Source organism: Staurois parvus, unplaced genomic scaffold (genome assembly GCF_062004578.1).
Source record: "Staurois parvus isolate SC_StPar_1 unplaced genomic scaffold, SC_StPar_1.0 ptg000222l, whole genome shotgun sequence".
In the NCBI taxonomy this organism is placed as follows: Eukaryota; Metazoa; Chordata; class Amphibia; order Anura; family Ranidae; genus Staurois; species Staurois parvus.
In genome coordinates this window covers 1,319,598-1,607,955 of record NW_028318018.1, presented here as the reverse complement: position 1 = coordinate 1,607,955, position 288,358 = coordinate 1,319,598, and the positions used below count along the sequence as shown (strand labels likewise).

General features: G+C 46.4%; 5 protein-coding genes and 1 pseudogene across 5 annotated transcripts; 4 read left to right on the top strand and 2 right to left on the bottom strand.

Annotated features, from left to right (window-relative positions):
* The first annotated feature begins 23,197 nt into the window (after positions 1-23,197).
* On the top strand, positions 23,198-23,760 carry LOC149460689 (uncharacterized). The gene is made up of 2 exons (XM_089679370.1): positions 23,198-23,411; positions 23,491-23,760. Exons 1-2 carry the CDS (start codon positions 23,256-23,258, stop codon positions 23,758-23,760), a joined length of 426 nt encoding a protein of 141 aa, XP_089535496.1. The 5' UTR covers positions 23,198-23,255.
* A 22,567-nt stretch (positions 23,761-46,327) lies between these two features.
* On the top strand, positions 46,328-64,357 carry LOC149460688 (uncharacterized). Its single transcript, XM_089679369.1, has 3 exons — positions 46,328-46,484; positions 47,922-49,081; positions 62,005-64,357. Exons 1-3 carry the CDS (start codon positions 46,328-46,330, stop codon positions 63,820-63,822), a joined length of 3,135 nt encoding a protein of 1,044 aa, XP_089535495.1. The 3' UTR covers positions 63,823-64,357.
* Positions 64,358-109,916: 45,559 nt separating this feature from the next.
* On the bottom strand, positions 109,917-111,994 carry LOC149460687 (uncharacterized). Its single transcript, XM_089679345.1, has one exon. It carries the CDS (start codon positions 111,928-111,930, stop codon positions 110,866-110,868), a length of 1,065 nt encoding a protein of 354 aa, XP_089535471.1. The 5' UTR covers positions 111,931-111,994; the 3' UTR covers positions 109,917-110,865.
* A 20,679-nt stretch (positions 111,995-132,673) lies between these two features.
* On the top strand, positions 132,674-133,929 carry LOC149460686 (uncharacterized). The gene has a single exon (XM_089679348.1). The coding sequence runs from the start codon at positions 132,725-132,727 to the stop codon at positions 133,724-133,726; it is 1,002 nt and encodes a 333-aa protein (XP_089535474.1). The 5' UTR covers positions 132,674-132,724; the 3' UTR covers positions 133,727-133,929.
* Positions 133,930-151,055: 17,126 nt separating this feature from the next.
* On the bottom strand, positions 151,056-287,036 carry LOC149460684 (uncharacterized). The gene is made up of 6 exons (XM_089679368.1): positions 285,821-287,036; positions 282,033-282,145; positions 210,542-212,614; positions 203,708-204,034; positions 172,928-174,085; positions 151,056-153,393 (listed from the first exon to the last, which is right to left on the bottom strand). Exons 1-6 carry the CDS (start codon positions 286,956-286,958, stop codon positions 152,029-152,031), a joined length of 6,174 nt encoding a protein of 2,057 aa, XP_089535494.1. The 5' UTR covers positions 286,959-287,036; the 3' UTR covers positions 151,056-152,028.
* LOC149460685 (uncharacterized) lies at positions 231,337-234,905 on the top strand (annotated as a pseudogene).
* Positions 287,037-288,358: the final 1,322 nt, after the last annotated feature.

The window sequence follows — 288,358 nt, the reverse complement described above, 5'->3', positions numbered from 1 at the left end:
AATGGAGAAAACACTTGGACATGGATACGGGTTAATTCACGTAATAATACAGTCACATAATCAGTTAACACATCAAATTGTAATTGCAACTGTTGTGGAAAATAACAACCAAATCTGGGGGCTGTGCTAAACAAAATCTCATAAGGGGATAGGGAGTGTTCTCTCTTGGTGTGTATCTGACACTAAATAGGGCAATAAACAGACTGTCTGGCCAACTCATGCCAGTCTCTTGGGCTACTTTTAGCATTCTTTCTATTTTCCCACTACTTTGGGGGTGATAGGGGGTATGGAACGCCAGAGTGACTCCTAATGCCGCCCATATTTCTTTGGTTACTGAAGCTGTGAAAGCGGGGCCCTGGTCACTCTCTATCACCTCTGGAAGCCCATATCTGCATACAACCTCAGTGAGGAGTTTCTTCACAGTTGTTTTAGCAGTCCTGTTAGTTACAGCAAAGGCCTCTGGCCAACTGGAAAACATGTCCAACACCACTAGGGTGTACTCAACCGCCACTCTTTGGCATCTGGATATGATCAATTTGTATCCTTTGAAAAGGGTATAGGGGTTTGGCCAATATTTCTGTGGTGTCTTCTCTGTGCGTCCCGGATTGCACTTTGCACAGATGGCACATGTTCTGCAAAAAATTGTTCGTCAATGTGGTGATTCCAGGCGCTATATAGTACTTGTTGATGAGAGAGTTCATGAGGCTCTTTGACAGATGGGCTGCTCCGTGTGCCCACTGGACTACAGCTGGAAACATATTCTTGGGTAAACAAAGCCTCTTGTTGCACTCAAACAGACCGTCTTTGAGAATAGCTCCTCTCCGTCTCCAGCTCTCTTTTTCTTCTGGACTTGCTGCTTCTTGGAGTTCCTTGAGGTAGCTTCTGTCCACAGGTAAGGTCTGTAAGGTGAACATTGGTTCCCACTCTCCGGTCACCTCTCCTTCCATTTCTGGTGGTCCCATAGCCGCTCGTTTTGTCGCCAAATCTGCCAGATTATTGCCTTTGGCTTCTGAGGAGTTTATTTTCCCATGAACTTTTACCTTCAGAATAGCCACTTGAATGGGTAGAAGGAGTGCTTCCAGCAGTCGTCCAATGGCTGCTCCATGTCTTATGGACGTACCTGCCGCAGTCATAAATCCTCTTGCCTTCCATGTGGGTCCAAAGTCATGGGCCATCCCAAAGGCGTATCTGGAGTCTGTGTAGATATTGGCCCTTTTTCCTTCCGCCATCTGGCATGCTGTTGTGAGTGCTTGAAGTTCAGCTCCCTGTGCAGATATTGCTGGCGATAGGGCTCTTGCCTGTAGGACTGTGTCTGCAGTAGTGACCGCAAATCCTTTGTAATATGTGCCTCCTTCATCTGCATATCTGGAACCATCAACAAAGAAAGTGAAGTCTGGATCCTGCAGAGGTGTTTCACTCACTGTGGGGAGATGGAAGATTTCCATTTTCATCACTTCAAGACAATTATGAGGCTCAGTGGCTCCATTATCCTCTCCACTTTCTTCATTACCTTCATTACCCCCCTCAGCAATTGGGAGGAGAGTGGCCGGATTCAGGGTTTGGCAACGTAGGAGAGTGACGTTATCAGGAAGGTGGAGGGAACATTGTAGTCTAAGATGCCTCGCTGTGGACAAATGTTTAGGTTGGACTTGGTTTAAAATGGCAGCAATGTCATGCGGCGCCAGAAGAACAAGTTCATGTCCCAGTACGATATCAGAGGTCTTATCCAGCAGAGCTTGAGCAGCGAAAACTGCACGCAGACACGACGGTGCTCCTCTAGCCACTGGGTCCAAACGGCATGAGTAGTAGCCTACGGATCGTAGGCAGTCTCCGTGGGACTGGGCCAATACTCCTGTGCCATGGCCTTGGCGTTCAGACATGAACAGTTTGAAAGGTTTCTCGTAGTCTGGTAGACCTAGGGCTGGGGCTGAAGAAAATAAGCGTTTTAGAGCCAAAAAATTGGAGTCGGCCTCTTCGGACAGATGGAAGGGCTCAGACTTGAGAGCATCGTAGAGTGGTTGCATAAACCAAGAAGCATCAGGAATCCATGACCTACAGTAGGATATGAGGCCAAGAAAGGCATGGAGTGGCTTCTGGCCTAAAGGGAGTGGCAAGTTCTGGATGGCCTTAACTCTTTCCTCCGTAAGATGCCTTGTTCCATGTGAGAGACAGTGGCCCAAGAATACGACTGTTGTAGAGCACCATTGCAACTTCGGTTTAAAGGCCTTACAGCCTTGGTGTGCCAAGTAACATAGTAAACTCTCTGAGGCTTCTTCAGCCGTGGGCAGGTCATCAGCACAGAGGAGTCATCCACATATTGAAGAAGGACCACTGCCGAATGTTCCTTTTGCCACGTGCCCAGTATGGTGGTCATGGCTTTGGCAAACTGGCTCAGGGAATTTTTCACCCCCTTGAGGCATAACTGCCCAGGTGTATTGCTGCCCCTCATGGATAAAAAATGAAGAAGTATCTGCAGGGAGGATACAAGGGAACGCTGGAGAATACATTTGCCAGGTCCACCACGGTGAAATACTTTGCTGTTGGAGATACCCCTGTGAGTAAAGTGTGGGGATTTGGAACGATAGGTGTCTCTAAGACAGTGGCTTCATTCACTGCTCAGAGGTCCTGTATCATCCTGTACTTCTCTGGTTCTCCTTTGGGTGTCTTCTTTTCTTATCGGGAACAAAAGCGTATTACATGGAGAGGTACAAGATATGAGTGCACCATTTGCCACAAGGGACTTGACCTGCTTCGAAATGGCCTTGGATTGCGCTGGTTTCAGTGGGTACTGTGGTTTCCTGGGTAGGGGAGCTCCAGGCTTCAGTTCCACCATAATTGGGGGTACCTTTTTAAACGTCCAATATCTTCGGGTCCTGTGGACCATAGACAACTTGGGATTCTGCTCAGCACATCCGGTGCCACGTAGAATGTACCATTGACTTGTAAGACCGGACACACTGGGTAGAGGCGGCTCACTCAAGGCGTTGGCCTTCCATTTGTCTAATTTTGGTGTACCAATATGGCTGCCTCCAGGAAGTGTACTGGGCTGGGCAGGAAGGGACAAAACAGGAGCAGCAAGATGGCTGCCATCAGGAAGTGTACTGGGCAGGGCAGGAAGGGACAAAACAGGAGCAGCAAGATGGCTGCCTTCAGGAAGTGGGCTGGGCAGGGCTGGGGTGGTGGGCATAAAGTAGGCGTTAGATGAAGGGCAGTGCTGTCCCTCCCCTCCTCCACCCCACATTCCAACATAGGGCGGTGGTTTTAGCACACACTTCCATTTACAATTTTGTGATACAAATACATTATACAATTGCCATTTTCCTGAATTTCTTCCAACTATCCTTCTTTATACAACACTTTTCTAGTTCTGTACCAAACTTCTGTCACGTTCAACAAACCTTTTTTCACATAACATTCCTCTCTGTTCCTACAATGATTTATGCCAGTCCTGACCTTCAGCTTACAAACTTTCGCTACTTTAGATAACTTTTTTAACTGCTTCACTTCCTTCACAATATGACATGCCAGTAATCCTTTTCAATATTTTAACACATTAATGGTACACATAAACAGTTTTTTTGTTTTTTTTTGTTCCCTGTAGCAATACCTGTTCTGTCCACTACTCTTTGTGGATAACTTCGGCTACATTATACCAAACTTCTTGCTGTCTTCAGCACATGTTTGTCAACTAAGACATCTTTCTTCTCTTTTTTTTTTTTCTCATACCTCCTTATCTTTGATTCCACACACTTTCTAACTTAACTAATCCCTTTAACATACTGCTCCCCCTCCCTCTGTGCAACCAGGTCACGTGCTAACATTCCTTTCTAGGGGTCTTATCAGCGTCTGACCCATCTCCTCCTGTCCCTGGTCCTTCCTAACAAATCTAAGACACTTCACAGGCTGCTGTCCAGACTTTCCTTAACCCTTAACAAACCCCAACCTTCTGTTATGAATGGCAAACATTAGCTTACAGACACACATTTAGGACATAACATAGCAGTCTATCTTGGTGGGCTCTGAGTACAGACCACTGAGTAACTCTTCCTAGCCCCAAAAATGGCTAGGGCACCCGCTGTCACACTACCGTGACGCATATCCGACACCTCCTCTGTTGTGGTCAACACACAAGGTTACCACACACCCAGAGAAATTATGTGTCAAAACCCTCAGTAGGTCCACTCCTCTTCCACCTCAAGACTGATACATAAAAACACACAACAGAGACCCAGGTAACAGATAAGCACATGCAGGTATATTTAAATAAACTCCGGGCATACAAGGTTACCTGCCTTTATTGACCTTTAGCAGCCGTACTAGGCACAGGTATGAATCAACAACAAAGACAGGATAAGCAATGGTAAGATAGCAAAATATATCTTACCATGCTCCGAGAGGTGATCAAGCTCTCCGGCCTGTCCAGTTTTACTGACACCGAACGCCTTTTCATGGCGGCTGGCTGCAGGTTCATTATTCAGTTCCCGGGTTTCTTGGCACCAAATTGTTTTAGTCATGGACTTAATCATCCAGTGCTTATCTGTTCCTGTCCAAAATTTATGACGCTGGCCAGCTTGTGGAATGTGCGCACATAAAGAAACTCACACTGACACCTTTGGTCTGTGAAAACTTCTCTCTAATTTATTGAAATGAAACCGTGAGCTTATATATGAAAAATGATGCGAACATCACGTGATAATAGCATAAGCATTATATTAGTCTTTGATCGGTCACTTTACACGAAAACAATCTCCGTCATGGTATAGGTGTGATCTTCTTCAGTCTTATCTTAAAAAGAGAAAAACATTCTTTTGTCTTCCAAATCACACGATGGGAGGGGGTCTGTTCCTGTGAGCAAATATTTCTTAAGCAAGGATTTCTTAAAGTACCACAAAGCCCAGCAGGCAGAAAATATTCACACAACATATGTATTAAAGTATAAAAGTAAATATTTATAAAACTTATAGAAATAGCGTATATATATATATATATATATATTCAATAGGAAACGAAATAGGCATTTTACCAAATCCATCACAGTGGATGTGAGGGGGGAATAGGAGGGTTGCTGGACATTGAAGAACTACTCCCCCCATGGGAAGACATTTTGTTTGGGCTGTTTAGTGTTTACTACAATTTTGAGGTCCGGGGCCCTTTTCTCTGTTGGGTTTGTTTGGTCTCTGAACTGGTTTTGATGACCTTTAGATCTGCAGACAAGGAATGATAAATCTGATCCTTCCTTTGACTAGTTTGCTCTGAGGCAGTGCTGTGAGGTCAATGTCGGCTCATCATGCAGGGATGTTCACTTTACATCACCCGACGCCCGGGACATGTAGTTCTGGGGGCCGGGCAAGTATTGTTTTTATTCTTTATTCCTGCTGTGGGCAAGCCACAGGGCTCTCCTTTCAGGTGCCAGCCTCTGCCACCCCGTGTGTGTGAATCTCTCCTGTACCTACTATGCTTCTCTGGCTCTGCTTGCCCATCTGTGGGCACAGTTCAGCGGGTGCCAGAGGGTAGAGGGGACAGATGTCAGGGCTCTGTCCTTGGCAGAGGTGTTAGGAGACCTGGCAACCCTGCCAGTACCTTGCATGGCCGCAGAAGTTCACATTGGCTCAAATTTGGTGGCAAACGACCTTTATAAGGAAGCCCTGCACTACTCTCAAGTGCTGGTTGATCTTTGGCTCCCCAGTACCTTGTTCCTGTTCTACTGTTATTTCCTGTTCCTGTGCTACTGTGATTTCCTGTTACCGACTCGGCTTGCTCCTGGACCTGTCTTCTCTGCTTAAACCCTGACCTGACCTCTGCTGGCTAATGGATATTCTCTCTTGCTCCTCTGTGCCTGACCTCGGCTTGGCTAACAGATATTCTCTCTTGCTCCTCTGTGTATGACCTCGGCTATCCCATCTGACTATGTCTGTTCTGATCTCCACCCAGTACCAGACCTTGGCTTTCAACCGGCTATCCAGTAATCCTGTTCCCCGGAAGGGCTTTCATACCTCACACAGGCACCACCTGTCTGCAGACCTCATCTCAGTGCATCAGCTGTGCTCCTGGGTGGACCACCAATAAGCACTCCTACAGGTGACCTGTGCCACTTTGGTCCTGACTCCTGCTGTCCCACTCTCAGGGGAGTCTGGAACTTAGCAGCAAGGGAAGCCCTCTCTCCATTGGCGTCTCTCACCAGGTACGTGATAGTATCAATCAGCCATTATGTCTGAGGCCGAGAGAGGTGCTTCCACATTAGAGGCCCTGTGCCAACAGATGACGGCACTTACGCAAGTGGTCAAGGATCTGCAGGAGGAATATTTTCAGCTGGAGGGACATCTTCATTCGCTCACTACTGCTGCGACTTCTGCAGACCAGAATCCATTGCCTAGTCCTATCCCTACAGTGGCACCAGCCAGTTCGCTTTCCACTGTTACACCCGCTGTGGTACTACTCAGGGTTACCATTCCGGAACGCTTCCTGGGGACCGACGTAAATTCCGAGCCTTCAAGAATGCTTGTGAGTTGTATTTTGCACTGAAACCCAGGACCTTCTCACTTGAGACAGTTAACGTGGGTTCATCATTTCTCTCATATCTGATGAGCCTCAATCATGGGCACACAGCTTACTGGAACAAAAAGAACCAGCGCTAAACTCAGTGATCACATTCTTTGAAGCCATGGCAGCTCTTTATGATGACCCCCAGAGGACCTCTACTGCTGAATCCACCCTTCATGCTCTACAACAAGGCCGACGGCATGTGGAGGACTACATTGTGGAATTCCGCAAATGGTCCGCCAATACCGGGTTGAATGACGCAGCCCTAAAATACCAGTTCCATCTAGGTCTGTCTGAGTCCCTCAAGGACGAATTAGCTAGGGTGAAGGCTCGCTCCTCCTTGGAGAATCTAATTCAACTCGCTACCTAATTGGATCAACGGCTACAGGAGAGACATTCTGAACATACCCAGACCCTTTGCCAAGGGTTTTGCCAAGGGTTCCAAGACCAGTGGATTCTGTCCCTATTTCTCCGCCTATCGGCACTCCTGAGGTAGAACCCATGCAAATTGGCCTTCTCTGACCTGCCTTATCTCCAGAGGAAAGATTACGCAGACGGCAAGGCAACCTATGCCTTTACTGCGGGGCTGTCATGGATCCACACCGCACACACATGCCCACGGCGCCTAGCTAACCGAGGTATGCACGTCCGGCCATGACTTGGGGTAAAGAGGGAATGAGGGGGTCTTACTTTGAGCATATAAGACTGGCCATGATACGCATTCACAGCCCGCACTGCATCTGGCCACTACTAGAGGGAGACTCCACTCCAATCCAGCTGGCTGACCACACACAGGCAGATACAAATCTTATATACAATCTGGTGCAATATAAGGGTTGGGGAGCAGTCTAGCAATTGGCAAACACTTCTAGCATTCCTCCAGCTATCCTACAAGCTAGAACCCCGGTGTGAATGACGATTCCACTGTCCACACCCCCCCACACCAGTCACACAACAAACGGTAGCTTGCCACCATCCAACAGTTTGTCCGCAGACTGGTCTGCTGGGCCACCACACACACAGATCTCCGTCTGGCAGATCTGCTACTTTACAATCTGCATGCAATTTGCCAACACACAGTGCAATTGAATACAGATTGGCAATGAACTTAGACCGAGCATATATAGACACTGTAATACAATAATCTCTCCGGAGATATGAGCCCGAGCTTAAGTATCCAGAAGTCACTTATTAACTTTATGATTTAATATCCCGAAAGTGGGCTGTGCATAGAATATGTACAAAGTATAAAAAGTTACAAATAATACAGAAAATACAAAAAGACACACAATTGGCTATTGACTATAAAATAAAAGGGAATAAAAACAGAAATAAAACTTTTACTAAGAGTTATCCTGTGACTGGAGCAAGTTAGAGAAAGTCTGCGATTCGCCAGTAAAATAGAAATGGCTCTGTACGAATCACCCCGTCCATATCTCAGGGTCCTCAATTTATTGAAATATGGACATAGGCTGGACATTAGCCCTTGGCCAATCAACCCTATACCAGCCCACAGGACGTTCTGGGTACTGAAGTACCCAAAGTTGATTGGACCAGGAATGGTTTGAATCACCAAGTCAGGGATAGAATTTCCGACACCAGCACATCAATCTGATCGCGACAGTACCAATCACTGTTCAGCTGTTGCAATCAGGTGCCATATACCTGTTTTCTGCATTTCTCTGGGATTCTGCAGAGGCTATAAATACAGTTTTACATGCAGATGTAGCTTACAGTGTGTCCAATCAGAAGGAAGTATTTTCATCTCTCTGCAACTAATATTGTATCTTTTATGAGAGATGAAATATATTCCTCTGATCTGTGGATATAAATCACAGCTAGCAGACAAAGTGGAGCCCTCTCCTGGTCTCCTGCTGCTTCCCGAAGCTGAAATGGTTGGAGCTCTTCTTTTAGATTTCAAGAAGGTGGCAATCTCTGGCTACATAGGTGACAACGTTTTATTGACATGCTCTGTCCTTTCAGATGCTAATTGGTGAACATATGTCTCTTACTGAATACTGAACACTTATCTTTAATAACATGGACTGAAACTAAAATTTACAATGACATATTGCTACTGATCACATCTCAACTACTCAAATCTTACATTTATGTCACAGGGCCATGGGCCATTTCTTAGGCAACTGCCCAGTGTGACCAAGTAAGTCCAGCCAGCCTCATCCTTCATATCTCCAGTTATCCAGAACCTTAACCACCCATGTCATTCTACCCATGTCATTACAGGTGGCTGGCAAGGAAGTCAAGTTGTGGGCAATCATTGATTCGGGAGCCTGTAGTTTTTTCTTGGACATCAACCTTGCCCAGAACCTAGGTATTCCTCTTCATCCTAAAACACAAAGGTTTAATGTACTCCTAGCAGATGGCACTGCTCCTAGCTCAGGACCCGTTACCCAAGAAACCATTCCCATCCTAGCCACAACTGACTCTGTCCATCAGGAATTCATCTGCTTTGACATCCTGAGATCTCCCATGTTTCCAGCCATCCTAGGAATACCTTGGTTGCAAGCTCACAATCCACAAATCAACTGGCTCAAGAAAGAAGTCACCTTCCCATCAAATTACTGTATTCAGCACTGTGGCACTCCCACCAATTTCCCTGTGTGCCTCTCAGTTCAGCCTACATCAGATGCCAGTCAATCTGTTCCCCCTGCCTACCACCATTTCCTTGATGTATTTGATAAAAAGAAAGCTGACATTTTACCATCTCATCAATCATATTATTGTCCTATTGAGCAGCTTCCAGGGGCAGCCAACATTTGCCAACGTTTATCAGAAGTTCATCAAGGGCTTCTCAACCATTATATCCCCCATTACCCAACTCACTAGCCAGCATACACATTTTCTCTGGAGCCAAGAAGCACAGACAGCCTTCGAGCAGTTAAAAAAGCAGTTCACTTCTGCTCCTGTATTACAACACCCAGAGCCAACACTTCCTTCATCCTGGAGGTGGAAGCATCGGAGGTGGCTACAGGAGCCAAGGTCCAAAAGCTCTTCTCCATCGGGTAGTGTTTTGCTCTAAGAAACTAAGCCAAGCTGAAAGGCACTATGACATAGGCAACAGGGAACTTTTGGAGATCAAAATGGCGTTCAAAGAATGGAGGTACCTTTTGGAAGGAGCTAGTCACTCAATCATGATCTTCACAGTTCATAAGAATCTAGAATATTTAAGATCTGCCAAGCGCCTAAGACCGCAGCAAGCTAGATGGGTCCTATATTTCTCCATCTTCAATTTTCACATCACCTACCGCCCAGGATCCAAGAATGGGAAAGCAGATGCTCTATCACGTATGTTCCCAGATTCAGTTGAAACTTTGCCCCCGATACCATCCTGTCGGCCCAAAATGTTTTGTTGATTCAGCCCAGTCTGAAGCTTTTGATTGAACAGGCATCTGCACGGTGTACCGTACCTGAGCAGAACTCATTAAGAAGGCAGGATGGCTTTCTGTGGCACCAGGATAAGATCTTTGTACCTCAGGAGGTAAGATCCCAAGTTTTCAAGACATTCCACGACCATCAACTGGCTGAAAAACAATGGACCTGATCCAGCGATCATTTTGGTGGCCCAGCTTAAGTCAGGACTGCAGAACTTAAGTAAATCCTGCACAGTATGTCTACGTAGCAAGGGAGACAAAGCCAAGGCATGGGGGTTTCTGAGGCCCCAATCCATTCCTAATTGTCCCTGGGAAATTATCACAATGGACTTTATTGTACACTTGCCGCCCTCTGAGGGGTTTGCTACCATCCTAGTAGTGATAGATTGGCTATCCAAGATGGCCCACTTTCTGCCAATGATAGGAACTCCGTTGGCACATATTTTTATTAAGGAAATCGTTAGCCTACACAAACTGCCCAAAAATATCGTGTCTGACCGAGGGGTTCAATTTACCTCCAGGTTCTGCAGAGCCTTATGTAAAACCCTGAAAGTGGAACTCTGCCTATCATCGGCCTACCACCCTCAAAGAAATGGGCAAACTGAACAAACTAACCAAACGTTGGAACAATATCTACGATGTCTCTCCGCCTTTTCCCAGGATGACTGGACATCGCTACTCCCATTAGCAGAATGTGCATACAATAATTCCGTCCATTCCGCTATGAATCAGTTGCAATTTTGGGCCAATTACGGATTCCACCCTTCATGCCTGCCAGATACCATACTCGAAACATCGGTACCTGCAGTTCAGGACAGAATCAGCAGGATACAGGACAAATTTTGAGCTCTCCAGGAATCCGTACAAAGATTGCAAACTGACTACAAAAGATACTATGACAAGAAACGAGGGGAAATCCTTCTCTGAAGGTTGGAGACCAGGCTTGGTTATCAACAGCCAACCTAAAACTTCCTTGCCCATCGCGGAAGTTGGGACCAAGATACATTGGGCCCTTTCAGATCAAACGAGTAATCAATCCAGTGGCATATGAGCTATCTCTTCCCGAATCATATGGGATTCAGCCAGTCTTCCATGTTTTTCTGCTCAAGACAGCAGTTCATGATCCATTTCCGGGAAGAGTAGAACCTCCTCCGCCACCAATAACAGTTGGGGAGGATGCAGAATACGAGATAGAATCAATCCTGCACTGCAAGAAGTGAGGAAGGCAGATCCAGTTTTTGATCAAATGGAAGGGGTAACTCCTGAAGAAGGCTCCTGGGAACCAAAGACAACATACTTGCCCCCAGACTTCTCCGGAGTTCTTCTCCAAATATCCAGACAAGATGGCCCAAGTAGGCATCTGGAGGCTGCCCTTTGGGGGGGCACTGTCAAGTCTCTGTCCTCAGCAGTGGTGTTAGGAGACCTGACACCCCTGCCAGTACCTTGCATGGCCACAGAGGTTCAGATCGGCTCAAATTTGGTGGCAAACGGCCTTTATAAGGAAGCCCTGCACTACTCTCAGGTGCTGGTTGATCTCTGGCTCCCCAGTACCTTGTTCCTGTGCTACTGTGAACTGTGATTTCCTGTTCCTGTGCTACTGTGAACTGTGATTTCCTGTTCCTGTGCTACTGTGATCTGTGATTTCCTGTTACCGACTCGGCTTGCTCCTGGACCTGTCTTCTCTGCTTAAACCCTGACCTGACCTCAGCTTGGCTAATGGATATTCTCTCTTGCTCCTCTGTGTATGTCCTCGGCTATCCCATCTGACTACGTCTGTTCTGATCTCCACCCAGTACTGGACCTTGGATTTGAACCGGCTATCCAGTAATCCTCTGTTCCCCGGAAGGGCTTGCATACCTCGCACAGGCTCCATCTGTCTGCAGACCTCATCTCAGTGCATCAGTTGTGCTCCAGGGTGGACCACCAACAAGCACTCCTACAGGCAACCTGTGCCACTTTGGCCCTGACTCCTGCTGTCCTAGACTTTGTCATAAAATTTTGAGACATAAAAAATAGAACTACCACTATTTTATTCTCTAAAGTCTCTACTTTCAGAAAATCGATATTTTGGGGGTTTTGTGTCATCTTCAGGCCTAAAATGATTTTTTAAACGTGTGCAAAAAATGCAAAAATGGCTCTGGGAGTGAAAGGGAGAAAGGATAAGCAGGACACGCCCCTTTCCTGAGAAGCTGCCAATTGGTTCTCATTACACTGCAAGGTCTCTGCCCTCCCTGCTAGTCCCCGGGTGCGGTGCTGGAGACAGGTGGGGGAGGGGAGGAGGAGATAAACAGCGCAATGTTACACATATGAAATGTTTTAGTCGCTATAAAGTCCCTTTCTTTTTTGAAACCCCCAAACATTTCTAAAAGCACCTCAGATTTATATACATTTTCTGTTACAAAGGAATGTTTCCTTCCTCCTGAGCAGCAATGTAAGGGGCTCTATGCTACATACTCCTGACCCCGGCACTCCATCATTGTGTTGGCTGCATAGTGTAATGATTGCCCATTGGCTGCCTGTGTAGTGTCATCATTGCCCTTTGTAGGCCATGTATGGTCAGGATGGTCCTTGTCTTGTCTATTTATTGTCAGTGCTGTTTGTTTAGAGGACCATATTACTAGAATTTATCTCCACAATGAGGAGAATGTTCCGGCCCCGGAAGTGGGGGGATGTTCTGCCCCTGAAGGGGTTCATCTGGGTTCCCACACTATATATGTGTGTATCATCATCTGCTGGACATAAAAGATGTCACAGTGACTATGGAGGAAGAGGACGGACATGACTATGGAGGAAGAGGACGGACATGACTATGGAGGAAGAGGACGGACATGACTATGGAGGAAGAGGAGGGACGTGACTATGGAGGAAAAGGACGGATGTGACTATGGAGGAAGAGGACGGACGTGACTATGGAGGAAGAGGACAGACGTGACTGTGGAGGAAGAGGACGGACGTGACTATGGAGGAAGAGGACAGACGTGACTGTGGAGGAAGAGGACAGACGTGACTGTGGAGGAAGAGGACAGACGTGACTATGGAGGAAGAGGGCGGACGTGACTATGGAGGAAGAGGACGGACGAGACTATGGAGGAAGAGGACGGACGTGACTATGGAGGAAGAGGACCGACGTGACTATGGAGGAAGAGGATGGACGTGACTATGGAGGAAGAGGACGAACGTGACTATGGAGGAAGAGGACCGACGTGACTATGGAGGAAGACGACGGACGTGACTATGGAGGAAGAGGACGGACGTGACTATGGAGGAAGAGGGCGGACGTGACTATGGAGTAAGAGGACGGACGTGACTATGGAGGAAGAGGACAGACGTGACTATGGAGGAAGAGGACGGACGTGACTATGGAGTAAGAGGACGCACGTGACTATGGAGAAAGAGGACGGACGTGACTATGGAGGAAGAGGACGGACGTGACTATGGAGTAAGAGGACGGACGTGACTATGGAGGAAGAGGACCGACGTGACTATGGAGGAAGAGGACGGACGTGACTATGGAGAAGGAGGACGGACGTGACTATGGAGTAAGAGGACGGACGTGACTATGGAGGAAGAGGACGGACGTGACTATGGAGGAAGAGGACAGACGTAAACGTGGAGGAAGAGGACGGACGTGACTATGGAGGAAGAGGACCGACGTGACTATGGAGGAAGAGGACCGACGTGACTATGGAGGAAGAGGACTGACATGACGGGGGTTACTGGGTGTAAATAAAACATAACATCTTATTACCTCCTCTGCTGCCATGTCCACCAATGTCTCCTCTCTGCTTCCTGTCTGTTCCTGACATCACTTCCTGTCTGTACCTGACATCACTTCCTGTCTGCATTCCATAGAGACTTCCTGTGTGAGTATAGGTGAGATCAGCACCTTGTGGAGTTCAGAGGAACTGCAGCCCCGAGATCCATCCCATAATCCCCCTTCCTGTATAATATGTACCTTACAGGGATACTACGGGAGATGAAACATTACTGAATAAAGGAAGAAGAAATAAATGTAACTCTTATGTAACCAACTGTTCAACAAACATCTCTTATTACATATAGAAAAGTCTTACAAACACAGAACACAAAATACAAATGTATAGCTAATGAGAGCGATCCCGCCAAACCTGATCCTTCTGGGGGGGACAATGCAAAAATATATATCAATCCACTCATAATGACATCATCTTCTGGGAGTGTCTGCACATCCATCCATTTCATACACATTTCACTGTCTCAGCAGATCTCCTGCAGCCTATTAGCACCCATTTCCATCTCTATGTCTCAGCAGATCTCCTGCAGCCTATTAGCTCCCATTTCCCTCTCTACGTCTCTGCAGATCTCCTGCAGCCTATTAGCACCCATTTCCCTCTCTACGTCTCTGCAGATCTCCTGCAGCCTATTAGCTCCCATTTCCCTCTCTACGTCTCAGCAGATCTCCTGCAGCCTATTAGCACCCATTTCCCTCTCTACGTCTCAGCAGATCTCCTGCAGCCTATTAGCACCCATTTCCCTCTCTACGTCTCAGCAGATCTCCTGCAGCCTATTAGCTCCCATTTCCCTCTCTACGTCTCAGCAGATCTCCTGCAGCCTATTAGCTCCCATTTCCCTCTCTATGTCTCAGTGGATCTCCTGCAGCCTGACTGCTCGGGGGACACATTTTGGCCCCTTTGATTTTGCAGTAAATGTGATTGCATTAGTCCCGTTGATTTTCGTATTTCCATGTAATAAAAGGTGTCACACGATGTCAGGTTCCCCTTTCTCTCCTCCCTGAGTGTGTATTTAGAGGCGGAGCTCCTGCTGGAATGGCGGTCGGAGGCGGAGTCTAGGAGGGAGACTGACAGAACCCGCAGCAGACTTGCAGGAGTGAGCGAGGAGGATCCGGTTCCTTTACCATCGGAGATGAGGAGAGTGTGAAGGATGTTTGTGACTCTGGGAGCTGAAAAGCTGGGAGTCCTATTGGTGTGGTGAGGGGGAAGCACTACTAGGGGGCGCCCTCACCATCCCGTGTACAAGAGGTGGAAGAAGGCGGGGCTACACTACAGCTGACACAGTTTGGAGGGCGGAGCACTTTCACACCTTATCAACTTTTCACTGATTGGTGGATTTTTGGAGTAAAATAAGTGGATTGAAGTAGATGCAAAGTGGAAGCGGTGGACTTGCAGAGAACACTATACTGAGCACACAATATTGTCTGTCTCCATGGATTTGCACAGGATTTGAGATGATTTCCTATAGCAGCAAATCTGATGAGATGAATGAAGTGGGTGTAAAGTGGAAGCAGTGGATGTGCAGGGAGCAGCATCTTGAGCACAAAGCACTTTATGTTGTGGATGGATTTGCACACGGTTCAGTTTCCTTCATTTATTGATAAACCCCATAAGACCAATGAAGTGGGTGTAAAGTGGAAGCAGTGGATGTGCAGAGAATAGGATTTGGAGCCCCGAGCTCTTTATCTCTGAATGTCTCCACATATTTGTAGTGTATTTGTGATGATTTCTGTGCACACACAATAGGACAGCGCTGTGACACATAATGCTCTTCTAGATGACAGGGAATCCTTCCCTTTGTTACAGCAGCAGTCCGCTAGAAGGTTTTTGTAGGTTTGGAGTTGTTACACATAGCGCGGGTTTTATCCATTTATAGTGATGACATCATTGCCCAAATCTGGGGTCACCAGCCATTTCCACCCTTTACTCCCAGCTGGGGGGCTTTGTATCCATATACCAGATGTTCTACAGGACTAAATCTGCAATCAATGTTACTGCAAAATCAAAGGGGCCAAAACCCCTCCCCCGAGGAGTCATATATTTCTGTCCCCCTTGGTGGGAGTGGAGGTGACCCCTCTATAAGGATCTACTGTCTATACACACCTAGCACAAGGCCGGGGTCACACTACCAGACGCTTCTCGGGGCTGCAGTTCCTCTGAGCTCCACAAGGTGGGGATCTCACTTCTACCCAGACAGGAAGTCTCTATGGAAGACAGACAGGAAGTGATGTCAGGTACAGACAGGAAGTGATGTCAGGTACAGACAGGACATTCCATGTGGTACAAGGTGACCTTACTGCATCTGGCTGCAGAGGAGGTAATATGTAGATTCACCCCTTCAGGGGGATGAGTTGATTATTATTATTATACAGTATTTATAAAGCGCCGATAGTTGGCTCAGCGCTGTACATTACAAAGGGGGACAGAACATGTGACAGAACAATACCAATACAATGCAAAACATGAGGGGATTGAGGGCCCTGTTCTTTGGAGCTTACAATCTAGGAGGGAGGGGGTGGTGGCACAGGAGGAGATAGCTGTGGGGGATGGAGTGGTAGGAAGAGTGGAGGAGGTCGGCAAGTTAGCAGGGGGTGGGGTAGGCTTCCCTGAAGAGATGGGTTTTCAGGGTGCGTCTAAAGGAGAGGAGAGTAGGTGATAATCTGATGGGTTGGGGCAGGGAGTTCCAGAGGATGGGTGACACCCTGGAGAAGTCCTGGAGGCGGGCATGGGAGGAGGAGACCAGGGAACTAGAGAGAAGGAGGTCCTGTGAGGAGCGGAATGTGCGTGTTGGGCGGTACTTGGATATTAGGTCGGTGATGTAGTTCGGGGCAGTATGGTGGACGGCTTTGTACGTCAGTGTTAGGATTTTGAATTTGATCCGTTGGGCAATCGGAAGCCAGTGGAGGGATTGGCAGAGGGGGGTGGAGGAGATGGAGCGGTTGGTAAGGTGAATGAGTCTGGCAGCCGTATTCAGGATGGACTGAAGCGGGGATAGCCAGCGGCGAGGCAGGCCAGTGAGGAGGGAGTTGCAGTAGTCGAGTCGTGATATGATGAGGGAGTGGATGAGCTGTTTAGTGGTTTCTGGGGTTAGGAACGTGCGGATTTTGGTGATGTTGCGGAGGTGGAGTTTGATGGTGGTGTTGTTGGATGTGATGGAGAAATCAATGGGGGGTGGTGTCCGGGCTGGGGGGAAGACAAGAAACTCAGTTTTGGAGAGGTTCAGTTTAAGGAAGTGGAGTGACATCCAATCTGATATGTCGCTCAGTAGGTGTGTGATTCGGGCTGAGACCGAGGGGGTGAGGTGGGGGGTTGAGAGATAGATTTGTGTGTCGTCGGCATAGAGGTGGTAGTTGAAGCCGTGAGAGTGTATGAGTTGGCCAAGGGAGGAGGTGTAGATGGAGAAGAGAAGGGGCCCGAGGACAGAGCCTTCAGGGACCCCAACAGAGAGGGGGAGTGAGGGGGAGGTGGTAGCATTATAGGTAACGCTGAAAGAGCGTTGTGACAGGTAGGATGAGAGCCAGGAGAGAGCAGAATCTCTGAGGCCGAGGGAGTGTAGTTTTTTGAGGAGGAGGGGGTGGTGGACTGTGTCGAAGGCCGCAGAGAGGTCAAGGAGTAGGAGCACTGAATAGTGGCCATTAGCTTTGGTGGTTAGCAGGTCGTTGGAGAGTTTGAGTAAGGCAGTTTCGGTGGAGTGTAGGGGACGGAAGCCGGACTCTAGGGGAACGAGGAGGTTGTTGTCGTTGAGGTGAGAGCTTAGGCGGGTGTAGACTAGGTGCTCGAGGAGTTTGGATGTGAATGGGAGCAGGGAGATGGGTCTGAGGTTGTTCGGGTCATTGGGGTCCAGGGAGGGCTTTTAAATGTATGGGGGTGATGTGTGCATGCTTCAGAGGGGAGGGGAAAGTGCCGGAGGAGAGGGAGAGATTGAAGATGTGGGTGAGGGAGCGTAGGATGGAGGGGGAGGGAGGTCATAGGAATTGTAAGGGGATAGGGTCGAGGGGGCAGGTGGTGAGGCATCAGAGAGGATCTTGGAGACTTCCTCGATGGTAGTAAGGTCAAAGGTGCGGAGTGTTGGGGGGGCTTCAGTATGAGGAATGTAGGGTGGGGTGGAAGTGGGGGTCAGAGCAGTGGTGGGGCCATGGGAGAGGGGTGATGGGGTAGCTGAGTGAGGGGGAACGGGGTTGAGGGGAGTTTGAGCAGCGACGAAGTCCCTGCGGGTAATGTCGAGGGGGAGGGGGGTTGAGGGGGTAGCTGTGTGAGAGGGGACGGGTTGAGAGGGCGTGTGAGTTGCGGCGATGTCCTTGCGAATTGTGTCAATCTTGTTTTTGAAGTGATTGGCAATCTCAAGGGCGGTGAGTGAGGTGCTGGGTGGAGGTGGGGGTGGAGAGAGTAGAGAGTTGAAGGTGGAGAAGAGTCGGCGAGGATTGGAGGAGAGGGCCTTGATGAGGGTCAGGAAGTAGGCTTGTTTGGCTGCGTGGAGGGAGGAGGTGTAGGTGTGGAAGGCAGATTTGTAGAGGGTGAAGGCTTGTTGGGATTTGGTTTTGCGCCATAGTCACTCCAGGGCACGACTGTGTCGTTTGAGGGTTTTGGTGTGATCAGTCTGCCAGGGCTGGAGCTGTCGAGGTCTGATGTTGCGTGTGGTTAAAGGCGCTAGTGAGTCAAGGGCTGTTGACAGCGCGTTGTTGTAGGCAGTCATAGCCAAGTTGGGGCAGGACAGGGGGAGGATGCGGTCGTGGAGTTGATCAGCTGCAGAGTGGAGGGGGGCAGGGTTGAGGTTGCGGAGGTTATGGCTGGTAGTAGTGTGTCATTTGGAGGGGTAGGCGTTGGAGGACGAGGAGATAGAGAAGGTAATCAGGTTGTGGTCAGAGAGAGGGAAGGGGGTGTTAGTGAGGTTGTGGGGAGCGCAGCGGTTGGAGAAGACAAGATCAAGGATATTACCGTCGGAGTGGGTGGTGGATTGTATGCACTGTGCAAGTGCAAAGGAGGAGGTTAAGTGGAGGAGACGGGCTGTGTCCGGGTTGTTGAGGTTGACGGGGATGTTGAAATCCCCAAGGATGATGGTGGGTAGCTCAGAGGAGAGAAAAAACGGTAGCCAATAGGAAAAGTCATCCAGGAAGCGGGGTATGGATCCAGGAGGCCGGTATATCACAGCAATCTTCAGGGGGGTTGGGGAGAATAGTCGGACGCAGTGGGCCTCGAAGGAGGAGAAGGATAGAGAGGGGGGGTTTGGGAGGACTCGGAAGGTGCTCTGCGGTGACAGGAGCAGGCCAACCCCACCACCTTTACGACCGTTGGTCCTGGGTGAGTGGGTCCAGGTGAGACCTCCGTAGGAGAGTGCAGCAGGGGAGGTAGAGTCAGTGGCCTGGATCCAGGTTTCTGTGATCGCTAGGAGGTTGAGGGAACGGAAAACAAAGAGGTTGTGGATGGCGGTAAGCTTGTTGCACACCGATTGGACGTTCAGGAGTGCATATGAAAACGGGGGGGAGATTTTAGGGAGCAGGGGGACAGATACTAAGTTGTGGGGGTTGCAGTAGGACGTGGAGGTGGGAGGGTGTTGTGTGGGTGAGGGAGGTGGTGGAGGGCCAGGATTTGGGGAGATGTCCCCGGCGGTTAGGAGGAGGAGAAGGGTAAGAAAGGTGGCATGGGAGCGGGATGTGCAGGAGCGTGTGAAACTACTAGTGGAGGTGTTCGGGTCAGTGGGAGAGCGGAGTAATAGGAGGAGGTGGTGGGTGCCGTGGAGGGGTGAAGGAAGCAGTGAGGACACAATATACAATTGTTTGGGAGGAGCGGAGGGATATAGTGAATGGATTTTGGGAACGGAGGAGAGTAAAATGAGAAGGAGTGGAAGAGGCATTTTAGGGAGGTGCCCTGGAGGGCGGATAGGAGTGGTGGGAGGCTTGGTTGTCGATACGCCTCTGCCCGCTGGACTATCTCATCGATGTGTCTTCTGGTGGCTGAAGTTTAGGGGAGAGGGGATCAGGTGTGGATGGATGGTTTCCAGGGGCGCTTGAGTGGCGACAGTCTGGGGTGCAGAGGGGTCTCTCATTGTGGTGGCTTTCAACAAGGGTTCAAGTCATTAGGTCAAGTTGAGCTGGGGGTTGGTATGAGTGGAGGTGCTGAAGGCCTGGTGTATGGAGGTGGAGTGGGCTAGGTGTTGGTAGGTGCAGTAGGGCCTGGCGTCAGTGGGTGTTGTGGGTCAGTGCATGTGGATGCTGCGGTCCAGCGACTGAGGGTGCTAAGGGGCCCAGCGTCTGTGGGAGCGGTAGGGTCTGGCGATCGTAGGTGTTGTAGGGCCCGGCGTCAGTGGGTGCAGGAGGACGCGTGGCAGGCTCGCCTCTCCTGGATTGGACGGGGCTCGGGGCTGTGCGGTGGCAGGGGCACAGTTGTTTGGTACACAGTGGGGAGCAAGGAAGAAGATCTGGTAGTGGTGGCCAGCCCTCTTGGTGCCGGTGGGGGTGGTTGCTGCTTCTCCTCTCACGGTGGCGGCTGTAGGTAGGGGAGGCGGTGGTGGAAGCTCCCCTCTCACTGGTGCGGAAGGCGGGGTCCTAGTTTGGGCGTTGGGCAGTAGCAAGGCTTAGAGGCAGCGGTAGGCCACAGGGGACAGGGCCCCCAGTACTCCTCCTGGGCGATGGCAGGACCTCTGGAGTGGCTGGCGAGGGTACCAACGGGGGTGGGGGTGGTGGCGGCATTCCCTCAGGAGTGGGGGTTGTGTCCCCTCTGGAGTGATAATATCCCCAGAGGTTAAGAGAAGAAGGGTGAGGAAAGTAACATGGGAGACGAAGTGGGACTCAGGCAGGTAAGAGATGTTTCCCGGGGTGTTTACTTGATCTGTCCAGCGTGCAGGAGAGTTTCTTGCTGTTGTGTCTTCCTGCTGCTTGAGTTCTCCTGCTTTAGTTCAACTGCTGTGTTTAACTGCTTCGTCTTAGCACTCCATCAACGCAGCACTCCCTGCTGTGTTTAACTGCTTCGTCTTAGCACTCCATCAACGCAGCACTCACTGCTGTGTTTAACTGCTTCGTCTTAGCACTCCATCAACGCAGCACTCACTGCTGTGTCTAACTGCTTCGTCTTAGCACTCCATCAACGCAGCACTCACTGCTGTGTTTAACTGCTTCGTCTTAGCACTCCATCAACGCAGCACTCACTGCTGTGTTTAACTGCTTCGTCTTAGCACTCCATCAACGCAGCACTCACTGCTGTGTTTAACTGCTTCGTCTTAGCACTCCATCAACGCAGCACTCACGCAATGCAGCCCCCCATCAGTGACTGTGCCCCCCATCAGTGATCTCCCCCCATGAGCTGATCTAAATTTATAGGGAGATGCTCAAATAAACATTCATCTCCGCCCCAATTAGAAGCTGATAAGGATCACATGAATAGGGGGGATGTTTCTCAGGAAACAGACTACAGTTATAAAACGGGTGCAGCTAGAGGTGAGAACTGGTCAACGTATACACAAATATAAATACACTATTTGTTCTGAATTTACCAGGAGTCAATGCGTTTTCCTAGTTAAGAGTGGAGATAGGAGATAGGTGCATTTACCCAGAGGAAAGCAGCAGGAGTCAATGCGTTTTCCTAGTTAAGATAAAATATGTTGCTCCCAAAGCTGGCCTACATGGTTCAGTTTTATCGTTCAGCCAGCGGGATTAGAGAATAAAATTGAAGCGATTCCCCCATCCAGAGTCTATATGTCCTATGACATCACACTGACCTCACAGCTCCTCCTCCCAATGTCCCTCCATCCAGAGTCAGAGAATCCTATGACATTACACTGACCTCACAGCCCCTCCTCCCAATGTCCCTCCGTCCAGAGTCAGAGAATCCTATTATTATTATTATACAGGATTTATATAACGCTGTCTGCGCAGCGCTGTACAATATAAGGGGGGCGGTACAATTACAATACATTTCAGTACAGAAGGAATAGGTGGGCCCGGCTCATGGAGCTTACAATCTGAAGGAAGGGGGAGGGGATACAAAAGGTGATAGCTGTGGGGGATGATCTGGTGGAGGTGATTCAAGTACAGTTCTTAGGTGGGGGTGGAGGTGGGGTAGGCTTCCCTGAAGCAGTGAGTTTTCAAAGATCACCTAAAGGCAGACAGGGTGGGGGCTGACCAGACATGCTGTGGTAGGGAGTTCCAGAGGATGGGAGAGGCTCTGGAGGAGAAAGATTGAGTTTAAGGTAGCAATGTGACATCCATGCTGATATGTCGCTCAGTAGATTTGTGATACGTGAGGAGATTGAGGGGGTGAGCTGGGGAGTGGAGAGATAGATCTGGGTGTCATCAGCATAGAGGTGGTATTGGAAGCCATGGGAGGTTATCAGTTGGCCCAGGGAGGAGGGGTAGAGAGAGAAAAGGAGGGGCCCAAGGACAGAGCCTTGGGGTACCCCAATGGAAAGAGGAAGCGGAGCGGAGGAGAAGGAGTTGTATGTGACACTGAAAGTGCGCTGAGAAAGGTAAAAGGAGAACCTATGACATCACACTGACCGCACAGCTCCTCCTCCCAATGTCCCTCCATCCCTCCATCCAGAGTCAGAGAATCCTATGACATCACACTGACCTCACAGCTCCTCCCCCCAATGTCCCTCCCTCTGGCATTTCTCTGATGCTCTTAGGATGTGGGGGTCCCTTGGTATCCTCACATGTAAAGTGGGACTGTTGGTCCTGCGTTGTATGTAATGACATCAGAATGCTGCAACAAGCCTATACCCTGCGTAGTGTGGGGGTCCTGTGGGGGGGAATTATACCTCAGCCTGAAGTGGGGCTTTAATAAAATGGAGACCTGAATGGAGAGGTGAGGAGGATTCTGGGAATATCATTTGATGTGACTCTTTGTGTTCAGATGTAGAGTTTTCCTCCTGTGAAGTCTGGAGATCATATGACATCACATTGCCTCCACCTCCCTCCCTGATAGAAGAGAGAAAGAAGAAGAAGATTCTAGAAGTCACCAGAGAGATCACTGAGCTGCTGACAGGAGAGGTGAGCGGTGCCGGGAATTCTGGGACATTCTCCAGTAACAGACAAGGGATGTGTCTGGATGGTGACTGTATCATTGTGTGTGTCAGGTTCCTATAAGGTGTCAGGGTGTCACTGTCTATTTCTCCATGGAGGAGTGGGAGTATTTAGAAGGACACAAGGATCTCTACAAGGACGTCATGATGGACAATCAGCCGCCCCTCACATCACCGGGTAAGAGGAGACTTTATTGTAAAGGAGAGAGCAGTACGGAGGATCCACCTAGATCCCCCATCATCTGATAAACACATAGAAACAATGGATTCAGTCAGTGTGTGTGTTTCCTACAGATGGATCCAGTCATGGGAACCCACCAGAGAGATGTCCCCGTCCTCTGTATTCCCGGGATTCCACACAGGAAGGTCACACCATCCCTCACCATCATCAGGTAGATGAGGAACAATCACTGATAGTATCATTAGGATCTGTACATTATCTGCATTGTTACCATTGATGGCATTTTATTATATATTCAGAGTGGAAACCTGAGAGATCCTAAAGAAGAGATAAAAGAGGAGGAGGATGAGGATGGGGGGATGGAGGAGTCGGAGCTTCTAAAAGAACACAAAGATCTGTACCAGGACACCATGGTGGAGTCATCCAGCTACAGGAACCCACCAGAGAGATGTCCCCGTCCTCTGTATTCCCGGGATTCCACACAGGAAAGTCACACCATCCCTCACCATCATCAGGTAGATGGTGACAATTATTGGTAGTTGTGATTTATACACAGCATGTTTGTTACAATGAATGTTTTATTATATCTTTCAGAGTGGAATCCTCGGGGATGATAAAATTGATGTAAAAGAAGAGTATAAAGAGGAGGATGAGGAGGATGGAGTGATGAAGGAGTTTTCAGAAGGACACAAGGATATGATGGAGCCACCTAATACCAGGAACCCCCCAGAGAGATGTCCCTGTCCTCTGTATTCCCGGGATTCCACACAGGAAGGTCACACCATCCCTCACTATTACAAGGTTGGTGGGATGGAGCATCTAGAACATGGACTTGTGGAGATGATGTGTGGATTGTTTATGTGACCTTACATTTTACAGATGATATTCTCTCTCATTTCCTTGATTTAGAGTGGAGATCCAATCGATATAGAATTTGAGGTGAAAGCAGAAGAAGAAGAGGCGTATGTGAGGGATGATCAGCAGTCTATGGAGGAGGATGGAATAACGGGGACATTTATAGAGGAGGACACTCCTACAGAGATCAGCACAGGTGGGTCATGAACACTAAATCCATTCCTCCACCCATACTGCTCACTGATTGGTCCAGAGTAGGGCGGGGACTGGGTGATATCAGCCTGTAATCCCCTGGTCACTTTCCTGAGCTGTGTTCCCCGTCCTGTATTCCTGGATTTCTCTCGGATAATCTTCCTTCTCTGTGCTGCAGACACAATTTATGTCTCTAGACTGGATTTATGGAGGTTCTGGGGTTCAGCTGGCAGAAAAATGTTCATTTTTCCTATAAGCATTGCATAATGTAGGCACCCAGGACATGTGACTGGGGTCTCCTGCCTTGTGCCTGACTCCTCCAGGGGACCTTCTCTGTTATCTGCTGGCTGTGCCGGGTGGAGGGATATGTCTGTAGTGTCTCAGACCCAAGTCACTGAGTGCAGTCTCAGGAGATGGGAGGCAAGCAACCCTTTAAGGACCTTTAATTACTGAATAACAATATTAGCAGCCCTGACCATTAGATTATATAATTTATATTGTACATTACATTCTCCTGACCCCTGCACTATATACTCTGTGTTGTACATTACATACTCCTGACCCCTGCACTATATACTCTATGTTGTACATTACATACTCCTGACCCCTGCACTATATACTCTATGTTGTACATTACATACTCCTGACCCCTGCACTATACACTCTATGTTGTACATTACATACTCCTGACCCCTGCACTATATACTCTATGTTGTACATTACATACTCCTGACCCCTGCACTATATACTCTGTTTTGTACATTACATACTCCTGACCCCTGCACTATATACTCTGTTTTGTACATTACATACTCCTGACCCCTGCACTATATACTCTGTTTTGTACATTACATACTCCTGACCCCTGCACTATATACTCTATGTTGTACATTACATACTCCTGACCCCTGCACTATATACTCTATGTTGTACATTACATACTCCTGACCCCTGCACTATATACTCTATGTTGTACATTACATACTCCTGACCCCTGCACTATATACTCTATATTGTACATTACACACTCCTGACCCCTGCACTATATACTCTATGATGTACATTACATACTCCTGACCCCTGCACTATATACTCTATGTTGTACATTACATACTCCTGACCCCTGCACTATACACTCTATATTGTACATTACACACTCCTGACCCCTGCACTATATACTCTATGATGTACATTACACACTCCTGACCCCTGCACTATATACTCTATGTTGTACATTACATACTCCTGACCCCTGCAGTATATACTCTACAGTGGATATAAAAAGTCTACACACCCCTGTTAAAATGTCAGGTTTCTGTGATGTAAAAAAATGAGACAAAGATAACTAATTTCAGAACTTTTTCACCTTTAATGTGACCTAGAAACGGTAAAACGCAACTGAAAAACAAACTGAAATCTTTTAGGGAGGAAGTCAACAAAAATACTAAAAAATTGTGGTTGCATAAGTGTGCACACCCTCTTATAACTGGGGATGTAGCTGTGTTCAGAATTAAGCAATCACATTCACAATCATGGTAAATAGGAGTCAGTACACACCCGCCATCATTTAAAGTGCCTCTGATTAACCCCAAATAAAGTTCAGCTGTTCTAGTTGGTCTTTCCTGACATTTTCTTAGTCGCATCCTACAGCAAAAGCCATGATATGCAGGGAGCTTCCAAAGCATCAGAGGGATCTCATTGTTAAAAGGTATCAGTCAGGAGAAGGGTACAATAGAATTCTCAAGGCATTAGATATACCATGGAACACAGTGAAGACAGTCATCATCAAGTGGAGAGAATATGGTGCAACAGTGACCTCACCAACAGTGACCTCACCAACAGTGACCTCACCAACAGTGACATCACCGAGAACTGGACGTCCCTCCAAAATGGATGAAAAGATGAGAAGAAAACTGGTCTGGGAGGCGGCCAAGAGGCCTACAGCAACATGAAAGGAGCTGCAGGAATATGTGGCAAGTCCTGGCTGTGTGGTCCATGTGACAACAATGTCCGTGTTCTTCATATGTCTGGACTATGGGGGAGAGTGGAAGACGGAAGCCTTTTCTTAGGAAGAAAACCATCCAAGCCCGGCTACATTCTGCAAAAACACATCTGAAGTCTCCCAGAAGCATGTGGGGAGATGTGTTCTGGTCTGATGAAACCAAGGTTGGACTTTCTGGCCATAATTCCAAAAGATATGTTTGGCACAAAAACAACACTGCACATCACCAGAAGAACACCATACCCACTGTGAAGCATGGTGGTGGCAGCATCATGCTTTGGGGCTGTTTTTCTTCACCTGGAACTGGGGCCTTAGTCAAGGTAGAGGGAATTATGAACAGGTCCAAATGCCAGTCAATATCGGCACAAAACCTTCCGGCTTCTGCTAGAAAGCTGAACAAAGAGGAGCTTCACCTTTCAGCATGACAACCACCCAAAGCAGCCATCCAAATCCACAAAGGAACGGCTTCACCAGAAAAAGATGGAAGATTTGGAATGGCCCAGCCAGAGCCCAGACCTGAATCCGATGGACAATCTGTGAGGTGATCTGAAGAGGGCTGTGCGCAGGAGATGACACGCAATCTGACAGATTTGGAGTGTTTTTGCAAGGATGAGCGGGCAAATATTGCCGAGTCAGGATGTGCGGTGCTGATAGACTCCTCCCCAAAAAGACTGAGTGCTGGAATCACATCAAAAGGGGCTTCAACAAAGTATTAGCGTAAGGGTGTGTACACTTATGCAACCAGATTATTTTAGTTTTTTATTTTTACTATCCCCACCTAAACGATTTCATTTTGTTGTTCAACTGAGTTGTACAGTTTATAGGTCTCGTTAAAGGTGGAAAAAGTTCTGAAATGATTTATCTTTGTCTCATTTTTCACATCACAGAAACCTGACATTTTAACAGGGGTTGTACATTACATACTCCTGACCCCTGCACTATATACTCTATGTTGTACATTACATACTCCTGACCCCTGCACTATATTCTCTATGTTGTACATTACATACTCCTGACCCCTGCACTATATACTCTATGTTGTACATTACATACTCCTGACCCCTGCACTATATACTCCATGTTGTACATTACATACTCCTGACCCCTGCACTATATACTCTATGTTGTACATTACATACTCCTGACCCCTGCACTGTATACTCTATGTTGTACATTGCATACTCCTGACTCCTGCACTATAGACTCTGTTGTACATTACATACTCCTGACCCCTGCACTATATACTCTATGTTGTACATTACATACTCCTGACCCCTACACTATATACTCTGTTGTACATTACATCCTCCTGACCCCTGCGCTATATACTCTATGTTGTACATTACATACTCCTGACCCCTGCACTATATACTCTATGTTGTACATTACATACTCCAGACCCCTGCACTATATACTCTATGTTGTACATTACATACTCCTGACCCCTGCACTATGTACTCTGTTGTACATTACATACTCCTGACCCCTGCACTATATACTCTATGTTGTACATTACATACTCCTGACCCCTGCACTATATACTCTGTTGTACATTACATACTCCTGACCCCTGCACTATATACTCTGTTGTACATTACATACTCCTGACCCCTGCACTATATACTCTATGTTGTACATTACATACTCCTGACCCTTGCACTATATATTCTGTGTTGTACATTACATACTCTTGACCCCTGCACTATATACTCTATGTTGTACATTACATATTCCTGACCCCTGCACTATATACTCTATATTGTACATTACATACTCCTGACCCCTGCACTATATACTCTATGTTGTACATTACATACTCCTGACCCCTGCACTATATACTCTATGTTGTACATTACATACTCCTGACCCCTGCACTATATACTCTATGTTGTACATTACATACTCCTGACCCCTGCACTATATACTCTATGTTGTACATTACATACTCCTGACCCCTGCACTATATACTCTGTGTTGTACATTACATACTCCTGACTTTTTGTGATGGAGCGTAGGTAGGACAGAACACACAGAGCAGATGATAAACACACAAAGCTTTATTGAAAGATGACAGTTACTCAATTGGGATCTGAAGGTAGCGTCCCAGTACCCAGTGTGGGGAAAGAGCAGGGATGGGGGCCCAAAACAATTGTAATCCGGCCCCAGGAAGGGCAAAGTTGGAGTCTCTGGTAAATTGTAATCCAGACAGGGAAGAGGAAAGGGGGAGAGTACATGGACAGTCCATAGAGGGATAAAAAAAGGGGTGCAGACACTCCTGGCTAACAGCGGGGGGGCGACCCTTCTCAGCACACAGCAGAGGGTCCTCACAGTAGGTACTAGTCCTGATACTCCAGCCCACAGCAACACAAGCAATCCTGGCCCCGCAGTATTTGGCAGTATAGCAGCAGGTACTCCTCCTGAGCCCCGAGTATTAGCAGAGTGTTCAGCGGGTGATAGTCCCCAATCTCCCTGGTGTATTGCATAGCGCTCAGCGGGTAATAATCCTCTATTCCTGGTGTATTGCATAGCGCTCAGCGGGTAATAATCCTCTATTCCCTGGTGTATTGCATAGCGCTCAGCGGGTAATAATCCTCTATTCCCTGGTGTATTGCAGAGTGTTCAGCGGGTAATAATCCTCTATTCCCTGGTGTATTGCAGAGCGCTCAGCGGGTAATAATCCTCTATTCCCTGGTGTATTGCAGAGAGCTCAGCGGGTAATAATCCTCTATTCCCTGGTGTATTGCAGAGCGCTCAGCGGGTAATAATCATCTATTCCCTGTGTATTGCAGAGCGCTCAGCGGGTAATAATCCTCTATTCCCTGGTGTATTGCATAGCGCTCAGCGGGTAATAATCCTCTATTCCCTGGTGTATTGCAGAGAGCTCAGCAGGTAATAATCTTCTATTCCCTGGTGTATTGCAGAGAGCTCAGCGGGTAATAATCCTCTGTTCCCTGGTGTATTGCATAGCGCTCAGCGGGTAATAATCATCTATTCCCTGGTTTATTGCAGAGCGCTCAGCGGGTAATAATCCTCTGTTCCCTGATGTATTGCAGAGCGCTCAGCGGGTAATAATCCTCTATTCCCTGGTGTATTGCAGAGTGTTCAGCGGGTGATAGTCCCCAATCTCCCTGGGGTATTGCAGAGCTCTCAGCGGGTAATAATCCTTTATTCCCTGGTGTATTGCAGAGCGCTCAGCGGGTAATAATCCTCTGTTCCCTGGTGTATTGCAGAGCGCTCAGCGGGTATTAATCCTCTGTTCCCTGGTATATTGCAGAGCGCTCAGCGGGTAATAATCCTTTATTCCCTGGTGTATTGCAGAGCGCTCAGCGGGTAATAATCCTCTATTCCCTGGTGTATTGCAGAGCGCTCAGCGGGTAATAATCCTCTATTCCCTGGTGTATTGCAGAGCGCTCAGCGGGTAATAATCCTCTATTCCCTGGTGTATTGCAGAGCGCTCAGCGGGTAATAATCCTCTATTCCCTGGTGTATTGCAGAGAGCTCAGCGGGTAATAATCCTCTATTCCCTGGTGTATTGCAGAGCGCTCAGCGGGTAATAATCCTCTATTCCCTGGTGTATTGCATAGCGCTCAGCGGGTAATAATCCTCTATTCCCTGGTGTATTGCAGAGCGCTCAGCGGGTAATAATCCTCTATTCCCTGGTGTATTGCAGAGAGCTCAGCGGGTAATAATCCTCTATTCCCTGGTGTATTGCAGAGCGCTCAGCGGGTAATAATCCTCTATTCCCTGGTGTATTGCAGAGAGCTCAGCGGGTAATAATCCTCTATTCCCTGGTGTATTGCAGAGCGCTCAGCGGGTAATAATCCTCTATTCCCTGGTGTATTGCATAGCGCTCAGCGGGTAATAATCCTCTATTCCCTGGTGTATTGCAGAGCGCTCAGCGGGTAATAATCCTCTATTCCCTGGTGTATTGCAGAGAGCTCAGCGGGTAATAATCCTCTATTCCCTGGTGTATTGCATAGCGCTCAGCGGGTAATAATCCTCTATTCCCTGGTGTATTGCATAGCGCTCAGCGGGTAATAATCTTCTATTCCCTGGTGTATTGCAGAGTGCTCAGCGGGTAATAATCCTCTATTCCCTGGTGTATTGCATAGCGCTCAGCGGGTAATAATCCTCTGTTCCCTGGTTTATTGCAGAGAGCTCAGCAGGTAATAATCCTCTATTCCCTGGTGTATTGCAGAGAGCTCAGCGGGTAATAATCCTCTGTTCCCTGGTATATTGCAGAGCGCTCAGCGGGTAATAATCCTCTGTTCCCTGGTGTATTTCAGAGCGCTCAGCGGGTAATAATCCTCTATTCCTGGTGTATTGCAGAGCGCTCAGCGGGTAATAATCCTCTATTCCTGGTGTATTGCAGAGCGCTCAGCGGGTAATAATCCTCTGTTCCCTGGTGTATTGCAGAGCGCTCAGCGGGTATTAATCCTCTGTTCCCTGGTATATTGCAGAGCGCTCAGCGGGTAATAATCCTTTATTCCCTGGTGTATTGCAGAGCGCTCAGCGGGTAATAATCCTCTATTCCCTGGTGTATTGCAGAGCGCTCAGCGGGTAATAATCCTCTATTCCCTGGTGTATTGCAGAGCGCTCAGCGGGTAATAATCCTCTATTCCCTGGTGTATTGCAGAGCGCTCAGCGGGTAATAATCCTCTATTCCCTGGTGTATTGCAGAGAGCTCAGCGGGTAATAATCCTCTATTCCCTGGTGTATTGCATAGCGCTCAGCGGGTAATAATCCTCTATTCCCTGGTGTATTGCAGAGCGCTCAGCGGGTAATAATCCTCTATTCCCTGGTGTATTGCAGAGAGCTCAGCGGGTAATAATCCTCTATTCCCTGGTGTATTGCAGAGCGCTCAGCGGGTAATAATCCTCTATTCCCTGGTGTATTGCAGAGCGCTCAGCGGGTAATAATCCTCTATTCCCTGGTGTATTGCAGAGAGCTCAGCGGGTAATAATCCTCTATTCCCTGGTGTATTGCATAGCGCTCAGCGGGTAATAATCCTCTATTCCCTGGTGTATTGCAGAGCGCTCAGCGGGTAATAATCCTCTATTCCCTGGTGTATTGCAGAGAGCTCAGCGGGTAATAATCCTCTATTCCCTGGTTTATTGCAGAGAGCTCAGCAGGTAATAATCTTCTATTCCCTGGTTTATTGCAGAGCGCTCAGCGGGTATTAATCCTCTGTTCCCTGGTATATTGCAGAGAGCTCAGCGGGTAATAATCCTCTGTTCCCTGGTATATTGCAGAGCGCTCAGCGGGTAATAATCCTCTGTTCCCTGGTGTATTTCAGAGCGCTCAGCGGGTAATAATCCTCTATTCCTGGTGTATTGCAGAGCGCTCAGCGGGTAATAATCCTCTATTCCTGGTGTATTGCAGAGCGCTCAGCGGGTAATAATCCTCTGTTCCCTGGTATATTGCAGAGCGCTCAGCGGGTAATAATCCTCTGTTCCCTGGGGTATTGCATAGCGCTCAGCGGGTAATAATCCTCTGTTCCCTGGTGTATTGCAGAGCGCTCAGCGGGTATTAATCCTCTGTTCCCTGGTATATTGCAGAGCGCTCAGCGGGTAATAATCCTTTATTCCCTGGTGTATTGCAGAGCGCTCAGCGGGTAATAATCCTCTATTCCCTGGTGTATTGCAGAGCGCTCAGCGGGTAATAATCCTCTATTCCCTGGTGTATTGCAGAGCGCTCAGCGGGTAATAATCCTCTATTCCCTGGTGTATTGCAGAGCGCTCAGCGGGTAATAATCCTCTATTCCCTGGTGTATTGCAGAGTGTTCAGCGGGTGATAGTCCCCAATCTCCCTGGGGTATTGCAGAGCTCTCAGCGGGTAATAATCCTTTATTCCCTGGTGTATTGCAGAGCGCTCAGCGGGTAATAATCCTCTGTTCCCTGGTGTATTGCAGAGCGCTCAGCGGGTATTAATCCTCTGTTCCCTGGTATATTGCAGAGCGCTCAGCGGGTAATAATCCTTTATTCCCTGGTGTATTGCAGAGCGCTCAGCGGGTAATAATCCTCTATTCCCTGGTGTATTGCAGAGCGCTCAGCGGGTAATAATCCTCTATTCCCTGGTGTATTGCAGAGCGCTCAGCGGGTAATAATCCTCTATTCCCTGGTGTATTGCAGAGCGCTCAGCGGGTAATAATCCTCTATTCCCTGGTATATTGCAGAGCGCTCAGCGGGTAATAATCCTCTATTTCCTGGTGTATTGCAGAGCGCTTAGCGGGTAATAATCCTCTATTCCCTGGGGTATTGCAGAGAGCTCAGCGGGTAATAATCCTCTATTCCCTGGTGTATTGCATAGCGCTCAGCGGGTAATAATCCTCTATTCCCTGGTGTATTGCAGAGCGCTCAGCGGGTAATAATCCTCTATTCCCTGGTGTATTGCAGAGAGCTCAGCGGGTAATAATCCTCTATTCCCTGGTGTATTGCAGAGCGCTCAGCGGGTAATAATCCTCTATTCCCTGGTTTATTGCAGAGAGCTCAGCGGGTAATAATCCTCTATTCCCTGGTGTATTGCATAGCGCTCAGCGGGTAATAATCCTCTATTCCCTGGTGTATTGCATAGCGCTCAGCGGGTAATAATCCTCTATTCCCTGGTGTATTGCATAGCGCTCAGCGGGTAATAATCCTCTATTCCCTGGTGTATTGCAGAGAGCTCAGCGGGTAATAATCCTCTATTCCCTGGTGTATTGCAGAGCGCTCAGCGGGTAATAATCCTCTGTTCCCTGGTTTATTGCAGAGAGCTCAGCAGGTAATAATCTTCTATTCCCTGGTGTATTGCAGAGAGCTCAGCGGGTAATAATCCTCTGTTCCCTGGTATATTGCAGAGCGCTCAGCGGGTAATAATCCTCTGTTCCCTGGTGTATTTCAGAGCGCTCAGCGGGTAATAATCCTCTATTCCTGGTGTATTGCAGAGCGCTCAGCGGGTAATAATCCTCTATTCCTGGTGTATTGCAGAGCGCTCAGCGGGTAATAATCCTCTGTTCCCTGGTGTATTGCAGAGCGCTCAGCGGGTATTAATCCTCTGTTCCCTGGTATATTGCAGAGCGCTCAGCGGGTAATAATCCTTTATTCCCTGGTGTATTGCAGAGCGCTCAGCGGGTAATAATCCTCTATTCCCTGGTGTATTGCAGAGCGCTCAGCGGGTAATAATCCTCTATTCCCTGGTGTATTGCAGAGCGCTCAGCGGGTAATAATCCTCTATTCCCTGGTGTATTGCAGAGCGCTCAGCGGGTAATAATCCTCTATTCCCTGGTGTATTGCAGAGCGCTCAGCGGGTAATAATCCTCTATTCCCTGGTGTATTGCAGAGAGCTCAGCGGGTAATAATCCTCTATTCCCTGGTGTATTGCATAGCGCTCAGCGGGTAATAATCCTCTATTCCCTGGTGTATTGCAGAGCGCTCAGCGGGTAATAATCCTCTATTCCCTGGTGTATTGCAGAGAGCTCAGCGGGTAATAATCCTCTATTCCCTGGTGTATTGCAGAGCGCTCAGCGGGTAATAATCCTCTATTCCCTGGTGTATTGCAGAGCGCTCAGCGGGTAATAATCCTCTATTCCCTGGTGTATTGCAGAGAGCTCAGCGGGTAATAATCCTCTATTCCCTGGTGTATTGCATAGCGCTCAGCGGGTAATAATCCTCTATTCCCTGGTGTATTGCAGAGCGCTCAGCGGGTAATAATCCTCTATTCCCTGGTGTATTGCAGAGAGCTCAGCGGGTAATAATCCTCTATTCCCTGGTGTATTGCATAGCGCTCAGCGGGTAATAATCATCTATTCCCTGGTTTATTGCAGAGAGCTCAGCAGGTAATAATCTTCTATTCCCTGGTGTATTGCAGAGAGCTCAGCGGGTAATAATCCTCTGTTCCCTGGTATATTGCAGAGCGCTCAGCGGGTAATAATCCTCTGTTCCCTGGTGTATTTCAGAGCGCTCAGCGGGTAATAATCCTCTATTCCTGGTGTATTGCAGAGCGCTCAGCGGGTAATAATCCTCTATTCCTGGTGTATTGCAGAGCGCTCAGCGGGTAATAATCCTCTGTTCCCTGGTATATTGCAGAGCGCTCAGCGGGTAATAATCCTCTGTTCCCTGGGGTATTGCATAGCGCTCAGCGGGTAATAATCCTCTGTTCCCTGGTGTATTGCAGAGCGCTCAGCGGGTAATAATCCTCTGTTCCCTGGTGTATTGCAGAGCGCTCAGCGGGTAATAATCCTCTATTCCCTGGTGTATTGCAGAGCGCTCAGTGGGTAATAATCCTCTATTCCCTGTTGTATTGCAGAGCGCACAGCGGGTAATAATCCTCTATTCCCTGGTGTATTGCAGAGCGCTCAGCGGGTAATAATCCTCTATTCCCTGGTGTATTGCAGAGCGCTCAGCGTGTAATAATCCTCTATTCCCTGGTGTATTGCAAAGCGCTCAGCGGGTAATAATCCTCTGTTCCCTGGTGTATTGCAGAGCGCTCAGCGGGTAATAATCCTCTATTCCCTGGTGTATTGCAGAGAGCTCAGCGGGTAATAATCCTCTATTCCCTGGTGTATTGCATAGCGCTCAGCGGGTAATAATCCTCTATTCCCTGGTTTATTGCAGAGAGCTCAGCAGGTAATAATCCTCTTTTCCCTGGGGTATTGCATAGCGCTCAGCGTGTAATAATCCTCTATTCCTGGTGTATTGCAGAGCGCTCAGCGGGTAATAATCCTCTGTTCCCTGGTATATTGCAGAGCGCTCAGCGGGTAATAATCCTCTTTTCCCTGGGGTATTGCATAGCGCTCAGCGGGTAATAATCCTCTGTTCCCTGGTGTATTGCAGAGCGCTCAGTGGGTAATAATCCTCTATTCCCTGTTGTATTGCAGAGCGCTCAGCGGGTAATAATCCTCTATTCCCTGGTGTATTGCAGAGCGCTCAGTGGGTAATAATCCTCTGTTCCCTGGTGTATTGCAGAGTGCTCAGTGGGTAATAATCCTCTATTCCCTGGTGTATTGCAGAGCGCTCAGCAGGTAATAATCCTCTATTCCCTGGTGTATTGCAGAGCGCTCAGCGGGTAATAATCCTCTATTCCCTGGTGTATTGCAGAGTGGCTGCGGGGGTCTCACCTCAGCGTAGACCTCCCAGCAGCTGGCAGCGGACAGAACAACCAGGGGAGCCCTGCATCAGCTTTCTTAAGGTTTTGTAGGATGCTCCCGGTTGTCCTGGTAACATTGAGGGGCGTGCCTCGTTGCCCGGGCAACGAGGCACGCCCCCTTGACACGGGCCACACTCTCAAGAGTGTGGCCATTGTCTCCAGAGGGTGCAGGTGTGGGAAACCTTATGCCTCCCTGCAGCCGCTGGGGGGGCGTCAAGCCGGCGCCCCTGTCCTGGAACCTCCCGGAAGGAGGTCACCCCTCTCTTGGCCGTATGACCAGGAGAAGCGTTAATCTCGACGCAGGGGGTCATCTTCCTCCCACCCAGCTGCGCGAGGTGGGGGGAAGATGACCGCAGCAGGGTGTGAGAAGTAACACTTCTCATCCTGTGTGGCCGGGCTTCAAAGGGCCGTGACAGGATGAGAAGGGGGGTATAGTGACACAGGACATGGGCACTAGGAGGGGGGGTGGGGGGAAGCTTCTGCAGGCACACCGTGACAACTCCTCCCCCCTCCATTTCACAAGTGCCGGCAAGGGGGACCCGACCTGGTCCCCTTGAAGGCACTTGTGGGCCCTAAATTATCTATTGTGGGTCTTGCTGGCAGGACATCCCGTCTATACTGAATGGTGAAGTTGTAGGGCTGAAGGGCGAGGCTCCATCTTAGGAGGCGCCCATTGTCCCCGGATACTCTATTTAACCATGTGAGGGGGTTGTGATCGGTGACTATGGTGGACTCCCGGCTGTACAAGTAGGGTTGCAATTTTTTTAGGGCCCAGACTATGGCCAGGCACTCTTTTTCTACGGTGGTGTAAGCGACTTCCCTGTCTAGCAGTTTGCAGCTGAGGAAGGCGACGGGGTGTTCCTCCCCAGCCTCATTTACTTGGCTGAGAACAGCCCTTAGGCCGTAGATGGAGGCGTCGGTCTGCACCAGGAAGCGTCTGCTGGGGTCAGGGGCAGCCAGGACTGGGTTGCTTGCCAGGGCTGACTTGAGGTCATGGAAGGCGGAGTCACAGGCCAAGGTCCAGTTCACCATTCTAGGGCTGTTCTTCCGGGTCAGGTTGGTCAGGGGTTGGGCCACGGAGCTGAAATTAGGTACAAATTTATGATAGTAACTGGCGGTACCGAGAAATACCATCACTTGTTTCTTAGTCTGGGGAGTTGGCCAGTCATGGATGGCTTGGACCTTGGCAGGCTTGGGTTTCAGTTTCCCCCGTACTCTGTGTCCGAGGTACTGTACCTCAGCCATTTCTAGCTGGCATTTGTCCAGCCTCACCGTCAGCCCGGCCCCTCATATATGCTATCCAGGATGGTCCCCACATGTAACAGGTGCTCCTCCCATGTGTTACTGAAGATGGCCATCTCATCTACGTAGGCGGACGCAAACTCTTACCATCCCTCTAGTAGCTGGTCCAAGACCCGTTGAAAGGTGGTGAGGGCGTTTTTCATGCCAAAGGGCATGACGAGGAATTCGTACAGGCCGAACGGGGTAATGAAGGCGGAGCGCTCAGTGCTCTCCCTGGTGAGGGCGATCTTCCAGTAACCCTTACTGAGATCTAGGGAGCTGACACACTGAGCCCCAGCGAGACGGTCTAGCAGGTCATCTATGTGGGGCATGGGATAGGCGTCACTGATGGTGTAGTCGTTCAGTCTCCTGTAGTCAACGCAAAAGCGGGTGCTCCTGTCCTTTTTTGGCACCAGCACCACCGGGAGGCCCAGGGACTGCGGGAGGGCCGGATGATGCCCAGCTGGAGCATCTTCGAGAGCTCCGCCCAGATGGCCATCTTCACAGATTCGGGGACTTGGTAGGGGGCCTGCTGGATGGGTTTTTGACCGTGGGTCTCCACATGGTGGAGGGCTAATTCAGTGCGGCCCGGGGCGGCCAAGAAGGTGACAGCCCATTCCACTAGCACGGCCCGCATTTGAGTCATTTGGCAGGGGCTCAGCCAAGCCTCATTGGAAATTTGGTGGGTGATGGCTTCGGTGGTTTGTAGGAGGTTGGGCAGGGCCCCCTCTTTGGCCTCCCCCATGGAGGTGGGGCAAATGGCTAGCACGGGCAGGGTCCTATCATGATACTCTTTCAGCATGTTGATGTGGACCGTGCGCTGCTGGCGGTCCTGGGCATCGAGGCTAATGACATAGCTGGTCTCCTCTATTTTACGAAGGACCTTGTAGGGTCCTTCCCAGGTGTTCTGGAGCTTATTCTGGGGGTGGGGGACTATCTTAAGGACCTGTTGGCCCTCGGCGAACTCACGTCCGCGCACCCTGTAGTCGTACCACTCTTTCTAGTGAGTCTGGGCACGGCGGCCAGGCGGGTCAGTCGTTCCTGCAACTTGAGTACGTAGGGGATGACCGGGGTACTCGTGTCCTCTATTTTTGCTTCCCAATGTTCCTGGAGTAGGGACAGGGGACCTCGGACCTTCCGCCCGTATAGGAGTTGAAAGGAGGAAAACCCCGTTGACTCCTGCGGTACCTCCCGGTGTGCAAACAGCAGATGAGGGAGGAGCCTCTTCCAGTCCACCTCCCCATCAACAAAGGACCTCAGCATGCCCTTCAGGGTCCCATTAAAGCGCTCACAGAGGCCATTGGTCTGGGGATTATTCGGAGTGGTCCTGATTGCCCGTACCCCGCACGTGCACCATAGGGATTGGACTACCGTCGGACATAAACTGGGTACCCTGGTCAGTCAAGATCTCACTGGGGAAGCCTACCTGGGCAAAAACAGTGACCAGGGCCTCCACCACCTTAGGGGCAGAGATGTTGGACAGGGTGACTGCCTCTTGGCAGCAGGTTGTATAATACACTACCGTGAGGATGTATTTTTTCCCCAACTTACTGGGGCGGGCCAGGGGTCCTATGATGTTTATGGCTACTCTCTGAAAGGGCTCCTCAATGATGGGCAGGGGAAGGAGCGGGGTTCTGGGGTGGTCCCCAGGGTGTCCCTTCCTTTGGCAGGTGTCACAGGTCCGGCAGAAGTGAGCAACTGACTGCGAGATGCTCGGCCAATAAAAGGCTTGGGTTAGTCGCTTCTCTGTCCTCCTCTTCCCTAGGTGGCCAGCTAACGGAATGTCATGGGCGATCTGGAGCAGCAGGAAACTAAACAGTCTGGGCATGACCAGTTGTTTGGGGGCAGCATGAGGATGGCCCGGGTAGCTTGGGCCCTCCCAGTGGTACAGCAGCCCCTGCTCCCACCAAAGCTGGTCCCCTTTTCTAACTGTCCCGCATCTGCCTGGGCCCTAAACCGGGCCAAGTTGGGTCTGCATCTAGCTCCTTCTTAAAAGTCTCCAGGTGCCAGGCCAGGGTGGTGTCTAGGTCAAGTGTGGGGGAACTCACCAGGTCCATGAAGGGGGGTCCCGTGGTAGTCTCGTCTTTGGGAAGACCTCGACCTGCTTGGCTCCTAGTCACAGCCCCAACATACTGGCACTGCAGCTCCCCTAGATCGTTTCCGAGCAGGAACATATGCCGGCAATGTTGCTCTCCGAATCCATAATTAAGGCGTAAGGACACCCTGGGAAAATGCTGTCTGGCTCCTCCCACCAGTTCGATGGAGAATCCACTGCTGGGTTGTATGGCTTCCGGCCTTATCATGCAGGGGTTTGCTATGGTAAGGAAGGCCCCCATATCCCTGAAGCCGGTGGCGGGATACCCATACACGGCCTGCAGGTGGCACTGCCTCTGCGCAGGGTAGGATGCTCCTGGGGGATGACGGCTTCTGGAGTGGTCATCCATTCACTGGGGCGTGGGGGCAGGGGCTCTTCTGCTGGGTTCAGTTCCAGGTAGTTGATGGGGCGGTTGAAGCAACGGCCTCTGGGGTTTGGGCAGTTGGCCTGGATGTGCCCCAGTTGGTTGCATCCATAGCATCGATGATCCAGGGGCGGTCCCATGAGTGGAGGCCGATAGGGAGGCCCCGCGGGGTTTGCTGCAGTGGGCAGGGGGGCCACCCTGGCAGGTGGGGTGGCAGGATTGAGGGGTGGCCGGACAGGCGGCGAGGCCTTCGGCGGCTCAGTGGCTTGTTTCTTCCAATGGGGCTTGATGGCGAGGACCTTGTCGACCAGGGCAATGGTCTTCACGAGGGTGGCAGGGGCTCTTTCTCTCACCTATCCTTGCACCTCTGCAGGACATTGGGTATAAAATTGTTTTTTCAGGAAGGCCTGGATAATTTCCTCTGCGGTGCGGGCATGTTCCCCCTCCAGCCACTGCCGGCAGGACTGTGACATTTTATGAGCGTACATCTTGTAGGATGACTCGGCATGGCAGGGAAGGTCTTGGAAATGGGCTCGGTGGGTCTCTGGGGTCACCGCATAGTGCTCCAGCACGGTCTGTTTGACCCGTGCATAATCTCTGTTCTCTTGGGAATCCAGCGGCTGCACCCCCTTATAGCAGGCCCACGAGGTGCCGTAGCCAATCTGTTTGCGGCACCTCCATGAGTTGACACAAATATTCATAGTCTTGGAAGAACCCCTTCACATCCCCGGTGCCTTCATTAAAAGGCTTGAAATCTTTTCAAGTGACCCGGGGAGGAGGAGACCCCACGGTTCTGGGGCTGGGAGGGAAACTCAGATCTCAGTGGCTCCCTTGGCTCTCTCTCTCGTGGCCCCTCCGGATAGCCTCCCTCTTGTCATCTACCGTGGCCTTTGCTTCCAGGATGGTCATTTCCTCCTCCAACCGAGCAATCCAGGGACTTTTGGGTCCTTGTGTGTGGGGGAGGCCGGGGAGGGTCGGTTCTCCTCCCTTGCTTGAGTGTCTTGGGGGTCAGCCTCCTCAATGGGCGTGATCAGGTCTTCCTTGGATAAGCAAAAAGAGATGTCATACACTCAACATATTGATAGCAGTTATTAGAAGGCATTCATAGAACATCGCATTATAAAGTCGGCATGAGTAAGTCATGGAGAAAGTAGTACATGTGAGTGATGGGCAGATAGATTATGTAGGTGAGGGGATAATAGACGCCAATACAGAGTGTGTGATCGTAGAGGAAGATGAAGATGACGTTTGCCAGTAAATACTGTTAGGTGATTTAGATGTCACAGATGACATCTGCGATCCACCAACAACCTACCAGAAGAGAGTGATAAAAGAAGTGTCTGTGGACTTGGGATCTGGGATTAGATAAGAAGGTAAGAGAAGGGGAAAACAAGAGGAAAATAGAGGAGAAAGGAGGTATTACCCGGGGACCTGGTTAGGTTAGATTAGAGAGAGAGAGATGAGGAGGAAGGTGGAGGAGAAAGGAGGTATTACCCGGGGACCTAGTTAGGTTAGATTAGAGAGAGAGAGATGAGGAGGAAGGTGGAGGAGAGAGGAGAGGGAAGCCAGTGTTTACGGGTTCCACCGTGAGTAATGTCGTGGAAATGTCATGTTGCAGTTGCTTAAGGTAGATCTATGTTGTAAATATGGTGTCTGGTGGGTATATGATCCTTAGTTAAGAGGTTAGACATAAGGTCATGGCATTGATGAAAATGGAGGTAGAAATGAGATGCATGGGAGAAAAGGGTGAGGACAAAGGAGAAACAAGATTGCATTATAACAGCTCGTCAGTCAAAATCAATATCAATTAAGTTAGTAGACAGTGACTCCAATATTGCCGGGACCGATGGAGTTTTCATTGGATGGTTTATTAAGTGGGGATTCTAGAGATAAAATGCCTGTTCCTGTGCGGATAGGGATCCCATGATGTAGGATTCCCATTTACGGAAATAAGAGGACTCCTTTGAGGAGGTCAGAGAGGTGATTAGGTTGAGTCTGTTGAGGCGTAGGAGAGAGTGAAGCTCCTGCTTGACGTCCGTCAAGGTTGGAGGGCAGTTGGAGACCCATTTCCGAAGAATGGCCCCTCTTGCTATTAGAAGTGTTGTGGATATCCACGGCTTGTTTCTGAAAGATGACATTTGAGAAGAGAAGAGGCCAATGGCTGGCTGTTCCAAATGGCATAAGGTGAGTGGTAATGGGTTCATGGATGGTAGTGATTATGGTTATGAAGTTGACCACTTGTTTCCAAAATGTGGAAATAGCCGAGCATAGCCAGAATCTGTGTTGCAATGATGGGTTTTGACTGCCACAGAGAGGGCAAGTAGATAGAGCCGGATCAGTTTTTGAGTAGAGACAGGGCATATAGGCACGGTGTATAATCTTGAGTTGTTGTTCCTGCCAGAATTCATTGTGGTTGAAGGCACATGTGGAGTTGTAACCTGACAGTAGATGGTCAGCTGTGAATGCATTTTTGAAATCTTTGACCCAGGATTTCACAGCGTTGAATGTCTCAAAAGGTTTGGCATACAGTAGATTTACAGGTCTGTATATGTTCGATATTTTATATTTTTAAGAGGTCGCCAAGGTCTCGATGAATGTAGATTGAAATCTTGTAGACCTTGTAGGCCCCACAGAGTTGACAAAGTTTCTTACTTGAAGCATGTAAAAAAGTGGTGTGTTGGTAGACCGTAGGTGTGTACGACAGTATTAATAGGTTTTGGGGAACCCGTAGTGGTGTCATATAAGTGCTGTACCAAAGTAAGGTCTTGAATCTTCCAAGTATCATAAGCTTCATATATTTGAGGGGGAATAAAGGAAGGGTTATGATGGATAGGAAGGATACGAGAAAGCCACAGAGATACCCCCAGTTTACACCTGACTTCCCTCCATGTAATAAGGGTGTCGCGAATGAGTAGATTATGTTTTAGATGAGGTGGGAGAGAATTAACATTGGAATGTAGTAAGGCCGATAGATCGTAGGGATGCGCTAGTGCAGATTCAATGTGATGGTTGGAATAATTAAAGAATGGGTGAGCCAGTCCAGGCATATACAGAGTAGACATGAGAGATTATAGGCTCGGACATTTAGGAGACTGGATCCTCCCTCGCTTCGTGGCAAAAATAATTTGGCAAGTGCTATACGGGGATGTTTACCTTTCCATAAACAATTTGTGATTGCTCGATATAGCCTTGTTATGTGGCTGTGTCTAAGTAGGAGAGGTATGGTCTGGAGTGGGTAGAGAAGTTTCGGGAAACTCACCATCTTGAAGACATGTGATCTGCCCAGTAGTGAGAGTGGTAGATCTTTCCACATTTCCAATTCCCCAATATTAGTGACCGTGGGCGCATAATTTAGCTCATAAAGAGATGAAGCTAGTTTCCCTATCTTGATGCCTAGATAAGTGATATACTTGGTGGCAATTTTACAGCTCGAATTCTGCTTCCACACCGGGAGGTGAGAGTGAAATAATGGAAGCACTTCACTTTTAGAGAAGTTTATACGGAGCCCTGAACAAAGGCGAAAGGATGAAAAAATATGTTGAATGTATGGGAGATCGAGAGATGGGCATGAGGTAAAGATTAGTATGTCGTCTGTAAACAAGGCAAGCCTCAACTCCTGTTGTCCTATTGTGATACCATGAAGGTCAGAGTGAAATAATAGGAAGCGTGCTAGTGGTTCCAGGGCCAAGTTAAAAAGTAGAGGGGATAGGTGACATCCCTGTCTGGTGCCCTTATGAAGTTTGATGGGGTCCTGCTGCTATGACGTGGGCTGTAGGGGATGAATACATGGCTTGGATCAGATGCAGAAAAGGGCCCTTGAATCCAAACTTCCATAGTGCTAGGAAGAGCCATTCAAAGTTGACGTTGTCAAATGCCTTTTCGGCGTCTAGTGAGATGATTGCTGCATCTAGATTTGTGTCATTAGAAGCCTGACTCAGGGCAGATGTCACCTTGTGAATATTTGAAGCCGCTGAACGGCCCTGTATAAACCCAGCTTGTGATGGATGGATAAGAGTAGGAAGGATAATTGGTAGGCGAGAGGCGATAATCTTTGACAGGAGTTTTGCGTTGAGATTCAGAAGGGATATTGGCCGATATGATCCAGGTTCTGTCGTGTCTTTGTCTTTTTTGGCAATCAATTTAATGTGGGCTTGAAAGCCTGAGAGAAGGTAACCCCTCCCTCCTAAATGGCTTGGCATACCAATTGTAGGGTAGGAGAAAGGGTTTGGGCCATGAGTTTGTAGAATTCGGCTGTATAGCCATCTGGCCCCGGGGCTTTACCAATCGTAAGTGATTTAATGGCTAAGGATATATCTGCCTGAGTGATGGGAGGGTTCAAGGCTTGTAGTGCGGTTGGGTCTAACTGTGGCAGTGGAATAAGATGTAGGAAGGAAGTGGCCTTAGCCGTGTCTATAGGGTCCGAGCCATATAGAGTTTCGTAGTAATTGAGAATGGAGATAATGTCTGTAGGGTCACTTTTTAGTGTTCCCTGCGTATCCCTCAAAGATGTAAAGAGGGTAGGTGTAAATGGTTTTCTGCATAACCGGGCTAGCAGCTTGCCCGGCTTGTTGCTGAATTTATGAAATAGGTCACTGTGGGATTGGTGTGTGGCTTCCTGAGCTGCTGCCCATGTGTCAAAGTATTTTTTGGCCTCTGACCATGCTTTCCTGTTTTCATGGGAGTTGAGACTTGCCAAGTCTTTTTGCGCCTGTCTTAGGCGGGGGCTGGCGTCTTTGAAATTTCAGAGGAGGTTTTTCTTGTAAGTGGAAGTAAACCCAATGATTGTACCTCGTAGTACCGCTTTGCCTGTCTCCTAAAAAAGATCAGGGTTAGTTTGGTGCTCTGCATTTGTGCTGCAGAACTCACTCCAGGCAGTATTTAGTATCCATAATAGATGCTGATTGTTTGCCAGGAAAGAAGGGAAACGCCATGTATGCGAGTGTTGGTTGTTCTGTGGGTGTTGTATAAATATGGAGATCGGGGAATGGTCGGAAATCACTGTTGTGTATTTCGGAGTCTTTGATGTTTTGTAATAGGATGTGGTTAACAAAGAAGTAATCTTTCCTGGACAGGGTATGGTGGACGGGGGAAAAGAAGGTAAATTCTCTTCCTTCTGGATGAGTTAGACGCCATACATCTGTGAGTTGCAGTGCTTCTGTGAAGTTGTTCAGTAGTGTGTGTGTGTTGGCGAGGGGGAGGGGAGGAAGGAATGGCCAATTTGGGTTAGAGGGTTTTGATTTATCTTCTTGCACGTTCATAAATTGGTTGAAATCCCCTCCCAACACCAATGGAAGATGTCAAAAATGTGATAAATTTGAGGACAGATCTTGGACGAATGGCTTAGGTGAGGAGTTTGGGGCATATATGTCAACCAATACCAGTGGGGAAGAGTCTATTTGCTGTGTGCAGCGACATAACGTCCTTCCTCATCTGTAGCTATGTTTATGTCAGGGGTGAGGCGTTTATGTATGAGGATGATTACTCCTGCTTTGCCACCGGGCGAGGGTGATCCAAGCACCTGTCCCAACCACAACTTTTACATTCGTGTGAAATTGGTTTGTTTTAAGTGAGTTTCTTGAAGAAACTCAAAATCTGTTTTCATACGTTTAAGATGATGGACGGCCATGCGTTTATGGGGTGATCTCAATCCCTTAACGTTCCATGATACTACTCGAGTCATGGGTGTGTGAGTATGAAGGTGCTCAGACAAGAATTAGAATCTTCCCTATGGGGCAGCGGTTCTGCAACCTCATCACTATGGTCCCTATTTTCTCATTGCCTTATAATAGAGTAGGGCGTAGTGGGGTCTCCGGCTAAATGTGAAATAGAGAGAAGGAAGGAAGGAAAAGGAGAGAATGGGGGGAACAGATAACAGGGGGACCCAACAGGGGTCTATTGTAAAAGTAACAATAAACTGCATAGGCATCGTGAACTTCACCGTATTCCGTATGTTGTCTCCTATCTTTGGCCTGCATTACCGGAAATGAAAGGGTGTAAATCCTGTACCAGGGGGTTGTGTAATTAGGTACAGAGAGAGGAGGGCCCCCGTTAGTGGCACGGGTCACCATTGCTAGATGGGTCAGCTCACCCTATTATTAACAGCAGCACAGCAGCCAAGGATCATATTAAGGCATTACAGTCATCAATATAAAGCAAGGTAAGAACAAGAACGTGAGAACATGAGAGTCATCAGAACATCTCAACTGATGAAGTACTATATGCAACATAGAAATACTTCAATATAAGTAATTAACAACTCACAAAAGGTAGTCGAATGAGGTGGGTGTCGACCATCAGGATGGTTTCTGCTTTGCCGAGGTATAATTGACACGTTGGCACTTTGGTGGCTTCTCTGGTCTCATGGGCCGGGGTCTCATGGGGAATGTTGTGGCTGTGGAGGGTCCATGACGTCAGATTGTTTTGAAAGTACTGTAGGGCCTCCTCTGGGTGCATGAATGATTTGGGTCCCCCTGCGGGCGCACTGAAGCGGAGTGTGGCAGGGTATGCTAGAGTGAATTTGACCCCTTTTTGAAATAGTGTGGTGCAGATTTGTTGGAATGCGTTTCTTTTGCGGGATACTTCTTGCGAGTAGTCAGTGAACAGCAGTAACTTATGCCCATCTAGCTGTAAGGATCGAGAACATTGAAACGCATTGAGTATAGCTGCCCGCTCCGCGTAGTTGAGATATTTGACAATTATTGGGCGCTGCGTACGTCTGTCATTTGAGGTGCACCTAAGCGGTTTGCCCTTTCGACCTGGAAGGGTGCCGTGATGCCCAATATCACAGGAATGAGTTTAGAGCAGATATGGGATAAGAGACCCGAATTGTAGGATTCTGGGAGGCCTACGACACGCAAATTGTTCCTGCGGGAGCGGTTTTCTAGGTCATCCAGCTTATCCAGTATATTCTGTTGCTCACGTTTGGATTGTGTAGCACTCGCCTGCATGGCTTGAACTTCATCCTCTAAGTCAGACAGTCAATGTTCAGCTTCTGTTATGTGTTTGGCGTTGTCCCCCGGGTCACTTCTAAGCTGTTCTATGCCCTGTGTCACTGCTCTGTCTACTGCCTGAGTAATGGTGGGTAGCAGCAGAGAAGCCACAGCCTGTGCAACCTTTTCATATTGGTCTGTGGGACTACTAATATCAGCATGTCCTGTTGATGGAGTGTGGGGTGGCTGTGCCTCTCTCCTACCTGTTCCGGGGTCTGGCTCTGTGTCCATGTTATCCATCCTAGCAGTGGAGCTGCTGTCATTGTGGATGGAGCTCCTGCTGTTGTGGATGGATTTATTTGTAGGTTTAATGCTGCTGCCAGCAGTGTGATCGGTGGCCATCTTGGATGCTGCAGGGCTCGAGGAGCAGGACCGGGACCGGGTGTCGCCGGTCTCATGTAACGATCCATGATGGATCAGGTAGGGTGTGTTCCAGGGGCACTCCCATGCCTTTTATCTCTGTGCTCCAGTGCAGGAGTCAGTATTTTTAAGCTTGTAAGACCGGAGCCGCAGGGAGCCATCCCTACCTCATGCGGTGCCAGAACCAGAAGTCATCAGCATTCTTAAGACTTTGCAGTATGCTCCTGGTTGTCCTGGCAACGTCAGGCGGTGTGCCTCATTGCCTGGGCAACGAGGCATGCCCCCTTGACACAGGCCACACTCTCAAGAGTGTGGCCTTTGTCTCCAGTGGGTGCAGGCGAGGGAAACCATGTGCCCGCACCTGCCGGGGGGGGGATGCGGCGGCAAGCCAGAGGCCCTGTCCTGGGACCTCCCGGTGGGAGATCCCCCCTCTCCAGGCCATTAGGCTAGGGGAGGTGTGAATCTCGCCGCAGGGGGTCATCTTCCTCCTGCCGGGCTGCACCAGTTGGGGGTAAAATGACCAAGGCTGGGTGTGAGAAGAAACACTTCTCATCCTGTGTGGCCCGGCTTCAAAGGGCCGTGACAGGATGAGAAGGGGGTGTAGTGACATAGGACACAGGCACTAGAAGGAGGTGTGTGGGGAAAGCTTCTACAGGCACACCCCTGCACTATATACTCTATGCTGTACATTACACACTCCTGACCCCTGCACTATATACTTTATGTTGTACATTACATACTCCTGACCCCTGCACTATATACTCTATGCTGTACATTACACACTCCTGACCCCTGCACTATATACTTTATGTTGTACATTACATACTCCTGACCCCTGCACTATATACTCCATGTTGTACATTCCATACTCCTGACCCCTGCACTATATACTCTGTTGTACATTCCATACTCCTGACCCCTGCACTATATACTCTATGTTGTACATTACATACTCCTGACCCCTGCACTATATACTCTATGTTGTACATTACATAGTCCTGACCCCTGCACTATATACACTATGTTGTACATTACATACTCCTGACCCCTGCACTATATACTCTATGTTGTACATTCCATACTCCTGACCCCTGCACTATATACTCTATGTTGTACATTACATACTCCTGACCCCTGCACTATATACTCTGTGTTGTGCATTACACAGTCCTGACTTCTGCTCTCCCCCCTCCCCCACTGCTATATATACACACATAATGTGGATTCTCTTTTGTTACACCCATTTCCTCCCAGCTGGAAATTTTATATCGGATGATGTGATTGGAGCACAGACTTTACATGGTGATAATAATGTGATAACATCCTCCAACTTTGGACCCTTAAACAGAAAGTGATAATGAGGGAGGAGTCAATACCCCAATGATGGTGGTCTTCAGGATCAGTCCAGTCTTCATCTTGGTTGTTCTCCCCCCATCCCCACTCTCTGACCTAAATAAGGAAGTGCAGTACTTCTTGTGTTGGGAAGATGGCGATGAGTGATAGAGGGGGTGGGGACCCTCGTCCTATAATCCCCTCATCACTGTCCCTCTTATAAAAGACAGTTCTGCTTGTTTCCTCACTCTCTGACTAAGGTCCATGAATAAAGAAATGACCTGGTAGGAGATCAGAGGAGCCATTTCCTAGTTTCCTTGAGGGTGGAATTGTAAGCTCCTCAGAGACCAAGCTGCCTGATGTGGGCGGAGTCCTGGTTTGGGGGAACCAATCAGCTTCTGTCTAGTAATCCTCTTTGTCTTTGTATTTTAGTCCATGGCCGGGAGATGAGGAAAACCTCCGAGGATTGTCTCACTTTGTCTCCAGACTGGAAAGTAGAAGATGAGGATATCACACAGTATAGTCCAGGAGAAAACCCGGCTCCCTCCAATGTCCATCCGGCACCACCCAGTGTAGATGGACCATCGGATTCCTCGTATCCTGAGGAACCTCAGACTGTGCGGGACCGGGCCGGCCTTCCAACAGGGAAGAGCTTCTCCTGTACTGAGTGGCGGAAGAGCTTCTGTTCTAAATTCCGTCTTAATCAGCATAAAAGATCTCATACGGGGGAGAAGCCATATTCCTGTCCTGAGTGCGGGAAATGTTTTTCACAGAAGTCCAATCTTTACACACATCAGAGATCTTACACGGGGGAGAAGCCGTATTCCTGTTCTGAATGTGGGAAAGGGTTTTCAGACAAGTCTAGTCTTCATACACATCAGAGAACTCACACGGGGGAGAAGCCATATTCCTGTCCTGAGTGTGGGAAATGTTTTTCACAGAAGTCCAATCTGTACACACATCAGAGATCTCACACAGGGGAAAAGCCGTATTCCTGTTCTGAGTGTGGGAAATGTTTTTTAGTGAAGTCCCATCTTTCCACACATCAGAGATCTCACACGGGGGAGAAACCGTATTCGTGTCCTGAGTGCAGAAAATGTTTTTCAGACAAGTCTAGTCTTCACACACATCAGAGATCTCACACAGGGGAGAAGCCGTATTCCTGTCCTGAGTGTGGGAAATGTTTTTCACATAAGTATCATCTTTCCACACATCAGAGATCGCACACAAAGGAGAAGCCATATTTATGTCCCGAGTGCGGGAAATGTTTTTCACAGAAGTCCAGTCTTTACACACATCAGAGAACTCACACGGGGGAGAAGCCTTATTCCTGTTCCGAGTGCAGGAAATGTTTTTCAGAGAAGTCCAGTCTTTACACACATCAGAGAACTCACACAGGGGAGAAGCCATTTTCCTGTCCTGAGTGCGGGAAATGTTTTGCACATATGTCAAATCTTTCCAGTCATCAGAGATCTCACGCGGGGGAGAAGCCATATTCCTGCCCTGAGTGCAGAAAATGTTATTCACAGAAGTCCCATCTTTCCAGACATCAGAGATCTCACGCAGGGGAGAAGCCACTTTCCTGTCCTGAGTGAGGGGAATCTTCCTCACTGAAGTCCTGTCTTCCTGTACATCAGGGGTCCCACACAACCCTGGAGGTGTATTAGTGCCTTGAGTGCGGGAAATGTCTTCTAGATGAATGTTGCTGGACATCCCAGCTCTCATGTGGGGAAGAAGCACACCCTGATATACACCTCAGATATACTCCATGGCTGATCTTCATCATGGAAGAAACCGTTCATAAGGAGATCAGAGGCCCCCAAAGACATGGATGAAGTGTGGGACCGGGTTGGTCATTGATGGCAGGAGAAGAATAAAAATGGAGTTCTGACCTGTGATTGGCTGAGTACATTTTGTGGCGGGAGGTTTCACAAACACTTGGAGGTCTATGGAGAACAATGTTGAACGGATGTGACCCCCATTCTCCAGCTGGGAGGAGTTTTGGCCGTATTTTATTTCTTATGATCATTGGCTCCATCTAGTGGCCATAATATCATATTGGCTAGTTTTACTGATGGAGATATTTCAGAAAAATCACCTCATTGTGGCCACTAGATGGAGCTGGCGATCATAGGAAATCACTGTGTTACTTAACATATGGCCAGATGTTGTCACAGCTGGAGGAATGATTGTCTCATTGGTCCAATGAATGTTCTATAAATAGAGCCCTTGGTTTCCTTCATCAGACACGGCTCCATACTAATCCCTGAGGTCACACTCCCGCACCCTGAGGTCACACTCCCGCACCCTGAGGTCACACTCCCGCACTCTGAGGTTACACTCCCGCACCCTGAGGTCACACCCCCGCACTCTGAGGTCACACTCCCGCACTCTGAGGTCACACTCCCGCACTCTGAGGTCATACTCCCGCACTCTGAGTCCTGGACACACTGAAGGAGATCAGGGAAAGTGGATGAAGTCCTTGTAAAACAACACATTCAGTTAAACAGAGAAACAAAAGCAAAACGTGTGTGTGTATATATATTATAAATTATTTCCTCCTTTTCTTATAAGTGATCACATGACCTCTTCTCAGCTGCATAGAGAACTGGGGAGGAGGGATCTCAGGACAAGTCTGATGATTGGAGGAGAGCAGACTGAGCTCCCAGCACAGCTAGAGCACTGACCACACTGAGCTCTCATGCCTAGTGTGGTCAGTTTTAATAGGAAATCAGAGGGACTGGCAGGATCACCGGGGATCTCACACAAAGGAAGCAATACAGAGAGAAGAGGAGACATCTTCATACCAGGACATGGGACAGCCGGCACAGATCAGGAATAGGACATGTTGGAGGAACATATTCTTTGAAGGAGAAGATCAGGCAAAGCTCTTTTGTCTGTACTTCTCCTGTGGATCAGAGGAGTGCAGTTCATTCTGATCTCCTGTGACCCATTTTCAGGTGAAGCCCGCTGTCAGCTGATGTCACTCAGCTGGTCCAGGCTGGGGAAAGATCCCGACATCAGAGTCTGGACCAGCCGCTCCCTCCCCCTCCACAGCCCAGTGAGTGTGGGGGGGGGGGGGGGCAGGGCAGAGAGCGGTGACTGACAGTCATCACTCTCTGCTCAGAACGGCTGTGAGAACTCATGGTCAGCAATGGTTAGACTCTTTGGCCTTTCTGCTGCTTTCACCTGGTGGTCTGTCCTGCAAATAGTTTTAGCTGTTCCCCATCACACAAGTTCTCTGGCACATGTAGCGGTTGGCCATTATCTGCTAACCATTTGGCTGCCCCAAGGGAGCTTAGAATTCTCAGTGGACTCTGTGGGCAAGGCTAACGTTCCCCAATATGGGAACACACAATATTGCAGCTTGTTTTCTAAGTGTCGGCTAGCTTTTGTCTTTTTGGGGTGCTGATTTTGGCCAAGACTCCTGCATGGAACACTCACCTCCCCAGAGACTGACACTGCTGTCCAAATATGTTCCCTGTGCTACTTCATTGACACACACTATACAAGAAGTGTGTAATATCCAGGACACCAGGCGTGACACCAGGACACAACTTACACACAGTAAGCCTGCCAAGGAATGCTAGAGACACAGAAAAGTTGGGAGAATAAGAAGAAGGCCTTCTGTTGTTTGGACTATCATTATGCAGGACTAACTGGACCCAGACTAAGTTTGCTTTACACCCCGTGTAACATCTTGCCCCGAGATTGGTTGGGGAGCATAGGATCTTTAGCTGCCTGATTCTAGACGTGTGTGCCTATGGAATTTATGTGCCCAGTGGACACTTGTTCCTCACTTCATTCCCTCCCCACCTCTTGTTGTCAAAACACTGACATGTGAATGAGCAACAAGTTGGATCCAAGTGGTATGTGTGGAGCAGATAGACAATTTTCCCATTAGGGCCCCTTCTTTTCTGGGGGACATTGCATGTAACTGGTCTCATCCATAACTGATAGTCCTTCCAAGAGCAGCTTTCAAGTCATGTGACTTCTGTGTAATGCCAATCCCAACTAGAGATGAGGTGATGGGAGACATCTTGACAGAGTTGGGGCACAAGATCCCCCCACACATTGTCTACTTGGCTGCACCCCCTTTTGGCAGTCTGCACAACTACACCCCACCAAGCTATGTAGAAGTCCCTGGATGGAATGAAGAGCTACTCCAAACGTGAACAATGTAACGTGAATGGAGTGTTCTGTGTAAACTGTTGCAGCATTTCACAAGAGGAAGCAAACCAAGATTGGGAGTAGCTGCAGACAGCAAGCAGACAACTTCAATCTTTATGTATCCCAGCTTAGGATTGAAGGAGCTGGTTTACCTCTCGGAAACATGCAATCCTATCTGCTACAGTCCTAAAGCTGGACTTGCCAGAAAAGACTTCGTTTGGACATTACCAGACATTCCAGGTAAGCAAGATTGTCCAGTGCAGCTGGAGCTAGCAGAGTCCTGCAATGCTTTAGGGACATGCAGATCAGCTCCAACTGCAATGAAGAAGATTGCCGACCTGCAAAGGCTGAAGAAGGCCACAACACAGGGCACTGTCCAAGAGAAATAGAACATTTATTACCAACAATCAATAGAAAACTATAAAACATCATAAAAAATTGTAACTAAACTAAAATTGCTGCCTGAAATAGGCTCCAAGGCTGGGCTGGTCCTCGTCTGGTTCCACCTCCAGGACTTGCTCCAGGGTCTGGATCCAGCAGCACATCCAGCCCAGGAGGCCACGAATGTCAGGATTGGGGAACAATGTAGAAAAAGCCAAACAAAATGTATTATCTGTAATAAAAAAGGAGACAGACTTGCTTCACACAACAACAGCATGCAATGCTTGTCTACCTTTGTCCATTATCCTGAAAGCACTCTATGCTGTTGTCACCTCATAATTGGAACACAGAACTTACATTTCTTGCCTGGATGATATCATGGCCCAAGGAGTGAGCTTGGAATCCTTAGTCCTAGATTACCCGCTTCCCACCCGCAATGTACTGTGGCCAGGCGGCAGCTACAGGCAAAGCAATGTACTTGTACGTCACTCTGGCTGTACTAACACAGGAGGAACACCACACACCCGAGCTGGAACACAGCACTCCCCTCCCCCGACTGCTGTGTCTGGTGGATACAGCGGAATGAAGATCCCAGTGATTGTGACCCGGTGATCATGTGATCTCTAGGTGATCCAATGTAAGCAGTTATTATGAATCAATCTCATTCATAACAGCTCTGCTTCTCCTCCTAGTGAGCTGTGATTGGCCCACAGCTGTCACATAATATATGGGGCCAATCACAGCACCCTGTACCATGTGACCAGCCAATCACAGATCACTATCTTGAGCTGTCAAAAAGCTAACTCACTGATGACAGTTGATGAATGAGTTCGGTTCTGACAGCAAGCTTTCTCCTGCAAAGAAAAGTATGGAAACAAAATCCCTGATCACCCCCCTCCCCCCACAGTAGTACAATGGTTACCATGGTAACATCCTACTATTCTGATAAAAGTATTTTAAAAAAAAAGTTAAATACCATAATGAGAATTTAAAAAAAAAAAGTTTTTTATTTACTTTCTTAACTACTTGCCGACCACTTACCTGCATTTTGTGGGCGAGCAGCAGCTCTTGGCAAAGTGGCGTAATCTGCATTGCTTCCTGTTTTGGGGTGTCAATGCGCCTGCACCCCCCACTGCCCCCCCGGTCGGTCCAGGGAGAGAAGAGAGAACACGGCACCGAGTAAAAGCACCACTACATTGTACACACATGTTAGGTTAGCACATTTAACCCTTTGATGGCCCCGTCACCCAGCCAGTGCCATTAGTACAGTGTCAGTATATAGAATGTTTCACTGATCTCTGTATTCCTGCCAATAGTGACATCACATAGTGTCAGGGTCAGTAAGCCCCTCCCAGCCAGGGTCAGCTGGCGTTAGATTGGCCGCACACTGTCGCACTCACGCTATAGGTCGCTGATCACCGCCATTACTAGTATAGTGTTTGTACGGATCAATATATTGATCATGAACAGAACTATACTAGTGCCGGCTTTGTATAGTGTCCCCAATACTCAGTGTTAGCCGGATCGGCCCGGTCACTGCCAGCACTAGTGTTCAGCCCCTCCACTGTTCTTCACAGAAGATTTGTACCAATTGTGGGCCAAGGCAATTTATACACCACAATACATGGCCGCCCCCCAAATTCAGCTCTTGTCACACAATTCACATGGAACTCTATCACCGTTTATGAAATTAAAACATTTTTGGGCCGAACCCCCAACATGGACATTACAGAAAAGAATGAATTGCAGTCATATTGGTCCGCAGACCCGATTCATCGTATGTCCGTGTTCTCTGCTGGTACATATATGTCCAACATGGACCAGCAATGTACTGGAACGTCGCTGGACTTGGAGTGGTTATACCGGGAGGATGCTTGCAGCTACAGGCATCATTCTAGTGCTGGTTTATTAGCTGGTGGGCGGCTTTCATGTAAAAGTAATCCTAGTGGCCAATTAGCTGCAGAATTGTTTTTACAAACAGCGAGATGGGACATCATTATAAATGATTTCCTATAGCAGCAAATCTGATGAGATGAATGAAGTGGGTGTAAAGTGGAAGCAGTGGATCTGCAGGGAGCAGCATCTTGAGCACAAAGCACTTTATGTTGTGGATGGATTTGCACACGGTTCAGTTTCCTTCATTTATTGATAAACCCCATAAGACCAATGAAGTGGGTGTAAAGTGGAAGCAGTGGATGTGCAGAGAATAGGATTTGGAGCCCCGAGCTCTTTATCTCTGAATGTCTCCACATATTTGTAGTGTATTTGTGATGATTTCTGTGCACACACAATAGGACAGCGCTGTGACACATAATGCTCTTCTAGATGACAGGGAATCCTTCCCTTTGTTACAGCAGCAGTCCGCTAGAAGGTTTTTGTAGGTTTGGAGTTGTTACACATAGCGCGGGTTTTATCCATTTATAGTGATGACATCATTGCCCAAATCTGGGGGTCACCAGCCATTTCCACCCTTTACTCCCAGCTGGGGGGCTTTGTATCCATATACCAGATGTTCTACAGGACTAAATCTGCCATCAATGTTACAGCAAAATCAAAGGGGCCAAAACCCCTCCCCCGAGGAGTCATATATTTCTGTCCCCCTTGGTGGGAGTGGAGGTGACCCCTCTATAAGGATCTACAGTCCATACACACCCAGCACAAGGCCGGGGTCACACTACCAGACGCTTCTCGGGGCTGCAGTTCCTCTGAACTCCACAAGGTGGGGATCTCACTTCTACCCAGACAGGAAGTCTCTATGGAATACAGGAAGTAATGTCAGGTACAGACAGGAAGTGATGTCAAGTACACTAAGGATGTTCTGGGTGAGAGGTGAATCAGGAGGAAGCAGAGAGTCGACATTCCTGGATCTGGCGGCAGAAGAGGTAATACGTAGATGAACCCCTTTAGGGGGAGGAGTTGATGATAATATATTTGCCCCCAAAGCTGGCCTACATGGTTCAGTTTTATCGTTCAGCCAGCGGGATGACCATAAAAACTGAAGTTATTCCCCCATCCACACATTGGAGGTGGATGGGGGAATCCTCCCCGCTGCACTCTTGTATTCTGACAATGGGGGGACTCCTCCGCTCTCAGAGTACACAGATCAGCACTGAAGCTATTGGCTGCAGCCTCTGGGGGAGTGGCTTTTATCCGGCAGTGGCCACACATGGATGGAAATGTGAGCGATCCCTGCTGAACCAGCTGAATTTCCATGGATCTATGGTCACCTTCAGTGACTTCCTCCCCTCCCCCTCATCTCCTTCATGATGGAAGTCATGCTGAGATCATCTCCCATTGGCTGAGCAATATTCTCATTTGTCTCTCAGCTCCTTCTTGCTATTCCTCGTCCTGCCTGTTGTTTCCTTGGATTGATTTTCTGTGTAGTGACCCCGGCTTGGTCTCTTGGATGCGCTCGTCTGTTGCTTGCCCTGACCTTTCTCCTGATTCCTGGATCTCCTCTTCATCTCTCCTCCATATCCTCTTACACAGCTTTTCTCCACACCTGCAGTGACCCTGGGGGGAGGAAACTTGGCACCAGCACGCCGCCAAATCCATCCCCACCATTAGGGGCTCTGGAGACAATTGTCTGCTATTTACACTCCGTTCCTCCGCACGTCACCTGATCACATGACAGCTTACTTCCACAGATTCCGGACAGATTTCTGGATGGTAAAGGTCAAAGGTCACTCTTCAGTTTAGGAGAGGTAGGACGCACCCAGGAGCAAGGATTTGGTTTATAGGGGAGCCTCATATAGAGGACCCCTCAAATCTCCCCATCCAAATGTCCCTCCATCCAGAGTCTATATGTCTTATGACATCACACTGACCTCACAGCTCCTCCCCCCAATGTCCCTCCATCCAGAGTCAGAGAATCCTATGACATCACACTGACCTCACAGCTCCTCCTCCCAATGTCCCTCTATCCAGAGTCAGAGAATCCTATGACATCACACTGACCTCACAGCTCCTCCTCCCAATGTCCCTCCATCCAGAGTCAGAGAATCCTATGACGTCACACTGACCTCACAGCTCCTCCCCCCAATGTCCCTCCATCCAGAGTCAGAGAATCCTATGACCTCACACTGACCTCACAGCTCCTCCCCCCAATGTCCCTCCATCCAGAGTCAGAGAATCCTATGACATCACACTGACCTCACAGCTCCTCCTCCCAATGTCCCTCCATCTGATATTTTTCTGATGCTCTTAGGATGTGGGGCCCCTTGGTATCCTCACATGTAAAGTGGGACTGTTGGTCCTGCGTTGTATGTAATGACATCAGAATGCTGCAACAAGCCTATACCCTGCGTAGTGTGGGGGTCCTGTGGGGGGAAATTATACCTCAGCCTGAAGTGGGGCTTTAATAAAATGGAGACCTGAATGGAGAGGTGAGGAGGATTCTGGGAATATCATTTGATGTGACTATTTGTGTTCAGATGTAGAGTTTTCCTCCTGTGAAGTCTGGAGATCATATGACATCACATTGCCTCCACCTCCCTCCCTGATAGAAGAGAGAAAGAAGAAGAAGATTCTAGAAGTCACCAGAGAGATCACTGAGCTGCTGACAGGAGAGGTGAGCGGTGCCGGGAATTCTGGGACATTCTCCAGTAACAGACAAGGGATGTGTCTGGATGGTGACTGTATCATTGTGTGTGTCAGGTTCCTATAAGGTGTCAGGGTGTCACTGTCTATTTCTCCATGGAGGAGTGGGAGTATTTAGAAGGACACAAGGATCTCTACAAGGACGTCATGATGGACAATCAGCCGCCCCTCACATCACCGGGTAAGAGGAGACTTTATTGTAAAGGAGAGAGCAGTACGGAGGATCCACCTAGATCCCCCATCATCTGATAAACACATAGAAACAATGGATTCAGTCAGTGTGTGTGTTTCCTACAGATGGATCCAGTCATGGGAACCCACCAGAGAGATGTCCCCGTCCTCTGTATTCCCGGGATTCCACACAGGAAGGTCACACCATCCCTCACCATCATCAGGTAGATGATGACAATTATTGGTAGTTGTGATTTATACACAGCATGTTTGTTACAATGAATGTTTTATTATATCTTTCAGAGTGGAATCCTCGGGGATGATAATATTGATGTTAAAGAAGAGTATAAAGAGGAGGATGAGGAGTATGGAGTGATGGAGGAGTTTTCAGAAGGACACAAGGATATGATGGAGCCACCTAATACCAGGAACCCACCAGAGAGATGTCCCCGTCCTCTGTATTCCCAGGATTCCACACAGGAAGGTCACACCATCCCTCACTATTACAAGGTTGGTGGGATGGAGAATCTAGAACATGGACTTGTAGAGACTATGGGCTCCAATCACAAAGCGGTATCTTCCCGTATCCCAGTATGTAGTAAGATGCTGCATGCTGTTTTTTAGTAGTGAAGCCTGCGGGGAATTTACCACTGGTGTCCATAGCAACACTTGTAAATAGCTTGTTGTTAAGGAGAGGGCAGCCGCCAGTGTCCCCAACAACCAGTAAACAAAGAGCGGACGGCCGCCAAGTTCCCCGCTGACAGCTGTGACAGGTCTGGTATGGATTTTGAGGGAATCCCCCAATGCCAAAACAATAAAAAAAAATGGCGTGGGTTTCTCTCCAAAATCAATACCAGCCCCTTAGTGAGTGCCCACCTTCCTCCTGAACCATATCAGACCACATACTCTCAACATGAGGTGGGTGCTTCAGGGCAGCGGCGCTCTGCCACCCCAAAAGCACCTTGTCCCCATGGCGATGGGGAAAAGGGTCCCTTACCCACATCCCTGGCCAGTGGTTGTGGGGGGCTGTGGGTGGGGGACTTATTGAAATCTGGAAGCCTCCTTTTAACATGGAGGCCCCCAGATGCCAGCCCCCCCACAATGTGAATGAGTATAGAGTACATAGTACCCCTATTCATTTACCAAAAAAGAGTAAAAAAAAACTGTAAGAAAGTTTTGACAAAACAAAAATAAAGAACAATATCCCCCTGATGTAGATCCATCGATGATCCAATCACAATACTCGCTGTCATCGCTGACTGGAAGAAAAACAAAGCTCCACTCCTGTCATCTGACAGCTCCGCCGCCTCCCACTTCTGAAAACACGAAGGACTGCTACTACCCTGTGACATCACTGGGTAGCCTTGCCCTCTTGTGACATCACCAATACAACATGCCCCGGTCAATGACGTCACCGAGTGGCACCGTCCCTTAGTATATTTAGTGGCAGGAGGCAGCAGAGCTGTCAGACAGAGGGGAGTCTTCATTGGGAGCGGAGCTTTTCTTTCTGAGTCAGCGGTGACAGCGAGCATCGTGATTGATGATGGATCTACACCTGCCTGCTGTCTATATAACAGAATACTTTGTTGGGGTGAATAATTAGGGGTACCACGTACCCCATACTCATTCACATGGGGTGAAGGATCTGAGGGCCTCCTTGTTAAATTTTGTAAGTCCTCTTCCCGCAAACCCCCACAGCCACTAGCCTGGGTTGTGTGGAAGAGTCCCTTGTCCCCATCAACATGGACAAGGTGCTCTGGGGGAGCAAAGCCCCCCCGCCCCAGAGCATGCACTCTATGTTAAGGGCATGTGGCCTGGTATGTTTAAGGAGGGGGGGGTCGCTTGCTCATCCCCCGTTTACTGACCTGCCAGGCTGCATGCTCAGATAGGGGTCTGGTATGTATTTCTTTCATTTTGGCAAGGGGTCCCCCTCAAAATTCATACCAGACCCGAGGGGGGGACCCCACGCCATTTTCTTAATTTTTCATTGCCGATAATTCTTTTTTTCAGATTTATCGGTTGGTTAGGACGCGGCACCCGCTCACTCCCTAACAACCATGTTGTTTACTGGTTGTTAACCACCTCCCGTCCGGCTGTTGTATATAAACGGCCAGACGGTGGCACTGCAGGGTAGGGTGGCTGTTTATAAATGGTCTCCCCACCCCCTGCTTGTGCGCACTCCCTGGGAGCGTGCAGCACCACGATCCGGTGCCTGCTGTGTCCTCCGGACACAGTGAAACACCGGTCGTTGGATGGGACCTCTGTACGAGGTCTCGTTCATCTGATCACTGATTGGCCAATCAGTGATCACATCCAGAGTAGTAAGCAAGATGACATTTGTGACTTCATTGCTTACTACGTGTGAAATCTGTGAATGATCACAGAGGTCACATGGTACAGGGCTATTCACAACAGCCTTGTACCATGTGACAAGCTGTGACCAATCATTACTCACACAGTATTTCTCAATGGCTGCAAGAATGCAGACAGAGAGAAAGAGAAATGATTGCTTTTACATCCTATATGGGTGTAAAAAGCAATCAATGTAAAAAAAGAAAAAAAAAAATCTTCATCACCTCCCACAAGTAGTACAGTGTCACCATGGTGACACTGTACTGCTAGGGTGACAGTATGTAAAATAAATAAATAATATAAAAAAATAAAAAAAAAATAAAAAAAAAAATTGTTTACAAATTATAATTTTTGGTTATAAACTAATTTGGCTTATTTTTTTTTTTCTAAAAAGATACATTTTGGCCAAGATTTATGATGAAATATTATTTATTTGCAAAATTTTATAAGAAAAACACTTTTTTTTCAAAATTTTTGGACTTTTTCATTTACATTGCAAAAAAAATAAAAATCCCAGCGGTGAATAAATATCACCAAAATAAAACTTTATCTGTCTAAAAAAATGGTAAAAAATTCATATGGGTACAGTGTTGCATGACCGCGCAATTGTCATTCAAAGTGTGATAGCGCTGAAAGCTGAAAATTGTCCGGGGCAGGAAGGGGGTGAAAGTGTCCGGGGCAGGAAGGGGGTGAAAGTGTCCGGGGCAGGAAGGGGGTGAAAGTGTCCGGACTGGAAGGGGGTGAAAGTGTCCGGACTGGAAGGGGGTGAAAGTGTCCGGACTGGAAGGGGGTGAAAGTGTCCGGACTGGAAGGGGGTGAAATTGTCCGGACTGGAAGGGGGGGAAAGTGTCCGGACTGGAAGGGGGTGAAATTGTCCGGACTGGAAGGGGGTGAAAGTGTCCGGACTGGAAGGGGGTGAAAGTGTCCGGACTGGAAGGGGGGGAAAGTGTCCGGACTGGAAGGGGGGGAAAGTGTCCGGACTGGAAGGGGGGGAAAGTGTCCGGACTGGAAGGGGGGGAAAGTGTCCGGACTGGAAGGGGGGGAAAGTGTCCGGACTGGAAGGGGGTGAAAGTGTCCGGACTGGAAGGGGGTGAAAGTGTCCGGACTGGAAGGGGGGGAAAGTGTCCGGACTGGAAGGGGGGGAAAGTGTCCGGACTGGAAGGGGGGGAAAGTGTCCGGACTGGAAGGGGGTGAAAGTGTCCGGACTGGAAGGGGGTGAAAGTGTCCGGACAGGAAGTGGTTAAGGATGCCAGCGGCCGCCCACTCTTTACCAAGCAGTACACATTTCCTGAATGCCGCATGTCTCCACCACTAATTAATGACCGCATGCATTTCATTCTTTATTTCCTTCTGTGAATGTAACGCCTGTTCATGCGGTATTTACTGAGCGTGTTCAGTGTTTGTGGTCAATACCGCAACACGGGATAGGAAATGGACAGTTTCAGGATGGCATGCGGTATTTAGGGGAAATGTACCCACATATCACATGTGATCTGCTTCTGTGAAGGGAGACAATGTGTGGATTTTGTGTGTGATGTCACAATCATAAATCTTACATTTTACAGATGATATTTTCTCTCATTTCCTTGATTTAGAGTGGAGATCCAATCGATATAGAATTTGAGGTGAAAGCAGAAGAAGAAGAGGCGTATGTGAGGGATGATCAGCAGTCTATGGAGGAGGATGGAATAACGGGGACATTTATAGAGGAGGACACTCCTACAGAGATCAGCACAGGTGGGTCATGAACACTAAATCCATTCCTCCACCCATACTGCTCACTGATTGGTCCAGAGTAGGGCGGGGACTGGGTGATATCAGCCTGTAATCCCCTGGTCACTTTCCTGAGCTGTGTTCCCCGTCCTGTATTCCTGGATTTCTCTCGGATAATCTTCCTTCTCTGTGCTGCAGACACAATTTATGTATCTAGACTGGATTTATGGAGGTTCTGGGGATCAGATGGCAGCAAAATGTTGATTTTTACTCTAAGCATTGCATAATGTAGGCACCCAGGACATGTGACTGGGGTCTCCTGCCTTGTGCCTGACTCCTCCAGGGGACCTTCTCTGTTATCTGCTGGCTGTGCCGGGTGGAGGGATATGTCTGTAGTGTCTCAGACCCAAGTCACTGAGTGCAGTCTCAGGAGATGGGAGGCAGCGGTGTGGGATCTCTGCAACTTGTCTCCAGTAAACATTTAGATTAAAATTGATTACTGAATGCCAATATTATGAGGCCTGACCTTTACACTATATAATTGATATTATACATTACATACTCCTGACCCCTGCACTATATACTCTATGTTGTACATTACATACTCCTGACTTCTTCTCTCCCCCCTCCCCCCACTGCTATATATACACATAATATGGATTCTCTTATTACACCCATTTCCTCCCAGCTGGACATTTTATATCGGATGATGTGATTGGAGCACAGACTTTTACATGGTGGTAATGAGGGAGGAGTCAATACCCCAATGATGGTGGTCTTCAGGATCAGTCCAGTCTTCATCTTGGTTGTTCTCCCCCCATCCTCACTCTCTGACCTCTGGTGGGGCTCAGCCCCGCTGTTCTTCATGACTAAATCATGGACTAAATAAGGAAGTGCAGTACTTCTTGTGTTGGGAAGATGGCGATGAGTGATAGAGGGGGTGGGGACCCTCGTCCTATAATCCCCTCATCACTGTCCCTCCTATAAAAGACAGTTCTGGTTGTTTCCTCACTCTCTGACTAAGGTCCATGAATAAAGAAATGACCTGGTAGGAGATCAGAGGAGCCATTTCCTAGTTCCCTTGAGGGTGGAATTGTAAGCTCCTCAGAGACCAAGCTGCCTGATGTGGGCGGAGTCCTGGTTTGGGGGAACCAATCGGCTCCTGTCTAGTAATCCTCTTTGTCTTTGTATTTTAGTCCATGGCCGGGAGATGAGGAAAACCTCCGAGGATTGTCTCACTTTGTCTCCAGACTGGAAAGTAGAAGATGAGGACATCACACAGTATAGTCCAGGAGAAAACCCGGCTCCCTCCAATGTCCATCCGGCACCACCCAGTGTAGATGGATCATCGGATTCCTCGTATCCTGAGGAACCTCAGACTGTGCGGGACCGGGCCGGCCTTCCAACAGGGAAGAGCTTCTCCTGTACTGAGTGCGAGAAGGGTTTCCATTTTAAATCCCATCTAAATATTCATAAAAGATCTCACACGGGGGAAAAACCATATTCTTGTCCTGAGTGCGGGAAATGTTTTTCACATAAGGGCAATCTTAACACACATCACAGATCTCACACAGGGGAGAAGCCGTATTCCTGTCCTGAGTGTGGGAAATGTTTTTCACATAAGTCACATCTTGACACACATTACAGATCTCACACGGGAGAGAAGTTGTATTCCTGTCCTGAGTGCGGGAAATGTTTTTCACATAAGCGCAACCTTGACACACATCAGAGATCTCACACCGGGAATAAGCCATATTTTTGCCCTGAGTGCGGGAGATGTTTTTCACAGAAGTCCGGTCTTTACAAACATCTGAGATCTCACACGGGGGAGAAGCCGTATTCCTGTCCAGAGTGTGGGAAATGTTTTCCACATATTTCTGGCCTTTACAGACATCAAAGATTTCACACGGGGGAGAAGCCACATTCCTGTCCTGAGTGTGGGAAACTTTTCTCAGACAAGTCCCATCTTTACACACACCAGAGATCTCACACAGGAGAAAAGCCATATTCCTGTCCAGAGTGTGGGAAATGTTTCTCAGACATGTCCTATCTTTACACACATCAGAGATCTCACACCGGGGAGAAGCCATATTCCTGTCCTGAGTGCGGGAGATGTTTTTCACAGACGTCCAGTCTTTACAAACATCAGAGATGTCACACAGGGGAGAAGCCGTATTCTTGTCCTGAGTGTGGGAAACGTTTTGCACGGAAGTCCCATCTTTACACACATCAGAGTTTGCACACAGGGGAGAAGCCGTATTCCTGTCCTGAGTGTGGGAAATGTTTTTCATTGAAGTTCAGTCTTTCCAGGCATCAGAGATCTCACATGGGGGAGAAGCCTTATTCCTGTCCTGAGTGCGGGAAATGTTTTGCACAAAAAACAGATCTTGTCAAACATGAAAGGTCTCACACAGGCGAGAAGCCATATTCCTGTCCTGAGTGTGGGAAATGTTTTTCAGAGACGTCCAGTCTTTACACACATCAGAGGTCTCACACAGGGGAGAAGCCGTATTCCTGTCCTGAGTGTGGGAAATGTTTTTCAGTGAAGTCCCATCTTTATAAACATCAGAGATCTCACACGGGGAAGAAGCCGTATTCCTGTCCTGAGTGTGGGAAATGTTTTTTAGATAAGTCCAATCTTAACAAGCATCAGAGATCTCACACGGGTGAGAAGCCGTATTCCTGTCCTGAGTGCGGGAAATGTTTTTCAGACAAGTCCAATCTTTCCACACATCAGAGATCTCACATGGGGGAGAAGCCGTATTTCTGTCATGAGTGCGGGAAATGTTTTTCACAAAAGTCCCATCTTTCCACACATCAGAGATCTCACACAGGGGAGAAACCATATTTTTGTCTTCAGTGCGGGAAATGTTTTTCACAGACATCCCATCTTTATAAACATCAGAGATCTCACATGGGGGAGAAGCCACTTTCCTGTCCTGAGTGAGGGAAATGTTCCTCACTGAAGTCCTGTCTTCCTGTACATCAGGGGTCCCACACAACACTGGAGGTGTATTAGTGCCTTGAGTGTGGGAAATGTCTTCTAGATGAATGTTGCTGGACATCCCAGCTCTCATGTGAGGAAGAAACACACCCTGATATACACCTCAGATATACTCCATGGCTGATCTTCATCATGGAAGAAACAGTTCATAAGGAGATCAGAGGTCCCCAAAGACATGGATGAAGTGTGGGACCGTGTCGGCCATTGATGGCAGGAGAAGAATAAAAATGGAGTCCTGCCCTGTGATTCAGGCATCACCAGCAAGGCTCCCACTTTCCATTCATTACACATCTGCATCAGAGGCTGGTCATCAGCTCTGAGGAAAGGGATTTGTCCCCGAAACGCGTCAGCATTTGACCGCACTGACAGTGAGGACACCTTACCTGCCGTTGTGGCCATCAATGCTTTTTAGATACATGCTTCGTCTGGAAGTGTTTTTATTTTGTAGTCCTTACAATAAACCTTGGATAATGCGCTAGGTGTTGCGCCTCCTGTTTTCTCTTTATCCTGCCCTGTGATTGGCTGAGTACATTTGTGGTGGGAGATTTCACAAACACTTGGAGGTCTATTATTGATACTTTGTGGACAAATGTTCCAAGCACTCATTAGGCCCACAGTTGTAGGTGAGGACAATACTTGCATGGTGGGGGATCACTGAAGAGGTGGGTGGTAATAAAATGTCCCAATTCTAGAAGAGTGACTGATGGTGTACACATGGAAGCAATGGAATTGTGTGTATACCGGGAATGAAGGAGTGATTGGTGAATGCACATATTGGGACTTTCCCGTGTCTTTCTTCATACATGTTTCTTCTTGTATGTTTTCCGTGATACAAATGTCTGTGTATATGATCGGCACATGATGGTCTGTCTATGACAAACGTTTCATTGATCTGATCATTTCCATGGTGATTGTGGACACATTGTGATTGGTTGATGGGGGATGGAAAGCACAGAGAGCAGGAAGTAGACCGCCATCCTTTCTACCTTTCTCTATTCCTAGTTCAGATTTGTAGCAGAAATCCCCAACATGTAGCAATACACGGACAATTGATATCAGACAATGAGGCAGAGGAAGGCCAATCATGAAGCTGGGGGTGGTGCAGCATAGACTGGAACAGGGTCCTCCAGGAGTGCAGCTCACACTGCGGGCAGAACTCCTCCTACTGGGACATTCAGGCTTCACACAGCTACAGCTGCACTCCCGGGACTGCCACGCCTGGACTGTATATGGGGCGGGTGTGGAGGGATGAGGAGCAGGGATTGGCTAATGGAAAGTGGGGGCATCTCTGAGTTACCGATGGATATACAGTATATGGAGATCAAGGAGAGTTCATCTTCTGCCGGCTATAGATGGGGCCCTTCAACAGTTGGAGTATAGGGGATGATAATGACTGGGTCAAATCTGCAGAGAAGATGGAGTAATGGGATCTCATTGGATGAAGTGGGGTAGAGGTGTCTGCTAGCAGTGTCCACGTGTGAGAAGTAGAGAGGAAGTGGGGGAGGGTAAAGGTGTCTGCTAGCAGTGTCCACGTGTGAGAAGTAGAGGGGAAGTGGGGGAGGGTAGAGGTGTCTGCTAGCAGTGTCCACGTGTGAGAAGTACAGCGGAAGTGGGGGAGGGTAAAGGTGTCTCCTAGCTGTGTCCATATGTAAGGCACAGAGTGAAGGTTGTACAATCGCCCTCCACCAATCATGATTGAAGATAATACTGTGGTGCAGGAAAGGGGGGTGAACAGGCTCTGGAGCAGATAGGATGATGTGAAGAATGCACAGCGGGCTGCAGTGGAAACCACTGATTGTGGTCAGTATGGATGTCCCTGTGTCTCTGGCTGCTGGTGATGAATGTGGTTCTAGGTACCTGCCACTGGAAGATGCGGTGTCACTGATCTGGTTGCTGCTTACGTAGGATGGTCACTGGAAGATGCGGTGTCACTGATCTGGTTGCTGCTTACGTAGGATGGTCACTGGAAGGTGCGGTGTCACTGATCTGGTTGCTGCTTACGTAGGATGGTCACTGGAAGGTGCGGTGTCACTGAACTGGTTGCTGCTTATGTAGAATGGTCACTGGAAGGTGCGGTGTCACTGAACTGGTTGCTGCTTATGTAGAATGGTCACTGGAAGGTGCGGTGTCACTGAACTGCTTGCTACTTACATAGGATGGTCACTGGAAGGTGTGGTGTCACTGATCTGGTTGCTGCGTACGTAGGACGGTCACTGGAAGGTGTGGTGTCACTGATCTGGTTGCTGCTTATGTAGGATGGTCACTGGACGGCTGGATGTAGAACTCCTGTGTTGCTGTTTCTCTCCACAGAAACTAGCAGAAGGGCAGCAAACAACTGAACACTAGAATAATAATAATAACAAAGTGCAGCGCTGAGAAATTTGTGTAAATAGTAAAAAGTCCGTAGTTATCAACTACATATAAATATATAGTCCCAAGAACAAGCTGATGAAGACCAGGAAGCAATGGAAAGAGTGCGCACTCACCGGACGCGCATGGAAAATGCGCATGAATGAATAACTCCTGGAATCCTAGAGTAGATGGAGAGGGTGAATTCCAATATATAGGATCAGTCAGCCTGGGAAGATATATCAGAGATCCGGAGGTCCCCTTAAGGTTGGTGTGATTTTCAGCCAGACTCCAACAGCTCCGTCCCTCTGGTGGTGATAGGTGAGTACTACAGGGACCCTGCAAATGGATTTAGCTCCCAATGGGAACCAAGAAACAGGTGCCCATAGTGTAGTATTTTATAGTAAGTTTATTAAATGTAACTCAAAATGACAGGCAGGGTAGTAAGGCTGTGTACAGTACATATAGGAAAGCAGAGTACGCAGCAATGGTACTAACCCTGAGTTAAAATGGCCGCGGGGCTGTCTCGTGGCTCCGGGCAGAAGATGACGTCATGCTCTGTCGGTTCCTCCTAAGGCCTTTCGTGCCCAAGCACATCATCAGAGGGGATACCAACCAGAGCATGACAGACGTCCATCTGATTTATTCTAAATCGCGGCGTTCGCGCATGCGCAGTGCGGCGCCGCCATTTTGCCGGAGTCTGTGGAGTGCGCGTGCGCGACTCCATAGACGCCATTTTGCCATAGGTTTAACAGGCATATGCAGTTCCTGATAAAAACGGTTGTTACCAACATTAAGTGGTACAACCAGAACCCAATAAAATTACATTAGGGGTCAAATAAAGATGAGGATTACAGACTAATACTCAATGTGATAGAAGGGTAAAATATCAGACCCAAAAAATCTATTTAATAGCCAAATGATAATCAGGATTATTATACTCTGCATTACGGCAAAAGGGCACAAGGTGGTGCTAACTCCAATCGGAATAAAGCACTAAAAATGAAATATACTGCAGAAAGGAACAACCTATTATATAGTTGTAAAAAATATATACATGATGTTACATAATATATAATAAAACATGTACCAATATCAGGATATGTTATACAATTCCTAAAAGTCGTGATAAAACTCACTGTAAAATCAATAAAAGATAAAAATTAAAATAAAATGAAAATCAAATAAAATAGTATAAAAGAAACAAAGGAAAAATAGAAATACCAGGAATCATGGGATATTAAAAAGTCTAATAGGGCGAAAGATGTGTAGCTTAATAGTGGTCAATTGTTTGCAATAAAGCAGTTGACATCAATTTCTATATTGTGTCCTAGTGGGTGTAAAGTACCCAGTTCATATACCCACTTAGTTTCTGCTTGTGACACTGCACGCATTTTGTTGATGCCTCTCCAGTGTGGAGAGATGATATCAATGGCCGTAAACTTAAGCGAGGTGGGATCTTGATTGTGATAGATCCTATAATGATTTGATAAAGCATGGTCCTTGTATCCTTTCTTAATATTGGATACATGCTCACGTAAACGATCACGTAATCTCCTGGTGGTGCGACCCACATATTGTTTTAAACAAGGGCATTGTAGTAAGTACACTATGTACCTACTATTACAAGAAATGAAATGCCTTATAGTATATGTTTTACCTGTAACATGTGAATTAAATGTATTTACCCTGCGTTTCCTGGTGTTACCACATTTACAAATAACGCACCTGTTACATGGATGAAAACCCGTTAGGTCGGCAAATAATTTTACATTTTTAGGGGGGTCAATGACATTAGGTGCCAGACTGTGTCTCATAGAGAACGCTCTCCTAAACACAATTTCTGGTTTGTCTGGCAGAATATTACTCAAAATTGGATCAGTCTTAAGAATATCCCAATTCTTTTTTATTATTCTGCTAATAGATCTATGCTGGATTGAAAACGTTGTAACGAATGGGCAAACTTTAGCTTGTATAGGTCTGGTGCTGTTCTGTAGCATTGCATTCCTATCAATATTAGCTACATGGTTAAGAGTGTTTACCAGAGTATTATCGTCATATCCTTTTTCAAGGAATCGGTTTTTCAAGATATTGGCCTGAGAATGGTATACCTCTAGATCTGTACAATTTCTCCTAATCCTCATGAATTGACTTTTAGGTATATTAGCCAACCAGTTAGGGTGGTGACAACTGTTGGTGGGGATATAACTGTTTCGATCCGTATTCTTAAAGAAAGATTTGGTTATAATCCTTCCGTCAATGTTCATGAGTGTTAAATCTAGAAAATGTATCTCTTGTTTACTGTATGAGTAGGTGAGGTGAATATTTAGTTTGTTGTTGTTCAAGGTCCCAAAGAAGTTTATTAAGGATTCCTCATTACCATTCCATACCAACACAATATCATCTATATATCTTTTATAAATAGTCAATTCTGGCCATTCTCTAGCATATATTTTCTGCACCTGAAAAATCTTACCACAGCTGAGATAAAAACACTATGGGATATTTCTTTTCTAGACAAATATGTAAAAGAACAAATGGTGCCAAGATCTCTACGATGGGATGTCCCCCCTGATTCAGATGATAATAAAGGGCATCTGGAATGGTATCAATTTTTTAATGCGGCTGGTATAGATCTACTTAAATTTCTCATTTTAAGGAAAAAGAAGAAATTAAATAATCTTGACAATGAAATTAACCTAGTGCGTGAGAAACTTATGCCATACAAAGAAAATGAGAAATATAAAATAGAATCAGACAGACTTAAAATTCATCTGGAAGGAGTAGAAAGAGAACAGAAAGTTAAGAAAAGGAAAAAATACCAGAGGGATCATAAAGATTATTCTGAACATATTGTATTCAACTGGCAAAATAAAGAGACCCAACCAGTACCAACTAATACTAATCCCAGACCTAATACTTCAGGTTCTGTACCTCGACCTACATATCATACTGATAATCAAAAGACTCAACATTATAATATTAACACCTACAATAGATTTGAACCTCTATATGAACCACATGATGAAAATATTGGTTCTCGTTGGCACCCTACTATGAATACACCGGCATATACACAAACTTATACTCCCAAGAGAAATGGTTTTCAGCGACAAAATAATTTTCAGAGGCCCAATGGGGATAATTCTTCCTATTATCCACCTCCACGCCAACATAATAATAATAGAAGGACACAACCACCCCATAACGGACAGTATTGGCAAGGTCCAAGAAGGAATAATCAAAATTATGGATATCAGGCACCTCCTAATCAATCTTATGGCTATCAGGTACCTCCTATGACTCCCAATAGAAACACTAATCCTCAGAATCCTAATCGGAATAATTCAAGACAGCCTTTTTTAGGGAATAGCAATACACGAAAACGAAGAAACACCGCAGAGGAAAGAGGGGAGGGAGGAGGACAAATAGACACAAACAAGAAAAGAAAGATGTAGCGGGCAAAGGGTTATTTAACCTCAGCAATAAAGAACTTACAAATGATGAACTCAGGTTGCTTGATAAGGGACTTAAATATGCCCCTCCCAGTAAACTGAATAAATTTCAAGTTTATATGGACATACATAAATTCGCCAGGCAACTATCTATAAAAAGGTTTTTTGCTAATCGTCCCAATAATAATACCATTACTTACGATAATTTTATACATTCCAATTTGCGAAATGCCTCCACTTTTAACCCCCCTCCACAAACCAATTCCCATGTTAATATTTTTAAAGATAAAGTTCTTAAAGAATTGGGCAATTTATCCGTTAAGCGGCCATTTGATGGATCAGGAGATTATAAAACCATGAGATCACTCTTGGAAAAGAAAGATCTTGTAATAAGACCAGCGGACAAAGGAGGAGGGGTAGTGGTACTCAATAAGACTGACTATATAGCAGAAGTCGAAAATATTTTGAAAGACCGGACTACATATGTCCCACTAGCAAAGGACCCTCTTACTAGCTACAAACGGTCTCTTAAGGACATCATTAACTATGGGTATGACAATCACATACTAAATAAGAAAGAGAAGGCTTTTTTGATTCCTGCTGCCCCTAAACTACCCATTTTATACATATTGCCTAAAATTCACAAAGACCCCATTAAACCACCAGGTCGCCCCATAATTAGTGGAATTGGGTCTTTGTGCTCAAAAATTGGAGAATACATCGATTTCTTTTTGCAGCCTTTGGTTATACAGACACCGTCTTACTTAAAGGACACCAAGCAAGTATTGAACCTTATCAACAATGTTAATATCTCCCCAGACACATTTTTGGTTACAGCGGACGTAACTTCACTGTATACGAATATTATGTACTGTGATGGAATGGAGGCCGCTGATTTTTATCTGACACATTACAGCACTGTACCCACCGTACAGAAAGATTTCATTTTGCGGTTACTGGATTTTGCCATGATGAAAAACTATTTCTGGTTCAATAAGACCCACTATCTGCAGATTAAGGGAGTGGCCATGGGGGCAAAGTTTGCCCCCAGTCTTGCTAACCTGTTTATGTCAAGGTGGGAGGAAGATTTGATATATGCTAGAGAATGGCCAGAATTGACTATTTATAAAAGATATATAGATGATATTGTGTTGGTATGGAATGGTAATGAGGAATCCTTAATAAACTTCTTTGGGACCTTGAACAACAACAAACTAAATATTCACCTCACCTACTCATACAGTAAACAAGAGATACATTTTCTAGATTTAACACTCATGAACATTGACGGAAGGATTATAACCAAATCTTTCTTTAAGAATACGGATCGAAACAGTTATATCCCCACCAACAGTTGTCACCACCCTAACTGGTTGGCTAATATACCTAAAAGTCAATTCATGAGGATTAGGAGAAATTGTACAGATCTAGAGGTATACCATTCTCAGGCCAATATCTTGAAAAACCGATTCCTTGAAAAAGGATATGACGATAATACTCTGGTAAACACTCTTAACCATGTAGCTAATATTGATAGGAATGCAATGCTACAGAACAGCACCAGACCTATACAAGCTAAAGTTTGCCCATTCGTTACAACGTTTTCAATCCAGCATAGATCTATTAGCAGAATAATAAAAAAGAATTGGGATATTCTTAAGACTGATCCAATTTTGAGTAATATTCTGCCAGACAAACCAGAAATTGTGTTTAGGAGAGCGTTCTCTATGAGACACAGTCTGGCACCTAATGTCATTGACCCCCCTAAAAATGTAAAATTATTTGCCGACCTAACGGGTTTTCATCCATGTAACAGGTGCGTTATTTGTAAATGTGGTAACACCAGGAAACGCAGGGTAAATACATTTAATTCACATGTTACAGGTAAAACATATACTATAAGGCATTTCATTTCTTGTAATAGTAGGTACATAGTGTACTTACTACAATGCCCTTGTTTAAAACAATATGTGGGTCGCACCACCAGGAGATTACGTGATCGTTTACGTGAGCATGTATCCAATATTAAGAAAGGATACAAGGACCATGCTTTATCAAATCATTATAGGATCTATCACAATCAAGATCCCACCTCGCTTAAGTTTACGGCCATTGATATCATCTCTCCACACTGGAGAGGCATGAACAAAATGCGTGCAGTGTCACAAGCAGAAACTAAGTGGGTATATGAACTGGGTACTTTACACCCACTAGGACACAATATAGAAATTGATGTCAACTGCTTTATTGCAAACAATTGACCACTATTAAGCTACACATCTTTCGCCCTATTAGACTTTTTAATATCCCATGATTCCTGGTATTTCTATTTTTCCTTTGTTTCTTTTATACTATTTTATTTGATTTTCATTTTATTTTAATTTTTATCTTTTATTGATTTTACAGTGAGTTTTATCACGACTTTTAGGAATTGTATAACATATCCTGATATTGGTACATGTTTTATTATATATTATGTAACATCATGTATATATTTTTTACAACTATATAATAGGTTGTTCCTTTCTGCAGTATATTTCATTTTTAGTGCTTTATTCCGATTGGAGTTAGCACCACCTTGTGCCCTTTTGCCGTAATGCAGAGTATAATAATCCTGATTATCATTTGGCTATTAAATAGATTTTTTGGGTCTGATATTTTACCCTTCTATCACATTGAGTATTAGTCTGTAATCCTCATCTTTATTTGACCCCTAATGTAATTTTATTGGGTTCTGGTTGTACCACTTAATGTTGGTAACAACCGTTTTTATCAGGAACTGCATATGCCTGTTAAACCTATGGCAAAATGGCGTCTATGGAGTCGCGCACGCGCACTCCACAGACTCCGGCAAAATGGCGGCGCCGCACTGCGCATGCGCGAACGCCGCGATTTAGAATAAATCAGATGGACGTCTGTCATGCTCTGGTTGGTATCCCCTCTGATGATGTGCTTGGGCACGAAAGGCCTTAGGAGGAACCGACAGAGCATGACGTCATCTTCTGCCCGGAGCCACGAGACAGCCCCGCGGCCATTTTAACTCAGGGTTAGTACCATTGCTGCGTACTCTGCTTTCCTATATGTACTGTACACAGCCTTACTACCCTGCCTGTCATTTTGAGTTACATTTAATAAACTTACTATAAAATACTACACTATGGGCACCTGTTTCTTGGTTCCCATTGGGAGCTAAATCCATTTGCAGGGTCCCTGTAGTACTCACCTATCACCACCAGAGGGACGGAGCTGTTGGAGTCTGGCTGAAAATCACACCAACCTTAAGGGGACCTCCGGATCTCTGATATATCTTCCCAGGCTGACTGATCCTATATATTGGAATTCACCCTCTCCATCTACTCTAGGATTCCAGGAGTTATTCATTCATGCGCATTTTCCATGCGCGTCCGGTGAGTGCGCACTCTTTCCATTGCTTCCTGGTCTTCATCAGCTTGTTCTTGGGACTATATATTTATATGTAGTTGATAACTACGGACTTTTTACTATTTACACAAATTTCTCAGCGCTGCACTTTGTTATTATTATTATTCTGCTGTTTACGGGTACACTGTGATTACCTCTAGTGCTAGCTGCTTGGTTAGGAGCGCTCACTTTATACCATCCTTATCCAAACAACTGAACACTCCAGAGCCCCCAGGACAAGACCCTGAGACCACCAATTACAGTAAATTTATAAACTCTCCAAGGATCCCCTGTTGCTTTGGCTCTCAAGCCAGTTGTAGTCTCTGGGCTGATTCATTCTTCAGTAAGGGTTGGTTGAGGGACTACATGTCCCAGGATCCTCTGCTTTCAGGGTCAGTAAGAGTGGTCTCCCTCTAGAGCAGGGGTGTCAAACTGGTGGCCCTCCAGCTGTTGCAAAACTACAAGTTCCATCATGCCTCTGCCTTTGGGAGTCATGCTTGTAACTGCCAATCTTGCAATGCCTCATGGGACGTGTAGTTTGGCAATAGCTGCCAGTTTGCCACCCGTGCTCTAGAGGCAGAAATGTGATGCAATGATCTATCCATGACCATAAGGGGAAATGAAACAACCTGTTGTGTACTCTGTAATGTCTCCTCTCCTCCATCCCTTAGTAGTCTGCACCTGACTACACACTCCCCCCACTAAGAATCTTTGGTCCCCAAAGATGGGACAGGGTCTTTTCTCTTTTCCATCCAAACAAGTGAGGTGGATGGGGGAATCCCCCCTTCCAGGACATTGTATTCTGAATATTCATCTGCCTGTTAGCACTGTGGAGGTCGGGGGGATTGAAGGATGGAAGACTTCAACTAAAGAGGAAGTCATCAGTACAAGGGGCATTCCATATTGGCAGTAAGTACTGTCTGTTGTGCAGTTTTTTGAAGAAATGTGTGACTAACCTTAGGCTTTAACAGCTTCAGTGCCGCACTATATCAGAGATACAGCTACAGGGCGGTGCGGCTGTGCAAAATCATTTATACAGTATGTGTGGATCTGCAGTTCCGGGTAGGGGGTGTGCATGTGTGCCCTACCTACACTGCCATTCTTCTCAACCACTGGGTCTCAGCCGGTGATTCTTTGTTAGCACCCAGTGATTGCTGAGTATTACTGATGGGGGAGAGACCTGTGTATAAACAACACAGATCTCTCCCCTGTCAACTCCTGCACACTGCTTTGTATGGCTCTGCATAGGAGACCAATACAAAGCAGTGTACTTACAGTGAAGCACACACACAGTACACAGCCCTTTTGATGGCCCCTCATGTTACCCCTTCCTGCCCAGTGCCATTAGTACAGTGTCAGTGCTTTTTATTAGCACTGATCACTGTATTGGTGTCACTGGAGATGTCAGTGACACCAAGTCAGTCCCCCCCCAGAGTCAGAATGCCAGCCACAGTCCCACTGTAGTACTCTGATCACCGCCATTACCTCACTTATTCCATTGATGGTAAATATAATAAATGATCACAACCTTTTGTCTATACATGAATTGAGCCAATCCTCATCCGGCTATTACCAATAATATTTATACCAAATGATAACAACTGTACAACAAATAAAGATCTGATTGGTTTATACAGAAAAGAAGCTTGCTATGAATGGAATATAACAAAATATAAAGGATATGATACACACAAACAATGATGTCACAGTCTAACATACAGTATATTACCAGTACATAGAGAGGACTACAGGACAGACACATGGGCCTTGATTCACTAAGATGTGAGTGTATTAGCAGAGACTGACCATTCAGGCAGACTCCGGTCAATCAATCAGTCGTCTGACCAGCGTCTAGCAAGCCCATTAACGAGCGTCTACTGACTACTTTGCCATTAGTGAATGTGGTATCCTGTCTGGCACATTTTTAGGTGCAATACCGGATATATTCGCTAGATGGCGCACAAGCGCAGGCTTTATTAACATTGGCGTTTTTTCTGATAGCAAAAGAGAATTTTTAGAATGTAATAAAGAGTACACCTGTATTAGAATTTTCTATTTTTTTTTTTGCTGTTTCTCCAAAATGATCAGGAAAGTAATGCATTTACTAATGAATGTCATACATTCTATTTTCAAATGTTTAACATTTTCACACTTATATCTCAAATAATTTATATACTTCTAATTTCCCAATATAATGATATAGCTTCCTTCTCTTTAATCACGTAACTATTCTATGTTAAAGACAAGTGCAGCGCTATAAATGCATGTGATCAATAATGAACGCATGGAAAAACCAAAAAGTGCAAAGAATTGCAACAATGATGTAAACTGGTAAATGGTGCTAAAATAAGTTCATAGAATCATTCCTGAATAATGGAATGTCCTTCATGTCAGAGTACCAACTCAGAGAGTGCCTATGAATGGCACGTGTGGTCTCTCCGTGACGGACAGTAGTGCATGAACTCGTGAAAGGTAAACCACCCTTGGGACTGGTCTACACTCACCAGAACAAAAGTATTAATGTGCATGGGTTATACACATCACACATCTGGGGGTGCAGCGGTATGCTGGCAGCTATGGGTTAGTCATCCAGCTCCATCCATCCATCCATCCATCAGGGTGGGTGCCCAAATGGTCCTGGGGAGGAATTAGCTCAGCCACAGGAGCCAGAAAGGTGCTCAATAGTGTAGTACACTGTCACAGGGGTGGATGACCTTTCACGAGTTCATGCACTACTGTTCGTGGTTATATTTATCTTGTGTAAGACCATTTTACTAGTCTATATCATGTGACCAGCGCTCGCTTTATCATTTTTAAACAATGTAACTATTCTACATTATAACTCAAACTGTGTCTCCCACAGTGGTTTAGTGGTTAGAGCTCAGAACTTACAGCACTTGGGTCATGGGTTCTAATCCCAGTCTTGGCAACATACCAAAAAAATGGAGATCAATTTTCTGGGTTGTGGCAGGAATATTGATCAATCAATTATGATTTTGCCTAATGACTAGAAAGTGGATGAATGTTACTTGCGTACTGTTCTTCTGCCAATTAGGTCATGTGCAAGTTTCATGCCGTGTATATTTCATTGTAACTTTTTTCTCTTTTAAATCTGTCTCCTTATACAACTTGACCCCCTCCCCCACCCCATCATCACCTGTCCCATATGCAAATCTATGGATCACCGCCCCACTCTTTAACTATCTATTTACTGATCAAGTGAATGTGTCTCATTTTCTATCAGCTACAGCTCAGATCTCACATTATTATACAATTGCTGATTGTATATCACCTCTAGTCAGATTGAATTCTCAATCCCTGGTCAGTCCTGTTCCCTGACCTCTAATAACCTTTACGGCCAGTTCACACTACATGTGTTTCAGTTGCTTTTTCAGCATCACAAACGCACAGAAAGAAGGTTACCGTATATACTCGAGTATAAGCCGAGTTTTTCAGCACATTTTTTGTGCTGAAAAACGGCCCCCTCGGCTTATACTCGAGTCAACGTCGAGTCAACGTTGCAGATGACATGCCGTCCCTGTCATCTGGACACACCCCCGGGATCAATCCTGTCAGTGTGGGAGGAATAGTGCCCCATCATTGGTGTTAGTGGGGGGGGGATTACTGCCCCATCGTTTGTGTCAGTGGGGGGAGGAATAGTGCCCCATCGTTGGTGTCAGTGGGGGGGAGGAATAGTGCCCCATCGTTGGTGTCAGTGGGGGGAGGACGAGTGCCCCATCGTTGGTGTCAGTGGGGGGAGGAATAGTGCCCCATCGTTGGTGTCAGTGGGGGGAGGACGAGTGCCCCATCGTTGGTGTCAGTGGGGGGAGGAATAGTGCCCCATCGTTGGTGACCCCTGCTCCAGCCTGGGCTCGTTCGCTCCCTCCCTCTCCCATGGTACACACTTACCTGTCAGATGTCTTCCTTCTCCGGCCGCTCTCCTCCTCCTCACTCGCTCAATCTTTGCGGTGCCGCTCGGCTCCTCCTCTCGCCGGTGATTGGGCGCCTGTGTGCCTCTCCTGAGCTACAGTTCCGGCGGCCAATCACCGGCGAGGAGGTGGAGCTTGGAGAGGAGGAGCCGAGCGGCACCGCGGAGATCGATCGAGGAGAGCGGCCGGAGAAGGAAGACATCTGACCGGTAAGTGTGTACCATGGGAGAGGGAGGGAGCAAACGAGCCCAGGCTAGAGCAGGGGTCACCAACGATGGGGCACTATTCCTCCCCCCACTGACACCAACGATGGGGCACTCGTCCTCTCCCCACTGACACCAATGATGGGGCACTATTCCTCCCCCCACTGACACCAACGATGGGGCACTATTCCCCCCCCCCCACTGACACCAACGATGGGGCACTATTCCTCCCACACTGACACCAATGATGGGGCACTATTCCTCCCACACTGACACCAATGATGGGGCACTATTCCTCCCACTGACACCAATGATGGGGCACTATTCTCCCCACTGACACCAATGATGGGGCACTATTCCTCCCCCCACTGACACCAACGATGGGGCACTATTCCTCCCCCCACTGACACCAATGATGGGGCACTATTCCTCCCACACTGACACCAATGATGGGGCACTATTCCTCCCACTGACACCAATGATGGGGCACTATTCTCCCCACTGACACCAATGATGGGGCACTATTCCTCCCCCCACTGACACCAATGATGGGGCACTATTCCTCCCACACTGACACCAATGATGGGGCACTATTCCTCCCCCCACTGACACCAACGATGGGGCACTATTCCTACCCCCTCGGCTTATACTCGAGTCAATAGTTTTTCCCAGTTTTTTGTGGTAAAATTAGGTACCTCGGCTTATATTCGGGTCGGCTTATACTCGAGTATATACGGTATATGGTTGTCAATGTCATAGTTCACATCAGCGCTTGCATTTTCAATGCATTGCAGGTGCTGTAAACAAAGTTGACCACGCTGCATTGTTTCTGCACAGAACTGTACTGGAACACATTGAAACGTCCTTGAATGTACTAAAACGCACATGTCCCTAACTACATTGAATACAAAGAAAATAGAAAAAAATAAGTGGAAGGGATACAAAAATGCAATGTCAACGTGTCCAAAATGCATCCAAAATGTACTGGAACACACTAAACATGCATGCCAAAAGGGCATGAAAAAAACCCATCAGGAACACATCTAGACTGTTTCTATAGTGTGTACCAGCCCTTAGGACTTGTTCACACCATTGGTGGTGCAGAAACGCATGCAAGAACACACATTTTCCAGCACAGCAAAGAAATGCAATGCCCTCTGTAGATGTGCGCAGGTACCATGATGAAAACGTTGTTGCACCTACACACGTCTATTAAAAACAGCCCCATTCACAGCCACAAATACGCATGGCACCACACTACTTTGCGGTTAGGTGCGACACACTTGGAAAATAACATAAAAATAAGCCAACATGGCTAAAACATATCTTGAAAATATGGGGACTCTGATATCCGGCGACAGTCCGTTCACGAACGAGAAGCAATTCTGCACCCTAAAACCAACATAGAGGAAAGGGATGGTCAAATTGCTGTGCTGCTTCCAAACCACCTCTGGCATGCCAGGGTCATTATGCAGGTCCTCGATGCCAATTCTTGCCTGCGGCCACAAAATATCCACTGGCCACGAGTGAAGGTGAGTGGAGGACGTGAAGGTGGATTTCTACCAGCTTCAACCGCAAGCAGTACCACTCCTGAAAAATGAGAGCAAATAATCATTGACACGTCATCATGACAGTCAATTCTCAGTGCAGGCTATCTAGAGTGTCTTTCCTTTTTAACCATTTCAAGAGTTCAAGGAAACATTCTTGGAGCATCTACTGTGTTTGGAAAGGCCAAAGGTCCCCCCCTCCCCCAGGCACACTAATGCTTATGCAGGCCATAGACGGGGAGAAAAACAGCCGATGTTTCTTTTAAAAAATGAAAAATCGGTTGTTCAAGCGGCCGATGTTACTAGCAATGGTAAAAAAAAAAATCGGCCGATTTTCATCCCGTCTACAGCCGGCAAAAAGTGTCCCTGCAGAGAGCTCCGCTATTTCTTTGACAGTTCTTTGACATTTCTAGCGGTTGCAACAATGTATTTGTATCCATTTCGGATACAGATGTTTTTATTTGGAAACAAATAGATACAATGTTGCAACCGCTGTAAATGTCAAGGAACTGTCAAAGAAATAGCGGAGCTCTCTGCAGGGACACTTTTTGCCATACTGGAATTCCTCTCATTTTTCATCCTTCTTCTTCCTCTTCTTCTTCTTCTTCTTCTTCTTCATCATCATCCTCTTCTACTTCTTCTTCATCATCATCCTCTTCTTCTTCTTCATCATCATCCTCTTCATCATCCTCTTCTTCTTCATCATCTTCATCATCCTCTTCTTCTTCTTCTTCTTCATCATCATCATCCTCTTCTTCCTCTTCATCATCTTCTTCTTCATCATCATCATCATCCTCATCATCTTCATCATCATCATCCTCTTATTCATCATCATCATCCTCTTCTTTTTCATCATCATCATCCTCCTCTTCTTCTTCTTCTTCATCATCATCCTCTTCTTCTTCTTCTTCTTCTTCATCATCATCCTCTTCTTCTTCTTCATCCTCATCTTCTTCTTCTTCTTCTTCTTCACCATCATCCTCTTCTTCTTCTTCATCATAATCTTCTTCTTCATCATCATCCTCTTCTTCATCGTCTTCTTCTTCATCATCATCATCCTTTGCATCATCATCTTCTTCATCATCATCATCCTCTTCTTCTTCATCATCCTCTTCTTCTTCTTCTTCTTCTTCATCATCATCCTCTTCTTCATCATCCTCTTCTTCTTCTTCATCATCTTCTTCTTCATCATCATCATCCTCTTCTTCTTCTTCATCCTCTTCTTCCTCTTCATCATCATCCTCTTCATCATCATCCTCTTCTTCATCATCTTCTTCTTCATCCTCTTCTTCTTTTTCTTCTTTTTGTCTTCCTCTTGCAGGTCACTGCTCATGTGCAGATTTTTTATCAGTAAAAAATCGGCCGATTTGCCCATCATTGCCGCGAAAATCGGCCGATCTGCAAATTCGGCCGTTTTTTTCCAACTTTACCGAAAAAAAAAATCTGCCAAAATACCGAAAAACGGCCGAACAAATAGCCCACTAACGATCCGAAAATCGGCCGATCTTATTTTCGGCCGAAAAATCGGGCGATTTTCGACCCATCTATGGCCTGCATAAGATATGGTGTGGCCCTAGGGTCAATGTGTGTTTAGAATACTTCCAAAATGCACTTACAAAAACACTCCATCCAAATGCATGTTCCATGTCTATAGCATGTTAAACAGAAGAAAAATGCACTTACATAATGTTAACATGCCAAGTAAAAGTAGACAAAATCCACATCCTTTTATTGTGGCTTCACATACATGCATTGTGGTCTAACACCGCACTCCTGGGCAAATCACATGCAATTTGTGTGCGTTGCAATTAGAGACAAACATTTTGCACACCTCAAATTGCACCGCATCCGGGCCAGAAATGTGCAGGACCCTTTTTCAGGGTATGCACATGTATTGTACTGTCCAAGGCATTGCACACTAACGCATTGCACACTAAAAATGTCAAATACGTTAGTGTGTACAGTGCATGAGTGTAAAATGCTTTAGTGTGTACAGTGCATGAGTGTAAAATGCTTTAGTGTGTACAGTGCATGAGTGTAAAATGCTTTAGTGCACACTGCAGTGTACAACGCATTGCACACTGTAATACACTGTAATACCGTGTACACCCACACATTGTAGACTGTAATGCACTGTACACTGTCATGCAGGATGGAGCTACGCATTGCACACTGTAATACCGTGTACACCCACACATTGTAGACTGTAATACCGTGTACACCCACACATTGTAGACTGTAATGCACTGTACACTGTCATGCAGGATGGAGCTACGCATTGCACACTGTAATACCGTGTACACCCACACATTGTAGACTGTAATGCACTGTACACTGTCATGCAGGATGGAGCTATGCATTGCACACTGTAATACCGTGTACACCCACACATTGTAGACTGTAATGCACTGTACACTGTCATGCAGGATGGAGCTACGCATTGCACACTGTGATACGCTGTCCACTGTCATGCAGAATCCAGCAACGCATTGCACACTGTAATACCATGTACACCAACACATTGTAGAATGTAATGCATTATACGCAGTATACATGTCCAGATATTCAAAGATTAGCCATGAAGGCCTAGCTGGTTACCTATTGGGCGACCGCAGATAGCCGAATAACGCTACACTGCATCCAGGCAGCTCTGGGAGGGCGTCATATGACATCCTGGCAGAACGCGCTCTCCGTGATTGCTGTGTCCTAAGGACACAGCTGATCACGTGATGTGGTAAAGACCAATCACAGCGGCTTTTTACCATGTGATCAGCCATGTCCAATGACACGCTGATCACCGGGAAATGCATTTGTCGGGTCTTGGCTGCACTTTCATCACGCTATCAGAATGTGTGGAAAGTACTGCCGAGAACCAGCAGTTATCAAAGCAGGGGTCGGCCCCGATGATCAGTGCCCACCAGTGCCACCCAACAGTTACGCCCACCTGTGGCCAGCAGTGCCACCCACCAGTGCTGCCTCATCAACGCACATCAGTGTTGCTAAATTACCAGTTTACCAAATGTTATAATATAAACAGACTTTTATTCATTATGAGCTATTTTGTGGTTTATCGAGCAAAAAGTAAAACACACAGCAGCAAGTCAATACCACCCAAAGAAAGCTCTATTTGTCTGAAAAAACTGATATTAAGATGGGTACAATGTGGCATGACCGCACAATTGTCATTCAAAGGGTAACAGTGTCAGAAAGATGAAAATTGGCCAGGACAGGAAGGGGGTAGGAGTACCCAGTAGGCAAGTGGTTAATATCATTGACCCATCAATACCCAGGAGCTAATGTACAGATAAGTAGCATGTGCACCAAGTGAGATTCTGCTAGGCCCCACCCACAAAATTGCAATTACCTGTCCCTCACATGTTATAAACATGTTTGCAATGGCCACACTTACTGTACATATAAGGATCATCTCCTCAGTTGATAACTGTGCTCTCGCCATGTCCAAATGCCAATAAGGTTATCAAAATTTTCAACCAACACAAAACCTCCAACCACTTGTCATCCACTTACACTCCCCACAACCACTTCCGGGTGCGCGCGCACGTGATGACGGACTTCCAGGATAGCCGTTCATGCGCCATGCGGACACCTGTTTGGTGCTTATTTGTTTGCAATCGCACATTTTTATGTGCGGCTATGATAGCTTTCGCAAATGTGTGTTTCTTATTGATTTGTTTTTTTTAACCTTGGCTAATATTTGTTGCCAAAGGCCAAAAATCAACAAAGTGTGGACTATTTTATTACTGTAAATCGAATTGTAGAAAACCTGTAGCTGGCTGCACAGTGAATGTGACATTCATTAGTACATAATATTGTGGTGCAAGTGGGTTTTTTTTTTTTGGTTTTGAAAAAGCCAGTTTGCACACACTTGCATATTCACGCTCTTACAAGCTACATTTGAGCAGATTATATAAGTATACAAAGTAACTATTAAGGTTGTTCATATATTGAACATAAAATAAACACAAAAACATCGGTCAAATATTTATTGATCAAATATATCGTCATTTATTTGGTCAGCAGGAACAAGTAGGTACAGTCAATATCTTGGCGAGTCACAAAAATAGGATTGATGTGGCAAAAATAAAACACTCCTGCTCATAAGAGCTTACAATCTAAAGATACTTCTAGTGAACTGTGTGTGCTCAGGTTATAGCAGGAAACAAAGGGGAAGATGAATCAAGTAACATTTTCATGCACATAGGATTTACTTACACAATCACTTAGTATGAAGATCCATTCAAAAAAAAAAGTCTTCAGATCAAAATATCAAGAAAACAAAGCATGTGAAAAAAAACCCTCCCACCTCTACAAATCCCCTCCCACCTCTACAAATCCCCTACACATACATTTGTCAGAAAAATGCATTGGAGTCTAAATAAGCAAGCAAAATTAAAACAAGAGCAGATTTTAAACAAAACGATTGACATGTGTGAGGCTTTCAATGCAAAGAGAAAAAACACAATCATTGTGCAATAAACACACAAACACTTTACAAGGCCAAAAATATGCAAACATTTCCAGCCCACTTCCAAACACAGCCTGAGTGATGTCTGGGGCAATTCAGCACAAAATCTCTTCTTCCCCCAAACCACTACAAGCAAGGACTTAGTCACAAACCACCCGGCCTAGTAACAGGCCAAATCACTCACTACTGCACATCTTTATATAAGCTAGGTTGTATTTGGAGCGTGCCAAACAAGGCCCCACACCCAATGAAGCCACACCCACCACTGATCTTAATTTGGTCAGTGAAAGTGTTTTCACCTGATGAATCCGCGTCCTACCTGCATTAACCCTTGGTATACAGGCCCCACCCCCAATGAAGGCCACACCAACCACTGTCAGTGAAAGTGTTTGCACCTGATGAATCCCCTTCTTACCTGCATTAACCCTTGGTATACAGGCCCCACAAATCAGAAAGAAATATACAGTGAAATGTACGTGTGCAGCATACAACAGAACATTGAGCAGGGATGTGAAAGGGAACCCCAATTGGAACCGTTATTGCTACTATGGTCACAATTCCCTCCAGATTCTCGCATGAGTTAAGACAGTCACATGACCACATCTTGTATGCAATACTGAAAATGACAAATCGATTTGACTAGTATGGTGAATTTCCCATCAATTGGCAAAACACTCCAGAAATCAAACATCACCAAACATTACACTCTGGGCAAAGCTGATTTACAAATCCTGCGACTTACAGTAAAGTTGACCATTTCAATGCAATTTTCAAGACATCTGACACAGATCTCTATGCAAATTGCCACTAAAGTAGTACATGTACTACTATAGAAATCAGTGTTTGAAACGCACCCATGTGGTCACTCTAATAGCAGACAATAGGGTGCGACTTTGCAGACGATTTACAACTTGCATGTTGTGCAAATCACATGCCAAGTCCCACTCAATGAGCACGCTATTGGAGCGTTCATATTGTTGTGGTTCAAACTTGGTAGGAGCCGCAAGTAATAATAGAGTAATGAATACACTACTTTTCATGCAATTTGCTGAGAGATCGGTGTTGATTGTCTTGCAAATTGCAGTTGAAATCACCATGTACCCTAACTTTGAAATCATGCAACTTCTATGCAAGTCACATGATGTGACTGTGGTGTCAATAACACCACTTAAAAATCTGCTTTAATGTGACCGGGTAGCCCCCAGTAACATTGTTTGCGATTGCCATGCAATTGGCATTACAGGCGACTTGCAAATCGTAGACCAAGTCGCACCCTATTGGCCACTGTAGGCTCTGTTCACATCCAATTGGATTGTGAACTCGTGCAACTTCACTGTAAGTTGGGCAATTGCTGCATCGGATTAGATGTGACAGTGGTGTTAGCCCCCAGTAACATTGTGTGCAATTTGCCATGCAAAGGGCAAGTTGCTGGCCATGCCAATCGCATGACAAGTCGCATCCAGGGTGTGCAATTTCAGGTGCGATTTGTGAATTGACATGGTACCTGATATTGGATATAATGAATGTGAATGTGAGTGTATTAACGTACGCCATTTGTTGCAGTGAGAGTTCAAAGGTATTTGAAGATTTTGGCCATTTATTAGCAATTTAACATCTAGACTCAAATAGAAATCGCAATGCTACACACAATTGAAAACACAACTAGTTAGTAATTCTCTAGAAAACACAGTAAAATTGGCAACTTAAACAGTAATTTTCAATTGCATATAGTGTGAACGAAGCAGGAAAATTAACAAAGGAAATAAATCTTTGAAGGCGTGCGGTCTGCTTTGCATTTGGTGGAAAAATCCATACCAGTATTTGTGACAAGTTTGATGTGTGGATTCACCAACCAAGTCTTTTCTCTCTCGCTCACTCTTCTTTGTCTCACTGGCTCGCTCTTCTCTCTCGCTCACTCTTCTGTATGTCTCTCTTTATCACTCTTCAGTATGTTTTTCTCGCTCACTCTTCTTCATCTCACTGGCTCGCTCTTCTCTCTCTCTGTCAGCTCTTTGCTTGCCAAATCCTTCACAAAAGTGGGTTGAGTGTAAACCATCATTATCAAATCTATTAGTGCTCCAGGCTCTTATCTTACCCCATTGTATGACATTCACATAAGGTGCAGCTTTGAAGGTGTTTCAACAGACAAGGCCTCATTCTAATTCACATTTTAGGGATCACTTAGTCAGAAAGCAAAGATGTTGCCAGAACATGTATGTGAAGACAGCCACACACGGAGATCATACTACTTCCTTGCCGTGGTTGGGATTCAAACCGACAACCCTAGAGCTGTGAGGCAGTAGTGCTAACCACTAATCCACGGAGCTACATTGCTAATCCAGCCTGTATTTCTGTGCTGTGAATCAATCTTAGGTCCCTGGGCAAGTTCAGTGTAACTAGCCAGATATCTCCAATGTGACACAAATGTTGTGCTATGTTGCCAATTCACATGTATGATGGTTCTATGTATCCCAATACAAAGGATTGCAATACTAATACAGGCGTACCTCGGTTTACCAATGCCTCAGGGAACGTCATATTTGGGGTACAAATGCCAAACCATTTCAGTTAATTGGTCTGTTTACAAATGTTTGAATAATTTGGTATGGGCATGTGGCCTGGTATGGTTCAGGAGGGGGGGAGGCGCTCGCTTGTCCCCCCCCCCCTTTCCTGACCTGCTGGGCTGCATGCTCAGATAAGTATCTGTTATGGATTTTGGGGGGTACCCCATGCTGTTTTTTATTTAATTTCAGCGTGGAGTTACCCCTTAACATCCATACGAGACCCGAAGGGCTTAGTATGGATGGGAGGGGGGACCCCACGCCGGGTTTTTTACAAATTGTTTATAATTCCCTGCAATACTTTTACATCAACTGTCAGTGGGGAACTCCGCCGACAGCTGAAACATGAGCGCTGCATTGGTTTTCGCTACTAAAATGATGCATGAGTTGATAACATAACTCATGCGGGATTGTAGGAGCGACAGCCATGTGTTAATGTTTCAACTGTCAGCGGGGTTCCCCACTGACAGCTGAATGTAAAAAAAAAAAAAAAAAGCGTGGGGTCCCCCCTCCCATCCATACCAAGCCCTTCGGATCTGGTATGGATATTAAGGGGGAACTCCACGCTGAAATAAAAAAAACAGCTTGGGGATCCCCCCAAAATCCATACCAGACCCTTATCCGAGCATGCAGCCCGGCAGGTCAGGAAAGGGGGGGGGCGAGCGAGCGCCCCCCCTCCTGAACTATACCAGGCCACCTGCCCTCAACATGGGGGGGTGCTTTGGGGAAGGGGGGCTCCCCCCCAAAGCACCTTGTCCCCATGTTAATGGGGACAAGGGCCTCTTCCGTTATTGGGATAATTGGTCAGCCATTTTTTGGGATTTTAGCATATTTTGTTTACCAGTAAAGTTGAAAATTTTTTGTTCCAAATTTACTGATAAAAAAAATGTGCCAAAATCCCGAAAAACAGCTGACCAATTAACCCACTAACGGCCCGAAAATCGTTCGATTTTCTTTTCGGCAGAAAAATCGGCCGATTTTAGACCCATCTATGGCCTGCTTTACATGGGTCTAAAATCGTCCGCAAAAAAAATCGGCTGATTTTCAGCCCGTTAGTGGGTTAATTGGTCAGCCATTTTTGGGGATTTTGCAACTTTTTTTAATTGGTAAATTTGGATAAAAATTGGCCGATTTTGCAGATCGGCCGATTTTAGCTGCAATGATCGGCAAATTGGCTGATCTTTTAACAGATAAATAATCTGCACATGAGCCATGACCTGCAAGAAAAAGAATAAAAAAAAAGAATAAGAAAAAGAAAAATGCAGGCCTTAGATGGGGCGAAAACTGACCGTTTAAAAAAAAAAAATCGGTTGTTCAATGGGCCGACGTTACCACCAATGGCAAAAAAATTGTTCGATTTTCGCCCCGTCTACGGCCTGCAAATATAATAGCGAAGTAATTACTTCTGTCCCTGCAGAGAGCTGCGCTATTATATTTGACATTAAAAAGTATAAAGGTTGCAACATTGTATCTATTTGTATCCGAATAAAAACATCTATATCCGGAATGGATACAAATGGATACAATGTTGCAGTCTCTATACTTTTTAATGTCAAATATAATAGCGGAGCTCTCTGCAGGGACAGAAGGAATGTTTCAGCTGTCATCGGGGTTTCCCTCTGACAGCTGAATTTTAAATTATTTCCGTGAATTAAATAAATAATAAAAAAAACAGCGTGGGTCCCCCCTCTCATCCATACCAAGCCCTTCAGGTCTGGTATGGGTATTAAGGGGGAACTCCACGCTGAAATTTAAAAAAAAAACAGTGTGGGTCCCCCTCAATATCCATACCAGACCCTTATCCGAGCATGCAGCCCGGCAGGTCAGGAAAGGGGGGGGACGAGCGAGCGCCCCCCCCCCCTCCTGAACCATACCAGGCCACATGCCCTCAACATGGGGGGGTGCTTTGAGGCAGGGGGGGCTCCCCCCCCAAAGCACCTTGTCCCCATGTTGATGAGGACAAGGGCCTCTTCCCCACAACCCTGGCCGGTGGTTGTGGGGGTCTGCGGGCGGGGGGCTTATCAGAATCTGGAAGCCCCCTTTAACAAGGGGGCCCCCAGATCCCGCCCCCCCCCCTACGTGAACGAGTCTGCGGTACATGGTCCCGCAGACTCCTTCACAAAAAAACTAAGTGTGGTGTAAAAAAAACACAGTACAGGGTCTTTGACAAGTCCTTTATTAAAACAATGTCCCCCGAAGTAGATCCAACGTCAATCACGGCGGCGGCGGCAGGGACCCGAAAAAAGAAAAAAAAAAAAGGTTCCGCTCCCGTCGGAGGCTCCCAGCCTTGTGAAGAAGACAGTTCTTATATAGGTATGGGGCGGGGCCAGCCGGGCACATCATCCCCGCCCCTTACCTATTTGAGAAATGTCACCCTGTCTCTCCGCTGAGGCTAACTAGCTGAATGCAGGAGACAGTCTGACATTTCTTATATATAGGTATGGGGCGGGGCCAGCCGGGAACAGCAAGCATGTGACATGGGGCGGGTCACTCGGATGATGTCCCCGGCTGGCCCCGCCCCATAGCTATATAAGAAATGTCAGACTGTCTCCTGCATTCAGCTAGTTAGCCTCAGCGGAGAGACAGGGTGACATTTCTCAAATAGGTAAGGGGCGTGGATGATGTGCCCGGCTGGCCCCGCCCCATACCTATATAAGAACTGTCAGCTAGCCTCTTCTTCACATGGACTTGTCAAAGACCCTGTACTGTGTTTTTTTTACACCACACTTTTTTTTTTGTGAAGGAGTCTGTGGGAGTCTGTGGGAGCATCTACCGCAGACTCCTTCACGTAGGGGGGGGGCCGGGATCTGGGGGCCCCCTTGTTAAAGGGGGCTTCCAGATTCTGATAAGCCCCCCGCCCGCAGACCCCCACAACCACCGGCCAGGGTTGTGGGGAAGAGGCCCTTGTCCTCATCAACATGGGGACAAGGTGCTTTGGGGGGGGGGAGCCCCCTTGCCTCAAAGCACCCCCCCATGTTGAGGGCATGTGGCCTGGTATGGTTCAGGAGGGGGGGGGGGGCGCTCGCTCATCCCCCCCCTTTCCTGACCTGCCGGGCTGCATGCTCGGATAAGGGTCTGGTATGGATATTGAGGGGGACCCACGCTGTTTTTTTTTTTAAATTTCAGCGTGGAGTTCCCCCTTAATATCCATACCAGACCTGAAGGGCTTGGTATGGATGAGAGGGGGGACCCACGCTGTTTTTTTTTTTTTTTTTTTTAATGACATTCAGCTGTCAAAATAAATATTATCTAGACCTTTGAAATAAGTAAAATCATTACAGAAATAATTATAAAGGATAAGAAACAAAAATAGAATCACTAGAACTAAGGAAATCTAGTTAGATTACATGAAGATATGCCGAGTGCTGTTTATTAAACACAATAGTCGCGAGCGAGTGCCGGCTGTCAGAGGACTCCACACACAGGAGACGTGACCGAGTGCCGGCTCTCAGAGGAATCCACAATCAGATTCACTATTAGTCAGTGGCTAAAAAGCAAACGCCCATGGCAGAAGTCTAAAATGTGTTCTGCACATGCTCAGTTGTATCTGCCAAAGACACTGCACGGGCTTCTAGATTTTTACTGTGTCGATTTCCTTGAAAAAAACGATTTTTAACACATTTTTAATTTTTTTGGAAATAGCAGATATTGTTTAAAGTGAAGTCCTGATATTTGGCAAAGCAAATTTCTAAGTGAACATGTCTCTGCAGTGATTTTTCATGGTTTTAGACTTGCTTCTTAGCAAGTCTGTTTTGTGAGTCTGATTTCGGGCGTGTGTCTCTTTGTGAATTAGATTGGGCATCTGCTTATGGGCTCTGCTCAATAGTGAATTAGGTTGCAGGGTAAAAAAATGACGGACGCCCATGAAAATTGGGCTTAAGCCCATAAATATGCGCCCACGCCCAATAGTGAATCAGGGCCTTAGTGTCCATATTTGTACATCTTCTATACGTATAACTCTTAGGCCCTGATTCACTATTGGGCGTGGGCGCATATTTATGGGCTTAAGCCCAATTTTCATGGGCGTCCGTCCATTTTTGACCCTGCAACCTAATTCACTATTGAGCAGAGCCCATAAGCAGACGCCCAATCTAATTCACAAAAAGACACACGCCCGGAATCAGACTCACAAAAGCAGACTTGCTAAGAAGCACGTCTAACACCATGAAAAATCACTGTAGAGACATGTTCACTTAGAAATTTGCTTTGCCAAATATCAGGACTTCACTTTAAACAATATCTGCTATTTCCAAAAAAATTAAGAATGTGTTAAAAAACGTTTTTCTCAAGGAAATCGACACAGTAAAAATCTAGATGCCCGTGCAGTGTCTTTGGCAGATAGAACTGAGCATGTGCAGAACACATTTTAGTCCTCTGCCATGGGCGTTTGCTTTTTAGCCACTGACTAATAGTGAATCTGATTGTGGATTCCTCTGACAGCCGGCACTCGGTCGCGACTACTGTGTTTAATAAACAGCATTAAGCATATCTTCATGTAATCTAATTAGATTTCCTTCGTTTTAGTGATTATATTTTTGTTTCTTATCCTTTATAATTATTTCTGTTATGATTTTACTTATTTTGAAGGTCTAGATAAAATTTATTTTGAAAGCTGAATGTAAAAATAAAGGTCCGCAATAAAAAAAAATAAAATAAAAATAACAGCGTGGGTCCCCCCTCTCATCCATACCAAGCCCTTCGGGTCTGGTATGGATATCAAGGGGGAACTCCATGCTGAAATTTAAAAAAAAAACAGCGTGGGTCCCCCTCAATATCCATACCAGACCTTTATCCGAGCATGCAGCCCGGCAGGTCAGGAAAGGGGGGGGGGGGACGAGCGAGCGCCCCCCCCCCTCCTGAACCATACCAGGCCACATGCCCTCAACATGGGGGGGGTGCTTTGGGGCAGGGGGGCTCCCCCCCCAAAGCACCTTGTCCCCATGTTGATGAGGACAAGGGCCTCTTCCCCAGAACCCTGGCCGCTGGTTGTGGGGGTCTGCGGGCGGGGGGCTTATCAGAATCTGGAAGCCCCCTTTAACAAGGGGGCCCCCAGATCCCGCCCCCCCCCCCCTACGTGAATGAGTCTGCGGTACACGGTCCGCAGACTCATTCACAAAAAAACTAAGTGTGGTGTAAAAAAAACACAGTACAGGGTCTTTGACAAGTCCTTTATTAAAACAATGTCCCCCGAAGTAGATCCAACGTCAATCACGGCGGCGGCGGCGGCGGCAGGGACCCGAAAAAAGAAAAAAAAAAAAAGGTTCCGCTCCAGTCTGAGGCTTCCAGCCTAGTGAAGAAGAGGCTAGCTGACAGTTCTTATATAGGTATGGGGCGGGGCCAGCCGGGCACATCATCCCCGCCCCTTACCTATTTGAGAAATGTCACCCTGTCTCTCCACTGAGGCTAACTAGCTGAATGCAGGAGACAGTCTGACATTTCTTATATAGGTATGGGGCGGGGCCAGCCGGGAACAGCAAGCATGTGACATGGGGCGGGTCACTCAGATGATGTCCCCGGCTGGCCCCGCCCCATACCTATATAAGAACTGTCAGCTAGCCTCTTCTTCACTAGGCTGGAAGCCTCCGACGGGAGCGGAACTTTTATTTTTTTTTTTGGGTCCCTGCCGCCGCCGCGATTGACGTTGGATCTACTTCGGGGGACATTGTTTTAATAAAGGACTTGTCAAAGACCCTGTACTGTGTTTTTTTTACACCACACTTAGTTTTTTTGTGAATGAGTCTGCGGACCGTGTACCGCAGAATCATTCACGTAGGGGGGGGGGCGGGATCTGGGTAGCCCCCTTGTTAAAGGGGGCTTCCAGATTCTGATAAGCCCCCCGCCCGCAGACCCCCACAACCACCGGCCAGGGTTGTGGGGAAGAGGCCCTTGTCCTCATCAACATGGGGACAAGGTGCTTTGGGGGGGGAGCCCCCCCTGCCCCAAAGCACCCCCCCCATGTTGAGGGCATGTGGCCTGGTATGGTTCAGGAGGGGGGGTGCTCGCTCGTCCCCCCCCCCTTCCCTGACCTGCCGGGCTGCATGCTTGGATAAGGGTCTGGTATGGATATTGAGGGGACCCACGCTGTTTTTTTTTTTACATTTCGACGTGGAGTTCCCCCTTAATATCCATACTAGATCCGAAGGGCTTGGTACAGATGGGAGGGGGGACCCACGCTTTTTTTCTATTATTTATGCAATAAAGGGAATTATTTTACATTCAGCTGTCAGTGGGGAACCCCGCTGACAGATGAAACATTAACTCATGGCTGTCGCTCCTACAATCCCGCATGAGTTATGTTATCAACTCATGCAGCATTTTAGTAATGAAAACCAATGCAGCGCTCATGTTTCAGCTGTCGGCGGATTTCCCCACTGACAGTTGAATGTCAAAGTATTGCAGGGATTTAGAAACAGTTCTTTAAATAACTGGCGTGGGGTCCCCCCTCCCATCCATACTAAGCCCTTCGGGTCTCGTATGGATGTTAAGGGGTACCTCCACGCTGAAATTAAATAAAAAACAGCATGGGGTACCCCCCAAAATCCATAACACATACTTATCCGAGCATGCAGCCCGGCAGGTCAGGAAAGGGGGGGGGGACGAGCGAGCGCCTCCCCCCCTCCTGAACCATACCAGGCCACATGCCCATACCAAATTATTCAAACATTTGTAAACAGACCAATTAACTGAAATGGTTTGGCATTTGTACCCCAAATATGACGTTCCCTGAGGCGTTGGTAAACCGAGGTACGCCTGTATTAGTATTGCAATCCTTTGTATTGGGATACATAGAACCATCATACATGTGAATTGGCAACATAGCACAACATTTGTGTCACATTGGAGATATCTGGCTAGTTAAACTGACCATGCCCAGGGACCTAGGATTGATTCACAGCACAGAAATACAGCCTGGGTTAGCAATGTAGCTCCGTGGGTTAGTGGTTAGCACTGTTGCCTCACAACTCTAGGGTTGTCGGTTCGAATCCCAACCCTGGCGAGGTAGTAGCATGATCGCCGTGTGTGGCTGTCTTCACATACATGTTCTGGCAACATCTTTGCATTCTGTCTAAATGATCCCTAAAATGTGAATTAGAATGAGGCCTTGTCTGTTGAAACACCTTCAAAGCTGCACCTTATGTGAATGTCATACAATGGTATAAGATAAGGGCCTGAATCACTAATAGATTTGATAATGATGGTTTACACTCCACCCACTTTTGTGAAGGATTTGGCAAGCAAAGAGCTGACAGAGAGAGAGAAGAGTGAGACGAAGAAGAGTGAGCAAGAGATACATATGAAGAGTGATAAAGAGAGACATTCAGAAGAGTGAGCGAGAGAGAAGAGCGAGCCAGTGAGACGAAGAAGAGTGAGCGAGAGAGAAGAGCGAGCCAGTGAGACGAAGAAGAGTGAGCGAGAGAGAAGAGCGAGCCAGTGAGACGAAGAAGAGTGAGCGAGAGATACATACTGAGGAGTGATAAAGAGAGACATTCAGAAGAGTGAGCGAGAGAGAAAAGACTCGGTTGGTGAATCCACACATCAAACTTGTCACAAATCCTGGCGTGCATTTTTCCCCCAAATGCATAGCAGACCCTTATCCCAGCAGGCAGGTACCGCACGCCTTCAAAGATTTATTTCCTTTGTTGATTTTCCTGCTTCGCTCACACTATATGCAATTGAAAATTACTCTTTAAGTTGCCAATTTTACTGTGTTTTCTAGAGAATTACTAACTAGTTGTGTTTTCAATTGTGTGTAGCATTGCGATTTCTATTTGAGTCTAGATGTTAAATTGCTAATAAATGGCCACAATTCTCAAATACCTTTGAACTCTCGCTGCAACAAATGGTGTATGTTAATACACTCACATTCATTATATCCAATATCAGGTACGATGTCAATGCACAAATCGCACCTGAAATTGCACACCCTGGATGTGACTTGTCATGTGATTGGCATGGCCAGCAGCTTGCTCTTTGCATGGCAAATTGCACCCAATGTTACTGGGGGCCAACACCACTGTCACATCTAATCCGATGCGGCAATTGTCCAACTTACAGTGAAGTTGCACGAGTTCACAATCCAATTGGATGTGAACAGAGCCTACAGTGGCCAATAGGGTGCGACTTGGTCTACGATTTGCAAGTAGCCTGTCATGCCAATTGCATGGCAATCGCAAACAATGTTACTGGGGGCTACCCGGTCACATTAAAGCAGATTTCTAAGTGGTGTTATTGACACCACAGTCACATCATGTGACTTGCATAGAAGTTGCATGATTTCAAAGTCGGGGTACATGGTGATTTCAAGTGCAATTTGCAAGACATTCGACATCGATCTCTCAGCAAATTGCATGAAAAGTAGTGTATTCATTACTCTATTATTACTTGCGGCTCCTACCAAGTTTGAACCACAACAATATGAACGCTCCAATAGCGTGCTCATTGAGTGGGACTTGGCATGTGATTTGCACAACATGCAAGCTGTAAATCATCTGCAAAGTCGCACCCTATTGTCTGCTATTAGAGTGACCACATGGGTGCGTTTCAAACACTGATTTCTATAGTAGTACATGTACTACTTTAGTGGCAATTTGCATAGAGATCTGTGTCAGATGTCTTGAAAATTGCATTGAAATGGTCAACTTTACTGTAAGTTGCAGGATTTGTAAATCAGCTTTGCCCAGAGTGTAATGTTTGGTGATGTTTGATTTCTGGAGTGTTTTACCAATTGATGGGAAATTCACCATACTAGTCAAATCGATTTGTCATTTTCAGTATTGCATACAAGATGTGGTCATGTGACTGTCTTAACTCATGCGAGAATCTGGAGGGAATTGTGACCATAGTAGCAATAACGGTTCCAATTGGGGTTCCCTTTCACATCCCTGCTCACTGTTCTGTTGTATGCTGCACACGTACATTTCACTGTATATATCTTTCTGATTTGTGGGGCCTGTATACCAAGGGTTAATGCAGGTAGGAAGCGGATTCATCAGGTGCAAACACTTTCACTGACCAAATTAAGGTCAGTGGTGGGTGTGGCTTCATTGGGTGTGGGGCCTTGTTTGGCGCTCCAAATACAACCTAGTTTATATAAAGACGTGCAGTAGGGAGTGATTTGGCCTGTTACTAGGCCGGGTGGTTTGTGACTAAGTCCTTGCTTGTAGTGGTTTGGGGGAGGAAGAGATTTTGTGCTGAATTGCCCCAGACACCACTCAGGCTGTGTTTGGAAGTGGGCTGGAAATGTTTGCATATTTTTGGCCTTGTAAAGTGTTTGTGTGTTATTGCACAATGATTGTGTTTTTTTCTCTTTGCATTGAAAGCCTCACACATGTCAATCGTTTTGTTTAAAATCTGCTCTTGTTTTAATTTTGTTTGCTTATTTAGACTCAAATGCTTTTTTCTTACAAACCTGCTGACAAATGTATGTGTAGGGGATTTGTAGAGGTGGGAGGGGATTTGTAGAGGTGGGAGGGGATTTGTAGAGGTGGGAGGGGTTTTTCACATATGTCTTGTTTTCTTTATATTTTGATGTGTAGACTTTTTTTGTGAATGGATCTTTATACTAAATGATTGTGTAAGTAAATCCTATGTGCACGAAAATGTTACTTGATTCATCTTCCCCTTTGTTTCCTGCTATAACCTGAGCACACACAGTTCACTAGAAGTATCTTTAGATTGTAAGCTCTTATGAGCAGGAGTGTTTTATTTTTGCCACATCAATCCTATTTTTGTGACTCACCAAGATATTGACTGTACCTACTTGTTCCTGCTGACCAAATAAATGAAGATATATTTGATCAATAAATGTTTCACCGATGTTTTTGTGCTTATTTTATGTTCAATATATGAACAACCTTAATAGTTACTTTGTATACTTATATAATCTGCTCAAATGTAGCTTGTAAGAGCGTGAATATGCAAGTGGGTGCAAACTGGCTTTTTCAAAACCAAACAAAAAAATAAAAAACCTGCTTGCACCACAATATTATGTACTAATGAATATGTCACATTCACTGTGCAGCCAGCTACAGGTTTTCTACAATTTGATTTACAGTAATAAAATAGTCCCCACTGTATGTTGATTTTTGGCCTTTGGCAACAAAGATATATTAGCCAAGGTTTAAAAAGAGAAAAAATCACTAAAACACACATTTGCGAAAGCTATCATAGCCCTGCATAGAAATGAGCGATCGTGCATAGATATGCGCGATCGTGCACAAATAAACGCCAAACAGGTGTCCCCCATGGCGCACGAGCAGCTATCCTCCTGGAAGTCCGTCATCTGGTGCGCACGCACCCGGAAGTGGTTGTGGGGAGTGTAAGTGGATGAGAAGTGGTTGGAGGTTTTGTGTTGGTTGAAAATTTTGATAACTTTATTGGCATTTGGACATGGCGAGAGCACAGTTCTCAACTGAGGAGATGATCCTTATATGTACAGTAACTGTGGCCATTGCAAATATGTTTATAACATGTGAGGGACAGGTAATTGTAATTTTGTGGGTGGGGCCTAGCAGAATCTCACTTGGTGCACATGCTACTTATCTGTACATTAGCTCCTGGGTATTGATGGGTCAATTATATTAACCACTTGCCTACTGGGTACTCCTACCCCCTTCCTGTCCTGGCCAATTTTCATCTTTCTGCACTGTTACCCTTTGAATGACAATTGTGCGGTCATGCCACATTGTACCCATCTTAAATTTGTATCAGTTTTTTCAGACAAATAGCGCTTTCTTTGGGTGGTATTGACTTGCTGCTGTGAGTTTTACTTTTTGCTCGATAAACCACAAAATAGCTCATAATGAATAAAAGGCTGTTTATATTATAACATTTGGTAAACTGGTAATTTAGCAACACTGATGTGCGTTGATGAGGCGGCACTGCTGGCCACAGGTGGGCGGAACTGTTGAGTGGCACTGGTGGGCACTGATCATCGGGGCCGACCCCTGCTTTGATAACTGCTGGTTCTCGGCAGTACTTTCCACACATTCTGACAGCGTGATGAAAGTGCAGCCAAGACCCGGCAAATGCATTTCCCGGTGATCAGCGTGTCATTGGACATGGCTGATCACATGGTAAAAAGCCGCTGTGATTGGCCTTTACCACATCACGTGATCAGCTGTGTCCTTAGGACACAGCAATCACGGAGAGCGCGTTCTGCCAGGATGTCATATGACACCCTCCCAGAGCTGCCTGGATGCAGTGTAGCGTTATTCGGCTATCTGCGGTCGCCAAATAGGTAACCAGCTAGGCCTTCATGGCTAATCTTTGAATATCTGGACATGTATACTGCGTATAATGCATTACATTCTACAATGTGTTGGTGTACATGGTATTACAGTGTGCAATGTGTTGCTGGATTCTGCATGACAGTGGACAGCGTATCACAGTGTGCAATGCGTAGCTCCATCCTGCATGACAGTGTACAGTGCATTACAGTCTACAATGTGTGGGTGTACACGGTATTACAGTGTATTACAGTGTGCAATGCGTTGTACACTGCAGTGTGCACTAAAGCATTTTACACTCATGCACTGTACACACTAAAGCATTTTACACTCATGCACTGTACACACTAAAGCATTTTACACTCATGCACTGTACACACTAACGCATTTGACATTTTTAGTGTGCAATGCGTTAGTGTGCAATGCCTTGGACAGTACAATACATGTGCATACCCTGAAAAAGGGTCCTGCACATTTTTGGCCCGGATGCGGTGCAATTTGAGGTGTGCAAAATGTTTGTCTCTAATTGCAACGCACACAAATTGCATGTGATTTGCCCAGGAGTGCGGTGTTAGACCACAATGCATGTATGTGAAGCCAGAATAAAAGGATGTGGATTTTGTCTACTTTTACTTGGCATGTTAACATTATGGAAGTGCATTTTTTTTCTGTTTAACATGCTATAGAAATGCAGCATGCATTTGGATGGAGTGTTTTTGTATGTGCATTTTGGAAGTATTCTAAACACACATTGACCCTAGGGCCACACCATATCTTATGCAGGCCATAGATGGGTCGAAAATTGGCCGATTTTTCGTCCGAAAATAAAATCGGCCGATTTTCGGATCGTTAGTGGGCTATTTGTTCGGCCGTTTTTCGGTATTTTGGCAGATTTTTTTTTCCGGTAAAGTTGGAAAAAAAACCGGCCGAATTTGCCGATCGGCCGATTTTCGCGGCAATGATGGGCAAATTGGCCGATTTTTTACTGATAAAAAATCTGCACATGAGCAGTGACCTGCAAGAGGAAGACAAAAAGAAGAAAAAGAAGAAGAGGATGAAGAAGAGGATGATGATGAAGAAGAAGAAGAAGAGGATGATGATGATGATGAAGAAGAAGAAGAGGATGATGATGATGATGAAGAAGAAGAGGATGATGATGATGATGAAGAAGAAGAAGATGAAGAAGAGGATGATGATGAAGAGGATGATGATGAAGAAGATGATGAAGAAGAAGAGGATGATGATGATGATGAAGAGGATGATGATGATGATGATGAAGAAGAGGATGATGATGATGAAGAAGAAGAAGAAGAAGAGGATGATGAAGAAGAAGAGGATGATGATGATGATGAAGAGGATGATGATGATGATGAAGAGGATGATGATGAAGAAGAAGAGGATGATGATGAAGAAGAAGAAGAAGAAGATGATGATGAAGAGGAGGATGATGATGAAGAAGAATAAGAGGATGATGATGAAGAAGAAGAAGAAGAAGAGGATGATGATGATCAAGATGATGAAGAAGAAGAGGATGAAGAAGAAGAGGATGAAGATGATGAAGAAGAAGAGGATGAAGAAGAAGAGGATGATGATGAAAAAGAAGAAGAGGATGATGATGAAGAAGAAGAAGAAGAGGATGAAAAATGAGAGGAATTCCAGTATGGCAAAAAGTGTCCCTGCAGAGAGCTCCGCTATTTCTTTGACAGTTCCTTGACATTTACAGCGGTTGCAACATTGTATCTATTTGTTTCCGAATAAAAACATCTGTATCCTAAATGGATACAAATAGATACATTGTTGCAACCGCTGTAAATGTCAAGGAACTGTCAAAGAAATAGCGGAGCTCTCTCCAGAGACACTTTTTGCCGGCTGTAGACGGGATGAAAATCGGCCGATTTTTTTTTTTACCATTGCTGGCAACGTCGGCCGCTTGAACAACCAATTTTTCATTTTTTAAAAGAAAAATCGGCCGTTTTTCTCCCCGTCTAAGCATTAGTGTGCCTGGGGGAGGGGGGGACCTTTGGCCTTTCCAAACACAGTAGATGCTCCAAGAATGTTTCCTTGAACTCTTGAAATGGTTAAAAAGGAAAGACACTCTAGATAGCCTGCACTGAGAATTGACTGTCATGATGACGTGTCAATGATTATTTTCTCTCATTTTTCAGGAGTGGTACTGCTTGCGGTTGAAGCTGGTAGAAATCCACCTTCACGTCCTCCACTCACCTTCACTCGTGGCCAGTGGATATTTTGTGGCTGCAGGCAAGAACTGGCATCGAGGACCTGCATAATGACCCTGGCATGCCAGAGGTGGTTTGGAAGCAGCACAGCAATTTGACCATCCCTTTCCTCTATGTTGGTTTTAGGGGTGCAGAATTGCTTCTCGTTCGTGAACGGACTGTCGCCGGATATCAGAGTCCCCATATTTTCAAGATATGTTTTAGCCATGTTGGCTTATTTTTATGTTATTTTCCAAGTGTGTCGCACCTAACCGCACAGTAGTGTGGTGCCATGCGTATTTGTGGCTGTGAATGGGGCTGTTTTTAATAAACGTGTGTAGGTGCAACAACGTTTTCATCATGGTACCTGCGCACATCTACATAGGGCATTGCATTTCTTTGCTGTGCTGGAAAATGTGTGTTCTTGCATGCGTTTCTGCACCACCAATGGTGTGAACAAGTCCTAAGGGCTGGTTCACACTATAGAAACAGTCTAGATGTGTTCCTGATGGGTTTTTTTCATGCCCTTTTGGCATGCATGTTTAGTGTGTTCCAGTACATTTTGAATGCGTTTTGGACATGTTTACATTGCATTTTTATATCCCTTCCACTTATTTTTTTCTATTTTATTTGTATTCAATGTAGTTAGGGACATGTGCGTTTTAGTACATTCAAGGACGTTTCAATGTGTTCCAGTACAGTTCTGTGCAGAAACAATGCAGCGTGGTCAACTTTGTTTACAGCACCTGCAATGCATTGAAAATGCAAGTGCTGATGTGAACTATGACATTGACAACCATATAACCTTCTTTCTGTGCGTTTGTGATGCCGAAAAAGCAACTGAAACACATGTAGTGTGAACTGGCCCTAAAGTTTATTAGAGGTCAGGGAACAGGACTGACCAGCAATTGTGAATTCAATCAGACTAGTGGTGAGATACAATCAGCAATTGTATAATAATGTGAGATCTGAACTGTAGCTGATAGAAAATGAGACACATTCACTTGATCAGTAAATAGATAGTTAAAGAGTGGGGCGGTGATCCATAGATTTGCATATGGGACAGGTGATGGCGGGGTGGGGGAGGGGGTCAAGTTGTATAAGGAGACAGATTTAAAAGAGAAAAATGTTACAATGAAATATACACGACATGAAACTTGCACATTTCCTAATTGGCAGAAGAACAGTACGCAAGTAACATTCATCCACTTTCTAGTCATTAGGCAAAATCATAATTGATTGATCAATATTCCTGGCACTGACACAACCCAGAAAATTGATCTCCATTTTTTAGGATGTAGCCATGACTGGGATTAGAACCCATAACCCAAGTGCTGTAAGTTCTGAGCTCTAACCACTAAACCACTGTGGGAGACACAGTTTGAGCTATAATGTAGAATAGTTCCATTGTTTGAAAATGATAGAGCGAGCGCTGGTCGCATGATATAGACTACTAAAATGGTATTACACAAGATCAATATAACCACGAACAGTAGTGCATGAACTCGTGAAAGGTCATCCACCCCTGTGACAGTGTACTACACTATTGAGCACCTTTCTGGCTCCTGTGGCTGAGCTAATTCCTCCCCAGGACCATTTGGGCACCCACCCTGATGGATGGATGGATGGATGGAGCTGGATGACTAACCCATAACTGCCAGCATACCGCTGCACCCCCAGATGTGTGGAGTGTATAACCCATACACATTAATACTTTTGTTCTGGTGAGTGTAGACCAGTCCCAAGGGTGGTTTACCTTTCACGAGTTCATGCACTACTGTCCGTCACGGAGAGACCACACGTGCCATTCATAGGCACTCTCTGAGTTGGTACTCTCACACGAAGGACATTCCATTATTCAGGAATGATTCTATGAACTTATTTTAGCACCATTTACAATATTACATCATTGTTGCAATTCTTTGCACTTTTTGGTTTTTACATGCGTTCATTATTGATCACATGCATTTATAGCGCTGCACTTGTCTTTACCATAGAATAGTTACGTGATTAAAGAGAATGAAGATATATAATTATATTGGGAAATTAGAAGTATATAAATTATTTGAGATATAAGTGTGTAAATGTTTAACATTTGAGTACAGAATGTATGACATTCATTAGTAAATGCATTAGTTTCCTGATCATTTTGGAGACACAGCAAGAAAATAAATAGAAGAAAATAGAAAATTCTAATACAGGTGTACAGGTGTATTTATAACATTCTAAGAATTCTTTTGCCATCATGAAAACGCCAATGTAAATAAAGCCCGCGCTTGTGCGCCATCTAGCGAACATATCCGGTATTGCACCTAAAAATGTGCCAGTGATAGCAAAGTAGTCAATAGACGCTCGTCAATGAGCTTGCTAGACGCTGGTCAGACGACTGATTGATTGACCGGAGTCTGCCTGAATGGTCAGTCTCTGCTATTACACTCACATCTTAGTGAATCAGGGCCATATAGTCTGAGTTGGAGAGAAGATAAAATATCATTTCTTCTCAGAGACATTCTGAGGGGTTTCCCACAATTTGTAATTGCTGACAATTCTTTTGTGGACATTCAGCTGTCAGTGGGGAAACCTGCCGACAGATGAGGAGTCATCGGTTAGGGGTGTGACCGCCTGATTTCCAGCCAATCATTAACAACCAGATATATTTCACACAGAATTCAGATCAGTCCATCAATTGTCAACAGATGAGAATTCAGAGAAAGCTCCACCCTCATTCCTTCTCCGCCAATCAAGGATCTCACTCCAGTTACCCAGTCACCATAGGCATGATTTCCTTGACATCCATCATTGGGATAAAATAAGCCCCATTGTTGGTGTCAGTGAGATAAAATAAGCTCCATTGTTGGTGTCAGTGAGAATAAAGTGTACGCCCAGCATTGGTGGACAGTGGTGGTACTTATCTGATCCCACCCTCCCACTACCTCTCTGCTGATGTCAGAATTATACTTTCACTGTAGGAAAGGAGATGACGGCTCCCAGCAGTCGGGTATAATTGCAGTGCCTGGTGATGGAACCCAGAGAGAGTTCCGGAGTCATCACCTCACTGCCACTCTAAAGAGTTGTGGAACCAACCAGTCATGGAAAGGATCAATGGAGAACATTTGGAAACAACAAAGGTTCAAACTATGAGACATTTCTTGGAGCTGCAGTTCCTCTGAGCTTCACCAGGTGATGACCTCCCTTCTACCCAGACAGGAAGTGATGTCAGGTACAGACAGGAAGTGATGTCAGGTACAGACAGGAAGTGATGTCAGGTACAGAAAGGAAGTGATGTTAGGTACAAATGGGAAGTGATGTCAGGTACAGACAGGGCTGTATATGATATATTCATGGCCAATGCGCTCTGTACACAAGGCTGTATATGACATGTTCCTGACCACTGCACTCTGTATGATGGGCTGTACATGACATGTTCCAAACCACTGCACTCCTTTTGCTGAGCCATGTATGACATGTTCCTGACCAATGACCACTTCTAAATGCTGGGCTGTATAAGACATGATCTTACGCACTGTGCGCTGTACATGACATACTACTTCTGACTACTTCACTCTGTATGAGGACTGTATATCATCTACTCCTGACCACTACACTCTGGGATGTAAATCACAAACTGACCACTACACTCTGTATTCTGGGATGTAAATCACATACTCCTGACCACTACACTCTGTACTCTGGAATGGAAATCACATACTCCTGACCACTGCACTCTGTGATGGAAATCACATACTCCTGACTAGAGATGAGCGAAGTATTCAAAAATTCGATTCGGCTGATTCGCCAAATTTGCGGAATAAATTTGATTCGAGTCGAATATATTCGCTGCGAATTTAACTTATAAAAAGGGTGTTTCTAGGCTTCAGAGAGCCTTTATATTAGTGCAGAACACTGTACCTTTAATTTAAATGCCCTTGGAGTCTGCTGGGGAAGAGAAATAATACTGTCAGTCAGTATGACATGCAGATGAGTGCCGTCGATCTTAGAATCACCGCACACTTCACTCATTTGGGCAGTCACGGGGCCAAAACCAGAGTGTGGAGCCACAGTGTGGCGGTGGAGGCAGCAGCAATGGGAGGCCATACAGCAACCTATGACAAAATGGAACCCACCAGCAGTGTGCGGAGACCTGAAAGTGGCACATGGCAGAGTGTGGCGATGGAGACAGCAGCAATGGGAGGCCGTACAGGGACCCATGACACACTCTGGACCTGGCAGCAGCATGAGGAGGCGGTAAAGGGGCCCATGACAGATTACGGGCCTGGCAGCAGCATGAGGAGTCGGTACGGGGGCCCATGGCAGATTACGGGCCTGGCAGCAGCAATGGGAGGCCATACAGCACCCTATGACAAAATGGAACCCACCAGCAGTGTGCGGAGACCTGAAAGTGGCACATGGCAGAGTGTGGCGATGGAGACAGCAGCAATGGGAGGCCGTACAGGGACCCATGACACACTCTGGACCTGGCAGCAGCATGAGGAGGCGGTAAAGGGGCCCATGACAGATTACGGGCCTGGCAGCAGCATGAGGAGTCGGTACGGGGGCCCATGGAGGATTACGGGCCTGGCAGCAGCAATGGGAGGCCATACAGCACCCTATGACAAAATGGAACCCACCAGCAGTGTGCGGAGACCTGAAAGTGGCTCATGGCAGAGTGTGGCGATGGAGACAGCAGCAATGGGAGGCCGTACAGGGACCCATGACACACTCTGGACCTGGCAGCAGCATGAGGAGGCGGTACAGGGGCCCATGACAGATTACAGGCCTGGCAGCAGCATGAGGAGTCGGTACGGGGGCCCATGGCAGATTACGGGCCTGGCAGCAGCAATGGGAGGCCATACAGCACCCTATGACAAAATGGAACCCACCAGCAGTGTGCGGAGACCTGAAAGTGGCACATGGCAGAGTGTGGCGATGGAGACAGCAGCAATGGGAGGCCGTACAGGGACACATGACACACTCTGGACCTGGCAGCAGCATGAGGAGGCGGTACAGGGGCCCATGACAGATTACGGGCCTGGCAGCAGCATGGGGAGTCGGTACAGGGGCCCATGGCAGATTACGGGCCTGGCAGCAGCAATGGGAGGCCATACAGCACCCTATGACAAAATGGAACCAACCAGCAGTGTGCGGAGACCTGAAAGTGGCACATGCCAGAGTGTGGCGATGGAGACAGCAGCAATGGGAGGCCGTACAGGGACCCATGACACACTCTGGACCTGGCAGCAGCATGAGGAGGTGGTACAGTGGCCCATGACAGATTACGGGCCTGGCAGCAGCATGAGGAGTCGGTACGGGGGCCCATGGCAGATTACGGGCCTGGCAGCAGCAATGGGAGGCCATACAGCACCCTATGACAAAATGGAACCCACCAGCAGTGTGCGGAGACCTGAAAGTGGCACATGGCAGAGTGTGGCGATGGAGACAGCAGCAATGGGAGGCCGTACAGGGACCCATGACACACTCTGGACCTGGCAGCAGCATGAGGAGTCGGTACGGGGGCCCATGGCAGATTACGGGCCTGGCAGCAGCAATGGGAGGCCATACAGCACCCTATGACAAAATGGAACCCACCAGCAGTGTGAGGAGACCTGAAAGTGGCACATGGCAGAGTGTGGCGATGGAGACAGCAGCAATGGGAGGCCGTACAGGGACCCATGACACACTCTGGACCTGGCAGCAGCATGAGGAGGCGGTACAGGGGCCCATAACAGATTACGGGCCTGGCAGCAGCATGAGGAGTCGGTACGGGGGCCCATGGCAGATTACGGGCCTGGCAGCAGCAATGGGAGGCCATACAGCACCCTATGACAAAATGGAACCCACCAGCAGTGTGAGGAGACCTGAAAGTGGCACATGGCAGAGTGTGGCGATGGAGACAGCAGCAATGGGAGGCCGTACAGGGACCCATGACACACTCTGGACCTGGCAGCAGCATGAGGAGGCGGTACAGGGGCCCATGGCAGATTACGGGCCTGGCAGCAGCAATGGGAGGCCATACAGCACCCTATGACAAAATGGAACCCACCAGCAGTGTGCGGAGACCTGAAAGTGGCACATGGCAGAGTGTGGCGATGGAGACAGCAGCAATGGGAGGCCGTACAGGGACCCATGACACACTCTGGACCTGGCAGCAGCATGAGGAGGCGGTACAGGGGCCCATGGCAGATTACGGGCCTGGCAGCAGCAATGGGAGGCCATACAGCACCCTTTGACAAAATGGAACCCACCAGCAGTGTGAGGAGACCTGAAAGTGGCACATGGCAGAGTGTGGCGATGGAGACAGCAGCAATGGGAGGCCGTACAGGGACCCATGACACACTCTGGACCTGGCAGCAGCATGAGGAGGCGGTACAGGGGCCCATGACAGATTACGGGCCTGGCAGCAGCATGAGGAGTTGGTACGGGGGCCCATGGCAGATTACGGGCCTGGCAGCAGCAATGGGAGGCCATACAGCACCCTATGACAAAATGGAACCCACCAGCAGTGTGCAGGTGCAGCACAGCGTGACACCGTTGCGCCCTGCACATGTGATATGCCGGTCGGGTAATGGGACTTGGCACGGGGGTGGCGGCTGAGGACACGGCGGAAGAAGAGGTGGTAGAGGCGGACATCTTTGCTGGACCAAGGATGTGCAAACGTGGAGGCAAAAGCGTCGTGACCTGTCCAAGTTGCTGGTGCGGCTGTGCCGGCACCACGTTCACCCAGTGGGCCCTAAATGACATGTACTGTCTCTGACCGTAGTTACAGTTCCACACGTCGGCGCTGCCGTGCACTTTGGCAGAGACCGACATGCTCAAAGACTGGCCCACCATCTCTTCTACATGTGAATGCAGGGCTGGCACTGCCTTTTTGGCGAAGAAATGCCGGCTTGGCACTCTCCACCGCGGCTCGGCACAAGCCATCATCTCTCGGAAAGGTGCTGAGTCCACCACTTGGAAAGGGAGGGACTGCAGAACCAGCAACTTGGACAGGAGGACGTTCAGCTTCTGCACCGTCGGGTGCGTGCTCGCAAACTGTTGTCTCTTGGAAACGGATTCCAAGAAAGACTGCTGACGGAATCCGTGAAGAGGAGTAGCAGGAGAAGGAGCATCTGAACGAGCGGAAGATGCCAACGAGCGACAACTCCCCTCAGCAGAGGTGTTGGAGCCTTGACTGGCTGATGGAGGGCGATTGACGTCGGGTGACGGAGCAAGTAACGGAGCGGGGGCTGGGGCAGGCAGAACCGCCGTATCTTTATCACGGTTTTCCCAGGCCACCGAATGGCGACGCTGCATATGCTGACGCAACGCTGTAGTCCCAACATGGGCCCCCTGGCCACGCTTGACTTTCTGGCCACGTAGTCGACATACGGCTACGTTTACTTCCTCGGGCGGCTTGACGAAAAATTGCCACACCGCCGAGTAGGAAACTTTGCCCCCGCTACTCCTCACTGGCTGACTGCTACTTCCTCCGTGCACACCGGCACCACTACTGGCCGTGGTGGTAGGCTGCAGTGGAGCTGGTGCTCTACTCCGTGGCCATTTGCCTCCACTGACACTGCTGCGACCCTGCTGCCTCCTGGGCAACCCACCGACTGTTTTGCTCGCTGCCAAGCTGGCACCCTCTTCTCCTGATGATGCGGAAGCAATAGCCTGATGACGACGAGGCTGCCAAGTGCGATCAGCCTCATCATCATCAATTAGGGTCTCCGCCTCACTACTAGCCCCCTCGGCTGCGTGTGGGTCAGGAGACAGACCTGTCTCTAGACCGGCTACCGAGCCACTCTCCTCGCCAGTACTTCTTCGCCTGGCTGCTGAAGAGGCGGATGTCTCCCCCGTTCCTGACCGTCCTCTGTTAGCTCTTCCTCACTGTACAGTGGGGCTGAGCCCACAGCATGCGATACTTCGCTTGGTGAGGGAACACCAAAGGACAGGGGCAGGTAGAGGACATGTGATTTCAGTGGGCTTGCTCCCGGGCCATGCCAACTAACGGTTGTGTCTGACGTACCCACCGACCGTTGGCTGTAGGTGTCAGAGGTGACCTGGGAAGAGTAAGACGACCGAGCCAACCAATCGATGACTGCAGGGTTGTCGGTGGAGACACGACCGTTGGATGACACCGGGAGCACTGGCCTCTGGCTGCGACTAGTGCTGCCTCGACCCCTTCCTCTGCTGCCACGTCTGCTCGCTCCTGAAACATTGCCTCCTCTGCCACTCCTCTGCGTGTTGTCTGACATACTCTTTAATTCTATAAGCACCCCAAAAATAACGTAACGATTCTGTGTCCCTGAGTAACAATTCTGTGTCCCTGAGTAACAATTCTGTGTCCCTGAGTAACGATTCTGTGTCCCTCAGTAACGATTCTGTGTCCCTCAGTAACGATTCTGTGTCCCTGAGTAACAATTCTGTGTCTGTCCCTGAGTAACAATTCTGTGTCCCTGAGTAACAATTCTGTGTCCCTGAGTAACGATTCTGTGTCCCTGAGTAACGATTCTGTGTCCCCTGAGTAACAATTCTGTGTCCCTGAGTAACGATTCTGTGTCCCTGAGTAACGATTCTGTGTCCCTCAGTAACGATTCTGTGTCCCTGAGTAACAATTCTGTGTCCCTGAGTAACAATTCTGTTTCCCTGAGTAACAATTCTGTGTCCCTGAGTAACAATTCTGTGTCCCTGAGTAACGATTCTGTGTCCCTGAGTAACGATTCTGTGTCCCTCAGTAACGATTCTGTGTCCCTGAGTAACATTTCTGTGTCCCTGAGTAACAATTCTGTGTCCCTGAGTAACAATTCTGTGTCCCTGAGTAACGATTCTGTGTCCCTCAGTAACGATTCTGTGTCCCTGAGTAACAATTCTGTGTCCCTGAGTAACAATTCTGTGTCTGTCCCTGAGTAACAATTCTGTGTCCCTGACTAACAATTCTGTGTCCCTGAGTAACGATTCTGTGTCCCTCAGTAACAATTCTGTTTCCCTGAGTAACAATTCTGTGTCCCTGAGTAACAATTCTGTGTCTGTCCCTGAGTAACAATTATGTGTCCCTGAGTAACAATTTTGTGTCCCTGAGTAACAATTCTGTGTCCTTGAGTAACAATTCTGTGTCCCTGAGTAACAATTCTGTGTCTGTCCCTAAGTAACAATTCTGTGTCCCTGAGTAACGATTCTGTGTCCCTGAGTAACAATTCTGTGTCCCTGAGTAACGATTCTGTGTCCCTGAGTAACAATTCTGTGTCCCTGAGTAACAATTCTGTCTGTCCCTGAGTAACGATTCTGTGTCCCTGAGTAACGATTCTGTGTCCCTAAGTAACGATTCTGTGTCCCTGAGTAACGATTCTGTGGCCCTAAAGTCTCTGTGGCCTTAACTCTGTCCCTTCATACAGACAGGTCTGTCTCTCTTGAATGACCGGAGGCTAATGGAGAATTCTAAGATGGCCGCGATTTATAGCTCCACCATTACACAGTGCTGGCTGGCTGGCTGCTGATTGGCTAATGCGATCACATGTCATGAATGAATGCATTATGGGTCAGCGCGCCTTGTCTGTGCGCCTTCCCAGAGATCCCCGCTCCGTCGCCACACATGTCGCCACCATTTTTGGGAAAATTCGATTCGTGCATCCGAAGTTGGCTAATCTTCGGATTCGTCGCGAATCGAATATTTCCCAATCTTCGAAACGAATTCCACTTCGCCATGTTCGATCCGCTCATCTCTACTCCTGACCACTACACTCTGTACTCTGGGATGGAAATCACATACTCCTGACCACTACACTCTGTACTCTGGGATGGAAATCACATACTCCTGACCACTACACTCTATACTCTGGGATGGAAATCACATACTCCTGACCACTACACTCTGTACTCTGGGATGGAAATCACACACTCCTGACCACTACACTCTGTACTCTGGGAAGGAAATCACATACTCCTGACCACTACACTCTGTACTCTGGGATGTAAATCACATACTCCTGACCACTACACTCTGTACTCTGGGATGTAAATCACATACTCCTGACCACTACACTCTGTACTCTGGGATGTAAATCACATACTCCTGACCACTACACTCTGTACTCTGGGATGTAAATCACATACTCCTGACCACTACACTCTGGGATGTGAATCACATACTCCTGACCACTACACTCTGTACTCTGGGATGGAAATCACATACTCCTGACCACTACACTCTGTACTCTGGGATGGAAATCACATACTCCTGACCACTACACTCTGTACTCTGGGATGGAAATCACATACTCCTGACCACTACACTTTGTGCTCTGGGATGTAAATCACATACTCCTGACCACTGCACTCTGGGATGGAAATCACATACTCCTGACCACTACACTCTGTACTCTGGGAGGTAAATCACATACTCCTGACCACTGCACGTTGTTTGCAGGGCTGTATGAAGTAGTCTCCTGACCCCTGCACTCTGGGCCATTATTCATGGTGAACCAGAAACTGGATGACCTGCAAAGGCTTGTAAAGTGTCTCCTGTGAGAAATGTTTGGCCCCCAAAGATCCCCATCATGGCCCCGACACACACATTTCTTTTCACTCAATCAATTCTTTATTATAGTTTTACTTCTAACAAGATTGTAATCATAGAATCAGGAAATAACAAAGGAAGGAATCCGATTGGTCAGGGAGATCCCTTGTCTGGAATGTGGGGGCGGAGTCATTATTATTGGTGTACAATACAATACACAACGTGTTCCATTATTATAACAAAGTATAGTAGAAAAGATCCCAACATGTGACATGGCTGAATGAATGCTGGTCATATTAGTTCATCTATTCTCTAAGTGGGGCGGTATCTATTGGGCCAATCCCTTTTACAAACCACACATAATATCGCCCTTCAAAGTGAAAACAGAAACGATTTGCACAAAATCAAAGAGTAGAAATATTTTCCGGTGGATCCCCTCTACCCAGACCCCATATGTAGACATAGAACAACAAGCTGTGTTCCCTCTCGTGCCGCACTCCTCCAACCACCCAAACCCACACAGAAGCCAAGGGAAATAATGAGAGGAAAGTTCCCCCCTAGTTTGGGGTGGAGTTCTCCTTCCCTCCTGTTGGGGGATGGGAGAAGGATGGACTGAAGACAGAGAGATGCTGCGGGGTCACCACTGTTCTGTAGAGCCTTGAAATGAAGGACATCAACTTCAGAAGTTCTTGTTGTCTGTGTAAAGTTCCCCGATAACGAGATCTGGGCTCTCCCGGCTTCTAGCTCTGTAACCCGCTATATCATTATCAGGAAACGCAACTCCGACACCCAAGAAGGGCTGAAGTTGTGTCCTTCATTTCCAGGATCTACTGACCACTCTGCACCCCAACATTTACTGCACTTCATCCATGTCTTTGGGGGCCTCTCATCTCCTTATCAACTGTTTCTTCCATGATGAATATCAGCCACGGAGTATATCTGAGGTGTATATCAGGGTGTGCTTCTTCCCCACATGAGATCTGGGATGTCCAGCAACATTCATCTAGAAGACATTTCCCGCACTCAAGGCACTAATACACCTCCAGGGTTGTGTGGGACCCCTGATGTACAGGAAGGCAGGACTTCAGTGAGGAACAATTCCCTCACTCAGGACAGGAAAGTGGCTTCTCCCCCATGTGAGATCTCTGATGTCTGGAAAGATGGGACTTCCATGAAAAACATTTCCCACACACGGGACAGGAAAACGGCTTCTCTCCTGTGTGAAATCGCTGATGTGTGCAAAGATGTGACTTCTGTGAAAAACATTTCCCACACTCAGGACAGGAATATGGCTTATCCCCTGTGTGAGATCTTTGATGTGTGTAAAGACTGGACTTCTGTGAAAAACATTTCCCACACTCAGGACAGGAATATGGCTTCTCCCCTGTGTGAGATCTCTGATGTTTGTAAAGATCGGACTTAATTGAAAAACATTTCCCACACTCAGAACAGGAATATGGCTTCTCCCCTGTGTGAGATCTCTGATGTTTGCAAAGATCAAACTTCATTGAAAAACATTTCCCACACTCAGAACAGGAATACGGCTTCTCCCCTGTGTGAGATCTCTGATGTTTGTAAAGACTGGACTTCTTTGAAACACATTTCCTACACTCAGGACAGGAATATGGCTTCTCCCCTGTGTGAGATCTTTGATGTGTGTAAAGACTGGACTTCTGAGAAAAACATTTCCCACACTCAGGACAGGAATATGGCTTCTCCCCTGTATGAGATCTCTGATGTTTGTAAAGATTGGACTTCATTGAAAAACATTTCCCACACTCAGGACAGGAATATGGCTTCTCCCCTTTGTGAGATCTCTGATGTTTGCAAAGATCGAACTTCAATGAAAAACATTTCCCACACTCAGAAGAGGAATATGGCTTCTCCCCCGTGTGAGATCGCTGATGTTTATGAAGACTGGACCTATCTGAAAAACATTTCCCGCACATAGTACAGGAGAACCTCTTCCCTGTTGGAAGGCCGGCCCGGTCCCGCACAGTCTGAGGTTCCTGAGGATACGAGGAATCCGATGGTCCATCTACACTGGGTGGTGCCAGATGGACATTGGAGGGAGCCGGGTTTTCTCCTGGAATATACTGTGTGATATCCTCATCTTCTACTTTCCAGTCTGGAGACAAAGTGAGACAATCCTCGGAGGTTTTCCTCATCTTCCGGCCATGGACTAAAATACAAAGACAAAGAGGATTACTAGACAGGAGCTGATTGGTTCCCCCAAACCAGGACTCCACCCACATCAGGCAGCTTGGTCTCTGAGGAGCTTACAATTCCACCCTCAAGGGAACTAGGAAATGGCTCCTCTGATCTCCTACCAGGTCATTTCTTTATTCATGGACCTTAGTCAGAGAGTGAGGAAACAACCAGAACTGTCTTTTTTAGGAGGGACAGTGATGAGGGGATTATAGGATGAGGGTCCCCACCCCCTCTATCACTCATCGCCATCTTCCCAACACAAGAAGTACTGCACTTCCTTATTTAGTCCATGATTTAGTCATGAAGAACAGGGGGGCTGAGCCCCACCAGAGGTCAGAGAGTGAGGATGGGGGAGAACAACCAAGATGAAGACTGGACTGATCCTGAAGACCACCATCATTGGGGTATTGGCTCCTCCCTCATTATCACTTTCTGTTTAAGGGTCCAAAGTTGGAGGATGTTATCACATTATTATCACCATGTAAAAGTCTGTGCTCCAATCACATCATCCGATATAAAATGTCCAGCTGGTAGGAAATGGGGGAACAAAAGAGAATCCATATTATGTGTATATATAGAAGTGGGGGGAGGGGAGAGAGCAGAAGTCAGGAATATGGAATGGACAACATAGAATATATAGTGCAGGGGTCAGGAGTATGTAATGTACAACAGAGTATATAGAGCAGGGGTCAGGAGGATGTAATGTACAACATAGAGTATATAGTACAGGGGTCAGGAGTATGTAATGTACAACATAGAGTATATAGTGCAGGGGTCAGGAGTATGTAATGTACAACATAGAGTATATAGTGCAGGGGTCAGGAGGATGTAATGTACAACATAGAGTATATAGTGCAGGGGTTAGGAATATATAATGTACAACAGAGTATATAGTGCAGGGGTGTCTGTGGACGTGGTATACTTGGACAGAGGGGTGATTGATTTGAAGATAGGCTGCACAGGATGAGGGAGTCACCTCACCCCTCTGCGCCTTGTCACCTCCTCACATCTTGATGTGGCCTTTGAAGGCAGACCGTGCAGGATGGGGGGAAGTGACCGCTGCGATGGCCCTCACACCTCTAGGGCCGCATAGCCGAGGAGGGGTGACACACCGCTGAGAGATTCCAGAGTGGGGCCGCCAACCAGTCGACGCGCGCCCCCTGGCAGGTACAGTGTGGGCCCGAGACTTTTCTGTGCTCTGCGCCCACCAGGAGTCAAAGGCCTGAGTCAAGGGGGCATGCCACTTTGCCCTGGCAAAGCGGCACTGGGCTGGACATTGCCGGGGCAACTGGGAAGCATCCTGGCTTTTGCCAGGCCAGTGCAGGAACCAGTTATATGTCTTCTATCTCCGCCACTGCTGGACTCGCAAGCCATTTGGAGGTTCGGGTGGGGACTGGACCTCCGAAGTCATTCCTGCTGAGCACTCTGCAGGAGACCCCCCCAAAGGTAAGGACTATTATCCACTGCCACTCTGCAGAATGCTCCAGGGTTGGGAGTACCCGCTGCCCCTCTGCTAAATACTCCAGGACTGGGAGTACCCGCTGTTACTCTGCTAATTCTCTGGGCTAGAACTGCTTTGCTGTTGGCCCCACGATACTCTGCCTAATACTCTGGGGCCCGGATTACCCGCTCTGCTGTGTGCTGAGGAGTTTTGCCCTCCCTGCTGTCGCCTGCTGTGAGCCAGGACATCCCTGCCAGAACCGTGAGTGTCTGCAAGCCGCCTACCTTCCTGGAAGCCACCTGCTGCAGAGTGCCTGCAAGCCACCTATCGTGAGTGTCCCTAGAAGCCATGAACTTCCCCCTATTGTGCGCTCAGACCGCCCTTGTCATGATCTGCCCCTATTGTGTGCTCAGACTGCCCTTGTCATGATCTGCCCCCTATTGTGTGCTCAGACCGCCCTTGTCATGAACTGCCCCTATTGTGTGCTCAGACTACCCTTGTCATGAACTGCCCCTATTGTGTGCTCAGACTACCCTTGTCATGATCTGCCCCTATTGTGTGCTCAGACCGCCCTTGTCATGAACTGCCCCTATTGTGTGCTCAGACCACCCTTGTCATGAACTGCCCCTATTGTGTGCCCAGACCACCCTTGTCATGAACTGCCCCTATTGTGTGGTCAGACCACCCTTGTCATGAACCGCCCCTATTGTGTGCTCAGACCGCCCTTGTCATGAACTGCCCCTATTGTGTGCTCAGACCGCCCTTGTCATGAACTGCCCCTATTGTGTGCTCAGACTACCCTTGCTTGAACTGCCCCATTGCGTGCCTGGATTATAGCTACCTGGACTGCCCCCCTGAGTTCTTGAGCCATCACTACCCAAATCAAGCCCCACAGCCAAAGTCCTGCTGAATCCCTGTGAGACTGATGTTGTCCCTAGAGAGCTGTGCTGAGGGCTGTGCTGAGGTCAGACCCCACAGCCAAGGTCCCACTGAGTCCCCGTTAGCCTTCTTACCATGAGTGTCTCTACAAGCCGCATGTTGCGGAGTGCCTTGAACTGCCCTGATTGAATGCCTTCCATAGTTCAATAAAGCTTTGTATGTTTACCACTGTGGACGTGGTATACTTGGACAGAGGGGTGGGTGTGGACATGGTATGCTTGGACAGAGGGGTAGCGGTGGATGTGGTGTACTTGGACAGAGGGGTGGTGGTGGACGTGGTATACTTGGACAGAGGGGTGGGTGTGGACGTGGTATGCTTGGACAGAGGGGTAGCGGTGGATGTGGTGTACTTGGACAGAAGGATGGCGGTGGACATGGTATACTTGGACAGAGGGGTGGCGGTGGACGTGGTATACTTGGACAGAGGGGTGGCGGTGGACATGGTATACTTGGACAGAGGGGTGGCGGGGGACGTGGTATACTTGGACAGAAGGATGGCAGTGGACGTGGTATACTTGGACAGAGGGGTGGCGGTGGACGTGGTATACGTGGACAGAGGGGTGGCGGTGGACGTGGTATACTTGGACAGAGGGGTGGCGGTGGACGTGGTACACTTGGACAGAGGGGTGGTGGTGGACGTGGTATACTTGGACACAGTTCCCCACACACGGCTAATGTGTAAGGTAAAGTCTATGGGCTGGAAAAATCAGAATGTAAATGGATAGAAAACTGGCTAAAAGATGGTATTCAGAGAGTAGTGGTTAATGATTCATACACTGAATGGTCTAGGGGTGTCAGTGGTGTACCCCAAGGTTCAATGTTATTAGTGGGGTACCCCAAGGTTCAGTGTTATTAGTGGGGTACCCCAAGGATCAGTGTTATTAGTGGGGTACCCCAAGGATCAGTGTTATTAGTGGTGTACCCCAAGGTTCAGTGTTAGTGGGGTACCCCAAGGTTCAGTGTTATTAGTGGGGTACCCCAAGGTTCAGTGTTGTTAGTGGGGTATCCCAAGGTTTAGTGTTATTAGTGGGGTATGTAGCAAATGAGCATACAGAGATGGACGCGGTCATCCATCTTGCTTAGGATCCTCCATCTTGTATCATTTCTATTCCCAAGTCAGCTTCCCTCCAATTCCCCCCCCCCTCTCAGGAATGTGGTGTGTATGATGCCAGAGATCACAGGCACAGTGGGAGAGTTCCAGGGTTATAAATCCCAACCTAGCTGGTGCCTGGATGTCTGTTAGCTTCTCAATCTGAGATATTGTAAAACCATAAACCAGTCCTTCACTGAGCTTCAAAGACTTTCCAGCTAGCTATAAAACGGACTCACATTTAAAAATCCCCTTTTCCATATAATTTTATATCTGGAGATATGAAAGACTTACATGAAAACCAGGAATATATTCAGATCGGTCACTTCAATACAAGTTGTCTGATACCTTGCACCCCCTAGTTGGAATCTACAGGAGAGCAGAAAACGATATCTCCTTAACCGTCCCAAGCAGGTATGTCATATTTCATATCTAAACGTTCAGCAGATCATTCTGCATATTAATCTACTAGTGGCTAGGCTGCTACATGCACCGAGGGTAAATTATTGATCATGATATTAATTGGGAGGGATTTTGGTTCTAGCTTGGGTCTCCGCCTGCAACACCCTCCCCAAATGAGGCGATTGGTTCTCTGCTTCAAGGAGACACCCTGCTGAGTTCCTAGAAAGGATGTTATGCTTGGAGCACAAAATTAAGTTGAGTAGGTCGGGTTGAAGTTGAAGAATCCTCCCTTTTAACATCGGAACTAACTTTGGGAGATAAGGCACCCTTTTGGCTCAGGACCTTAAATCTGCGTAACCCAGGACTTTTGGCAAGTACTCTACCTCCCTAAACTTCTTTCTGTTATCTCTTTGCTGTGTTATTGCTCTCTGTATTTATATATATATAAACCTCTATATATCTCTGTCTGCAGTGACCGTGGTATATAGACGATTATCCAATCATCATAGTGTTATAACTGATATTGCCGAGTTTCCTTTTTCTCTGTACAAAAGGAGGTGGTGGCAGTGTGAAGGGTTAATTGTGTAATTAACCTGACCCAGTAACAATCACTCTTTAGGCTGCAGGTACACAGATTGTGGTCCATTAGCTGGAAAATCTTTGTGCAGGGAGCAGCTGGGCGTGGCATTGTTATGCACGTGACAGCGCGGATTTAGATTGGCCAGTCCTTCTGTCACAAGTTTGATGAGAAGGGCTGGGGTCTGACGCCGCGATTGTTACAGGGTACTTCAAGGTTAGAAGGGGGACTCCAAGGTTCAGTGTTAGTGGGGTACCCTGAGGTTCAATATTATTACTGGGGTACCCCAAGGTTCAGTGTTATTAGTGGGGTACCCCAAGGTTCAGTGTTATTAGTGGGGTACCCCAAGGCTCGTTCCTAACCTCGGAAACCACTAAGCAACTTATTCCCTCCCTTGTTATATCTCGCCTTGACTATTGTAACTCCCTCCTCATTGGCCGACCTCATCGCAGGCTATCCCCTCTTCAGTCTATCATGAATGCTTCTGCCAGACTCATCCACCTTACTAACTCTCTGCCAATCCCTCCACTGGCCTCCATTCAGTGTCCTCCACTCCTCTCTGCCAATCCCTCTACTGGCCTCCATTCAGTGTCCTCCACCCCTCTCTGCCAATCCCTCCACTGGCCTCCATTCAGTGTCCTCCTCTGTCCTGACATTTGGGGGGATATCTGTACTGTTCTGACATTTGGGGGGATATCTGTACTGTTCTGACATTCGGGGGGATATCTGTCCTGACATTTGGGGGATATCTGTACTGTTCTGACATTCGGGGGGATATCTGTCCTGACATAGGGGGATATCTGTACTGTCCTGACATTCGGGGGATATCTGTACCGTCCTGACATTTGGGGGATATCTGTACCGTCCTGACATTTGGGGGATATCTGTACCGTTCTGACATTTGGGGGATATCTGTACCGTTCTGACATTTGGGGGATATCTGTACCGTCCTGACATTTGGGGGATATCTGTACCGTCCTGACATTTGGGGGATATCTGTACCGTTCTGACATTTGGGGGATATCTGTACCGTCCTAATATTTGGGGGATATCTGTACCGTCTTGACATTTGGGGGATATCTGTACCGTTCTCACATTTGGGGGATATCTGTACCGTCCTGACATTTGGGGGATATCTGTACCATCCTGACATTTGGGGGAAATCTGTACCGTTCTGACATTTGGGGGATATCTGTACCGTTCTGACATTTGGGGGATATCTGTACTGTTCTCACATTCTTGGATCTGAAGAAATGAGATTGGCCGTCAGTACTTCAGGATTGATCAATATTCAGATATCTCCCATAGTTTGTGAACTCTATAACTTTCCTACAGACTAAATCATAAATACTAATTTGGGTTATTTTCACCAAAGACATGTAGCAGAATACATCTCGGCCTAAATTTATGAAGAACAATTATTTATTTGCAAATGTTTATAACAGAAACAAAGAAAAACACTTTTTTTCCCCAGAATTTTTGGTCTTTTTTTGTTAATTTAGCAAAAAATAAAAACCCCAGCGGTGATTAAATACCACCAAAAGAAAGCTCTAGTTGTGTGAAGAAAAAGATAAAATTTTAGTTTGGGTACAATGTTGTATGACCGCGCAATTGTCATTCAAAGTGTGATAGCGCTGAAACCTGAAAATTGGCCTGGGCAGGAAGGGGGTAAAAGTGCCTGGTATGGAAGGGGTTAGAGGGGTACCCCAAGGTTCAGTGTTATTAATGGGGTACCCCAAGGTTCAGTGTTATTAATGGGGGACCCCAAAGTTCAGTGTTATTAGTGGGGGACCCCAAGGTTCAGTATTATTAGTGGGGTACCTCAAGACTCAGTGTTATTAGTGGGGTATCCCAAGGTTCAGTGTTATTAGTGGTGTACCCCAGGGTTCCGTGTTATTAGTGGTGTACCCCAGGGATCAGTGTAATTAGTGGTGTACCCCAAGGTTTAGTGTTATTAGTGGTGTACCCCAAGGTTCAGTGTCGATAGTAGGGTACCCTAAGGTTCAGTGTTATTAGTGGGGTACCCCAAGGCTCAGTGTTATTAGTGGGGTACCCCAAGGTTCAGTGTTATTAGTGGGGTACCCCAGGGTTCAGTGTTGGGACCCTTACTTATTAATATATATATAAACAATATGGGGTGTGAGATTATAAACCCCATTCCAGTCTTTGCAGATGACACCAAGCTGTGCCGGGGAATAACGTCCTTACAGGATGTCTTCAACTTACAAGCCGACCTCAATGCTCTGTGTAATTGGGGGGCTATGGGGCCTATGAGGGTTAATGTTGATAAATGTAAGGCTCTGTACTTGGGGGGGGCTAAGAATACACATGCATCATACATACTAGGGGGGTACAACTGGGGGGTCAATGGTGGTGAAAAATCTGGAAGGAAATGTTGGAGAAGTATCTGGGGGGCAATGGTGGAGAAGGATCGGGGGGGGGGGTAAAGGGTGGAAAATGATTTGGGGAGTCAATGGTGGATACAGATCTGGTGGGGTCAATGGTAGAGAAGGATCTGGGGGGGTCAATGGTAGAGAAGGATCTGGGGGGGATCAATGGTAGAGAAGGAACTGGGGGGGATCAATGGTAGAGAAGGATCTGGGGGGGATCAATGGTAGAGAAGGATCAGGGGGGGTCAAAGGAGAAAAATCTGGGGGGGATCAATGGTGGAGAAGAATCTGGGGGCAATTGAGGAGAAGGATCTGGAGGGGTAGGGGGGGTAAATGTTGGAGAAGGATTTGGGGGGTCAATGGTGAAGGATCTGGGGGTTCTAGTAGATCACAAGCTTAATAATGGCAGCAATGAAAAGCTGCGGGTTCTAAAGCGAGAAAAATCCTCTCTTGTATTAGGAGAGGTATAGACTCCAGAGAAATATCCCCCCCCCTATACAAATCATTAGTAAGACCTCATCTGGAATATGCAGTTCAGTTTTGGGCTCCAATTCACAAAAAGAACATTGGGGAACTGGAGAAAGTACAGAGAAGGGCAACCAAACTGATACGAGGCATGGAGGAGATCAGCTACGAGGAAAGATTAGAGGAACTGAATGTATTCTCTACTGAGAAGAGGAGATTAACGGGGGGATATGATCACCATGTATAATACATAAGGGGGGATATGATCACCATGTATAATACATAAGGGGGGGATATGATCACCATTGTCATGGAAATTTTGTATTGTTGGTCGAACTTTAAATGTGTCATATATTCGTGTTATTCATATGTCTCTCGTGTGGCTTAATTAAAGCTCTGAAGGCTGCAATTGGGCCATGCGCATGTACAATGTATGTATTACAGTACTCAGCTTGGTAATGGATGAGATGCAAGATCTGCGCTTATAGACCGGCGTGTATACCACCACGGCATTCGATGCGAATGCTGCTGTCAGTAGACCGTGGGCCTGTATCCACATATCAGCAGCATGGTACCACGTGGGCTTCATAACGCAATGCGCAAGCGCTGTGAACTCTGCGTGTAGGCTTATGCATATCTTACAACCCATTACTAATCTGAACTGTATCTTGGATGGATGTGTTTTAATAAAGATCGTATCGGGCCCATCCAGGTACAGACTGATATTTTTAGGAGATGCTTGTGCAGAGAATTTACATACCAATAGAAGCTAGTAGGACAGGAAATATGACCTCAGATGGCTCATGGGGGGGAAGGGGAGGAAGTCTGCTGACCTCAGAAGACTCATGGGGGAGGACCAGTGATAGATAATAGGAAAGGCTATGCTCCAATTGGAATGTACATCCTGTGTATAGGTACTCCCCATTGCATTGTTTGGTGGGAGGGGATTGACTTTATTCATGTGGGGGGCATGTGTGTATTTTTAATAAAACAGAGAGCTGGGTCTAAAATCAGCCCTTATGTGAATTGCAACACCAGCCTTAGAGTGTCGTGTGATCATTCTAGGGTAACGGAGCTCCAATCACCCACATTTCAACAGAACCAAAGTATTTGGATGGGCAGGAATCGTGTAGTTTAGCTGCAGTCGTGGTAAGCGAGATTCGCACAGCTTTATGGGGGATTTCTGCGCATCCAACTGTGAGTACTCACGGTAAGGAGAAATTTGTTAAAGCGAATTTCCAAGACAGTTTGGCGAGCCTGGTGGATACTAACGCGTATTATTGCATAGCTAACAAAGAACGAGGGGGGAATGAACTATCATGAACTAGCAAAAAGTATGCCGGCACATTTCAGGTCTCTCTGCCATTAAGAGGATCGCTTTTTGCGTGTTAGTGTGGCTGATTTCGCTCTCTGTTAGCTAACAAGAATTACCGCTTAACAAGGACCTCGTTTTTTGTCCTAAACTCTTGATTTGTGGGTGAAAGACAAGGGTTTGTCTCTGCGGAGAGCAGCAGAGGGGTGGGTTTGGTTGGCTGGATTTGGTCAAGTTTAAAAATCTTCCAACCAAAAATTAAACGGGTATATGTTTTAGCGGGTAAAAGTTGTTGCATAGTGTTAGGTAAGTATTTGTGGGCTGTAGGTACTGTGGTAATTGCTCTACCCCCCTCCACGTGAGGTAATTATTACAGTGCTGAAAGGCTTAGGTTAATTGTTAACTGCTGTAAGATCTCTGTGTGTATGTAGTCTGTACAATGTTTTGTGGTACTACTGCTCCCAGCAAGCATGCAGCAGGGGGTCCTTTCTGTTACATGTGCATGTTAGTGTGATATGTTGGTGTTTTATGTCCGTTCTGTGATTGTGCCCAAATTGTGTTGTATGTGTGCTTCATATTGTTGTGTAATTGTCCAGTGTATGTTCTGTCTAAAAGTCTGTTTTATGTAAGGGGTTAGAGGCAATTTTGAGGCTAGAGTCTGCCGTGTGCTTCCCTGTGGGGGGTCATTCTAGTAATGACCATGTGCTTTCCCTGTTGGTGGCCATTTTGTTGACTACCATATGTGCAGTAATCTCTATGCAATGTGTATGCAGCTTCCTATATGCATTTGACCCATATTGTGTTTTTAATCCAAATTTTTTACAGTTTCATTTGTTTGCTTTTAGCTTTAAATTTGCGTATTGCCAGCCAATTTAAAGTGTGTTAAGCGAGTTTTCCCTTCACGTGTTCCACATTTAGTGAGCGCGGTGAAGTCTGGGTTTTTGCACATAGATTTCTTGTATAGTGATTATGTTTTTCTTGTGTTTTTCCTGTTAAAAGTAGTTCCTTATTGTAAAGCGGGTTTGTTTTAAGCTGCTGTGTTGCGTGTTTCACGTCCAGCAGACTTTTTGTGTAAACGGTTCTAGGTGGTTGCAGCGAAGATTGCGTGTGTAGCGCAGATCGGTTAGCGGTGCTGATAGGAGTGATTTTTGCGTCAGCAACAAGGTTACTTTTGGCGCAGTTTTTCGGTTTACCTCTGTGTAATTGTTTTACTGTGAAACGTCCCGTGTTTTTCATAAGGATCCACTTTGTCCTTTTTAACAGTTTTTCAGGTTAAAAAAGGGTTTTTCTGTGTGTATTAGGAAAGTTTTTTTCTTTACACAAATTTCCTAAAGGTCAGTTAGCAGGTTTCTGCCCAACCAGTGACCCCTAAGTAACATCCAAGAACCCCTCTTTTTGTTTTGACTTGTGTTAGCTACTGTGTGCAGGGAGAGAAAAGCCACTTTCATCATTGTGCGGTGTGGCCTGCCAAACACAGTGGGTGATGAGAACCACATAAATTACGCTGTGTGAGTGGGCGGTCCAGGGAAATCCTGGTTACCACAAACACTTCGGGTGGTCAGGATCACACAAATTGCGCTGTGGGAGTGGGAGGTGTGCTCTCAGTCTGACCGCCACTTGATGCGCTTCGGGTGATCGATAAGTATCACATAAATTACGCTGTGCTGGGAAAGTGGTGGAATCAGGCCTCTCGGTAGGATCCCACCGAGTGCTCCAGGGGGTAAACAGGTACCCGGACGCGGGATATATACCAGTGACTAGTCACGATGGGCAGTAGTCAGTCCATGAAGAGAGAGGGGGAAACAGCCCTCTTCAGGGTAAGGACAGCTGCACAACTGATGAAGGTGAGTTTGGGGGGGAAGTCTACAGAACCCCTCAAAAGGTGGAATAAATGGTCGAAGGGTACCAGATGGGAAATTCCCCGGGAAGGTACATTTGACGCATGGAGGTGGGAAAAATTCATCTCTGAATTTGGACCACGGATGCAGGCGTCAGAACTAGAGATCGCACAGCTATGGCTTCACAGGTCAATCCGATTAGGGAAGCAAGGCATACATAAACTGGTGTCTGTCCGGAAGAACCAGGTGATGTATACCTGGCCTCCAGAGGGAATAAAACAGGAGGATCCAGTGTCAGAGGTGGAGGAAGCTCTTTCAGGGCTGACTCTACTAAGGCAGGCAGGATCAGGGTCTGCTGGGGTTCCCCAACAACCAACAGTGGCTGAGATAAGTATAACTGCACCTGTCTCTTCTGTTAGTGACATCACTCTTGATGTACCTTCTGTGTCTTCTGTATCTATGCCTCAGCCTCTACCTCTACCTCTACCTCTCCCTTCTTCCTGCTTCACCCCAGCTCCTTCTGTTTCCAACTATGAAGCCTACTCAACAACCGATTTGCAGACTATCTGTGAATCAAGGGGAATAGACACCCGGTTAAGAAACAGGGCGGATTGCATCAAAGCGCTACGAACCACTGATCAGACCCCTGCCCCCCAGCTATACCCTGATCTGAGGGACCTCAAACCTGAAGGTGCAGTAAGCGAGGTGGTTAATCTAAGCCCACCGATGAAGCTGGGTCAGCCCTTGCACTCTTCCCGGACCGAGGCCTATCCAGTCAGAGTGCAGCAATTTGAAGGTCCTCCCAATGCACGGGGGGAACGGACTTTAGGGGAACGGGTAGTTTGGCATGTCCCCTTCACCCCGGCAGAGATCCGCACTATTCTGGCTGAGCTCCCGGACTATCGAGTCAATCCGAGAGGATTTGCTCGAATGTTTGGACAAAACCAGTTCAGCTATGGTATGAGCGGGTCAGATTGTGCGCAGATCCTGCGGGCTAAGGTGGGCATGGAAGTGGCCAGTACAGTGATTGCAGGGTGCTCTATAACCACGCATGAGGAGATGACTTCAGGGGGCAAAGAGTTCTGTACACAGCTAAAGGCAAAGCTTCCAGAAATGTATGGTGCTACCTCTACTACGGACATGATGAAGCTCACCCAGGGTCCTAATGAGGAAAGCGCCTGCTTCTGGCGCCGTCTCAAGCAGACGGCACTGGATGCGGATCTGGAAGTTGGACCTGATGCTCCAACTGAAGGGGTAAAGGTGACCGCGACGCACATTCTGTTGCGGGCCAAATTTTTGGAAGGCATCAATATTAAAATTCGGGAAAGGCTGGTTCTGGCCCGACCCGAATATAATGAGATGTCTATCTCTGCTATCCTTTCCACTCTTGCGGCAATAGAGAGGGAAATGGATAGAAGAAAACAAGACAAGGCCAAAGTTCTTATGTCCCAGACCCCACACGAAAAACCAAGGGATCTGGGTCACAGGAAGGATAGGCCCCCACCCAGGTGCTTCCAGTGCCACCAAACGGGGCACATGAGGAGGAGCTGTCCCCAATTACCTAAAGGTCGGTGACAGTTCATTCCTGATGAGTCCTCCGCCCCTGTGACCACCATGGTAAGTAACTCCTATGAATCCTCATAGGAAGTTGGCAAATCGGTGTCGGCCCAGATCCATCTTTTTCTCAAGGAATTAAAATATCCCCTCCCTTGCCTCATCGACACCGGTGCAGCCAGAACAGTCTTGCGAAAACAGGACATCCAAGGCAAGGTACCCCTCTCAGGGGCAAGCACACCGACGGTAGGTCTCACAGGTCAAACGGTGTCTCTACAGTCCACCAAACCACTCCATTGCAGGTTAGGTCTGCACACTGAGGCTGTCAGGTCAGTTCTGGTCTCAGATGACGTCCCCATCAATCTTTTGGGAGCGGACATCTTGTCAGACATTCAAGCTGTCATTGAGTTCACCCCATCGGGTGTTGTGGTGAGTAGTGCCCTGTCGGAAGAAAGACTGTGCACATTGTTGGCCCTACCTTATCTCACCGAGGCTACATATTGTCTGGAGTTGGACGTATTGGCTGAAGTTGACCCCAAAGTTTGGGCAGCAGATAAATATGATGTGGGTCTCTTGCCGGTACCTCCAACTACAGTCAACATCAGACCAGGAAGCGTATTACCACAACTACCACAATATCCTTTAAGTGTAGCTCAAATGGACAGCCTAAAAACCCAGATCGACCATTATCTACAGATAAAGGTCCTCACCCCAACCCAGTCGCCATGTAACACACCATTATTCCCAGTAGCCAAAAAGACAGCACCGGGTCAACCGACCACCTACCGGCTGGTACATGACCGGAGAGCGGTAAACAAAATCATCATCAGTGATGCCCCTTTGGTGCCCAATCCACACACCCTGCTGGCAACCGTACCACCCAATGCAAAATTTTTTACCGTCATTGATCTGTCAAACGCGTTTTTCTCGGTACCCCTGGATCCCCAGTGTCAGTACCTTTTTGCCTTCTCCTTCCAGGGCCGACAACTTACCTGGACCCGTCTCCCCCAGGGGGCGGTAACCAGTCCCTCGGAATACAGCTGCAAGCTGAAAATCGTGTTAGATCAGTGGACCCCAATGAATCCAGAGGTGGTGTTGTTACAGTATGTTGATGACTTGCTCCTCTGCTGTCCCACTAAAAAGGATTGTTATCAACATACTGTTTCATTACTCAACCATCTGCTGGCGTCAACGGGCAACAAGGCCAGCAAGGAGAAATTACAACTCATCTCAGATGAAAAAGTCATCTTCTTGGGGCATTGTATTTCTCAGGGCACCAGGCACCTAACAACTCAAAGAGTGCAGACATTGCCAGACCTAAAGAGACCCAAAAACCACCGTCAGCTGAGAGCCGTCCTCGGCCTTATCAACTACTGCAGAGATTGGGTCCCCAATATCTCGGGCAAACTTGGTCCCCTGTATGAGCTGACATCCAAAACACCATTTCAAATGTCAGATGACGACTGGTCAACTCTTCAAGATTTGACTCAGGAACTCTCAATAGCACCAGCCCTAGGTCTACCCAACTATGACCTACCTTTCTACCTTTTCTGTCACGAAAGTCAGGGCCATGCAACCGGAGTACTAACCCAACTTCACGGAACCAAATATCGCCCCATCATGTACCTATCGACCGCTCTGGACCCAGTCATCAAAGGGTCCCCGGGTTGTGTGAGGGCAGTGGCTGCTTGTGCTGTCCTTGTCCAAAAAGTGGGTGACATCGTTTTGGATTCACCCCTCACACTCTACACTCCGCACTCGGTGCAAGAGATCCTAAACCAGGTCCAAACTAAACATCTCTCTGCAGCAAGATTGACCAAATACGAGGTAGCCCTCCTAACTCCTACTAACCTCTCTATCAAACGATGCACTATTCTTAACCCAGCTTCTCTTCTTCCTGTGTTGGAAGACGAGAAAGGGGGGGAGGACAACAACGACAGTGCTGAATTTTGCAACCCGACTAACAATACTAACACCTCTGCTATACATGTCTTTTACTAACCTCTCTTCCAAAGGACACAACTGCATTTCTTTGATGGAACTGGAGTCAGCGGCGATCAGCCCAGTGAAGGAAACGCCAATACCGGAAGCGAAAAATCTTTTTGTCGATGGGTCCAGGTACTACACCCAAGACGGTAAGCCACACACAGGTTACGCGGTCACGACGGAAAGTGACGTTGTGGAAAAGGGCTCTCTGAACGCACATATGTCAGCTCAGGAAGCTGAGCTGTGGGCACTGGCCAGGGCATGTGAGTTACATGAAGGTCAGAGGATTAATGTTTATACGGATTCGAGGTACGCGTTTGGTATTGCACATGACTTTGGTCCCATCTGGAAAGCGAGGGGATTTCTCACAAGTTCAGGTAAACCGGTGAAGCATGCAGAACTGATTGACAGGTTGTTCATTGCTTTCGGCCTGCCACGGGAGATTGCTGTTCTTAAGGTGAAAGCTCATACCACTGAGACTAGTGTGGAGGCATGTGGAAACGCTTTGGCAGATCGGTCCGCAAAGGCCGGTGCACTGGTTCAGGAAAGGGGGGTTCTGATGCTGGCCATCCCTTCAGAGGTTTCGTTAGACGAGTTTAAAAAACTGCAATCGCAGGCGGGTTTGCAGGAGAAGGCTAGATGGACAGCAGCAGGAGCCTCCCAAGGGTCGAATGACATTTGGTGCCTGAACAAAAGATGGTGTTTGCCAAAGTCCCTTTTCCCCATGATGGCCCACTTGGCTCACTACCCTGGGCACCAATCTAAGACGGCTATGTGTGCGTTGGTAGACGAGCATTGGATTGCACCTGGGTTCAGTACTGCTGCAGCTACCTTTGCAGCTTCTTGCCTAGTCTGTGCCCTACACAACCCTGGCAGAACGGTAGTAATACCCCAAAGGCACTCACCAAAACCTGAACGCCCCTTCCAACGCATCCAGATCGATTACATCTCGTTACCAAAGAGTGGGCCGTACGAATACGCCTTGGTCTGTGTAGATATGTTTTCAGGCTGGCCTGAAGCGTGGCCCGTCACATGTGCCAACGCTAGTACCACGGCGAAGAAAATCCTGTCTGAGGTTGTGTGCCGCTGGGGTCTACCTGAAACCATCGAGTCCGATAGGGGGTCACACTTCACTGGACAGATCTTTGCAGAGGTATGTAAAGCCCTTCACATCAACCAAGGGCTACACACCCCGTATCACCCCGAGAGTAGCGGTAAGGTTGAACGTCTCAACGGAATCCTTAAAAACAGGATCTCCAAAATCATGGCCAATACCAAAAAACCCTGGCCTGAGTGTCTCCCCATTGCCCTCTATTCCATCCGGAATGCCCCTCGGCAACCACATGGGCTGTCACCCTACGAGGTGTTGTTTGGGGGACCTCCCAAAACAGGGTTGGACTTTCCTCAACAGTTGTCGTCTTTGCATTCACAGCTTACAGGTTATGTGCAATCCCTGCAACGGGAGCTGCAGAAGATACACCATCGGGTTCGCGAATCGCTCCCCGATCCAAATGCAATAACTGGTGTTCTTTCTATTGAGCCAGGTGATTGGGTCGTCCTAAAGAAACATCAAAGAACCGGACTCGAGCCACGGTTCACCGGACCATACCAAGTCCAGCTGATGACACCTACCTCACTCAAGCTCGAGGGACGAGACAACTGGGTGCACGCAAGCCACTGCAAGAAGCTTTTCAGCTACACCAGAGAATGAGGGGTGTCATTTTCCTTTTTCTTTTTGTTTGTATGTCATACATGTGTGTGAACGGAGGAAAAGACGGCAGATACCCCAACCTTTTATTTAAAATGCACCTGCGTTTAGCCAGAACCGCCAACAAAACCAACTGTTTGGTATGCTCTAAGCCCCCACCCAGTCATCACATGTCCGCAATGGCCGCTGTTCATGCCCTATATGACATCCGCGTCGGCATGAAAAAGCAAGGGACCCCTGGTCAGCCCCCACGTAGACATTTGTCGGTAGAACTTAATGACACATTTTTAGCAGGTAACATCAGTTTCAGCACCAATATTAGCTCTAGCTCCTGTAGGACCCTCGTCAGTCCATTATGGGTAACTGGACAGCTAGGCAGCCCTCAGGTGTGCTTTAACATCAGCTTTGGCACAGGTAACAAGTTTGTTGGGACTACCACCTGCGAGGGAGGTATAACTGTCAATCTGACTAACCAGACTTCCCTTCTGAGTAACCACACTGACCGACCAGACCACGTGTGTTGGAAGGACGGATGTGATGTGCAGACTGAGGGAGCAATCCCCCAGTCTGTGCAACTGTTGCTCAGTGCCAGAGGCCGAACGAGGAACTCCTCCTGTTCTGCTCTGACAGGTCCATACTATTTTCTGTGTGGTTCGGCAGCCTATAGAACATTTCCCCAGAACGCGAAAGGTTCATGTGCCCTCATAAAGCTAGTCCCCGCATCCTATGTAGTGATGGATCATGAAGAGTTGATGGTCCACAAGAAGGTAAGGATGGCAGGGAGAGTTCGCAGAGAGCTGTTCTCTGAGGGCGACCAGGCATGGGCTTGGTTCCCCTCATGGACAGGATGGGGAATAGAACTTATGAAGCGCCTGAACAATTTTTCTGTCATCGTGGATAGTATGTTTAACGAGACCGTAGAGGCTGTCAGAGAAATTGCCCAAGAACAACGGCAGATGGGAATTTTAGTGCTTCAGGAGAAGATGGCCCTTGATTATCTTTTAGCCGCCAAAGGGGGGTTCTGTGAGTTCATCGGAGAGGATTGTTGTACTTGGATAGAAGACACCAATGACAAGGTCCAGGCCCATATGGACAAAGTTAGTGAACTACAGGGAAAAGCTAGAGCTATAGCTAGTGAGGGTTGGAATCCGTTCAAGGGTTTGGGAGGATTGGGAGATTTCCTGTTCTCCATCGGATCTTGGTTGAAGGAAGTGGGAGTGTATGTCCTGATGCTTCTCTTTTTCATCTGCCTTTTATATGCCGTGGTGAGATGTTCCTGTTGCCTCATCGACCGTGTAAGCCAAGCTCGGGCAGACGACCACATCTCCATGCCCGCTCCTGGGATTCCACTCCAACCACTGATCGGGGGAAGACCTCACCAACCAACCACCTTCTCTACAGATTACGTCCTGGCTTCCCTCTAATTTATCTCTCTGAAGACCACATTCTCCAAGACCTTCAAGCAAGCTTCAAGCCTCATCATTGTTTGTGTCTGCGATTTGGAAAACTGTCTGGGTCGAGACCAGCCTTGTGTGGCCCCGTCTGCAGGGGCAATTTGAGAATCTATTGCTGGATCTCCCCAGACCACCGTGGGATCACAAGCCTTATTCATACCACAAGTCTGTTTGTGGTTTTTGCAAGAGCCTTCCTGTAGTGAAGGTTCCAACGCTCTTGAGGATCATTGCTTCAATCAAGCCTGTTTGCGTCGAGTCTGTGTCGGGTCTTGTTGTTTCAGGTACCCCGTGGAGCTTTATTCTCAGGGACAACTACAGGAACTCTTTGAGGTTTGAGACTACACCCATCAAGCTGAAGAAGATCAAGAAGGGACACGAGGAGAATATGATAAAACAGGAGGGAATGTCATGGAAATTTTGTATTGTTGGTCGAACTTTAAATGTGTCATATATTCGTGTTATTCATATGTCTCTCGTGTGGCTTAATTAAAGCTCTGAAGGCTGCAATTGGGCCATGCGCATGTACAATGTATGTATTACAGTACTCAGCTTGGTAATGGATGAGATGGCAGATCTGCGCTTATAGACCGGCGTGTATACCACCACGGCATTCGATGCGAATGTCGCTGGCAGTAGACCGTGGGCCTGTATCCACATATCAGCAGCATAGTACCACATGGGCTTCATAACGCAAGGCGCCAAGCGGTGTGAACTCCACGTGTAGGCTTATGCATATCTTACAACCCATTACCAACTTGAAACTGTATCTTGGATGGATGTGTTTTAATAAAGATCGTATCGGGCCCATCCAGGTACAGACTGATATTTTTAGGGAATGCTTGTACAAAGAATTTACATACCAATAGAAGCTAGTAGGACAGGAAATATGACCTCAGATGGCTCATGGGGGGGAAGGGGAGGAAGTCTGCTGACCTCAGAAGGCTCATGGGGGAGGACCAGTGATAGATAATAGGAAAGGCTATGCTCCAATCGGAATGTACATCCTGTGTATAGGCACTCACCATTGCATTGTTCGGTGGGAGGGGATTGACTTTATTCATGTGGGGGGCATGTGTGTATTTTTAATAAAACCAGGGGCTGAGTCTGAAACCGGCCCTTATGTGGATTGCAACACCAGCCTTAGAGTGTCGTTTGATCATTCTAGGGTAACGGAGCTCCAATTCCCCCACATTTCAACAGAAGCTAAAAGTATTTGGAGGCGCAGGAATCGTGTAGTTTGGCTGCAGTCGTGGTAAGCGAGATTCGCACAGCTTTATGGGGGATTTCTGCGCATCCAACTGCGAGTACTCACGGTAAGGAGAAATTCGTTAAAGCGAATTTCCAAGACACTGCTCACTGATTGGTCCAGAGTAGGGCGGGGACTGGGTGATATCAGCCTGTAATCCCCTGGTCACTTTCCTGAGCTGTGTTCCCCGTCCTGTATTCCTGGATTTCTCTCGGATAATCTTCCTTCTCTGTGCTGCAGACACAATTTATGTATCTAGACTGGATTTATGGAGGTTCTGGGGTTCAGCTGGCAGCAAAATGTTGAATGACCTCAGTTATGTGCTTTGCGTCTTCTTCCCCATGTCCGGATCTAGTAAGATCTCTGACAGAACAATTCTCCCAGGGTTCCTTGCTCTGTTAAGTGAAACAACAAGAAGCGCACCAACCTTGTGCATTACCTCAGTAACCAAAATTTATTTAATGAAGGAAAGGTACTCACAAACAGCAAAAAAAAACAGGCATGTAAGTCCACCAAGGGACTTCAAAGGTAAGAGGCCAGCGCGAATCCCATCATGGGTGTAGGTACTCAGTCCTCAGAGCTCTGAGGAAGAAGGCATGACCTTCGAAACGCGTTAGCTGGACTGAGTACCTACACCCATGATGGGATTTGCGCTGGCCTCTTACCTTTGAAGTCCCTTGGTGGACTTACATGCCTGTTTTTATTTGCTGTTTGTGAGTACCTTTCCTTCATTAAATAAATTTTGGTTACTGAGGTAATGCACAAGGTTGGTGCGCTTCTTGTTGTTTAACTTCGCAGTTTGTTCGGGCTTCCCCAGCCTTGGTTTGGAGCTGCACGACCTTGGATACTCCGGTGGTTGCTTCTCTGGAGGTTTTAATTCAATCTACTCACCACCGGCCTGGGTCCCGGAGCGCAGGAGAAATCGCTTTTGGTTTATTTACTTGCTCTGTTGTCTGCTGGCTGTGCCGGGTGGAGGGATATGTCTGTAGTGTCTCAGACCCAAGTCACTGAGTGCAGTCTCAGGAGATGGGAGGCAGCAGTGTGGGATCTCTGCAACTTGTCTACAGTAAACTTTTATATTATACATTACATAATCCTGACCCCTGCAATATATACTCTATGTTGTACATTACATAATCCTGACCCCTGCAATATATACTCTATGTTGTACATTACATCCTCCTGACCCCTGCACTATATACTCTATGTTGTACATTACATACTCTTGACCCCTGCACTATATACTCTATGTTGTACATTACATACTCCTGACCCCTGCACTATATACTCTATGTTGTACATTACATACTCCTGACCCCTGTACTATATACTCTATGTTGTACATTACATACTCCTGACCCCTGCACTATATACTCTATGTTGTACATTACATACTCCTGACCCCTGTACTATATACTCTATGTTGTACATTACATACTCCTGACCCCTGCACTATATACTCCATGTTGTACATTACATACTCCTGACCCCTGCACTGTATACTCTATGTTGTACATTACATACTCCTGACCCCTGCACTGTATACTCTATGTTGTACATTACATACTCCTGACCCCTGCACTATATACTCCATGTTGTACATTACATACTCCTGACCCCTGCACTGTATACTCCATGTTGTACATTACATACTCCTGACCCCTGCACTGTATACTCTATGTTGTACATTACATACTCCTGACCCCTGCACTATATACTCTATGCTGTACATTACATACTCCTGACCCCTGCACTATATACTCTATGTTGTACATTACACAATTCTGATACTATATAGTCCTATCTATTGTATCTTACACTATATGTTGTACATTACATAGTCTGTTCCCACCATTTCCTCCCAGCTGGACATTTTATATCGGATGATGTGATTGGAGCACAGACTTTTACATGGTGATAATAATGTGATAACATCCTCCAACTTTGGACCCTTAAACAGAAAGTGATAATGAGGGAGGAGTCAATACCCCAATGATGGTGGTCTTCAGGATCAGTCCAGTCTTCATCTTGGTTGTTCTCCCCCCATCCTCACTCTCTGACCTCTGGTGGGGCTCAGCCCCGCTGTTCTTCATGACTAAATCATGGAGTAAATAAGGAAGTGCAGTACTTCTTGTGTTGGGAAGATGGCGATGAGTGATAGAGGGGGTGGGGACCCTCGTCCTATAATCCCCTCATCACTGTCCCTCCTATAAAAGACAGTTCTGGTTGTTTCCTCACTCTCTGACTAAGGTCCATGAATAAAGAAATGACCTGGTAGGAGATCAGAGGAGCCATTTCCTAGTTCCCTTGAGGGTGGAATTGTAAGCTCCTCAGAGACCAAGCTGCCTGATGTGGGCGGAGTCCTGGTTTGGGGGAACCAATCAGCTCCTGTCTAGTAATCCTCTTTGTCTTTGTATTTTAGTCCATGGCCGGGAGATGAGGAAAACCTCCGAGGATTGTCTCACTTTGTCTCCAGACTGGAAAGTAGAAGATGAGGACATCACACAGTATAGTCCAGGAGAAAACCCGGCTCCCTCCAATGTCCATCCGGCACCACCCAGTGTAGATGGACCATCGGATTCCTCGTATCCTGAGGAACCTCAGACTGTGCGGGACCGGGCCGGCCTTCCAACAGGGAAGAGCTTCTCCTGTCCTGAGTGCGGAAAAGATTTCCGTTCTAAATCCAAACTTAATTTGCATAAAAGATCTCACACGGGGGAGAAGCCGTATTCTTGTACTGTGTGCGAGAAATGCTTTTCAGACAAGTCCAATCTTTCTGCACATCAGAGATTGCACACAGGGGAGAAGCCATTTTCCTGTCCTGAGTGCGGGAAATGTTTTTCACATAAGTCACATTTTTATACACATCAGAGATCTCACACAGGGGAGAAGCCATTTTCCTGTCCTATGTGTGGGAATTGTTTGTCACACAAGTCACATTTTTATACACATCAGAGATCTCACACAGGGGAGAAACCTTTTTCCTGTCCTATGTGTGGGAATTGTTTGTCACACAAGTCACATTTTTATACACATCAGAGATCTCACACAGGGGAGAAACCTTTTTCCTGTCTTGAGTGCGGGAAATGTTTTACACAGAAGTCTATGCTTTACACACATCAAAGATCTCACACGGGGGAGAAGCCTTATTTCTGTCTTGAGTGCGGGAAATGTTTTTCACAAAAGTTCAATCTTTACACACATCAGAGATGTCACACGGGGGAGATGCCATATTCCTGTCCTGAGTGCGGGAAATGTTTTTCATGGAAGTCCAGTCTTTACAAACATCAGAGATCTCACATGGGAGAGAAGCCACTTTCCTGCCTGAGTGAGGGAATTGTTCCTCACTGAAGTCCTGTCTTCCTGTACATCAGGGGTCCCGCAAAACTCTCAAGGTATATTTGTGTCTTTAGTGTGGGAAAAGTCTTCTAGATGAATGTCGCTGGACATCCCAGCTTACATGTGGGGAAGAAGCACACCCTGATATACACCTCAGGCAAGGAATCGAGAGGTAATGTACCACAACTGATTCCAGGGCTAGAATGGGACCAAGGGTTAGGTAAGAATGGGAGGGAGGGATGGGGTGGATTGGGGGGAAAGAGGAGGGGGAAAGGGATCTGAGGAAGGGGGGAGGGTATAGAGAGAAAATCTTTTTGCTTCAGATGGTTTTTACCCACATTACCCCAAATGGGAATACCCAGGAAGAACAAAATAGTGGAAGTAATGAATATGGTTACTTTCTTATTGTACTTGTATTTAGGCTCGGTTGGGGTGTTTTAGAGCCCCCCCTTGGATGATCAACTCTTCATGCTGTTAGAGGCTTCCTGACCAATCAGATTTCCAGCTTTACTATTTCCTTAGTTTTATGACTACAGTCTTGTTAAAGTAAAAATATAATAAACAGTAACAAAAAAAATTGTGTGTCACTGCAATGATGAAAATCTGGTATCCAAAAATGACTCATAGATGACTTCGAAAGCCTTTACAGGTCATCAGTTTACTGTTAATCATGAATAATGGCCCAGAGTGCAGGGGTCAGGAGTCTATTATATACAGTACAGAGTGCAGGGGTCAGGAGTCTGTTATATACAGTACAGAGTGCAGGGGTCAGGAGTCTATTATATACAGTACAGAGTGCAGGGGTCAGGAGTCTGTTATATACAGTACAGAGTGCAGGGGTCAGGAGTCTATTATATACAGTACAGAGTGCAGGGGTCAGGAGTCTATTATATACAGTACAGAGTGCAGGGGTCAGGAGTCTATTACAGTTGCAAGAAAAAGTATGTGAACCCCTTGGGATTCCGTGGAGTTTTGCATGAATTGGGCATAAAATGTGCTCTGAACGTCATCTAAGTCACAACAATAGGAGAACACAGTCTGCTGAACATTATACTACACAAACATTAGATGTTGCCATGGTTTAATTGCACATAACAAATAAACATTCACAGTGCAGGGAGGAAAAAGTATGTGAACCTTTGGACTTAATAACTGGTTGACCCTCCTTTGGCAGCAATAACCTCAACCAAACGTTTCCTGTAGTTGCAGATCAGACCTGCACAACGATCTGGAGTCATTTTGGACCACTCCTCTTCATAAAACTGTTTCAGTGTAGCAATATTCTTGGGATGTCTGGTGTGAATCGCTCTCTTAAGGTCATGCCACAGCATTTCAATCGGGTTGAGGTCAGGACTCTGACTGGGCCACTCCAGAAGGCGTATTCTGTGCTGTTGCAGCCATTGTTTTGTTGAATTACTTGTATGCTTTGGGTCATTGTCCTGTTGCATCACCCATCCTCTGCGGAGCTTCAGTTGGCGGACAGATGGTCGTACGTTTTCCTGCAAAATGTCTTGATAAACTCTGGAATTCATTTTCCCATCAATGACAACAATCCGTCCAGGCCCTGAGGCAGCAAAGCAGCCCCAAACCATGATGCTCCCTCCGCCATGTTTCACAGTGGGGATGAGGTTTTGATGTTGGTGTGCTGTGCCTTTTTTTCTCCACACATAGTGTTGTGTGTTCTTCCCAAACAACTCAATCTTGGTTTCATCTGTCCACAGTATATTTTGCCAGTAGTGCTGTGGAACATCCTGGTGCTCTTTTGCAAACTTCAAGCATGCTGCAATATTCTTTTTGGACAGCAATGGCTTCCTCCGTAGTGTCCTCCCATGTACTCCATTCTTGTTTAATGTTTTCCTTATTGTAGATGTGTCAACAAAAATGTTAGCATGTGCCAGAGATTTCTGTAGGTCTTTAGCTGACACTCTGGGATTCTACTTTACCTCATGCAGCATTCTGCGCTGTGCTCTTGCAGTCATTTTTACAGGACGACCACGCCTAGGGAGAGTAGCAACAGTGCTAAACTTTCTCCATTTGTAGACAGTCTGTCTTACCGTGGACACATGAACATCAAGGCTTTTGGAGATACTTTTGTAACCCTTTCCAGCTTCATGCACATCAACAATTCTTGATTGTAGGTCTTCTGAGAGCTCTTTTCTGCGAGGCATGGTTCACATCAGACAGTGCTTCTTGAAACCAGTAAACCCAAAACAGGTGTGTGTTTTTTAAGGGCAGGACAGCTGTCAGCAACACATCCAATATCATCACACTGATTGGAGTCAAGGTTGGCTCACTCCTGGCTCCAATTAGCTCTGGGAGAAATCATTAAGCTAGGGCTTCACATACTTTTTCCTCCCTGCACTGTGAATGTTTACATGTTATGTGCAATTAAACCATGGCAACATCTAATGTTTGTGTAGTATTATGTTCAGCAGCCTGTGTTCTTCTATTGTTGTGACTTAGATGACGTTCAGAGCACATTTTATGCCCAATTCATGCAAAACTCCACGTAACCCCAAGGGGTTCACATACTTTTTCTTGCAACTGTATATACAGTACAGAGTGCATGGGGTCAGGAGTCTATTATATACAGTACAGAGTGCAGGGGTCAGGAGTCTATTATATACAGTACAGAGTGCAGGGGTCAGGAGTCTATTATATACAGTACAGAGTGCAGGGGTCAGGAGTCTATTATATACAGTACAGAGTGCAGGGGTCAGGAGTCTGTTATATACAGTACAGAGTGCAGGGGTCAGGAGTCTATTATATACAGTACAGAGTGCAGGGGTCAGGAGTCTATTATATACAGTACAGAGTGCAGGGGTCAGGAGTCTATTATATACAGTACAGAGTGCATGGGGTCAGGAGTCTGTTATATACAGTACAGAGTGCAGGGGTCAGGAGTCTATTATATACAGTACAGAGTGCAGGGGTCAGGAGTCTATTATATACAGTACAGAGTGCAGGGGTCAGGAGTCTATTATATACAGATTGTAAACCAAGTTCAGCTGCAGCACCCCCTCATCTCTGCCTTCCCCCATCTCAGCATTCAACAGACTCTGGTAACTGACTCCACTCCTCCTCTGGTTCTCCTCCAGACCCTGCACTCACTGCTTTCCAGTTCTGCCTCCAAAGGGGGTGCACAGTGATGTTAGGGAGGGTGTGGGATTCTTGACAGGAGTATATGATTTACATCTCAGAGTACAGAATGTAGTTGTCAGGAGTATTTCATATACAGTACAGCATGCAGAGATCAGGAGTATTTCATATACAGTACAGAGTGCAGTGGTGAGGAGTATTTCATATACAGTACAGAATGTAGTGGTCAGGAGTATTTCATATACAGTACAGCATGCAGTGGTCAGGAGTATTTCATATACAGTACAGAGTGCAGTGGTCAGGAGTATTTCATATACAGTACAGCGTGCAGTGGTCAGGAGTATTTCATATACAGTACAGAGTGCAGTGGTGAGGAGTATTTCATATACAGTACAGAGTGCAGTGGTCAGGAGTATTTCATATACAGAGTGCAGTGGTCAGGAGTATTTCATATACAGTACAGCATGCAGTGGTCAGGAGTATTTCATATACAGTACAGAGTGCAGTGGTCAGGAGTATTTCATATACAGTACAGAATGTAGTGGTGAGGAGTATTTCATATACAGTACAGAGTGCAGTGGTGAGGAGTATTTCATATACAGTACAGCATGCAGTGGTCAGGAGTATTTCATATACAGTACAGAGTGCAGTGGTCAGGAGTATTTCATATACAGTACAGAGTGCAGTGGTCAGGAGTATTTCATATACAGTACAGAGTGCAGTGGTGAGGAGTATTTCATATACAGTACAGAGTGCAGTGGTCAGGAGTATTTCATATACAGTACAGAGTGCAGTGGTGAGGAGTATTTCATATACAGTACAGAGTGCAGTGGTCAGGAGTATTTCATATACAGTACAGAGTGCAGTGGTCAGGAGTATTTTATATACAGTACAGAGTGCAGTGGTCAGGAGTATTTCATATACAGAGTGCAGTGGTCAGGAGTATTTCATATACAGTACAGAGTGCAGTGGTCAGGAGTATTTTATATACAGTACAGAGTGCAGTGGTGAGGAGTATTTCATATACAGTACAGAGTGCAGTGGTCAGGAGTATTTCATATACAGTACAGAGTGCAGTGGTGAGGAGTATTTCATATACAGTACAGAGTGCAGTGGTCAGGAGTATTTCATATACAGAGTGCAGTGGTCAGGAGTATTTCATATACAGTACAGCATGCAGTGGTCAGGAGTATTTCATATACAGTACAGAGTGCAGTGGTCAGGAGTATTTCATATACAGTACAGAATGTAGTGGTGAGGAGTATTTCATATACAGTACAGAGTGCAGTGGTGAGGAGTATTTCATATACAGTACAGCATGCAGTGGTCAGGAGTATTTCATATACAGTACAGAGTGCAGTGGTCAGGAGTATTTCATATACAGTACAGAGTGCAGTGGTCAGGAGTATATGATATACAGCCCTCATACAGTATGAAGTGGTCAGAAGTAGTATGTCATATGCAGCTCATGGTACAATGTACATGGGGAAGATCAGGTCTTTTACAGCCCAGCATTTAGATTTCAGTGGTCATTGGTCAGGAGGATGTCATATACGGCTCAGCAAAAAGGGTTCAGTGGCCAGGAACATTGTAACATAAATGTGAGAGTCGGGTAGTTCTGCCAGTAGCTGAGATGTGACGTGATCTGTAGAAGGATGTGATTGTAGATCTAGTTTCATTCCGTGTTATTAGAGATACAGTAATCAGTCAGAGACATGTTCACCAATTAGCATGTGAAAGGACAGAGCAGCTTCTAGGCCAGGAGTGACACCGAGATGCCAATACAACTTTCACATCGGGGTGGACATGGATGTCTCACCTTCTTGAATTCTAAAAGAAGAGCTCTAGCCATAGCCAACCAGCAGGAGACCAGGAGTGGCTCTGAAAGGTCTGCCAGCTTTGATTTATATCCACAGATCAGAGGAATCTATTTCCTCTCTCATAAAAGCTAAAATATTAGTTGCAGAGAGATGGAAATACTTCCTTCTGATTGGACACATTTTAGGCTCCATGTCCATGTAAAAATGTATTTGTAGCCTCTGTAGAATCCCAGAGAAACACACAAAACAAATATATGGCACCTGATTGCGACAGTTGAACAATGATTGGTACTGTCATGATCGGACTGATACGCTGGTGTTGGGAACTCTATCCTTGACTCGGCCACTTTAACTGTCCCTGGCCCACTCAGCTATGGACACTTCAGAACACAGAATGTCCTGTGGGCTGGTACAAGAACACCCCCCAGGGCTGATTGGCCAAGGGATAAAATCCCACCCACATCCATATTTTGATAAATTGAGGACCCTGAGATATGGACGGTGTGATTCGTACGAGCCGGTTCCATATGACTGGCGAATCGTGGACTTTCTCTGACTTACTCCAGTCGCAGGATAAATCTTGGGAAAAGTTGTATTTCTGTTTTTATTTCCTTTTTATCTCATAGTGAATAGCCAATTGTGTGTCTTTTTGTATTTTCTGTAACTCTTTTTTCTTTGTACATATTTTATGCACTGCCCGCTTTTAGGATATTAAATCATAAATTGAACAAGTGACTTCTGTGCACTAAGCTCGGGCTCATATCTCCGGAGAGATTGTTGTATTGTAGTGTCTATGTGCTCAGTCTAAAGCTGACCATACACGTGCAGATTTTTGGACGAGAATATTCTTAAGAAAAGTCATACGAATATTCTTTGAACATTCAATAAATGGACGAATGTCGTTCAAAAATTGTCTTTCACTTTTAACATTCAATTTTAAAATGAATGTAATTTCTGAACGATAACCACAGGGCTCATACATCCGGAGAGATTGTTGTATTGTAGTGTCCATGTGTTCAGTCTAAGTTCATTGCCAATCTATATGCAATTGTACTGTGTGCTGATAGATTGCATGAAGATTGTAAAGTAGCAGATCTGCCAGACGGAGATCTGTAGGTGTGTGTGTTGTGGCCCAGCAGACCAGTCTGTGGACAAACTGTTGCTTGGTGGCAAGCTACCGTGTGGGGTGTGTCTGGTGTGGGGGTGTGTGGACAGTGGAAGAGTGATTAACACCGGGGTTCTAGCTTGTAGGATAGCTGGAGGAATCCTAGAAGGATGTGCTAATTGGTAGACTGCTCCTCAACCCTTAGAGTGCACCAGATTGTATATAAGATTCGTATCTGCCTGTGAGTGGTCAGCCAGCTAGATTGGAGTGAAGTCCCCCTCTAGTGGTGGCCAGAGGTAGTGCAGGCTGTGAAAGTGTATCACGGCCAGTCTTATATGTTCATAGTAAGTTCCCCTCATTCCCGGACAGACCACGCCTCGGTTAGCTAGTCGCCGTAGGTGTGCGGTTTTTATCCGTGACAGTGTGTTAAATGGGTTGGGACATAGACCACCTGGAAATGCATTTAATGCCTGAATGAAGAGTAGGCATGTTGATAGGGCAGGAGCCTATCCTGATCCAAATCTGAATCCAGTCTTCCTTGTCTCTAGTGTCTCTAAGGTCATGTTCCCCCTTATGGACATAAATGTGACCTCTAGGACTTTTAAGGTCGTTCAGTTGGGAACAGATAATTGAGATAAGTTTGGAGGAAAGAGGAGTGCGGTAGCAGATACAATATGTTCAAACAAGGAAAGATCTTTGTTAGTAATTATGGTGGTCATCCAATGTTTAATTTGTAGGAAACAAAAAAGTTGAGTGGGTGAGGTGTTGGTATTTTTCCTAAATTTCTGTGAAATGTGATGAGACTCTAAACCCTGAGGAAATATTGGATTGCCCAAAACAGGAAGGAGAGGCAAGTGAGGTGATATGAAGTTGCTGGAATATTTATCAGAGTTCCTGGTGCAGAGTGTGTGACCCATCAAGAGGCTGATAGACGTAGGTCTGGATTTAGGAGGACTCCATGGGAGTGAATGGTGAGAAGTTTGAGAACAGAGCAATGCTTCTAAGTCAGCCCATAAGGAGCCATGTATTGTGGTGTAAAGGGAGGTTAGTGGGGTAATCTGGGCACCAAGAAATATTTATTACAAACTGGAACCTCCAAGCCCAAACCTTGTTCCTTATGTATAAACATAGTATGGCTTGAGATTTGTGGCCCTTTGCCCATTTGAATCGCAAGGCCTGATTTTAAAAAGATTTGAGAGTATGCTGTTAATATTTGAAAATGTGCTGTTATTTTATTGTCTACTTATATTCAATAAAATCGTTTGTAAACAAAAAAGATTTGAGAGTATAGGAGGGGATTGGAAGAGTATGAGATAAGTGTAGCACCCTCCTAGTCAGCTTAGGGGAGCTCTAGCTCTAATTGTTAGATAGAGGGCTGAGTAGCATCCTGGGTGTGATAGCCAGGTGGTTCAAATTTGAGTCAGGGCTGAAAGGCTCTGCAGATCAGCCTTCTGGAACTTCCTCCTGCCCTAAAACTTTGGAGAAAGATCTGGAAGTAGTGGGTGGAGGTGAGGAGTGGCTGGTCTGTGCTCTTAGAGGATCCTGGCAAATCCCCAACAGGAGGCTTGGCAAGGGGCCAGGACATACTTTAGGAGTAACCGAGCCTGCTCACCAGTGGCAGAGTTCAGGTGAAAGAGGAGGATATAAGGCTGGAGAACAGGAGCCTGGGAGGGGGCCCAAATGGCAGAGGGGTTCACCTCCAGACAGAAAGACCTTGGAAGAGGGAAAGCTTGGGACTTTACCGGCCTGCTGAGACAGGACCACCTGTAAGGTAGGGAAGGTGCTGCCCAGTTAGAAGGTAGCAGCCAACGACCCACCAGCAGCACAGGAGAAGGCCCAAGTGAGTAAACCTGCACCCCCTGTACCAGATAGTGGAAGGAGCACTCTAGAGGGAATCCAGATTAGCAACTATCCAGGACTGCCTTACTCTAACATGGCAGGCACTGGATCCCCAGCTCAGGGATTTCCCTCAGCTGGGTGGGAGAATTAATCTGGGGTCTGGGGTGGTACAAGATGCTGGCTAGCTCTCCAAGAAAAGGATTTTTTTTGTGTAAAGACTTGGACATAGTTCAGGAAGTTGTCCTCAGTTCCGCAGTTCCATTGGGCATCCCGTATACCCCTTACCCTATCCAAGTTACAATCTCCTAATAAAATGACAAAAACAAAGCTCAAGGACTGGTTACTGACTCCTGCATGCAAGTCTGTGTGAAAATGTGTGTTGCCTGGCTGTGCAGGACTATAGGGGAACCCAAAACTTCAGTGACTCCTAAGCGAGTAGGGCTACATAAATAAAGACGTTTTGTTAAAGTTGTCAATTTTACATCACTGATCCTCCCTATCCAGATGAGGTGAAGATGAGTCCAGGACAGAAGTAGGACTTTCAAGTATTTGAAAGTGGGGATGTAGTTGGCCTCATAGAGTTGCTGTACGAGTGAGGGAGATGAATGCCCAAATAATCCAGGCTGGAGGTGGGCCAAGGAAACTATAATTCTGTTTTAAAGAGGCGACCACTGCATTGGAAAGGGAAATGTATGGAGTACAGAGAATAGGACTGGCAGGGAGGTGTTGAGTTGGACCAAAGTTAGCAAAAGATCGTAAGCAAACAAACTCACTTTATCCAGTTCAGGACCGACCACCACACTTATACTGCATTAGGGCAACCTCACTGCTCCAGATCACACACATGTACATGTGCGAGTCCACCACCCTGACTGTGGTGTCATTCGTTACAGCAGAAGACGATCATCAGGTACGGGCCAATGATTTTTGGCCTAGACCTGCTGATCACCTGTACTAAATCACAGATCAGCCCGTGTCACCATATTTGTAAACAGAGACAAAGGAACTGCATGGATCTTCACTCCTGGAGCCCCCCAGAGAGCAGGCCTATGTGAGTGCAAACAGCACACCTACACTTACTAACACCTAGGCAAGCACATTTAACCACTTGATCACCCTCCAGTTAACCCTTTCACTGCCCTTTCACCAGTGTCATTAGTACAGTTTACAGATTTTGTTTTACTGTATTAGTGTCACAGGTGATGTCAGATAGCATCAGTGTCCCTCCCAGATAGCATCAGATTGTCCACCACATTACCACCATCCACAGCTATCTCTCTGATTGCCTGCCACACTATCACAGACACGCTATAACTGCCATTGCTAGTATAGTGTCTGAAGGGATCAGTATCTTTGATCAGAACTATACCAGCATAAACAATAGTATAGTGTCCCCAAAAATGCAGCGTTTGCAGGGTCAGCCTCCAGTACTTGCATTCAGCCCCCCCAAGTGCAGTGTCAGTAGATCACTGTCCCCTCTGATACATTGCACACAAAACTGCAGCATTAGCAGGATCAGGCCTGATCTCTGCTAGCACTTGCAGGTAAATTTTATTTGTAGCGGTTCAAGCAGTCCCTGACAGCCAGGTGCTCTTTTTCCCGTGAGTCGTACTACGTACCTATAACTTTAGTGGCCAAAATGTCCAAAGAAAAATACATTAGTGAAGAGGCCTACAGGATTCCGAGTATGTCAGAGGAGAGTGAAGGGGAGTTCTGTCAGCATCAGGCTCAGAATACAAACCTGTAGAATGCAGTGGCATCCTGAAAGATAGCTCAGATGATGGAGAAGAGGTTCCTGCTAAGGTCAGGTGTACCTGACTCCATGACTAGGTTGCTGAGCTGCTAAAAATGCATGATTATTCTCATATGCAGCAGAGTTCCAGAACAAGTATTGCACTACCTTTTTGTGAGCTGGTGGGCACCGGCAGCCTAGTATATCCTGGCCTTTTACACACCAGCACTGCAGCATCTCATGAGGATGTGGTGAGTCCCAGAAGAGCAGTCCAAGTTGGTGAGGTGACTAGCACTAGTAGCATCCCGCAGCCGCCAAGAATTTGCACACAGGCTCATAGAGCCCATAGTGTCCATCCAGATGTGTTTGAAAATCCTGATTGGTGTCACGAATCCACGATCGCCGCCACCAACAGGCGACAATTGCACGACCGCGACTAACAGTAATACGTCACTCCCACGGTGTCAGACCCCAGACCTTCTCACCAAACTCGTAACCGAAGGACTGGCCGATCTAAAACCGCAGTGTGACGCGCGCAACAAGGCCCCACCCAGCTGCACCCTGCACAGCGATTGTCCAGCTAATGGACTACAATCAGTGCCTGCACCCTAAATGCGCTTGTTACTGGGTCGGGTTAATTACGCAACTAACCCTCTACTGCCACCACCACTTTTGTCGGAGACTGGGAAACTCCCGTTACCAAATATACACTATAATGATTGAAATATTGATCTATATAGCACGGCCCGCGGACCTGCTATACAGAGATATAACAAACAGTAGCGTCTCTTCAAAGGCAGGGATTCGTGAATTGCAAGTAAGCGCTTAGAAACAGTTTAACACTTTCAGAAAGAAAGATTTATTACTAAAAGGGTCAAAACAGGTGCAATACAATATTTACAAAGAGATGTCACAAAAATATATATATATGTATATAAAGACACAGCAAAGAGATAATTAGGAAGAAGATTACAGGGCTAAGTTACTTGCCCATATGCCTGGGTTTGCAGATCAAAGTTATAGAACAGGGTGATTTCTTGATCTCCTTTTGTTACGATGTTGCTGGGAGATCTCTGTGTGTGTCTGTGTGTCAAGCTCTAACTCACTTGTCTCTTCTTAAAAGTCCCTCTCAAAGGGGGGGGGCTCTGACTACACGTTTTGGGAGTGGTCAGTGGGAAACTCTGAATTAACTATAGCTTCATAATACAGGACATGAAACATACAGTTGACCTGAGGAATGTGCAATTACTCTGGTCAGTTTGATAATGTGTGGGGCTTACGCCGTTTTGGGTCAATGCTTCCCAGCCCTCTGAGAAATGCGGCCTTATCAGACGTAGGTGAGAAAGGTGACAGTTTTCCCAGCCTGCTGGCCCCACCAGGAATGTTACTCCTGGGCTGACCCCCACCATCTGTCAGGAGATAACGTTGGTCTCTCAGGACTGGAAAGGGGGGATGTGAGGAATGATCCAGGAATACCTCAAATAACAGAAGGAACAAGAAAAAGAAGAACTCCGCTTCCAGCTCTGATGAGCTAGTTCGTTACAATTGGCAGTCCTCAAATTCTACAGCACCCGTACTTCCCCCATTCGCTGTCCAACCTGGAATTCATGTGGAAACAGCAAATTTACCTACTCCCCTTGAATTATTCATAGCTGTTTTTCACAGACGAACTGTATAATTTGATTGTGGACTAAAGCAATCTTTATGCTGATAAGTACATGGCCACCAACCTGAATTCGTACCTTGCCAGACCATTCAATTGGAAACGTATTATGGTTTCTGAGTTTAAAACTTTGAGGCCTAACCCTCAACATGGGCATTATAAAAAAGAATGAATTGCAATCATATTGGTCCACAGACCCGACTCATCATATGCTCGAGTTCTCTGTTGCAATGGCCAGGCATAGATATGAGAATATAATGCTTTTCATGCATTTTAATGACAATACTCTGCCGTCCTCGGGGTGACCCTGACTATGATCAGCTCCACAAAAGTTGGCTCCTTGTAAACTACTAGTCCCAAAAATGTGCAGATGTGTATACGCCCCCACAAAACATCTGCTTAAATGAGTCCTTCATTAATTCTTCTGGTCACCTTGTATTCAAGCAATATCTCCTCAGTAAGTGTGTCAGATCTGGGGTCAAAATGTATCAGCTCAGTGAGAGGGTGATAGGCTATACATACAATGTTAGAGTTTATGAGGGGAAAAGCAGTGAAGTGGAGCCCCCGAATGCCCAGACTACATGGGGAGCAATTTCAAGATAGTATGGGGCTTGGTGTCACCCTTACTCCTGGAAGGGGTACTATTTGTATGAGGACATTTCTATACAAGGATGCCACTTTAGACACTTATTAAATCTTGGAATTGGCTGCTGTGGTGCAGTGCAGCCTAATAGTAGGGGCCTCCCCCAACAGCTCTTTACCACCCAACATGGAAAGGGGGAGAAAGCCTGCTTATTGTGTGTATTCTGACAGCAGTAGGGTGCTGCTCTCAGAATACAGAGGTCAGTGCCTTCAGTGCTGCAGGAGGACATTTGTTATCCGCAGTTAAAAAAGAAAATGTGTACTTTATGCCCAAGCATGAGGGGTCTGGGGTAGTCAGTGGGCCGATCCACGCCTATGCTCGGGACTATTTTTTTTACTTTTTTCTGGCAAAGATTTCTCCATCCACATCGATTGATGAATGAAATGAAAATGAGCTAAATGAAAAAAAGAACATTGCATGCATGCCCAACACTAGAAATGGGAGGATGCAGGGTGGTAGATTCTAATGGTGGGCATATTATCCTTTTTCTGCCAAAGATTTCTTCATCCACATCGATCAATGTGAATGGAGGAATCTGTTAGGTTATTAATTTTTTTGTTGTTGTTCAGCCCACATGCTGTATCAAAAAAAGAACATTGCATATGTGCCCAACAAGGACCGGCGATGTACCGGCATGACTCCAATCTTCTCCATGATCTAAGAAACCAGAAGTGATGAGCATTTATTTATTTACGGTTTTGCCTGATGTAAACAGCGCCATGTGATAGGTAGTGAGAAAGTGAAATGAGGAATTTATGCCCTTTGAAAGCCAGAAGGTGGTCATTAGTTTTTGACCCCCATATGCAGCTAGGCTCCCAAAAGGTCTTACACATGTTGTATTCCCATACTCTGGAGAAGTAGCAAAATGTATTTTGGAGTGCAATTCCACATATACCCATGTCATGTGTGAGAAATATCTCACTAAAGTGACAACTTTGTGTAAAAAAGATATATATTGTCATTTTCCAAAAACTTGTGGCAAAAAATAAAAATCTTCATGCCTCTCATTAAAGTAAAGACTCATCATGCCTCTCAGCAAATACCTTGGGGTGTTTACTTTCTAAACATGGGTCATTTGGGTGGTGCTTCTATTATCCTGGCATTTCAGGGCCTCCAAAAACTGTGATAGGTAGTGAAAATTTCAGTTCTTAAAAGTCTGAAGGTGGTCACTGGTTTTCAGCCTCCGTACACAGCTAGGCACCCAAAATGTCTCCCCCAGATGAATATGACACAGCTACCGGTGGTCCAATCAGAACACTCTAGGCCCCAGCAGTGCACACCATCAGATTAATATGACACAGGTACTGGTGGTCCAATCAGAACACTCTAGGCCCGAGCAGTGCACACCACCAGAATAATATGACACTGTCACGGAACACATTCTCAGGGCTCTGAGGAGCAATCTAGCAATTAGAACACCCTGCTAGGATTCCTCCAGCTATCCTACAAGCTAGAACCCTGGTAATCACTCTTCCACTATCCACACACCCCCACACCAGACACACCACACTTTAGCTTGCCACCACCTAACAGTTTATCCACAGACTAGTCTGCTGGGCCACCACACACACACACACACACAGATCTCCATCTGGCAGATCTGCTACTTTACAATCTGCAGGCAATTTGCCAACACTCAGTACAATTGCAGACAGATTGGCAATTAACTTAGACTGAGCACATAAACGCTACAATATAACAATCTCTCCAGAGATATGAGCCCGAGCTTAGTACACAGAACTCACTTATTCATTTTATAATGTAGTATCCCGAAAGTGGGCAGTGCATGAAATATGTATAAAAGAAAAGGAATTACAAAAAAGACAAGACACACAGAGTTGGCTATTCACTATGAAAATAAATGGGATATAAACAGAAATAAACGTTATCGCGGTTTATCCCGAGACAGAAGCATGTCAGAATTGTCTGCAATTCCCCAGTTGTACCGGTTCCATAGGAATCACCCCACCCATATCTCAGGCTCCTCAATTTATGAAATATGAATGTGGGTTGGACTTTAGCCCTTAGCCAATTAACCCTGGGGGATGTTTCTGTACCAGCCCACAGGACATTCTGTGTTCTGAAGTGACCTGGATTCAATGGGCCAGAAACGACTCTTATAGTTTGGTCAGGAATAGGATTTCTGACACCAGCACATCAGTCCGATCATGACAGTACCAATCACTGTTCAGCTGTCGCAATCAGGCGCCATATAACTGTTTTGTGTGTTTCTCCAGGATTCTACAGAGGCTACAAATACAGTTTTACATGGACATGGAGTCTAAAATGTGTCCAATCAGAAGGAATTATTTTCATCTCTCTGCAACTAATATTTTGGCTTTTATGAGACTTGAAATAGATTCCTCTGATCTGTTGGTATAAATCAGAGCTGGCAGACATTCTGGAGCCTTCTCTCCGGTCTCCTGCTGGTTCTTGTAGCCAAAATGGCTAGAGCTCTTGTTTCAGGCTCAGGAAGGTGAGAAATCCATGTCTACATGGATGAGTTCTATTGGCATCTCGGTGTCTCTCCTGGCCTAGAAGCTGCTCTGTCCTTTCCAATGCTAATTGGTGACCATATGTCTCTGACTGATTACTGAATACTGCATCTCTAAAAACACGGAATGAAACTAGATCTACAATCACATCCTTCTACAGATCACGTCACATCTCAGCTACTGGCAGAACTACCCGACTCCCACATTTATGTTACAAATATATTTCTATATCATTATCATATCTCCTCTGAAGGATCTCATCTCCAAGGAGAATACATTTCATGTTTGTAGTCATTCCTCATAACTGAGGTCTTCCAGACCCTTTATTAGCTTTGTTACCCTTCTCTGGACTTTCTCCAGTTCCAGCACATCCAACCTGAGGACTGGTGACCAGAACTGGATGTCATACTCCAGATGTGTCCAAACCAGCATTTTGTAAAGTGGGAGAATTATCGTTTTATCTCCGGAGTAAATTCCCTTTTGAATTCATGCTGATATTCTGCTGGCCTTGCTTGATGCGGCTTGGTATGCATGTCATTGCTGAGTCTGTGATCCACTAGGACCCCCAGATCCTTCTCCATCCTCGATTCCCCCAGAGGTTCATCCCCTAGCGTGTAGCTTGCATTCATATTTTTAGCCCCCAAGTACATTACATTTTCCTACATGAAACCTCCTTTGCCATGTAGTTGTCACCCCTTTATTTTATTGAAAAGTTTCTATATCCTGCTGTGAAGTTATTGCTCTGCTTAGCTTTGTATCGCCAGCAAACACTGAGACTGAACTACTTATACCGACCTCTATATCATTTATGAACAGAATTGGACCCAGAACAGAGCCCGGGGGTACCCCACTTATAACTCAGACCATTCAGAGGTATATTTATCACCACCCTTTGTATGCACCCAGTGACCAGTTTTCTATCCATGTACATACACTATTGTCAACACCAACATGCCTCAATTTGTGGATTAAGCATTTATGGGGTATCGTGTCAGATGTTTGGTGAAGTCTAGATACACTACATCCACGGGGGTCCTTTATCCAGATTACAGCTCACCTCCTCATAGATTGTTAATAAGCTGGTCTGGCAAGAACAATCTTTTTTCATAAATCCATGCTGGGTACTAATGATACTATTTTCATCAGCTAATTCTGGGACATAATTCTGGGATATGGTCCCTTATCATCCCTCCAATAGTTTACAAACTATTGATGTTAGGCTGACTGGCTTGGAGTTTCCAGATATGTATCTTGGCCCTTTCTGGAATACTGGAACCATGTTAGCTTTTCACCAATCTGCTGGCACCACTCTGGTCAGTAAGCTTTCCTAAAGACTAGGAATAGCAGTCAATGACCTGGCTACATTCTTTGAGGACTTTGAGGGGTGCAAGCCATCTGGTGCTGGTGATTTGTTCATATTAAGTTTTTCTAGACTTTCCAGTCTTTTGTAAGGGACCACTACACTGACCACTGATAAAAGAGAATCCTTCTTCAATCAGTCACAAATGTAAGGGACCACTAAACTGACCACTGATATAGGGGAATCCTTCTCCCATTGGTCATCAATGTAAAGGACCACTACTCTGGTCAATAATGTATGGGGATTTTTCTCCCAATGGTCAACAATGTAAGGGATCACTACAATACAACTGATATAAGGGAGTTCTTCTCCCATTGGTCACCAATGTAAGGGTCCACTACACTGACCACTGATATAAGGGGATCCTCATTCCATTGGTCACCAATGTAAGGGACCGCTACACTGACCACTGATATAAGAGGGTCCTTCTCCCATTGGTCACCAATGTAATGGACCACTACACTGCCACTGATATAAGGGCATCCTCATTCCATTGGTCACCAATGTAAGGGACCGCTACACTGACCACTGATATAAAGGGGTCCTTCTCCCATTGGTCACAAATGTAAGGGACCACTACACTGACTACTGATATAAGGGGGTCCTTCTCCCATTGGTTACCAATGTAAGGGGCTGATACACTGACCACTGATATAAGGGGGTCCTTCTCCCATTGGTCACCAATGTAAGGGACCACTACACTGACCACTGATATAAGGGGGTCCTTCTCCCATTGGTCACCAATGTAAGGGACCACTACACTGACCACTGATATAAGGGGTCCTTCTCCCATTGGTCACCAATGTAAGGGACAAATACAATGACCACTTGGGATGATCTCTGGGTTTAGTTGTCGGAGAGTAGGGATGAGACGACAGTACAAACCAAACTTTGCCTGTTCCGGTCCCGTGTTTTGCAGGAGCCGATCATCACATATAGAAGAGACATTTCTACCACTTCTATATATAACAGCTTCCCGCTGTCACTGGTGCCTGAGGAAGACATGGAGGGGTACAGCGGCCACACCCCCAGGAATCAGTGATGTCATTGGGAATCCCTGCCATGTAAGGAAGGGGGGGGGGATAGCAGTGACATCACTGACCAAATATGGTCACTGGTCACATTTGGGCAATAAGGTCCCACCATCCCTGTCCCTTCACTTATGTAGATGATGACAGTTTAGGGAGCTGTCATTGGGCTGGTGCTATTGTCAGGTACTATATACCCCATACTCATTCACATGGGGGAACGGTATATGGGGGCCCCTTGTTATTAAAGGGGGTTTACAGAATCCAATATGACCCCCACCCACAGATCCCCACAGCCACCAGCCAAGGTGACAAGGTGCTATGCCAAGGTGACCCCCCTGGTAAGGTGACCCCCATGTTGTGGACATGTGGCCTGGTATGGATCAGGAGGGGGGACACACTACAGCCCCCCTCTGCACTCTGTATGGCGGGCTGTATATGATATACTGCTGACCCCCGCACTCTGCGCCGTTATTGAAGGGTGTGAGGTGTCACCGAGGAGCAATGTTCTATATTGAAGTTTGCCGTCATTGCACCGACACACACAATAGTTTTTGTTCAATAAATGTTTTATTATAATTTTACATTTAACAAGATTGAAGCATAAAAATCAGGAAATAGTAAAGGAAGAAATCCGATTGGTCAGGAAGATCCCTTGTCTGGAATGTGGGGGCGGAGTCATTATTATTGGTGTACAATACAATACACAACGTGTTCCATTATTATAACAAAGTATTGTAGAAAAGATCCCAACATAGAAAATGGGGGAAAGGAGGAAATAAAGGCGGATATGAAGGGGAATCTGTGTACGGGGAACACCTTAACAATCACCACCATTTTATTCTCCAGGGCCTCTGATGTCACAGAATAGATGTTTGGGGGTTTATCTCATCTTCAGGACCAAAATCTGCATTTTCCCATGTGTGCAAAATCATGCAGAAACAGCTCTGGCAGTGAGAGGGTTAATGTGGGCTAGATGGGATCCCTCTGCTGGGGTGACATTAGAGCTCCCCCTAGCTGCAGCCTGGTAATACCATTGCTGGGAGGTCTATTCATTTCTCTGCTCCATACTTCCCGTCTTTATAGAAACATCTCCTGACATTTGGGGGTCTATTCATAGAATGTTTGTATAGCAATTCCCTCAGTGAGAGTTCATGTCCATTCCTCCTGTGTGAATGGGGGAACCAATGTTATTAGGATCACATCTGAGCTGCTGGAATGTCTTCCATTCATGGAAAATACATTGAAAACGTCTTCTCCTGATATCAATGGCCAACCCGGTCCCACACTTCATCCATGGCTTTGGGGACCTCTGATCTCCTTATGGACTGTTTCTTCCATGATAAAGATCAGCCATGGAGTATATCTGAGGTGTATATCAGGGTGTGCTTCTTCCCCACATGAGAGCTGGGATGTCCAGCAACATTCATCTAGAAGACATTTCCCACACTCAAGGCACTAATACACCTCCAGGGTTGTGTGGGACCCCTGATGTACAGGAAGACAGGACTTTAGTGAGGAACATTTCCCTCACTCAGGACAGAAAAGTGGCTTCTTCCTCGTGTGAGATTTCTGATGTTTGGAAAGATGGGACTTCCGTGAAAAACATTTCCCGCACTCAGGACAGGAATATGGCTTCTCCCCCGTGTGAGATCTTAGATGTTCATGAAGATTGGAGTTCTTTGAAAAACATTTTCCGCACTTAAGACAGGAATATGGTTTCTCCCCTGTGTGAGATCTCTTATGTCCGGAAAGATGGGACTTCCGTGAAAAACATTTCCCACACTCAGGACAGGAATGTGGCTTCTCCCCTGTGTGAGATCTCTGATGTCTGTACAGACTGGATGTCCGTGAAAAACATTTCCCACACTCAGGACAGGAATATGGCTTCTCCCCCGTGTGAGATCTCTGATGTATGGAAATATGGAATTTACGTGAAAAACATTTCCCGCACTCGGAACAAGAATAGAGCTTGTCCCCCGTGTGAGATCTCTGATGTGAATAAAGATGGGAGGTCATTGAAAAACATTTTCCACAATGATTACAGCAATGTGGCTTCTCCCCCGTGTGAGATCTCCAGTGTGTGACAAGATCTGATTTTTGTACAAAACATTTCCCACACTCAGAACAAGAATACGGCTTCTCCCCAGTGTGAGATCTCTGATGTTTGTAAAGATGGGACTTCACTGAAAAACATTTCCCGCACTCAGGACAGGAATACGGCTTCTCCCCTGTGTGAGATCGCTGATGTATGAAAAGTATAGACTTCACTGAAAAACATTTCCCGCACTCAGCACAGGAATATGGCTTCTCCCCTGTGTGAGATCTCTGATGTTGGTAAAGATGGGACTTCACTGAAAAACATTTCCCACACTCTGGACAAGAATTTGGCTTCTCTCCCGTGTGAGTTCGCTGATGTTTGTCAAGGATAGACTTCACTGAAAAGCATTTCCCGCACTCAGCACAGGAATATGGCTTCTCCCCTGTGTGAGATCTTTGATGTGTGCAAAGACTGGACTTCACTGAAAAACATTTCCCACACTCAGGACAGGAATACGGCTTCTCCCCCGTGTGAGATCTTTTATGCACATTAAGATGGTATGTAGAATGGAACCTCTTCCCGCACTCAGTACAGGACAAGCTCTTCCCTGTTGTAAGGCCGGCCCGGTCCCGCACAGTCTGAGGTTCCTCAGGATACGAGGAATCCGATGGTCCATCTACACTGGGTGGTGCCGGATGGACATTGGAGGGAGCCGGGTTTTCTCCTGGACTATACTGTGTGATGTCCTCATCTTCTACTTTCCAGTCTGGAGACAAAGTGAGACAATCCTCGGAGGTTTTCCTCATCTCCCGGCCATGGACTAAAATACAAAGACAAAGAGGATTACTAGACAGGAGCTGATTGGTTCCCCCAAACCAGGACTCCGCCCACATCAGGCAGCTTGGTCTCTGAGGAGCTTACAATTCCACCCTCAAGGGAACTAGGAAATGGCTCCTCTGATCTCCTACCAGGTCATTTCTTTATTCATGGACCTTAGTCAGAGAGTGAGGAAACAACCAGAACTGTCTTTTATAGGAGGGACAGTGATGAGGGGATTATAGGACAAGGGTCCCCACCCCCTCTATCACTCATCGCCATCTTCCCAACACAAGAAGTACTGCACTTCCTTATTTAGTCCATGATTTAGTCATGAAGAACAGCGGGGCTGAGCCCCACCAGAGGTCAGAGAGTGAGGATGGGGGGAGAACAACCAAGATGAAGACTGGACTGATCCTGAAGACCACCATCATTGGGGTATTGACTCCTCCCTCATTATCACTTTCTGTTTAAGGGTCCAAAGTTGGAGGATGTTATCACATTATTATCACCATGTAAAAGTCTGTGCTCCAGTCACATCATCCGATATAAAATGTCCAGCTGGGAGGAAATGGGGGGGAACAAAAGAGAATCCATATTATGTGTATATATAGCAGTGGGGGGAGGGGGAGAGCAGAAGTCAGGACTATGGAATGTACAACATAGAGTATATAGTGCAGGGGTCAGGAGTATGTAATGTACAACATAGAGTATATAGTGCAGGGGTCAGGAGTATGTAATGTACAACATAGAGTATATAGTGCAGGGGTCAGGAGTATGTAATGTACAACATAGAGTATATAGTGCAGGGGTCAGGAGTATGTAATGTACAACATAGAGTATATAGTGCAGGGGTCAGGACTATGTAATGTACAACAGAGTATATAGTGCAGGGGTCAGGAGTGTGGAATGTACAACATAGAGTATATAGTGCAGGGGTCAGGAGTATGTAATGTACAACATAGAGTATATAGTGCAGGGGTCAGGAGGATGTAATGTACAACATAGAGTATATAGTGCAGGGGTCAGGAGGATGTAATGTACAACATAGAGTATATAGTGCAGGGGTCAGGAGTATGTAATGTACAACATAGAGTATATAGTGCAGGGGACAGGAGTATGTAGTGTACAACATAGAGTATATAGTGCAGGGGTCAGGAGTATGTAATGTACAACATAGAGTATATAGTGCAGGGGTCAGGAGTATGTAATGTACAACAGAGTATATAGTGCAGGGGTCAGGAGTATGTAATGTGCAACATAGAGTATATAGTGCAGGGGTCAGGAGTATGTAATGTACAACAGAGTATATAGTGCAGGGGTCAGGAGTATGTAATGTGCAACATAGAGTATATAGTGCAGGGGTCAGGAGTATAATGTACAACAGAGTATATAGTGCAGGGGTCAGGAGTATGTAATGTACACCATGGAGTATATAGTGCAGGGGTCAGGAGTATGTAATGTACAACATAGAGTATATAGTGCAGGGGTCAGGAGTATGTAATGTACAACACAGAGTATATAGTGCAGGGGTCAGGAGTATGTAATGTACACCATGGAGTATATAGTGCAGGGGTCAGGAGGATGTAATGTACAACATAGAGTATATAGTGCAGGGGTCAGGAGGATGTAATGTACAATATAAATTATACAGTGTAAGGGTCAGGACTCATAATTTTGGTATTCAGCAATCAGTGGTGGCCTAGATGTCCACATGAGACAAGCTGCAGAGGTCCCACGCCGCTCCCTCCCATCTGCTGAGACTGCATTCAGTGACTTGGGTCTGAGACTATACAGACACATCCCTCCACCCGGCACAGCCAGCAGACAACAAAGTAACCCTAGCAAAAATGATTGGTCACAGATTTTACTAGACCTGACATGTGGCAAAAGACCCAATACACATGTCTCAGGTCAACCAACACCTATGTGGAACATCAACTTTTTGCTGCCAGCTGAACCCCAGAACCTCCATAAATCCAGTCTAGAGACATAAATTGTGTCTGCAGCACAGAGAAGGAAGATTATCCGAGAGAAATCCAGGAATACAGGACGGGGAACACAGCTCAGGAAAGTGACCAGGGGATTACAGGCTGATATCACCCAGTCCCCGCCCTACTCTGGACCAATCAGTGAGCAGTATGGGTGGAGGAATGGATTTAGTGTTCATGACCCACCTGTGCTGATCTCTGTAGGAGTGTCCTCCTCTATAAATGTCCCCGTTATTCCATCCTCCTCCATAGACTGCTGATCATCCCTCACATACGCCTCTTCTTCTTCTGCTTTCACCTCAAATTCTATATCGATTGGATCTCCACTCTAAATCAAGGAAATGAGAGAAAATATCATCTGTAAAATGTAAGGTCACATAAACATCCACACATTGTCTCTATGAATCCATGTTCTAGATGCTCCATCCCACCAACCTTGCAATGGGGAGGGATGGTGTGACCTTCCTGTGTGGAATCCCGGAAATACAGAGGACGGGGACATCTCTCTGGTGGGTTCCCATGACTGGATCCATCTGTAGGAAACACACACACTGACTGAATCCATTGTTTCTATGTGTTTATCAGATGATGGGGGATCTAGGTGGATCCTCCGTACTGCTCTCTCCTTTACAATAAAGTCTCCTCTTACCCGGTGATGTGAGGGGCGGCTGATTGTCCATCATGACGTCCTTGTAGAGATCCTTGTGTCCTTCTAAATACTCCCACTCCTCCATGGAGAAATAGACAGTGACACCCTGACACCTTATAGGAACCTGACACACACAATGATACAGTCACCATCCAGACACATCCCTTGTCTGTTACTGGAGAATGTCCCAGAATTCCCGGCACCGCTCACCTCTCCTGTCAGCAGCTCCATCATCTTCTCTGTGACTTCTAGAATCTTCTGTGTCTTCTGTCTTGTAGGGATCAGGGATGGAGGTGGGGGGATGGTGATGGGATTCTGGATTCTCGAGGATCTTGTGGTCATACGATGAGGTCTTCTTCTGTCATTGTCGGTAGATTTCTTCATGACTCCTGTACAGTTCTGTGTGATACAAAGAGGTCTTACCTGTCCATAATGGACAACAAGAGGAAGTACTTGGTATAGCAGAGTCCAATGTTTGGTGAAAGGATTGGTGCAAAGCTGAAGGTTTTGGTTCTGTTAGTCATGATGCCATCAGGTGGTCTGACATTGAGCTGTACAATAGAGATGGTCTGCATCCCTCACACAAGGGCGCTCAGCTCCTTACTATGGAATTTAGGAGGTTTTTGGACATGCATTTAAACTGAGAATTGGGGGCAGAGATGTCATTGTTGAGGATCATTTCTGTCCCCAGCAGGCTGAAACAAATGTGAGGTTGGTGTTGCTCAGGACGGGGCTGATGGGGTCACTTCAGTTACAGTTTCTGCTGATAAACATACAGCAGTAGATGGCAGTGCTTGTCATGTCATTGCACTAATGCTCCGAGTTTAGGCAACAAGCTTTGTGAGCTGACAGCTCTTATGTCTGGGGACCACTTGGACCTTCTTGTAATTACAGAGACGTGGTTCAAGGATTCAAAAGACTGGGAACTATACCAGGGTATACACTATACAGGAAAGACAGAGTAGGGGGAGGGGAGGTGGAGTTGTCATATATGTCAGAAATAGCATAAGGAGAACATTAATTCAAACAACAAATGAAATACTGGAAACCCTCTGGGTCTGCCTTCCAACCAGAGAGGGATCTTCCTTTGAATTGGTGTCATATACAGACCCCCAGGACAGGCTGAAGATTAGGAGGACTTCTTGATTGATGAGATAACTCAAATGGCAATGGCGGGGGAGGTTTTCATTATGGGTGACGTCACCACGCCTGACATTAACTGGAATTCTCAAACTGCTATTACAAGCAGGAGCAAGGATGTAATGGAACCACTGAATGGGGCTTCTCTAAAACAGTAAAAAGTCCAACCCAAGGTGATCATATTCTAGACCTTGTACTGACAAATGGGGATCAACTGTGTAATATTGAGGTGGAAGAAAACTTGGGTTCTAGTGATCATCAATGTCTTCGGTTTGATATTAAATTAAGAACTGAAAAATCAAAAACAAAAGATTTAGATTCCAAAAAGACAAATTTTGGTGAAATGGGTCAATTTCTAAAAAATGAGTTGAAAGGTTGGAGTAAAAGGACTGGAGTAAGTAATCAGTGGGCACTGATAGAGTCTACCATCCTGGAGGCAGCTAGATTATATGTCAGGCAAGTTAGTAAGAATAAACAGAAGAGAAAACTGATAAAAAAATATACAAAAGGAGGCCAAACACATTATCAGCGCTGCCAAAGCACAGAAAGAGGAGGAAATTGCTAAATTTATGAAGAAAGGAGATAAAACCTTTTTTAGGTACATTAGTGATAGAAAAAATATGATGGGATCACTAACATGAAATCTGGGCACCACACCTATGTTGGGGGAGACCTGGATGTAGCAAACCACTTAAACAATGACTCTTGTTCCGTCTTCTCAGAAATAAATTATACTAACAATAATAAGTTGGGAAATCATATTGGTTCCAGTAATGATGGATCATTTTTAGGATTTCCGGAGACAGAGGCAGCAGGGGAACTGGCTCAGTTAAAGATTAATAAATCAATGGGCCCTGATGGATCATCCCAGAGATCTCAGAGAACTTCGAGGTCTAGTCGTTGGACCAGTAACTGATCTTTTTAATCAATCTCTTCTAACAGGAGAAGTTCCCCATGACTGGCGGACAGCATATATTGTACCAATCCACAAGAAGGGCAGCAAGGTAGAAGCCGGCAATTACAGGCCAGTGAGTCTAACATCGGTGGTAGTCATGTTAATGGAATCACTCCTGAAAGGAAGGATCATTGATCATCTAGAAACACACAACTTGCTGGATCCAAAGCAGCATGGCTTTACTGGGGGCAGACCATGGCAGACTCATCTGATTGGACTTTTTGACTATATTACCAATGATTTGGACCAGGGTGGTGCTGTGGACATAGAATATCTTGATTTCAGCAAGGCATGTGATACAGTTCCACATAATGATCTAATACAGAAGTTGGACAAGCTAGGACTTAGCCCTTGGGTGGTTCAGTGGATGTGCAGCTGGATAAAGGATAGATACCAGAGTGTGGTTGTAAATGGAGTTCACTCAGAACAGAGAGCAGTCACTAGTGGTGTACCCCAAGGCTCTGTACTGGGACCTGTTCTATGTAATCTATATGTAAGGGATAGAACTAAAGGGTTGTTGGGTAAGGGGATGTCTCTTTGCTGATGACACAAAGGTGTGTAATAGGGAGGATATCCCTGGAGGTGTCTGTAACATGGAACAGGATCTGGCATTGCTGGAAGATTGGTCAGAGAAGTGGAAATTTCAGTTCAATGTTTCTAAATGTAAAATAATGCACCCAGGGAAAAATAATCCCTTAGGAGTGAACAACATTGGGGGTACAGTGTTGGCCAACAATACAGAGGAAAAGGACTTAGGGGTACTTATTTCGGATGATTGCAAAATGAGCAAACAGTGGGGAAAGCGAATAGAATTCTAGAGTGCATAACTAGAGGGGTCCATAAAGGAGGAAGGAGGTCCCAATTCCTCTATATAGATCTTTATATTACTAGAGGGGTGACCAGCAGGAGGTACCAATTCCTCTATATAGATCTTTATATTACTAAAGGGGTCACCAGCAGGAGGAAGGAGGTCCTGATTCCTCTACATAGATCTTTATATCACTAGAGGGGTCACCGGCAGGAGGAAGGAGGTCCTGATTCCTCTACATAGATCTTTATATCACTAGAGGGGTCACCGGCAGGAGGAAGGAGGTCCTGATTCCTCTATATAGGTCTTTATATCACTAGAGGGGTCACCGGCAGGAGGAAGGAGGTCCCGATTCCTCTATATAGATCTATCACTAGAGGGGTCACCGGCAGGAGGAAGGAGGTCCTGATTCCTCTATATAGATCTTTATATCACTAGAGGGGTCACTGGCAGGAGGAAGGAGGTCCCGATTCCTCTATATAGATCTTTATATCACTAGAGGGGTCACCAGCAGGAGGAAGGAGGTCCCGATTCCTCTATATAGATCCTATCACTAGAGGGGTCACCGGCAGGAGGAAGAAGGTCCTGATTCCTCTATATAGATCCTATCACTAGAGGGGTCACCGGCAGGAGGAAGAAGGTCCTGATTCCTCTATATAGATCTATATATCACTAGAGGGGTCCCCAGCAGGAGGAAGGAGGTCCTGATTCCTCTATATAGATCTTTATATCACTGTAGGGGTCCCCAGCGGGAGGAAGGAGGTCCTGATTCCTCTATATAGATCTTTATATCACTGTAGGGGTCACCAGCAGGAGGAAGGAGGTCCTGATTCCTCTATATAGATCTTTATATCACTGTAGGGGTCCCCAGCGGGAGGAAGGAGGTCCTGATTCCTCTATATAGATCTTTATATCACTGTAGAGGTCCCCAGCAGGAGGAAGGAGGTCCCGATTCCTCTATATAGATCTTTATATCACTGTAGGGGTCCCCAGCAGGAGGAAGGAGGTCCTGATTCCTCTATATAGATCTTTATATCACTGTAGAGGTCCCCAGCAGGAGGAAGGAGGTCCCGATTCCTCTATATAGATCTTTATATCACTGTAGGGGTCCCCAGCAGGAGGAAGGAGGTCCTGATTCCCCTATATACAGTAGATCTTTAGTTGGACCTCATGTAGAATACTGTGTCCAGTTCTGGAGACCTCACTTACATGAAGATATTGATAAGATAGAACGAGTCCAGAGACGGGGAATAAAAATGGTGAAAGGTCTGGGGGGGATAGAACATATCAGGAGAGACTTCAGGAACTTAACATGTCCAGTCTGGAGGAGAGAAGGGAAAGGGGAGACATGACTGAAACCTTTACATACAACAAGGGAGTGAATAAGGTTCAGGAGGGCAGGATTTTCAATATGAAACCAAAATGAAGAACACGAGGACATGACCTCCAACTAACTGGAGGAAAGTTCACAACTAATCTCAGAAAGTATTATTTTACTGACAGAGTAGTTGATGCTTGGAGTGAACTTCCAGCAGAGGTAGTGAGCCAGTCAACAGCAAATATCATCAAACATGCTTGGGACAAACATAGATCTATACTCAGACAAAAAACAAAATAAAACAACAAGTCCAAAACATATATATAGATCAAATGTGCTTTAATATCAACCTGAAATCCAACCAGCTCTCCTCTGCAAGTACTTTACTGGCTCATCCTCCCATTCCCTATCAGAAATCCATGTCCCTGAGGAAGTCACGATTCATTATGTAATGAAGAAAGTGTGATGACATCATTTCCGGTCAGGCGGCCGCCATCTTGGTACACCTGTCCCTGTGTATGTTATTACCAATGCTTGTATGGGTCTGCCGGCCCGATTTTGAGTATTCTATACCCGGTTTTTATACATTAAACATGGACGTATCACACTATGAGATGTCCTTTGATTTTTTTTGAACACGGATTTCTGATGAGGAATTGGAGGAGACAGTAAAGTACTTACAGAGGAGAGCTGGTTGGATTTTGGGTTGATATTAAAGCACATTTTACATATATTCCGAGATGAAAATGGGAGGGGAGCGTGCACGCTCGCTGGTGGAGGATTCTTCCAAGTCACATGTGGAATATCTGCTGATTTGAAGATTTTTCTGCATTACAGATCTTGATTTTTCCTGCATTTACAGACATTTATTCACAGACTGTCACTGTGTTGAGGGCTCAGCCGGGTGTTTAATGGAATATTATTATCTTTATATTTTGTGTGCTTTGTTATATATATTATTATTTATGCCTTGATATATATTACTCAGACTATCTATTTGCACATTTGTTGAAGTTGCACTCATTGGTTTGTTCACATTTGGTGTTGCCTAGCAGGACATCCATTGTTTTTGGATCTTTTCCTCCCCTTGTGTTTGGTGATTCTCTAGGTATGCACTTCTATCACCTTAGTTAGGGGCTCTGTCAGGTGTTTACTTTATGGTTAGCTTTAGTGAGTAGCGCAGCACTATTTATCTCTCCATTTATGTTGTAGTGTTGTGGGAACGCAGTTTGGTGTTTGCAGACACTCTTAGTTCATCATATTAGGTTTGGCAGCACAAGAGGATTTTTTCTTTATTTAACCCCTTCATTACACTCACCTCTCCAGTCAGCAGGCTGAGGATCTCCAGGGTGAGCTTCAATATCGTCTCATTCCGGGGAAATTCCTTCCTTACAATCTTCACAAAACCCAAAGTCTGCTGATTGTCCATCATGACGTCCTTGTAGAGGTCCTTGTGTCCTTCTAAATACTCCCACTCCTCCATGGAGAAATAGACAGTGACACCCTGACACCTTATAGGAACCTGACACACACAATGATACAGTCACCATCCAGACACATCCCTTGTCTGTTACTGGAGAATGTCCCAGAATTCCCGGCACCGCTCACCTCTCCTGTCAGCAGCTCCATCATCTTCTTGGTGACTTCTAGAATCTTCTGCATGTTGTGTCTCTCAGGGTTTAGGGAGTCACATGGAGGCACTGTGATGGTCATATGATCACCTGACTTCAGAAGAGGAAATCTCTGTATTGAGGAACCAATAGGAATATCATGTTAGACTCCCAGAATCCTCCTCACCTCTCCAGTCAGGTCTGTGTTTTATTAATAGAGATGAGAGTGATGTCATGTGACCTCCCAGAATCCTCCTCACCTCTCCGGTCAGGTCTGTGTTTTATTAATAGAGATAAGAGTGATGTCATGTGACCTCCCAGAATCCTCCTCACCTCTCCAGTCAGGTCTACGTTTTATTAATAGAGATAACAGTGATGTCATGTGACCTCCCAGAATCCTCCTCACCTCTCCGGTCAGGTTTGTGTTTTATTAATAGAGATGAGAGTGATGTCATGTGACCTCCCAGAATCCTTCTCACCTCTCCAGTCAGGTCTGTTTTATTAATAGAGATGTGATGTCATGTGACCTCCCAGAATCCTCCTCACCTCTCCGGTCAGGTCTGTGTTTTATTAATAGAGATAAGAGTGATGTCATGTGACCTCCCAGAATCCTCCTCACCTCTCCGGTCAGCAGGTAGATGATCTCCAGGGTGAGGTTTAGTATCATCTCAGTCATGTGACTCCAGTCCTCCTCCATCCTCATTGGTGCCATCATGTGATCTATACAGGTCTCCTTGTAGACGGATAACTTTGGGAAATGAAAGTAAGAATGATTTGGATGGTATTGGTCACACAATAATAGGATGTGGATGTGAGGGGGGAATAGGAGGGTTGCTGGACATTGAAGAACTACTCCCCCCAAGGGAAGACATTTAATCTGAACTGTTTAGTATTTGCTACATCTTGGAGGTCCTGGGACTATCTTGTCCTGCCAGATCAGAAATCCCCTTTTCTCTGTTGGGTTTGTTTGGTCTCTGAACTGGTTTTGATGAGTTTTAGATCTGCAGACAAGGAATGATAAATACGATCCTTCCTATGACTAGTTTGCTCTGAGGCCGTGCTGTGAGGTCAATGTCGGCTCATCATGAGGTCCAGGAAGGGGAACTTGCTGACTTTTGGCCGGATTTGCTGATTTTAATAGCCAGAACTCTGACTGCAAGGCTCCAATCTCTAGCAGCCTGCTGACTGCCAGGAGTGATGTCACTGTCACTCTCTGCAATAAGAGAAGGGATTGGATTGGATAGCAGGAGGATGGTGCTGGTGTAATAGAGAGCTCTGGGGGAGGAGTCTGTTCTCTTCCCTCCAATGACAGCCCATCGTGGGTAGGAAGAGAACAACATAAGGGAGGGGTTAGTTCTCTTCATTGCCAAGTATACTGTGATATCCAGGACATTGTACAGAGTGGTGGTGGGTTCCTGGGGCTCTGAATTCCAGCACCGGGCACTGCCAGAGCCTGTGTCATGGGAATGTATTGGAGTGTCTCCTGAAGATGTTCAGCACTGACCCCTGACTACCTTTTAGTCAATAATGTACCAAGAGACCTCCTCTAAGAACAAGTACCCACCAAGGGGGGAAAGACCGCCCTCCTTCATTCCTCTTGGTATACTGAAAAATAATGAGATGTTAAGAAGGTGAAGGTTGTCTTCCTTTCCTGATAGGAGTTCTGTAAGGAGGTCTGGAAAGTAAATACAGCAATGTAAGGGGCTCTATGCTCCATACTCCTGACCCCGGCACTCCATCATTGTGTTGGCTGCATAGTGTAATGATTGCCCATTGGCTGCCTGTGTAGTGTCATCATTGCCCTTTGTAGGCCATGTATGGTCAGGATGGTCCTTGTCTTGTCTATTTATTGTCAGTGCTGTTTGTTTAGAGGACCATATTACTAGAATTTATCTCCACAATGAGGAGAATGTTCCGGCCCCGGAAGTGGGGGAATGTTCTGCCCCTGAAGGGGTTCATCTGGGTTCCCACACTATATATGTGTGTATCATCATCTGCTGGAGATAAAAGACGTCACAGTGACTATGGAGGGAGAGGACGGACATGACTATGGAGGAAGAGGACAGACATGACTATGGAGGAAGAGGACGGATGTGACCATGGAGGAAGAGGACGGACGTGACTATGGAGGAAGAGGACGGACATGACTATGGAGGAAGAGGACAGACATGACTATGGAGGAAGAGGACGGATGTGACCATGGAGGAAGAGGACGGACGTGACTATGGAGGAAGAGGACGGACGTGACTATGGAGGAAGAGGACGGACGAGACTATGGAGGAGGATGACGGACATGACTATGGAGGAAGAGGACGGACGTGACTATGGAGGAAGAGGACGGACGTGACTATGGAGGAAGAGGACGGACGTGACTATGGAGGAAGAGGACGGACGTGACTATGGAGGAAGAGGACTGACGTGACTATGGAGGAAGAGGATGGACATGACGGGGGGGTTACTAGGTGTAAATAGGAAATAACAACTTATTACCTCCTCTGCTGCCACGTCCACAAATGTCTCCGATCTGCTTCCTCCCAACTCACCTCTCGGAATGTCCTGCCTGTACATGACATCACTTCCTGTCTGTACCTGACATCACTTCCTGTCTGAACCTGACATCACTTTCTGTTTGTATTCCATGGAGACTTCCTGTCTGGGGAGAAATGAGGTCACCATCTTGTGGAGTTCAGAGGAACTGCAGCCCCAAGAAACATCCCTAATACCCATTCCAGCATTGTATCTACCTTACAGAGATACCAGGGAAGATCAAAAAGAACTAAAAAAAGTAAGAAACAATAAACCTAACTCTTATGCAACCAACTGTTTATATAATATATTTTACTACAGATAGAAAAGTCTTAAAGACACAGAACACAAGATAAAAACAAAATACATAATAAAACAGAGACCTCCAAAACAGATCTTTTTGGGTAAAATATGCAAAAATACATCCTAAAGTATAAGAATATGTATCAATCCACTCATAATGAAGATGTTAGACATAAATGACAAGGATGTAATGGTCACAGAGGAATGGTGGTGGAGATCTCTCAAAGTAAGAACACTTCCTTGAATGGTTCTATAAATAAAGAATGAATCCTGGAGGGAATAAAGCTGTAAAGCAATAAATAATATATAAACTGGGCCATCCACTTCATCCATAAAGACATTGTGATTGAAGATCTTCTAGATCACATAGAAGGAGGACTCATCCATGATTTCATACATTTGTTTGGAAGGATAGAACAATCCTCAGAAGGGAACATGTAGGATGACAGGAAAGGCTCCTGACTGGTGAGATCCTCCAAACATAATGATGACATCCATGAACTGGAGCGAGCTCGTTGGGGTGATAAAGCCAATCTGGAAACACTGTGTAGACGTTCTCCAAGAACTCAGCACACTCCAGGTGTGGAGAAAGTCTCCAGGTGGGTTTAGCCTGTCATTTATCATAGATACAAACACACTGTAACCGGGATGGATCACTCTGCCATTTGCTCTCTTTTTTAGTCTGCTGGCATAGCTGTGTCCAAATTCGATAGATCTGTACCTATGATCCGCTGTGCTTTATTTCTCCTCCCGAGACCGACACTTCCTATCCTCCATCCTACAGCCATCATACTACACCGCAGTGTGGATGGGAAGAATACTCTCCATGGTGCAATGATAGAAACTGACCAGAATTCCTGGACACCAAAACACCAATCATATGAATGTGGAACTCTTTGTGCAATCCTCTTTGGTGCAATGCCTTTTTTTTTACACAAGTTTTCTTTTTTACACAAAATTGACACTTAAATGATATATTTCTCACACAAGCCATGGGTATATGTGGAATTACACCCTGAAATGCATTCTGCTACTTCTACCGAGTATGAGAATACCATGTGTGAGACTTTTTGGGAGCCTAGCCACATTCAGGAGCCTGAAATCCAATGACCACTTTGAAAGCCTGAAGGTGCATAACTTCCTCATTTCACTTCCTCACTACCTATCACAGTTTTGGAGGCCCTGAAATACCAGGATAGCACCCCCCCCCCCCCAAATCACAGGTCTGATATACAGGTCTGACCCCATATCTGGCACGCTTGCTGGTGAGAAATTGTTTGAATGCAAGGTGGCCAGAAAAATTAATGAAGGACTCATCAACGCAGATGTTTTGCTGGGGAGTATAGACATCTGCACATTTGTGGTTAAGGTGATTTACAAGGGGATGAATTTTGTAGAGCCGGTCAAATTCAGGGTCACCCCGAGGACAACAGAGTGTATTGTCATTGAAATGCATAAATCGCATTATATACTCTCATATCTACGCTTGGCTATGGCAGCAGAGAACACAGCATGTGATGAATTGGATTTGTGGACCAATACAACTGCAAATCATTTTTTTTAGTAATGCCCATGTTGAGGGTTAGGCGCAAAAAAACCTTAAATTCAGAAGCCGTAATGGGTTTTCATGTAACTGGTCTGGCAAGGTTTGAATTTGGGTTGGTGGCGATAAACTGTTGTGCGTGTAAATTGCTTTGATACAGATCCTCCGTGAAAAACAGCTCCAAAAAATCAAGGGGAGGAGTTAAATTTGCTGATTCCACCTGAATTTCGGGTTGGGAAGTGAATGGGGGAAGTACAGGTCCTGCAGAATGTGTGGGCTGCCAATTGGTGTTTGCAAGCACATCTGGAAGAACACTATGGGCTCTACAGTCCTGTCTGTGAATTCTTGGTGGCTGCGGGACAATACTTGTACTCACCACCTCACCAGCTTGTACTGCACTTATGGAACTCGCCACATCACCAAGTGATACTGCAGTGCTGGTATGTGAAAGACCAGGATGTACTAGGCAGCTGGTGCTCACCAGTTCACCAAAAGGTAGAGCGGCACTAGTACTGGCACTCTGCTGCACATGAGAGTCATCATGCGATTGTACCACCTCATCACCCTGGGAATGGGGTCGGGTACACCTGACCTTAGCAGGGACCTCTTCTCCATCATCTGAGCGATCTGTCAGGGTACCACTGCTGTCTACAGGTTCGTATTTTGATTGTGTCAGTGAGTCTTCCCCTTCGCTCTCACCTGACATGCTCAGAATCCCGTAAGTCTCTTCACTAGAGTACCTTCCGTTTTACATTTTGGCCACTAAATTTTTAGGTAGCTAGCGCGACTCCCGGGAAAAAGAGCACCTAGCTGTCAGGGACTGCTTGAACTGCTACAAAAAAATTGGCTTCCAAGTACTAACAGAGATCAGGCCTGATTCTGCCAACACTGCGGTTTTGTGTGCAATGTATCCTGTGACAGTGACCTACTGACACTGCACTTGCTGGGGGAGAAGGGGGGGTAAGTGTAGGGGCTAAACACTGGTGCTGGCAGGTGCTGGGGCTGATCCCACTAATGCTGCATTTTTGGGAACTCTATACTATTGAGAATGTTGGTATAGTGCTGATCTGATCAAAGATATTGACCCGTTCAGACACTATACTAGCAATGGAGGTTTATTGTGTTTGAGCGTCTTCCTGGCAATCAAGGGGTTAAATGTGATGACTGAAATAAAAAACATATGGTGCCTTATCCTAGAGATAATAACAGCTTTAATGTGCTTCCATAATGCACTCACATGTATTATATAACATTGCACTTTAGATGTGTCAATATCCGCAATTTGCAGTAAAGGACAAAGCAGAGGGTGTGTGTCCACACACCTTCAGTACTCGCCGTATGTTAGGTGAGATGCGTGGTGACGTCACTGCCCCTCCCCAACACGTTGCGCTACACAACATCCCCTGGACAAAGCTACAAAATCCCTGTAGCGCAACGCGTTGGGGAGGGGCAGTGACGTCACCGCGCATCTCATCTACCATACGGTAAGCACTAAATTTGTGTGGACACACACCCTCTGCTTTGTCCTTTACTGCAAATTGCGGATATTGACACATCTAAAGCGCAATGTTATATAATACATGTGAGTGCATTATGGAAGCACATTAAAGCGGTTTTTACCTCTGGGATAAGGCACCATATGTTGTTTTTTCCTCTTTTACACGAGACATATGAGGAACACAAAGGCAGTGGATTAAGAAACGGATCAAAGGAGGGAGTATCCCTCACAGCCCTGCAGCTACACAGGCTCACAGCATTACTGCAAAGAACCAATCCGTATATTGAAGGAGAGTATATCTGCTTTTGCTGGAATATCATTTGCACAGTGTCACTTGGGACAGTATTGTTGATGATTTCACATTATATAGTATTTAGTTTTTATATTTATTCCACCATGAATTTTTCTGTGGTTTATTTATGGAACATTTGCACATCTATATGAATATTGCACATTCAGTGATTTGGTATTATGATATCACCATTTTAATTTATTTTATTGAATTTTATTATTTAATCACATAAGTCACCATATATTATAACTTTATTCTTTTATAAACACTTTGCACTGTTATTGGTATTAGAGCGCGGTAATTACATAAATATTTAATTAATATTAAATGCACATCTTCTGAGAGTGGGCAAACTAACCAGCAACCTAATACACATATTTGTCAGTATACCTCAGTGGCTCACAAGTTAATTAGTATTTTTAAATGTGATGACTGGTGTAGTGACGGACAATCTGACACCATCTGGGAGGGACACTAACTGACACTAATGCTATCTGAAGTCGTTCGCGATACTAATACAGTGATCAGCAAACAACCTGTACACTGTACTAATGACACTGGTGACTGGGCAGCGAAGGGGTTAACTGGGGGGTGATCAGGGGGTTAAATGAGTCCTAAATGTGATTTTACTGTGTGTGTGCAGTGCATGGATCTGCTTTCTTCTCTCTCTGGGATGGAATGTGCTCAGAGAGAGAAGATTGTTTCATTTCCTGTACCTGTATAATGTAAACACATCTACAGGAAGATCTCTGATAGGGCAGGGATAGATCATCAGATCCGAACATCACTGACCTGAACATGATGATTGATCGGTCAGGAACTGAATCACGGCAACGGCAGGTTGGTGCATGCGTGCGGTCACAGGAGCACAAACCACATAAATATATATATATATGTACACACACATGATTTTGTGCAGGGACTCCGCCCTGTGGCAGTATTTCTATTATAGGGAGGACTTAAAGCAGATAAGGAAAGCGTGGCGCTGTATTTCTATTTATTGACATTTTTACATATATGAGTATGTTTAGGTGTGGGCAGCATTGTTTTAGTTGAATTCACTGTTAAGTTGGTTTATTGATTATTGATCACCTTTTTTAGCTGCTTGTGGGAATACTTTGTATTATTTGTGCTCCTCTTCACTAGTGTACCTTTCCAGTTCCTGTGTTTATAAATATGGACACAGAATGATCTCTGATTCTGTACAGGTGATCAGCAGGTCCAGACCAGAAATCATTGGCCTGGACCTGATAATCGGCTTGTGCTGTACTGAATGACAGCACAGTCAGGGCGGTGGGCTCACACGTGTACATGTACTGTATGTGATCTGGAACAGAGGGGCTGCCCTGCCGCAGTATAAGTGTGGTGGTCGGTCCTGAACTGGGTAAAGTCAGATTGTTTGCTGATGATCTTTTACTTACTTTGGTCCAACCCAACACCTCCCTGCCAGTCCTATTCTCTGTACTCCATACATTTCCCTTTCCTCTATAAAACAGAATGATAGTTTCCTTGGCCCACCTCCTACCTGGATTATTTGGGCATTCATCTCCCTCCCTCCTACAACACACTCCATGAGGCCAACTACATCCCCACTTTCAAATACTTGAGAGTCCTACTTCTGTCCTGGACTCATCTTCACCTCTCCTGGATAGGGAGGATCAGTGATGGAAAATTGGCAATTTTACCAAAACTCCTTTACTTGTTCTGTACTCATCCCCACCCCCATCGATCCCCATCTCCTATACTCTGAAATCTTTTTAAAATCAGGTCTTGTGATTCAACTGAGCAAACAAAGGGCCACGAATCTCAAGACATGCTATGTATATACATTAAACTATAAAAAATACAGTGAGCGCTCCAATGGTCAGCAGCTGAACAATCAAGGAAAACACATAAAAGTCCCAAAAATATATATATAAAGAAAATGCAGCGCTGTGTAATGTTACTATATTGCGGGCAGATATAAATAATAAATGAAACCAAAGCAAAATGAAAAATTGAATAAATAAATCAATAAATAAATAATTAAATCACAGTCCAGTAATGGTGCTCGCTGATTCCCAGTGCAAAAGTTAGAAATGCGCACTAACCAGAAACATATTAATAATACGCATGTGTATATGATATCATGGAGATTCCCCTCTCTTTTCTGGCCTGGTATTGGGCAGGAGCTGAAGATAGTAGAGATGAAGCGCCCTCGTGTGGCGAAATGGAGGTCCAGCAGGTCACAGAAATCCTTATGGAATCCTTCACACACTTCTGTAAGGATTTCTGTGACCTGCTGGACCTCCATTTCACCACACGAGGGCACTTCATCTCTACTATCTTCAGCTCCTGCCCAATACCAGACCAGAAAAGAGAGGGGAATCTCCATGATATCATATACACATGCGTATTATTAATACGTTTCTGGTTAGTGTGCATTTCTAACTTTTGCACTGGGAATCAGCGAGCACCATTACTGGACTGTGATTTATTTATTCATTTTTTCATTTTGCTTTGGTTTCATTATTTATATCTGCCCGCAATATAGTAACATCACACAGCGCTGCTTTATCTTTATATATATGTTTATACATTAGAAACAAGGAGGTTTGGGTGTTCCAAATGTTACTAAATATTTCTTGGTGCCCAGATTACCCCACTAACCCCCCTTTACACCACAATACATGGCTCCTTATGGGCTGACTTAGAAGCATTGCTCTGTTCTCAAACTTCTCACCATTCACTCCCATGGCGTCCTCCTAAATCCAGACCTACGTCTATCAGCCTCTTGATGGGTCACACACTCTGCACCTGGGACTCTAATAAATATTCCAGCAACTTCATATCACCTCACTTGCCTCTCTGTCCTCTTTTGGGCGATCCTAAAAAGGTCCTAAAATGGCTACAAACATTCCTAACCTGCCACCTTCCCAGGAGCCCTTGGTACATCTTATGGCATTTGAACCCCCAGACCTCACAAGTTCCCAATTTAAAATTGGCTATAAATGTTCTACTAGCGGCAAAACAAAGACTTGGAAACAAGAGCTGGGCCCCCTCGTGGAAGTCCATCTTAGCAAAGATGTTGTCTAAGAAAGATGTCTAATAAGAAATTCTTAGAAACCTGGGCCCCGTGTATACATTACACTCGCCCCTCCATGTCCCCTGACACCTACACACTGCTATAGGCATTGAGGCCCCAGGTTTCTGGTAAGGGGGTCCCCGATGTCCTCCATCTGTTCTTCATCTTACCACCTTGTTCTATTTCCTTCCCTATTCCTTTTCTCTCGGCCCCCTGACCTGGGAGGCCTTGGTTACTGGGTATCTTGCCTATCCTCTGTGCAGAACCCGACTCTCACACCCAGTCCAAGAGAGTCTCCCAAATTATGGCTAACTCAAGATTTCCCCTCCCCCTCATTTTATTCTCTTCTCCTTCCCTAATTATCCTCTTGTTGCCATTCTTACAATGTGTATGGTTACTGTAAACCCGATCTTGTAACACGCCGCGCTCATTGATCTTTATATCCATCACTTGTATTCTCTTGTATGATTTACGGATGCACGCTGGAATTGTTTTCATGGGTTGGTTACTTCTGAACATTTGTACGAGTTGCACAATGTATCCTACAAAACTTTAATTATAAAAACTTACTGCAAGTGAAAGTTAGTTGGACAAATGTGAGGAGCAGTTCCCCCGCCGAGATACATTGTGGCCATCATTTATTTTACACAATGATTTCCTATGATGGTCAGCTCCATCTAGTGGCCTCAATGCAGTATTTTCCTGAAATCCCTCTGTGATATGGGGGTTTGTTAGCTCCTGTGGTAGATGTTTGTAAGTGAGTCCACGTCAGTCAAGACTTGCGGTTTATCGGCACGGCAGCCCACTTTTATTAAGAAGGAAAATGAAAGTCTTTACACCATAAGGTTTCCCACGCAGGGGATTGTCCAGCTTTGTCAATACATCAGATCACTGAAAATGCTAGCTCACCTGGCTACACTTCAGCAGCACCACTGATCTTTACACTGGTCCCCAGACTAGGACTTCTTCAGGATTACTCAGCCTTGGTTACAGCACCTCACTACACAGGTCCACTCCTGGCCTCTACATAGGGTTCCCCACCCCCCTCAAGCTTGATCACTCCTCCATTGACTTCTGGACTCCCTCCACCCCCATGGACTCCCTCCAGCCCCATGGACTCACAAGTCACTTCAGGTCCCCCAGACTCTTGGAGCTGTCCTGACTTTCCCAGTCCTTGGGCAAGGAATCCCACCTCACAAGGGAGGCAGTCTCCAGCAGGAACCCCCAGCTCTCCTGACAGAGTCCTGTCTCCAAATGGCAGAAGACCTGGCCTATAATGATCTGCCCACCTATGTACTCACACAGGCTGCAGGCATCTAGCAAAGCCTGGACATGGGACTGAAGGTCTTGTACCCACCAAGAATCTCTGGAACCTTCAAGCTCCAGGTTCCGACCCGGAACTACCAAATCCATTGACAATCTAGAACACAGTTTTCTCTGCTCACAATATACATGTTGGAGCTTCTCAAACAGAAGCCAGGAGGACCCGGTGTCATTGTCACAGTGGCAGGACCTCACACTTCCACACCTCCATCAGACCTCCAAGTGTTTGTGAGAGCTTCTGCTAGAACATTGCCTCCATTTTTATTTTTCTATCAATGGCCGACCCAGTTCCACACTTCATCCATGTCTTTGGGGACCTCTGATCTCCTTATGGACTGTTTCTTCCATGATGAAGATCAGAAATGGAGTATATCTGAGGTGTATATCAGGGTGTGCTTCTTCCCCACATGAGAGCTTGGATGTCCAGCAATATTCATCTAGAAGACATTTCCCACACTCAAGGCACTAATACACCTCCAGGGTTGTGTGGGATCCCTGATGTACAGGAAGACAGGACTTCAGTGAGGAACATTTCCCTCACTAAGGACAGGAAAGTGGCTTCTTCCTCATGTGAGATCTCTGATGTTTGTAAAGATGGGACTTGTCTGAAAAACATTTCCCACACTCAGGACAGAAATATGGCTTTTCCCCCGTATGACTTCTCTGATGTACAACAAGTTTTGATTTTTGTGCAAAACATTTCTCGCACTCAGAACAGGAATATGGCTTCTGTCCCTTGTGCAATCTCTGATGATTATAAAGACTGGACTTAGTTGAAAAACATTTCCCGCACTCAGGGCATGAATACGGCTTTTCCCCCGTGTGACATCTCTGATGTATAATAAGTCCTGTTTTGTATGCAAAACATTTCCCACACTCAGGACAGGAAAGTGGCTTCTCCCCCGTGTGAGATCTCTGATGTCTGTAAAGACTAGACTTGCCTGAAAAACATTTCCCACACTCGGGACAGGAATATGGCTTTTCCCCAGTGTGATGTCTCTGATGTACAACAAATGTTGATTTTTGTGCAAAACATTTCCCACACTCAGAACAGGAATATGGTTTCTTTCCCATGTGAGATCTCTGATGACTATAAAGATTGGACTTAGCTGAAAAACATTTCTCGCATTCAGGACATGAATACGGCTTCTCTCCTGTGTGAGATCTCTGATGTGTGGAAAGATAGGACTTAGCTGAAAAACATTTTTTGCACTTAGGGCAAGAATGTGGCTTCTCACCTGTGTGAAGCCTTTGATGTCTTTTAAAATTAGACTTTTGTGAAAAACATTTCCCGCACTCAGGACAGAAATATGGTTTTTCACCTGTGTGAGATCTTTTATGCACATTAAGACGGAATTCAGAAGGGAACCATTTGCTGCACTCAGTACAGGAGAACCTCTTCCCTGTTGGAATCCCGGCCTGGTCCCGCACAGTCTGAGGTTCCTCAGGATACAAGGAATCCGATGGTCCATCTACACTGGGTGGTGCCGGATGGACATTGGAGGGAGCCGGGTTTTCTCCTGGACTATACTGTGTGATGTCCTCATCTTCTACTTTCCAGTCTGGAGACAAAGTGAGACAATCCTCGGAGGTTTTCCTCATCTCCCGGCCATGGACTAAAATACAAAGACAAAGAGGATTACTAGACAGGAGCTGATTGGTTCCCCCAAACCAGGACTCCGCCCACATCAGGCAGGATGGGGAGCAAAGCTCAGGAAAGTGACCAGGGGATTACAGGCTGATATCACCCAGTCCCCGCCCTACTCTGGACCAATCAGTGAGCAGTATGGGTGGAGGAATGGATTTAGTGTTCATGACCCACCTGTGCTGATCTCTGTAGGAGTGTCCTCCTCTATAAATGTCCCCGTTATTCCATCCTCCTCCATAGACTGCTGATCATCCCTCACATACGCCTCTTCTTCTTCTGCTTTCACCTCAACTTTTATATCTATCAGATCTTCACCCTAAACCAAGGAAATGAGAGAAAATATCATCTATAAAATATAAGCTCACATAAAAAAATCCAAATATTGTCCCAAGTCCATGCTCTCCGCCCCACCAACCTTGTAATGGTGAGGGATGGTGTGACCTTCCTGTGTGGAATCCCAGGAATACAGAGGATGGGGACATCTCTCTGGGGGGTTCCTGGTATTAGGTGGCTCCATCATATCCTTGTGTCCTTCTGAAAACTCCTCCATCACTCCATACTCCTCATCCTCCTCTTTATACTCTTCTTTAACATCAATATTATCATCCCCGAGGATTCCACTCTGAAAGATATAATAAAACATTCATTGTAACAAACATGCTGTGTATAAATCACAACTACCAATAATTGTCATCATCTACCTGATGATGGTGAGGGATGGTGTGACCTTCCTGTGTGGAATCCCGGGAATACAGAGGACGGGGACATCTCTCTGGTGGGTTCCTGTAGCTGGATGACTCCACCATGGTGTCCTGGTACAGATCTTTGTGTTCTCTTAGAAGCTCTGACTCCTCCATCTCCCCATCCTCATCCTCCTCCTCTTTTATCTCTTCTTTAACCTCAAATTTAGGATCTCTCAGGTTTCCACTCTGAATATATAATAAAAATGCCATCAATGGTAACAATGCAGATAATGTACAGATCCTAATGATACTATCAGTGATTGTTCCTCATCTACCTGATGATGGTGAGGGATGGTGTGACCTTCCTGTGTGGAATCCCGGGAATACAGAGGACGGGGACATCTCTCTGGTGGGTTCCCATGACTGGATCCATCTGTAGGAAACACACACACTGACTGAATCCATTGTTTCTATGTGTTTATCAGATGATGGGGGATCTAGGTGGATCCTCCGTACTGCTCTCTCCTTTACAATAAAGTCTCCTCTTACCCGGTGATGTGAGGGGCGGCTGATTGTCCATCATGACGTCCTTGTAGAGATCCTTGTGTCCTTCTAAATACTCCCACTCCTCCATGGAGAAATAGACAGTGACACCCTGACACCTTATAGGAACCTGACACACACAATGATACAGTCACCATCCAGACACATCCCTTGTCTGTTACTGGAGAATGTCCCAGAATTCCCGGCACCGCTCACCTCTCCTGTCAGCAGCTCAGTGATCTCTCTGGTGACTTCTAGAATCTTCTTCTTCTTTCTCTCTTCTATCAGGGAGGGAGGTGGAGGCAATGTGATGTCATATGATCTCCAGACTTCACAGGAGGAAAACTCTACATCTGAACACAAATAGTCACATCAAATGATATTCCCAGAATCCTCCTCACCTCTCCATTCAGGTCTCCATTTTATTAAAGCCCCACTTCAGGCTGAGGTATAATTCCCCCCACAGGACCCCCACACTACGCAGGGTATAGGCTTGTTGCAGCATTCTGATGTCATTACATACAACGCAGGACCAACAGTCCCACTTTACATGTGAGGATACCAAGGGGCCCCCACATCCTAAGAGCATCAGAAAAATGTCAGATGGAGGGACATTGGGAGGAGGAGCTGTGAGGTCAGTGTGATGTCATAGGATTCTCTGACTCTGGATGGAGGGACATTGGGAGGAGAAGCTGTGAGGTCAGTGTGATGTCATAGGATTCTCTGACTCTGGATGGAGGGACATTGGGGGGAGGAGCTGTGAGGTCAGTGTGATGTCATAGGATTATCTGACTCTAAATGGAGGGACATTGGGAGGAGGAGCTTTGAGGTCAGTGTGATGTCATAGGATTCTCTGACTCTGGATGGAGGGACATTGGGAGGAGAAGCTGTGAGGTCAGTGTGATGTCATAGGATTCTCTGACTCCGGATGGACGGACATTGGGAGGAGTAGCTGTGAGGTCAGTGTGATGTCATAGGATTCTGACTCTGGATGGAGGGACATTGGGAGGAGGAGCTGTGAGGTCAGTGTGATGTCATATAATTCTCTGACTCTGAATGGAGGGACATTGGGAGGAGGAGCTGTGAGGTCAGTGTGATGTCATAGAACATATAGACTCTGGATGGATGGACATTTGGATGGGGAGATTTGAGGGGTCCTCTATATTAGGCTCCCATGCAAACCAAATCCTTGTTCCTGGGTGCGTCCTACCTCTCCTAAACTGAAGAGTGACCTTTGACCTTTACCATCCAGAAATCTGTCCGGAATCTGTGGAAGTAAGCTGTCATGTGATCAGGTGACGTGCGGAGGAACGGAGTGTAAATAGCAGACAATTGTCTCCAGAGCCCCTAATGGTGGGGATGGATTTGGCGGCGTGCTGGTGCCAAGTTTCCTCCCCCCAGGGTCACTGCAGGTGTGGAGAAAAGCTGTGTAAGAGGATATGGAGGAGAGATGAGGAGGAGATCCAGGAATCAGGAGAAAGGTCAGGGCAAGCAACAGACGAGCGCATCCAAGAGACCAAGCCGGGGTCACTACACAGAAAATCAATCCAAGGAAACAACAGGCAGGACGAGGAATAGCAAGAAGGAGCTGAGAGACAAATGAGAATATTGCTCAGCCAATGGGAGATGATCTCAGCATGACTTCCATCATGAAGGAGATGAGGGGGAGGGGAGGAAGTCACTGAAGGTGACCATAGATCCATGGAAATTCAGCTGGTTCAGCAGGGATCGCTCACATTTCCATCCATGTGTGGCCACTGCCGGATAAAAGCCACTCCCCCAGTGGCTGCAGCCAATAGCTTCAGTGCTGATCTGTGTATTCTGAGAGCGGAGGAGTCCCCCCATTGTCAGAATACAAGAGTGCAGCGGGGAGGATTCCCCCATCCACCTCCAATGTGTGGATGGGGGAATTGCTTCCATTTTTATGGTCATCCCGCTGGCTGAACGATAAAACTGAACCATGTAGGCCAGCTTTGGGGGCAAATATATTATCATCAACTCCTCCCCCTGAAGGGGTTCATCTATGTTTTATTGGCCGACCTCATCGCAGACTATCCCTCCACCAGTCTATCATGAAAGCTGCTACCAGACTCATGCACCTCACTAACCACTCAGTATCCTCCACCCCCCTCTGCCAATCCCTCCACTGGCCTCCCCTCAGTGTCCTCCACCCCTCTCTACCAATCCCTCCACTGGCCTCCATTCAGTGTCTTCCACCCCTCTCTGCCAATCCCTCCACTGGCCTCCATTCAGTGTCCTCCACCCCTCTCTGCCAATCCCTCCACTGGCTCCCAGTTGCCCAACGGATAAAATTCAAAATACTAACACTGATGTATAAAGCCATTTATAATTCTGCCCCAAATTACATCACCGATCTTGTCTCTTAATATTACCCAAACTGTACTCTCCGCTCCTCACAAGACCTCCTGCTCTCTAGCTCTCCTGTCTCCTCCTCCCATGCTCGTCTCAAAGACTTCTCCAGGGTGTCACCCATCCTCTGGAACTCCCTACCCCTATCTATCAGACTATCGCCTACTCTACTTGTCTTTCGGCGATCACTGAAAATCTTTCTCTGCAGGGAAGCCTATCCTGCCCTCTGCTAATTCTGGTATCCTCTACTCTTCCAACCAGTCCATCCCCCACACTTACTACCTACTGTACCACCAGCCCCTCCCTCCTAGATTGTAAGCTCTAAGGATCAGGCCCTCCTAACCCTCTTGTATTGATCTGTATTGTTGCTGTATTGTCTCCCGTTATATTGTAAAGCGCTGAGCAAATCGTTGGCGCCATAAATCCTGTATAATAATATAATAATAAAGTATTACCTCCTCTACTGCTAGATTCAGTAACGCCTATTTACTTCCTTATTCATGTAACTTCCTGTCTATTCCTGACATCACTTCCTGTCTGTACATGACATCACTTCCTGTCTGTACCTGACATCACTTCCTGTCTTCCATAGAGACTTCCTGTCTGGGTAGAAGTGAGATCCCCACCTTGTGGAGATCAGAGGAACTGCAGCCCCGAGAAGCGTCTGGTAGTGTGACCCCGGCCTTGTGCTGGGTGTGTATGGACTGTAGATCCTTATAGAGGGGTCACCTCCACTCCCACCAAGGGGGGCAGAAATATATGACTGCTCGGGGGAGGGGTTTTGGCCCCTTTGATTTTGCAGTAACATTGATTGCAGATTTAGTCCTGTAGAACATCTGGTATATGGATACAAAGCCCCCCAGCTGGGAGTAAAGGGTGGAGAGTGATTGAAGTAGATGCAAAGTGGAAGCGGTGGACTTGCAGAGAACACTATACTGAGCACACAATATTGTCTGTCTCCATGGATTTGCACAGGATTTGAGATGATTTCCTATAGCAGCAAATCTGATGAGATGAATGAAGTGGGTGTAAAGTGGAAGCAGTGGATGTGCAGGGAGCAGCATCTTGAGCACAAAGCACTTTATGTTGTGGATGGATTTGCACACGGTTCAGTTTCCTTCATTTATTGATAAACCCCATAAGACCAATGAAGTGGGTGTAAAGTGGAAGCAGTGGATGTGCAGAGAATAGGATTTGGAGCCCCGAGCTCTTTATCTCTGAATGTCTCCACATATTTGTAGTGTATTTGTGATGATTTCTGTGCACACACAATAGGACAGCGCTGTGACACATAATGCTCTTCTAGATGACAGGGAATCCTTCCCTTTGTTACAGCAGCAGTCCGCTAGAAGGTTTTTGTAGGTTTGGAGTTGTTACACATAGCGCGGGTTTTATCCATTTATAGTGATGACATCATTGCCCAAATCTGGGGGTCACCAGCCATTTCCACCCTTTACTCCCAGCTGGGGTTATTATTATTATACAGGATTTATGGCGCCAACAGTCTGCGCAGCGCTGTACAATATAAGGGGGCGGTACAATTACAATACATTTCAGTTCAGAAATAATAGGAGGGCCCGGCTTGTACAGTTCTTAGGTGGGGGTGGGGTAGACTTCCTTGAATAAGTGAGTTTTCAAAGATCGCTTAAAGGCAGACAGGGTGCGGGTTGACCAGACATACTGCAGTAGGGAGTTCCAGAGGATGGGAGAGGCTCTAGAGAAGTCCTGGAGGTGAGTGTAGAAGGAGGAGGTGACGAGGGAGCTAGAGAGCAAGATGTCTTGGGAGGAGCAGAGCCAGCGATATCTGTGGATGAGGTTGGTGATGTAGCCGGGGCAGTGTTGTGGATGGCTTTGTAAGCTGTGGTTAGTATTTAGAATTTTATACGTTGGGTTAGTTTAAGCCAGTGAAACAATTGGCAGAGAGGGGTGGAGGACACAGAGCGGAGGCCAGTGAAGGGATTGGCAGAGAGGGGCAGCAGTTGCTGATCGGTTGGTAAGGTGTATGAGTCTAACAGAAGTCACTGATCGGTTGGTAAGGTGTATGAGACTAGCAGCAGTCACTGATCGGTTGGTAAGGTGTATGAGTCTAGCAGCAGTCTCTGATCGGTTGGTAAGGTGTATGAGTCTAGCGGCAGTCGCTGATCGGTTGGTAAGGTGTATGAGACTAGCAGCAGTCACTGATCGGTTGGTAAGGTGTATGAGACTAGCGGCAGTCCCTGATCGGTTGGTAAGGTGTATGAGTCTAGCAGCAGTCACTGATCGGTTGGTAAGGTGTATGAGTCTAGCGGCAGTCACTGATCGGTTGGTAAGGTGTATGAGTCTAGCGGCAGTCACTGATCGGTCGGTAAGGTGTATGAGTCTAGCAGCAGTCACTGATCGGTTGGTAAGGTGTATGAGTCTAGCAGCAGTCACTGATCGGTCGGTAAGGTGTATGAGTCTAGCAGCAGTCACTGATCGGTTGGTAGGGTGTATGAGTCTAGCGGCAGTCACTGATCGGTCGGTAAGGTGTATGAGTCTAGCAGCAGTCACTGATCGGTTGGTAAGGTGTATGAGACTAGCGGCAGTCACTGATCGGTTGGTAAGGTGTATGAGTCTAGCGGCAGTCGCTGATCGGTTGGTAAGGTGTATGAGTCTAGCAACAGTCGCTGATCGGTTGGTAAGGTGTATGAGACTAGCAGCAGTCGCTGATCGGTTGGTAAGGTGTATGAGTCTAGCGGCAGTCGCTGATCAGTTGGTAAGGTATATGAGTCTAACAGAAGTCACTGATCAATTGGTAAGGTGTATGAGTCTAGCAGCAGTCGCTGATCGGTTGGTAAGGTGTATGAGTCTAGCAGCAGTCGCTGATCGGTTGGTAAGGTGTATGAGTCTAGCGGCAGTTGCTGATCGGTTGGTAAAGTGTATGAGTCTAACAGAAGTCACTGATCAATTGGTAAGGTGTATGAGTCTAGCAGCAGTCGCTGATCGGTGGGTAAGGTGTATGAGTCTAGCGGCAGTCGCTGATTGGTTGGTAAGGTGTAAGAGTCTAGCGGCAGTCACTGATCGGTTGGTAAGGTTTATGAGTCTAGCGGCAGTCGCTGATCGGTTGGTAAGGTGTATGAGTCTAGCGGCAGTCGCTGATCGGTTGGTAAGGTGTATGAGTCTAGCGGCAGTCGCTGATCGGTTGGTAAGGTATATGAGTCTAGCAGCAGTCGCTGATCGGTTGGTAAGGTGTATGGTAAGGTGTATGAGTCTAGCAGCAGTCGCTGATCGGTTGGTAAGGTGTATGAGTCTAGCGGCAGTTGCTGATCGGTTGGTAAAGTGTATGAGTCTAACAGAAGTCACTGATCAATTGGTAAGGTGTATGAGTCTAGCGGCAGTCGCTGATCGGTTGGTAAGGTGTGTGAGTCTAGCAGCAGTCGCTGATCGGTTGGTAAGGTGTATGAGTCTAGCGGCAGTCGCTGATCGGTTGGTAAAGTATATGAGTCTAGCAACAGTCGCTGATCGGTTGGTAAGGTGTATGAGTCTAGCACAGCAATGGGCAAACTACAGCCCGCGGGCCGTATACGGCCCGGCGGACCTTTTAATCCGGCTCGCGGAGCTAGGCTCCCGCTAGGCTCCTCTCACAGTCCGCCCTGAAGACCGGTGTAGCATGAAAATATGTCTCCTATGAGGATCTGTCCCCCTCGACGTATCTGCGCATGTGCCGGAGATCGCCGATCGGCTGCTAATGCCTGAAACTGGCACATGCGCAGATACGTCGAGGGGGACAGATCCTCATAGGAGACGTATTTTCATGCTACACCGGAACGGCGAGAGGAAAGGTAAGTGAATTGACACAGGGGGGACTTAATATGGGGGATGAATTACTATGGGGGATGAATTACTATATGGGGGATGAATTACTATGGGGGATGAATTACTATATGGGGGATGAATTACTATATGGGGGATGTATTACTATGGGGGATGAATTACTATATGGGGGATGAATTACTATATGGGGGATTAATTACTATGGGGGATGAATTACTATGGGGGATGAATTACTATATGGGGGATGAATTACTATGGGGGATGAATTACTATATGGGGGATGAATTACTATATGGGGGATGTATTACTATGGGGGATGAATTACTATATGGGGGATTAATTACTATGGGGGATGAATTACTATGGGGGATGAATTACTATATGGGGGATGAATTACTATATGGGGGATGAATTACTATGGGGGATGAATTACTATATGGGGGATTAATTACTATGGGGGATGAATTACTATATGGGGGATGAATTACTATGGGGGATGAATTACTATATGGGGGATGAATTACTATATGGGGGATGAATTACTATGGGGGATGAATTACTATATGGGGGATGAATTACTATGGGGGATGAATTACTGTATGGGAGATGAATTACTATGGGGGATGAATTACTGTATGGGGGATGAATTACTATATGGGGGATGAATTACTATGGGGGATTAATTACTATATGGGGGATGAATTACTGTATGGGGGATGAATTACTATATGGGGGATGAATTACTATGGGGGATGAATTACTATATGGGGGATTAATTACTATGCTTACTATGGGGGAATATTACTATACTTACTATGGATAACACATACACATCATTCATCTACTCTTGGTCCGGCCCCCGGGTCCAATATATGAACCCATTGCGGCCCTAAAGTCAAAAGGTTTGCCCACCCCTGGTCTAGCAGCAGTCACTGATCGGTTGGTAAGGTGTATGAGACTAGCAGCAGTCGCTGATCGGTTGGTAAGGTGTATGAGTCTAGCGGCAGTCGCTGATTGGTTGGTAAGGTGTATGAGTCTAGCGGCAGTCTCTGATTGGTTGGTAAGGTGTATGAGTCTAGCGGCAGTCGCTGATCGGTTGGTAAGGTGTATGAGTCTAGCAGCAGTCACTGATCGGTTGGTAAGGTGTATGAGTCTAGCAGCAGTCACTGATCGGTTGGTAAGGTAGATGAGTCTAGCAGCAGTCGCTGATCGGTTGGTAAGCTGTATGAGTCTAGCAGCAGTCGCTGATCGGTTGGTAAGGTGTATGAGTCTAGCAGCAGTCACTGATCGGTTGGTAAGGTGTATGAGTCTAGCAGCAGTCACTGATCGGTTGGTAAGGTAGATGAGTCTAGCAGCAGTCGCTGATCGGTTGGTAAGCTGTATGAGTCTAGCAGCAGTCGCTGATCGGTTGGTAAGGTGTATGAGTCTAGCAGCAGTCACTGATCGGTTGGTAAGGTGTATGAGTCTAGCAGCAGTCACTGATCGGTTGGTAAGGTAGATGAGTCTAGCAGCAGTCGCTGATCGGTTGGTAAGCTGTATGAGTCTAGCAGCAGTCGCTGATCGGTTGGTAAGGTGTATGAGTCTAGCAGCAGTCGCTGATCGGTTGGTAAGGTGTATGAGTCTAGCAGCAGTCGCTGATCGGTTGGTAAGGTAGATGAGTCTAGCAGCAGTCACTGATCAGTTGGTAAGGTAGATGAGTCTAGCAGCAGTCGCTGATCGGTTGGTAAGGTGTATGAGTCTAGCAGCAGTCACTGATCGGTAGGTAAGGTAGATGAGTCTAGCAGCAGTCGCTGATCGGTTGGTAAGGTAGATGAGTCTAGCAGCAGTCGCTGATCGGTTGGTAAGGTGGATGAGTCTAGCAGCAGTCACTGATCGGTAGGTAAGGAGAACATGCAAACTCCAGACAGGTAGGGAAGTGGTTGGGATTCAAATCAATGACATTAAAGCTGCTAGGAGGAAGTGCTAACCACTGAGCCACTGTGCTGCAGAATATGTTTCTATAAAGGTGGGAAGTATGTAGCAGTGAATAGACCTCCCAGCAATGTTATTACCAGGCTGCAGCTAGGGGGCGCTCTAATGTGTACAGTGTGACCCCAGCAGAGGGATCCCATCTAGCCCACATTAACCCTCTCACTGCCAGAGCTGTTTCAGCATTTTTCTTTTGCGTACATATTAAACCGCAGACTTTGGGCCTGAAGATTAGTTAAACCCCCAAACATCTATTTCATGACATCAGAGGCCCTGGAGAATACAATGGTGATAGTTTCAAATTTTTGAGAATACAAATACATTATTTTACCAATTTGTTAGTAAAATATAAAAGATGAGGTTGTGCCAAGTCAATAGATACCCAACATGTCCAGCCCTAAAATGGGGCGTGCCATTGAGATGATGAAAAACATTTTATATATATACTGCTCAAAAAATGAGAGGTACACTTTGAAAACCCATCAGATCTCAATGGGGAAAAGTCTCTTGCTGAATATGTATACTGATATGGACAGGGCAATGTAAGGACGCCCCATTGTTTGAAGGAAATGAAAATGATCGATCTACAGAGGACTGAATTCAGACACCATGAAAATCAAAGTGAAAAAGTGATGCAGCAGGCGAGTCCATTGTGCTGAAATTTAATTGCAGCAACTCAGAATGATACTCAGTAGTTTGTATGGCCCCCACGTGCTTGTATGCATGCCTGACTGACAACGTTGAGGGAGGCTCCTAATGAGACGATGAATGGTGTCCTGGGGGATTTCCTCCCAGATCTGGACCAGGGCACCACTGAGCTCCTGGACAGTCTGAGGTGCAACCTGGCAAGTTGGACGGACCAAAACATGACATCCCAGAGGTGTTCTATTGGATTTAGGTTTGGTGACCATTCAATGGTGTCAATTCCTTCATCCTCCAGGAACTGCCTGCATACTCTCACCACATGAGGCCAGACATTGTCTGCACCAGGAGGAAAACAGGACCCACTGCACCAGGAGGAACCCAGGACCCACTGCACCAGGAGGAAAACAGGACCCACTGCACCAGCGTAGGGTCTGACAATGGCCTAATAGCAGTCAGGGGGCCATTGTCTAGCCTGTAGAGGTCTGTACGTTCCTCCATGGAGATGCCTCCCCAGACCACCACTGACCCACCACCAAAATAGTTATGCTGAACAATGTTATGGGCAGCATAACATTCTCCACGACCTCTCCTGACCATTGCATGTCTGTCACATGTGTTCAGGGGGAACCTGCTCTCATCTGTGAAAAGCACAGGGTGCCAGTGGTGGACCTGCCAATTCTGGTGTTCAATGGCAAATGCCAATCCAGCTCTATGGTGCTGAGCAGGGAGCATAGGACCCACTAGAGGACGTTGGGCCTTCAGTCCACCCTCATGAAGTCTTTTTCTGATTGTTTGGTCAGAGACATTCCCATTAGTGGCCTGCTGGAGGTCATTTTGTAGGGCTCTGGCAGTGCTGTTTCTCCTTGCACAAAGGAGCAGATACCAGTCCTGCTGATGGGTTAAGGACCTTCTACGTCCCTGTCCAGCTCCCCTACAGAAACTGCCTGTCTCCTGGAATCTCCTCCATGCTCTTGAGACTGTGCTGGGAGACACAGCAAACCTTCTGGAAATGGCACGTATTGATGTGCCATCCTGGAGGAGTTGGACTGCCTGTGCAACCTCTGTAGGGTCCAGGTATGGCCTCATGATACCAGTAGTGACACAGACCCTAGCCAAATGCAAAACTAGTGAAAAACAGTCAGAAAATATGATTAGGGAAAAAATGTCAGTGGCCTCTGTGACGATCGCGGCGTCAGACCCCAGCCCCTCTCACCAAACTCGTGACCAAAGGACTAGCCAATCTAAAACCGTGCTGTCACGTACGTAACAATACCACACCCAGCACAACAATTTTCCAGCTAATGGACTGCATATCGACATACCGGCAGCCTGAATGCGCTTGTTACTGGGTCAGTTTAATTATGCAATTAACCCTTTACACTGCCACCACCTCCTTTTTATACAGAGAAAGAGCAATCATTTTATACAGAGAATCAGCAATACATTAGGATGATTGGTTAATTGACAGTATACCGCTATCTCTGCAGACCGGTTATACAGAGGGTTAAACACTCATTTATTTATTTTGGTACTTATATAGCACTGTCAATTTACACAACGCTTTACATATATATATATATATATATATTGTACATTCACATCAGTCCCTAACCCTCAAGGGGTGTACAATCTAAGGTCCCCAACTTACATTCATACATACACATATTACGGTCAATTTAGACAGGATCCAATTCACCTACCAGCATGCCTTTGGAGTGTGGGAGGAAACCGGAGGAAACCCACACAAGCACAGGGAGAACATGCAAACTCCATGCAGGAGGCACCATGGTCAGGAATCGAACCCATGACCCATTTACTGCAAGGCAGATGTGATAACCACTAAGCCACTGTGCTGCCCACAGCAGGGACTCGTAAATTGCAATTAAGAGCTATAGAAACAATTCAACACTTTCAGAAAGTAAGATTTATTACTAAAAGGTCAAAAGGGTGCAGTAGAAATATTTACAGGAAGAAGATGTAACATATATATATATATAAATATACAGAGCAATACAGCACAGCAAACAGATAACAGAAAGAAGTTTAGGTAAATAAGTACTTGCCAAATACATTACTGGGGTTAGCAGTTTCAAGTCTGATGAGCTAAAAAAGGGATTTCTGGTCTCTCATTGGGTTTCGTTGTTGCCGTGAGATTCTCCTTTGCTTTCTGTCCGATAGATGTTATATTGAACGGTCCTCACTTGTCTGACTCCTCACAAGAACTAACTGCATCTTTTTCCTACACAAAATCTCTTCCCACGATGGACAAGCCAAGCCTTATTTGGCAAGAGGATTGTATAGACAGCCCCTTAGCAAGGTACGCTGAACGTGTTCCTGAGGGAGGGGGGAAATCGGAGGAGAGAGACTGATTTGGGAGTTTAAGAGAAATACCAAAATATAGTTATTTGGAGCAGAATGGATGACCGCGCCCATCTCTGTGTGCATGATTGTGACAGCCTCCACCTGTAAAACCATGTCTGTTTTGGGGGTCGTCTCATTTTTGCCCATCTAGTGTACCTGTTGTTAATTTTATTAACACCAAAGCAGCTGAATCTGATGAACAACCCCCTCTGCTACTTACCTGACCAGATCAATATCCCAGAAGGTTCATTGGCTTGGTGGTAGACTCTGATTAAAAAGTCTTCCTTTCATTTTTTTCAGCAATATCTATTCCTATGTATGATTTGAATGTCTGAGGTCAGCTCTTTATAATCCCATTTTTCTGACTGCTCTTCTGTAACAATGTCACACGTGAAGATCTCTTTGTATCATCTCAGCTTGAGTCTAGTAGGAACGTGTGGGTTCTGTTCATTCCTTCCACCTTCCAGTGGCAGTTGCTGCATATTCTTCTCAGGAAATTGTTGGCCTCATGGATCTGTTGCTACTAGAAGTTTTGTTATGGAATGACTGAGGCTCTGTTTTCATCTAAAATATAAAATCTATAAAAGAGATAACATCAGCGCAGAGTTGGAGGAAACAGAACAGACCTCCCTGTTGGCCCCAAACTGATCCCCAAAAAACTGCCCATGAACCCCAATCCCTTCATCCTGGGGGGAGTAAAGATGATCAAACCTGATAAGGACACCCCGTCCTGGACTCATCTCCATCCCATCTCTTTCCTAAATGTCGATGTCTAAATCCTCATCCAACTTCTATCTAAATGGCTGAATTTATCCCCAAATCTCCTCATTTATAAAGTCTAAGTGGGCTTTGTTCCCTATAGACAAGCAGCCGACAATGTCTGACACACAATCCTCCTGAACCATCGAGTCCATCAGAGATCAGAACAGATGCTGCTTTCTATGGATATGTACGAAGCAGATGAGACACCATCATGGTCCTATCTACCCCCCACCCTAACTCACTGGGGTCTAGGTGATGTCTTCCTGAAATGGGTCATGGCTCTATACAACCCCCATCTGTGATGAGTCAATGCCATGGAGTCCAGTCTTCCTGCTTTCTGATTTGTTATTGAACATGTCAGGGATGTCACCCCCCTCCCCCATTCATTCTAGTACCAGAACCGCTGGCTGCACAGATCAGATCCAACCTGTGCATTAACCCTTTCTCTGCTGGGCCCTGAGATCCCCTTTTAACCCCTTGCCTACCGTGCACTGTCACCCCTTCCTGCTCAGGCCAGTTTTCAGCTTTCAGCGCTCTCACACTTTGAATGACACCAACTTTTCATCATTTTTGAGACAGATAGAGCTTTCTTTTCTTTTCTTTTGGTCGTATTTAATCACCACCGTGGGGCTTTTTTTTTTTGCTAAACAAACTAAAAAATTAAAATTTTGAAAAAAGTTTCTGTTATAAAATGTAAAAAAGTAATTTCTCTCCTTCACTGATGTGTGCTTATGAGGCTGCACTGATAGATGGTACTGATAGGTGACACTGATGGGTACTGACAGGCATCATTGATGGGCACTGAAAGGTAGCACTGATGGGCACTGATAGGTGACACTGACTGGCAGTGATAGGTGACACTGACTGGCAGTGATAGGCAGCACCAACTGGCACTGATAGGCAGCACTGATGGGTACTGATAGATTGCACATATGAGGAGGCATTGATGGGCATTGACAGGTATCAGTGATGGGCACTGAAAGGCAGCACTGATGGGCACTGATAGGCAGCACTGATCGGTACTGATAGACTGCACTGATGAGGAGGCACTGATGGACATTGACAGGCATCACTAGTGGACACTGAAAGGCTGCTCTGTTGGGCACTGATATTTGGCATTGATGGGCACTGATATTTGGCATTGATGTACACTGATTGGAGGCAAAGGTGGGCACTGAAAGGCAGCACTGATGGAGCTGCACTGATGATCATTGCCCTAATTAAAAGTGTAGAGGAGAGGACTGCCGATAGCAGCATTTCCTGTTTACATGTGATCAGGTGTGATTGGACACAGCTGATCACATGGTAGAGCCTACATCATTGGCTCTTTACCATGATCACTGATCCACTGTGTCCCCGGGGGTGTGCATGCGCAGATAGAGTGGGAGGATGTCATATGTCCTCCCAGAACAAGAGAGCTCCCCCCATCCCTCATTTCTCTGTACGGTGGGCAGGAAGCGGTTAAACTCAGGTGGTCAGACCATTTTTGAAATGTTTCCATTTTTTTTTTTTTTTTTTACAAACAGCCTTGAAAATTGAGAAAATCAAATCTACACAAAACTGTCAAAGAGCAATTTTATTTAAAAATTATAATTTTTCACTTACAGTTTCCAAAACGTATAAAACCGTACATTTTATGAAAGCATAGGACGGGTAGAATGAAAAGAAGGTGACCCCCAAATCACACATTTTCTGAAAGCATAGGATTAGTAGAATGAAGAGAATTTGCCCCCCCCCCCCCCCCACAAACTACATTTTATGAAAGCATAGTACCGGCAGAATAAAAAGAAAGTGACCTCCCCCCAAACTGTACATTTTCTGAAAGCATAGAAGCGGGAGAATAAAAACGTGACCCCCCCTAAATCGTAAATTTTCTGAAAGCATAGAAGCGGGAGAATAAATAGGTGACCCCCCCTAAATCATACATTTTCTGAAAGCATAAGGCAGGTAGAATAAAAAGAAGGGGGGGGTCCCTAACTGGGTACATTTTATGAAGGCTTAGGACAGTGATGGCGAACCTTTTTGAGCCCGAATGCCCAAACTGCAACACAAAACCAACTTTTTTATGTCAAAGTGCCAACACTGGAATTAATCACTTGCCTACTGGGCACTTCTACCCCCTTCCTGCCCAGGACAATTTTCAGCTTTCAGTGCTGTTGCACTTAACAAAGACAATTGTGCGGTCATGCAACACTGTAACCATATGCAATTTTTATCATTTTTTCACACAAATAGAGCTTTTTTTGGTGGTATTTAATCACCACTGGGTGTTTTATTTTTTGCACTATAAATGAAAAAAGAGCAAAAAATTAAAAACATAAAAGGTTTCCTTTGCTTCTATTCTAAAATTTTGCAAACAGGTAATATTTCTTCTTTGATGTGCGTTGGTGAGGCTGCACTGATAGGCAGCACTGATGGGCATTGATGAGGCGGCACAGATAGGTAGCACTGATGGGGCGGCACTGGTGAGCATTGATGAGGAGGCTCTGATGATGCACTGATATGCAGGAAATGATGGGCACTGATAAGAGGCACTGACAGCACCAACTGGAGGCACTGACAGACGGCACTGACCGGCGGCACTGCTGGGCATCATTGATGGGTGGCACTGATGGGCAGCACTAATGAGGTGTCACAGATAGGTGGCACTGATAGGCGACACTGATAATGGGTACTGATAGACAGCACTGATAGGTGGCATTGACTGACATCACTGCTGGGCACTGACTGGCACAACCGCTGGGCACTGACTGGTGGCACTGACTGGCAGCACTGCTGGGCTGCACTGATGGGCACTGGTGGGTGGCACTGGTGGGCACAGGTGGGCGGCACAGGTGGGCACTGGTGGGTGCATTGCTGGGCACAGGTGGGCGCACTGTTGCGCACAGGTGGGTGCATTGCTGGGCACAGGTGGGCGCACTGCTGGGCATAGGTGGGCGCATTGCTGGGCACAGGTGGGCGCACTGTTGGGCACAGGTGGGCGCATTGCTGGGCACAAGTGGGCGGAACTTGTGTGTGGCACAGGTGGGCACCGATCATCAGGGCACTGATGATCAGTGACCCTGATGATCGGTGCCGATCCCTGTTCTGACAACTGCCGGTTTTCGGCAGTACTTTCCTCACAATCTGACAGTGTGAGAAAAGTGCAGCCGAGAACCGGCATTTGCATTTCCCGGTGATCAGCGTGTCATTGGACACGGCTGATCACGTGGTAAAAGGCCGCTGTGATTGGCCTTTTACCATGTCACGTGATCAGCTGTGTCCGCAGGACCCAGCGATCACGGAGATCGCCCGGTGCGCGCCCCCGGAGGTGCGCAGGAGAGCGCGTTCTCTTCCTCTTCCTCTCTTCCTCCTGGCGTGCCCACTGAGATGGCTCTGCGTGCCATAGGTTCGCCATCACTGGCTTAGGACCAGTAGAATAAAAGAAGGTGCTAGTGATTTTTCAGGTCCCGTGATATTTGTGCAAATGTTAATAAAAATATATATATATTTTCACAAAAAAAATACATAAAAGTCATTGTTAGCCGAGACAAACAACAAAACTCACAAAATTCCCGCTAACTTCCCACTAAATCTAAAACTGAACTGCGGTAATCAATAAGAAATATTTGTACATTTTAGATTGCGCCTTTTTGGGAAATGGTGAAAATCAAATATTTGCAAAACTGTAAATGTGCAATTTAGTCTAAAAATCTGAAGGTTATAATTTTTCACTTAATATTTCCAGAATTTGTAAATGACCCCCAAACCAGACATTTTCTGGAAGCATAGAACCAGTGGAATAATAAAAAGTGCTACAGATATATTAGACCCGCAATAGTTGGGCAAACGTTTATCCAATCTCTATTTTCACTAAAAATACACTAAAATCATTATTAGAGACATAAACACAACACAACGTACAACATTCCTGCTATAGTCCTACTAAGGCCTCGTTCACACAGGAAATCCTATAGTGTACGCCCTGCCAGGCCTCGGTTCCCCACAGGGTGATGGACACGTGCTGTGCGGTCCCATTGGGGATTCAGTGGCTGCATGGAGGACACAGCTGCTGCCCCCATCCTGACATCCATGAGGGTGCACAGCCCTGAATGCAGACAGTGTGACTTCTGGGACATGCATCCACATGGATGTCAGATTGAGATCAGCAGCTGTGTGTGTGCAGCCGCTGCGTGCCAATTGGAATCAATGGGACTGCTTGTACAGGGATACATAGAGCACCGCTGTATACACATGCGGGTGAACAAGGCCTGACATGGGCCTATGCTGTAATGTGCTCTGTAAGGATGAGGCCCCACTTTTTTATTATATTAATTGTTTTTATAATTTTATTGTATTTATTTTTTTGTGGGGGAGGGGGGTGGTTAGATATCAGAGGACTAAAGAAACCCTCAGAGTCCTCAATGCAACCTCAGCTGCACTGTAGATGAATAAATAGGAGTCTACTGTACAGAGGCTTCTATTCATTCATGAAACTATAGCACAGAAAACACTCTTTACTATGCTTCAGTGATGAATGAACACAGGAGTGATCGGTACTGATCACTCATTGTGTTCATTCAGGAAGGGGCTGGTAAACATAACATGCCAACCCTCCACTCTCCATCCTGAACATGACACTGATCTCCCACTCCAGCAGCAGCTACGGCCATGGGCGGGGGTAGAGGGGAAGCCGTCCAGCAGCACTGCAGGGAAGGTGCTTCAGGGGATCAGTAAGAGGTCTAAGGACAAGGGGGGAGTCTGAGCGGCAGGGGGAAATATTTAGACATTTTGATTCCCAGTAGCTCCCCTGCAGCAGCTGAAGCTGGTGGGAGGGGAGAGGAGAAGAGGCCAGCAGCAGGGAAGCTAAAGGTAGATCTGTGCTGTGGGCGAGCAATGGGTGCTGCGAGGGGGATCGGTGCTGTAGGGGGGATGTTAGAGGTGCAGGGAGCCATCCTAGAGGACAGGCAGAGGGTCTGTGGAGTGGAGGGAAGCTCAGGAGACCATGAGGTTATAGCAGAAGGGGAAAGCCATGGACATACGTCGTACTGACCTGGCCAGCTGGAAGCAGTTCTATAGGTCAGTACAACACCCATCCATGGCAGCACAAGGGTTAATGATCACCTCGGGGGGGTTTTAGGGCACCAACATTTTCCATCATTTCATCAGCACACACCATTCTAAGGATGGACATGTTGGGTGTCTATTTACGCGGCACAACCTCATATTTAACATTTTACCCCACAAAAAAAGTAAAATCTTACATTTGTGTTCTCTAATATGACATTTAGTGTATTTATTTACTGACATTTAATCTTGATAAATCATTGAGCTTAATCATGTGAAATACAAAACTGGAACTACCACCATTTTATTCTCCAGGGCCTCTGATATCACAGAATACATGTTTGGGGGTTTATCTCATCTTCAGGACCAAAATCTGCATTTTCCCATGTGTGCAAAATCATGCAGAAACAGCTCTGGCAGTGAGAGGGTTAATGTGGGCTAGATGGGATCCCTCTGCTGGGGTGACATTAGAGCTCCCCCTAGCTGCAGCCTGGTAATAACATTGCTGGGAGGTCTCTTCATTTCTCTGCTCCATACTTCCCGTCTTTATAGAAACGTCTCCTGACATTTGGGGGTCTATTCATAGAATGTTTGTATAGCAATTCCCTCAGTGAGAGTTCATGTCCATTCCTCCTGTGTGAATGGGGGAACCAATGTTATTAGGATCACATCTGAGCTGCTGGAATGTCTTCCATTGATGGAAAATACATTGAAAACTTCTTCTCCTGCCATCAATGGCCGACCCCCTCCCACACTTCATCCATGTCTTTGGGGGCCTCTCATCTCCTTATGGACTGTTCCTTCCATGATGAAGATCAGCCATGGAGTATATCTGAGGTGTATATCAGGGTGTGCTTCTTCCCCACATGAGAGCTGGGATGTCCAGCAACATTCATCTAGAAGACATTTCCCACACTTAAAGCACTAATACACCTCCAGGGTTGTGTGGGAGCCCTGATGTACAGGAAGACAGGACTTCAGTGAGAAACATTTCCTTCACTCAGGACAGGAATATGGCTTCTCCCCCGTGTGAGATCTCTGATGTTTGTGTAGACTGGACTTCACTGAAAAACATTTCCCGCACTCAGGACAGGAAAGTGGCTTCTCCCCCGTGTGAGATCTTTTATGTTTACAAAGACTGGACCTGTCTGAAAAACATTTCCCACACTCAGGACAGGCATACGGTTTCTCCCCCGTATGAGTTCTCTGATGTATGTAAAGATTAGACTTCTGTGTAAAACATTTCCCGCACACAGTACAGGAATACGGCTTTTCACCAGTGTGAGATCTCTGATGTCTGGAAAGATCGGACTTCTGTGAAAAACGTTTCCAGCACTGAGAACAGGAATATGGCTTTTCCCCTGTGTGAGATCTCTGATGTTTATAAAGACTGTATTTTTGTGAAAAACATTTCCCACATTCAGAACAGAAATATGGCTTCTCCCCCGTGTGAGATCTCAGATGTTTGTACAGACTGGCCCTAGCTGAAAAACCTTTCCCGCACTCAGGACAGGAATGTGGCTTCTCCCCCGTGTGAGATTTTATATGCACATTAAGTTTGGATTTATAGTGGAAACCTTTCCCACACTCAGTACAGGAGAATCTCTTCCCTGTTGGAAGGCCGGCCCGGTCCCGCACAGTCTGAGGTTCCTCAGGATACGAGGAATCCGATGGTCCATCTACACTGGGTGGTGCCGGATGGACATTGGAGGGAGCCGGGTTTTCTCCTGGACTATACTGTGTGATGTCCTCATCTTCTACTTTCCAGTCTGGAGACAAAGTGAGACAATCCTCAGAGGTTTTCCTCATCTCCCGGCCATGGACTAAAATACAAAGACAAAGAGGATTACTAGACAGGAGCTGATTGGTTCCCCCAAACCAGGACTCCGCCCACATCAGGCAGCTTGGTCTCTGAGGAGTTTACAATTCCACCCTCAAGGGAACTAGGAAATGGCTCCTCTGGTCTCCTACCAGGTCATTTCTTTATTCATGGACCTTAGTCAGAGAGTGAGGAAACAACCAGAACTGTCTTTTATAGGAGGGACAGTGATGAGGGGATTATAGGACGAGGGTCCCCACCCCCTCTATCACTCATCGCCACCTTCCCAACACAAGAAGTACTGCACTTCCTTATTTAGTCCATGATTTAGTCATGAAGAACAGCGGGGCTGAGCCCCACCAGAGGTCAGAGAGTGAGGATGGGGGGAGAACAACCAAGATGAAGACTGGACTGATCCTGAAGACCACCATCATTGGGGTATTGACTCCTCCCTCATTATCACTTTCTGTTTAAGGGTCCAAAGTTGGAGGATGTTATCACATTATTATCACCATGTAAAAGTCTGTGCTCCAATCACATCATCCGATATTAAATGTCCAGCTGGGAGGAAATGAGTGTAACCAAAGAGAATCCATATTATGTGTATATATAGCAGTGGGGGGAGGGGGAGAGCAGAAGTCAGGACTATGGAATGTACAACATAGAGTATATAGTGCAGGGGTCAGGAGTATGTAATGTACAACATAGAGTATATAGTGCAGGGGTCAGGAGTATGGAATGTACAACATAGAGTATATAGTGCAGGGGTCAGGAGTATGGAATGTACAATATAAATTATACAGTGTAAGGGTCAGGACTCATAATATTGGCAATCAGTGGAAGCTTAAATGTTTCCTGTAGACAAGTTGCAGAGATCCCACACCGCTGCCTCCCATCTCCTGAGACTGCACTCAGTGACTTGGGTCTGAGACTATACAGACATATCCCTCCACCCGGCACAGGTGACAAATACTGGGAGAATTGCTATGTCACCACCATGAGGAATAAGATCAAAATCACACGCCCCAGGTGCCTAGGTCTAGTAACGTCTATAGTAAAAATGAACATTTTGCTGCCAGCTGAACCCCAGAACCTCCATAAATCCAGTCTAGAGACATAAATTGTGTCTGCAGCACAGAGAAGGAAGATTATCCGAGAGAAATCCAGGAATACAGGACGGGGAACACAGCTCAGGAAAGTGACCAGGGGATTACAGGCTGATATCACCCAGTCCCCGCCCTACTCTGGACCAATCAGTGAGCAGTATGGGTGGAGGAATGGATTTAGTGTTCATGACCCACCTGTGCTGATCTCTGTAGGAGTGTCCTCCTCTATAAATGTCCCCGTTATTCCATCCTCCTCCATAGACTGCTGATCATCCCTCACATACGCCTCTTCTTCTTCTGCTTTCACCTCAAATTCTATATCGATTGGATCTCCACTCTAAATCAAGGAAATGAGAGAAAATATCATCTGTAAAATATAAACTCAAATGAAAATCCACACATCATCTTTACAAGTCCATGTTCTAGATGCTCCGTCCCACCAACCTTAAAATTGTGAGAGATGGTGTGAGCTTCCTGTGTGGAATCCCGGGAATACAGAGGACGGGGACATCTCTCTGGTGGGTTCCCATGACTGGATCCATCTGTAGGAAACACACACACTGACTGAATCCATTGTTTCTATGTGTTTATCAGATGATGGGGGATCTAGGTGGATCCTCCGTACTGCTCTCTCCTTTACAATAAAGTCTCCTCTTACCCGGTGATGTGAGGGGCGGCTGATTGTCCATCATGACGTCCTTGTAGAGATCCTTGTGTCCTTCTAAATACTCCCACTCCTCCATGGAGAAATAGACAGTGACACCCTGACACCTTATAGGAACCTGACACACACAATGATACAGTCACCATCCAGACACATCCCTTGTCTGTTACTGGAGAATGTCCCAGAATTCCCGGCACCGCTCACCTCTCCTGTCAGCAGCTCCATCATCTTCTTGGTGACTTCTAGAATCTTCTGCATGTTGTGTCTCTCAGGGTTTAGGGAGTCACATGGAGGCACTGTGATGGTCATATGATCACCTGACTTCAGAAGAGGAAATCTCTATATTAAAAAAAACCAATAGGAATATCAGGTTAGACTCCCAGAATCCTCCTCACCTCTCCGGTCAGGTCTGTGTTTTATTAATAGAGATAAGAGTGATGTCATGTGACCTCCCAGAATCCTCCTCACCTCTCCGGTCAGCAGGTAGATGATCTCCAGGGTGAGGTTTAGTATCTTCTCAGTCATGTGACTCCGGTCCTCCTCCATCCTCATTGGTGCCATCATGTGATCTATACAGGTCTCCTTGTAGACGGATAACTTTGGGAAATGAAAGTAAGAATGATTTGGATGGTATTGGTCACACAATAATAGGATGTGGATGTGAGGGGGGAATAGGAGGGTTGCTGGACATTTAAGGACTACTCCCCCCATGGGAAGATATTTAGTCAGGTATTTAGTATTTGCTACACTTTGGAGGTCTCGGGACCCTCTTGTCCTGCTGCATCAGAAATCCCCTTTTCTCTGTTGGGTTTGTTTGGTCTCTGAACTGGTTTTGATGAGTTTTAGATCTGCAGACAAGGAATGATAAATCTGATCCTTCCTATCACTTGTTTGCTCTGAGGCAGTGCTGTGAGGTCAATGTCGGCTCATCATGAGGTCCAGGAAGGGGAACTTGATGACTATTGGCTGAAGTTGCTGGATAATCAGGATAATTGCCAGAACTCCGGCTGCAAGGCTCCAATCTCTGACAGCTTTCTGACAGGAGTGATGTCACTGTCACTCTCTGCAGTATGAGAAGGGATTGGATAGAATAGAAGGATGGTGCTGGTGGAGTAGAGAGCTGTGAGGGAGGGGTCTGGTCTCCTTCCTCCAATGGTAGCCCAGTATGGGTAGGAGGAGAATGGCAGGGGGTAGGGTCTTGTTTTCATCATTGGCAAGTATACTGTAGTACACAGGACATTGTACAGAGTGGTGGGGGGTTCCTGGGGCTCTGAATTCCAGCACCGGGCACTGCCAGAGCCTGTGTCATGGGAAGGTGTTGGAGTGTCTCCTGAAGATGTTCAGCACTGACCCCTGACTACCTTTTAGTTGATAATTCACCAACAGACCTCCTCTAAGAACAAGTACCCACCAAGGGGCAAAGACTTCCCTTCTTCAATCCACTTGGTATCTTGGAAAATGTTATTTGACCGGTTAGATGATAAGAAGGTGAAGGTTTCTTTCCTTTCCTGGCTGGAGTTCTGTAAGAAGGTCTGGAAAATAAGTGCAGGTGGGAGGACAACCAGAGACCAAGAGCCCCCCTCCCTACCTCAGAGTCCCCATGAGCCCTACAACCTTCTCTTCCCTCAGAGACATGCTACCTGCCAACCCTATCAACCCAGATTTCACCATCTACTCTACCCCCTCAGGGGTCCCAAAGTCTCTCATCCTTAGTACCTCCTGAGAGTCCTCTCAGCTCCCCTTCATCCCTCACACCCCTCATTTGTTTCCTCCCTCTGACACCAATGATGGAACATATTCTTCATGGCCGGCTGGGGAATGTTTTGTTCTGGGTAGAGAAGAAAAATCTGTTTGGCTGCACATCCAAAAATATAAATCACCTTTATTTGGACATATTCAAACCAGACCCTCCACAATGTATAAAAGAGGGAACATAGCAATTCAGTGGTGATTACTCTTCATTCATTTGGAATGTTTCCTTCCTCCTGAGCAGCAATGTAAGGGGGCTCTATGCTCCATACTCCTGACCCCGGCACTCCATCATTGTGTTGGCTGCATAGTGTAATGATTGCCCATTGGCTGCCTGTGTAGTGTCATCATTGCCCTTTGTAGGCCATGTATGGTCAGGATGGTCCTTGTCTTCTCTATTTATTGTCAGTGCTGTTTGTTTAGAGGACCATATTACTAGAATTTATCTCCACAATGAGGAGAATGTTCCGGCCCCGGAAGTGGGGGAATGTTCTGCCCCTGAAGGGGTTCATCTGGGTTCCCACACTATATATGTGTGTATCATCATCTGCCGGAGATAAAAGACGTCACAGTGACTATGGAGGAAGAGGACGGACATGACTATGGAGGAAGAGGACGGGCGTGACTATGGAGGAAGAGGACGGACGTGACTATGGAGGAAGAGGACGGACGTGACTATGGAGGAAGAGGACGGACGTGACTATGGAAGAAGAGGATGGACAGGACTATGGAGGAAGAGGATGGACGTGACTATGGAGGAAGAGGACGGATGTGACTATGGAGGAAGAGGACGGACGTGACTATGGAGGAAGAGGACGGACGTGACTATGGAGGAAGAGGACGGACAGGACTATGGAGGAAGAGGACGGACATGATGGGGGTTACTGGGTGGAAATAGGAAATCTTATTACCTCCTCTGCTGCCACTTCCACCAATGTCTACTCTTCTTTGAGCCACATGAAATGTCCTGTCTTTGTTCAGATCACTTCCTGTCTGTACCTGACATCACTTCCTGTCTGTACCTGACATCACTTCCTGTCTGTACCTGACATCACTTCCTGTCTGTATTCCATAGAGACTTCCTGTCTGGGTTTACATGAGATCCCCACCTTGTGGAGTTCAGAGGAACTGCAGCCCTCAAAATGTCTCATAATAGCCATTCCTGTATATTATCTACATAAATGACAAGGATGTAATGGTCACAGAGGAATGGTGGTGGAGATCTCTCAAAGTAAGAACACTTCCTTGAATGGTTCTATAAATAAAGAATGAATCCTGGAGGGAATAAAGCTGTAAAGCAATAAATAATATATAAACTGGGCCATCCACTTCATCCATACAGACATTGTGATTGAAGATCTTCTAGATCACATAGAAGGAGGACTCATCCATGATTTCATACATTTGTTTGGAAGGATAGAACAATCCTCAGAAGGGAACATGTAGGATGACAGGAAAGGCTCCTGACTGGTGAGATCCTCCAAACATAATGATGACATCCATGAACTGGAGCGAGCTCGTTGGGGTGATAAAGCCAATCTGGAAACACTGTGTAGACGTTCTCCAAGAACTCAGCACACTCCAGGTGTGGAGAAAGTCTCCAGGTGGGTTTAGCCTGTCATTTATCATAGGTAGAAATGTCCACACATGGACTTCCACAGGGGCCCCCGAGACTACATATAGAACCTGTACAGTGTCCCCAGGTCTCCAGGTGGGTTTAGCCTGTCATTTATCATAGGTAGAAATGTCCACACATGGACTTCCACAGGGACCCCCAGACTACATATAGAACGTATACAGTGTCCCCAGGTCTCCAAGTGGATTTATCCTGTAATTAATAATGCACAAATGTCCATATATATGGATTTACAGGGACCATCAATGCCATCTATGCATGGCTTGGACATCACCCATATTACTAGGAGTCCATAAAGCACATGACCACAACAAGATATAAAAGCCCACTCACTGTCATGGAACTTCAGACTGCAGGAACTTCAATCCAGTCACATTGTTCATTTTTTGCACATAAGCACCAAGTTGGTATTGGTGGATCACTTGCAATAAATGGGAGCATGGGGGAGGGGAGGGGGGAGGAATAGAAGAAGGAGAAAGAGGAAAGACCTTAGTCAAGGAGTAGGTATAAGAAGTAAGGGGGAGGGGGGTTCTCCACAATTGGGGGTATTCACTTGAGGTGTAACCACACAGCACAGAGTGGGCAGGGAGGCCCCAGGCACAAGAGTCCGGAGATATAACAAGATTTGCACAGGGTGGATAAACAATATAGGAAAGCGATTTTAAAATCATTGACCTTTCCAGAGTGCTTGGAAGCAGTTAAAGATTTGTATTTATTTGCCTCTACGTTGGCACTGAAAGCATTACATTCTAGAAACAATAGACAAGATGATCATTGTGATGGACTGGTTAAAGCTTGGTCCCAGCTCTCCAGAAAGGAGCAGAGAGATTTGAGATTATGTTGCCCTATGGAAGGAAATTCATGGAAAGGATATTGAATAGAGATAGACTGAACACCCCCCTGTTTGGTTCACAATCGAACATCCAAACCTACAGAGTGTTCAACCACAAACTTTTAACGTGAACAATATACTGAGCGGCATCTTCCAGCATCTGAGTATGTGGTGAGATCCCGCTCAGTTACTACATTCCGGCATGAGTTATATATTAGACAGTCGATCCCCATTTGTCAGTACTAGGTCTAGAATATGATCACCTTGGGTTGGACTTTTTACTGTTTTAGAGAGCCCCATTCAGTTCTTCCATTACATCCTGCTCCTGCTTGTAATAGCAGTTTGAGATTTCCAGTTAATGTCAGGCGTGGTGACGTCACCCATAATGAAAACCTCCCCCTTCATTGCCATTTGAGTTATCTCATCAATCAAGAAGTCATTCTAATCTTCAGTCTGTCCTGGGGGTCTGTATATGACACCAATTCTAAGGGAAGATCCCTCTCTGGTTGGAAGGCAGACCCAGAGGGTTTCCAGTATTTCATTTGTTGTTTGAATTAATGTTCTCCTTATGCTATATCCTGAGCAACATGAACCTCACATTTGTTTCAGCCTGCTGGGGACAGAAATGATCCTCAACAATGACATCTCTGCCCCCATTTCTCAGTTTAAATGCATGTCCAAAAACCTCCTAAATTCCATAGTAAGGAGCTGAGCGCCCTTGTGTGAGGGATGCAGACCATCTCTATTGTACAGCTCAATGTCAGACCACCTGATGGCATCATGACTAACAGAACCAAAACCTTCAGCTTTGCACCAATCCTTTCACTAAACATTGGACTCTGCTATACCAAGTACTTCCTCTTGTTGTCCATTATGGACAGGTAAGACCTCTGAAAATATAACCGTACACCCTAACTGTTGAAGATCCTGTCCCAAATACTGAAATTCCTGTACAGAACACACATCATTCTGGGACAAATCATTTGTGCCAAGGTACATGACACCACCAACGTTGCACTCTTCACTAGCTTTTTTGACAATTTTTAAAATACTCCTTTTATCTCTTCTAACAGTAGCACCAGGTAGACATCTAACTTCCTTTGACACTTCAGCATGATTTCCTAAAGAAACACCTCTTACAACTGAATCACCAACAAGATGATGGCTTCTCCTTTTAGGAGCCTTTTCCACAACACTTGCCTGGAATGGAACCTCAGACAAAACAGTTTCTTTTGGCAAAGCACTTTTGTTCTCAGGGTCCTACTTCCTATCTCACAATCTTCTACGTTTGCAACCTTTGGATCTGCTTCTAGCTCAGAGAACCTGACCCAACAGTTGTCCACACCGCCCTTCTCCTGCACAGTCTTTGAGGAAGAGGCGGCTTTTTGCAGGGCAGTTCAACAGAACAAATTGGCTAAGATGGCCTCCTGATCTCAGACTGCAGGGCACCAACCAATGAATATAGACAAGCAATGTCATCACGTAGGATAGAAATCTGCATACAAATGGGACAACATCCCAGCTTCCAAAAAGCACCACGAAAAACAAATGCCAAACAAGTACTGCACTGAACTAAACCAGACATTTTAAAGAAGATTTTTCTCAAACTGAAACACAAATACTAACCAAAGATAGCCGGCTGTTTCCAAACTCCTACAGTTTTCATCTCCTGCTGATCACACTCAGCACTTCTGTCCTGCTGCACTCCTGCACTTCCGACAAGCAAAGCCTACGGAGTCAACTCTACAGAGCTGTTGTCCCTCTGAAATACAACACTAATTAGGCTCCAGTTAGGACAACAGGTCACCTCTCTTACACACGCTAATTGACAACACCGGGTAGTCTGCACACGCTAATTGAGAACACCCGGTACTCGACACACACTAACTGACAACACCTAGTACTCAACACACTCTAACTGACAACACATAGTACTCAACACACACTAATTGATAACACCCGGTACTCGACATGCTAATTGATAACACCCGGTACTCGACATGCTAATTGATAACACCCGGTACTCAGCACACACTGACAACACCAGGTACTGAACACATGCTAACTGACAACACCCAGTACTTGACACACGCTAATTGATAACACCCAGTTCTCCACATGCTAATTGAGAACACCCGGTACTCGACACACGCTAATTGACAACGCCTGGTACTCAACACGCTAATTGAGAACACCAGGTACTTGATACATGCTAATTGAAACACTCGGTACTCAACATGCTAATTGATAACACCCGGTACTCCACACAGGCTAACTGACAATGCCCGTTATTCGACACACGCTAATTGACAATGCCCGATACTCAACACGCTAATTGATAACACCTGGTACTCGACACAGGCTCATTGACAACACCCGATACTCAACACACTAATTGAGAACACCAGATACTTGATACACGCTAATTGATAACACCCAGCACTTGACACACGCTAATTGATAACATCTGGTGCTCGGATTGATAGTCATTTTCACTGTTTGCTTTTTGTATGGCATATTAATTTGGTCAGTTCCACTTTTTGGTATATTCTTTATGGACCATTTTGAATGTATTTTTTATCAGGTCTATTCAATTGGTTTGATTTTTTGAAATCTAATTTACTTTGTTCTCTATACTACTTACAGTCCCATTGGGGGTTGTTTTGGTGCTCCCTAGTTGCTCTTGGTTCCTGGTGATTTACATCTGACCACTCTTGCTTTCTTGGATGGTACATTCCTCCGGGACCTGGAATCATGTCTCTCATCTTGGATGTCATCTATTTTACATATTGCTCTGACATATGTTGTTGTATTATTTTGGGATATGAGATAAAAATTCTGTTGACCATTTGTTTATTTTCTGGTATATTTACCTATTACTGTTTACATGTTTACTAGAAAGTTTCCTTGTCTTTATGCCCCCTGAAGATCTATAATGCAGAATGATCGAAACACGTTGGGGTAAGTTTGTTTCCTGTGTGGCCTTTGACCTTGTGCAAAGAGTCTTTATGTAAGAACACTGTCAGAGTGATGTTTCCTTTAGAATTTATGTATTTTATACAAATAATGCGTATGTAAAAAAGCTGATAATTCTTTTACCAAAATGTCTTTTTGAATATACAATGGTTCCTCGGTTTACAAATTTAACGCATTCTACAGAATGTTTTTCATATTGTGAAAAATTTGTAAACTGAAACGCGGTTTCCCATAGGAATGCATTAAAAACCAATTAATCCGTTCCCGAGGTCAGAAAAAAGTCAAAAACAGTCTTTTATCTGTTCAAAACTCTTTATAAAATACACTTTAAAGGCATAAATCCTGTACATGGACATGATTTAAAACACGGCAAACATTTCAAACATGGCACAGTACACGTCAACTCTACATAAATCACACTTCAACAGGGAAAACATGGCAAACTTCAACTGTTCAACATTTAAAAACCTTTTCAAAACAATTTCAGTACTTTTTGGAAGAGTAGGAGGATCAGGGCAACTGGGCAGCACTAACACAAGCAGGTTCTTTTTCATGTCTAGGCTGTTTTGGTAAGAACCTTTCCATTGTCTGCTGCCTCTGGTGCCTTTTAAGCATCCCTTAGAAAGTGGACATGACGTCGGTGTCAAAACTGTTCACAAGTCTCTGGGCTAGAGCCTTATCTGGGTGGTGCTGCTGTACTAAAGTCTGTAGGTTTACCCACATTTGTCATGCCTCCTTCAGTTCCCTGGAAGAGAGCTGTTTCTCACTCGTTTCCTCCTCCTGAAATGAGATCCACTCCACCATTGCCTCCTTCTGCAGTTCCACCAGGTTCTCTGTGGTTAGCTCACGGTCGTGTCCCTCCACCAGCTCACAGACATCCTCCTCAGTCACCTGCAGCCCCATGGTCCTCCCCAAGGAAACAATCTCCTCCAACACTGTTGACTCTGGTGCAGGTGCAGAAGCATCGGAGTCAGGTGTCACAACACAATCTGGCCACAAGTTGCGCCAAGCATAATTTAGGTTTCTCGGGCTGACCCCGGCCCAGGCAATGGTGATAATCTGTAGACAGCTCACGATGTCAAAATGGTCTCTCCAAAATTCATGGAGTGTGAGGCTTCATGGATCTGACATCTCAAAGCTTCACCAGAAAAGCTCCCTTGTGTAGAGTTGTTGTAAGGATTTTCCGGCAAGGAGAAACACGATCGGGAACATGCATACACACAGGAATTCCTGCAGGAGAATTGCCGGTTGTGCACATGCACGCAGGAATGCACACACGTGCACATGCACACGCAATGGGGGACATTCGCCAAGCAGTAACTACCTTGTATAACGTGATACACGACCTGCAGAGAAACTTTGAACATCTGGAGAGTAAACTGCTAACCGAATCTAATGCCCTCACAGACACAAATCTCACGGCAGCCTTCAATTCAGCCACTCAGACAGAGACCAGTATGATCCTTGAAACCTCTGCCCTACCAAAGCCCCGGTTGCCTACGCCTGAGGTCTTTACAGGAGACCGCCGGATGATCAGGACTTTTCGAAACTCCTGTGAGTTATATTTCTCCCTGCTCCCCAGGACCTTCTCTTCATCAAATACCAAGGTGGGATTTATCATCAAACTTCTTAGAAATGAACCTCAGTCCTGGGCCTACCATCTCCGTGAACAACATGATCCAGCCCTAACCTCAATGGACTCATTTTTTACCGCAATGGCACAAATCTATGCTGATCCCTTCCGGCGCCAAACCGCGGAAGCTATGCTCAGTAGGCTACAGCAAGGCCAGAGGCCTGTGGAAGAATATGTTACTGATTTCAGCATCTGGAGTTCGGATACTCAGTGGAACGAGTCTGCTCTCCACTATCAGTTTAGTCTTGGTCTTTCTGATACCCTGAAGGATGAGCTGGCCCGACTGGAGGTACCTACCAGATTGGAGAGTCTGATAGACCTGATGATCCATATTGACCGTTGGATTCGGGAAAGACAGGATGAGAGGACTAACAGGAAGATTCTGATATGCTCTGAAATTGGGCCCTCTACGAATGTTGGTTCATCAAAATCACCCACCAATCCAGCTAGGAGGAGCTTTTGGAGACCACAATTATCCATAGCAGAACGCCTTTGATGGCAGAAGTCCAAGCTCTGCCTCTACTGTGGTGATGTGCGTCATGTCATGGCTACCTGCCCAATAAGACCTCATAAGCCCTCCCCTGTTTTTACATGATGAACCCTCAAGGAACAAGCCGGACACACCTATCTTTTCATCTGCAACAACTGGCCAAAAGGACAATCACGGTCCCAGCCATCATAGACTCAGGGGCTTGTAGTTGTTTTATGGATGCTCACTTCGGTACTCAGAATCAGATTCCACTCCGTACCAAAGCACAAAGACTTGCAGTTCATCTGGCAGACGGGTCTGGTATCAGTTCTGGCCCTGTAACACAGGAAACCATGCCAATATTCTGCTACTCTCCTTCAGGACACCAGGAATTACTATGTCTGGATATTATCACCTCCCCGATTTTTCCAGTTATTCACGGCATGCCTTGGCTAAGAGCACGCAATCCAACCATCAATTGGTTGTCTGGAGAAATCTCTTTCCCTTCAGAATATTGTCTGACTCACTGTACTCCTCAAGAGACAAGTGTGACAACTCCTCTTCTCAGTATTCACTCTGATCCTGAGACCATGAAACTCGTTCCTATGGTATATCACGAGTATCTGGAAAAAGAGTGCCAACACTCTCCCTCCTCATTGCTCCTATGACTGTCCGAATGAGCTCCTGCCTGGCGCCAAAATTCCTTTTGGTAGAATTTACCCCTTATCCGAAGTCGAATTAGAGGTCCTCCGGGGGTATATAGACGAAAGTTTGGAAAAAGGGTTTATTTGGTCTTCTACATCACCAGCAGGAGCCGGCATCTTCTTTGTTGAGAAAAAGGATCACACCCTGAGACCTTGTGTAGACTACCATGACCTAAACAAGATAACGGTCAAGAATCGTTATCCCCTTCCATTGATCCCCAAATTATTTCAAAGGCTGCGAGGAGCATGTTGTTTCTCAAAATTGGACCTGAGGGGCGCTTACAAACTAGTGAGAATCCGGGAAGGTGACAAATGGAAAATGGCCTTTCGAACCCAATTTGGGCATTTTGAATATCTGGTAATGCCTTTTGGTCTCTGTAATGCCCCAGCAACCTTCCAACACCTGGTAAACGATATATTTCGGGATTATCTGGATCTATTTCTAATCGTTTATCTGGACGACATCCTGGTTTTCTCCAGTTCCATAGAAAGTCATCGGGTTCACGTAAAGAAAACTACGATAGACTACGCCAGCATCATCTCTACGCCAAGGCCAAGAAATGTGAATTCGAGAGGCAATCCATCCAGTTCCTTGGGCTTGTGATCACTTCTGAGGGCATCTCTATGGACCTCCAAAAGGTGTCCGCCATCTTAGAATGGCCCATTCCAGGAGACAGGAAAGCAGTGTAGCGCTTTATAAGGTTCGCAAATTTCTATAGGAAATTTATCAAAAACTTCTCTGGAATCATCACACCAGTGAGACAGCTCACCAGGCAGAATATTCCCTTCAAGTGGACTCCTGAGGCCAAAACAGCCTTTGAGCAATTGAAAACCATGTTCATGTCCGCACCCATCCTGAAGCATCCTAGCCTTTGTCCTTGAAGTGGACGCTTCGGAAAATGCGGTAGGAGCCATATTGTCATAAAGACAGGGACTCAAATCCCTTCTACACCCTGTCGCTTTCTTCTCCTGGAAATTAAGTGTTTCGGAAAGGAATTATTATGTGGGAGACAGAGAATTACTAGCCATCAAGGTAGCATTGGAAGAATGGCGCTACTTACTGGAGGGAGCATCCCATCCTATTCTCATCTTCACGGATCATAAAAACCTAGAGTACCAAAGACCGCAAAATGCCTCAGGCCACGACAAGCAAGATGAGCATTATTTTTCCTCTCTCTTCGTCTTCCATCTGACGTACCATCCTGGATCAAAAAACGGTAAACCTGACGCACTCTCCCGTATGTTTCCTGACCCAATTGTGCAGTCTGAACCCGACACGATTTTGCCAGCCAAGAACTTCTTACTTCCCCAGACAGACCTTGTAACGGATATAAAAGAAGCCGTGGATAATCATCCACCTCCCATATACCTGCAATTAAAGGACGGTCTGTACTTCCACAAGGAACAGATATTTATGCCCGAAAAACTTTGGACTGTTATTCTCCAGAGATGTCACGACCATCCCTTAGCAGGTTACTTTGGGATTCACAAGACTTTAGATTTGGTCTCTCACTCTTTCTGAAGGCCAAACGCAATAAAGGATTTCCAGGACTATGTGAAATCTTGCACAGTCTGTCTGAGGAACAAGTCTGATAAATCCAAGACTTGGGGCCTGTTGGAATCCTTGCCCGTATTGGAAAAACTTTGGAGTATGATCTCCATGGACTTTATTGTTGAACTTTCCCCATCAGAGGGATTCACCACTATTTTTGTAGTAATTGATCGCCTGTCCAAGATGGCCCACTTCATTCCTTGAAAGGGACTCCTTCTGCCACAGAAACTGCCTCCGCTTTCATCAAGGAGATCGTAAGACTACATGGCATTCCCCTGAATATTGTGTCTGATCGAGGAGTGCAGTTCACATCCAAATTCTGGAAGGCTCTGTGTGAGGCATTAGAGATCGAGTTACGCTTCTCCTCTGATTATCACCCACAAACGAATGGACAAACCAAACTCTGGAGCAATACCTCCGATGCTTCTCCTCATATTCACAGGATGACTGGGCATCGCTCCTTCCATTAGCGGAATTTGCATACAATAATTCCATTCATTCCACCACCAAGCAATCTCCCTTTTACTCTTAACTACGGATACCATCCCTCCTTTCTTCCAGAAATACCAGTGGAGGCCGCTGTTCCAGCAGTACAAGAAAGGATGGAGTTCCTCAGGAGGAACGGTGAAGTATTACAGAAGATGATTTCTAAAGGCGAGTAACAAAAAATGTTTTGACAGAAAGAAAAGGGGCAACTTGAAACTGAAACAAGGGGATAAAGTCTGGTTATCCACGGCTAATCTGAAATTAAGTTGTCCATCAAAGAAAGTTGGTCCAAGATACCTGGGACCATTCACTATCAAGAGAAAGGTGAACCCTGTGGCCTTTGAATTGGAACTACCTGCTAACATGAAGATTCACCCGGTATTCCATTGCTCCCTGTTAAAACCATATATCCCAAGTGGGTTTCCCAACCGGAATTCGGAGGCGCCCGCTCCACTGCTGGTTGAGGGAAATGAAGAGTACGAGGTGGAGGCAATCTTGAATTGTAGAAAGAGGGGCAGACAGACCCAGATCCTCATCAAATGGAAAGGTTATGGACCAGAGGATAACTCCTGGGAACCGTCTACTAATGTCCATGCCCCACGGATAGTTCAAGCCTATCTCTGTCGTCACCCTGAAAAAGAAGCCCTAGTGGGCAGCCGGAGGCTGCCCCTAAGGGGGGGGCAATGTAAGGGATTTCCAGCAAGACGAATTGTGACTGGAAATGCACAATCGCGCACACACATGGTGAAGATTGGCACCAGACAGCCTATTTAAGGACTGTCTCTGCTCATGTTGAGTGCTGACTGGTCTTCAGCTCCCCCCTGTGTCCTGCTTGTTCCTGTATGATTCCTTTGTTGCTGACCCAGCTTGTTCCTCACCTGACTCTGATTGCTCTCCTGATAATGTTTCCTGACTTCGGCTCTGCTCCTGACCTTGGCTTTTCCTTCTGATTCTGTACCGCGCTGCCCGACTGTTGACGACCCTGGCTATTCCATGACATTGCTCCTATCTCTTGTCCTCACTACCTGCCTTGCTCAGGTGCACGCCTGGCAATCTACAGGACCCGCTCTGCCTACTACTACTGTGCCAAAATCAGAGGATCATCAGCCTTTCAAGATATTCTTCAGCAAGAGCTGCAAACAACTACTGGCACTCTTGTTCCCCTGGGTCCTAGACACCCTCTGTTCCTACTCCAGCGGGGTCAGGACTAGTGACACAAGTGAGGTCGACCTCGTCATTTCAGTCTCCCATCGGGTACGTGACACCGAACCGCATTTTTGGGGCTTTCAGTAACCGGGCCTCACCCTACTGCAACTGCATCTACTTAAACCTGTCTAAGAATTTCCATCCAGCCTTTGGATAAACCGCCTCATTCAGCCATTTGGGGCCCGCAACTTTTTCTTCAGGCCACACTGCATCCAGCCTGCATTCAGTACCATGTCACCTGCTATCTAACCTGATGTTACAGGTTCTCTGCTGTCCAGTTTGGCTCCATAAACTCTATGCCTGCTAACCAACCTGACTTTGCTGATCCCCTGACCATTGCCCAGCATGATACTCCTTTGCTGGAAGCCCAGCTTGATGGTCCTTTGTCCTATGCCCAGCCTGATGGTCCTGTGCCGGATGCCCAGCATGCATTTAAGGGTCCGTGGGTGATAGTGTGTGTAATATGTGTTTAAGCTCCCTGTCTGTCTGTCCTGCTCTGCTGTTTGTATTCCTCTGTTTATGACCTTGGATCAGATATCAACTACTCTCTGAACTCTGCCTGTCTTTTGACCAGGGATTGGACCCTGATTACTCTGAATATTGCCTGCCTTGTCAATCAAATATTGCCAAACACAACAGCGCTCAAATCTTGGTGCTTCACAATTCCACATGGTGTCTGTCACTTGATGGGGTTCAGCCCTCCACAGATGGGGGAATCTGGGAACTGTCAATGACAACACACAAGAGGGTGCATTACCGTAATACCAAATTTATTAAAAGATCACAAATAGAATCTCACAAGCCGACCATAAAAACAGACATAGAGCCAGATCTTCAGTCCCGGACAATGGGGTCCTGTCCCAAATACTGCCTGGTTGGGAAACTGATGCATTTCGGGAGATGAACTCACCTTGTACCTGGACTGTCATTGAACCATTCTGCCTGTCAGCCAATCACAAGTACCTGTTGCTGTGCTCAGTTTGCACCTACCCTGGTGTGGTAGCCAGGCACTATAGCATTGTGTATCAGTCCTGGGGGCACCGAGTACCAGTAGGCCTGCCTACCTTATGGGAAAGGGGCTGCTATAGGTAAGGACCACAGAAGCCAGATATAGCGTCCGACCACCTGTGTTAGAGAGACGTGTGACAAGACCTCCAAGTGTTTGTGAAATCTCCCACCACAAAATGTACTCAGCCAATGACAGGGCAGGACTCCATTTTTATTCTTCTCCTGCCATCAATGACCAACCCGGTCCCACACTTCATCCATGTCTTTGGTGACCTCTGATCTCCTTATGAACTGTTTCTTCCATGATGAAGATCAGCCATGGAGTATATCTGAGGTGTATATCAGGGTGTGCTTCTTCCCCACATGAGAGCTGGGATGTCCAGCAACATTCATCTAGAAGACATTTCCCGCACTCAAGGTACTAATACACCTCCAGGGTTGTGTGGGACCCCTGATGTACAGGAAGACAGGACTTCAGTGAGGAACATTTCCCTCACTCAGGACAGGAAAGTGGCTTCTCCCCTGCATGAGATCTCTGATGTTTGGAAAGATGGGACTTCTGTGAAAAACATTTCCCGCACTCAGGACAGAAATATGGCTTCTCCCCTGTGTGAGATCTCTGATGTGTGTGAAGACTGGACTTGTCTGAAAAACATTTCCCACACTCTGGACAGGAATACGGTTTCTCTCCTGTGTGAGATCTCTGATGTCTGCAAAGACTGGAATTCTGTGAAAAAGATTTCCCGCACTCAGGACAGGAATACGGCTTCTCCCCTGTGTGAGATCTCTGATGTGTGTGAAGATTGGACTTGTCTGAAAAACATTTCCCACACTCTGGACAGGAATACAGCTTCTCTCCTGTGTGAGATCTCTGATGTTTGCAAAGACTGGAATTCTGTAAAAAACATTTACCGCACTCTGGACAGGAATACGGCTTCTCCCCTGTGTGATATATCTGATGTTTGTGAAGACTGGACTTGTCTGAAAAACATTTCCCGCACTCAGGACAGGAATACGGCTTCTCCCCTGTGTGAGATTTCTGATGTCTGTGAACACTGAATTTGTCTGAAAAACATTTCCCACACTCAGGACAGGAATACGGCTTCACACCTGTGTGACATCTCTGATGCTTGGAAAGATTGGAATTCCGTAAAAAACATTTTCCACACTCTGGACAGGAATACGGCTTCTCACCTGTATGTGATATCTGATGTTTGTGAAGACTGGACTTATCTAAAAAACATTTCCCGCACTCAGGACAGGAATACGGCTTCTCCCCTGTGTGACATCTCTGATGTTTGGAAAGAGTGGACTTCCATGAAAAACATTTCCCACACTCAAGACAGAAATATGGCTTCTCCCCTGTGTGAGATCTCTGATGCGTGTGAAGACTGGACTTGTCTGAAAAACATTTCCCACACTCTAGACAGGAATATGGCTTCTCTCCTGTGTGAGATCTCTGATGTTTGCAAAGACTGGAATTCTGTGAAAAACATTTCCCGCACTCTGGACAGGAATACAGCTTCTCCCCTGTGTGAGATCTCTGATGTTTGTTAAGACAGGACTTGTCTGAAAAACATTTTCCGCACTCAAGACAGGAATATGGCTTCTCCCCTGTGTGAGATCTCTGATGTTTCTGAAGACTGAACTTGTCTGAAAAACATTTCCCACACTCTGAACAAAAATATGGCTTCTCTCCTGTGTGAGATCTCTGATGTTTGTAAAGACCAGACTTATCTAAAAAACATTTCCCGCACTCAGGACAGGAATACGCCTTCTCCCCTGTGTGAGATCTCTGATGTGTGTGAAGACTGAACTTGTCTGAAAAACATTTCCCACACACAGGACAAGAATACGGCTTCTCTCCTGTGTGACATCTCTGATGTTTGGAAAGACTGGACTTCCATGAAAAACATTTTCCACACTCAGGACAGAAATACGGCTTCTCCCCTGTGTGAGATCTCTGATGTGAGTAAAATCTGGTCTTCTGTGAAAAACATTTCCCACACATCGGACAGGAATACGGCTTTTCTCCTGTGTGAGATATCTGATGTGTGTAAAGATGAGACTTCTGTGAAAAACATTTCCCACACTCAGTACAGGAATACGGCTTCTCCCCCGTGTGAGATCTCTGATGTATGTAAAGATGGGACTTCTGTGAAAAACATTTCCCGCACTCATGACAGGAATACGGCTTCTCTCCCGTGTGAGATCTTTTATGCACATTAAGATGGGATTTAGAAAGAAAACCCTTCCCGCACTCAGTACAGGAGAACCTCTTCCCTGTTGGAAGGCCGGCCCAGTCCCGCACGGTCTGAGGTTCCTCAGGATACGAGGAATCTGATGGTCCATCTACACTGGGTGGTGCCGGATGGACATTGGAGGGAGCCGGGTTTTCTCCTGGACTATACTGTGTGATGTCCTCATCTTCTACTTTCCAGTCTGGAGACAAAGTGAGACAATCCTCGGAGGTTTTCCTCATCTCCCGGCCATGGACTAAAATACAAAGACAAAGAGGATTACTAGACAGGAGCTGATTGGTTCCCCCAAACCAGGACTCCGCCCACATCAGGCAGCTTGGTCTCCGAGGAGCTTACAATTCCACCCTCAAGGGAACTAGGAAATGGCTCCTCTGATCTCCTACCAGGTCATTTCTTTATTCATGGACTTTAGTCAGAGAGTGAAGAAACAACCAGAACTGTCTTTTATAGGAGGGACAGTGATGAGGGGATCATTTTCCTCTCCTCCGTTCCCAAAATCCATTCACTATATCCCTCTGCTCCTCCCAAACAATTGTATATTGTGTCCTCACTGCTTCCTTCTCCCCCCTACGGCACCCACCACCTCCTCCTATTACTCCACTCTCCCACTGACCCGAACACCTCCACTAGTGGTTTCTCACGCTCCTGCACATCCCGCTCCCATGCCACCTTTCTCACCCTTCTCCTCCTCCTAGCCGCGGGGGACATCTCCCCGAATCCTGGCCCTCCACCACCTCCCTCACCCGCACAACACCCTCCCGCCTCCACGTCCTACTGCAACCCCCGCAACTTAGTGTCTGTCCCCCTGCTCCCTAAAATCTCCCCCCCATTTTCATGTGCACTCCTGAACGCCCGTTCGGTGTGCAACAAGCTTACCGCCATCCACGACCTCTTTGTTTCCCGCTCCCTCAACCTCCTAGCGATCACAGAAACCTGGATCCAGGCCACTGACTCTACCTCCCCTGCTGCACTCTCCTATGGAGGTCTCACCTGGACCCACTCACCCACTCACCCACGGTCGTAAAGGTGGTGGGGTTGGTCTGCTCCAGTCACCGCAGAGCACCTTCCGAGTCCTCCCAAACCCCCCCTCCCTATCCTTCTCCTCCTTCGAGGTCCACTGTGTCCGACTATTCTCCCCAACCCCCCTGAAGATTGCTGTGATATACCGGCCTCCTGGATCCATACCCCGCTTCCTGGATGACTTCTCCTCCTGGCTACCCTTCTTCCTCTCCTCTGAGCTACCCACCATCATCCTTGGGGATTTCAACATCCCTGTCAACCTCGACAACCCAGACACAGCCCGTCTCCTCCACTTAACCTCCTCCTTTGCACTTGCACAGTGCATACAATCCACCACCCACTCCGACGGTAATATCCTTGATCTTGTCTTCTCCAACCGCTGCACTCCCCACAACCTCACTAACACCCCCTTCCCTCTCTCTGACCACAACCTGATCACCTTCTCTATCTCCTCGTCCTCCAACGCCTACCCCTCCAAATGTCACTACTACCAGCCGTAACCTCCGCAACCTTAACCCTGCCCCCCTCCACTCTGCAGCTGATCAACTCTACGACCGCATCCTCCCCCTGTCCTGCCCCGACTTGGCTTTGACCGCCTACAACAATGCGCTCTCAACAGCCCTTGACTCACTAGCGCCTTTAACCACACGCAACATCAGACCCCGACCGCTCCAGCCCTGGCAGACTGATCACACCAAAACCCTCAAATGACACAGTCGTGCCCTGGAGCGACTATGGCGCAAAACCAAATCCCAACAAGCCTTCACCCGCTACAAATCTGCCTTCCGCACCTACACCTCCTCCCTCCATGCTGCCAAACAGGCCTACTTCTTGACCCTCATCAAGGCCCTCTCCTCCAATCCCCGCTGACTCTTCTCTGCCTTCAACTCTCTACTCTCGCCACCCCCACCTCCACCCAGCACCTCACTCACTGCCCTTGAGATTGCCAATCACTTCAAAAACAAGATTGACACAATTCGCAAGGACATTGCCGCAACTCACACACCCTCTCAACCCGTCCCCTCTCACACAGCTACCCCCTCATCCCCCCTCCCCCTCTACATAATCCGCAGGGACTTCGTCGCTGCTCAAACTCCCTCCAACCCCCTTCACCCTCACTCAGCTACCCCCTCATCACCCCTCTCCCACGGCCCCACCACTGCTCTGACCTCCTCTTCCACCCCACCCTACATTCCTCATACTGAAGCTCCCCCCACACTCCGCACCTTTGACCTTACTACCATCGAGGAAGTCTCCAAGATCCTCTCTGATGCCCACCTCACCACCTGCCCCCTCGACCCTATCCCCTCACAACTCCTACGACCTCCCTCCTCCTCCATCCTACGCTCCCTCACCCACATCTTCAATCTCTCCCTCTCCTCAGGCACTTTCCCCTCCCCTCTGAAACATGCACACATCACCCCCATACTTAAAAAGCCCTCCCTGGACTCCAATGACCCGATCAACCTCAGACCCATCTCCCTGCTCCCATTTACATCTAAACTCCTCGAGCGCCTAGTCTACACCCGCCTATGCTCTCACCTCAACGACAACAACCTCCTCGATCCCCTACAGTCCGGCTTCCGTCCCCTACACTCCACCGAAACTGCCTTACTCAAACTCTCCAACGACCTGCTAACCGCCAAAGCTAATGGCCACTATTCAGTGCTCCTACTCCTTGACCTCTCTGCGGCCTTCGACACAGTCGACCACCCCCTCCTCCTCAAAAAACTACACTCCCTCGGCCTCAGAGATTCTGCTCTCTCCTGGCTCTCATCCTACCTGTCACAACGCTCCTTCAGCGTTACCTATAATGCTACCACCTCCCCCTCACTCCCCCTCTCTGTTGGGGTCCCTCAAGGCTCCGTCCTTGGGCCCCTTCTCTTCTCCATCTACACCTCCTCCCTTGGCCAACTCATACACTCTCACGGCTTCAACTACCACCTCTATGCCGATGACACACAAATCTATCTCTCAACCCCCCACCTCACCCCCTTGGTCTCTGCCCGAATCACACACCTACTGAGCGACATATCTGACTGGATGTCGTTCCACTTCCTTAAACTGAACCTCTCCAAAACCGAGTTTCTTGTCTTCCCCCCAGCCCAGACACCACCCCCCATTGATTTCTCCGTCACATCCAACAACGCCACCATCAAACCCGCCCCGCAGGCCAGAGTACTTGGTGTCATTCTGGACTCCAACCTATCCTTTTAACCCCAAGTCCAATCTTTAACAAACTCATGCCGCCTCCACCTCTGCAACATCGCCAAAATCCGCACGTTCCTAACCCCAGAAACCACTACACAGCTCATCCACTCCCTCATCATATCACGACTCGACTACTGCAACTCCCTCCTCACTGGCCTGCCTCGCCGCTGGCTATCCCCGCTTCAGTCCATCCTGAATACGGCTGCCAGACTCATTCACCTTTCCAACCGCTCTGTCTCCGCCACCCCCTTCTGCCAATCCCTCCACTGGCTTCCGATTGCGCAACGTATCAAATTCAAAATCCTAACGCTGACGTACAAAGCTGTCCACCATACTGCCCCGAACTACATCACTGACCTAATATCCAAGTACCACCCAACACGCACACTCCGCTCCTCACAAGACCTCCTTCTCTCTAGTTCCCTGGTCTCCTCCTCCCATGCCCACCTCCAGGACTTCTCCAGGGTGTCACCCATCCTCTGGAACTCCCTGCCCCAACCCATCAGATTATCACCTACTCTCCTCTCCTTTAGGCGCACCCTGAAAACCCATCTCTTCAGGGAAGCCTACCCCACCCTCTGCTAACTTGCTGACCTCCTCCACTCTCCTACCACTCCATCCCCCACAGCTATCTCCTCCTGTGCCACCATCCCCTCCCTCCTAGATTGTAAGCTTGAAAGAGCAGGGCCCTCAATCCCCTCATGTTTTGCATTGTATTGGTATTGTTCTGTCACATGTTCTGTCCCCCTTTGTAATGTACAGCGCTGAGCAAACTATTGGTGCTTTATAAATACTGTATAATAATAATAATAATATAGGACGAGGGTCCCCACCCCCTCTATCACTCATCGCCATCTTCCCAACACAAGAAGTACTGCACTTCCTTATTTACTCCATGATTTAGTCATGAAGAACAGCGGGGCTGAGCCCCACCAGAGGTCAGAGAGTGAGGATGGGGGGAGAACAACCAAGATGAAGACTGGACTGATCCTGAAGACCACCATCATTGGGCTATTAAAAAATAGTGCAGCGCTAACAACCTATACTAAAATACAAATGAGATAAATGGAAATATCACATATAGAATGCACAATAAATATTCAGTGTTAGGTGCTCATAAAATGAATACTATGTTCAGCAGTCCATCAATGCCAATGATGGTGAAAAATCACAGCAAAACTCAGTGAGGTGATCACAGTGCCACTCAGTGTGCGGTCAATCCACAGATGGCCAAGATGGCCCCTCACCTCCTTGATGCGACCCACTGGGCCAAACAGCTATGTAGGTGACCTTATACACCCAATAAGGTATCATCAAAGGATGGAACGTATGGACAGATCCCTCCAATATCTTCTCCTATCTCCTAGGTACTTGATTCCACAAAACCGTTTAAGATACCATTAAAAACAAAGAAGATTCTCCATAGTGTAATCCAGTTTTAATAATAACATGAATATAAATAAAATGCCCACTCACATGTAAAATGACAAAAATCAGCTTTTTCCCATATCATGGGTGTGTTTCCATGGTTCTCATGCTAAGAAAGTGCGTACCTTAACGCGTTTACGTCACGATCCACGTGACTTCCTCAGAGTAAGTGACTTACTGGAATCGAGTACCTAGGAGATAGGAGAAGATATTGGAGGGATCTGTCCATACGTTCCATCCTTTGATGATACCTTATTGGGTGTATAAGGTCACCTACATAGCTGTTTGGCCCAGTGGGTCGCATCAAGGAGGTGAGGGGCCATCTTGGCCATCTGTGGATTGACCGCACACTGAGTGGCACTGTGATCACCTCACGGAGTTTTGCTGTGATTTTTCACCATTATTGGCATTGATGGACTGCTGAACATAGTATTCATTTTATGAGCACCTAACACTGAATATTTATTGTGCATTCTATATGTGATATTTCCATTTATCTCATTTGTATTTTAGTATAGGTTGTTAGCGCTGCACTATTTTTTGTATTTTTTTGTATTTTTATGTTCTTTCCTTGTGGTTGAGGTGAGTGTGTGCTGCTTATTAATAGGTGTTCCATTGAGCGCAGGAGTTTTTTTTCATCATCATTGGGGTATTGACTCCTCCCTCATTATCACTTTCTGTTTAAGGGTCCAAAGTTGGAGGATGTTATCACATTATTATCACCATGTAAAAGTCTGTGCTCCAATCACATCATCCGATATAAAATGTCCAGCTGGGAGGAAATGGGGGTAACAAAAGAGAATAACAGTTAGGTCTATATAGTATCAGAATTATGTAATGCACAGCATAAAGTGTGTAGTGCAGGGGTCAGGGGAATGTAAAATGAAATATAAATGATATATTTCACTTATGATGAAAATCAACATTTTGCTAGCAACTTGAATCTACATAATGTACATAAATACAGTCTCAGAAAGAAAAATATCTAATGTGCAGGATTGGGAACACAGCTCAGGAAAGTGACCAGGGGATTACAGGCTGATATCACCCAGTCCCCGCCCTACTCTGGACCAATCAGTGAGCAGTATGGGTGGAGGAATGGATTTAGTGTTCATGACCCACCTGTGCTGATCTCTGTAGGAGTGTCCTCCTCTATAAATGTCCCCGTTATTCCATCCTCCTCCATAGACTGCTGATCATCCCTCACATACGCCTCTTCTTCTTCTGCTTTCACCTCAAATTCTATATCGATTGGATCTCCACTCTAAATCAAGGAAATGAGAGAAAATATCATCTGTAAAATGTAAGGTCACATAAACAATCCACACATTGTCTCTACAAGTCCATGTTCTAGATGCTCCATCCCACCAACCTTGTAATAGTGAGGGATGGTGTGACCTTCCTGTGTGGAATCCCGGGAATACAGAGGACGGGGACATCTCTCTGGTGGGTTCCTGTAGCTGGATGACTCCACCATGGTATCCTGGTACAGATCTTTGTGTTCTTTTAGAAGCTCTGACTCCTCCATCCCCCCATCCTCATCCTCCTCCTCTTTTATCTCTTCTTTAACCTCAACTTTAGGATCTCTCAGGTTTCCACTCTGAATATATAATAAAAATGCCATCAATGGTAACAATGCAGATAATGTACAGATCCTAATGATACTATCAGTGATTGGAGAATTTCCCAGAATTCCCGGCACCGCTCACCTCTCCTGTCAGCAGCTCCATCATCTTCTTGGTGACTTCTAGAATCTTCTGCATGTTGTGTCTCTCAGGGTTTAGGGAGTCACATGGAGGCACTGTGATGGTCATATGATCACCTGACTTCAGAAGAGGAAATCTCTGTATTGCGGAACTAATAGGAATATCATGTTAGACTCCCAGAATCCTCCTCACCTCTCCGGTCAGGTCTGTGTTTTATTAATAGAGATAAGAGTGATGTCATGTGACCTCCCAGAATCCTCCTCACCTCTCCGGTCAGGTCTGTGTTTTATTAATAGAGATGAGAGTGATGTCATGTGACCTCCCAGAATCCTCCTCACCTCTCCGGTCAGGTCTGTGTTTTATTAATAGAGATGAGAGTAATGTCATGTGACCTCCCAGAATCCTCCTCACCTCTCCGGTCAGGTCTGTGTTTTATTAATAGAGATGAGTGATGTCATGTGACCTCCCAGAATCCTCCCCACCTCTCCAGTCAGGTCTGTGTTTTATTAAGGGATACGAGTGATGTCATGTGAACTCCCAGAATCCTCCTCACCTCTCTGGTCAGGTCTGTGTTTTATTAATAGAGACAAGAGTGGTGTCATGTGACCTCCCAGAATCCTGCTCACCTCTCTGGTCAGGTCTGTGTTTTATTAATAGAGACAAGAGTGGTGTCATGTGACCTCCCAGAATCCTCCTCACCTCTCCGGTCAGGTCTGCGTTTTATTAATAGAGATAAGAGTGATGTCATGTGACCTCCCAGAATCCTCCTCACCTCTCCGGTCAGGTCTGTTTCATTAATAGAGACAAGGGTGAGTATGGGCAATTACCCATTAAAAGACATAAACACAATCTCCCATAGAGTAATACCTCTTTAATTGAGTAAAAAACAGATCCCGATTCACAAATTCTCACTCACATTTTTTGTTTTTTCTGTCACGTGGTATATATTTTTTTCCACTGTTTTTTTATGTCACTAGTTTTTTTATGTGCGTTTGTTTTTTTATTTGTGGGGGAGTGACTGCTCACATCCAATTAAGGATGTTTTTCCTTGACATCTGTGTGGTTCCTCCAGTCCTCAGTCTGTTAGTGACAGTGCTCATTATAGAGTCCCATTTGGACAGGTTTTATGTTCTCACCTATTGGTTGAAATGATCTCTTATCTGATTATCACTGTTAGATCCATGAAGTGGATCACTTCACGTACACATCATTATTATTTCTGTATGTGTGAATACACTTCATGCTATTGATATCACATTAGATCCCCTAGTGGATCTGTATTCACTTTCATTGGATCCCTAGAGGATCCCATCACTCTTATACACATGTATTGGTTTCACTGTATATAATTCTATGATGATCACTCATTAGTATATGTTTGTATATTCAGTATTTCTATTCACTTATTATTTATATATTAGGTAGCGCTGCATCAATTTATTATGTTTTTGGTTATTTCCCTGTCATAAGGTATATGATAGATGGCAGCAGCTTCCTCTTATTAGGAGTTTTATGTCATCAGTATTGAGTTAGGAGTGCAGGAGGTTCACACCATTAAATTCTAGGAGCAGACCTCCTCCGTACTCCATACTGATGACCTAGAAGGGGCTATAAATGTGTCCCCTATAGATAATACCGGGGACTAAAGGTTGTCACCATTTCAGCACACACAACTTAAGGTTTGACATGTTGGATATCTATTTACTCGCTGCAACCTCGGCTTTTATATTTTTACACATAAATGGGTCATTTATTGCTTTTTTGTGCCCTGAAATCAGCTTAAGTGTATTTTTTACTGAAATTTGGAATTTCCTAGACTTTGTGATAATATTTTGTGACATAAAAAATTAGAACTGCCGCTATTTTATTCTCTAAAGTCTCTATTTTCACAAAATATTTTGGGGGTTTTATGTCATCTTTAGGGCTAAAATGATTTTTTAAATGTTTGCAAAAAGGGCTCTGGGAGTGAAAGGGAGAAAGGGTAAGAAGGACACTCCCCTTTCCTGAGGAGCAGCCAATCAGTTCTCATTACACTGCAAGGTCTCTCCCCTCCCTGCTAGTCCCCGGGTGCGGTGCTGGAGACAGGCGGGGGAGGGGAGGAGGAGATAAACAGTGCAATGTTACACATATTAAATGTTTTAGTCGCTATAAAGCCCCATTTATTTTTTAAACCCCCAGATATTCCTAAAAGAGCCTCAGATTTATATACATTTTCTGTTAAAAAGGAATGTTTCCTTCCTCCTGAGCAGCAATGTAAGGGGCTCTATGCTCCATACTCCTGACCCCGGCACTCCATCATTGTGTTGGCTGCATAGTGTAATGATTGCCCATTGGCTGCCTGTGTAGTGTCATCATTGCCCTTTGTAGGCCATGTATGGTCAGGATGGTCCTTGTCTTGTCTATTTATTGTCAGTGCTGTTTGTTTAGAGGACCATATTACTAGAATTTATCTCCACAATGAGGAGAATGTTCCGGCCCCGGAAGTGGGGGAATGTTCTGCCCCTGAAGGGGTTAATCTGGGTTCCCACACTATATATGTGTGTATCATCATCTGCTGGAGATAAAAGACGTCACAGTGACTATGGAGGAAGAGGACGGACATGACTATGGAGGAAGAGGACGGACGTGACTATGGAGGAAGAGGACGGACGTGACTATGGAGGAAGAGGACGGACGTGACTATGGAGGAAGAGGACGGACATGACTATGGAGGAAGAGGACGGACGTGACTATGGAGGAAGAGGACGGACGTGATGATGGAGGAAGAGGATGGATGTGACTATGGAGGAAGAGGACGGACGTGACTATGGAGAAAGAGGACGGACATGATGATGGAGGAAGAGGACGGATGTGACGGGGGTTAGTGGGTGTAAATAGGAAATAACATCTTGTTACCTCCTCTGCTGCCAAGTGCCGCAAAATGTCTCTGCTCTGCTTCCTCCCAACTCACCTCTCGGAATGGCCTGTCTGTACCTGACATCATTTCCTGTCTGTACCTGACATCACTTCCTGTCTGTATTCCATAGAGAAGTCCTGTCTGGGGAGAAATGAGATCACCATCTTGTGGAGTTCAGAGGAACTGCAGCCCGAGAAATGTCCCCTACTAACCATTCCTGCATTGTATCTACCTTACAGAGATACCAGGGAAGATCAAAAAGAACTAAAAAACAGTAAGAAACAATAAACCTAACTCTTATGCAACCAACTGTTTAAAAAAGATATTTTACTACAGATAGAAAAGACTTAAAGACACAGAACACAAGATAAAAACAAAGGTATACATAATAAAACAGAGACCTCCAAAACAGATGTTTTTGGGTAAAAAAATATGCAAAAATACATCCAAAAGCATAAAAATAAATATCAATCCACTCATAATGAAGATGTCAGACATAAATGACAAGGATGTAATGGTCACAGAGGAATGGTGGTGGAGATCTCTCACAGTAAGAACACTTCCTTGAATGGTTCTATAAATAAAGAATGAATCCTGGAGGGAATAAAGCTGTAAAGCAATAAATAATATATAAACTGGGCCATCCACTTCATCCATAAAGACATTGTGATTGAAGATCTTCTAGATCACATAGAAGGAGGACTCATCCATGATTTCATACATTTGTTTGGAAGGATAGAACAATCCTCAGAAGGGAACATGTAGGATGACAGGAAAGGCTCCTGACTGGTGAGATCCTCCAAACATAATGATGACATCCATGAACTGGAGCGAGCTCGTTGGGGTGATAAAGCCAATCTGGAAACACTGTGTAGACGTTCTCCAAGAACTCAGCACACTCCAGGTGTGGAGAAAGTCTCCAGGTGGGTTTAGCCTGTCATTTATCATAGGTAGACATGTCCACACATGGACTTCCACAGGGACCCCGAGACTACATATAGAACCTGTACAGTGTCCCCTGTAATGAACTGCTTCCCACCAGGCCTATAGCAGAATGACAGCTGAGCGGGATCTCTCCCATCCTGGGTGGACATCATATGAAGTCCTCCAAGTCTAGTGGCTCTGCTGTATCTTGATATGTCACCTGCTGTGTCCACCAGATGACAGATCATTGTACCAGGCCAGCCCAGTACCATGTGATTGCTATGACCAATCACAGTGATCACATGACAGTTGTACACAATGAATGGCTTTCATTCATAGCCATCCATTGTGTACAATTGTGATGGTCTCTGTGATTTGTCACTGGCTCACTACCTCTACTGGAAATTTATTCCAAGCATCAACTACTCTTTCAGTAAAATAATATTTTCTGAGATTAGTTGTGAACTTTCTTCCAGTTAGTTGGAGGTCATGTCCTCGTGTTCTTCATTTTGGTTTCATATTGAAAATCCTGCCCTCCTGAACCTTCTTCACTCCCTTGTTGTATGTAAAGGTTTCAGTCATGTCTCCCCTTTCCCTTCTCTCCTCCAGACTGGACATGTTACGTTCCTGAAGTCTCTCCTGATATCACTATTTGTATTCCCCGTCTCTGGACTCGTTCTATCTTATCACCTTTATGTAAGTGAGGTCTCCAGAACTGGACACAGTATTCTACATGAGGTTGCTGGTGACCCCTCTAGTGATAGAAAGATCTATATAGAGGAATCGGGACCTCCTTCCTCCCGCCGCTGACCCTTCTAGTGATATAAAGATCTATATAGAGGAATCGGGACCCCCCTTCCTCCTGCCGGTGACCCCTCTAGTGATATAAAGATCTATATAGAGGAATCAGGACCTCCTTCTGTGACGAATGTGCGCCATAGAGGCATGGACGCTGTACATGACAGCCATCTTGTTAGGTCTCAGCCATGTTCCCTTCTGTCCTCCCCCCTCCTTTGTCCATGGAATGCATTGCTACAAGCTGAACGGAGGTCAACAGGATCTCTTATCCTAAATAAAACACAGATAGATCATCTCCAGGGCTGTAAACCTCGAATTAGTCTGGTTCCAGGGGGTCTGCTGGAAAATCACTTTCCTCTGCTGGATCATAAAACAATAACTCAGTCAGTCATGACCTGTTAGGCCATTAGGGCAGAGCGTGCCATAAAACGTACATTCCACAACAGTAATTTTTCATACAATTCATACACTTCAGCAGGAACTGGGCACATTAATATGAAGTATATATACAGATAGATCACTTTAATGTGAGTCACACAAGACCTTACATTACTATGTTAGTACCTACAAGAGAGAAGAAGCCGTCTCTTCCCTCCTGGGTGACAAGGGTGCGCTATGTTTGGTATCTTTGTGTTTGGAATATAATTCTGAATATTAATCTGCCAGTTGCTAGGATGCTGCCTGTACCTATTGGAGGTTATTGACCTTAGTATGAAATTGGAAGGGATTTGGTCATAACCTTGGTTACCGCCTAACACCCCTCCCCAAACTGGATGATTGGTCATTTGTTCTCAGGAGACACCCCTTTGATATGATAGAAAAAGACTGACAGCCTGGAGAAGACAGCTCTCGTGTAACATCAATCAGGAACCATCTCAGAGACTTGAGAGCCAAGGCAATCCTTTTGTTCGGACAATTGGACTCTGCTAAACCAAGGATATTGCAAGTATTCTGCCTTCAGGACTCCTTTCTTTTATTTCTCTGCTGTTTTATTGTTCTTTATATCTTTGTTACATCTTTTTCTGTAAATATTTTAATTGCACCATTTTGTTGAGACGTAGAAAGGGAAATGGGTGCTAATAGGCTGCAGGAGATCCACTGAGACATAGAGAGGGAAATGGGCACTAAAAGGCTGCAGGAGATCCGCTGAGACATAGAAAGAGAAATGGGCACTAATAGTCTGCAGGAGATCTGCTGAGACATAGAAAGGAAAATGGGTGCCAATAGGCTGCAGGAGATCTGCTGAGACATAGAGAGGGAAATGGGTGATAATAGGCTGCAGGGGATCTGCTGAGACAGTGAAATGTGTATGAAATGGATGGATGTGCAGACACTCCCAGAAGATGATGTCATTATGAGTGGATTGATATATATTTTTGCATTGTCCCCCCCAGAAGGATCAGGTTTGGCGGGATCGCTCTCATTAGCTATACATTTGTATTTTGTGTTCTGTGTTTGTAAGACTTTTCTATATGTAATAAGAGATGTTTGTTGAACAGTTGGTTACATAAGAGTTACATTTATTTCTTCTTCCTTTATTCAGTAATGTTTCATCTCCCGTAGTATCCCTGTAAGGTACATATTATACAGGAAGGGGGATTATGGGATGGATCTCGGGGCTGCAGTTCCTCTGAGCTCCACAAGGTGCTGATCTCACCTAAACTCACACAGGAAGTCTCTATGGAATGCAGACAGGAAGTGATGTCAGTTGCAGACAGGAAGTGATGTCAGGTACAAACAGGAAGTGATGTCAGGCACAGACAGGAAGTTTCAGATGAGAGGTGAGGCAGGAGGAGGTATAGAGGAGACGTTGGTGGAAGTGGCAGCAGAGGAGGTAATAAGATGTTATTTCCTATTTACAACAAATGTATATAAATCTGAGGCTCTTTTAGGAATGTTGGGGCTTTAAAAAATGAAAGGGGCTTTATAGCAACTTAAATGTGTAATATGTGTAACATTGTTCTGTTTATCTCCTCCTCCCCTCCCCCGCCTGTCTCCAGCACCGCACCCGGGGACTAGCAGGGAGGGGAGAGACCTTGCAGTGTAATGAGAACCGATTGGCTGCTCCTCAGGAAAGGGGAGTGTCCTGCTTATCCTTTCACTCCCAGAGCCGTTTTTGCATTTTTTTGCACACGTTTAAAAAATAATTTTGGGCCTAAAGATGACGCAAAACCCCCAAAATATCGATTTTCTGAAAGTAGAGACTTTAGAGAATAAAATAGCGGCAGTTCCAATATTTTATGTCACAAAATATTATCACAAAGTCTAGGAAATGCAAAATTTCATTAAAAAATACACTTAAGCTGATTTCAGGGCACAAAAAAGCAATAAATGACCCATTTATGTGTAAAAATATAAAAGCCGAGGTTGCAGCGAGTAAATAGATATCCAACATGTCAAACCTTAAGTTGTGTGTGCTGAAATGGTGACAACCTTTAGTCCCCGGTATTATCTATAGGGGACACATTTATAGCCCCTTCTAGGTCATCAGTATAGAGTACGGAGGAGGTCTGCTCCTAGAATTATCCTCTCATTCTGGTGTGACCGGCGATATGTAACGTGTATCACAATCAATGTTATCACGTGTAGGCGCTCCAGCGTGTGCTCTTACATTTGGGCGTGCATATATGTGGGGGTGGGGGGGGGCCTCAAAATTTTTTAAGGGGAGGAGTTATGTACTTGGGTGTAACTTTAATTCTTTACAATTAAAAAAAAGCATTTTTGCTTAAGGGGACAAAATCCTCTATGAGATGACTTTTGATGACAGGTTCTCTTTATTGAGACATCCAAGGTCTAAAAGACCCCCAATGTCTCCCCTGTACTCCATTGGATGTAATGTAGTGCACATCGCACCGCATTACATTCTTTGCTGGCCTCGATGGTCGGGAAATCTGTCATAAAGTCACTTCTGGGTCAGGACAAGAAGGGAGTGAACATGTCCGCTCTCCTCCATCCCCTCTACCCTCCGACACCCGCTGACCCGGGCCCACAGATGGGCAAGCAGAGCCGGGGAAGCATAGTAGGTACAGGAGAGGATCACACACACGGGGTGGCAGAGGCTGGCACCTGAAAGGAGAGCCCTGCGGCTTGCCCTCAGCAGGGATAAAGATTAAATACAATACTTGCCCGGCCCCCAGAACTACATGTCCCGGGCGTCGGGTGATGTAAAGTGACCATCCCTGCATGATGAGCCGACATTGACCTCACAGCACTGCCTCAGAGCAAACTAGTCATAGGAAGGATCAGATTTATCATTCCTTGTCTGCAGATCTAAAACTCATCAAAACCAGTTCAGAGACCAAACAAACCCAACAGAGAAAAGGGGCCCCGGACCTCAAAATTGTAGTAAACACTAAACAGTCCAAACAAAATGTCTTCCCATGGGGGAGTAGTTCTTCAATGTCCAGCAACCCTCCTATTCCCCCCTCACATCCACATCCTATTATTGTGTGACCAATACCATCCAAATCATTCTTACTTTCATTTCCCAAAGTTATCCGTCTACAAGGAGACCTGTATAGATCACATGATGGCACCAATGAGGATGGAGGAGGACCGGAGTCACATGACTGAGAAGATACTAAACCTCACCCTGGAGACCATCTACCTGCTGACCGGAGAGGTGAGGAGGATTCTGGGAGGTCACATGACATCACTCTTATCTCTATTAATAAAACACAGACCTGACCGTAGAGGTGAGGAGGATTCTGGGAGGTCACATGACATCACTCTTATCTTTATTAATAAAACACAGACCTGACCGGAGAGGTGAGGAGGATTCTGGGAGGTCAAATGATATCACTTCTATCTCTATTAATAAAACACAGACCTGACAGGAGAGATGAGGATTCTGGGAGGTCACATGACATCACTTTGATCTGTATTAAAAAAAACAGACCTGACCGGAGAGGTGAGGAGGATTCTGGGAGGTCACATGACATCACTCTTATCTCTATTAATAAAACACAGACCTGACCAGAGAGGTGAGGAGGATTCTGGGAGGTCACATGACATCACTCTTGTCTATTCTGGTCAATAGACCATTTTATTTTTGCACACATTTAGATGATGTCAGGTGGTTGATATTGTTTTATTTGTCTCCTGATCTGTAGGATTATGTTGTAAAGAAGAAGTCTAGTGGGGAGCCAATCTCAGGACGATGGAGCAGAACCCAGAGCCTCACCATGGTGCTTCCATCTCATTCTCTGATACCTGAGAGGGAGAAAGAGCAGAAGATTCTGGAACTGACCACCATGATGGTCCATCAGCTGACAGGAGAGGTGAGCGGTGCCGGGAATTCTGGGACATTCTCCAGTAACAGACAAGGGATGTGTCTGGATGGTGACTGTATCATTGTGTGTGTCAGGTTCCTATAAGGTGTCAGGGTGTCACTGTCTATTTCTCCATGGAGGAGTGGGAGTATTTAGAAGGACACAAGGACCTCTACAAGGACGTCATGATGGACAATCAGCAGACTTTGGGTTTTGTGAAGATTGTAAGGAAGGAATTTCCCCGGAATGAGACGATATTGAAGCTCACCCTGGAGATCCTCAGCCTGCTGACTGGAGAGGTGAGTGTAATGAAGGGGTTAAATCTGACTCGGCTGTACACTGGGAGGGATTCAGAGTCACTTGAAGTCTTCTGATGTTCTGTAATCAATAACGACATCCACACAAGTACTATGAATACATAAAGTGTCCGGACTCTATGAGATTTGGTTATAGCACAAGATGGCGGCATTGGTTATAGAAGAGAACAATCTCAGCTTTAGTCCAATCAGAGAGACCCATGATTACCAGCATGCCACGCCCACTGACCACTAAATCCATGGGTGACATTTCCTGGTGGGTCAGTGAGCCTTACTAGTAAACCATTAGTGGCTCTATTATATGACTTCTAGAAGGAGCTATAAATCTGACCCCATTGTCATCATATCATTGGATGGAGATGTCTGTCCTTTGCTGAGTCGGCACATTGTGGCCAATCCCTGGAGAATAAATCTAGAGCTGACCATAGAAGTGAGGGATTATGGGAGAGTGAGATTTATCTTTGTATCACACAGAACTGTACAGGAGTCATGAAGAAATCTACCGACAATGACACCAGAAGGAGATCTCATCGTATGACCACAAGATCCTCGAGAATCCAGAATCCCATCACCATCCCCCCTCCTCCATCCCTGATCCCTACAAGACAGAAGACACAGAAGATTCTAGAAGTCACCAAGAAGATGATGGAGCTGCTGACAGGAGAGGTGAGCGGTGCCGGGAATTCTGGGACATTCTCCAGTAACAGACAAGGGATGTGTCTGGATGGTGACTGTATCATTGTGTGTGTCAGGTTCCTATAAGGTGTCAGGGTGTCACTGTCTATTTCTCCATGGAGGAGTGGGAGTATTTAGAAGGACACAAGGATCTCTACAAGGACGTCATGATGGACAATCAGCCGCCCCTCACATCACCGGGTAAGAGGAGACTTTATTGTAAAGGAGAGAGCAGTACGGAGGATCCACCTAGATCCCCCATCATCTGATAAACACATAGAAACAATGGATTCAGTCAGTGTGTGTGTTTCCTACAGATGGATCCAGTCATGGGAACCCACCAGAGAGATGTCCCCGTCCTCTGTATTCCCGGGATTCCACACAGGAAGGTCACACCATCCCTCACCATTGCAAGGTTGGTGGGATGGAGCATCTAGAACATGGACTTGTGGAGATGATATGTGGAAGTGTATGTGACCTTAAATTTTACAGATGATATTTTCTCTCATTTCCTTGATTTAGAGTGGAGATCCAATCGATATAGAATTTGAGGTGAAAGCAGAAGAAGAAGAGGCGTATGTGAGGGATGATCAGCAGTCTATGGAGGAGGATGGAATAACGGGGACATTTATAGAGGAGGACACTCCTACAGAGATCAGCACAGGTGGGTCATGAACACTAAATCCATTCCTCCACCCATACTGCTCACTGATTGGTCCAGAGTAGGGCGGGGACTGGGTGATATCAGCCTGTAATCCCCTGGTCACTTTCCTGAGCTGTGTTCCCCGTCCTGTATTCCTGGATTTCTCTCGGATAATCTTCCTTCTCTGTGCTGCAGACACAATTTCTGTATCTAGACTGGATTTATGGAGGTTCTGGGGTTCAGCTGGCAGCAAAATGTTCATTTTTACTCTAAGCATTGCATAATGTAGGCACCCAGGACATGTGACTGGGGTCTCCTGCCTTGTGCCTGACTCCTCCAGGGGACCTTCTCTGTTATCTGCTGGCTGTGCCGGGTGGAGGGATATGTCTGTAGTGTCTCAGACCCAAGTCACTGAGTGCAGTCTCAGGAGATGGGAGGCAGCGGTGTGGGACCTACATAGTTACATAGTTAGTCTGGCTGAAAACAGACATTCCATCTAGTTGTACCAATAAAAATAAAAGTTATAATCCGACACCCACAGCTGATCCACCAGAAAGCAAAAACCCAGAAAAGCGCGATCCGATCTCCTCCTGCAGGGGAAACAATCCTTCCTGACCCCCCGAGAGGCAATCGGATATTCCCTGGATCAACGTTCCCTATAAATGTTATATCCAGTTATATTCTGTGTATCCAAGAAAGAATCCAGGACTTTCCTACAGCAATCCCCCCTTATGTATTATACATGGAGATCATATCCCCCCTTATGTATTATACATGGAGATCATATCCCCCCCTTATGTATTATACATGGAGATCATATCCCCCCTTATGTATTATACATGGAGATCATATCCCCCCTTATGTATTCTACATGGAGATCATATCCCCCCTTATGTATTATACATGGAGATCATATCCCCCTTATGTATTATACATGGAGATCATATCCCCCTTATGTATTATACATGGAGATCATATCCCCCTTATGTATTATACATGGAGATCATATCCCCCCTTATGTATTATACATGGAGATCTTATCCCCCCTTATGTATTATACATGGAGATCATATCCCCCCTTATGTATTATACATGGAGATCATATCCCCCCCTTATGTATTATACATGGAGATCATATCCCCCCTTATGTATTATACATGGAGATCATATCCCCCCTTATGTAGTATACATGGAGATCATATTCCCCCCCCCTTATATACTATACATGGAGATCATATCCCTCTTATGTATTATACATGGAGATCATATCCCCCCTTATGTATTATACATGGAGATCATATCCCCCCTTATGTATTATACATGGAGATCATATCCCCCCCCTTATGTATTATACATGGAGATCATATCCCCCCTTATGTATTATACATGGAGATCATATCCCCCTTATGTATTATACACGGAGATCATATCCCCCTTATGTATTATACATGGTGATCATATCCCCCCCTTATGTATTATACATGGTGATCATATCCCCCCCTTATGTATTATACATGGAGATCATATCCCCCTTATGTATTATACATGGAGATCATATCCCCCCCTTATGTATTATACATGGAGATCATATCCCCCCCTTATGTATTATACACGGAGATCATATCCCCCCTTATGTATTATACATGGAGATCATATCCCTCTTATGTATTATACATGGAGATCATATCCCCCCTTATGTATTATATTAATGTTCCCCCCATTTCCTCCCAGCTGGACATTTTATATCGGATGATGTGATTGGAGCACAGACTTTTACATGGTGATAATAATGTGATAACATCCTCCAACTTTGGACCCTTAAACAGAAAGTGATAATGAGGGAGGAGTCAATACCCCAATGATGGTGGTCTTCAGGATCAGTCCAGTCTTCATCTTGGTTGTTCTCCCCCCATCCTCACTCTCTGACCTCTGGTGGGGCTCAGCCCCGCTGTTCTTCATGACTAAATCATGGAGTAAATAAGGAAGTGCAGTACTTCTTGTGTTGGGAAGATGGCGATGAGTGATAGAGGGGGTGGGGACCCTCGTCCTATAATCCCCTTATCACTCCCTCCTATAAAAGACAGTTCTGGTTGATTCCTCACTCTCTGACTAAGGTCCATGAATAAAGAAATGACCTGGTAGGAGATTAGAGGAGCCATTTCCTAGTTCCCTTGAGGGTGGAATTGTAAGCTCCTCAGAGACCAAGCTGCCTGATGTGGGCGGAGTCCTGGTTTGGGGGAACCAATCGGCTCCTGTCTAGTAATCCTCTTTGTCTTTGTATTTTAGTCCATGGCCGGGAGATGAGGAAAACCTCCGAGGATTGTCTCACTTTGTCTCCAGACTGGAAAGTAGAAGATGAGGACATCACACAGTATAGTCCAGGAGAAAACCCGGCTCCCTCCCATGTCCATCCGGCACCACCCAGTGTAGATGGACCATCGGATTCCTCGTATCCTGAGGAACCTCAGACTGTGCGGGACCGGGCCGGCTTTCCAACAGGGAAGAGCTTCTCCTGTACTGAGTGTGGGAAGAGGTTCCTTTATAAATCTGGTCTTAATAGGCATAAAATAACTCACACGGGGGAGAAGCCATATTCCTGCCCTGAGTGCGGGAAATGTTTTTCACTGAAGTCCAATCTTTACAGACATCAGAGATCTCACACAGGGGAGAAGCCGTATTCCTGTCCTGAGTGTGGGAAATGTTTTTCATTGAAGTCCAATCTTTACACACATCAGAGATCTCACACGGGGGAGAAGCTATTTTTCTGTTCTGAGTGTGGGAAGGGTTTCCGGCATAAATCAGAGCTTAATGTGCATGAAAGATCTCACGGGGGAGAAGCCGTATTCCTGTTCTGAGTGCGGGAAATGTTTTTCAGTGAAGTCCAAACTTCATAGTCATCAGAGATCTCATACGGGGGAGAAGCCGTATTCCTGTCCTGTGTGTGGGAAATGTTTTTCAGTGAAGTTCAATCTTTACACACATCAAAGATCCCACACGGGGGAGAAGCCGTATTCCTGTCCTGAGTGTGGGAAGGGTTTTTGGCATAAATCAGAGCTTAATGTGCATGAAAGATCTCACACAGGGGAGAAGCCCTATTCCTGTCCTGAGTGCGGGAAATGTTTTTCAGTGAAGTCCAATCTTTACACACATCAACGATCTCACACGGGGGAGAAGCCACATTCCTGTTCTGAGTGTGGGAAGGGTTTCTGGCATAAATCAGAGCTTAAGGTGCATGAAAGATCTCACACGGGGGAGAAGCCGTATTCTTGTCCTGAGTGTGGGAAATGTTTTTCAGTGAAGTCCAGTCTTTGCAGACATCAGAGATCTCACACGGGGGAGAAGTTATTTTTCTGTTCTGAGTGTGGGAAATGTTTTTTAGAGAAGTACAAACTCCATAATCATCAGAGATCTCACACGGGGGAGAAGCCGTATTCCTGTCCTGAGTGCAGGAAATGTTTTTCACAGATATCCAATCTTCACACACATCAGAGATCACACACAGTGGAGAAGCCATATTCCTGTCCTGAGTGTGGGAAATGTTTTGTGCGGCAGTTCCTTCTTCATAAACATGAGAGATCTCACAAGGGGGAGAAGCTCTATTCTTGTCCTGAGTGCGGGCAATGTTTTTCAATGAAGTCCCGTCTTCACACACATCAGAGATCTCACACGGGGGAGAAGCCATATTCCTGTCCTGTGTGCGGAAAATGTTTTTCACAGAACAGATATCTTTACAAACATAAGAGATGTCACACAGGGGAGAAGCCATATTCTTGTTCTGAGTGTGGGAAATGTTTTTCACAGAACTCCAATCTTTACAGACATCAGAGATCTCACACGAGGGAGAAGCCACTCTGCTGTCCTGAGTGAGGGAAATGTTCCTCTCTGAAGTCCTGTCTTCCTGTACATCAGGGGTCCCACACAACCCTGGAGGTGTATTAGTGCTTTAAGTTCTATAGGCCAACATTTTTTTAATGTTATTAATAAAGCATGTATCCATTTTAATAGGTCAGAGTTTCTAAACATGCATTTGTGTGGGTCACCTTCTCTCATGCAGACTCCACCTCTGCAACATCGCCAAAATCTGCACGTTCCTAACTCCAGAAACCACTAAACAGCTCATCCACTCCCTCATCATATCACGACTCGACCACTGCAACTCCCCCCTCACTGGCCTGCCTCACCACAGGCTATCCCCACTTCAGTCCATCCTGAATACAGCTGCCAGACTCATCCACCTTTCCAACCGCTCTGTCTCCGCCACCCCCCTCTGCCAATCCCTCCACTGGCTTCCGATTGCGCAACGGATCAAATTCAAAATCCTAACACTGACGTACAAAGCCGTCCACCATACTGCCCCGAACTACATCACTGACCTAATATCCAAGTACCGCCCAACACGCACACTCCGCTCCTCACAAGACCTCCTTCTCTCTAGTTCCCTGGTCTCCTCCCATGCCTGCCTCCAGGACTTCTCCAGGGTGTCACCCATCCTCCTGAACTCCCTGCCCCAACCCATCAGATTATCACCTACTCTCCTCTCCTTTAGGCGCACCCTGAAAACCCATCTCTTCAGGGAAGCCTACCCCACCCCCTGCTAACTTGCCGACCTCCTCCACTCTTCCTACCACTCCATCCCCCACAGCTATCTCCTCCTGTGCCACCATCCCCTCCCTCCTACATTGTAAGCTCGAAAGAGCAGGGCCCTCGATCCCCTCATGTTTTGCATTGTATTGGTATTGTTCTGTCACATGTTCTGTCTCCCTTTGTAATGTACAGCGCTGAGCGAACTATTGGCGCTTTATAAATACTGTATAATAATAATAATAAGTGTGGGAAATGTCTTCTAGATGAATGTTGCTGGACATCCCAGCTCTCATGTGGGGAAGAAGCACACCCTGATATACACCTCAGATATACTCCATGGCTGATCTTCATCATGGAAGAAACAGTCCATAAGGAGATCAGAGGTCCCCAAAGACATGGATGAAGTGTGGGACCGGGTCGGCCATTGATGGCAGGAGAAGTTTTCAATGTATTTTCCATGAATGGAAGACATTCCAGCAGCTCAGATGTGATCCTAATAACATTGGTTCCCCCATTCACACAGGAGGAATGGACATGAACTCTCACTGAGGGAATTGCTATACAAACATTCTATGAATAGACCCCCAAATGTCAGGAGACGTTTCTATAAAGACGGGAAGTATGGAGCAGAGAAATGAAGAGACCTCCCAGCAATGTTATTACCAGGCTGCAGCTAGGGGGAGCTCTAATGTCACCCCAGCAGAGGGATCCCATCTAGCCCACATTAACCCTCTCACTGCCAGAGCTGTTTCTGCATGATTTTGCACACATGGGAAAATGCAGATTTTGGTCCTGAAGATGAGATAAACCCCCAAACATCTATTCTGTGACATCAGAGGCCCTGGAGAATAAAATGGTGGTGATTGTTAAGGTGTTCCCCGTACACAGATTCCCCTTCATATCCGCCTTTATTTCCTCCTTTCCCCCATTTTCTATGTTGGGATCTTTTCTACAATACTTTGTTATAATAATGGAACACGTTGTGTATTGTATTGTACACCAATAATAATGACTCCGCCCCCACATTCCAGACAAGGGATCTTCTTGACCAATCAGATTTCTTCCTTTGTTATTTCCCGATTCTATGATTACAATCTTGTTAAAAATATAATTACAATAAAAAGTTTATTGAATGAAAAAACAAAATTGTGTTGTGAGTGACAAACGTCTTCATCATAAATTGTTCATAGATGACACATTGAGAGCCTTCCCAGGTCATCAGCCTAGAGTGCAGTGGTCAGGAGTATGTCCTATACAGCCCTGTGTATAGAGTGCAGTGGTCAGGAGTATGTCATATACAGCCCTGTGTATAGAGTGCAGTGGTCAGGAGTATGTCCTATACAGCCCTGTGTATAGAGTGCAGTGGTCAGGAACATGTCATATACAGCCCTGTGTATAGAGTGCAGTGGTCAGGAGTATGTCATATACAGCCCTGTGTATAGAGTGCAGTGGTCAGGAGTATGTCATATACAGCCCTGTGTATAGAGTGCAGTGGTCAGGAGTATGTCATATACAGCCCTGTGTATAGAGTGCAGTGGTCAGGAGTATGTCATATACAGCCCTGTGTATAGAGTGCAGTGGTCAGGAACATGTCATATACAGCCCTGTGTATAGAGTGCAGTGGTCAGGAGTATGTCATATACAGCCCTGTGTATAGAGTGCAGTGGTCAGGAGTATGCCATATACAGCCCTGTGTATAGAGTGCAGTGGTCAGGAACATGTCATGTACAGCCCTGTGTATAGAGTGCAGTGGTCAGGAGTATGTCATATACAGCCCTGTGTATAGAATGCAGTGGTCAGGAGTATGTCATATACAGCCCTGTGTATAGAGTGCAGTGGTCAGGAGTATGTCATATACAGCCCTGTGTATAGAGTGCAGTGGTCAGGAGTATATCATATACAGCCCTGTGTATAGAGTGCAGTGGTCAGGAGTATGTCCTATACAGCCCTGTGTATAGAATGCAGTGGTCAGGAGTATGTCCTATACAGCCCTGTGTACAGAGTGCAGTCGTCAGGAGTATGTCCTATACAGCCCTGTGTATAGAGTGCAGTGGTCAGGAGTATATCATATACAGCCCTGTGTATAGAGTGCAGTGGTCAGGAATATGTCCTATACAGCCCTGTGTATAGAGTGCAGTGGTCAGGAGTATGTCATATACAGCCCTGTGTATAGAGTGCAGTGGTCAGGAGTATGTCATATACCAAGGCCTTCCTCTCTGCCTGGCAGTCAAGGAACTTTAGGTATGCCCCAGGAACTGTCTCCATGATGCATTTCAGGGCTTCCTGCATCTGAGGAGAATCTCTACTGGTTACAGGCTCTCTGGTGCTGGCCCACTCAGGTGGTGGTGTGAAGATAATATTTGATGATACTCCAGTGTCAGTCTCTGTATGCCCATCCTGCGAGGCTATCTCTGAGCCCCTGGGATCTGAGGAGGCGGGAACCCCATCATGGTCAGGTTCCCTCGAGTTCTGGTCTGCTCGGCTATCATGCTCCTGTAGGTGCCAAATCAAATCTTTACGAGTTTTGCAACCGATGTCCATTCCTCATGAGGCACATTCAGCACTCAAATTACTTTTGCTCATTTTCTTGCATTCTGCGTCACCGGGCATAATTGCAAGCAAAGATAGAATAGGAAGCAGAAAAAGGAAGGAGCTGTTGCTATATGTCTTTCTCTCTATATACAGTTGTGTTCAAAATAATAGCAGTGTGGAGTTCTATTAGTGAGGTCATTCATTCTTTGAAAAACAGGTGGCAATTATTGCCCTTATTTAAGGAAGGAAGGCAGCAAATGTTGGACATGCTGGTTACAGTGCATTTCTCTCTGAAATTCTGAGGAAAAAGGGTCGTTCCAGACATTGTTCAGAAGAACAGCGTACCTCGATTAAAAAGTTGATTGGAGAGGGGAAAACATATAAAGAAGTGCAGAAAATGATCGGCTGCTCAGCTAAAATGATCACAAATGCTTTAAAATGGCAACCAAAACCTGAAAGACATGGAAGAAAGCGAAAAACTACCATTGGAATGGATAGAAGAATAGCCAAAATGGGGCGGACTCAGCCAACAATCAGCTCCAGGAAGATGAAAGAAGGTGTGACGTTCCCTGTGAGGACTGTTACAATCAGAAGACGCCTATGTGAAGCCAAGCTATCTGCAAGAAGTCCCCGCAAAGTCCCACTGTTGGGAAAAAGACGTGTGCTGAAGAGGTTACAATCTGCCAAAGAGCACATTGACTGGCCTAAAGAGAAATGACGCAACATTTTGTGGACTGATGAAAGTAAGATTGTTCTTTTTGGGTCTAGTGGGCGGAGACAGTTTGTCAGACGACCCCCAAACCCTGAATTCAAGCCACAGTACACTGTGAAGACTGTGAAGCATGGTGGTGCAAGCATCATGATATGGGGATGTTTCTCATACTATGGTGTTGGGCCTATTTATCGCATACCAGGGATCATGGATCAGTTTGAATCCATCAGAATACTTGAAGAGGTCATGCTGCCTTATGCTGAAGAGGAAATGCCCTTGAAATGGGTGTTCCAACAAGACAACGACCCCAAACACACCAGTAAACGTGCAACATCTTGGTTCCAGACCAACAAGATGGACGTTATGGAGTGGCCAGCCCAATCCCCGGATCTTCATCCAATAGAAAACTTGTGGGGTGACATCAAAAATGCCGTTTCTGAGGCAAAACCAAGAAATAGAGAAGAACTGTGGAATGTGGTCCAATCATCCTGGGCTGGAATACCTGATCACAGGGGCCAGAAGTTGGGGGACTCCATGCAACACAGATGTACAGCAGTTCTCAGAAACAGTGCGACTACAACCAAATATTCATGAAGTCATTCAAAGGAAAGCAAAATCTTTAAACATTTCTCAGTTTATATAGTGAATGTTTGAGTTTGTAAAGAAGAATACAAACACGGCCATTTTTTTGAACCGTCTAATATTCACTTTTCTTTAAATTTTTTAGAGGAACAACACAAATTTGATGTATTTTTCTTCATGTTGTGATTTGGAATAGAATGTGTCGTGTTCCCAATGCATTTGTGTGGATGGAAATAAAAGGATTAGAAGGATTTTCAGCTTTATTCACTTTTTTCAACACACTGCTATTATTTTGAACACAACTGTATATGAAACATATGCACCGCTTGTCTCTAAGGACTGTTTCCACAAAGGTTACAATCCTTCAGTGCAGAGCTAATTCCTAACACTTCACCGAAGCTCTTAATGCAACTATCCCACATACGCTGCCATCCAATATGTGACTGGCGCGGCGTCAGACCCCTGACCTTCTCACCAAACTCATGACCAAAGGACTAGCCAATCTAAAACCGCGCTGTCATGTGCGTAACAATGTCATGCACAGCTGCACCCTGCACAATGATTTTCCAGCTCACTGGACCACAATCGATGTACCGGAAGCCTGAGCGATTGTTACTGGGTCAGGTTAATTACACAATTAACCCTTCACACTGCCACCACCTCCTTTTTGTACAGAGAAAGAGAAAACTCGGCAATATCAGCAATAACACTAGGATGGTTGAATAATTGTCTGTACACCACTGTCACCGCAGGCAGGTTATACAGAGGGTTAAACACACACAGTAGCGCTCTTCAGAGGCAGGAATACATAGTTTGCATTAAAGAGCTTTAGAAACAGTTCAACACTTTCAGAAAGTAAGATTTATTACTAAAAGGTCAAAAGGGTGCAATAAAAATATTTACAGAAAAAGATGTAGCCAATATATATATAAATATACAGAGAACAATAACACAGCAAAGAGATAACGGAAAGGAGTTTAGAGGGATAAAGTACTTGCCAAAAGCCTTGGGTTAAGCAGCTTTTCTGAGCAAAAGGGCGTTTTTCCCAAAGTTGGTTCCAATGTTAAAGGGAGAATCTTCAACGCTCACCCACCTCAACTCAGCCTAGCTTAGCTTTTTCTAGCAACTCCACAGGGTGTCTGACTGGAGCAGTAAACCAATCGCCTCATTTGGGGAGGGAGTTGTAGGTGGAGACCTTAGGCTATGACCAAAGCCTGCAAAAATTATATTATGGTTCATAACTTATTCTGGATACATATCCACGAGTAGATTATTACGCAGAATCTTTGGCTGAACGGATAGATATGAAATATGAAATATCCACTGGAATGGTTAAGAAGATGTAATTTTCAGCTCTCCTGTATATGCCAGCTAGGGGGGTGTAATATACCAGAATGGTCTTAAATTAAGCTGTCCGAATATGGGCTCCATATTTAGGTAATTATGTCCTATTTGAAGATATAAACTTATATGAAAAGTGAGTTTTTAAATGTAAGTCTGTTTTTACGACCCCTTGGAATGTCTTTTGAACTCAGTGAAGGACTTGGTTTATGGCTTTACGAGCCCAGATTGCAAAGTTAACAGACATCTAGGCCCCAGCTCAGTTGTGGGATTTATAGCCATGATGCCCTCTCATGGAGTTTGCTCCCTGTGATCTGCATCAAACAGACCACATGTCACTCAACAGAGAGGGAGGGGGGATGAGGAAAGCTGATTTGGGAGTAGAGATGATACAGCTTGGAAGATTCTTAAGAAGATGGATGACCGTGTCCATCTCGGTGTGCACGATTGCTACAATGTGAAGTCATTTTACCTGCAGTATAAATTATTTTCGGTTTACTCCTCTGGGGAAGATTTATTTTAACCACCTCCCGCCCGCCATATAGTCCAATGATGGGCGCAAAGTGGTTCTCTCATTCTGGGAGGATGTCATATGATGTCCTCCCATTCTCACCACGCATGTGTGGCTCTGGGAGCGTGCAGCACGGCGATCGGCGGTGCGCTGTGTCCCTTGGAAAGAGCTGAAGATGTCGGCTTGGTCATGTGATCAGCTGTGTTCAATCACAGATGATCACATGTAAACAGGGAAATGCCGGTTATTGGCATTTCTCTCCTCACGAGCTGTCACGCTGACAGAGCAGAGGAGAGCCAGTAATCGTCATTCTGCAGAGGGGACATGTACACTGATCATCTGGGCACTGATGATCAGTGTCCCCTGATGATCAGTGTCCCCTGATGATCAGTGTGGCCCCAGAAGTGCCACCTGCCAGTGTCCATCAGTGCCAGCTGTCAGTGCTGAACAGTGACACATTCCAGTGCCCATCAATGCCACATATTTGCCTACCAGTGCACATCAATGCCACATTTCAGTGCCCATTTGAGCTGCCTTTCAGTGTCACCAATCAGTGCCAGTCAGTGCCACCTATCAATCCAATCAGTGCCGCCTATCAATGCCAGTCAGTGCTGCCTATCAGTGCTGTATATGAGTGCTGCCTTTCAGTGCCCATCAGTGCCACCTACCAGTGCCTTCTCATCTGCGCCCATCACTGCAGCCTCATTAGCACACATCAGTGAAGGAGAAAATTCACTTACTTACAAAATTTTATAACAAAAACTAAGAAAACAATTTTTTTTTTCAAAATGTTCAGTGGTTTTTGGTTTGTTTAGGAAAAAATAAAAAACCCCGAGGTGATTAAATACCACCAAAATAAAGCTCTATCTATCAGAAAAAATGATAAAAAATTTCATATGGGTACAGTGTTGTATGACCGCTCAATTGTCAAAGTGTGACAGCGCTGAAAGCTAGAAATTGGCCTGGGCAGGAAGGGGGTAGAAGTGCCCTGTAGGCTGATTCTGGCTTCTAGTCAATGGTTTATCCGGATGTATACAGTATATATATGACAAGGTAGACTACTTCATGTAACATTACATCTTCATCTCAGATTGTAAGCGGATTGGATTGGCCTGTGTATGGGATTCCAGATCAAGTCATGGCAAGGTACACGTTGAGCGTTGAATATCTGGGTGTAGAGAGATCACGGGGGGATTTGTATATCTGTTGTCACATGTTGCTGAGTTACTGATTTCTTACACGACATTTCCAGACAGTTGGATGTAATTCATTAATATTTGGCAGTAATTGCTGGCTTGTATTTCTCCCCATTATTGTGGATTAGATCATTGTACTGTTATCTTGTATTGTTTATTACACTGTTCAACAGGTAAAACGTTTTGGGCATAAAATTAGCTAATCTTACATAATTTTGGGGTGCTGAAAACGAAAATGACCCTAAAAAATGTTGATTGGCTCTAGTTTCCATGATATATTCACCCATCTAATGACGTAAGCCATTCAAAATTATGATGCAACTTCAGCTGCATATTGCGCAATTGATACTGGTGACTAGAGATGAGCGAATCGAAGTATCCGAAGTGGAATTCGAGTCGAATATCGGAAAAATTTCGATTCGTGCCGAATCCGAAAAACAGCCTAATTCGGACGCGCGAATCGAAATTTTTCCGAAAATGGCGGCTGACATGTGCGGCGACGGAGCGGGGATGTCGGGGAAGGCGCGCAGACAAGGCGCGCTGCCCCATAATGCATTCCTCAACGACATGTGATCGCATCAGCCAATCAGCAGCCAGCCAGCCAGCACTGTGTAATGGTCGAGGTATATATAGCGGCCATTTTGGAAATCTTCATTTGCCTGCAGTCATTGAACAGAGGCAGACCGCTCTGTACTAGGGACAGGGACAGAGTTAGGGCCACAGAAACGAGAATTGGGGACAGAGAGAAGTTACTTAGGGACAGAGAACCATTACTCAGGGACACAGACTTGTTAATGAGGGCCACAGAATCGTTATTTAGGGACAAAGAAACGCTAGTTAGGGCCACAGAATTCATACTCAGGGACAGACAGAATTGTTACTCAGTGCCAGAGAATTGTTACTTAGGGCCACAGAAACGTTATTAGGGCCACAGAATTTTTACTCAGGGACAGACAGAATTGTTACTGAGTGCCAGAGAATTGTTACTCAGGGACAGACAGAATTGTTACTGAGTGCCAGAGAATTCTTACTCAGGGCCACAGAATTCATTCTCAGGGACAGACAGAATTGTTACTCAGGGACAGACAGAATTGTTACTGAGTGCCAGAGAATTGTTACTCAGGGACAGACAGAATTGTTACTGAGTGCCAGAGAATTGTTACTCAGGGACAGACAGAATTGTTACTGAGTGCCAGAGAATTGTTACTCAGGGACAGACAGAATTGTTACTGAGTGCCAGAGAATTGTTACTCTCACAGACACAAAATTGTTACTTGCACAGACACAGAATTGTTACTTGCACAGACACACAATTGTTACTCAGGGCCACTGAATTCATACTCAGGGACAGACAGAATTGTTACTGAGTGCCAGAGAATTCTTACTCAGGGCCACAGAATTCATACTCAGGGACAGACAGAATTGTTACTCAGGGACAGACAGAATTGTTACTGAGTGCCAGAGAATTGTTACTCAGGGACAGACAGAATTGTTACTGAGTGCCAGAGAATTCTTACTCAGGGACAGACAGAATTGTTACTGAGTGCCAGAGAATTGTTACTCTCACAGACACAAAATTGTTACTTGCACAGACACAGAATTGTTACTCGCACAGAGACAGAATTGTTACTCAGGGCCACAGAATTCATACTCAGGGACAGACAGAATTGTTACTGAGTGCCAGAGAATTGTTACTCAGGGACAGACAGAATTGTTACTGAGTGCCAGAGAATTGTTACTCTCACAGACACAAAATTGTTACTTGCACAGACACAGAATTGTTACTTGCACAGACACACAATTGTTACTCAGGGCCACAGAATTCATACTCAGGGACAGACAGAATTGTTACTGAGTGCCAGAGAATTCTTACTCAGGGCCACAGAATTCATACTCAGGGACAGACAGAATTGTTACTCAGGGACAGACAGAATTGTTACTGAGTGCCAGAGAATTGTTACTCAGGGACAGACAGAATTGTTACTGAGTGCCAGAGAATTGTTACTCTCACAGACACAAAATTGTTACTTGCACAGACACAGAATTGTTACTTGCACAGACACACAATTGTTACTCAGGGCCACAGAATTCATACTCAGGGACAGACAGAATTGTTACTGAGTGCCAGAGAATTGTTACTCAGGGACAGACAGAATTGTTACTGAGTGCCAGAGAATTCTTACTCAGGGCCACAGAATTCATTCTCAGGGACAGACAGAATTGTTACTCAGGGACAGACAGAATTGTTACTGAGTGCCAGAGAATTGTTACTCAGGGACAGACAGAATTGTTACTGAGTGCCAGAGAATTGTTACTCAGGGACAGACAGAATTGTTACTGAGTGCCAGAGAATTGTTACTCAGGGACAGACAGAATTGTTACTGAGTGCCAGAGAATTGTTACTCTCACAGACACAAAATTGTTACTTGCACAGACACAGAATTGTTACTTGCACAGACACACAATTGTTACTCAGGGCCACAGAATTCATACTCAGGGACAGACAGAATTGTTACTGAGTGCCAGAGAATTCTTACTCAGGGCCACAGAATTCATACTCAGGGACAGACAGAATTGTTACTCAGGGACAGACAGAATTGTTACTGAGTGCCAGAGAATTGTTACTCAGGGACAGACAGAATTGTTACTGAGTGCCAGAGAATTCTTACTCAGGGACAGACAGAATTGTTACTGAGTGCCAGAGAATTGTTACTCTCACAGACACAAAATTGTTACTTGCACAGACACAGAATTGTTACTCGCACAGAGACAGAATTGTTACTCGCACAGAGACAGAATTGTTACTCAGGGCCACAGAATTCATACTCAGGGACAGACAGAATTGTTACTGAGTGCCAGAGAATTGTTACTCAGGGACAGACAGAATTGTTACTGAGTGCCAGAGAATTGTTACTCTCACAGACACAAAATTGTTACTTGCACAGACACAGAATTGTTACTTGCACAGACACACAATTGTTACTCAGGGCCACAGAATTCATACTCAGGGACAGACAGAATTGTTACTGAGTGCCAGAGAATTCTTACTCAGGGCCACAGAATTCATACTCAGGGACAGACAGAATTGTTACTCAGGGACAGACAGAATTGTTACTGAGTGCCAGAGAATTGTTACTCAGGGACAGACAGAATTGTTACTGAGTGCCAGAGAATTGTTACTCTCACAGACACAAAATTGTTACTTGCACAGACACAGAATTGTTACTTGCACAGACACACAATTGTTACTCAGGGCCACAGAATTCATACTCAGGGACAGACAGAATTGTTACTGAGTGCCAGAGAATTGTTACTCAGGGAAGACAGAATTGTTACTGAGTGCCAGAGAATTGTTACTCAGGGACAGACAGAATTGTTACTGAGTGCCAGAGAATTGTTACTCTCACAGACACAAAATTGTTACTTGCACAGACACAGAATTGTTACTCGCACAGAGACAGAATTGTTACTCAGGGCCACAGAATTCATACTCAGGGACAGACAGAATTGTTACTGAGTGCCAGAGAATTGTTACTCAGGGACAGACAGAATTGTTACTGAGTGCCAGAGAATTGTTACTCTCACAGACACAAAATTGTTACTTGCACAGACACAGAATTGTTACTTGCACAGACACACAATTGTTACTGAGTGCCAGAGAATTGTTACTCAGGGACAGACAGAATTGTTACTGAGTGCCAGAGAATTGTTACTCAGGGACAGACAGAATTGTTACTGAGTGCCAGAGAATTGTTACTCAGGGACAGACAGAATTGTTACTGAGTGCCAGAGAATTGTTACTCGCACAGACACAAAATTGTTACTTGCACAGACACAAAATTGTTACTTGCACAGACACAGAATTGTTACTCGCGCAGACACAGAATTGTTACTCAGGGCCACAGAATTCATACTCAGGGACAGACAGAATTGTTACTGAGTGCCAGAGAATTGTTACTCAGGGACAGACAGAATTGTTACTGAGTGCCAGAGAATTGTTACTCAGGGACAGACAGAATTGTTACTGAGTGCCAGAGAATTGTTACTCAGGGACAGACAGAATTGTTACTGAGTGCCAGAGAATTGTTACTCGCACAGACACAAAATTGTTACTTGCACAGACACAGAATTGTTACTCGCACAGACACAGAATTGTTACTCGCACAGACACAGAATTGTTACTCAGGGCCACAGAATTCATACTCAGGGACAGACAGAATTGTTACTGAGTGCCAGAGAATTGTTACTCAGGGACACCTAATCGTTGAATTAAATAGTATGTCAGACAACATGCAGAGGAGTGGCAGAGGAGGCAATGTTTTAGGAGCGAGCAGACGTGGCAGCAGAGGAAGGGGTCGAGGCAGCAGTATTCGCAGCCAGAGGCCAGTGCTCCCGGTGTCATCCAGCGGTCGTGTCTCCACCGACAACCCTGCCGTCATTGATTGGTTGGCTCGGTCGTCTTCCTCTTCCCAGGTCACCTCTGACACCTACAGCCAACGGTCGGTGGGTACGTCAGACACAACCGTTAGTTGGCATGGCCCGGGACCAAGCCCACTGAAATCACGTGTCCTCTACCTGCCCCTGTCCTTTGCTGTTCCCTCACCAAGCGAAGTATCGCATGCTGTGGGCTCAGCCCCACTGTACAGTGAGGAAGAGCTAACAGAGGGCGGTCAGGAACGGGGGGAGACATCGGCCTTTTCAGCAGCCAAGCGAACAAGTACTGGCGAGGAGAGTGGCTCGGTAGCCGGTCTAGAGACAGGTCTGTCTCCTGACCCAGACGCAGCCGAGGGGGCTAGTAGTGAGGCGGAGACCCTACTTGATGATGAGGAGGTTGATCGCACTTGGCAGCCTCGTCGTCATCAGGCAATTTCTTCCGCATCATCAGGAGAAGAGGGTGGCAGCTTGGCAGCGAGCAAAACAGTCGGTGGGTTGCCCAGGAGACAGCAGCAGGGTCGCATCAGTGTCAGTGGAGCCAAACGTCCACGGAGTAGAGCACCAGCTCCACTGCAGCCTACCACCACGGCCAGTAGTGGTGCCGGTGCGCACGGAGGAAGTAGCAGTCAGCCAGTGAAGAGTAGCGGGGGCAAAGTTTCCTACTCGGTGGTGTGGCAATTTTTCCTCAAGCCGCCCGAGGAAGTAAATGTAGCCGTATGTCGACTATGTGGCCAGAAATGCAAGCGTGGCCAGGGGGCCCATGTTGGGACTACAGCGTTGCGTCAGCATATGCAGCGTCACCATTCGGTGGCCTGGGAAAACCGTGATAAACATACGGCGGTTCTGCCTGCCCCAGCCCCCGCTCCATCACCCGCTCCGTTACTTGCTCCGTCACCCGACGTCGTCAATCGCCCTCTATCAGCCAGTCAAGGCTCCAACACCTCTGCTGAGGGGAGTTGTCGCTCATTGGCATCTTCCGCTCGTTCAGATGCTCCTTCTCCTGCTACTCCTCTTCTCGGATTCCGTCAACAGTCTTTCTTGGAATCCGTATCCAAGAGACAACAGTTTGCGAGCACGCACCCGACGGTGCAAAAGCTGAACGTCCTCCTGTCCAAGTTGCTGGTGCTGCAGTCCCTCCCTTTCCAACTGGTGGACTCAGCACCTTTCCGAGAAATGATGGCTTGTGCCGCGCCGCGGTGGAGAGTGCCAAGCCGTCATTTCTTTGCCCAAAAGGCAGTGCCAGCCCTGCATTCACATGTAGAAGAGATGGTGGGCCAGTCTTTGAGCATGTCGGTCTCTGCCAAAGTGCACGGCAGCGCCGACGTGTGGAGCTGTAACTACGGTCAGGGACAGTACATGTCATTTACGGCCCACTGGGTGAACGTGGTGCCGGCACAGCCGCACCAGCAACTTGGACAGGTCACGACGCTTTTGCCTCCACGTTTGCACGTCCTTGGTCCAGCAAGCATGTCCGCCTCTACCACCTCTTTTTCCGCCGTGTCCTCAGCCGCCACCCCCGTGCCAAGTCCCATTACCCGACCGGCATATCACATGTGCAGGGCGCAACGGTGTCACGCTGTGCTGCACCTGGTATGCCTTGGCGAACGTAGTCACACAGGGGAGGAACTGCTGAGTGTAATGAACAGAGAAATCGACAGATGGCTGTCTCCGCGCAAACTAAAAATCGGAACCATGTTGACTGACAACGGAAAGAACATGGTGTCTGCTCTGCGTCAAGGAAGGTTGTGCCATGCGCCATGCATGGCTCACGTGTTCAATCTGGTTGTCAAGCGGTTCCTAAAATCCACCATCCCACTGCAAGACATCCTTAAAATGTCACGTAAACTGTGCATGCATTTCAGCCATTCCTACACCGCAAAGAACACCCTCATTGAGCTGCAGCGGCAGAACGGAATTCCACAGCATCGCCTGATCTGCGACGTTGCAACAAGGTGGAATTCAACCCTACACATGTTAGACCGCCTTTACGAGCAGCGAAAGGCCATCACCGATTTCCTGATGTTACAAGCGGATAAAGGTACTCCCCTGTGTAACTTAGATGTCAGCCATTGGCAGCTCATGCGTGACACCTGCCGCTTGCTCAGGCCCTTTGAGGAGGCCACGCTATTCGTGAGTCGGCAGGACTATGGGATGAACGACGTCATTCCTCTGTTGCACGTCCTGGAACAAATGCTGTTAACAATGGCTGGTCAGGGTGCGGTAGACGTGGCGCACAGATCTCAACGCCACATGACCCCTGTGGGGGCAGGACAGGAAGAAGAGGAGGAGGTAGAGGAGGACATTTGTGCTCAGGAATTATTGAGTGAAATGGGTGGTTTTTCCACTCAGCGGACAGGAGTGGAGGAGCAGGAGCATCTGGTAGAGGAGGAGGAGGAGGAGACAGAGGACCCAGACGCACCGTGGCAGTATGCTGTGGAGATGGAGGCAGGGAGTCCCTCGCATTCCTTGGCACAAATGGCCCATAGCATGCTCGGTTGCTTGCGTAGCGACAGCCGAATAATAACCATCAGACAGAGGGATGACTTTTGGCTGTCCACCTTGTTGGACCCTCGCTACCGGTCCAAAATGGTGGCCTTTTTCACACCTGCTGAGAGGGAGGCCAAAATTACGTACTATAAAAACCACCTATGTAGTCAGTTGGTCTCTGCCTTTGTGCGCCATCGTCCATCCTCAGACACTGTGGGCCCTGTGCGCTCGCGTTCCGCTGGCATGGCAGCAGGGGAGGGGTGGGGTGGTAGGAGCAGTGGCAGCTCCACCAGCAGCGGCTGCCTCAGTCTGCAGTCGATGATGAGTAGCTTTCTTCACCAGCGCAGTGAGGAAACTACTAACCAGCCGCAGCAGCAGCAGCAGCATCAGGTGGACCTGGAGCAGGAGCTCAAACAACAGGCTTGGGCCTACTTGGACAGCACCCTGCCAACCGAGGTAGACAATCCCCTTGACTACTGGGCAACGAAACTTGACCTTTGGCCCCAACTAGCTGAATTTGCCCTTGAAAGGCTGTCATGCCCGGCCAGTAGCGTGGCATCGGAGCGCGTGTTTAGTGCGGCAGGAGGTATTGTAACTCCGCGGAGGACACGACTGTCCACCCAAAGTGTGGAGAGACTCACGTTTGTGAAAATGAATCAGGCGTGGATTAGTCTGGATTTCAAACCACCAGTTCCTGACACAACTGACTAAATCCGCCATGAATCATGCCTCAAACATGTGCCACTTTCAGGTCTCCTCACACTGCTGGTGTGTTGAATTTTTTGACATAGGGTGCTGGCAGATTACGGGCCTCCTATAGCTGCTGCCAGGCCCCTAATCTGCCATAGGCCCCTATATACCACCTCCTCCTGCTGCTGCCAGGTCCAGAGTCTCTCATGGGTCCCTGTACGGCCTCCCATTGCTGCTGTCTCCATCGCCACACTCTGCTGCCATGTGCCACTTTCAGGTCTCTTCACACTGCTGGTGTGTTAAATTTTTTGACATAGGGTGCAGGCAGATTACGGGCCTCACATAGCTGCTGCCAGGCCCCTAATCTGCCATGGGCCCCTATATACCACCTCCTCCTGCTGCTGCCAGGTCCAGAGTCTCTCATGGGTCCCTGTACGGCCTCCCATTGCTGCTGTCTCCATCGCCACACTCTGCTGCCATGTGCCACTTTCAGGTCTCTTCACACTGCTGGTGTGTTAAATTTTTTGACATAGGGTGCTGCAAGATAACGGGCCTCACATAGCTGCTGCCAGGCCCCTAATCAGCCATGGGCCCCTATACCGCCTCCTCCTGCTGCTGCCAGGTCCAGAGTCTCTCATGCCATGTGCCACTTTCAGGTCTCTTCACACTGCTGGTGTGTTAAATTTTTTGACATAGGGTGCAGGCAGATTACGGGCCTCACATAGCTGCTGCCAGGCCCCTAATCTGCCATAGGCCCCTATATACCGCCTCCTCATGCTGCTGCCAGGTCCAGAGTCTCTCATGGGTCCCTGTACGGCCTCCCATTGCTGCTTTCTCCATCGCCACACTCTGCTGCCATGTGCCACTTTCAGGTCTCTTCACACTGCTGGTGTGTTAAATTTTTTGACATAGGGTGCAGGCAGATTACGGGCCTCACATAGCTGCTGCCAGGCCCCTAATCTGCCATGGGCCCCTATATACCGCCTCCTCATGCTGCTGCCAAGTCCAGAGTCTGTCATGGTCCCTGTACGGCCTCCCATTGCTGCTGTCTCCATCGCCACACTCTGCTGCCATGTGCCACTTTCAGGTCTCTTCACACTGCTGGTGTGTTAAATTTTTTGACATAGGGTGCAGGCAGATTACGGGCCTCACATAGCTGCTGCCAGGCCCCTAATCTGCCATGGGCCCCTATATACCGCCTCCTCATGCTGCTGCCAAGTCCAGAGTCTGTCATGGTCCCTGTACGGCCTCCCATTGCTGCTGTCTCCATCGCCACACTCTGCTGCCATGTGCCACTTTCAGGTCTCTTCACACTGCTGGTGTGTTTAATTTTTTGACATAGGGTGCAGGCAGATTACGGGCCTCACATAGCTGCTGCCAGGCCCCTAATCTGCCATGGGCCCCTATATACCGCCTCCTCATGCTGCTGCCAAGTCCAGAGTCTGTCATGGTCCCTGTACGGCCTCCCATTGCTGCTGTCTCCATCGCCACACTCTGCTGCCATGTGCCACTTTCAGGTCTCTTCACACTGCTGGTGTGTTAAATTTTTTGACATAGGGTGCAGGCAGATTACGGGCCTCACATAGCTGCTGCCAGGCCCCTAATCTGCCATGGGCCCCTATATACCGCCTCCTCATGCTGCTGCCAAGTCCAGAGTCTGTCATGGTCCCTGTACGGCCTCCCATTGCTGCTGTCTCCATCGCCACACTCTGCTGCCATGTGCCACTTTCAGGTCTCTTCACACTGCTGGTGTGTTAAATTTTTTGACATAGGGTGCAGGCAGATTACGGGCCTCACATAGCTGCTGCCAGGCCCCTAATCTGCCATGGGCCCCTATATACCGCCTCCTCATGCTGCTGCCAAGTCCAGAGTCTGTCATGGTCCCTGTACGGCCTCCCATTGCTGCTGTCTCCATCGCCACACTCTGCTGCCATGTGCCACTTTCAGGTCTCTTCACACTGCTGGTGTGTTAAATTTTTTGACATAGGGTGCTGCAAGATAACGGGCCTCACATAGCTGCTGCCAGGCCCCTAATCAGCCATGGGCCCCTATACCGCCTCCTCCTGCTGCTGCCAGGTCCAGAGTCTCTCATGCCATGTGCCACTTTCAGGTCTCTTCACACTGCTGGTGTGTTTAATTTTTTGACATAGGGTGCAGGCAGATTACGGGCCTCACATAGCTGCTGCCAGGCCCCTAATCTGCCATGGGCCCCTATATACCGCCTCCTCATGCTGCTGCCAAGTCCAGAGTCTGTCATGGTCCCTGTACGGCCTCCCATTGCTGCTGTCTCCATCGCCACACTCTGCTGCCATGTGCCACTTTCAGGTCTCTTCACACTGCTGGTGTGTTAAATTTTTTGACATAGGGTGCAGGCAGATTACGGGCCTCACATAGCTGCTGCCAGGCCCCTAATCTGCCATGGGCCCCTATATACCGCCTCCTCATGCTGCTGCCAAGTCCAGAGTCTGTCATGGTCCCTGTACGGCCTCCCATTGCTGCTGTCTCCATCGCCACACTCTGCTGCCATGTGCCACTTTCAGGTCTCTTCACACTGCTGGTGTGTTAAATTTTTTGACATAGGGTGCAGGCAGATTACGGGCCTCACATAGCTGCTGCCAGGCCCCTAATCTGCCATGGGCCCCTATATACCGCCTCCTCATGCTGCTGCCAAGTCCAGAGTCTGTCATGGTCCCTGTACGGCCTCCCATTGCTGCTGTCTCCATCGCCACACTCTGCTGCCATGTGCCACTTTCAGGTCTCTTCACACTGCTGGTGTGTTTAATTTTTTGACATAGGGTGCAGGCAGATTACGGGCCTCACATAGCTGCTGCCAGGCCCCTAATCTGCCATGGGCCCCTATATACCGCCTCCTCATGCTGCTGCCAAGTCCAGAGTCTGTCATGGTCCCTGTACGGCCTCCCATTGCTGCTGTCTCCATCGCCACACTCTGCTGCCATGTGCCACTTTCAGGTCTCTTCACACTGCTGGTGTGTTAAATTTTTTGACATAGGGTGCAGGCAGATTACGGGCCTCACATAGCTGCTGCCAGGCCCCTAATCTGCCATAGGCCCCTATATACCGCCTCCTCATGCTGCTGCCAAGTCCAGAGTCTGTCATGGTCCCTGTACGGCCTCCCATTGCTGCTGTCTCCATCGCCACACTCTGCTGCCATGTGCCACTTTCAGGTCTCTTCACACTGCTGGTGTGTTAAATTTTTTGACATAGGGTGCAGGCAGATTACGGGCCTCACATAGCTGCTGCCAGGCCCCTAATCTGCCATGGGCCCCTATATACCGCCTCCTCATGCTGCTGCCAAGTCCAGAGTCTGTCATGGTCCCTGTACGGCCTCCCATTGCTGCTGTCTCCATCGCCACACTCTGCTGCCATGTGCCACTTTCAGGTCTCTTCACACTGCTGGTGTGTTAAATTTTTTGACATAGGGTGCAGGCAGATTACGGGCCTCACATAGCTGCTGCCAGGCCCCTAATCTGCCATGGGCCCCTATATACCACCTCCTCCTGCTGCTGCCAGGTCCAGAGTCTCTCATGGGTCCCTGTACGGCCTCCCATTGCTGCTGTCTCCATCGCCACACTCTGCTGCCATGTGCCACTTTCAGGTCTCTTCACACTGCTGGTGTGTTAAATTTTTTGACATAGGGTGCTGCAAGATAACGGGCCTCACATAGCTGCTGCCAGGCCCCTAATCAGCCATGGGCCCCTATACCGCCTCCTCCTGCTGCTGCCAGGTCCAGAGTCTCTCATGCCATGTGCCACTTTCAGGTCTCTTCACACTGCTGGTGTGTTTAATTTTTTGACATAGGGTGCAGGCAGATTACGGGCCTCACATAGCTGCTGCCAGGCCCCTAATCTGCCATGGGCCCCTATATACCGCCTCCTCATGCTGCTGCCAAGTCCAGAGTCTGTCATGGTCCCTGTACGGCCTCCCATTGCTGCTGTCTCCATCGCCACACTCTGCTGCCATGTGCCACTTTCAGGTCTCTTCACACTGCTGGTGTGTTAAATTTTTTGACATAGGGTGCAGGCAGATTACGGGCCTCACATAGCTGCTGCCAGGCCCCTAATCTGCCATGGGCCCCTATATACCACCTCCTCCTGCTGCTGCCAGGTCCAGAGTCTCTCATGGGTCCCTGTACGGCCTCCCATTGCTGCTGTCTCCATCGCCACACTCTGCTGCCATGTGCCACTTTCAGGTCTCTTCACACTGCTGGTGTGTTAAATTTTTTGACATAGGGTGCTGCAAGATAACGGGCCTCACATAGCTGCTGCCAGGCCCCTAATCTGCCATGGGCCCCTATATACCGCCTCCTCATGCTGCTGCCAAGTCCAGAGTCTGTCATGGGTCCCTGTACGGCCTCCCATTGCTGCTGTCTCCATCGCCACACTCTGCCATGTGCCACTTTCAGGTCTCCTCACACTGCTGGTGTGTTGAATTTTTTGACATAGGGTGCTGGCAGATTACGGGCCTCCTATAGCTGCTGCCAGGCCCCTAATCTGCCATGGGCCCCTATATACCGCCTCCTCATGCTGCTGCCAAGTTCAGAGTCTGTCATGGGTCCCTGTACGGCCTCCCATTGCTGCTGTCTCCATCGCCACACTCTGCCATGTGCCACTTTCAGGTCTCCTCACACTGCTGGTGTGTTGAATTTTTTGACATAGGGTGCTGGCAGATTACGGGCCTCCTATAGCTGCTGCCAGGCCCCTAATCTGCCATAAGCCCCTATATACCGCCTCCTCATGCTGCTGCCAAGTCCAGAGTCTGTCATGGGTCCCTGTACGGCCTCCCATTGCTGCTGTCTCCATCGCCACACTCTGCCATGTGCCACTTTCAGGTCTCCTCACACACTGCTGGTGTGTTGAATTTTTTGACATAGGGTGCTGGCAGATTACGGGCCTCCTATAGCTGCTGCCAGGCCCCTAATCTGCCGTAGGCCCCTATATACCGCCTCCTCATGCTGCTGCCAGGTCCAGAGTCTCTCATGGGTCCCTGTACGGCCTCCCATTGCTGCTGTCTCCATCGCCACACTCTGCCATGTGCCACTTTCAGGTCTCCTCACACTGCTGGTGTGTTCCATTTTTTGTCATAGGGTGCTGGCAGATTATGGGCCTCCCATAACTGCTGCCAGGCCCCTAATCTGCCATGGGCCCCTATACCGACTCCTCATGCTGTGACGTTGCAACAAGGTGGAATTCAACCCTACATATGTTAGACCGCCTTTACGAACAGCAAAAGGCCATCACAGATTTCCTGATGTTAAAAGCAGATAAAGGTACTCCCTGTGTAACTTAGATGTCAGCCATTGGCAGCTCATGCGTGACACCTGCGCTTGCTCAGGCCCTTTGAGGAGGCCACGCTATTCGTGAGTCGGCAGGACTATGGGATGAACGACGTCATTCCTCTGTTGCACGTCCTGGAACAAATGCTGTTAACAATGGCTGGTCAGGGTGCGGTAGACGTGGCGCACAGATCTCAACGCCACATGGCCCCTGTGGGGGCAGGACTGGAAGAAGAGGAGGAGGTAGAGGAGGACATTGGTGCTCAGGAATTATTGAGTGAAATGGGTGGTTTTTCCACTCAGCGGACAGGAGTGGAGGAGCAGGAGCATCTGGTAGAGGAGGAGGAAGAGGAGACAGAGGACCTAGACGCACCGTGGCAGTATGCTGTGGAGATGGAGGCAGGGAGTCCCTCGCATTCCTTGGCACAAATGGCCCATAGCATGCTCGGTTGCTTGCGTAGCGACAGCCGAATAATAACCATCAGACAGAGGGATGACTTTTGGCTGTCCACCTTGTTGGACCCTCGCTACCGTTCAAAAATGGTGGCCTTTTTCACACCTGCTGAGAGGGAGGCCAAAATAACGTACTATAAAAAACACCTATGTAGTCAGCTGGTCTCTGCCTGTCTGCGCCAACGTCCATCCTCAGACACTGTGGGCCCTGTGCGCTCGTGTTCCGCTGCCATGGCAGCAGGGGAGGGGTGGGGTGGTAGGAGCAGTGGCAGCTCCACCAGCAGCGGCTGCCTCAGTCTGCAGTCGATGATGAGTAGCTTTCTTCACCAGCGCAGTGAGGAAACTACTAACCAGCCGCAGCAGCAGCAGCAGCATCAGGTGGACCTGGAGCAGGACCTCAAACAACAGGCTTAGGCCTACTTGGACAGCACCCTGCCAACCGAGGTAGACAATCCCCTTGACTACTGGGCAACGAAACTTGACCTTTGGCCCCAACTAGCTGAATTTGCCCTTGAAAGGCTGTCATGCCCGGCCAGTAGCGTGGCATCGGAGCGCGTGTTTAGTGCGGCAGGAGGTATTGCAACTCCGCGGAGGACACGACTGTCCACCCAAAGTGTGGAGAGACTCACGTTTGTGAAAATGAATCAGGCGTGGATTAGTCTGGATTTCAAACCACCAGTTCCTGACACAACTGACTAAATCCGCCATGAATCATGCCCCAAACATGTGCCACTTTCAGGTCTCCTCACACTGCTGGTGTGTTCCATTTTTTGTCATAGGGTGCTGGCAGATTACGGGCCTCCCATAGCTGCTGCCAGGCCCCTAATCTGCCATGGGCCCCTATACCGCCTCCTCATGCTGCTGCCAAGTCCAGAGTCTCTCATGGGTCCCTGTACGGCCTCCCATTGCTGCTGCCTCCATCGCCACACTCTGCCATGTGCCACTTTCAGGTCTCCTCACACTGCTGGTGTGTTCCATTTTTTGTCATAGGGTGCTGGCAGATTACGGGCCTCCCATAGCTGCTGCCAGGCCCCTAATCTGCCATGGGCCCCTATACCGCCTCCTCATGCTGCTGCCAGGTCCAGAGTCTCTCATGGGTCCCTGTACGGCCTCCCATTGCTGCTGTCTCCATCGCCACACTCTGCCATGTGCCACTTTCAGGTCTCCTCACACTGCTGGTGGGTTCCATTTTTTGTCATAGGGTGCTGGCAGATTACGGGCCTCCCATAGCTGCTGCCAGGCCCGTAATCTGCCATGGGCCCCCGTACCGACTCCTCATGCTGCTGCCAGGCCCGTAATCTGTCATGGGCCACTGTTGTCGCTTGTTGGCATATTCCGCTCGTTCAGATGCTCCTTCTCCTGCTACTCCTCTTCACGGATTCCGTCAGCAGTCTTTCTTGGAATCCGTTTCCAAGAGACAACAGTTTGCGAGCACGCACCCGACGGTGCAGAAGCTGAACGTCCTCCTGTCCAAGTTGCTGCTGCCAGGCTCGTAATCTGTCATGCGCCCCTGTACCGCCTCCTCATGCTGCTGCCAGGTCCAGAGTGTGTCATGGGCCCCCGTACCGACTCCTCATGCTGCTGCCAGGCCCGTAATCTGTCATGGGCCCCTGTACCGCCTCCCCATGCTGCTGCCAGGTCCAGAGTGTGTCATGGGTCCCTGTACGGCCTCCCATTGCTGCTGCCAGGCCCGTAATCTGCCATGGGCCCCTGTACCGACTCCTCATGCTGCTGCCAGGCCCGTAATCTGTCATGGGCCCCTGTACCGCCTCCTCATGCTGCTGCCAGGTCCAGAGTGTGTCATGGGTCCCTGTACGGCCTCCCATTGCTGCTGTCTCTATCGCCACACTCTGCCATGTGCCACTTTCAGGTCTCCTCACACTGCTGGTGGTTTCCATTTTTGTCATAGGGTGCTGTATGGCCTCCCATTGCTGCTGCCTCCACCGCCACACTGTGGCTCCACACTCTGGTTTTGGCCCCGTGACTGCCCAAATGAGTGAAGTGTGCGGTGATTCTAAGATCGACGGCACTCATCTGCATGTCATACTGACTGACAGTATTATTTCTCTTCCCCAGCAGACTCCAAGGGCATTTAAATTAAAGGTACAGTGTTCTGCACTAATATTAAGTCTCTCTGAAGCCTAGAAACACCCTTTTTTAAGTTAAATTCACAGCGAATTTATTCGACTCGAATCGAATATTGTCCACGAATTCGCCGAATCAGTCGAATCGAATTTTTCATTTCTTCGCTCATCTCTACTGGTGACCAATAGAAAATTGCATGTATACTGAGATGATGCAATATTAGCCTTTAATTGCATCACTTCACTGCATAAAAGCTGCAGTATCTGTAGCTGATTGTAGTTCGTCTTTACATTTTGTTTTATGCTTATATAGGCTACTCAGTAATGCCTCCAACTTGTGTGAATAAAGCAGATAATTTCTGCTATATCTGCGGTGAAACTTGAAAGAGCTTTTAAGGTGCATCAACTATAATGAACATCAATGGTCGATTTGTGGTGACCTGAAGGTGATTGCTATCCTACTTGGACTTCAAGGTGGATATACTAAGTACTGCTGCTTCCTCTGTGAGTGGGACAGTCGTGCGAGAGAAATGCACTATGCCAAAAGAGACTGGCCATTACGCCAGTCATTGCAGCCTGGAGAAAAAATGTTAACTATCCAGCACTTGTAGACAGCAATAAGATCTTATTACCTCCATTACACATCAAGTTGGGATTAATGAATAACTTTGTTAAGGCAATGGACAAGAATAAAGCAGGTTTCAAGTACCTGATTAGCAAATTTCCAGCACTTAGTGCTGCAAAAATAAATGAAGGAGTCTTTGTTGGGCCACAGATTCGTAAACTTATTCATGATGATGAGTTTCTTTCTATGTTGCGTGGAAAGGAAAAGGCTGCCTGGACAGCATTTGTATCCATGACATCAAATTTTCTTGGAAACAATAAAACACCAGACTACAAGAAAGTGGTAGAAAAACTCATCCAGACTTACAGAAATCTGGGTTGCAACATGTCTCTAAAAATTCATTTTCTACATTCGCATCTGGATTTTTTCCCACCAAACTGTGGAGCAGTGAGTGATGAACACGGAGAGCGCTTCCATCAAGACATTGCAGCTATGGAAAGAAGATATCAAGGTAAATGGAGCCCATCAATGCTTGCTGACTATTGCTGGACAGTTGTAAGAGATAGCCCTTTCCTCAAATACAAGAGAAAAGCCAAGAGAAGCAAAACCGACACAAACTGAAGACAAAACTAGTGAGAATCCGAAGTATTAAAATGATTCAACTTAGCTTATGGCTATAATTTGTCTTGGTAATCCTATGCAATATATTATGCCATTTAGGCTTTGTTATGTAGTCAATATCACTTGCTTTATATTTGTGGAAAGACATCTATCTATATAATTATTGTGCATTATGTAGTCATTACGCCTATAGTAGAAAACTTTCCGTTTACAGAAAAACTAGAGCCAATTGACAAATTTCATTGTTATATTTGAACTCAGAATGTGAAATTCATTAAGAAATGGATCCTTTTGTTTCCAAAACTGGCAAAAAATAAAAATTTGTTGAACAGTGTTATCTATCGCTTTTGTAACTTTGGCCGTAAGCCACATAGGTTTGATTTTTAGCCTTTTATACTTGTTGCCCATGGGAATATATTTTGCAGTGTGGTCACATACAGTCTTTTTGAAGAACTCCCATTTCTGTGTTGTGTTCATTGATGCCAATATTCCCTCCCAGTCTAAGTCTTGGAGAGCACCTCTCAGCCTTGGAAAATTAACTCTCTTAAAGTTGAGCGATTTTATTTTTCCTGTATATGCTCGCTGTTTACAACTAACAATAAATGAAATCATGTTATGGTCACTGCTACCCAGATGTTCTTTTATATGGACATTCGTAATAAGATCTGCATGGTTGGAGATGACCAGGTCCAGCAGAGCATTATTCCTAGTTGGGGCCTCTATGAACTGCACCATAAAATTGTCCTGTAGTAGATTTAAATATTTTTGCCCTTTATAGTCCCTGCAGTACCATTACTCCAGTCAATTTCCAGGTAGTTACCATCCCCATTATCACTGTCCCAGCCCTTTCCATCTGTGGGAGGAGCTGAGTCTCCACCTCCTCATTAACACTGGGAGGCCTATAACAAACTCCAATGATTACCTTTGTAGTACCGCCCCCCCATGTGCAGTTCCACCCATAATACTTCAGTCTCATCACACTCTCCATCATCTAGGTCCTCTTTCACACTCGCTCTGAGATCACTTCTCACATAGAGACAGACACCACCCCCTTTCCTATTCCCCCGTCTCTCTGAAAGAGAACCTAGCCAGGAATATGAATGGCCCAGTCATGTGAGGAATGAAGCCAAGATTCAGCAATACCAATTCAATCCTAGTTCTCTTCATGCACCAAACCTTCCAACTCACCTATTGTGCTGGGCACACTTCTGGCATTGGGGAACAAACACTTTCATTCACTGACACCTTGTTCATTCACTGACACCATGTCCATTCACTGACACCATGTCCATTCACTGACACCTTGTTCATTCACTGACACCTTGTTCACACAAATTTTGTGTATTTTTTATTTTCATACAAATGGTACCAATTTCACTGGTTGTTTTTAACATAGGAAACTTCTTATCATCTGTCATAGCCCTCCCCCAATCTTTCCCCATTCCACCCCCCAATAAGTACTGACCCCTGTCTGATCTGTCTACCCCATTATAATTGAATTCTCCCTCCCCCCTCCATCCTAGTTTATATACACCTCCAGCCTTCCCATAAACCCCTCCCCTAGCACAGCAGACCCCTTTCCATTTAGGTGCAAACCATCTCTAACATATAGGCTGCACCCCAATGAGAAGTCAGCCCAGTGATCTAGGGCAGGACTCCATTTTTATTCTTCTGCTATCAATGGCAGACCCAGCCCCACACTTCATCCATGTCTTTGGGGACCTCTGATCTCCTTATGAACTGTTTCTTCCATGATGAAGATCAGCCATGGAGTATATCTGAGGTGTATATCAGGGTGTGCTTCTTCCCCACATGAGAGCTGGGATGTCCAGCAACATTCATCTAGAAGACATTTCCCGCACTCAAGGCACTAATACACCTCCAGGGTTGTGTGGGACCCCTGATGTACAGGAAGACAGGACTTCAGAGAGGAACAATTCCCTCACTCAGGACAGGAATATGGCTTTTCCCCCGTGTGCAATCTCTGATGTGGGTTAAGTTGGGACTTCACTGAAAAACATTTCTTGCACTCAGGACATGAATACAGCTTCTCCCCTGTATGAGATCTCTGATGTGAGTGAAGACGGGACTTCACTGAAAAACATTTCCCGCACTCAGGACAAGAATATGGCTTCTCTCCCATGTGAGATCTCTGATGTGTGTAAAGATTGGACATCTGTAAAAAACATTTCCCGCACTCAGAACAAGAATACGGCTTCTCCCCGTGTGAGATCTCTGATGTATGTAAAAATTGAATTTCACTGAAAAACATTTCCCACACTCAGGACAGGAATGTGGCTTCTCCCCTGTGTGAGATCATTGATGTGTGACAAGAACTGATTGTTGTGTAAAACATTTCCCACACTCAGGACAGGAATATGGCTTCTACCCATGTGACATCTTTTATGCCTATTAAGAAGGGATTTAGAATGGAAACATTTTACGCATTCAGTACAGGAGAAGCTCTTCCCTGTTGAAAAGACAGCCCGGTCCCGCACAGTCTGAGGTTCCTCAGGATACGAGGAATCCGATGGTCCATCTACACTGGGTGGTGCCGGATGAACATTAGAGTGAGCTGGGTTTTCTCCTGGACTATACTGTGTGATGTCCTCAACTTCTACTTTCCAGTCTGGAGACAAAGTGAGACAATCCTCGGAGGTTTTCCTCATCTCCCGGCCATGGACTAAAATACAAAGACAAAGAGGATTACTAGACAGGAGCTGATTGGTTCCCCCAAACCAGGACTTGGCGTCATGCTGGTGCCAAGTCTCCTCCCCCCAGGGTCACTGCAGGTGTGGAGAAAAGCTGTGTACGAGGATATGGAGGAAAGATGAGGAGGAGATCCAGGAATCAGGAGAAAGGTCAGGGCAAGCAACAGACGAGCGCATCCAAGAGACCAAGCCGGGGTCACTACACAGAAAATCAATCCAAGGAAACAACAGGCAGGACGAGGAATAGCAAGAAGGAGCTGAGAGACAAATGAGAATATTGCTCAGCCAATGGAGATGATCTCAGCATGACTTCCATCATGAAGGAGATGAGGGGGAGGGGAGGAAGTCATTGAAGGTGACCATAGATCCATGGAAATTCAGCTGGTTCAGCAGGGATCGCTCACATTGCATTTCCTCTGAGCTCCACAAGGTGGTGATCTCACTTATACCCAAAATGGAAGTCTCTATGGAAGACAGGAAGTGATGTCAGGTACAGACATATATAGAGAGGAAGTTCCATGTGGTAGGAAGTAGAGAGAAGGCATTGGTGGAAGTGGCAGCAGAGGAGGTGATAAGATGTTATTTTCTATTTACACCCAGTAACCCCTGTCATGTCCATCCTTAGTCACTGTGAGTTATCAATCATGGTGAGTAGTCACTGGAAATGGATCATGTTGGTGGTCAGCATGTGTTTTTTCATTGGGCATTGTTCATTATTATCCGCTTCCATACTGGGCACTTTTACCCCCTTCCTGCCCAGGCCAATTTTTTGGGTTTCAGCGCTCTCACACTTTGAATGACAATTGCGCGGTCATACAACATTGTACACAATCTAAAATTTTATCGTTTTCTTCACACAGCTAGAGCTTTCTTTTGGTGGTATTTAATCACTGCTGGGGTTTTTATTTTTTGCTAAATTAACAAAAGACCAAACATTTTGAAAAAAAACACGTTTTTCTTTGTTTCTGTTATAAAAGTTTTGCAAATAAATAATTGTTCTTCATAAATTTAGGCCGAGATGTGTTCTGCTACATGTCTTTGGTGAAAATAACCCAAATTAGGATGTATTATTTAGTCTGTAATGAAGTTAGAGAGTTCACAAACTATGGTATATATATGAATATTGATCAATCATGAAGTACTGACAGCCAATCTAATTTCTTGAGATCCAAGAATGTGAGAACAGTACAGATATCCCCCAAATGTCAGGACGGTACAGATATCCCCCAAATGTCAGGACGGGACAGATATCCCCCCAAATGTCAGGACGGGACAGATATCCCCCCAAATGTCAGGACGGGACAGATATCCCCCCAAATGTCAGGACGGGACAGATATCCCCCCAAATGTCAGGACGGGACAGATATCCCCCCAAATGTCAGGACGGTACAGATATCCCCCCAAATGTCAGGACGGGACAGATATCCCCCCAAATGTCAGGACGGGACAGATATCCCCCCAAATGTCAGGACGGGACAGATATCCCCCCAAATGTCAGGACGGTACAGATATCCCCCCAAATGTCAGGACGGTACAGATATCCCCCCAAATGTCAGGACGGTACAGATATCCCCCCAAATGTCAGGACGGTACAGATATCCCCCCAAATGTCAGGACGGTACAGATATCCCCCCAAATGTCAGGACGGTACAGATATCCCCCCAAATGTCAGGACGGTACAGATATCCCCCAAATGTCTGGACGGTACAGATATCCCCCCAAATGTCTGGACGGTACAGACATCCCCCCAAATGTCTGGACGGTACAGACATCCCCCCAAATGTCTGGACGGTACAGACATCCCCCCAAATGTCTGGACGGTACAGACATCCCCCAAATTACCCCTTTTTTCAAAGTAGACAGTCCCAACGTATTTCATAAGTGGCATGGCAAGTTTTTTGAAGTTGTAATTTTTTTGTCATAATTTTCGGAAATGAAGGAATAAAAAAATGATTTTCACTATATTTTTTTTACATATTGTCACCAGTGCAGTACAGTGTCATCATATAACTGGCATGGCGGTGATCAGGGATACTGACTGGTAACCGTATGAAAAAAATTTTTATTAAATTTTTTTCTCTATTTTTAAGATTTTTAAGATGTTTTTTCATATTTCACTATGAGCAAACTAGTATAATGTTACCATAGTAATATTGTACTACTTTGGGGAAGTGGTCAATATTTTTTTTTTTTTTACACAATTTTCTTATAGCAAAGAACTTCTTTTGCTATAAGCAAGCATTTACCTCAATAAAATTGATTCATTCAGGTTTTTTTTATGCTTAACTGTGATTTGGCCACAGCTAATCACATGACACAGTTGGGCTGTGATTGGCCCAGTTTGTGCATGTGATCGCTGTGACCATTCACAGCTAGACACACTTGTTTACAATGGATGGTATGAAAGGAAGCCATCCATTGTATAAAACTGTCATGTGACCTGCTGTGATTGGTCACAGCAGGTCACATGGTACTGGCAACGGGTCCGGTATACAGATCTGTCATCAGCCATGTCTGAGGTACATGGCTGATGACAGATCACGCTGCACGGCTTTGTGGCCAGGCAAACTGCGCATGTCTGAAAGGATGCCATATGGCGTCCACCCGGAGGGATGAGCTGCTCACCAGGCTGCCTTTGTGCTATTGGCCGGAAGGCAACTGGTTAATAATGTATATCTGCATTGTTGGATGATTGACGAGGGATTTACTGTAACGTAAATGTAAGAGCAGAATCATTGTAACAGTAGGTGAGATGTGAGGTGATCAGTAGAAATATGTAATTGTCAATCTTGTCTCATTCCATGTTATTACAGATAAGTGTTCAGTATTCAGTCACAGATATACAGTTATGTTCAAAATAATAGCAGTCAGACATCACTAACCGGATCAATCCCTGTTTTTGGTGGAAATGATATTTCTACATGGCAAATAATTTCCTAGCAGGTGTAGTAGAGTAATAGAAATCCAACAGACCCGACAGTCATGACATGCATGCTGCTGATTCTGTGTCATTGAATCACTCATTGAAAGGGGCGTGTTCAAAATAATCACAGTGTGGAGTTCTATTAGTGAGGTCATTCATTCTTTGATAAACAGGTGGCAATTATTGCCCTTATTTAAGGAAGGAAGGCAGCAAATGTTGGACATGCTGGTTACAGTGCATTTCTCTCTGAAATTCTGAGGAAAATGGGTGGTTCCAGACATTGTTCAGAAGTACAGCGTACCTTGATTAAAAAGTTGATTGGAGAGGGGAAAACATATAAAGAAGTGCAGAAAATGATCGGCTGCTCAGCTAAAATGATCGCAAATGCTTTAAAATGGCAACCAAAACCTGAAAGACGTGGAAGAAAGCGAAAACTACCATTGGAATGGATAGAAGAAGAGCCAAAAAGGGGCGGACTCAGCCAACAATCAGCTCCAGGAAGATGAAAGAAGGTGTGACGTTCGCTGTGAGGACTCAGCCAACAATCAGCTCCAGGAAGATGAAAGAAGGTGTGACGTTCCCTGTGAGGACTGTTACAATTAGAAGACGCCAATGTGAAGCCAAGCTATCTGCAAGAAGTCCCTGCAAAGTCCCACTGTTGGGAAAAAGACGTGTGCTGAAGAGGTTACAATCTGCCAAAGAGCACATTGACTGGCCTAAAGAGAAATGGCGCAACATTTTGTGGACTGATGAAAGTAAGATTGTTCTTTTTGGGTCTAGTGACCAGAGACAGTTTGTCAGACGACCCCAAACACTGAATTCAAGCCACAGTACACTGTGAAGACCGTGAAGCATGGTGGTGCAAGCATCATGATATGGGGATGTTTCTCATACTACGGTGTTGGGCCTATTTATCGCATACCAGGGATCATGGATCAGTTTGAATACATCAGAATACTGGAAGAGGTCATGCTGCCTTATGTATTCAAAGAGATAGCACTATCCTTTCCCAGAATAGAATCCCCACCAAGTTACTGACACAATCCTTCCCCTGAAGTACAAATAACAACAGAAATATAGTAAACTTGATTACCCTCTAATCAAATATAGTGTAGTGTGTAAATAAAATTCCAAACCCCAAAGAAATACAAAACAAAAACAAAAACAAAACCTATCCCAAAAAAATCTATAAATAAAACTCAAACAAACAACAAAAAAAGTCCAAATAAAGTCCCAAATTATTCCAAAATCTTTATCTGTGATATCTTAATTCTTCATATCTTCCAAAATTCTTTGTGATATACTTCAAAACCAGATCTTCATATACCTCAAGAAAAAAGAGCTCAACATGTGTGATATCCTCAAAGAGAAGGGGTATCTAAACAACCGTGCCACACGTGTATCATGCACATAGACATAAATGTGCCACCATAACCGTGAAAGAGAAAATATCCCTCAGCCTCAGGAGTCAATCCACTGCATACCACCAAAGGAAGTTCATAGTTACCCTCAGAGTGGTATCAAGGGTCTAAGTATTTCCTTCCACCTTTTTGGTATTCCTTCAGCCTTTCCAGCCACTTCCCACAGACCTCATAAACAGACCAGGGATCAGTATGTGTCATAAAACTTATAGCACTTTATTGTAGCAACATGCTGCCTTATGCTGAAGAGGAAATGCCCTTGAAATGGGTGTTCCAACAAGACAACGACCCCAAACACACCAGTAAACGTGCAACATCTTGGTTCCAGACCAACAAGATGGACGTTATGGAGTGGCCAGCCCCATCCCCAGATCTTCATCCAATAGAAAACTTGTGGGGTGACATCAAAAATGCCGTTTCTGAGGCCAAACCAAGAAATAGAGAAGAACTGTGGAATGTGGTCCAATCATCCTGGGCTGGAATACCTGATCACAGGGGCCAGAAGTTGGGGGACTCCATGCAACACAGATGTACAGCAGTTCTCAGACACAGTGCGACTACAACCAAATATTCATGAAGTCATTCAAAGGAAAGCAAAATCTTCAAACATTTCTCAGTTTATATAGTGAATGTTGGAGTTTGGAAAGAAGAATACAAACACTGCAATTTTTTTTTTTTTTTTTTTTTTTTGAACTGTCTAATATTCACTTTTCTTATTTTTTTTTAGAGGAACAACACAAATTTGATGTATTTTTCTTCATGTTGTGATTTGGAATAGAATGTGTCGTGTTCCCAATGCATTTGTGTGGATGGAAATAAAAGCTATTAGAAGGATTTTCAGCTTTATCCACTTTTTTCAACACACTGCTATTATTTTGAACATAACTATATATTCACCAATCAGCATCTGGAAGGACAGAGTAGCTTCTAGGCTAGCGGTGTCACCTGGATGCCAATGGAGCTTTGCTATCTAAGTAGACAAGCAGTTCTCACCTTGAATTCTAAAAGAAGAGCTCTAGCCATTTTGGCTAGAAACAGCAGTGGACCAGGAGACGGTTCTGAAATGTCTGCCAGCTTTGATTTACATCCACAGATAAGAGGAATCTGTTTCATCTCTCATAAAAGCTAAAATATTAGTTGCACAGAAATGGAAATACTTCCTTCTGATTGGACACACTGTAGGCTCCATCTACATGTAAACCTGTATTTGTAGCCTCTGTAGAATCCCAGAGAAACACAAAAAAATGGTTATATGGTGCCTGATTGAGCTGAACAGTGATTGGTACTGTCGCAATTGGACTGATGCGCTGGTGTTGGAAATTCTATCCCTGACTCAGTGATCCGAACTGTTCCTGGTCCATTCAAGATTGGGCACTTCAAAACACAGAACGTCCTGTGGGCTGGTACAGGAACACTCCTGAGGGTTGATTGGCCAAGGGTTAAAGTCCCACCCACCATCCGTTTTTTCAATAAATTGAGTACCCTGAGATACAGACAGTGTGATTCGTACGGAGCCGGTTCTATTTGGCTGGCGAATCGCGGACTTTCATTGACTTGCTCCAGTCTCAGGATAAATCTTGGCAAAAGTTTTATTTCTGTTTTTATTCTCTTTTAGTTTATAGTGAATAGCCAACTGTGTGTATTTTTGTATTCTTGGTAACTCTTTTTTTCTTTGTACATATTTTATGCCCTGCCCATTTTCAGGATATTAAGTCATACAGTTAATAAGTGACTTCTGTGTACTAAGCTTGGGCTCATATCTGTATTGTAGTGTCTATGTGCTTGGTCTAAGTTCATTGCCAATCTGTATGCAATTGTACTGTGTGTGTTGGCAGATTGAATGCAGATTGTAAAGTAGCAGATCTGCCAGACAGAGATCTGTGTGTGTGTGTGTGTGTGTGTGTGTGTGTGTGTGTGTGTGTGTGTGTGTGGTGGCCCAGCAGACCAGTCTGTGGACAAACTGTTGGGTCATGGCAAGCTACTGTGTGTTGTTGTCAGGAATGGACTCGCCAATGGTGATGGGACTCACCTGCCTTGTGGGCTGCAGTACCAAGGCTGGCCAGCGGGTGCTCCCAGCAGCCAGAATCTCACTCCTGCAATCAGGCCATCACCTGAGGCTGATTGCAGGAGGTGTATTTAAGCAGGACCAGGCCTGTGATCAGTGCCATGGTGTATGTTTCCCATGAGCCCCTGTACCTGCATCCTGTCTGATCCTGCTTTGATCCTGACTCTGAACCTGACTCTGAACGAACTCCGCCTGTCCTGACCTCGGCTATTCCTGACCACTCTTCCGCTTGCTCCTGGTACCCTGTTTGCCCGTTAGCTACCGACCCGGCCCGCCTGACTACGTTCTCCATATATATATATATACATATATATATCAGTTTAGGTTTGGGTTTGTTTCACCTTGTTGTATGTATTTGTGTTAGTTTTGGGTTTGGTTTGTTGCACTGCGTTTATGTTTGTGTTGTCCTTAATAAATTATCTTGTTTACACGCTATACCTGAAGTCTGTGTTCCCCTGTGTTGGTCCACACACCTCTGGTCATTCCCGGAGCCCTGACAGTTGTCTGGTGTGGGGGTGTGTATACAGTAGGAACAGTGATTAACACCGGGGTTCTATCTTGTAGGATAGCTGGAGGAATCCTAGAGGAGTGTGCTAATTGTTAGACTGCTCCCCCACCCTTAGAGTGCACCAGATTGTATGTAAGATTCATATCTGTCTGTGTGTGATCAGCCAGCTAGATTGGAGAGGATACTCCCTCTAGTGGTGGCCAGAGGCAGTGCGGGCTGTGAAAGTGTATCACCATCAGGCTTATATGCTCAAAGTAAGTCCCCCTCACTCCCTCTTTACCCCAGTCATGGACCATGCTTTGGTTAGTCACCATGAGCGTGCCTTATCCGTGACATTTTACATTGGGGAAATCTTTTTTTTTTTTTATTAATAAAGGTCATGTGGTGTGGATAACGTCCTTCTCTTTTTTTTTTTTTTTTTTTTTACTATTTACAATATTTCTTTCTGAATGAGTAACCCAGGGTATACGTACCCTTACACATTCATGTGGGAGAGGTAGCTGAGAGCCCTCTAATTTGAAGGGGGATTCCAGATTCCAATAAGTACACCACCAAGAGACCCCCCTGGGTCAGGGTTGTGGGGAAGAGGTCATTTGCAAGATATACTCCCCATGTTGAGGGCACATGGCTGGCATGGTTTAAGGGAGGGGGTGCATGATCTGGGGAGGACCCCCAGCCTTCCTTATTGTGTGGGCTTTCCCCATTTATATCTATACCAGTCTCCCATCCAGGATAAGGGTCTGCTATGGATTTTAGGAACAGCCCCACACAATCTTGTTTTTTTTTTTTTCCTCATCTTGGACAAGGGTCCAGTATGGATAAAAGAATCCCAGATCGCTCTATTTACAGACTAGACTGAACCGGGTACATTTGGCTCCTCAATACCTTTCACTATCACCAGCTCCAATGTACTGACATCATGGCTGCTCTCAGACCCCCCACCGGGTATAGGGACCCCCTGTGATGTCTGCAGCTTCTGACTCTGTATTTAGCCTGTTGGTGTTTCATACAAACATATCTGTCTCCAGTCAAAGGACAAGAGATGAGCCTTTTCTCTTCTATTAACCGTCTCCTGCCCTCCATATCAGGAAATGACGGACAGGTGGAGGTTCTCTCATTCTGGAGGATGTCATATGATGTCCTTCCACTCTAACCGCAGTGCTGGGACACAGCAGATCACTGATCAGTGGAAAGAGCCGATGACCGTCATGTGATCAGCTGTGTCCAATCACAGATGATTGCATGTAAATAAGGAAATGCCGGTCACATTGACTGCTCGTGAGGAGAGGAGAGCCGGTAATTGGCAATCCTCAGAGGGGACATCTACACTGATCATCAGGTCACTGATGATCAGTGTAGCCCCACCAATGCCACCTGTCAGTGCCCATCAACGCCACATATCAGTGCCAATCTGAGCTGCCTTTCAGTGCCAACTATTAGAGCCGCCTGTCAGTGCCACCTATCAGTGCCCATCAATGCCACCTAACAGTTCAAGTCAGTGCCGCCTATCAGTGACATATACAAGTGCTGCCTTTCAGTGCGCACCAGTGATGCCTGTCAATGCTTAACAGTGCCACCTATCAGTGCCCATCAGTTCAGCCTATCAGTGCCCATCATTGCAGCCTCATTAGCGCACATCAGTGAAGGAGAAAAATTACTTATTTACAACATTTTATAGCAGAAGCTGAGAGAAAAACTTATTTTTTCAACATTTTCAGTTGTTTTTGATTTGTTTAGCAAAAAATAAAAAAAAACCCAGAGGTGATTAAATACCACCAAAAGAAAGCTCTATCTGTCTCAAAACATGACAAAAATTTTATATGGGTACAGTGTTGCATGACCGCGCAATTGTCATTCAAAGTGCCACAGTACTGAAAACTGGCCTGGGCAGGAAGGGGGTGAAAGTGCCTGGTAGGCAAGTGGTTTAAAAAAATATTATGGGGGCTTCTACAGGCTTGCAGGAAACACAACAAACACTAAGTAACCTGATCTACATGTTCCATCTCCCACTGAGAGCAGCCCGTCTATTACCCCCTTATATCCCCATCCTGATATTATACAACCAATACAGTCCAGATAATTCTCTGCTATCCATCTACAGAGAAAACCACATGACCCCACCAATGAGGATGGAGGACCAGAGTCACATGACTGAGAAGATACTAAACCTCACCCTGGAGATCATCTACCTGCTGACCGGAGAGGTGAGGATTCTGGGAGGTCACATGACATCACTCTCATCTCTATTAATAAAACACAGACCTGACCGGAGAGGTGAGGAGGATTCTGGGAGGTCACATGACATCACTCTCATCTCTATTAATAAAACACGGACCTGACCGGAGAGGTGAGGAGGATTCTGGGAGGTCACATGACGTCACTCTTATCGCTATTAATAAAACACAGACTTGACCGGAGAGGTGAGGAGGATTCTGGGAGTCTAACATGATATTCCTATTGGTTCCTCAATACAGAGATTTCCTCTTCTGAAGTCAGGTGATCATATGACCATCACAGTGCCTCCATGTGACTCCCTAAACCCTGAGAGACACAACATGCAGAAGATTCTAGAAGTCACCAAGAAGATGATGGAGCTGCTGACAGGAGAGGTGAGCGGTGCCGGGAATTCTGGGACATTCTCCAGTAACAGACAAGGGATGTGTCTGGATGGTGACTGTATCATTGTGTGTGTCAGGTTCCTATAAGGTGTCAGGGTGTCACTGTCTATTTCTGCATGGAGGAGTGGGAGAATTTAGGACACATGGATCTCTACAAGGACGTCATGATGGACAATCAGCCGCCCCTCACATCACCAGGTAAGAGGAGACTTTATTGTAAAGGAGAGAGCAGTATGGAGGATCCACCTAGATCCCCATCATCTGATCAACATACAGAAACAATATACTCATAAAAAAACATCTAGTCAAGAGGGTACTAGGTAAAGTTCATAAATGAACAATAAAAAAATGATAAAAAGTTCAAAGATGACTGCAGTTCTCTTAGAGTGCCTGCTTCCCTGGTAAGCCAGTGCTTGTGCAAATAGTTGTGAAAAAAATGCGCACTCACCAGATGCACAATTTAAATGCGCATATAAACATATATCTAGATGTCCTCAGGATAGGCCAGGTGATGGGGTGACTTCCCTCTGAAGGGTAGGTAGTGTGTCAAAAGATCCTGATGCTTTAGTGATGATCCAAGACAGCCAGAGATCCCCTTAAGGGTTGAGTGGGTGCTGCTTCCTGGATATGCAGGAGATTCCCTCTCTGGGTACTGGGATGGATCTGTGTCTTTAACTGGGTGTCTGAAAATTAATACTCCACCAGGGAGTCAAAACAAGGACATGTAGTATGGTACATATAGATTAATTCATTTATGAAGGGATGAAAGTAAAAACCGATGCATCAGATATATCATAAAGTGAGATGAGATGTCAGGACTAACAGTCCACAATCAAAGATGGCCAATGGAGTTAAATGAGGCTCCGGTGGCGTGACGTCACAGCATAACTGGCTCCTTCTTAGGCGTTTTGTGCGGGATGCCCTCTGAAGACGTGCGTACAAAATGCGTAAAGAGGAGCCAGTTACCCCATCACCTGGCCTATCCTGAGAACATCTGGTTATATGTTAACATGCACAGTTAAATTGCGCGTCTGGTGAGTGCGCATTTTTTCACAACTATTTGCACAAGCACCGGCTTACTAGGGAAGCAGGCACTCTAAGAGCACTACAGTCACCTTTGAACTTTTTATCATTTATTTATTCATTTATGAATTTTACCTAGTACCCTCTTTACCTGTTAGTTTTTATGAGTATATTCTTATCATTATTATCTAGCGCTGCACCACTACTGAACTGTTTTATCTCGGTTACCTTTGTGTATAGCTGCTCCACTTCTTTCTAGCACGGTCACATATTTTTACCTTTATACATAGAAACAATGGATTCAGTCAGTGTGTGTGTTTCCTACAGATGGATCCAGTCATGGGAACCCACCAGAGAGATGTCCCCGTCCTCTGTATTCCCGGGATTCCACACAGGAAGGTCACACCATCCCTGACCATCATCAGGTAGATGAGGAACAATCACTGATAGTATCATTAGGATCTGTACATTATCTTCATTGTTACCAACTCATAGAGGTCATGTGTGGATTTTTTTATGTGACCTTACATTTTACAGATGATATTTTCTCTCATTTCCTTGATTTAGAGTGGAGATCCAATCGATATAGAATTTGAGGTGAAAGCAGAAGAAGAAGAGGCGTATGTGAGGGATGATCAGCAGTCTATGGAGGAGGATGGAATAACGGGGACATTTATAGAGGAGGACACTCCTACAGAGATCAGCACAGGTGGGTCATGAACACTAAATCCATTCCTCCACCCATACTGCTCACTGATTGGTCCAGAGTAGGGCGGGGACTGGGTGATATCAGCCTGTAATCCCCTGGTCACTTTCCTGAGCTGTGTTCCCCGTCCTGTATTCCTGGATTTCTCTCGGATAATCTTCCTTCTCTGTGCTGCAGACACAATTTATGTATCTAGACTGGATTTATGGAGGTTCTGGGGTTCAGCTGGCAGTGTCATGTGACCTAGGCTCCTGGGACATGTGTATTGGGTCTTCTACCCCTTATCCTGGGACATGTGATTTGGTTCTGCTTCCCCATGCCCGGGTCTAGTAAGATCTCTGACAGAACAATTCTCCCAGGGTTCCTTGCTCTGTTATCTGCTGGCTGTGCCGGGTGGAGGGATATGTCTGTAGTGTCTCAGACCCAAGTCACTGAGTGCAGTCTCAGGAGATGGGAGGCAGCGGTGTGGGATCTCTGCAACTTGTCTACAGGAAACATTTAATCTTCCACTGATTGCTAAATATCAATATTATGAGTCCTGAATCTTACACTATGAATATACTAAAGAAAAAATGCTGCACCTACATCTTTATCAATAAGTGCTAAAAGTGCAAATTTCATGCAAATATATTACACTATATTGCCAAAAGTATTTTCCCCGCCCTCCCAATCATGTGACTCAGGTGTTCCAATCCTCTCCCAATCATGTGATTCAGGTGTTCCAATCCCCTCCATGGACACAGGTGTATACAATCAAGCCCCTAGGCATGCAGACTGCTTCTACAAACATTGGTGAAAGAATGGGTCGCTCTCAGTGACTCCAAACGTGGTCCCGTGATAGGTGGCCACCTGGGCAATAAGTCCATCCGTGACATTTCCTGACTACTTAATATTCCACGCTCAACTGTTAGTGGGATTATAACAAAATGGAAGCAACTGGGAACAGCAGCAACTCAGCCACCAAGTGGTAGGCCACGTCACATGACAGGGCGGGGTCAGCTCATGCTGAAGCGCACAGTGTGCAGAAGTCACCAACTGTCTGCAGAGTCAATAGCGAAAGACCTCCAAACTTGGTGTGGCCTTCAGATGAGCCCAACAGCAGTGCATAGAGAGCATAGAGAGCTTCATGGAATAGGTTTCCATGGCCGAATAGCTGCATCCAAACCTTCCATCACCAAGTGCAATGGAAAGCAGCAGATTCCGTGGTTTAAATCACGCCACCACTGGACTCTAGAGCAGTGGAAACGTGTTCTCTGGAGGGACCAACCACACTTCTGTTTCTGGGAATCCAATGGATGTGTCTGGGTTTGGTGGTTGCCAGGAGAACGGTACTTGCCTGACTGCATTGTGCCAAGTGTAAAATTTGTTGGAGGGGGGATTATGGTGTGGAGTTATTTTTTAGGGGTTGGGCTTGGCCCCCTAGTGCCAGTGAAGGGAATTTTTAAGGCAACATTTTGGACAATTTCATGCACCCAACTTTGTGAGAAGAGTTTGGGGATGGCCCCTTCCTGTTCCAACATGACTGCACACCAGTGCATGAAGCAAGGTCCATAAAGACATGGAGGAGCCAGTTTGGGGTGGAGGAACTTGACTGGCCTCCACAGAGTCCTGACCTCAACCCCATAGAACATCTTTGGGATGAATTAGAGTGGAGACTGTGAGGCAGGCCTCCTCCCCCGACATCAGTGCCTGACCTGACAAATGTGCTTCTGGAAGAATGGTCCAACCTTCCCATAGACACCCTCCTAAACCTTGTGGGCGGCCTTCCCAGAAGAGTTGAAGCTGTTATAGCTGCAAAGGGCGTGGCCAACTCAATATTGAACCCTACGGACTAAGACTGGGGGGCCATTAAGGTTCGTGTGTGGAAAGGGCAGGGCCAACTCAATATTGAACCCTACGGACTAAGACTGGGAGGCCATTAAAGGTCGTGTGTGGAATGGCCGGCCGACCAATACTTGGGGCAATATAGTGTATCATAGGTAGAAATGTCGACACATGGACTTCCTCAGTGACCCCTAAGACTACGTATGTAACTTGTATCAGGTCTCCAGGTGGATTTAGTCTGTAATATATCATAGGTAGACTCATCTCTTCAGAGAGGTCTATCACACCTCCAACTAACAACTAAACTTTTAATTCTTCCATCAGCTCATCCCCCACACTTATTACCTTTTGTACCACTTACCCAACCCAGTTAGATTGTCTGTCTCTGTATATAGCGGTGTCTAATTGTGACTTCCATAGATGTCAGAAATAATGTTTAATATTTACATATTTTAACTAATAATACACTCCTAACTTTTTGACTCATACACTATATAATTTATATTATACATTACATCCTCCTGACCCCTGCACTACATACTCTGTTGTACATTACATACTCCTGACCCCTGCACTACATACTCTGTTGTACATTACATACTCCTGACCCCTCCACTATATACTCTTATACATTACATACTCCTGACCCCTGCACTGTATACTCTGTTGTACATTACATACTCCTGACCCCTGCACTATATACTCTATGTTGTACATTACATACTCCTGACCCCTGCACTATATACTCTTGTACATTGCATCATTCTGATATTATATAGTTCGAACCTTAGGCATCCTATATAAGTTGTACATTACATCGGCCCTACTTCTGTTCCCCCCCATTTCCTCCCAGCTGGACATTTTATATTGGATGATGTGATTGGAGCACAGACTTTTACATGGTGATAATAATGTGATGACATCCTCCAACTTTGGACCCTTAAACAGAAAGTGATAATGAGGGAGGAGTCAATACCCCAATGATGGTGGTCTTCAGGATCAGTCCAGTCTTCATCTTGGTTATTCTCCCCCCATCCTCACTCTCTGACCTCTGGTGGGGCTCAGCCCCGCTGTTCTTCATGACTAAATCATGGACTAAATAAGGAAGTGCAGTACTTCTTGTGTTGGGAAGATGGCGATGAGTGATAGAGGGGGTGGGGACTCTCGTCCTATAATCCCCTCATCACTGTCCCTCCTATAAAAGACAGTTCTGGTTGTTTCCTCACTCTCTGACTAAGGTCCATGAATAAAGAAATGACCTGGTAGGAGATCAGAGGAGCCATTTCCTAGTTCCCTTGAGGGTGGAATTGTAAGCTCCTCAGAGACCAAGCTGCCTGATGTGGGAGGAGTCCTGTTTTGGGGGAACCAATCAGCTCCTGTCTAGTAATCCTCTTTGTCTTTGTATTTTAGTCCATGGCCGGGAGATGAGGAAAACCTCCGAGGATTGTCTCATTTTGTCTCCAGACTGGAAAGTAGAAGATGAGGACATCACACAGTATAGTCCAGGAGAAAACCCGGCTCCCTCCAATGTCCATCTGGCACCACCCAGTGTAGATGGACCATCGGATTCCTCGTATTCTGAGGAACCTCAGACTGTGCGGGACTGGGCCGGCCTTCCAACAGGGAAGAGCTTCTCCTGTACTGAGTGCGGGAAATGTTTCTGTTATAAATCCAGTCTTAATGTGCATAAAATATCTCACACAGGGAAGAAGCTGTTTTCCTGTTCTGAGTGCGGGAAATGTTTTTCACGCAAGTCTCATCTTTCCATACATCAGAGATCTCACACGGGGGAGAAGCCGTATTCCTGTCTTGAGTGCGGGAAATCTTTTTCTGATAAGTCCAATCTTTACACACATCAGAGATCTCACAAGGGGGATAAGCCATTTTCCTGTCCTGTGTGTGGGAATTGTTTTTCACAGAAGTCTGGTCTTTACAGACATCAGAGATGTCACACAGGAGAGAAGCCATATTCCTGTCCTGAGTGTGGGAAATGTTTTTCACGGAAGTCTCATCTTTACACACATCAGAGATCTCACAAAGGAGAGAAGCCATATACCTGTTCTGAGTGCGGGAAATGTTTTTCACAGAAGTGCAGTCTTTATAGACATCAGCGATCTCACACAGGGAGAAGCCACTTTCCTGTCCTGAGTGAGGGAAATGTTCCTTACTGAAGTCCTGTCTTCCTGTACATCAGGGGTCCCACACAACCCTGGAGGTGTATTAGTGCCTTGAGTGCGGGAAATGTCTTCTAGATGAATGTTGCTGGACATCCCAGCTCTCGTGGGGAAGAAGCACACCCTGATGTACACCTCAGATATACTCCATGGCTGATCTTCATCATGGATGGAACAGTTCATAAGGAGATCAGAGGTCCCCAAAGACATGAATGAAGTGTGGGACCGGGTTGACCATTGATGGCAGGAGAAGAGTAAAAATGGAGTCCTTTCCTGTGATTGGCTGAGTACATTTTGTGGTGGGAGATTTCACAAACACTTGGAGGTCTGTATAAAAATAAATATTTATACCTCCTGTATACCTGACACTTCCACCCCCTTCCTGCCCAGGCTGACTGGTAACTATCAGCACTCTCACACTTTGAAAGACAATTACACAGTCATGCAACATTGCACCCAAATTATAATTTTTTAATTTTTTTTCACACAAATAGATATTTATTTTGGTGGTATTTAAACACCACTTTTTACCATTTTTCTTGTTTCTTGTTTTTACAAATAAATCGTCTTTCCTTATAAATGTAGACAAAGGTGTATTCTGCGCCATTTCTTGGGTACAATAACCCCAATCAGTGTCTATGATTCAGTGTGTAGGAGAGTTATAGAGTCCACAAACTATGGGATAGATGTCTGAAAATCCATCATGTCTGATGACGGCAGGTCTCATTTCTGAGGATCAAAAACACCAGAACGGTACAAATTGTCAGAACTTTATCTGTGAGGAAATAATCCGTATACAATTCATGGAAACAGGCGGGATCTGGAATGAAGGAGATTCCCTACTAATTCTCACAAAGTAACCGACATCCCAGTTCTGTATTTGTGATAATTGGAAGACAAAATAAAACGCAATAATGTGCAAAAATATATATTTATTAATAATATAAATCAGTACAAAATGGGGATGAAATATAATAGGTGATGATTGTAGCAAACTAGCTCATCAGAGCTGGAAGCGGAGTTCCCCTGTTCCTTGCTGTATTTGAGGTCTTCCTCCAATCATTCCTCACATCCCCCCCTTGCATTCCTGTGAGGCAGACTTTATCTCCTGGCAGATGATGTGGAACAAAGAGGCTAAGACATGAGAAGTGGAGCCAGCCCGTCTGTCTGCGGAGGTGTCACTTTGGTCACCCAAAGCTATGTAAGCCCCACACCTTATCAACCTGACCCAGAACTGACCATTCTTCAGGTCAACTGTATGGTTCATATCATGGGATATGAAGCTGGTAATTTAGTGTAGAGTTTCCCAATGACCACTCCCAAGTCAGAGCCCCCCCTCCCCTTTTGAGAGGGACCTTTTAAGAGAGTTAAGTGAGTTAGCCAAAAACACTCACACTCAGAGATCTCCCAGCAACATCTTAACAGAGGAGATCAAAGAACCTTTCTGCTCTGCATCTTGGATTTGCTAAAACCAGGCAAGGCAAGTAATTTACCCTGTAATTTCCTCGCTATTCTATGTTTGCTGTGTCTATATATACATATATATATATTTTTGTGACATCTCTTTGTAAATATTTATTTGCATCTGTGTGACGCTTTTGGTAATAAATCTTTCTTTCTGAAAGTGTTAAACTGTTTCTAAGCGCTTACTTGCAATTCACGAATCCCTGCCTTTGAAGAGACGCTACTGTTTGTATATCTCTATAGCAGGTCTGCGGGCCGTGCTATATAGATCAATATTTCAATCATTATAGTGTATATTTGATAACAGGAGTTTCCCCGTCTCCGACAAAAGTGGTGGTGGCAGTAGAGGGTTAGTTGCGTAACTAACCCGACCCAGTAACAAGCGCATTCAGGCTGCAGGCACCGATTGTAGTCCATTAGCTGGGCAATCGCTGTGTAGGGTGCAGCTGGGTGGGGCCTTGTTACGAGTGGCACACCGTGGTTTTGGATCGGCCAGCCCTTCGGTCACGAGTTTGGTGAGTAGGTCTGGGGTCTGACGCCGTGGGCGTGATGTATTACTGTTAGTCGCGGCTGTGCGATTGTTGCCTGTTGGTGGCGGTGACCGCGGGTCGTGACATATTGGTGGCAGCGTACGTGGGATAATTGCAGTAAGAGCTTCAGTGCAGTGTTAAAAGTTGGCTCTGCACTGAAGGATTGTAACCTTTGTGGAAACAGTCCTTAGAAACAAGCGGTGCATATTTTATTTTATATATATGTGTGTATAGAGAGACACACAGCAACAGCTATTTTCTTTTCCTACTTTTCTCTTCTATCTTATCTTTGCTTTCAATTATGCCTGGTGAAGCAGATTACGAGAAAATGAGCAAAGGTGATTTGAAAGTTGAATGTGCCTCACGAGGATTGGACGTCCTTCGCAAAACTCGTGAAAATTTGATTAGTGATCTAGTGGAGTATGATATCCAAGCAAATCAGAACTCGGGGGAACTTGAACATGGAGGGGTTCCCGTTACCCACATTGCCAGTGGTTCAGAGACGGCCTCACAGGATGGGCATACAGAGGCTGACACTGGAGGATCACCAAAGGTTAACGTCACACCACCGCCTGAGTGCGCTAGCATCGTGGTGCCTGGAACCAGCAGAGACTCTTCTCAGATGCAGGAGGCCTTGAAACGCCTCATGGAGACAGATCTGGAGGCATACCTGCGGTTCATGGAACACCAGGCTGACAGAGAAACTGCAGTGCGCCAAGCAGCGGCTGAGAGAGAGGAACGCCAAGCTCAGAGGGAAGCGGATCGTCGGCATGAGCTGGAGATGGCAAGGCTCCAGCAGCGACCGGGTCAGAACCTTGGGTCCCTAGATCACAGGGACGGCACTCTTTCCATGGGCGCAGCCAAGTTTCCCGCAATGGAAAAGGACAGTGACATTGACACGTACTTACTGTCCTTTGAGAAAACGTGCCATCAGTACCATGTGCCCCAAGCTCAATGGGTTCGGTACCTGACACCAGGGCTACAAGGCAAGGCCCTGGAAGCGTTTGTTGAATTGCCAGAGGGGCAAGATGATGACTATGAACGTTTAAAAAATGCCATTATCCGGAAGTACCAGATGACCCCGGAAGTGTACCGCAAGCGGTTCAGGTCCATGCAGAAGGGACCTGGGGACTCTTACACGGATGTGGCAAGTCGCTTACGTACCACATTCCGACAGTGGACTAAGGGACTGAAAGTTGATTCTTATGAATCTTTGGAGGATCTCATGATCCGAGATCAACTCCTGCACATTTGTCCAGCAGACGTCAGACAGTTCGTCTTGGAGAGGGAGCCAGCATCTACTACAGCTGCAGCAGACCTGGCAGATACCTTCGTCCACACGCGAGTGCCTGAACCTCGCAAAGCTCCTCCGAACAGCTGGAAAGGGGGGAAATCGTCCCTAGCAACCTCTCCTACTTCGGTGAGTCAAGCTTCACCTCCGCCCAACCCTGCAGCGCTTGGAGCCAAGCCATTCCTGCCTGACACCCGCAGATGTTTCACCTGTGGCAAAGCCGGACATCTCAGGACGCAGTGTCCTGAGCAGAAGCAGATGACATCATCTGGCCAGCCGGCCAGCAACTCTTCTTCTGTGCTGTTCGTTCGCAGGAAGATGCGGGTAACCCCCGCCAACTTGCAGCCCGTTACCGTGGGCAACCGGTCTGCAACTGGTTTCCGGGACACCGGGGCAGACGTCACTTTGATCCGGCCAGAGCTGATTGAGCCACAGAACCTCATCCCAGGAAAGTTCCTGACCCTCACAGGAGTTGGGGGGACCCGTTCACGCACACCCTGTGCAAAGGTATTCCTAGATTGGGGTGCGGGGAGGGGGATGAGGGAGGTGGGGGTCTCGGATAAACTGCCCACCCCTGTTTTGTTGGGTGCTGACCTAGGCACTCTTGTTTCATATTACGCCCCTGCCGAGAAGACCCGGAAGGGCCCCCTGGAACTCTCTGGACAAGCCAAGGAACTGTGGACAGATATTGGGGTAATGTCTGGGCCACCGGTGGATGGACAGAGGGTGGGGGCTGGGAATGGTGTGGGGCTGCAGGAGTCTCCTTTAGCTGGAGAACCAGAAGAAATCCCCTGGCCTGGGGAGGTATTGGACTCATGTGTCCCTGATACTATGAACATGACTGTTGAGGATCGTTGTGGTGACACTGAGGGTGATCTTACTAATGTTAGTAACATTGGGAATACAGTCTGGAATGTCAGTATTAATATCAGTAGCATTGATGGTAATGTCATGGATAATATCAGTAGCATTGATAGGAATGTCATGGATAATATCAGTAGCATTGATAGGAATGTCATGGATAATATCAGTAGCATTGATAGGAATGTCATGGATAATATCAGTAGCATTGATAGGAATGTCATGGATAATATCAGTAGCATTGATGGTAATGTCATGGATAATATCAGTAGCATTGATAGGAATGTCAGTAATAATATCAGTAGCATTGATAGGAATGTCAGTAATAATATCAGTAGCATTGATGGTAATGTCATGGATAATATCAGTAGCATTGATGGTAATGTCATGGATAATATCAGTAGCATTGATAGGAATGTCATGGATAATATCAGTAGCATTGATAGGAATGTCATGGATAATATCAGTAGCATTGATGGTAATGTCATGGATAATATCAGTAGCATTGATGGTAATGTCATGGATAATATCAGTAGCATTGATAGGAATGTCAGTAATAATATCAGTAGCATTGATAGGAATGTCAGTAATAATATCAGTAGCATTGATGGTAATGTCATGGATAATATCAGTAGCATTGATGGTAATGTCATGGATAATATCAGTAGCATTGATAGGAATGTCATGGATAATATCAGTAGCATTGATAGGAATGTCATGGATAATATCAGTAGCATTGATGGTAATGTCATGGATAATGTTTGTATTGTTGACGGCAATGTTGGTAATGCTAACAATGAGATTTGTGATGAAACAAAGGATGCGTTTTCAGTGTTGGGGGCTGAGGTACAGTCTCTGGAGGCTGAGCAAGGGGATTGTCTGGATAGGTCTGTCCCTTGCCCAGGCTCAGAAGATTGTGCCTTGATAAGTGCTCAGCCGTTGGCCTTGCATAGGACTAGGCAGCTGGCTGAGACTTGTAGTCCCACGCCTCAGGCAGCACTGAAAAGCGATTCCCAGCGGAGCTTCAGAGGCCCGCTAGCTGTGAGTTACCCTGCTAAAGAAGGCACACCACAGCTGGCTGGGACTTGTAGTTCCCCACTTCAGGCAGCCCTGAAAAGTGAGTCCCAAAGGACCTTCAGAGGTAAGCTGGCTGGGACTTGCAGTTTCACACTTCAGGCAGCCCTGAAAAGTGAGTCTCAAAGGACCTTCAGAGATAAGCTAACTGAGCTTTGTAGTCCCACAGGGGAGACTGCTCTGGAAAGCCATTCAGATGGAAATTTTATTCCAGGGCTAGGTGTGAGCCCCCCTGCTGAGGAGAGTAAACAAACAAGCAAGGAGGCTAGAATGACTGGCCTAGTCAGTGGGGGCTGGGAGCCTGAAAGCCTGTCAGTTCATCTCACTTGTCAAGGTGAGTTCACAGGCAGACAGACAGAGGTCAGAGGCAGCAGGCCTGGATTACGAGTGGAAGGAAGGTTGATGCTTGGGTTACAGAGAGAGGGCCTCCGGGCCCAGACCCAATCACCCTTCCCTGGCACTCGGGGTCCGGAGCAGCTGCCCAGGCCTCTGATAGATGGTGTCTGGATTCAGAAGGTGCCGGCTGATTGGGCCACAGAGGCAAAGGGAATGGCACAGTCAGGAATCCAGAGATCAGCTAGAGTCTGGGCAGTCCTAGTGGTCGTCCAGCAGGATACGATGACCAGGCTTTCTGAGAGCCTTGGGAAACTGAACACCAGCCCTGGGTTTGTGGCCTACCCCATGCCCAGGAGCCATGAGGCAATGGAGCATCCGGAAGGTGCCTACTGTTTTGCCATCATGGGCCTGAGCAAGGAGCCTGGGCCACCATCTCTAACCCAGCAAGCTCCAGACGAGCCAGCCTTTACCCCATGTGGCTTGCCTGAATCCTTGGGAAAGCTAGTTGGGGTTGAGAAGGCACTGACAGCCACTCCTGCGGTCAGGAGTGGCCCGCAATGCACAGTGGACCTGGGTGCCGTTGTCCACTATAGGGGCCTCGCGGTGCTCAGCCCTGTCTGGGAAGAGCCACTTGCGCCCCTGTCACTAGGCGGGAACAAACCGCCTGTGCCCAGTCCGACAGCCCAGAAGGGTAACTGTCAGAGGGGCATGTCAGTGGTTCAGTTTAGGAACCCATCAGTAAGAAGAGACCCCCAGAGGTCTGGGCATGGGGAGACCGAGGCAGTTGAGGCCTGGTCTGCTCCCCAGGCCAAGAAGCAGGTTACGTCCGTCGCAGGTACAGCTGGCTACGGTAAGACGCCTGGATGCGATGATCATGGCTCAGCTGGACCTGTGACTGACCTGGCAGACAGGAAACTGGAGGAACTGGTATCCTGGATGCTAGCAGGTAACGAGGATTGTCCATCTTGGCTGAAGGTACCTGTGGACACCACTGGAAGGCGAGGTCCAGAATTCGCCTGTCCGGTTCCGGTGCCCACAGGCGCTACTACCTTCAGGCCAGATGTAGTCCTAAGCCTGAGGAAGAAGGTAGGAGAGGGAAATCTTCTCTACCTCGACAAGAAGCTACATATTAATATGTTAGCAAAGGACACCCCTGAGCCGAAGTGTTTTGTGAACAGGTGGGCACCCCGGCAGTTGCCACAGGAGTCGGATAGCCAAAGCCGACTGGTACCCACCCGTGACCACTCACTTGGTCGGCCCAGCAGTGCTGCTGGGGAGAACGGCTTCCGGCTCAGACGGACTTCGGTTCTCCCGCAGTACAGCGGTACCAGGACGTCCCAAGAGGAACCTCTGGACAGATGTCGGTTGCGTCAGGAGAGAACTTGTAGCTCACTCCTTGGCAACCACTTAAGGGGGAGGTGTGGCAAACTTGCTCATCAGAATTGGAGCGGAGTTCCCCCTCAACCCTCGTTTTCGTGTTCTATCTGTTTATCTGAGGCATTTCTCAAATCACTCCTCACATCCCCCCTGCATTCCTGTGAGGCAAAGGTTATCTCCTGGCAGATGGTGTGGGGGACAACCAGGAAGACATGAGAAGTGGAGCCATCCAGTCTGAACAAGGTGTCATTTTTATCACCCAAAACTATGTAAGCCCACTCATTATCAAACCGACCAGAATAAGTGCACAGTCCTCAGGTCAACTGTATGGTTCATATCACGGGATATGAGCTAGTAATTTAGTGTAGAGTTCCCCAATGACCACTCCCAAAATGGGTAGTCAGAGCCCCCCCTTCCCCTGAGAGGGACCCTGGAAGACTTTTAAGTGAGTTAGAGAAACTCACAGACTCACACACACACACAGGGATCTCCCAGCAACATCGTAACAAGGGGAGATCAAAGAAGCTTTCTGCTCACAACTTGAATTTGCTAAAACCAGGCAAGGCAAGTAACTTACCCTGTATTTTCTCGCTATTCTATGTTTGCTGTGTCTTTGTATACATATATATATTTTTGTGATATCTCTTTGTACATATTTATTTTGCATCCAACGCTTTTAGTAATAAATCTTTCTTTCTGAAAGTGTTAAACTGTTTCTAAGCGCTTACTTGCAATTCACGAATCCCTGCCTTTGACCACGCTACTGTGGTTATATTTCTGTATAGCAGGTCCGCGGGCCGTGCTATATAGATCAATATTTCAATCATTATAGTGTATATTTAGTAACGGGAGTTTCCCAGTCTCCGACAAAAGTGGTGGTGGCAGTACAGGGTTAGTTGCGTAACTAACCCGACCCAGTAACAAGCGCATCCAGGCTGCAGGCACCGATTGTAGACCATTAGCTGGGCAATCGCTGTGTAGGGTGCAGCTGGGTGGGGCCTTGTTACGCGCGTCACACCGCGGTTTTGGATTGGCCGGCCCTTCAGTCACAAGTTTGGTGAGAAGGTCTGGGGTCTGACGCCGTGGGCGCGGCGTATTACTGTTAGTCGTGGTCGTGCGATTGTCGCCTGTTGGTGGCGGTGACCGCGGGTCGTGACAGATGTAAACCCCAAATATTAAGAAATTACTTTTTGCCATAAATTTTAATGTAAACATACATACAGATGTGAGTGTACCTCAGAAAAATGCTCCTTTAGCTTGTCTCAGCCCTCCAAAAACTGCTGGTCTGTGGGCGTGGCTTAGGACCAGAGAATAGTAGGCGGAGATGTGATGACACACAATCCCCCAGTTATACCCCCCTCCATCCTCGGCTCAAGAACAATCACTGGTGCTGATGAGTGCTGAGTTGTGGATCTTGTGAAGGCAGAGACCAGCATGGAGAGGACACCCCCTCCCCCACCCCTTGCAGTGTATTACATGGAGGCTCATACTGGTCTCCTCCTCAGCACAGCCTGTCACTCACAGGAGAAGGGGAGTGGTGACACCATATTTCTGCTGGTGTCAGATTTATTCTGCTCAGGAGATCAGGCGGGATTTCTGGAGAAAGGGATTGCTTCAAGATACCAGACTAAGCTGAATGGCTCAGTAAAGGTAAAATCTACCCAACTGCAGGATTAGACGGATTTGTGTTTTTTAGGTTTACAACCACTTTCAGTAATACATTATTAGCAGTGACATGGGTACCAGTCTGTGTGACACCAAACCTGCCAGAAAAGCAGTTATCTCCTAATGTAGTCATGTCCTTACCAGCCGAGGTTAAAGGTCAACCCTTGTCATGTTCCAGAAGACAGGTCAGAGAATTCCTCATCCTATACTGCCCCCTTCAGGTCACTGAGATCAATTAGTAGAGAAAATAGCACCTAGTCTGAGGTCATTGTGAGGAGAGATGAGCTTTGCCCGCCTAGGTTTTATTTGGAGGGATAAAAGTAAGAGACGGACAGAGAAGAGGACACACATCACAAAACAAGACCTCACAAGACAGGAGACAAGGGACAACAGACGGACACAGACACCCCCTGAAGTGAGCACTGAAAGCTGACATCACTGACACCATACAGTCCATATTGGGAACTAGAACTTTCATTTTCCTCAGATAACTTGTACTCCCCTTATATCTCCAGATACATTGTTTAGTCCAATAACGGTTCTGGTGAGCACAGGAGGGGATGTGACGTCATTTTACCTGCAGTATAAATTATTATCATTTCACTCCTCTGGGGAAGATTGATTTTACATATCCCTGAAGCTGATTCTGGCTTCTAGTCAATGGTTTATCCGGATGTATACAGTATATATATGACAAGGTAGACTACTTCATGTAACATTACATCTTCATCTCAGATTGTAAGCGGATTGGATTGGCCTGTGTATGGGATTCCAGATCAAGTCATGGCAAGGTACACGTTGAGCGTTGAATATCTGGCTGTAGAGAGATCACGGGGGGGATTTGTATATCTGTTGTCACATGTTGCTGAGTTACTGATTTCTTACACGACATTTCCAGACAGTTGGATGTAATTCATTAATATTTGGAAGCAATTGCTGGCTTGTATTTCTCCCCATTATTGTGGATTAGATCATTGTACTGTTATCTTGTATTGTTTATTATTTATCATCACCTATTATATTTCATCCCCATTTTGTACTGATTTATATTATTAATAAATATATATTTTTGCACATTATTGCGTTTTATTTTGTCTTCCAATTATCACAAATACAGAACTGGGATGTCGGTTACTTTGTGAGAATTAGTAGGGAATCTCCTTCATTCCAGATCCCGCCTGTTTCCATGAATTGTATACGGATTATTTCCTCACAGATAAAGTTCTGACAATTTGTACCGTTCTGGTGTTTTTGATCCTCAGAAATGAGACCTGCCGTCATCAGACATGATGGATTTTCAGACATCTCTCCCATAGTTTGTAGACTCTATAACTCTCCTACACACTGAATCATAGACACTGATTGGGGTTATTGTACCCAAGAAATGGCGCAGAATACACCTTTGTCTACATTTAGAAGGAAAGACGATTTATTTGTAAAAACAAGAAACAAGCAAACATGGTAAAAAGTGGTGTTTAAATACCACCAAAATAAATATCTATTTGTGTGAAAAAATTACAAAAATATAATTTGGGTACAATGTTGCATGACTGTGTAATTGTCATTCAAAGTGTGAGAGCGCTGATAGTTACCAGTCAGCCTGGGCAGGAAGGGGGGGGAAGTGTCCGGTATACAGGAGGTAGAAATATTTATTTAAAAAACAGACTTCTAAGTGTTTGTGAAATCTCCCACCACAAAATGTACTCAGCCAATCACACACCTGATCCCACACTTCATCCAAGTCTTTGGGGACCTCTGATCTCCTTATGAACGGTTTCTTCCATGAAGATCAGCCATGGAGTATATCTGAGGTGTATATCAGGGTGTGCTTCTCCCGCACATGAGAGCTGGGATGTCCAGCAACATTCATCTACAAGACATTTCCCGCACTCAAGGCACTAATACACCTCCAGGGTTGTGAGGGATCACTGATGTACAGGAAGACAGGACTTCAGTGAAGAACATTTCCCTCATTCAAGACAGGAAAGTGGCTTCTCCCTCATGTGAGATCTCTGATGTCTGTAAAGATTGGACTTATCTGAAAAACATTTCCCGCACTCAGAACAGGAATACGGCTTCTCCCCAGTGTGAGATCTTTGATGTGTGTAAAGACTGGACTTATCTGAAAAACATTTCCTGCACTCAGGACAAGAATACGGCTTCTCACCTGTGTGAGATCTCTGATGTCTGGAAAGATGGGACTTCATTGAAAAACATTTCCCACACTCAGGACAGGAAAGTGGCTTCTCCCCCGTGTGAGATCTCTGATGTCTGGAAAGATGGGACTTCCTTGAAAAACATTTCCCACACTCAGGACAGGAATACGGCTTCTCCCCCGTGTGAGATCTTTGATGTGTGTAAAGATTGGACTTCACTGAAAAACATTTCCCACACTCAGAACAAGAATACGGCTTCTCACCTGTGTGAGACCTTTCATGTATGGCAAGATCTGATTTTTGTGCAAAACATTTCCTGCACTCAGGACAGGAATATGGCTTCTCCCCTGTGTGAGATCTGTGATGTGTGTAAAGATGGGACTTGTGTGGAAAACATTTCCCACACTCAGGGCAGGAAAACGGCTTCTCTCCTGTGTGAGATCTCTGATGTGTGTAAAGACTGGACTTCTGTGAAAAACATTTCCCACACTCAGCACAGGAATATGGTTTCTCCCCCGTATGAGATGTCTGATGTCTGTAAAGATCAGACTTCTGTAGAAAACATTTCTCACACTCAAGACAGGAATATATTTTCCCACCTGTGTGGGATCCCTGATGTCTTTTAAGATTGGACTTCACTGAAAAACATTTCCCGCACTCAGGACAGGAATATGGCTTCTCCCCTGTGTGAGATCTTTTATGCACATTAAGTTTGGATTTAGAATGGAACCTCTTCCCACACTCAGGACAGAAGAATCTCTTCCCTGTTAGAAGGCTGGCCCGATCCCGCACAGTCTGAGGTTCCTCAGGATACGAGGAATCCGATGGTCCATCTACACTGGGTGGTGCCGGATGGACATTGGAGGGAGCCGGGTTTTCTCCTGGACTATACTGTGTGATGTCCTCATCTTCTACTTTCCAGTCTGGAGACAAAGTGAGACAATCCTCGGAGGTTTTCCTCATCTCCCGGCCATGGACTAAAATACAAAGACAAAGAGGATTACTAGACAGGAGCTGATTGGTTCCCCCAAACCAAGACTCCGCCCACATCAGGCAGCTTGGTCTCTAAGGAGCTTACAATTCCACCCTCAAGGGAACTAGGAAATGACTCCTCTGATCTCCTACCAGGTCATTTCTTTATTCATGGACCTTAGTCAGAGAGTGAGGAAACAACCAGAACTGTCTTTTATAGGAGGGACAGTGATGAGGGGATATAGGACGAGGGTCCCCACCCCCTCTATCACTCATCGCCATCTTCCCAACACAAGAAGTACTGCACTTCCTTATTTAGTCTATGATTTAGTCATGAAGAACAGGAGGGCTGAGCCCCACCAGAGGTCAGAGAGTGAGGATGGGGGGAGAACAACCAAGATGAAGACTGGACTGATCCTGAAGACCACCATCATTGGGGTATTGACTCCTCCCTCATTATCACTTTCTGTTTAAGGGTCCAAAGTTGGAGGATGTTATCACATTATTATCACCATGTAAAAGTCTGTGCTCCAATCACATCATCCGATATAAAATGTCCAGCTGGGAGGAAATGGGAGGAACAAAAAAGAGGTTAAGAAGAGCTTATGAATCAACATTTTGCTGCCAGCTGAACCCCAGAACCTCCATAAATCCAGTCTAGATACATAAATTGTGTCTGCAGCACAGAGAAGGAAGATTATCCGAGAGAAATCCAGGAATACAGGACGGGGAACACAGCTCAGGAAAGTGACCTGGGGATTACAGGCTGATATCACCCAGTCCCCGCCCTACTCTGGACCAATCAGTGAGCAGTATGGGTGGAGGAATGGATTTAGTGTTCATGACCCACCTGTGCTGATCTCTGTAGGAGTGTCCTCCTCTATAAATGTCCCCGTTATTCCATCCTCCTCCATAGACTGCTGATCATCCCTCACATACGCCTCTTCTTCTTCTGCTTTCACCTCAAATTCTATATCGATTGGATCTCCACTCTAAATCAAGGAAATGAGAGAAAATATCATCTGTAAAATGTAAGATTTATGATTGTGACATCACATAAAAAATCCACACATAGTCTCCACAAGTTCATGTTCTAGATGCTCCATCCCACCAACCTTGTAATAGTGAGGGATGGTGTGACCTTCATGTGTGGAATCCCGGGAATACAGAGGACGGGGACATCTATCTGGGGGGTTCCTGGTATTAGGTGGCTCCATCATCTCCTTGTGTCCTTCTGAAAACTCCTCCATCACTCCATACTCCTCATCCTCCTCTTTATACTCTTCTTTAACATCAATATTATCATCCCCGAGGATTCCACTCTGAAAGATATAATAAAACATTCATTGTAACAAACATGCTGTGTATAAATCACAACTACCAATAATTGT

Coding starts and splice junctions, on each gene's coding strand:
- LOC149460686 (XM_089679348.1), top strand. CDS start 132,725: ATGTGGGCGGAGTCCTGGTTTGGGGGAACCAATCAGCTCCTGTCTAGT.
- LOC149460688 (XM_089679369.1), top strand. CDS start 46,328: ATGCGGTGCCAGAACCAGAAGTCATCAGCATTCTTAAGACTTTGCAGT. Junction 46,485..47,921: donor GAGTGTGGCCTTTGTCTCCA/GTGGGTGCAGGC, acceptor TTTGTATTTTAG/TCCATGGCCGGGAGATGAGG. Junction 49,082..62,004: donor AGCCACTTTCCTGTCCTGAG/TGAGGGGAATCT, acceptor TGCCTGATGTGG/GCGGAGTCCTGGTTTGGGGG.
- LOC149460687 (XM_089679345.1), bottom strand. CDS start 111,930: ATGAGGAAAACCTCCGAGGATTGTCTCACTTTGTCTCCAGACTGGAAA.
- LOC149460689 (XM_089679370.1), top strand. CDS start 23,256: ATGGAGGAGTCGGAGCTTCTAAAAGAACACAAAGATCTGTACCAGGAC. Junction 23,412..23,490: donor CCATCCCTCACCATCATCAG/GTAGATGGTGAC, acceptor TATATCTTTCAG/AGTGGAATCCTCGGGGATGA.
- LOC149460684 (XM_089679368.1), bottom strand. CDS start 286,958: ATGAGGAAAACCTCCGAGGATTGTCTCACTTTGTCTCCAGACTGGAAA. Junction 282,146..285,820: donor GAGGGAGAAGCCACTTTCCT/GTCTTGAATGAG, acceptor ATCTGTCCAGAG/GTTCCTCTTGGGACGTCCTG. Junction 212,615..282,032: donor GACCAAGTGAGTGGTCACGG/GTGGGTACCAGT, acceptor GCTCCTCGGAGA/CCAAGCTGCCTGATGTGGGC.